The 288358-nt window shown below is 33.3% G+C and overlaps 1 non-coding gene across 1 annotated transcript; it reads left to right on the top strand.

Moving 5' to 3' along the window:
- Positions 1–92893: 92893 nt before the first annotated feature.
- Positions 92894–93000, top strand: LOC139869852 (small nucleolar RNA R71). Its single transcript, XR_011766426.1, has one exon. It is a non-coding gene; the product is annotated as a small nucleolar RNA R71 (small nucleolar RNA).
- The last annotated feature ends 195358 nt before the right edge of the window (positions 93001–288358 follow it).

The following is a 288358-nucleotide window of genomic DNA, read 5'->3' as shown; positions in this document are numbered from 1 at the left end:
TCTATTCTTTTTGACAACATTCAGAAAATGGTAAAGTGATTTATAAGTAAGAACGTGAAGTGTAAATAACTTAGATGTTGGATATCGACAAGTTAAGTAACTCGACATTTTTTATTAAGATGATTTCATACGTTTATTTAACCTTTGAACTTTATCCCATGCTTCACCAACAAACTGTAATTTAAAAACTTGAAACCTATTATGAATATATATGATTCTACTTTTCTAAAACATTTTATGATATAACGATTTCCATTATTTTAACCTTTAAACAAAATGATTCTTAAAAATATATTTGGTTTTGGAAAACAAAATTATTATATTTATTTGATTTAGTTTTAAACGTACAAAAACGTTTTCAGTTTAAAAAGAACTTTATTATTAAAACGTATATAACTTTTATAAATTTCTAGAACCATTTTTGACAACTCATTACTTAACCAGTATGATAAAGATAACGATATTTATATTTTATTTTATTAAATATATATAACGATTTAAATTAATATTATATATATTTATACGCGTATTATACGTACATAGTTTTATACTTTTACTATACTTAAACTTTACCTTTACTTTATTTTTACTTTACTTTAACTTTAATAATTCACTTTAATAATTCATACTTTAATAATTCACTTTAATAATTCATACTTTAATAATTCACTTTAATAATTCATACTTTAATAATTCACTTTAATAATTCATACTTTAATAATTCACTTTAATAATTAATGCTTTAATAATTCACTTTAATAATTCAAAAATCTATTATAAATAGAATTCAATAGGTTTCATTATTTCATAGAAACTTGAAAATATTTTTCTCTAAACTCTCTCAATCGATTTACATACATATATTTACTCCGTATTATTTCAAGATATTATTAGTATACATAAAATATTACGTCAGAGTGCTGTCCGAGTGATTTTGAAATTATTTTTCGAGTGGGATTGGATTAAGGAAATTATGGGTTATAGCTATGGAGGTGATTGGGTATGGTTCATGGGTATGCTCGTGAGGTTAATATAGTGTTTATCATCTCCGTTGCGTCTACGTACCTTTCCTGCAATATTGAATCTCAATATTGATACGTGAGTACTCATAATTTAACTTTTACATACTAATAGTGTATCCTTGACTAGTGCTCGAGTATATAGGATTATGCATATTTGTACTTTTGATATTGCCTTTAGTTAGGTTATGTTGAATCCTGAATTAGTTATATATGCGACTGAGATAAGGTATAAGATATGCATGTCGTTGGAAAGCTAGCGAAAAATTAAGAACTTATCATTTAGATATCGAATGATTTCGATGAACGGATTTGAAGTTATAGTCCATCAAATTTTTGTATTATTATTAAAAATGATTATTATTATCGTCGTTATTATCGTCGTTCTAGTTTTATCTTATTATTATTATTATTATCTTTATCAATAAAAGGATTTATCATTAAAAAAATTGTTATTTTTTTTATTATTACTATCGTTATTATCGTTAAAGTTATAATTAGTATTATTATTATTATCTAATTATTATTATTATTATTGGTATTATTATTATTATTATCTTTATTAATATATATATCATTATTTAAAAATGGTTATTGTTAATATTATTATTACTATATTATCATTAAGATAATTATTAGTATTATCGTTAATAATGTTATAGTAACTATCATTATTAATATTAGTGTAATTAAAACAAATATTTGTAACACCTAATTATTTTGATTACTATTATTATCATTATTACGAACACGATATAAAAGACGATTAAAAGCAATTAAACGAAACGATTAGGAAATAATGGGTAAGAGTATCATGATGAAATTAAAATATTATAAGATATTAATTTAGATAAAATTACCGTTCTTATTATTTTTATCATTACTATTATTATTAAAATTATCGTTAGTATTAAAACTATCATTTTAACAAAAATTATCATTTTAATAGAAATGTCATTGTTACTCTAAAATATCATTATTATTATTATTATTTTAAATAGAATTATTATTTTAAAGATAATATTAAAAATTATCATAAATATTAAAGTTATCATAATTAGAATTATCGTTTATCATAATGTCATCTTAGTAATTACAAATATTGATATTTTTATAATAATAATTATTATTACAAAATAATACAACTTTTACTTACTATCATTATAGATATTATTTTATCAAATAAATATTTGATACAAACATATTTTACTACGTGTAATAACTTACTTTAATAATACCTATCATATTATCTTTATAATATTAAATGAACCCTATAAATTTTATTACTTAATATATATAAAAGTATATTTTATTATATAAATATAATATAAAATTTTATTTATTAATAAATAAATTATATTATTTACTCTAATAAATCTTTTAAAAAATATTTAAAAATATAAAACGACGATATTTAAACTATATATTAATCATGTATAGATTTTTGGAAATTATTTTGAGTCAAATTTACTTTTGTTGACTTTTGCATATTAGTCTCGAGCATTAGGATTGTGGTACACTATGACTTGACCTAATTTGTTAGACAAATATTGACCAACACATAAATATATATAATTAATTTAGGTTCGTGAATCCGAGGCCAACCTTGCACTTGTTCAATGACGTTATATGTATTTTTACTACGAAATACAGTATGGTGAGTTTCATTTGCCTTTTTACCCTTTATATTTTTGGGACTGAGAATACATGCGCTTTTATAAATGTTTGACGAAATAGACACAAGTAATTGAAACTACATTCTATGGTCGAATTATCGAAATCGAATATGCCCATTTTTATTAAAGTCTGGTAATCTAAGAATTAGGAAACAGACACCCTAATTGACGCGAATCCTAAAGATAGATCTATTGGGCCTAACAAACCCCATCCAAAGTACCAGATGCTTTAGTACTTCGAAATTATATCATGTCCGAAGGAGGATCCTGGAATGATAGGGGATATTCTTATATGTATCTAGTTAATGTCAGTTACCAGGTATTCACCATATGAATGATTATTTTTTGTCTCTATGCATGGGACGTATATTTATGAGAACTGAAAATGAAATTCTTGTGGTCTATTAAAATGATGGAAATAAATGATTATGATAAACTAATGAACTCACCAACCTTTTGGTTGACACTTTAAAGCATGTTTATTCTCAGGTGTTAAAGAAATCTTCCGCTGTGCATTTGCTCATTTTAAAGATATTACTTGGAGTCTTTCATAGCATATTTCGAAGAACGTTGCATTCGAGTCATTGAGTTCATCAAAGATTATTATTAAATCAATTTATAGTTGGATAGTGGATATTATGAAATGGTATGCATGCCTGTCAATTTTTGATGTAAAGAAAGATAGTCTTTTAAAAACGAATGCAATATTTGTAAAATGTATCATATAGAGGTCAAATACCTCGCAATGTAATCAACTATTGTGAATCGTTTATAATGTATATAAACGGGTTCTTTCAATAATGAAGAAAACATTTGACAAAATAAAATTTGTTAGAAACAAATAAATTAACTATGAGAAATTTTGTTAAGAATCCACACTAACTGTTCCTAGCTAATTGTTCCTAGCTAACTGATTACATTTTATTTATCGCAATTTACATTCTCGCAATTTTATTTATAGTCATTTAATTTCTGTTATTTACTTTACGCACTTTATTTATCGTCTTTTAAATTTCTGTTATTTATTTTTACGCACTTTAAATATCGGGACACGTATACAAGGTTTTGACATATCATATCGACACATCTATATATATTATTTAGAATCACCATAGACACTCTATATGCAGTAATGATCGAGTTCTCTATACAGGGTTGAGGTTGATTCTATAATAATATATGTACTTTGAGTTATGATCGAGTCTGAGACGTATACGGGTCACGACACGTATTAATTAATTCGGATATTATATATTAAGCTATATATGAATTATCGGACTGTTAATTGTGGACTATCAACTGTGGACTACCGACATTGGACAATTAAAATGAATTAAAATATAGATTATAACATATGAAACTAAACATTTCTTCAAGTTTGCCACTTGATTTCATCTTAAACCTCATTTGTACCTTGACGATTACTATCTGCGTTCAAACCTTTCATGATTCTTGAAAACACCTCAATCGGGAGGATGAACCAACCGCACTTCATTTACGGGAGAAAAGATTGATGCATATAGTTATGCACCTGAAAACACTCGGAACTTGAGTAAACGTTTAACACGTAGCTGTGCTAATTCCTTTAGCGTTATTATTACTGAAAATAACTTTGCATCTGCTGTTCGAGATAGCCAGTTTTGTCACAGCTCCAACAAGTCAACTTTGACTTTTCGTTCGAAACAACCTCATTATAACCTTGATTTATATGTGTGATTTTTTTTATTGTTACTGGGGAACCTTTCATATTTCACCATGTTACCATCAGCGTTTAATCATCTAAAAACACAATTCTCTTGAAACCACTTCGGAATGATAACAGATGGTTCAGATTGAAATGTCCCGTTCTTATTGATTAAAAACGTTCCATATTAATTGATTTCGTTGCGAGGTTTTGACCTCTATATGAGACGTTTTTCAAAGACTGCATTCATTTTTAAACAAACCATAACCTTTATTTCATCAATAAAGGTTTAAAAAGCTTTACGTAGATTATCAAATAATGATAATCTAAAATATCCTGTTTACACACGACCATTACATAATGGTTTACAATACAAATATGTTACAACAAAATAAGTTTCTTGAATGCAGTTTTTACACAATATCATACAAGCATGGACTCCAAATCTTGTCCGTATTTAAGTATGCGACAGCGGAAGCTCTTAATAATCACCTGAGAATAAACATGCTTAAAACGTCAACAAAAATGTTGGTGAGTTATAGGTTTAACCTATATATATCAAATCGTAACAATAGACCACAAGATTTCATATTTCAATACACATCCCATACATAGAGATAAAAATCATTCATATGGTGAACACCTGGTAACCGACAATAACAAGATGCATATATAAGAATATCCCCATCATTCCGGGACACCCTTCGGATATGATATAAATTTCGAAGTACTAAAGCATCCGGTACTTTGGATGGGGTTTGTTAGGCCCAATAGATCTATCTTTAGGATTCGCGTCAATTAGGGTGTCTGTTCCCTAATTCTTAGATTACCAGACTTAATAAAAAGGGGCATATTCGATTTCGATAATTCAACCATAGAATGTAGTTTCACGTACTTGTGTCTATTTTGTAAATCATTTATAAAACCTGCATGTATTCTCATCCCAAAAATATTAGATTTTAAAAGTGGGACTATAACTCACTTTCACAGATTTTTACTTCGTCGGGAAGTAAGACTTGGCCACTGGTTGATTCACGAACCTATAACAATATATACATATATATCAAAGTATGTTCAAAATATATTTACAACACTTTTAATATATTTTGATGTTTTAAGTTTATTAAGTCAGCTGTCCTCGTTAGTAACCTACAACTAGTTGTCCACAGTTAGATGTACAGAAATAAATCGATAAATATTATCTTGAATCAATCCACGACCCAGTGTATACGTATCTCAGTATTGATCACAACTCAAACTATATATATTTTGGAATCAACCTCAACCCTGTATAGCTAACTCCAACATTCACATATAGAGTGTCTATGGTTGTTCCGAAATATATATAGATGTGTCGACATGATAGGTCGAAACATTGTATACGTGTCTATGGTATCTCAAGATTACATAATATATAATACAAGTTGATTAAGTTATGGTTGGAATAGATTTGTTACCAATTTTCACGTAGCTAAAATGAGAAAAATTATCCAATCTTGTTTTACCCATAACTTCTTCATTTTAAATCCGTTTTGAGTGAATCAAATTGCTATGGTTTCATATTGAACTCTATTTTATGAATCTAAACAAAAAAAGTATAGGTTTCTAGTCGGAAAAATAAGTTACAAGTCGTTTTTGTAAAGGTAGTCATTTCAGTCGAAAGAACGACGTCTAGATGACCATTTTAGAAAACATACTTCCACTTTGAGTTTAACCATAATTTTTGGATATAGTTTCATGTTCATAATAAAAATCATTTTCTCAGAATAACAACTTTTAAATCAAAGTTTATCATAGTTTTTAATTAACTAACCCAAAACAGCCCGCGGTGTTACTACGACGGCGTAAATCCGGTTTTACGGTGTTTTTCGTGTTTCCAGGTTTTAAATCATTAAGTTAGCATATCATATAGATATAGAACATGTGTTTAGTTGATTTTAAAAGTCAAGTTAGAAGGATTAACTTTTGTTTGCGAACAAGTTTAGAATTAACTAACTATGTTCTAGTGATTACAAGTTTAAACCTTCGAATAAGATAGCTTTATATGTATGAATCGAATGATGTTATGAACATCATTACTACCTTAAGTTCCTTGGATGAACCTACTGGAAAAGAGAAAAATGGATCTAGCTTCAATGGATCCTTGGATGGCTCAAAGTTCTTGAAGCAAAATCATGACACGAAAACAAGTTCAAGTAAGATCATCACTTGAAATAAGATTGTTATAGTTATAGAAATTGAACCAAAGTTTGAATATGATTATTACCTTGTATTAGAATGATAACCTACTGTAAGAAACAAAGATTTCTTGAGGTTGGATGATCACCTTACAAGATTGGAAGTGAGCTAGCAAACTTGAAAGTATTCTTGATTTTATGAAACTAGAACTTTTGGAATTTATGAAGAACACTTAGAACTTGAAGATAGAACTTGAGAGAGTTCAATTAGATGAAGAAAATTGAAGAATGAAAGTGTTTGTAGGTGTTTTTGGTCGTTGGTGTATGGATTAGATATAAAGGATATGTAATTTTGTTTTCATGTAAATAAGTCATGAATGATTACTCATATTTTTGTAATCTTATGAGATATTTCATGCTAGTTGCCAAATGATGGTTCCCACATGTGTTAGGTGACTCACATGGGCTGCTAAGAGCTGATCATTGGAGTGTATATACCAATAGTACATACATCTAAAAGCTGTGTATTGTACGAGTACGAATACGGGTGCATACGAGTAGAATTGTTGATGAAACTGAACGAGAATGTAATTGTAAGCATTTTTGTTAAGTAGAAGTATTTTGATAAGTGTATTGAAGTCTTTCAAAAGTGTATAAATACATATTAAAACACTACATGTATATACATTTTAACTGAGTCGTTAAGTCATCGTTAGTCGTTACATGTAAGTGTTGTTTTGAAACCTTTAGGTTAACGATCTTGTTAAATGTTGTTAACCCAATGTTTATAATAACAAAAGAGATTTTAAATTATTATATTATCATGATATTATGATGTACGAATATCTCTTAATATGATATATATACATTAAATGTCGTTACAACGATAAACGTTACATATATGTCTCGTTTCAAAATCATTAAGTTAGTAGTCTTGTTTTTACATATGTAGTTCATTGTTAATATAATTAATGATATGTTTACTTATCATAATATCATGTTAACTATATATATAACCATATATATGTCATCATATAGTTTTTTACAAGTTTTAACGTTCGTGAATCACCGGTCAACATGGGTGGTCAATTGTCTATATGAAACCTATTTCAATTAATCAAGTCTTAACAAGTTTGATTGCTTAACATGTTGGAAACATTTAATCATGTAAACATCAATCTCAATTAATATATATAAACATGGAAAAGTTCGGGTCACTACAGTACCTACCCGTTAAATAAATTTCGTCCCGAAATTTTAAGCTGTTGAAGGTGTTGACGAATCTTCTGGAAATAGATGCGGGTATTTCTTCTTCATCTGATCTTCACGCTCCCAGGTGAACTCGGGTCCTCTACGAGCATTCCATCGAACCTTAACAATTGGTATCTTGTTTTGCTTAAGTCTTTTAACCTCACGATCCATTATTTCGACGGGTTCTTCGATGAATTGGAGTTTTTCGTTGATTTGGATTTCATCTAACGGAATAGTGAGATCTTCTTTAGCAAAACATTTCTTCAAATTCGAGACGTGGAAAGTGTTATGTACAGCCGCGAGTTGTTGAGGTAACTCAATTCGGTAAGCTACTGGTCCGACACGATCAATAATCTTGAATGGTCCAATATACCTTGGATTTAATTTCCCTCGTTTACCAAATCGAACAACGCCTTTCCAAGGTGAAACTTTAAGCATGACCATCTCTCCAATTTCAAATTCTATATCTTTTCTTTTAATGTCAGCGTAGCTCTTTTGTCGACTTTGGGCGGTTTTCAACCGTTGTTGAATTTGGATGATCTTCTCGGTAGTTTCTTGTATAATCTCCGGACCCGTAATCTGTCTATCCCCCACCTCACTCCAACAAATCGGAGACCTGCACTTTCTACCATAAAGTGCTTCAAACGGCGCCATCTCAATGCTTGAATGGTAGCTGTTGTTGTAGGAAAATTCTGCTAACGGTAGATGTCGATCCCAACTGTTTCCGAAATCAATAACACATGCTCGTAGCATGTCTTCAAGTGTTTGTATCGTCCTTTCGCTCTGCCCATCAGTTTGTGGATGATAGGCAGTACTCATGTCTAGACGAGTTCCTAATGCTTGCTGTAATGTCTGCCAGAATCTTGAAATAAATCTGCCATCCCTATCAGAGATAATAGAGATTGGTATTCCATGTCTGGAGACGACTTCCTTCAAATACAGTCGTGCTAACTTCTCCATCTTGTCATCTTCTCTTATTGGCAGGAAGTGTGCTGATTTGGTGAGACGATCAACTATTACCCAAATAGTATCAAAACCACTTGCAGTCCTTGGCAATTTAGTGATGAAATCCATGGTAATGTTTTCCCATTTCCATTCCGGGATTTCGGGTTGTTGAAGTAGACCTGATGGTTTCTGATGCTCAGCTTTGACCTTAGAACACGTCAAACATTCTCCTACGTATTTAGCAACATCGGCTTTCATACCCGGCCACCAAAAATGTTTCTTGAGATCCTTGTACATCTTCCCCGTTCCAGGATGTATTGAGTATCTGGTTTTATGAGCTTCTCTAAGTACCATTTCTCTCATATCTCCAAATTTTGGTACCCAAATCCTTTCAGCCCTATACCGGGTTCCGTCTTCCCGAATATTAAGATGCTTCTCCGATCCTTTGGGTATTTCATCCTTTAAATTTCCCTCTTTTAAAACTCCTTGTTGCGCCTCCTTTATTTGAGTAGTAATGTTATTATGAATCATTATATTCATAGATTTTACTCGAATGGGTTCTCTATCCTTCCTGCTCAAGGCATCGGCTACCACATTTGCCTTCCCCGGGTGGTAACGAATCTCAAAATCGTAATCATTCAATAATTCAATCCACCTACGCTGCCTCATATTCAGTTGTTTCTGATTAAATATGTGTTGAAGACTTTTGTGGTCGGTATATATAATACTTTTGACCCCATATAAGTAGTGCCTCCAAGTCTTTAATGCAAAAACAACCGCGCCTAATTCCAAATCATGCGTCGTATAATTTTGTTCGTGAATCTTCAATTGTCTAGACGCATAAGCAATCACCTTCGTTCGTTGCATTAATACACAACCGAGACCTTGCTTTGATGCATCACAATAAATCACAAAATCATCATTCCCTTCAGGCAATGACAATATAGGTGCCGTAGTTAGCTTTTTCTTCAATAACTGAAACGCTTTCTCTTGTTCATCATTCCATTCAAATTTCTTCCCTTTATGCGTTAATGCAGTCAAAGGTTTTGCTATTCTGGAAAAGTCTTGGATGAACCTTCTGTAGTAACCAGCTAGTCCTAAAAACTGGCGTATGTGTTTCGGAGTTTTCGGGGTTTCCCACTTTTCAACAGTTTCTATCTTTGCCGGATCCACCTTAATACCTTCTTTGTTCACTATGTGACCGAGGAATTGAACTTCTTCCAACCAAAATGCACACTTTGAAAACTTAGCGTACAATTCTTCCTTCCTCAATACTTCTAACACCTTTCTCAAATGTTCACCGTGTTCTTGGTCATTCTTTGAGTAAATAAGTATGTCATCAATGAAAACAATGACAAACTTGTCAAGGTATGGTCCACACACTCGGTTCATAAGGTCCATGAACACAGCTGGTGCATTAGTTAAACCAAACGGCATGACCATAAACTCGTAATGACCGTAACGTGTTCTGAAAGCAGTCTTTGGAATATCATCTTCTTTCACCCGCATTTGATGATACCCGGAACGTAAGTCAATCTTTGAATAAACAGACGAGCCTTGTAGTTGATCAAATAAGTCATCGATTCTCGGTAGTGGGTAGCGGTTCTTGATGGTAAGTTTGTTCAACTCTCGGTAGTCGATACACAACCTGAATGTACCATCTTTCTTCTTGACAAACAAAACAGGAGCTCCCCACGGTGATGTGCTTGGTCGAATGAAACCACGCTCTAAAAGTTCTTGTAATTGGCTTTGTAGTTCTTTCATCTCGCTGGGTGCGAGTCTGTAAGGAGCACGAGCTATTGGTGCAGCTCCTGGTACAAGATCTATTTGAAATTCAACGGATCGATGTGGGGGTAATCCCGGTAATTCTTTCGGAAATACATCAGGAAATTCTTTTGCGACGGGAACATCATTGATGCTCTTTTCTTCAGTTTGTACTTTCTCGACGTGTGCTAGAACAGCATAGCAACCTTTTCTTATTAGTTTTTGTGCCTTCAAATTACTAATAAGATGTAGCTTCGTGTTGCCCTTTTCTCCGTACACCATTAAGGGTTTTCCTTTTTCTCGTATAATGCGAATTGCATTTTTGTAACAAACGATCTCCGCTTTCACTTCTTTCAACCAGTCCATACCGATTATCACATCAAAACTCCCTAACTCTACTGGTATCAAATCAATCTTAAATGTTTCGCTAACCAGTTTAATTTCTCGATTCCGACATATATTATCTGCTGAAATTAATTTACCATTTGCTAATTCGAGTAAAAATTTACTATCCAAAGGCGTCAATGGACAACTTAATTTAGCACAAAAATCTCTACTCATATAGCTTCTATCCGCACCCGAATCAAATAAAACGTAAGCAGATTTATTGTCAATAAGAAACGTACCCGTAACAAGCTCCGGGTCTTCCTGTGCCTCTACCGCATTAATATTGAAAACTCTTCCACGGCCTTGTCCATTCGTGTTCTCCTGGTTCGGGCAATTTCTAATAATGTGGCCTGGTTTTCCACATTTATAACAAACTACATTGGCATAACTTGCTCCGACACTACTTGCTCCGCCATTACTCGTTCCGACACCATTTGTTCCTTTCGTTCTATTAACCCCTGGTCCGTAGACCTCACACTTCGCCGCGCTATGACCATTTCTTTTACACTTGTTGCAAAATTTGGTGCAGAACCCCGAGTGATTCTTTTCACACCTTTGGCATAGTTGCTTCTGATTGTTGTTGTTGTTGCGGTTATTATTGTTGTTGGGATGATTGTTGTAGTTGCTGTTGTTGTTGTTGTTGTTGTTGTTGTTGGGCCGTTTGTTGTAGTTGCGATTGATGTTGCGATTGTTGGGATAATTGTTGCGATTATTGTTGTAATTGCTGTTGTTGTTGTATTGGTGATTCTTATCACCGTTTTCCTCCCACTTTCTTTTGACTTGCTTCACATTGGCCTCTTCAGCAGTCTGTTCTTTAATTCTTTCTTCAATCTGGTTCACTAGTTTGTGAGCCATTCTACATGCCTGTTGTATGGAGGCGGGCTCGTGTGAACTTATATCTTCTTGGATTCTTTCCGGTAATCCTTTCACAAACGCGTCGATCTTCTCTTCCTCATCTTCGAATGCTCCCGGACACAATAGGCACAATTCTGTGAATCGTCTTTCGTACGTGGTAATATCAAATCCTTGGGTTCGTAACCCTCTAAGTTCTGTCTTGAGCTTATTGACCTCGGTTCTGGGACGGTACTTCTCGTTCATCAAGTGCTTGAATGCTGACCACGGTAGTGCGTACGCATCATCTTGTCCCACTTGCTCTAGATAGGTATTCCACCATGTTAACGCAGAACCTGTGAAGGTATGCGTAGCGTACTTCACTTTGTCCTCTTCAGTACACTTACTTATGGCAAACACTGATTCAACCTTCTCGGTCCACCGTTTCAATCCTATCGGTCCTTCGGTTCCATCAAATTCCAAAGGTTTGCAGGCAGTGAATTCTTTGTAGGTGCATCCTACACGATTTCCTGTACTGCTAGATCCAAGGTTATTGTTGGTATGTAGCGCAGCCTGTACTGCGGCTATGTTTGAAGCTAGAAAAGTACGGAATTCCTCTTCATTCATATTCACGGTGTGTCGAGTAGTCGGTGCCATTTCCTTCAAAATAGTTAAATGGAACAAGTTAATCATACAGAATATTAAGAGTAGTTAATAGTATTTCGTAGCATAATATGAACTCATTTATAAAAGCTTTTTCTTCATATTAGCGTTTTATAAGTTTAAATTCGGGTAGTACCTACCCGTTAAGTTCATACTTAGTAGCTAATATACAATTCAACTACTACAATTCTATATGAAAAACTGATTATAATAATATTTCGCGTTCAAACTTTTATACAATATTTTACAAACTTACAATACCGCTTATTTTACATAAAGCATGAAATATAGCACACAATAACTTTGATACAAGATAGTTGTGAAGACAATTCTAGCTAGTACACAAGTCGTTCAGCAAAGGCAATAAAGACACGTAATTCATACGTCCAGAAACAAGTCATGCATTCTGGTTTTACTAGGACTACTTCCCATCCTTGGTCTTGTGCAACATAACCGTTATGGCCGTTGATAAGACAGCGTGTTGTAACGTCATCAAAGGGACGAGGGTTACGTAATGTACAACAGTCCCGTAATAATCTAAAAACCTCATTTCTTACCCCAATTACCGACTCCGTCACTTGTGGAAACGTTTTGTTTAATAGTTGTAGCCCGATGTTCTTGTTCTCACTTTGGTGAGAAGCGAACATTACTAATCCGTAAGCATAACATGCTTCTTTATGTTGCATGTTAGCCGCTTTTTCTAAATCACGAAGTCCAATATTCGGATATATTGAGTCAAAATAATTTCTTAACCCGTTGCGTAAAATAGCATTTGGGTTCCCCGCAATATATGCGTCAAAGTAAACACATCGTAACTTATGGGTTTCCCAATGTGATATCCCCCATCTTTCAAACGAAAGTCTCTTATAAACCAAGACATTCTTGGAACGTTCTTCGAATGTCTTACAAACTGATCTCGCCTTAAATAGTTGTGCCGAAGAATTCTGGCCGACTCTAGACAAGATTTCATCAATCATGTCTCCGGGTAGGTCTCTTAAAATATTGGGTTGTCTATCCATTTTGTGTTTTTAAACTGTAAAATAGACAAGAGTTAGATTCATAAAAAAAATACTTATTAATACAAGCAATTTTTACATATATCATAAAGCATAAGAACACTATATTCCATATATTACACCACACGAATACAACTATCTTATTCCGACTCGCTCGTTTCTTCTTCTTCGGTTTTGGTTCGTTTTGCCAAGTTTCTAGGGATATATGATGTTCCCCTAATACGAGCCGTCGTTGTCCACATTGGTCTAGAAAAACCTGGTGGTTTAGAGGTTCCCGGGTCATTGTTACAACTTAAGGACTTCGGGGGTTGACGATACATATAAAGTTCATCGGGGTTGGAATTAGATTTCTCTATTTTTATGCCCTTTCCCTTATTATTTTCTTTTGCCTTTTTAAATTCAGTTGGGGTAATTTCTATAACATCATCGGAATTCTCGTCGGAATCCGATTCATCGGAGAATTGGTAATCCTCCCAATATTTTGCTTCCTTGGCGGAAACACCATTGACCATAATTAACTTTGGTCGGTTGGTTGAGGATTTTCTTTTACTTAACCGTTTTATTATTTCCCCCACCGGTTCTATTTCTTCATCCGGTTCCGATTCTTCTTCCGGTTCCGATTCTTCTTTCGGTTCCGACTCTTCTTCCGGTTCCTCTTCGGGAACTTGTGAATCAGTCCACAAATCATTCCAATTTACATTTGACTCTTCATTATTATTAGGTGAGTCAATGGGACTTGTTCTAGAGGTAGACATCTATCACATAATATCAAACACGTTAAGAGATTAATATATCACATAATATTCATATGTTAAAAATATATAGTTTCCAACAAAAATGTTAAGCAATCATTTTTAAAGAAAACACGGTCGAAGTCCAGACTCACTAATGCATCCTAACAAACTCGATAAGACACACTAATGCAAATTTTCTGGTTCTCTAAGACCAACGCTCGGATACCAACTGAAATGTCCCGTTCTTATTGATTAAAAACGTTCCATATTAATTGATTTCGTTGCGAGGTTTTGACCTCTATATGAGACGTTTTTCAAAGCCTGCATTCATTTTTAAACAAACCATAACCTTTATTTCATCAATAAAGGTTTAAAAAGCTTTACGTAGATTATCAAATAATGATAATCTAAAATATCCTGTTTACACACGACCATTACATAATGGTTTACAATACAAATATGTTACAACAAAATAAGTTTCTTGAATGCAGTTTTTACACAATATCATACAAGCATGGACTCCAAATCTTGTCCTTATTTAAGTATGCAACAGCGGAAGCTCTTAATAATCACCTGAGAATAAACATGCTTAAAACGTCAACAAAAATGTTGGTGAGTTATAGGTTTAACCTATATATATCAAATCGTAACAATAGACCACAAGATTTCATATTTCAATACACATCCCATACATAGAGATAAAAATCATTCATATGGTGAACACCTGGTAACCGACAATAACAAGATGCATATATAAGAATATCCCCATCATTCCGGGACACCCTTCGGATATGATATAAATTTCGAAGTACTAAAGCATCCGGTACTTTGGATGGGGTTTGTTAGGCCCAATAGATCTATCTTTAGGATTCGCGTCAATTAGGGTGTCTGTTCCCTAATTCTTAGATTACCAGACTTAATAAAAAGGGGCATATTCGATTTCGATAATTCAACCATAGAATGTAGTTTCACGTACTTGTGTCTATTTTGTAAATCATTTATAAAACCTGCATGTATTCTCATCCCAAAAATATTAGATTTTAAAAGTGGGACTATAACTCACTTTCACAGATTTTTACTTCGTCGGGAAGTAAGACTTGGCCACTGGTTGATTCACGAACCTATAACAATATATACATATATATCAAAGTATGTTCAAAATATATTTACAACACTTTTAATATATTTTGATGTTTTAAGTTTATTAAGTCAGCTGTCCTCGTTAGTAACCTACAACTAGTTGTCCACAGTTAGATGTACAGAAATAAATCGATAAATATTATCTTGAATCAATCCACGACCCAGTGTATACGTATCTCAGTATTGATCACAACTCAAACTATATATATTTTGGAATCAACCTCAACCCTGTATAGCTAACTCCAACATTCACATATAGAGTGTCTATGGTTGTTCCGAAATATATATAGATGTGTCGACATGATAGGTCGAAACATTGTATACGTGTCTATGGTATCTCAAGATTACATAATATATAATACAAGTTGATTAAGTTATGGTTGGAATAGATTTGTTACCAATTTTCACGTAGCTAAAATGAGAAAAATTATCCAATCTTGTTTTACCCATAACTTCTTCATTTTAAATCCGTTTTGAGTGAATCAAATTGCTATGGTTTCATATTGAACTCTATTTTATGAATCTAAACAAAAAAAGTATAGGTTTCTAGTCGGAAAAATAAGTTACAAGTCGTTTTTGTAAAGGTAGTCATTTCAGTCGAAAGAACGACGTCTAGATGACCATTTTAGAAAACATACTTCCACTTTGAGTTTAACCATAATTTTTGGATATAGTTTCATGTTCATAATAAAAATCATTTTCTCAGAATAACAACTTTTAAATCAAAGTTTATCATAGTTTTTAATTAACTAACCCAAAACAGCCCGCGGTGTTACTACGACGGCGTAAATCCGGTTTTACGGTGTTTTTCGTGTTTCCAGGTTTTAAATCATTAAGTTAGCATATCATATAGATATAGAACATGTGTTTAGTTGATTTTAAAAGTCAAGTTAGAAGGATTAACTTTTGTTTGCGAACAAGTTTAGAATTAACTAACTATGTTCTAGTGATTACAAGTTTAAACCTTCGAATAAGATAGCTTTATATGTATGAATCGAATGATGTTATGAACATCATTACTACCTTAAGTTCCTTGGATGAACCTACTGGAAAAGAGAAAAATGGATCTAGCTTCAATGGATCCTTGGATGGCTCAAAGTTCTCTAAGCAAAATCATGACACGAAAACAAGTTCAAGTAAGATCATCACTTGAAATAAGATTGTTATAGTTATAGAAATTGAACCAAAGTTTGAATATGATTATTACCTTGTATTAGAATGATAACCTACTGTAAGAAACAAAGATTTCTTGAGGTTGGATGATCACCTTACAAGATTGGAAGTGAGCTAGCAAACTTGAAAGTATTCTTGATTTTATGAAACTAGAACTTTTGGAATTTATGAAGAACACTTAGAACTTGAAGATAGAACTTGAGAGAGTTCAATTAGATGAAGAAAATTGAAGAATGAAAGTGTTTGTAGGTGTTTTTGGTCGTTGGTGTATGGATTAGATATAAAGGATATGTAATTTTGTTTTCATGTAAATAAGTCATGAATGATTACTCATATTTTTGTAATCTTATGAGATATTTCATGCTAGTTGCCAAATGATGGTTCCCACATGTGTTAGGTGACTCACATGGGCTGCTAAGAGCTGATCATTGGAGTGTATATACCAATAGTACATACATCTAAAAGCTGTGTATTGTACGAGTACGAATACGGGTGCATACGAGTAGAATTGTTGATGAAACTGAACGAGAATGTAATTGTAAGCATTTTTGTTAAGTAGAAGTATTTTGATAAGTGTATTGAAGTCTTTCAAAAGTGTATAAATACATATTAAAACACTACATGTATATACATTTTAACTGAGTCGTTAAGTCATCGTTAGTCGTTACATGTAAGTGTTGTTTTGAAACCTTTAGGTTAACGATCTTGTTAAATGTTGTTAACCCAATGTTTATAATAACAAAAGAGATTTTAAATTATTATATTATCATGATATTATGATGTACGAATATCTCTTAATATGATATATATACATTAAATGTCGTTACAACGATAAACGTTACATATATGTCTCGTTTCAAAATCATTAAGTTAGTAGTCTTATTTTTACATATGTAGTTCATTGTTAATATAATTAATGATATGTTTACTTATCATAATATCATGTTAACTATATATATAACCATATATATGTCATCATATAGTTTTTTACAAGTTTTAACGTTCGTGAATCACCGGTCAACATGGGTGGTCAATTGTCTATATGAAACCTATTTCAATTAATCAAGTCTTAACAAGTTTGATTGCTTAACATGTTGGAAACATTTAATCATGTAAACATCAATCTCAATTAATATATATAAACATGGAAAAGTTCGGGTCACTACACAGATATCGTAGCATTTAATGCAGAGAAAACAGAAAAATTGTAGATGGTCTAAACGGTTAAAAGTTTGATGATAAAGAAGAGAGTGTTGGGAACGCTCGATAGAAAATTTAGTACCGAAAAGCGGATTATGCGAAACTATGAAGGAAACTGTGGACAAATCACAAAGAATAAGTTTGACTTCAAAGAATCCAAATAATTCAATGCCTGCTGAAATCTTTAGCGAATAACTTACTTCTGACTCCAAACTCTTGCGGATTAATTTTCTTCACCATCCCTCGATTCGATATTAGAAATTCCAAGATATCATCGTATCTTTCATATTATAAATATCCTCCATATTTTTGAAGATATTTTTATAACTATTCTTATATGAAATCGTTAATCTCTTCGTGCTATCAGTGTTACATCATATAGAAACTGTTAGTTTCTATATTCTGTAAACTTTCGAACTTAATTTATGAATGATATTGAAATAGTGTTAGGAACTGATGCATGAATTAGTATATAATATAATGACACTTGATCAACGTGATTATATTACAGTAAGTTATGCTGAGTTTCTAATGGAACGTGATGATTCACAGACCCTAATGTTATCATGTGCCATGTTACATGACTCTTTCATTCTACTTAACTCCTGAATAAATCAAGAAAATGTATTCTTGATGGTTCTATCTTCTGTGATGTTGATAAATTTGAAAAGCAAATCGTACTATCACGTTCCTTCCTGCTTAGAACATTATAATCATTTGAAACTCTATATTTACGAATTCTGGACCATTATTCGCTTGACTTGAAGTCAAGAAGAGAAAACAAAAGCATAGAACTTCGAAGTATAAGAGAAAATATAAAGTCCAATGACAACACCGAAATTACAAACTGTGGATATCAGTGCGTATAGCAATATAAAGACACGGGAGGATTATAAATACAATAATCCCTAGAGCATAGTAGAAATAAATAGATTATTCTGGTGAGAGTTGGAAAAAAAGAACGATCATTGCGATAGTCAGAATAAGAACAAGGATTAGAACCGGATTAAGCATTATTATAATCTTTTGGATATATGAACTGAGAAAGAAGGTATAGAAATGGTGGAAACTAATGGAACGGAAAAGGTAAATTTATAATGGAAATATCAGAAAGACTAATCGAGGCAGATCACCGTATTTAAATATAGAGATCTTAATTCCCTTATTCGCCGAAGAATCAAATCTTTTAGATTTCGAAAATTTTCTTAAAATTCTTTGAATTCCGGAATTCAACCAAGACGACGTTAAAAGTTAAGACGAACCTTATTTTCTAAATTCAACCATGACTAGTGAAGAGTTATGATGAAACTTGTCTATCTCATTTCACAATTAAGTGATAGCTTCACTCGTACGCTTCAAATAATCAGATTATTCTATCCATGTTACTCCATATTGATAAAATTCTAATTATTAACTCATATTCGTCATGAAAACATTTTTATTGTTAGTCCTGGCCACCTCACTCAAATTTCGGAACGAAATTTCTTTAACGGGTATGTAATGTGACGACCCGGGAATTTCTGACCAAATTTAAACTTAAACTTCATCTGATTTCGACACGATAAGCAAGGTCTATTATGTAGAGTCTCAAAAAGTTTGAACTATTGTCATACATTCAAATTACCCTTTGACTGTGCCCAATGATTCACGAACAATTGGTTATAAATAAATATGTATATATATGTGTATATATAATTATATATATAAATATAAATATATGTGTATATAATAATGAGATATAATAAAATGCCAGTTTACCAGTCGAATCGGATATGTAAAATAATATAATATATTAAGGTTGTTAGTAAAATAAATCTATAACATATGATTTTTATACATAAATAATATTAAATGTATATTATAATATATAAAACCTCTAAATAATAAATATTCAATCAAAATTTCTATATATGTAATTTCAAGATAAAGTATAAATGTTATAATAATAATATGATCATTATTTTCAGTATTATCAATAATAGTAACATTATTATTATTAATAATATTATATCTAATACAAACTACATATATGTATATAAAATTGTATATATGAATGATGATATTATTATTAATACTACTATTATCATTAATAATAATATTATTAATATAACTAATAAGATTATTACTATCATTCATATTATTATCATTACTAGTAAACCAAATAGTTAAAATTATCATTTATGGTTAACATTAACATTATCATATTATTATTTGTCAATTATTACTATTATTAGCCTTTATTAAGAATATTATTATTAGTAATAATATTAGTATTAATATTATTAATATTAATAGCATTAATATAATTATATTAGTTAATTATCAAAAATAAGAATTAAATTATTATAAATACAAATATATAACCATTATATATATATATATATATATATATATATATATATATATATATATATATATATATATATATATATATATATATATATATATATATACAGTTATATATAAATACACATGCATAATACTATCTTACATATATATAGATACATTATACAGATATATAATTCGTATATGCATATTATACAGATACATACTGTATACAGATATATATATACGTACAAATATAAACACAGAAATCTGTATTCAGTTTCATATTATTGTCAAGATATTGTGATTTGTTTTCATGTCATCAAATTCGTACCAAACATGATTCCAAACACTTGAAAGAATCCAAACCTGTTAACTTCAATGTCAGAACTTTATTATAGTTTATATTTTTTTTGTACGATAAGATTTCTGCAATCAAATTCCAATTTGGTTATATAATCCAAATCCAGCTGTTAATTGACATCGTACAATCTTCCATTATCATTTATCAATTGATTGAAAATCCTTTACAGCCTTTTAATTACTCGAATTAAAAAAAAAAATGCAGAAACACTGCAGGTGCCCTGTACGTGAGTTTTAATTTCAAAAACTACATTTTCGAATCAAATTTCAAAAACTGTAAATGCAGTCATGATTTAAATCTTCTAATCAATCTAGCTGCAAAGTTTCACGACCTAGTTTACCTTATTGAATCTTAATTTCGAGAGTCAAACTTTCGATCAAAAGGTCAACGTATTTTGTTCAACATTAAATTCAGGGTTGTTTCAATGTTTTAATTTCAATTGATGTCTCAGATAGTTTCTAATAAACATTTACAATCTTTTTCATGTTGTGAGTTTTGATTAAAATGGTCTCTAACTCAAAAATCGAATTTGTTTTCCTTGTTGTTCTTCACGAACTGCAGTAGCAGTTAATCCCATTTAGTTTTATTTAATTTTTTTTTACAAAGTCATATAACATTTATTGTTAACTAATTGTGTTTCTAAAAAGAAGAAAATTTACATTTATTAAATTAAGCTTCTCATCTGTGTCTCTGGTCGACTGACTTCGAAGAAGAAGGAAAAAGAACATCTGAATACGGTTTAAAATAATTAATACACGAATGAAATCAGAAAAGCAGTCACGTTTTGATGGTTCAGGGTGTTTGCGGTGTACGAGAGGTCGCGGGTTCGAACCCTGCTTGGGTCATTTCTTTTTATGAGAAGCTTATGAGGTAGTTTATTATATTTATTATTATTATTATTATTATTGTTTTCATTGTTATTAATTATAATGTTTATTATGTTTATTATTATGACTTATTATCATTATTAATATCATAAATATTATTATAAGTATCAAAATGGTTATTATTATTATTATTATTATTATTATTATTATTATTATTATTATTATTATTATTATTATTATTATTATAATTATTATCATTAATCTAGTCTAAATTATTATCATTATTATTATTAGCATAAAAATTATTAACTTCATTATTATTAGTATTATTATTTTTATTACTATTGTTATTATCAATTTTTATGGTTACGAACATATTAAAAACAACTATATTATGAGATTAGCAATAAAAGATGTTAAGGAAAAACTTGGAGAACTGGTTATACATTATATGAATAACTGTACAATTATGAATATGATTATGAAATTTAGTTATAGAAACTGTAGTTATAAGGTTTGAAGTTCAACTAGAAATTTATGATAAAACTTATAAGTATTGGCAATGTTATTATTATTATCATTTTATGGTTAAAATGAAGTATCATTATAATTAACAAATTTTCAAAGTTATTATATTTTTAGTAAAACTATCATTTTATCAAAATTAGTAAAGTTATTATCTTTATTATTATTAAAATTAACACTACTATTGTTATTATTATTACTATCATTAGTATTATTATTATTATCATTAATTAATAATACATATCATTATATCTTTATTATTAAAATGGTTATAAGTAAGTCATATGTAAAATATATAAACTAATATATAAACATATATTTTATCATACATAAATCTTGATATAAATGTTTGTTATGATGAATGATAAATAATAAATATATAAGATATATAAATTAAATATAATAAATTTATCTAGATAATATATAATATAACAATTGAACTACTAATATATAAATAAACATGTTTGATTTCAATTAAGTATATTAATAAGTACACAAATGATATAGTGAAAGGACCCGTTCATATACATTATAAACGATTCACAATAGTTGATTACATCGCGAGGTATTTGACCTCTATATGATACGTTTTACAAACATTGCATTCATTTTTAAAAGACAAACTTTCTTTACATCAAAAATTGACGGCATGCATACCATTTCATATTACATCCAACTATAATTGACTTAATATTAATCTTGATGAACTCAACGACTCGAATGCAACGTCTTTCAAAGTATGTCATGAATGACTCCAGGTAATATCCTTAAAATGAGCTAATGCACAGCGGAAGATTTCTTTAATACCTGAGAATAAACATGCTTTAAAGTGTCAACCAAAAGGTTGGTGAGTTCATTAGTTTATCATAATCAATCATTTCCGTAATAGTAATAGACCACAAGATTTCAGTTTCCATAAATATCAGTACACTCGCAAGTGTTTAAAAGTATTCTATAAGTTGTAGGCACCCGGTAACAAGCCTTAACGTTCATGTTTTACCCTCTGAAGTACAATAGATCAGGTGTGTTTAAAATAACCTTGAAGTACTAAAGCATCACATAGTCAGGATGGGGTTTGTCAGGCCCAATAGATCTATCTTTAGGATTTGCGCCTACCGTACATAGACAAGTAGTTTAATGTTACCAAGCTAAGGGTATATTTCTGGTTTAAACCCACATAGAATTAGTTTTAGTACTTGTGCCTATTTTGTAAAACATTTATAAAACAGCGCATGTATTCTCAGCCCAAAAATATATATAAAAAGGGAGTAATGAAACTCACAATACTGTATTTCGTAGCAATCATGTATATGACGGCACTGAACAAGTGCATAGTTTGTCTCGGATTCACGAACGTATCAATATTGTGATTCAATATTGCAGGAAAGTACGTAGACGCGACGAAAATGATAAACGTTAGGTTGACCTCACGAGCAATACCCTCGATCAATACCCATAACCTCCATAGCTATAACCCATAATTTCCTTAGCTCTATCCCGTTTGAAAACTTATTTTGAAATCGTCTGAGTATAACTCCGTCGTAGTATTTTATGTATACTAATAATATCTTGAAATAATACAAAGAAAATATATATATGTAATTCGATTAAGAGAGTTTAGAGAAATATATTTTCAAGTTTCTATGAAATAATGAAACCTATTGAATTCTATTTATAAAAGATTTTTGAATTATTAAAGTAAATTATTAAAGTATGAATTATTAAAGTGAATTATTAAAGTATGAATTATTAAAGTGAATTATTAAAGTGAATTATTAAAGTATGAATTATTAAAGTGAATTATTAAAGTGAATTATTAAAGTATAAATTATTAAAGTGAATTATTAAAGTGAATTATTAAAGTATGAATTATTAAAGTGAATTATTAAAGTATGAATTATTAAAGTGAATTATTAAAGGTAAAGTAAAGTAAAAGTAAAGTAAAGGTAAAGTTAAAGTATAGTAAAAGTATAAAATTGTATACGTATAATACGCGTATAAATATATATAATATTAATTTAAATCATTATATATATTTAATAAAATAAAATATAAATATCGTTATCTTTATCATACTGGTTAAGTAATGAGTTGTCAAAAGTAGTTCTAGATATTTATAAAAGATATATACGTTTTAATAATAAAGTTCTTTTTAAACTGAAAACGTTTTTTTTGTACTTTTGAAACTAAATCAAATAAATATGATAATTTTATTTTTCAAAACTAAATATATTTAAGAATCATTTTGTTAAAAGGTTAAAATAATGGAAATCGTTATATCATAAAACATTTTAGAAAAGTAGAATTATATATATTCATAATAAGTTTCAAGTTTTTAAATTACAGTTTGTTGGTGAAGCATGGGATAAAGTCCAAAGGTTAAATAAACGTATGAAATCATCTTAATGAAAAATGTCGAGTTACTTAACTTGTCGATATACAACATCTAAGTTATTTACACTCCACGTTCTTATTTTCATATTAAATAAAATGAAAGTTAACATAGTTATCTTATCAAGGTCACGAGGAAAATATTATAAAACATGCCTTGAAAATTAAACAGGAATTTCCACTAACCCTTGTCTAGTTCCCGTTAATTGACATATTTGTTCTTATTTATAAATCACTTTACCATTTTCTGAATGTTGTCAAAAAGAATAGATTTCTTAAATCACAGTGGACCTCATAACATAGGCCCGTAATCATATCATAATGTATCTGATAATTCAATCATTTGATATTATCTATTAATTCTGTTGATAAATATATCGAAACAAATACGTTCATGTAAAGTATCATATATCTAATAATTTGTTAATGTTTTCAGTTAATATTATATATTATATATACATATCTATATACTCATAATTGTTCGTGAATCATCGAACACGGTCAAAGGGTAATTGATTACATGAATGTAGTTCCAAACTTTTTGAGATTCAACATTACAAATTCTTCTTATCGCGTCGGAAACATATAAAGGTTATGTTTAAATTTGGTCGGAAATTTTCGGGTCGTCACAGTACCTAACCGTTAAAGAAATTTCGTCCCGAAATTTGATCGAGGTCGTCATGGCTAATAATAAGAATGTTATTATGACGAATATAAGTTGATTCATAGGGTTTTATCATGATTGAGAAATATGGATAAAATAATTCGATTACTCGAAACGTATGAGTGAAGCTATCGTAAATTAGTGACATGAGAAAATAGGGATTCGTCTTATCTTTTGACGTCATCACAGTTGATCTCCGGATTAAAGAAAATCTTTGTAATCTATATAGGATCTTATTCTTCAGTGATTAAGGAAATTATGATCCTCTTCGATTTAATGCGATGATTCATCTCAATTTTTCTGTCGGATATTTCATTATAAATCCACCTCCTTCGTTTCCTTTTAATTCACACCTTCTATTCTTTCTCCCTCAATTCCTACTTTAAAATTATTCGTCAATATGCTTCATCCAGTGCTGATTCTCGATATACTCCTCACTTTCATATCTGTCGTTATTCTTTTTCATCTACCTCCAGAAGAATCTATTTACTTCTACTGTACTCTTAGTTTTATAGTGTTTTTAGTTCTCCCGTGTCTTTATATTGCTATATGCATCGATATATACGGTTTATAGTTTCTGAGTTGTTGTTAGGTTTTATATCTTCCCTTATATTTCGATGTCCCTTCTTCTGTCTTCTATAATCATTGTCATCCCCAATTAATGCTCTCTTTTATTTGCTGCGATTTATACCCCAATTTCTATTTCGGAGTTTTGTCCTTTCGTTTCTTCTTCTTGCGATTAAGCACCGCTTGTAATGGTCCAGAATTCAAATATATGAATTTTGGAATGAACATTGTTAATGTTCTAAGAAGGAAATTGTAATGGCACGATCTTGACTTGTCAAATTACTAGAATACCTCAAAAAAGGCCGAATCATCAAGAAATATTTTCTTGATATTTTAGAGGTTAAAGAAAATACAAGAGTCGTGTAACATAGCACATAATGACGTTATGATCTGTGAATTAGCACGTTCCATTTAGAAACTCAGCATGACTTACTGTAATATAATCACGTTGATCAAGTGTCATTATATTATACTAGTTCATGCTTCAGTTCCCAACACTACTTCAAAAATATTCCTATTTTAAATTCGAAAGTTTCAGAATTTAGAAACTAAAATAGTTTCTTTTATGATGTAATACAGACAGCACGAAGAGGTAAATGATTTCAGATAAGAATAATTATGAAGATATCTTCAGAAATATGGAGGATATTTATAATGAAAGATACGATGATATCTTATAATTTCTAATATCAGAGGATGATGAAGAATATTGTCCGTAAGGGTTTAGAGTCAGGAGCAAGGTATTCGATAATGACTTCAGCAGACACGGAATCATTTGGATTCTTTGAAGGTAGATTTTGTCCTTGTGATTTATCCACAACCTTCTTCATGGTTTGCTCAATCCGTATTTTTCAGTACCAAATCTTCTCTTTTTATGAGCTTTGCCAACACACTACTCTTTATCATCAAACTTTTTACTTTTAAGGTCGTTTATAGTTTTTGCTGCTTCATCAGTATTTCGAGAACTAGTTCGCAGTTTAGGGTGTTTTTTAGAAACTTCACATTCAAAGTATATAAGTCCAGAAGATAGACACATATAATTGTTGGGGTAGACATGCTGCGAGATTTCAAAATACTGATTGCTAATTTCCGATGATTCGTATGGCAATTCTCGTTACAAGATGCAGATGAGTAAATGATGGGGTTTTGATAAATATAAAGATTTTTCAGAAAGTCAAAGATCAATGAAGTTGTTAATAAGTTTACTGCTAATGTGGCGAGATATGAAAGGTTCCCCGGTAATAATGATGAAGGGGTAATCATTATAATAAGGCTTATTCGAATGAACAATTGAAGTTGGTTTGCTGGAGCTGTGACAAAACCGTCTATTTTTAGAAGGGATTGAAAAGTTATTTTAGCTAATAAATGCCAAAAAGTCTGACATGGATACATGTTAAATTATGACTTTGGTTTCAAGAGTTTTTCAGGTACGTAACTGTGGATAACATGTGGTTGGATCATCATCTCGATTGTTCATTATTTGAAGTGTCTTCAGGTATTTCGAAGGGCTTGAACTCCTTGTTGCACCTCCTTTATTTGAGTAGTAAGGTTATTATGAATCATTATATTCATAGATTTTACTCGAATGGGTTCTCTGTCCTTCCTGCTCAAGGCATCGGCTACCACATTTGCCTTCCCCGGGTGGTAACGAATCTCAAAGTCGTAATCATTCAATAATTCAATCCACCTACGCTGCCTCATATTCAGTTGTTTCTGATTAAATATGTGTTGAAGACTTTTGTGGTCGGTATATATAATACTTTTGACCCCATATAAGTAGTGCCTCCAAGTCTTTAATGCAAAAACAACCGCGCCTAATTCCAAATCATGCGTCGTATAGTTTTGTTCGTGAATCTTCAATTGTCTAGACGCATAAGCAATCACCTTCGTTCGTTGCATTAATACACAACCGAGACCTTGCTTTGATGCGTCACAATAAATCACAAAATCATCATTCCCTTCAGGCAATGACAATATAGGTGCCGTAGTTAGCTTTTTCTTCAATAACTGAAACGCTTTCTCTTGTTCATCATTCCATTCAAATTTCTTCCCTTTATGCGTTAATGCAGTCAAGGGTTTTGCTATTCTGGAAAAGTCTTGGATGAACCTTCTGTAGTAACCATCTAGTCCTAAAAACTGGCGTATGTGTTTCGGAGTTTTCGGGGTTTCTCACTTTTCAACAGTTTCTATCTTTGCCGGATCCACCTTAATACCTTGTTTGTTTACTATGTGACCGAGGAATTTTATTCCTTTCCAACCAAAATGCACACTTTGAAAACTTAGCGTACAATTCTTCCTTCCTCAATACTTCTAACACCTTTCTCAAATGTTCACCGTGTTCTTGGTCATTCTTTGAGTAAATAAGTATGTCATCAATGAAAACAATGACAAACTTGTCAAGGTATGGTCCACACACTCGGTTCATAAGGTCCATGAACACAGCTGGTGCATTAGTTAAACCAAACGGCATGACCATAAACTCGTAATGACCGTAACGTGTTCTGAAAGCAGTCTTTGGAATATCATCTTCTTTCACCCGCATTTGATGATACCCGGAACGTAAGTCAATCTTTGAATAAATAGACGAGCCTTGTAGTTGATCAAATAAGTCGTCGATTCTCGGTAGTGGGTAGCGGTTCTTGATGGTAAGTTTGTTCAACTCTCGGTAGTCGATACACAACCTGAATGTACCATCTTTCTTCTTGACAAACAAAATAGGAGCTCCCCACGGTGATGTGCTTGGTCGAATGAAACCACGCTCTAAAAGTTCTTGTAATTGGCTTTGCAGTTCTTTCATCTCGCTGGGTGCGAGTCTGTAAGGGGCACGAGCTATTGGTGCAGCTCCTGGTACAAGATCTATTTGAAATTCAACGGATCGATGTGGGGGTAATCCCTGTAATTCTTTCGGAAATACATCGGGAAATTCTTTTGCAATGGGAACATCATTGATGCTCTTTTCTTCAGTTTGTACTTTCTCGACGTGTGCTAGAACAGCATAGCAACCTTTTCTTATTAGTTTTTGTGCCTTCAAATTATTAATAAGATGTAGCTTCGTGTTGCCCTTTTCTCCGTACACCATTAAGGGTTTTCCTTTTTCTCGTATAATGCGAATTGCATTTTTGTAACAGACGATCTCTGCTTTCACTTCTTTCAACCAGTCCATACCGATTATCACATCAAAACTCCCTAACTCTACTGATATCAAATCAATCTTAAATGTTTCGCTAACCAGTTTAATTTCTCGATTCCGACATATATTATCTGCTGAAATTAATTTACCATTTGCTAATTCGAGTAAAAATTTACTATCCAAAGGCGTCAATGGACAACTTAATTTAGTACAAAAATCTCTACTCATATAGCTTCTATCCGCACCCGAATCAAATAAAACGTAATCAGATTTATTGTCAATAAGAAACGTACCCGTAACAAGCTCCGGGTCTTCCTGTGCCTCTGCCGCATTAATATTGAAAACTCTTCCGCGGCCTTGTCCATTCGTGTTCTCCTGGTTCGGGCAATTTCTAATAATGTGGCCCGGTTTTCCACATTTATAACAAACTACATTGGCATAACTTGCTCCGACACTACTTGCTCCGCCATTACTCGTTCCGACACCATTTATTCCTTTCGTTCTATTAACCCCTGGTCCGTAGACCTCACACTTCGCCGCGCTATGACCATTTCTCTTACACTTGTTGCAAAATTTGGTGCAGAACCCCGAGTGATACTTTTCACACCTTTGGCATAGCTACTTCTGATTGTTGTTGTTGTTGCGGTTATTATTGTTGTTGGGATGATTGTTGTAGTTGCTGTTGTTGTTGTTGTTGTTGGGCCGTTTGTTGTAGTTGCGATTGATGTTGCGATTGTTGGGATAATTGTTGCGATTATTGTTGTAATTGCTATTGTTGTTGTATTGGTGATTCTTATCACCGTTTTCCTCCCACTTTCTTTTGAATTGCTTCACATTGGCCTCTTCAGCAGTCTGTTCTTTAATTCTTTCTTCAATCTGGTTCACTAGTTTGTGAGCCATTCTACATGCCTGTTTTATGGAGGCGGGCTCGTGTGAACTTATATCTTCTTGGATTCTTTCCGGTAATCCTTTCACAAACGCGTCGATCTTCTCTTCCTCATCTTCGAATGCTCCCGGACACAACAGGCACAATTATGTGAATCGTCTTTCGTACGTGGTAATATCAAATCCTTGGGTTCGTAACCCTCTAAGTTCTGTCTTGAGCTTATTGACCTCGGTTCTGGGACGGTACTTCTCGTTCATCAAGTGCTTGAATGCTGACCACGGTAGTGCGTACGCATCATTTTGTCCCACTTGCTCTAGATAGGTATTCCACCATGTTAACGCAGAACCTGTGAAGGTATGCGTAGCGTACTTCACTTTGTCCTCTTCAGTACACTTACTTATGGCAAACACCGATTCGACCTTCTCGGTCCACCGTTTCAATCCGATCGGTCCTTCGGTTCCATCAAATTCCAAAGGTTTGCAGGCAGTGAATTCTTTGTAGGTGCATCCTACACGATTTCCTGTACTGCCAGATCCAAGGTTATTGTTGGTATGTAGCGCAGCCTGTACTGCGGCTATGTTTGAAGCTAGAAAAGTACGGAATTCCTCTTCATTCATATTCACGGTGTGTCGAGTAGTCGGTGCCATTTCCTTCAAAATAGTCAAATGGAACAAGTTAATCATACAGAATATTAAGAGTAGTTAATAGTATTTCGTAGCATAATATGAACTCATTTATAAAAGCGTTTTCTTCATATTAGCGTTTTATAAGTTTAAATTCGGGTAGTACCTCCCCGTTAAGTTCATACTTAGTAGCTAATATACAATTCAACTACTACAATTCTATATGAAAAACTGATTATAATAATATTTCGCGTTCAAACTTTTATACAATATTTTACAAACTTACAATACCTCTTATTTTACATAAAGCATGAAATATAGCACACAATAACTTTGATACAAGATAGTTGTGAAGATAATTCTAGCTAGTACACAAGTCGTTCAGCAAAGGCAATAAAGACACGTAATTCATACGTCCAGAAACAAGTCATGCATTCTGGTTTTACTAGGACTACTTCCCATCCTTGGTCTTGTGGAACATAACCGTTATGGCCGTTGATAAGATAGCGTGTTGTAACGTCGTCAAAGGGACGAGGGTTACGTAATGTCCAACAGTCACGTAACAATCTAAAAACCTCATTTCTTACCCCAATTACCGACTCCGTCACTTGTGGAAACGTTTTGTTTAATAGTTGTAGCCCGATGTTCTTGTTCTCACGTTGGTGAGAAGCGAACATTACTAATCCGTAAGCATAACATGCTTCTTTATGTTGCATGTTAGCCGCTTTTTCTAAATCACGAAGTCCAATATTCGGATATATTGAGTCAAAATAATTTCTTAACCCATTGCGTAAAATAGCATTTGGGTTCCCCGCAATATATGCGTCAAAGTAAACACATCGTAACTTATGGATTTCCCAATGTGATATCCCCCATCTTTTGAACGAAAGCCTTTTATAAACCAAGGCATTCTTGGAACGTTCTTCGAATGTCTTACAAACTGATCTCGCCTTAAATAGTTGTGCCGAGGAATTCTGACCGACTCTAGACAAGATTTCATCAATCATGTCTCCGGGTAGGTCTCTTAAAATATTGGGTTGTCTATCCATTTTGTGTTTTTATACTGTAAAATAGACAAGAGTTAGATTCATAAAAAAAATACTTATTAATACAAGCAATTTTTACATATATTATAAAGCATAAGCACACTATATTACATATATTACACCACACGAATACAACTATCTTATTCCGACTCGCTCGTTTCTTCTTGTTCGGTTTTGGTTCGTTTTGCCAAGTTTCTAGGGATATATGATGTTCCCCTAATACGAGCCGTCGTTTTTCACATTGGTTTAGAAAAACCTGGTGGTTTAGAGGTTCCCGGGTCATTGTTACAACTTAAGGACTTCGGGGGTTGACGATACATATAAAGTTCATCGGGGTTGGAATTAGATTTCTCTATTTTTATGCCCTTTCCCTTATTATTTTCTTTTGCCTTTTTAAATTCAGTTGGGGTAATTTCTATAACATCATCGGAATTCTCATCGAAATCCAATTCATCGGAGAATTGGTAATCCTCCCAATATTTTGCTTCCTTGGCGGAAACACCATTGACCATAATTAACCTTGGTCGGTTGGTTGAGGATTTTCTTTTACTTAACCGTTTTATTATTTCCCCCACCGGTTCTACTTCTTCATCCGGTTCCGATTCTTCTTCCGGTTCAGACTCTTCTTCCGGTTCCTCTTCGGGAACTTGTGAATCAGTCCACGAATCATTCCAATTTACATTTGACTCTTCATTATTATTAGGTGAGTCAATGGGACTTGTTCTAGAGGTAGACATCTATCACATAATATCAAACGCGTTAAGAGATTAATATATCACATAATATTCACATGTTAAAAATATATAGTTTCCAACAAAATTTGTTAAGCAATTATTTTTCAAGTAAACACGGTCGAAGTCCAGACTCACTAATGCATCCTAACAAACTCGATAAGACACACTAATGCAAAATTCTGGTTCTCTAAGACCAACGCTCGGATACCAACTGAAATGTCCCGTTCTTATTGATTAAAAACGTTCCATATTAATTGATTTCGTTGCGAGGTTTTGACCTCTATATGAGACGTTTTTCAAAGACTGCATTCATTTTTAAAACAAACCATAACCTTTATTTCATAAATAAAGGTTTAAAAAGCTTTACGTAGATTATCAAATAATGATAATCTAAAATATCCTGTTTACACACGACCATTACATAATGGTTTACAATACAAATATGTTACAACAAAATAAGTTTCTTGAATGCAGTTTTTACACAATATCATACAAGCATGGACTCCAAATCTCGTCCTTATTTAAGTATGCGACAGCGAAAGCTCTTAATAATCACCTGAGAATAAACATGCTTAAAACGTCAACAAAAATGTTGGTGAGTTATAGGTTTAACCTATATATATCAAATCATAATAATAGACCACAAGATTTCATATTTCAATACACATCCCATACATAGAGATAAAAATCATTCATATGGTGAACACCTGATAACCGACATTAACAAGATGCATATATAAGAATATCCCCATCACTCCGGGACACCCTTCGGATATGAAATAAATTTCGAAGTACTAAAGCATCCGGTACTTTGGATGGGGTTTGTTAGGCCTAATAGATCTATCTTTAGGATTCGCGTCAATTAGGGTGTCTGTTCCCTAATTCTTAGATTACCAGACTTAATAAAAAGGGGCATATTCGATTTCGATAATTCAACCATAGAATGTAGTTTCACGTACTTGTGTCTATTTTGTAAATCATTTATAAAACCTGCATGTATTCTCATCCCAAAAATATTAGATTTTAAAAGTGGGACTATAACTCACTTTCACAGATTTTTACTTCGTCGGGAAGTAAGACTTGGCCACTGGTTGATTCACGAACCTATAACAATATATACATATATATCAAAGTATGTTCAAAATATATTTACAACACTTTTAATATATTTTGATGTTTTAAGTTTATTAAGTCAGCTGTCCTCGTTAGTAACCTACAACTAGTTGTCCACAGTTAGATGTACAGAAATAAATCGATAAATATTATCTTGAATCAATCCACGACCCAGTGTATACGTATCTCAGTATTGATCACAACTCAAACTATATATATTTTGGAATCAACCTCAACCCTGTATAGCTAACTCCAACATTCACATATAGAGTGTCTATGGTTGTTCCGAAATATATATAGATGTGTCGACATGATAGGTCGAAACATTGTATACGTGTCTATGGTATCTCAAGATTACATAATATACAATACAAGTTGATTAAGTTATGGTTGGAATAGATTTGTTACCAATTTTCACGTAGCTAAAATGAGAAAAATTATCCAATCTTGTTTTACCCATAACTTCTTCATTTTAAGTCCGTTTTGAGTGAATCAAATTGCTATGGTTTCATATTGAACTCTATTTTAAGAATCTAAACAGAAAAAGTATAGGTTTATAGTCAGAAAAATAAGTTACAAGTCATTTTTGTAAAGGTAGTCATTTCAGTCGAAAGAACGACGTCTAGATGACCATTTTAGAAAACATACTTCCACTTTGAGTTTAACCATAATTTTTGGATATAGTTTCATGTTCATAATAAAAATCATTTTCTCAGAATAACAACTTTTAAATCAAAGTTTATCGTAGTTTTTAATTAACTAACCCAAAACAGCCCGCGGTGTTACTACGACGGCGTAAATCCGGTTTTACGGTGTTTTTCGTGTTTCCAGGTTTTAAATCATTAAGTTAGCATATCATATAGATATTGAACATGTGTTTAGTTGATTTTAAAAGTCAAGTTAGAAGGATTAACTTTTGTTTGCGAACAAGTTTAGAATTAACTAAACTATGTTCTAGTGATTACAAGTTTAAACCTTCGAATAAGATAGCTTTATACGTATGAATCGAATGATGTTATGAACATCATTACTACCTTAATTTCCTTGGATGAACCTACTGGAAAAGAGAAAAATGGATCTAGCTTCAATGGATCCTTGGATGGCTCGAAGTTCTTGAAGCAAAATCATGACACGAAAACAAGTTCAAGTAAGATCATCACTTGAAATAAGATTGTTATAGTTATAGAAATTGAACCAAAGTTTGAATATGATTTTTACCTTGTATTAGAATGATAACCTACTGTAAGAAACAAAGATTTCTTGAGGTTGGATGATCACCTTAAAAGATTGGAAGTGAGCTAGCAAACTTGAAAGTATTCTTGATTTTATGAAACTAGAACTTTTAGAATTTATGAAGAACACTTAGAACTTGAAGATAGAACTTGAGAGAGATCAATTAGATGAAGAAAATTGAAGAATGAAAGTGTTTGTAGGTGTTTTTGGTCATTGGTGTATGGATTAGATATAAAGGATATGTAATTTTGTTTTCATGTAAATAAGTCATGAATGATTACTCATATTTTTGTAATTTTATGAGATATTTCATGCTAGTTGCCAAATGATGGTTCCCACATGTGTTAGGTGACTCACATGGGCTGCTAAGAGCTGATCATTGGAGTGTATATACCAATAGTACATACATCTAAAAGCTGTGTATTGTACGAGTACGAATACGGGTGCATACGAGTAGAATTGTTGATGAAACTGAACGAGGATGTAATTGTAAGCATTTTTGTTAAGTAGAAGTATTTTGATAAGTGTCTTGAAGTCTTTCAAAAGTGTATGAATACATATTAAAACACTACATGTATATACATTTTAACTGAGTCGTTAAGTCATCGTTAGTCGTTACATGTAAATGTTGTTTTGAAACCTTTAGGTTAACGATCTTGTTAAATGTTGTTAACCCAATGTTTATAATATCAAAAGAGATTTTAAATTATTATATTATCATGATATTATGATGTACGAATATCTCTTAATATGATATATATACATTAAATGTCGTTACAACGATAATCGTTACATATATGTCTCGTTTCAAAATCATTAAGTTAGTAGTCTTGTTTTTACATATGTAGTTCATTGTTAATATACTTAATGATATGTTTACATATCATAATATCATGTTAACTATATATATAACCATATATATGTAATCATATAGTTTTTACAAGTTTTAACGTTCGTGAATCACCGGTCAACTTGGGTGGTCAATTGTCTATATGAAACATATTTCAATTAATCAAGTCTTAACAAGTTTGATTGCTTAACATGTTGGAAACATTTAATCATGTAAATATCAATCTCAATTAATATATATAAACATGGAAAAGTTCGGGTCACTACAGTACCTACCCGTTAAATAAATTTCGTCCCGAAATTTTAAGCTGTTGAAGGTGTTGACGAATCTTCTGGAAATAGATGCGGGTATTTCTTCTTCATCTGATCTTCACGCTCCCAGGTGAACTCGGGTCCTCTACGAGCATTCCATCGAACCTTAACAATTGGTATCTTGTTTTGCTTAAGTCTTTTAACCTCACGATCCATTATTTCGACGGGTTCTTCGATGAATTGAAGTTTTTCGTTGATTTGGATTTCATCTAACGGAATAGTGAGATCTTCTTTAGCAAAACATTTCTTTAAATTCGAGACGTGAAAAGAGTTATGTACAGCCGCGAGTTGTTGAGGTAACTCAAGTCGGTAAGCTACTGGTCCGACACGATCAATAATCTTGAATGGTCCAATATACCTTGGATTTAATTTCCCTCGTTTACCAAATCGAACAACGCCTTTCCAAGGTGCAACTTTAAGCATGACCATCTCTCCAATTTCAAATTCTATATCTTTTCTTTTAATGTCAGCGTAGCTCTTTTGTCGACTTTGGGCGGTTTTCAACCGTTGTTGAATTTGGATGATCTTCTCGGTAGTTTCTTGTATAATCTCCGGACCCGTAATCTGTCTATCCCCCACTTCACTCCAACAAATCGGAGACCTGCACTTTCTACCATAAAGTGCTTCAAACGGTGCCATCTCAATGCTTGAATGGTAGCTGTTGTTGTAGGAAAATTCTGCTAATGGTAGATGTCGATCCCAACTATTTCCGAAATCAATAACACATGCTCGTAGCATGTCTTCAAGCGTTTGTATCGTCCTTTCGCTCTGCCCATTAGTTTGTGGATGATAGGCAGTACTCATGTCTAGACGAGTTCCTAATGCTTGCTGTAATGTCTGCCAGAATCTTGAAATAAATCTGCCATCCCTATCAGAGATAATAGAGATTGGTATTCCATGTCTGGAGATGACTTCCTTCAAATACAGTCGTGCTAACTTCTCCATCTTGTCATCTTCTCTTATCGGCAAGAAGTGTGCTGATTTGGTGAGACGATCAACTATTACCTAAATAGTATCAAAACCACTTGCAGTCCTTGGCAATTTAGTGATGAAATCCATGGTAATGTTTTCCCATTTCCATTCCGGGATTTCGGGTTGTTGAAGTAGACCTGATGGTTTCTGATGCTCAGCTTTGACCTTAGAACACGTCAAACATTCTCGTACGTATTTAGCAACATCGGCTTTCATACCCGGCCACCAAAAATGTTTCTTGAGATCCTTGTACATCTTCCCCGTTCCAGGATGTATTGAGTATCTGGTTTTATGAGCTTCTCTAAGTACCATTTCTCTCATATCTCCAAATTTTGGTACCCAAATCCTTTCAGCCCTATACCGGGTTCTGTCTTCCAGAATATTAAGATGTTTCTCCGATCCTTTGGGTATTTCATCCTTTAAATTTCCCTCTTTTAAAACTCCTTGTTGCGCCTCCTTTATTTGAGTAGTAAGGTTATTATGAATCATTATATTCATAGATTTTACTCGAATGGGTTCTCTGTCCTTCCTGCTCAAGGCATCGGCTACCACATTTGCCTTCCCCGGGTGGTAACGAATCTCAAAGTCGTAATCATTCAATAATTCAATCCACCTACGCTGCCTCATATTCAGTTGTTTCTGATTAAATATGTGTTGAAGACTTTTGTGGTCGGTATATATAATACTTTTGACCCCATATAAGTAGTGCCTCCAAGTCTTTAATGCAAAAACAACCGCGCCTAATTCCAAATCATGCGTCGTATAGTTTTGTTCGTGAATCTTCAATTGTCTAGACGCATAAGCAATCACCTTCGTTCGTTGCATTAATACACAACCGAGACCTTGCTTTGATGCGTCACAATAAATCACAAAATCATCATTCCCTTCAGGCAATGACAATATAGGTGCCGTAGTTAGCTTTTTCTTCAATAACTGAAACGCTTTCTCTTGTTCATCATTCCATTCAAATTTCTTCCCTTTATGCGTTAATGCAGTCAAGGGTTTTGCTATTCTGGAAAAGTCTTGGATGAACCTTCTGTAGTAACCAGCTAGTCCTAAAAACTGGCGTATGTGTTTCGGAGTTTTCGGGGTTTCTCACTTTTCAACAGTTTCTATCTTTGCCGGATCCACCTTAATACCTTGTTTGTTTACTATGTGACCGAGGAATTTTATTCCTTTCCAACCAAAATGCACACTTTGAAAACTTAGCGTACAATTCTTCCTTCCTCAATACTTCTAACACCTTTCTCAAATGTTCACCGTGTTCTTGGTCATTCTTTGAGTAAATAAGTATGTCATCAATGAAAACAATGACAAACTTGTCAAGGTATGGTCCACACACTCGGTTCATAAGGTCCATGAACACAGCTGGTGCATTAGTTAAACCAAACGGCATGACCATAAACTCGTAATGACCGTAACGTGTTCTGAAAGCAGTCTTTGGAATATCATCTTCTTTCACCCGCATTTGATGATACCCGGAACGTAAGTCAATCTTTGAATAAATAGACGAGCCTTGTAGTTGATCAAATAAGTCGTCGATTCTCGGTAGTGGGTAGCGGTTCTTGATGGTAAGTTTGTTCAACTCTCGGTAGTCGATACACAACCTGAATGTACCATCTTTCTTCTTGACAAACAAAATAGGAGCTCCCCACGGTGATGTGCTTGGTCGAATGAAACCATGCTCTAAAAGTTCTTGTAATTGGCTTTGCAGTTCTTTCATCTCGCTGGGTGCGAGTCTGTAAGGAGCACGAGCTATTGGTGCAGCTCCTGGTACAAGATCTATTTGAAATTCAACGGATCGATGTGGGGGTAATCCCTGTAATTCTTTCAGAAATACATCGGGAAATTCTTTTGCAATGGGAACATCATTGATGCTCTTTTCTTCAGTTTGTACTTTCTCGACGTGTGCTAGAACAGCATAGCAACCTTTTCTTATTAGTTTTTGTGCCTTCAAATTACTAATAAGATGTAGCTTCGTGTTGCCCTTTTCTCCGTACACCATTAAGGGTTTTCCTTTTACTCGTATAATGCGAATTGCATTTTTGTAACAGACGATCTCTGCTTTCACTTCTTTCAACCAGTCCATACCGATTATCACATCAAAATTCCCTAACTCTACTGATATCAAATCAATCTTAAATGTTTCGCTAACCAGTTTAATTTCTCGATTCCGACATATATTATCTGCTGAAATTAATTTACCATTTGCTAATTCGAGTAAAAATTTACTATCCAAAGGCGTCAATGGACAACTTAATTTAGCACAAAAATCTCTACTCATATAGCTTCTATCCGCACCCGAATCAAATAAAACGTAAGCACATTTATTGTCAATAAGAAACGTACCCGTAACAAGCTCCGGGTCTTCCTGTTCCTCTGCCGCATTAATATTGAAAACTCTTCCGCGGCCTTGTCCATTCGTGTTCTCCTGGTTCGGGCAATTTCTAATAATGTGGCCCGGTTTTCCACATTTATAACAAACTACATTGGCATAACTTGCTCCGACACTACTTGCTCCACCATTACTCGTTCCGACACCATTTATTCCTTTCGTTCTATTAACCCCTGGTCCGTAGACCTCACACTTCGCCGCGCTATGACCATTTCTTTTACACTTGTTGCAAAATTTGGTGCAGAACCCCGAGTGATACTTTTCACACCTTTGGCATAGCTGCTTCTGATTGTTGTTGTTGTTGCGGTTATTATTGTTGTTGGGATGATTGTTGTAGTTGCTGTTGTAGTTGCTGCTGTTGTTGTTGTTGTTGGGCCGTTTGTTGTAGTTGCGATTGATGTTGCGATTGTTGGGATAATTGTTGCGATTATTGTTGTAATTGCTATTGTTGTTGTATTGGTGATTCTTATCACCGTTTTCCTCTCACTTTCTTTTGACTTGCTTCACATTGGCCTCTTCAGCAGTCTGTTCTTTAATTCTTTCTTCAATCTGGTTCACTAGTTTGTGAGCCATTCTACATGCCTGTTTTATGGAGGCGGGCTCGTGTGAACTTATATCTTCTTGGATTCTTTCCGGTAATCCTTTCACAAACGCGTCGATCTTCTCTTCCTCATCTTCGAATGCTCCCGGACACAATAGGCACAATTATGTGAATCGTCTTTCGTACGTGGTAATATCAAATCCTTGGGTTCGTAACCCTCTAAGTTCTGTCTTGAGCTTATTGACCTCGGTTCTGGGACGGTACTTCTCGTTCATCAAGTGCTTGAATGCTGACCACGGTAGTGCGTACGCATCGTTTTGTCCCACTTGCTCTAGATATGTATTCCACCATGTTAACGCAGAACCTGTGAAGGTATGCGTAGCGTACTTCACTTTGTCCTCTTCAGTATACTTACTTATGGCAAACACCGATTCGACCTTCTCGGTCCACCGTTTCAATCCGATCGGTCCTTCGGTTCCATCAAATTCCAAAGGTTTGCAGGCAGTGAATTCTTTGTAGGTGCATCCTACACGATTTCCTGTACTGCCAGATCCAAGGTTATTGTTGGTATGTAGCGCAGCCTGTACTGCGGCTATGTTTGAAGCTAGAAAAGTACGAAATTCCTCTTCATTCATATTCACGGTGTGTCGAGTAGTCGGTGCCATTTCCTTCAAAATAGTCAAACGGAACAAGTTAATCATACAGAATATTAAGAGTAGTTAATAGTATTTCGTAGCATAATATGAACTCATTTATAAAAGCGTTTTCTTCATATTAGCGTTTTATAAGTTTAAATTCGGGTAGTACCTCCCCGTTAAGTTCATACTTAGTAGCTAATATACAATTCAACTACTACAATTCTATATGAAAAACTGATTATAATAATAATTCGCGTTCAAACTTTTATACAATATTTTACAAACTTACAATACCGCTTATTTTACATAAAGCATGAAATATAGCACACAATAACTTTGATACAAGATATTTGTGAAGATAATTCTAGCTAGTACACAAGTCGTTCAGCAAAGGCAATAAAGACACGTAATTCATACGTCCAGAAACAAGTCATGCATTCTGGTTTTACTAGGACTACTTCCCATCCTTGGTCTTGTGGAACATAACCGTTATGGCTGTTGATAAGACAGCGTGTTGTAACGTCGTCAAAGGGACGAGGGTTACGTAATGTCCAACAGTCACGTAACAATCTAAAAACCTCATTTCTTACCCCAATTACCGACTCCGTCACTTGTGGAAACGTTTTGTTTAATAGTTGTAGCCCGATGTTCTTGTTCTCACTTTGGTGAGAAGCGAACATTACTAATCCGTAAGCATAACATGCTTCTTTATGTTGCATGTTAGCCGCTTTTTCTAAATCACGAAGTCCAATATTCGGATATATTGAGTCAAAATAATTTCTTAACCCATTGCGTAAAATAGCATTTGGGTTCCCCGCAATATATGCGTCAAAGTAAACACATCGTAACTTATGGATTTCCCAATGTGATATCCCCCATCTTTTGAACGAAAGCCTTTTATAAACCAAGGCATTCTTGGAACGTTCTTCGAATGTCTTACAAACTGATCTCTCCTTAAATAGTTGTGCCGAGGAATTCTGACCGACTCTAGACAAGATTTCATCAATCATGTCTCCGGGTAGGTCTCTTAAAATATTGGGTTGTCTATCCATTTTGTGTTTTTATACTGTAAAATAGACAAGAGTTAGATTCATAAAAAAAATACTTATTAATACAAGCAATTTTTACATATATTATAAAGCATAAGCACACTATATTACATATATTACACCACACGAATACAACTATCTTATTCCGACTCGCTCGTTTCTTCTTGTTCGGTTTTGGTTCGTTTTTCCAAGTTTCTAGGGATATATGATGTTCCCCTAATACGAGCCGTCGTTTTCCACATTGGTTTAGAAAAACCTGGTGGTTTAGAGGTTCCCGGGTCATTGTTACAACTTAAGGACTTCGGGGGTTGACGATACATATAAAGTTCATCGGGGTTGGAATTAGATTTCTCTATTTTTATGCCCTTTCCCTTATTATTTTCTTTTGCCTTTTTAAATTCAGTTGGGGTAATTTCTATAACATCATCGGACTTCTCGTCGGAATCCAATTCATCGGAGAATTGGTAATCCTCCCAATATTTTGCTTCCTTGGCGGAAACACCATTGACCATAATTAACCTTGGTTGGTTGGTTGAGGATTTTCTTTTACTTAACCGTTTTATTATTTCCCCCACCGGTTCTACTTCTTCATCCGGTTCCGATTCTTCTTCCGGTTCCGACTCTTCTTCCGGTTCCTCTTCGGGAACTTGTGAATCAGTCCACGAATCATTCCAATTTACATTTGACTCTTCATTATTATTAGGTGAGTCAATGGGACTTGTTCTAGAGGTAGACATCTATCACATAATATCAAACGCGTTAAGAGATTAATATATCACATAATATTCACATGTTAAAAATATATAGTTTCCAACAAAATTTGTTAAGCAATCATTTTTCAAGTAAACACGGTCGAAGTCCAGACTCACTAATGCATCCTAACAAACTCGATAAGACACACTAATGCAAAATTCTGGTTCTCTAAGACCAACGCTCGGATACCAACTGAAATGTCCCGTTCTTATTGATTAAAAACGTTCCATATTAATTGATTTCGTTGCGAGGTTTTGACCTCTATATGAGACGTTTTTCAAAGACTGCATTCATTTTTAAAACAAACCATAACCTTTATTTCATAAATAAAGGTTTAAAAAGCTTTACGTAGATTATCAAATAATGATAATCTAAAATATCCTGTTTACACACAACCATTACATAATGGTTTACAATACAAATATGTTACAACAAAATAAGTTTCTTGAATGCAGTTTTTACACAATATCATACAAGCATGGACTCCAAATCTCGTCCTTATTTAAGTATGCGACAGCGGAAGCTCTTAATAATCACCTGAGAATAAACATGCTTAAAACGTCAACAAAAATGTTGGTGAGTTATATGTTTAACCTATATATATCAAATCATAATAATAGACCACAAGATTTCATATTTCAATACACATCCCATACATAGAGATAAAAATCATTCATATGGTGAACACCTGGTAACCGACATTAACAAGATGCATATATAAGAATATCCCCATCACTCCGGGACACCCTTCGGATATGATATAAATTTCGAAGTACTAAAGCATCCGGTACTTTGGATGGGGTTTGTTAGGCCCAATAGATCTATCTTTAGGATTCGCGTCAATTAGGGTGTCTGTTCCCTAATTCTTAGATTACTAGACTTAATAAAAAGGGGCATATTCGATTTCGATAATTCAACCATAGAATGTAGTTTCACGTACTTGTGTCTATTTTGTAAATCATTTATAAAACCTGCATGTATTCTCATCCCAAAAATATTAGATTTTAAAAGTGGGACTATAACTCACTTTCACAGATTTTTACTTCGTCGGGAAGTAAGACTTGGCCACTGGTTGATTCACGAACCTATAACAATATATACATATATATCAAAGTATGTTCAAAATATATTTACAACACTTTTAATATATTTTGATGTTTTAAGTTTATTAAGTCAGCTGTCCTCGTTAGTAACCTACAACTAGTTGTCCACAGTTAGATGTACAGAAATAAATCGATAAATATTATCTTGAATCAATCCACGACCCAGTGTATACGTATCTCAGTATTGATCACAACTCAAACTATATATATTTTGGAATCAACCTCAACCCTGTATAGCTAACTCCAACATTCACATATAGAGTTTCTATGGTTGTTCCAAAATATATATAGATGTGTCGACATGATAGGTCGAAACATTGTATACGTGTCTATGGTATCTCAAGATTACATAATATACAATACAAGATGATTAAGTTATGGTTGGAATAGATTTGTTACCAATTTTCACGTAGCTAAAATGAGAAAAATTATCCAATCTTGTTTTACCCATAACTTCTTCATTTTAAATCCGTTTTGAGTGAATCAAATTGCTATGGTTTCATATTGAACTATATTTTATGAATCTAAACAGAAATAGTATAGGTTTATAGTCAGAAAAATAAGTTACAAGTCATTTTTGTAAAGGTAGTCATTTCAGTCGAAAGAACGACGTCTAGATGACCATTTTAGAAAACATACTTCCACTTTGAGTTTAACCATAATTTTTGGATATAGTTTCATGTTCATAATAAAAATCATTTTCTCAGAATAACAACTTTTAAATCAAAGTTTATCATAGTTTTTAATTAACTAACCCAAAACAGCCCGCGGTGTTACTACGACGGCGTAAATCCGGTTTTACGGTGTTTTTCGTGTTTCCAGGTTTTAAATCATTAAGTTAGAATATCATATAGATATAGAACATGTGTTTAGTTGATTTTAAAAGTCAAGTTAGAAGGATTAACTTTTGTTTGTGAACAAGTTTAGAATTAACTAAACTATGTTCTAGTGATTACAAGTTTAAACCTTCGAATAAGATAGCTTTATACGTATGAATCGAATGATGTTATGAACATCATTACTACCTTAAGTTCCTTGGATGAACCTACTGGAAAAGAGAAAAATGGATCTAGCTTCAATGGATCCTTGGATGGCTCGAAGTTCTTGAAGCAAAATCATGACACGAAAACAAGTTCAAGTAACATCATCACTTGAAATAAGATTGTTATAGTTATAGAAATTGAACCAAAGTTTGAATATGATTTTTACCTTGTATTAGAATGATAACCTACTGTAAGAAACAAAGATTTCTTGAGGTTGGATGATCACCTTACAAGATTGGAAGTGAGCTAGCAAACTTGAAAGTATTCTTGATTTTATGAAACTAGAACTTTTGGAATTTATGAAGAACACTTAGAACTTGAAGATAGAACTTGAGAGAGATCAATTAGATGAAGAAAATTGAAGAATTAAAGTGTTTGTAGGTGTTTTTGTTCGTTGGTGTATGGATTAGATATAAAGGATATGTAATTTTGTTTTCATGTAAATAAGTCATGAATGATTATTCATATTTTTGTAATTTTATGAGATATTTCATGCTAGTTGCCAAATGATGGTTCCCACATGTGTTAGGTGACTCACATGGGCTGCTAAGAGCTGATCATTGGAGTGTATATACCAATAGTACATACATCTAAAAGCTGTGTATTGTACGAGTACGAATACGGGTGCATACGAGTAGAATTGTTGATGAAACTGAACGAGGATGTAATTGTAAGCATTTTTGTTAAGTAGAAGTATTTTGATAAGTGTCTTGAAGTCTTTCAAAAGTGTATGAATACATATTAAAACACTACATGTATATACATTTTAACTGAGTCGTTAAGTCATCGTTAGTCGTTACATGTAAATGTTGTTTTGAAACCTTTAGGTTAACGATCTTGTTAAATGTTGTTAACCCAATGTTTATAATATCAAAATAGATTTTAAATTATTATATTATCATGATATTATGATGTACGAATATCTCTTAATATGATATATATACATTAAATGTCGTTACAACGATAATCGCTACATATATGTCTCGTTTCAAAATCATTAAGTTAGTAGTCTTGTTTTTACATATGTAGTTCATTGTTAATATACTTAATGATATGTTTACATATCATAATATCATGTTAACTATATATATAACCATATATATGTAATCATATAGTTTTTACAAGTTTTAACGTTCGTGAATCACCGGTCAACTTGGGTGGTCAATTGTCTATATGAAACATATTTCAATTAATCAAGTCTTAACAAGTTTGATTGCTTAACATGTTGGAAACATTTAATCATGTAAATATCAATCTCAATTAATATATATAAACATGGAAAAGTTCGGGTCACTACATGTGATGCGGTTGTTGTTGGTGGTGGTAATGGTACTGTTGATGTTGTTGATGGTGGTACTGGTTATGTTGCTGGTGCTGCTGCTGGTGTTTGTAACCTTTGCACCATATTCTCCAAAGCCACTACCCGAGCGCGAAGCTCGTTGACTTCTTCTGTTACACCGGGGTGATTGTCGGTTCGGACGAGCGGATAAATAAGATCTTGAATTTGGTGTAGTATATAATCATGACGAGAAACTCTGGAAATGAGAGAGAAAATGGTGTTTCGGACAGGTTCGCCGGTAAATGCTTCAGGTTCATTGCCAAGAGGGCAATGTGGTGGATGGAAAAGATCGCCTTCTTCTTGTCTCCAATGATTAAGGAGGCTACGAATCCATCCCCAATTCATCCAGAATAGTTGATGGCTGATTGGTTGATCCATTCCAGTCACACTACTTTCGGAGCTTGAATGGGATTCCATTTCGGAATCCGAGGAACTTGAACTGATGACGAATTCCATTTCGTACAATTTGATAAAGGATTTTTTGATACGAAATGATTTTCTGGCTATCGGGTGGTATTCTAACTACATAGAATATCTATATATCTAGATCAAAAGATTTCATAGATTACGGAGGAATTTACGAAATATGTTAGGCAAAGTTTACGGTAATAGATACGATAAGATATGATTTAGCAGATACACTAAGATATGAATTTTGTCTATACACTATTCATGCAATCAATGCAGCAAGATGTGTCTAGACTAAGAATGATAAGCAGGTAATTTCCTAAGGATGGTAAGTAGATGATTTTCGACTAAAAATGATAAACAAAACTTACATGCAGACACGGTCGAAGTCCAAACTCACTAATGCATCTTAACAACTATCAGTTAGACACACTAATGGAAGACCTGGTTCGCTAAGACCACCGCTCTGATACCAACTGAAAGGACCCGTTCATATACATTATAAATGATTCACAATAGTTGATTTCATCGCGAGGTATTTGACCTCTATATGATACGTTTTACAAACATTGCATTCGTTTTTAAAAGACAAACTTTCTTTACATAAAAAATTGACGGCATGCATACCATTTCATATTACATCCAACTATAATTGACTTAATATTAATCTTGATGAACTCAACGACTCGAATGCAACGTCTTTCAAAGTATGTCATGAATGACTCCAGCTAATATCCTTAAAATGAGCTAATGCACAGCGGAAGATTTCTTTAATACCTGAGAATAAACATGCTTTAAAGTGTCAACCAAAAGGTTGGTGAGTTCATTAGTTTATCATAATCAATCATTTTCGTAATAGTAATAGACCACAAGATTTCAGTTTCCATAAATATCCGTACACTCGCAAGTGTTTAAAAGTATTCTATAAGTTGTAGGCACCCGGTAACAAGCCTTAACGTTCATGTTTTACCCTCTGAAGTACACCAAATCAGGTGTGTTTAAAATAACCTCGAAGTACTAAAGCATCACATAGTCAGGATGGGGTTTGTCAGGCCCAATAGATCTATCTTTAGGATTCGCGCCTACCGTACATAGACAAGTAGTTTAATGTTACCAAGCTAAGGGTATATTTCTGGTTTAAACCCACATAGATTAGTTTTAGTACTTGTGCCTATTTCGTAAAACATTTATAAAATAGCGCATGTATTCCCAGCCCAAAAATATATATAAAAAGGGAGTAATGAAACTCACAATACTGTATTTCGTAGAAATCATGTATATGACGGCACTGAACAAGTGCAGAGTTTGTCTCGGATTCACGAATGTATCAATATTGTGATTCAATGTTGCAGAAAAGTACGTAGACGCAACGAAAATGATAAACGTTAGGTTGACCTCACGAGCAATACCCTCGATCAATATGTAGTGACCCGAACTTTTCCATGTTTATATATATTAATTGAGATTGATATTTACATGATTAAATGTTTCCAACATGTTAAGCAATCAAACTTGTTAAGACTTGATTAATTGAAATATGTTTCATATAGACAATTGACCACCCAAGTTGACCGGCGATTCACGAACGTTAAAACTTGTAAAAACGACATGACGATATATATATGGATATACATATGGTTAACATGAGATTATGATAAGTAAGTATCTCCATAAGTATATTAACAATGAGTTATATACATATAAACAAGACTACTAACTTAAGGATTTCGAAACGAGACATATATGTAACGATTATCGTTGTAACGACATTTAAATGTATATATATCATATTAAGATATATTAATATATCATAATATCATGATAATATAATAATTTAACATCTCATTAGATATAATAAACAATGGGTTAACAACATTAATTGAGATCGTTAACTTAAAGGTTTCAAAACAACACTTACATGTAACGACTAACGATGACTTAACGACTCAGTTAAAATGTATATACATGTAGTGTATTTAGATTTATTAAAATACTTTTGGAAGACTTCAAGACATATATCAAAAAACTCATACTTAATGAAAATGGTTACAGTTACTTTTCCATTCTTTTCTTTCATCAAGAATTCTAGTCGTATTCTTACCCGTATTATACACAGCTTCAAAACGTACTTACTATGAGTATATACCAATAGGAACTAGCATGGCATTCCACTCTTGATTATGTCATGTATGACTAATCAATTTTAACTTCTACCATGAGCTAGTCAACTAACTAGAACTCCTTTTAACCCCACTCACCACTCACCAATTACCACTCATCATTCACTCCATTTCACTTCCAATTCTCTTTCTAATTCTCTCTCAACACACACACACACACACTATTATGAATGTATTTTTCCAGTAGTTAATCATCATCTTCATCAAAAATCACTTCAAGAATCAAACTATAATCATCATAGGAAGAACACTTCAAGAACACTTCAAAAATCCCTTCAAGTTTACTAATTTACTTCCAAGCTTTCTAATCCATTCCAAGTAATCATCTAAGATCAAGAAACCTTTGTTATATACAGTAGGTTATCTTTCTTATTCAAGGTAATATTCATATTCAAACTTTGATTCAATTTCTATAACTATAAACTATCTTAATTCGAGTAAAAATCTTACTTGAACTTGTTTTTGTGTCATGATCCTACTTCAAGAACTTTCAAGCCATCCAAGATCCTTTGAAGCTAGATCATTTCTTGTCACTTCCAGTAGGTTTACCTACTAAACTTGAGGTAGTAATGATGTTCATAACATCATTCGATTCATATATATAAAACTATCTTATTCGAAGGTTTAAACTCGTAATCACTAGAACATAGTTTAGTTAATTCTAAACTTGTTCGCAAACAAAAGTTAATCCTTCTAAATTGACTTTTAAAATTAAATAAACACATGTTCTATATCTATATGATATGCTAACTTAATGATTTAAAACCTGAAAACACGAAAAACACCGTAAAACCGGATTTACGCCGTCGTAGTAACACCGCGGGCTGTTTTGGGTTAGTTAATTAAAAACTATGATAAACTTTGATTTAAAAGTTGTTATTCTGGGAAAATGATTTTTATTATGAACATGAAACTATATCCAAAAATTATGGTTAAACTCAAAGTGGAAGTATGTTTTCTAAAATGGTCATCTAGACGTCGTTCTTTCGACTGAAATGACTACCTTTACAAAAACGACTTGTAACTTATGTTTCCGACTATAAACCTATACTTTTCTATTTAGATTCATAAAATAGACTTCAATATGAAACCATAGCAATTTGATTCACTCAAAACGGATTTAAAATGAAGAAGTTATGGGTAAAACAAGATTGGATAATTTTTCTCATTTTAGCTACGTGAAAATTGGTAACAAATCTATTCCAACCATAACTTAATCAACTTGTATTGTATATTATGTAATCTTGAGATACCATAGACACGTATACAATGTTTCGACCTATCATGTCGACACATCTATATATATTTCGGAACAACCATAGACACTCTATATGTGAATGTTGGAGTTAGCTATACAGGGTTGAAGTTGATTCCAAAATATATATAGTTTGAGTTGTGATCAATACTGAGATACGTATACACTGGGTCGTCGATTGATTCAAGATAATATTTATCGATTTATTTCTGTACATCTAACTGTGGACAACTAGTTGTAGGTTACTAACGAGGACAGCTGACTTAATAAACTTAAAACATCAAAATATATTAAAAGTGTTGTAAATATATTTTAAACATACTTTGATATATATGTATATATTGTTATATGTTCGTGAATCAACCAGTGGCCAAGTCTTACTTCCCGACGAAGTAAAAATCTGTGAAAGTGAGTTATAGTCCCACTTTTAAAATCTAATATTTTTGGGATGAGAATACATGCAGGTTTTATAAATGATTTACAAAATAGACACAAGTACGTGAAACTACATTCTATGGTTGAATTATCGAAATCGAATATGCCCTTTTTTATTAAGTCTGGTAATCTAAGAATTAGGGAACAGACACCCTAATTGACGCGAATCCTAAAGATAGATCTATTGGGCCTAACAAACCCCATCAAAAGTACCGGATGCTTTAGTACTTCGAAATTTATATCATATCCGAAGGGTGTTCCGGAATGATGGGGATATTCTTATAAATATGCATCTTGTTAATGTCGGTTACCAGGTGTTCACCATATGAATGATTTTTATCTCTATGTATGGGATGTGTATTGAAATATGAAATCTTGTGGTCTATTGTTACGATTTGATACATATCGGTTAAACCTATAACTCACCAACATTTTTGTTGACGTTTAAAGCATGTTTATTCTCAGGTGAATACTAAGAGCTTCCGCTGTTGCATACTAAAATAAGGACAAGATTTAGAGTCCATGTTTGTATGATATTGTGTAAAAACTGCATTCAAGAAACTGATTTCGATGTAACATATTTGCATTGTAAACCATTATGTAATGGTCGTGTGTAAACAGGATATTTTAGATTATCATTATTTGATAATCTACGTAAAGCTTTTAAACCTTTATTTATGAAATAAAGGTTATGGTTTGTTTTAAAAATGAATGCAATCTTTGAAAAACGTCTCATATAGAGGTCAAAACCTCGCAACGAAATCAATTAATATGTAACGTTTTTAATCAATAAGAACGGGACATTTCAGTTGGTATCAGAGCGTTGGTCTTAGAGATCCAGAAAATTTGCATTAGTGTGTCTTATCGAGTTTGTTAGGATGCATTAGTGAGTCTGGACTTCGACCGTGTTTTCTTTAAAAATGATTGCTTAACATTTTTGTTGGAAACTATATATTTTTAATATGTGAATATTATGTGATATATTAATCTCTTAACGCGTTTGATTTTATGTGATAGATGTCTACCTCTAGAACAAATCCCATTGACTCACCTAATAATAATGAAGAGTCAAATGTAAATTGGAATGATTCGTGGACTGATTCACAAGTTCCCGAAGAGGAACCGGAAGAAGAGTCGGAACCAGAAGAAGAATCGGAACCGGAAGAATAATCGGAACCGGATGAAGAAATAGAACCGGTGGGGGAAATAATAAAACGGTTGAGTAAAAGAAAATCCTCAACCAACCGACCAAGGTTAATTATGGTCAATGGTGTTTCCGCTAAGGAAACAAAATATTGGGAGGATTACTAATTCTCCGATGAATCGGATTCTGACGAGAATTCCGATGATGTTATAGAAATTACCCCAACTGAATTTAAAAAGGCAAAAGAAAATAATAAGGGAAAGGGCATAAAAATAGAGAAATCTAATTCCAACCCCGATGAACTTTATATGTATCGTCAACCCCCGAAGTCCTTAAGTTGTAACAATGACCCGGGAACCTCTAAACCACCAGGTTTTTCTAAACCAATGTGGACAACGACGGCTCGTATTAGGGGAACATCATATATCCCTAGAAACTTGGCAAAACGAACCAAAACCGAACAAGAAGAAACGAGCGAGTCGGAATAAGATAGTTGTATTCGTGTGGTGTAATATATGTAATATAGTGTGCTTATGCTTTATGATATATGTAAAAATTGCTTGTATTAATAAGTATTTTTTTTATGAATCTAACTCTTGTCTATTTTACAGTATAAAAACACAAAATGGATAGACAACCCAATATTTTAAGAGACCTACCTGGAGACATGATTGATGAAATCTTGTCTAGAGTCGGTCAGAATTCCTCAGCACAACTATTTAAGGCGAGATCAGTTTGTAAGACATCCGAAGAACGTTCCAAGAATGCCTTGGTTTATAAAAGGCTTTCGTTCGAAAGATGGGGGATATCACATTGGGAAATCCATAAGTTACGATGTGTTTACTTTCACGCATATATTGCGGGGAACCCAAATGCTATTTTACACAACGGGTTAAGAAATTATTTTGACTCAGTATATTCGAATATAGGACTTCGTGATTTAGAAAAAGCAGCTAACATGCAACATAAAGAAGCATGTTATGCTTACGGGTTAGTAATGTTCGCTTCTCACCAAAGTGAGAACAAGAACATCGGGCTACAACTATTAAACAAAACGTTCCCACAAGTGACGGAGTCGGTAATTGGGGTAAGAAATGAGGTTTTTAGGTTATTACGAGACTGTTGGTCATTACGTAACCGTCGTCCCTTTGACGACGTTACAACACGCTGTCTTATCAACGGCCATAATGGTTATGTTCCACAAGACCAACGATGGGAAGTAGTCCTAGTAAAACCAGAATGCATGACTTGTTTCTGGACGTATGAATTACGTGTCTTTATTGCCTTTGCTGAACGACTTGTGTACTAGCTAGAATTATCTTCACAACTATCTTGTATCAAAGTTATTGTGTGCTATATTTCATGCTTTATGTAAAATAAGCGGTATTGTAAGTTTGTAAAATATTGTATAAAAGTTTGAACGCGAAATATTATTACAATCAGTTTTTCATATAGAATTGTAGTAGTTGAATTGTATATTAGCTACTAAGTATGAACTTAACGGGTAGGTACTACCCGAATTTAAACTTATAAAACGCTAATATGAAGAAAAAGCTTTTATAAATGAGTTCATATTATGCTACGAAATACTATTAACTACTCTTAATATTCTGTATGATTAACTTGTTCCATTTGACTATTTTGAAGGAAATGGCACCGACTATTCGACACACCGTGAATATGAATGAAGAGGAATTCCGTACTTTTCTAGCTTCAAACATAGCCGCAGTACAGGCTGCGCTACATACCAACAATAACCTTGGATCTGGCAGTACAGGAAATCGTGTAGGATGCACCTACAAAGAATTCACTGCCTACAAACCTTTGGAATTTGATGGAACCGAAGGACCGATCGGATTGAAACGGTGGACCGAGAAGGTCGAATCGGTGTTTGCCATAAGTAAGTGTACTGAAGAGGACAAAGTGAAGTACGCTACACATACCTTCACATGTTCTGCGTTAACATGGTGGAATACCGATCTAGAGCAAGTGGGACAAAATGATGCGTACGCACTACTGTGGTCAGCATTCAAGCACTTGATGAACGAGAAGTACCGTCCCAGAACCGAGGTCAATAAGCTCAAGACAGAACTTAGAGGGTTACGAACCCAAGGATTTGATATTACCACGTACGAAAGACGATTCACAGAATTGTGCCTATTGTGTCCGGAAGCATTCGAAGATGAGGAAGAGAAGATCGACGCGTTTGTGAAAGGATTACCGGAAAGAATCCAAGAAGATATAAGTTCACACGAGCCCGCCTCCATACAACAGGCATGTAGAATGGCTCACAAACTAGTGAACCAGATTGAAGAAAGAATTAAAGAACAGACTGCTGAAGAGGCCAATGTGAAGCAAGTCAAAAGAAAGTGGGAGGAAAACGGTGATAAGAATCACCAATACAACAACAACAGCAATTAAAACAATAATCGCAACAATTATCCCAACAATCGCAACATCAATCGCAACTACAACAAACGGCCCAACAACAACAACAACAACAACAACAACAACAACAACAACAACAACAACAACAACAACAACAACAACAACAACAACAACTACAACAATCATCCCAACAACAATAATAACCGCAACAACAACAACAATCAGAAGCAGCTATGCCAAAGGTGTGAAAAGTATCACTCGGGGTTCTTCACCAAATTTTGCAACAAGTGTAAAAGAAATGGTCATAGCGCGGCGAAGTGTGAGGTCTACGGACCAGGGGTTAATAGAACGAAAGGAACAAATGGTGTCGGAACGAGTAATGGCGGAGCAAGTAGTGTCGGAGCAAGTTATGCCAATGTAGTTTGTTATAAATGTGGAAAACCGGGCCACATTATTAGAAATTGCCCGAACCAGGAGAACACGAATGGACAAGGCCGCGGAAGAGTTTTCAATATTAATACGGCAGAGGCACAGGAAGACCCGGAGCTTGTTACGGGTACGTTTCTTATTGACAATAAATCTACTTACGTTTTATTTGATTCGGGTGCGGAAAGAAGCTATATGAGTAGAGATTTTTGTGCTAAATTAAGTTGTCCATTGACGCCTTTGGATAGTAAATTTTTACTCGAATTAGCAAATGGTAAATTAATTTCAGCAGATAATATATGTCGGAATCGAGAAATTAAACTGGTTAGCGAAACATTTAAGATTGATTTGATACCAGTAGAGTTAGGGAGTTTTGATGTGATAATCGGTATGGACTGGTTGAAAGAAGTGAAAGCAGAGATCGTTTGTTACAAAAATGCAATTCGCATTATACGAGAAAAAGGAAAACCCTTAATGGTGTACGGAGAAAAGGGCAACACGAAGCTACATATTATTAGTAATTTGAAGGCACAAAAACTAATAAGAAAAGGTTGCTATGCTGTTCTAGCACACGTCGAGAAAGTACAAACTGAAGAAAAGAGCATCAATGATGTTCCCATTGCAAAAGAATTTCCCGATGTATTTCCGAAAGAATTACCAGGATTACCCCCACAGCGATCCGTTGAATTTCAAATAGATCTTGTACCAGGAGCTGCACCAATAGCTCGTGCTCCTTACAGACTCGGACCCAGCGAGATGAAAGAACTGCAAAGCCAATTACAAGAACTTTTAGAGCGTGGTTTCATTCGACCAAGCACATCACCGTGGGGAGCTCCTGTTTTGTTTGTCAAGATGAAAGATGGTACATTCAGGTTGTGTATCGACTACCGAGAGTTGAACAAACTTACCATCAAGAACCGCTACCCACTACCGAGAATCGATGACTTATTTGATCAACTACAAGGCTCGTCTGTTTATTCAAAGATTGACTTACGTTCCGGGTATCATCAAATGCGAGTGAAAGAAGATGATATTCCAAAGACTGCTTTCAGAACATGTTACGGTCATTACGAGTTTATGGTCATGCCTTTTGGTTTAACTAATGCACCAGCTGTGTTCATGGACCTTATGAACCGAGTGTGTGGACCATACCTTGACAAGTTTGTCATTGATGACATACTTATTTACTCAAAGAATGACCAAGAACACGGTGAACATTTGAGAAAGGTGTTAGAAGTATTGAGGAAGGAAGAATTGTACGCTAAGTTTTCAAAGTGTGCATTTTGGTTGGAAGAAGTTCAATTCCTCGGTCACATAGTGAACAAAGAAGGTATTAAGGTGGATCCGGCAAAGATAGAAACTGTTGAAAAGTGGGAAACCCCGAAAACTCCGAAACACATACGCCAGTTTTTAGGACTAGCTGGTTACTACAGAAGGTTCATCCAAGACTTTTCCAGAATAGCAAAACCCTTGACTGGATTAACGCATAAAGGGAAGAAATTTGAATGGAATGATGAACAAGAGAAAGCGTTTCAGTTATTAAAGAAAAAGCTAACTACGGCACCTATATTGTCATTGCCTGAAGGGAATGATGATTTTGTGATTTATTGTGACGCATCAAAGCAAGGTCTTGATTGTGTATTAATGCAACGAACGAAGGTGATTGCTTATGCGTCTAGACAATTGAAGATTGACGAACAAAATTATACGACGCATGATTTGGAATTAGGCACGGTTGTTTTTGCATTAAAGACTTGGAGGCACTACTTATATGGGGTCAAAAGTATTATATATACCGACCACAAAAGTCTTCAACACATATTTAATCAGAAACAACTGAATATGAGGCAGCGTAGGTGGATTGAATTATTGAATGATTACGACTTTGAGATTCGTTACCACCCAGGGAAGGCAAATGTGGTAGCCGATTCCTTGAGCAGGAAGGACAGAGAACCCATTCGAGTAAAATCTATGAATATAATGATTCATAATAACCTTACTACTCAAATAAAGGAGGCGCAACAAGGAGTTTTAAAAGAGGGAAATTTAAAGGATGAAATACCCAATGGATCGGAGAAACATCTTAATATTCGGGAAGACGGAACCCGGTATAGGGCTGAAAGGATTTGGGTAACAAAATTTGGAGATATGAGAGAAATGGTACTTAGAGAAGCTCATAAAACCAGATACTCAATACATCCTGGAACGGGGAAGATGTACAAGGATCTCAGGAAATATTTTTGGTGGCCGGGTATGAAAGCCGATGTTGCTAAATACGTAGGAGAATGTTTGACGTGTTCTAAGGTCAAAGCTGAGCATCAGAAACCATCAGGTCTACTTCAACAACCCGAAATCCCAGAATAGAAATGGGAAAACATTACCATGGATTTCATCACTAAATTGCCAAGGACTGCAAGTGGTTTGGATACTATTTGGGTAAAAGTTGATCGTCTCACCAAATCAGCACATTTCCTGCCAATAAGAGAAGATGACAAGATGGAGAAGTTAGCACGACTGTATTTGAAGGAAGTCGTCTCCAGACATGGAATACCAATCTCTATTATCTCTGATAGGGATGACAGATTTAATTCAAGATTCTGGCAGACATTACAGCAAGCATTAGGAACTCGTCTAGACATGAGTACTGCCTATCATCCACAAACTGATGGGCAGAGCGAAAGGATGATACAAACGCTTGAAGACATGCTACGAGCATGTATTATTGATTTCGGAAACAGTTGGGATCGACATCTACCGTTAGCAGAATTTTCCTACAACAACAGCTACCATTCAAGCATTGAGATGACACCGTTTGAAGCACTTTATGGTAGAATGTGCAGGTCTCCAATTTGTTGGAGTGAAGTGGGGGATAGACAGATTACGGGTCCGGAGATTATACAAGAAACTACCGAGAAGATCATCCAAATTCAACAACGGTTGAAAACCGCCCAAAGTCGACAAAAGAGTTACGCTGACATTAAAAGAAAAGATATAGAATTTGAAATTGGAGAGATGGTCATGCTTAAAGTTGCACCTTGGAAAGGCGTTGTTCGATTTGGTAAACGAGGGAAATTAAATCCAAGGTATATTGGACCATTCAAGATTATTGATCGTGTCGGACCAGTAGCTTACCGACTTGAGTTACCTCAACAACTCGCGGCTGTACATAACACTTTCCACGTCTCAAATTTGAAGAAATGTTTTGCTAAAGAAGATCTCACTATTCCGTTAGATGAAATCTAAATCAACGAAAAACTCCAATTCATCGAAGAACCCGTCGAAATAATGGATCGTGAGGTTAAAAGACTTAAGCAAAACAAGATACCAATTGTTAAGGTTGGATGGAATGCTCGTAGAGGACTCGAGTTCACCTGGGAGCATGAAGATTAGATGAAGAAGAAATACCCGCATCTATTTCCAGAAGATTCGTCAACACCTTCAACAGCTTAAAATTTCGGGACGAAATTTATTTAACGGGTAGGTACTGTAGTGACCCGAACTTTTCCATGTTTATATATATTAATTGAGATTGATATTTACATGATTAAATGTTTCCAACATGTTAAGCAATCAAACTTGTTAAGACTTGATTAATTGAAATATGTTTCATATAGACAATTGACCACCCAAGTTGACTGGCGATTCACGAACGTTAAAACTTGTAAAAATGACATGACGATATATATATGGATATACATATGGTTAACATGAGATTATGATAAGTAAGTATCTCCATAAGTATATTAACAATGAGTTATATACATATAAACAAGACTACTAACTTAAGGATTTCGAAACGAGACATATATGTAACGATTATCGTTGTAACGACATTTAAATGTATATATATATCATATTAAGATATATTAATATATCATAATATCATGATAATATAATAATTTAACATCTCATTAGATATAATAAACAATGGGTTAACAACATTAATTGAGATCGTTAACTTAAAGGTTTCAAAACAACACTTACATGTAACGACTAACGATGACTTAACGACTCAGTTAAAATGTATATACATGTAGTGTATTTAGATGTATTAAAATACTTTTGGAAGACTTCAAGACATATATCAAAACACTCATACTTAACAAAAATGGTTACAGTTACTTTTCCATTCTTTTCTTTCATCAAGAATTCTAGTCGTATTCTTACCCGTATTATACACAGCTTCAAAACGTACTTACTATGAGTATATACCAATAGGAACTAGCATGGGATTCCACTCTTGATTATGTCATGTATGACTAATCAATTTTAACTTCTACCATGAGCTAGTCAACTAACTAGAACTCCTTTTAACCCCACTCACCACTCACCAATTACCACTCATCATTCACTCCATTTCACTTCCAATTCTCTTTCTAATTCTCTCTCAACACACACACACACTATTATGAACGTATTTTTCCAGTAGTTAATCATCATCTTCATAAAAAATTACTTCAAGAATCAAGCTATAATCATCATAGGAAGAACACTTCAAGAACACTTCAAAAATCCCTTCAAGTTTACTAATTTACTTCCAAGCTTTCTAATCCATTCCAAGTAATCATCTAAGATCAAGAAACCTCTGTTATATACAGTAGGTTATCTTTCTTATTCAAGGTAATATTCATATTTAAACTTTGATTCAATTTCTATAACTATAAACTATCTTAATTCGAGTAAAAATCTTACTTGAACTTGTTTTTGTGTCATGATCCTACTTCAAGAACTTTCAAGCCATCCAAGATCCTTTGAAGCTAGATCATTTCTTGTCACTTCCAGTAGGTTTACCTACTAAACTTGAGGTAGTAATGATGTTCATAACATCATTCGATTCATATATATAAAACTATCTTATTCGAAGGTTTAAACTCGTAATCACTAGAACATAGTTTAGTTAATTCTAAACTTGTTCGCATACAAAAGTTAATCCTTCTAACTTGACTTTTAAAATTAACTACACACATGTTCTATATCTATATGATATGCTAACTTAATGATTTAAAACCTGGAAACACGAAAAACACCGTAAAACCGGATTTACGCCGTCGTAGTAACACCGCGGGCTGTTTTGGGTTAGTTAATTAAAAACTATGATAAACTTTGATTTCAAAGTTGTTATTCTGGGAAAATGATTTTTATTATGAACATGAAACTATATCCAAAAATTATGGTTAAACTCAAAGTGGAAGTATATTTTCTAAAATGGTCATCCAGACGTCGTTCTTTCGACTGAAATGACTACCTTTACAAAAATGACTTGTAACTTATTTTTCCGACTATAAACCTATACTTTTCTGTTTAGATTCATAAAATAGACTTCAATATGAAACCATAGCAATTTGATTCACTCAAAACGGATTTAAAATGAAGAAGTTATGGGTAAAACAAGATTGGATAATTTTTCTCATTTTAGCTACGTGAAAATTGGTAACAAATCTATTCCAACCATAACTTAATCAACTTGTATTGTATATTATGTAATCTTGAAATACCATAGACACGTATACAATGTTTCAACCTATCATGTCGACACATCTATATATATTTCGGAACAACCATAGACACTCTATATGTGAATGTTGGAGTTAGCTATACAGGGTTGAGGTTGATTTCAAAATATATATAGTTTGAGTTGTGATCAATACTGAGATACGTATACACTGGGTCGTGGATTGATTCAAGATAATATTTATCGATTTATTTCTGTATATCTAACTTTGGACAACTAGTTGTAGGTTACTAACGAGGACAGCTGACTTAATAAACTTAAAACATCAAAGTATATTAAAAGTGTTGTAAATATATTTTAAAAATACTTTGATATATATGTATATATTGTTATAGGTTCGTGAATCAACCAGTGGCCAAGTCTTACTTCCCAACGAAGTAAAAATCTGTGAAAGTGAGTTATAGTCCCACTTTTAAAATCTAATATTTTTGGGATGAGAATACATGAAGGTTTTATAAATGATTTACAAAATAGACACAAGTACGTGAAACTACATTCTATGGTTGAATTATCGAAATCGAATATGCCCTTTTTTATTAAGTCTGGTAATCTAAGAATTAGGGAACAGACACCCTAATTGATGCGAATCCTAAAGATAGATCTATTGGGCCTAACAAACCCCATCCAAAGTACCGGATGCTTTAGTACTTCGAAATTTATATCATATCCGAAGGGTGTCCCGGAATGATGGGGATATTCTTATAAATATGCATCTTATTAATGTCGGTTACCAGGTGTTCACCATATGAATGATTTTTATCTCTATGTATGGGATGTGTATTGAAATATGAAATCTTGTGGTCTATTGTTACGATTTGATACATATCGGTTAAACCTATAACTCCCCAACATTTTTGTTGACGTTTAAAGCATGTTTATTCTCAGGTGAATACTAAGAGCTTCCGCTGTTGCATACTAAAATAAGGACAAGATTTGGAGTCCTTGTTTGTATGATATTGTGTAAAAACTGCATTCAAGAAACTGATTTCGATGTAACATATTTGTATTGTAAACCATTATGTAATGGTCGTGTGTAAACAGGATATTTTAGATTATCACTATTTGATAATCTACGTAAAGCTTTTAAACCTTTATTTATGAAATAAAGGTTATGGTTTGTTTTAAAAATGAATGCAGTCTTTGAAAAACGTCTCATATAGAGGTCAAAACCTCACAACGAAATCAATTAATATGGAACGTTTTTAATCAATAAGAACGGGACATTTCACAATACCCATAACCTCCATAGCTATAACCCATAATTTCCTTAGCTCTATCCCGTTTGAAAACTTATTTTGAAATCGTCTGAGTATAACTCCGTCGTAGTATTTTATGTATACTAATAATATCTTGAAATAATACAAAGAAAATATATATATGTAATTCGATTGAGAGAGTTTAGAGAAATATATTTTCAAGTTTCTATGAAATAATTAAACCTATTGAATTCTATTTATAAAAGATTTTTGAATTATTAAAGTAAATTATTAAAGTATGAATTATTAAAGTGAATTATTAAAGTATGAATTATTAAAGTAAATTATTAAAGTGAATTATTAAAGTATGAATTATTAAAGTGAATTATTAAAGTGAATTATTAAAGTATGAATTATTAAAGTGAATTATTAAAGTGAATTATTAAAGTATGAATTATTAAAGTATGAATTATTAAAGTGAATTATTAAAGTGAATTATTAAAGTATAAATTATTAAAGTGAATTATTAAAGTTAAAGTAGAGTAAAAGTAAAGTAAAGGTAAAGTTAAAGTATAGTAAAAGTATAAAACTGTATACGTATAATACGCGTATAAATATATATAATATTAATTTAAATCGTTATATATGTTTAATAAAATAAAATATAAATATCGTTATCTTTATCATACTGGTTAATTAATGAGTTGTCAAAAGTGGTTCTAGATATTTATAAAAGATATATACGTTTTAATAATAAAGTTCTTTTTAAACTGAAAACGTTTTTTTTGTACTTTTGAAACTAAATCAAATAAATATGATAATTTTGTTTTTCAAAACTAAATATATTTAAGAATCATTTTGTTAAAAGGTTAAAATAATGGAAATCGTTATATCATAAAACATTTTAGAAAAGTAGAATTATATATATTCATAATAAGTTTCAAGTTTTTAAATTACAGTCTGTTGGTGAAGCATGGGATAAAGTCCAAAGGTTAAATAAACGTATGAAATCATCTTAATGAAAAATGTCGAGTTACTTAACTTGTCGATATCCAACATCTAAGTTATTTACACTCCACGTTCTTATTTTCATATTAAATAAAATGAAAGTTAACATACTTATCTTATCAAGGTCACGAGGAAAATATTATAAAACATGCCTTGAAAATTAAACAGGAATTTCCACTAACCCTTGTCTAGTTCCCATTAATTGACATATTTGTTCTTATTTATAAATCACTTTACCATTTTCCGAATGTTTTCAAAAAGAATAGATTTCTTAAATCACAGTGGACCTCATAACATAGGCCCGTAATCATATCATAATGTATCTGATAATTCAATCATTTGATATTATCTCTTAATTCTGTTGATAAATATATCGAAACAAATACGTTCATGTAAAGTATCATATATCTAATACTTTGTTAATGTTTTCAGTTAATATTATATATTATATATACATATCTATATACTCATAATTGTTCGTGAATCATCGAACACGGTCAAAGGGTAATTGATTACATGAATGTAGTTCCAAACTTTTTGAGATTCAACATTACAAATTCTTCTTATCGTGTCGGAAACATATAAAGGTTATGTTTAATTTTGGTCGGAAATTTCCGGGTCGTCACAGTACCTACCCGTTAAAGAAATTTCGTACCGAAATTTGATCGAGGTCGTCATGGCTAACAATAAGAATGTTATTATGACGAATATAAGTTGATTCATAGGGTTTTATCATGATTGAGAAATATGGATAAAATAATTCGATTACTCGAAACGTATGAGTGAAGCTATCGTAAATTAGTGAAATGAGAAAATAGGGATTCGTCTTATCTTTTGACGTCATCACGGTTGATCTCCGGATTAAAGAAAATCTTTGTAATCTATATCAGATCTTATTCTTCAGTGATTAAGGAAATTATGATCCTCTTCGATTTAATGCGATGATTCATCTCGATTTTTCTGTCGGATATTTCACTATAAATACACCTCCTTCGTTTCCTTTTAATTCACACCTTCTATTCTTTCTCCCTCAATTCTTACTTTAAAATTATTCGTCAATATGCTTCATCCAGTGCTGATTCTCTATATACTCCTCACTTTCATATCTGTCGTTCTTCTTTTTCATCTACCTCCAGAAGAATCTATTTACTTCTACTATACTCTTGGTTTTATAGTGTTTTTAGTTCTCCCGTGTCTTTATATTGCTATATGCATCGATATATACGGTTTATAGTTTCTGAGTTGTTGTTAGGTTTTATATCTTCCCTTATATTTCGATGTCCCTGCTTCTGTCTTCTATAATCATTGTCATCCCCAATTAATGCTCTCTTTTATTTGCTGCGATTTATACCCCAATTTCTATTTCGAAGTTTTGTCCTTTCGTTTCTTCTTCTTGCGATTAAGCACCGCTTGTAATGGTCCAGAATTCAAATATATGAATTTCGGAATGAACATTGTTAATGTTCTAAGAAGGAAATTGTAATGGCACGATCTTGACTTGTCAAATTACTAGAATACCTCAAAAAAGGCCGAATCATCAAGAAATATTTTCTTGATATTTTAGAGGTTAAAGAGAATACAAGAGTCATGTAACATAGCACATGATGACGTTATGATCTGTGAATCATCACGTTCCATTTAGAAACTCAGCATGACTTACTGTAATATAATCACGTTGATCAAGTGTCATTATATTATACTAGTTCATGCTTCAGTTCCCAACACTACTTCTAAAATATTCCTATTTTAAATTCGAAAGTTTCAGAATTTAGAAACTAAAATAGTTTCTTTTATAATGTAATACAGACAGCACGAAGAGGTAAATGATTTCAGATAAGAATAATTATGAAGATATCTTCAGAAATATGGAGGATATTTATAATGAAAGATACGATGATATCTTAAAATTTCTAATATCAGAGGATGATGAAGAATATTGTCCGTAAGGGTTTAGAGTCAGGAGCAAGGTATTCGATAATGACTTCAGCAGACACGGAATCATTTGGATTATTTGAAGGTAGATTTCGTCCTTGTGATTTATCCACAGCCTTCTTCATGGTTTGCTCAATCCGTATTTTTCAGTACCAAATCTTCTCTTTTTATGAGCTTTGCCAACACACTACTCTTTATCATCAAACTTTTTACTGTTAAGGTCATTTATAGTTTTTGCTGCTTCATCAGTATTTCGAGAACTAGTTCGCAGTTTAGGGTGTTTTTCAGAAACTTCACATTCAAAGTATATAAGTGCAGAAGATAGACACATATAATTGTTAGCGTAGACATGCTGCGAGATTTCAAAATACTGATTGCTAATTTCCGATGATTCGTATGGCAATTCTCGTTACAAGATGCATATGAGTAAATGATGGGGTTTTGATAAATATAAAGATTTTTCGGAAAGTCAAAGATCAATGAAGTTGTTAATAAGTTTACTGCTAATGTGGCGAGATATGAAAGGTTCCCCGGTAATAATGATGAAGGGGTAATCATTATAATAAGGCTTATTTGAATGAACAATTGAAGTTGGTTTGCTGGAGCTGTGACAAAACCGTCTATTTTTAGAAGGGATTGAAAAGTTATTTTAGCTAATAAATGCCAAAAGGTCTGACATGGATACATGTTAAATTATGACTTTGGTTTCAAGAGTTTTTCAGGTACGTAACTGTGGATAACATGTGGTTGGATCATCATCTCGATTGTTCATTATTTGAAGTGTCTTCAGGTATTTCGAAGGGCTTGAACACAGATTATAATCGTTAATATACATACGATGTTCTAACACAGTTTTGAAGTTAAAGTATAGCTTTGAAAGATGTAAGAATCTAAGAGTTATGATACCGATTATAACTTGAATTGAGTTCGGCGATTTCAAAATCAGAATATGTAATTAGATTTTTGAATGTGTATGGTTGTTTTGATTTCTATAAAAGAATGTATATTGTTGTAAAAGTAGGTAGTATAATGGATGATTTGCTGAATCAGATTCGAAGAATGTAACATATTAATTGTGAATTTATATATCTCTCGAGTATTACCTACCCGTTAAAAAAATGTCACAATTAATATTTTGTACAAAAGAATTTTATTACAGTCTTTATGGAAATATATGTGTATATTTCTTCAGATGTAATATAGATTTAATGAGTTAATATTAAATTAAACTCACTTGATTTATGGTTAAGGCTAGGATAGATAATTTCTAAACTTTAGAAATTACATAATCGTCGTAGAATGTTTTCCCAATGAAGTTATGAATCAATACTTCATTGTTGTAGTATTCCTTAGTATCTACAGGGCGTATGACGTCGATGCTCATGGGATAGATTGTGAAGTTGAGGTTTGTGATGCGGTTGTTGTTGGTGGTGGTAATGGTACTGTTGATGTTGTTGATGGTGGTACTGGTTATGTTGCTGGTGCTGCTGCTGGTGTTTGTAACCTTTGCACCATATTCTCCAAAGCCACTACCCGAGCGCGAAGCTCGTTGACTTCTTCTATTACACCGGGGTGATTGTCGGTTCGGACGAGCGGATAAATAAGATCTAGAATTTGGTGTAGTATATAATCATGACGAGATACTCTGGAAATGAGAGAGAAAATGGTGTTTCGGACAGGTTCGCCGGTAAGTGCTTCAGGTTCATTGCCAAGAGGGCAATGTGGTGGATGGAAAGGATCGCCTTCTTCTTGTCTCCAATGATTAAGGAGGCTACGAACCCATCCCCAATTCATCCAGAATAGATGATGGCTGATTGGTTGATCCATTCCAGTCACACTACTTTCGGAGCTTGAGTGGGATTCCATTTCGGAATTCGAGGAACTTTAACTGATGACGAATTCCATTTCGTACAATTTGATAAAGGATTTTTCGATACGAAATGATTTTCTGGCTATCGGGTGGTATTCTAACTACATAGAATATCTATATATCTAGATCAAAAGATTTCATAGATTACGGAGAAATTTACGGAATATGTTAGGCAAAGTTTACGGTAATAGATACGATAAGATATGATTTAGCAGATACGCTAAGATATGAATTTTGTCTATACACTATTCATGCAATCAATGCAGCAAGATGTGTCTAGACTAAGAATGATAAGCAGGTAATTTCCTAAGGATGGTAAGTAGATGATTTTCGACTAAAAATGATAAACAAAACTTTTGACATGCAGACACGGTCGAAGTCCAGACTCACTAATCCATCTTAACAACTATCAGTTAAACACACTAATGCAAGACCTGGTTCGCTAAGACCACCGCTCTGATACCAACTGAAAGGACCCGTTCATATACATTATAAACGATTCACAATAGTTGATTACATCGCGAGGTATTTAACCTCTATATGATACGTTTTACAAACATTGCATTCGTTTTTAAAAGACAAACTTTCTTTACATCAAAAATTTACGGCATGCATACCATTTCATATTACATCCAACTATAATTGACTTAATATTAATCTTGATGAACTCAACGACTCGAATGCAACGTCTTTCAAAGTATGTCATGAATGACTCCAGGTAATATCCTTAAAATGAGCTAATGCACAGCTGAAGATTTCTTTAATACCTGAGAATAAACATGCTTTAAAGTGTTAACCAAAAGGTTGGCGAGTTCATTAGTTTATCATAATCAATCATTTCCGTAATAGTAATATACCACAAGATTTCAGTTTCCATAAATATCTGTACACTTGCAAGTGTTTAAAAGTATTCTATAAGTTGTAGGCACCCGGTAACAAGCCTTAACGTTCATGTTTTACCCTCTGAAGTACACCAGATCAGGTGTGTTTAAAATAACCTCGAAGTACTAAAGCATCACATAGTCAGGATGGGGTTTGTCAGGCCCAATAACTCTATCTTTAGGATTCGCGCCTACCGTACATAGACAAGTAGTTTAATGTTACCAAGCTAAGGGTATATTTCTGGTTTAAACCCACATAGAATTAGTTTTAGTACTTGTGCCTATTTCGTAAAACATTTATAAAACAGCGCATGTATTCTCAGCCCAAAAATATATATAAAAAGGGAGTAATGAAACTCACAATACTGTATTTCGTAGCAATCATGTATATGACGGCACTGAACAAGTACAGAGTTTGTCTCGGATTCACGAACGTATCAATATTGTGATTCAATATTGTAGGAAAGTAGGTAGACGCAACGAAAATGATAAACGTTAGGTTGACCTCACGAGCAATACCCTCGATCAATACCCATAACCTCCATAGCTATAACCCATAATTTCCTTAGCTCTATCCCGTTTGAAAACTTATTTTGAAATCGTCTGAGTATAACTCCGTCATAGTATTTTATGTATACTAATAATATCTTGAAATAATACAAAGAAAATATATATATGTAATTCGATTGAGAGAGTTTAGAGAAATATATTTTCAAGTTTCTATGAAATAATGAAACCTATTGAATTCTATTTATAAAAGATTTTTGAATTATTAAAGTAAATTATTAAAGTATGAATTATTAAAGTGAATTATTAAAGTATGAATTATTAAAGTGAATTATTAAATTGAATTATTAAAGTATGAATTATTAAAGTGAATTATTAAAGTGAATTATTAAAGTATGAATTATTAAAGTGAATTATTAAAGTGAATTATTAAAGTATGAATTATTAAAGTATAAATTATTAAAGTAAATTATTAAAGTTAAAGTAAAGTACAAGTAAAGTAAAGGTAAAGTTAAAGTATAGTAAAAGTATAAAACTGTATACGTATAATACGCGTATAAATATATATAATATTAATTTAAATCATTATATATATTTAATAATATAAAATATAAATATCGTTATCTTTATCATACTGGTTAAGTAATGAGTTGTCAAAAGTGGTTCTAGATATTTATAAAAGATATATACGTTTTAATAATAAAGTTCTTTTTAAACTGAAAACGTTTTTTTAGTACTTTTGAAACTAAATCAAATAAATATGATAATTTTGTTTTTCAAAACTAAATATATTTAAGAATCATTTTGTTAAAAGGTTAAAAAAATGGAAATCGTTATATCATAAAACATTTTAGAAAAGTAGAATTATATATATTCATAATAAGTTTCAAGTTTTTAAATTACAGTTTGTTGGTGAAGCATGGGATAAAGTCCAAAGGTTAAATAAACGTATGAAATCATCTTAATGAAAAATGTCGAGTTACTTAACTTGTCGATATCCAACATCTAAGTTATTTACACTCCACGTTCTTATTTTCATATTAAATAAAATGAAAGTTAACATAGTTATCTTATCAAGGTCACGAGGAAAATATTATAAAACATGCCTTGAAAATTAAACAGGAATTTCCACTAACCCTTGTCTAGTTCCCGTTAATTGACATATTTGTTCTTATTTATAAATCACTTTACCATTTTTCGAATGTTGTCAAAAAGAATAGATTTCTTAAATCACAGTGGACCTCATAACATAGGCCCGTAATCATATCATAATGTATCTGATAATTCAATCATTTGATATTATCTCTTAATTATGTTGATAAATATATCGAAACAAATACGTTCATGTAAAGTATCATATATCTAATACTTTGTTAATGTTTTCAGTTAATATTATATATTATATATACATATCTATATACTCATAATTGTTCGTGAATCATCGAACACGGTCAAAGGGTAATTGATTACATGAATGTAGTTCCAAACTTTTTGAGATTCAACATTACAAATTCTTCTTATCGTGTCGGAAACATATAAAGGTTATGTTTAAATTTGGTCGGAAATTTCTGGGTCGTCACATATAGGTTCCTGAATCCAAGGCCAACCCTACATTATTAGATGTCATCTTATGTATTTTTACTACAAAATACATTAGGTGAGTTTCATTTGATCCCTTTTACTCTTTACATTTTTGGGCTAAGAATATATGCAAATGCTTTATTAACTGTTTTACAATATTTATATGCGTGAGTTTCATTTGCCTTTTCCCCTTTTACACTTTACATTTTTGGGGCTGAGAATACATGCAAATGTTTTATTAACTGTTTTACAATAATTATATGTGTGAGTTTCATTTGCTCCCTTTTTACTCATTACATTTTTGGGCTGAAAATACATGCAATGTTTAAATAACTATTTTTGCAATATTTATATGCGTGAGTTCATTTGATTCCCTTTTACTCTTTACATTTTTGGGCTGAGAATACATGCGCTGCTTTAATAACTGTTTTACAATATTTATATGCGTGAGTTTCATTTGTCTTTTTACCCTTTATATTTTTGGGCTGAGAATACATGCGCTGTTTTTATAACTGTTTTACGAAATAGACACAAGTAATCGAAATTACGTTCTATGGTTGAATGATCGAAACTGAATATGTCCCTTTTTATTAAGTCTGGTAATCTAAGAATTAGGGAACATACACCCTAATTGACACGAATTCTAAAGATATATCTATCGGGCCCAACAAGCCCCATCCAAAGTATCGGATGCTTTAGTACTTCGAAATTTATATCATGTCCGAAGGAGAATCCCGGAATGATGGGGATATTCTTATATACATATTGTGAATGTCGGTTACCAGGCGTTCAATCCATATGAATGATATTTTTGTCTCTATGTATGGGACGTATGTTTATGAGTAATGGAAATATGAAATCTTGTGGTCTATTAAAAGTTATAAAATGATTATTTATGATAAACTAATGAACTCACCAACCTTTTGGTTGACACTTTAAAGCATGTTTATTCTTAGGTATGAAAGAAATCTTCCGCTGTGCATTAGCTCATATTAGAGACATTACTTGGAGTCATTCATGGCATATTTCAAAAGACGTTGCATTCGAGTCATTGAGTTCATCAAGATTATTATTAAGTCAATTATAGTTAGATGTATTATGAAATGGTATGCATGTCGTCAACTTTCGATGTAATGAAAGATTTTCTTTTCAAAAACGAATGCAATGTTTGTAAATGTATCATATAGAGGTCAAGTACCTTGCGATGTAATCAACTGTTGTGAATCGTTTATAATCAATATGGACTTCGCCTGGATGGATTAGGATGGGTCATCACATGTAGATCTAAAGAAAGTTCTGATTCTGAGCACAGACATCGGCACTCTCAACGGAAAATAGTGAAGTATTAAAGATGAATGCTGGTCTTATTTGGGGTGCCTCAGCATAATCAATTTAGGTCGATAATGCCTTAGTCATGCAATGCTCTATTAGAGATTTCAGTCTAACAAGATTTCCACCTTTCTTAAGCCTTATTTTTATTGACAAACGTTTTAGGTTTTCAAAAATACGTTTTCGAAAAGGGTTTATTTTAGAAAAATTTTGAAATTTGGCTTAAGGACTAGGAATCTTCGTAATGGTTTATCATGATATAGCATAAAAAGATACCAATATCCCACACTTAGACAAACATTGTCCTCAATGTTCCTAGTGTATCCCACACTTAGGAGTTTTAGTTGAAGATTTGGGAGTGTTTGTCTAGTGTTTTAATTGGGTGTTATCCCACACTTAGTGATAAGCTAGGATGCAGTATGGTTTGAATCTTGAGCTAGTAGCGAAAAGAAAGAAATACCCCTAGCAGATGCGGCTGGCTTCCTTGCTTCTTTATCGGCTCATTTGTCATCCTTTATTCTTCTACTCTACTTTATTGCACGGGTTTCCTCCCGAGAAGTGCTTTTGTTTAAGGTCGTTGGCTCGACCGTAGTGATTCTTCAAAAAGCAAACATTCCTCGTTGATGGTTGTGATCTTGGTCTTCTTGAGGGAATGTGAGTCTTGGTGGATAAGTCCTGAGAAAGTGTCAGACCAGCAGTGGTAAAAAGTCCGGTACTTCTCTTGAAGATCTTCTGAACGATAAGTAGTGCGCAATTTCTGCTCTTGATAAGTCTTGAAGTCCGATGAGAATATGATCCACAGTTCTGCTGGTTGACCCATGAATGTCAATCATGGTAGCAGTGTTGGTGTTGATGATTTCTCTAACGGGATGCTCATTTCGGAGGTCTTCAAACAATGTAAGAAACTGTATCTTTAGAATTTCGAAGTCTTCGGAACGGTGATCTCCACAGTAAGAGTCTATAGCTTTGCACATATTAGTTAAGAGACGAAACTGGAAAGAAGTGAACAGCAATCCTGATACGAGTATTAATTTCACCGTCTTTGAGTATATCTCCCGACATCCAGCTTTAAATATGCAACTAGGATCTGTGGATTCGTGGGAGATACGTGATAGCTGCTTCGTAACATAGGTGGCAATGTTGACTCAATCTGGTTCAAGATGAGAGAACGGATTGTTCCGTCTTGCTTCCTCCATAACAGCGTCTTGTAACTCTTTGATAATCAGATCACCATGGTGATCAATTGTTACGTAGATCACTAGTCTGTCTGGTGTGCTTTCGAAGTTATCTCTATCCAGAAGAGCGAAAAGACTATGAATATCCTCGATCATTTACAAATCAGAGTGATAAGTCGGGCGGCTGGTGGAAAGATCCATATGCTTCTAGATGAGAGTCAGTAGTGCTCGTTCGTTTCGTGAGAACGGAAGTGCCGATCCAGCTAAGGCATTATAAACCTTAGAGTAAATGATCTTCTGATCTCGATAGAATTTTGTCTCGAGAATAGTGCGAACCACTGAATTATGCTCTCGTTGCCTTTCTTCGTGATAGATATGATCATGAAGAGAGTTGATAAAGTCTTGAATGCGTTCTTCTAGGATTTCAACATCATTGTCTTTTCTTCGGAGATAGAGGTGGTGCTCTTCTCTGATAGCCATGATTCGTTCTGTTAAGTGTAGCGAAAAATCAATGGTTGACTTTCGGATGGCTTCGAGAATGTCTTCAAATTCATCGGTATCATTAATGAAGGTAATCATCTCTGCATGTGTGGATATAACTGGAATTTGATCTGAAGAAGATTCCGGCTCCCCTTGATCTACTTCGATTGGAGAGTGTGAGTTAGTCAGAATGTCTTCGTGATGCTCTTCCTCGTCATCATCGGTATCCGGTTCCTCTGAAGGATGCGTCTGATGAACGGGTTTCTTTAGTATTCTGATTCTCCACTTTGATACTTACAGGATCAATTTCTATATCCTTAACCTCAGCCTTGTCGTTCTTCTTTTTGAAGCGAATGATTAAACTGTGATATGCCGTTTCAAGCCTCATTATTTCTTCATGATGCTCAGTGCTTGGAACGGGTGTTGTCGCAGTTTCTTTTACGTCTTCCATTTCCTCTTCCTCTTCAGATTCCTCCTTTTCCTCTATTTCTTCGCTGGGATCCTCTTCTTCCATTTCTGGGTCGTCTTTAGACTGTGATTCGACACCCATCTCGTTATCGTCAGCTGGTGGTAAGGACTATTCATCAAAAGTGATCCGTCTGGTGGAAATAGCAAACATCTCTGCCTGTCCAGAAAGATCGGTTGGTCGGTCAATTTTGAAGGTAACGCTCTCCCCATGTGATCGTAAGATCATGGTTTGATTTTATACATCAATGACAGTCCTAGCCGTATTCATGAAAGGTCTTCCTAACACTATTGGGGTGTGTAGGTCTTCCTTAATATCCATTACTACGAAATCCGTAGGATAAAAGAATTTGTCGACTTTCACCAAGACGTTCTCAACTATGCCCTTAGGATAAGAATTGTATGATCGGCAAGTTGGATTGTCATTTTGGTTGGTGACAAGTCTCCTAACTCTAATCTCTTGTAGAGAGAGTAGGGGATTAGGTTGATACTTGCTCCTAAATCTGCTAGCGCATGAATGGTTCCAGATTGGTAGATTGAACATGGGAAAACGAATCGACCCGTATCTCCTAGCTTAGGTGGTAGAGAGTTTCTGAGTAATGCAGAGCATTCTTCACTCAGTGGAACTGTGACGACCCGGAAATTTCCGACCAAATTTAAACTTAACCTTTATATGTTTCCGACACGATAAGCAGAATTTGTAATGTTGAATCTCAAAAAGTTTGGAACTACATTCATGTAATCAATTACCCTTTGACCGTGTTTGACGATTCACGAACAATTATGTGTATATAGATATGTATATATAATATATAATAACTGAAAACATTAACAAAGTATTTGATATATATATGATACTTTACATGAACGTATTTGTTTCGATATATTTATCAACAGAATTAAGAGATAATATCAAATGATTGAATTATCAGATACATTATGATATGATTACGGGCCAATGTTATGAGGTCCACTGTGATTTAAGAAATCTATTCTTTTTGACAATATTTGGAAAATGGTAAAGTGATCTATAAGTAAGAACGTGGAGTGTAAATAACTTAGATGTTGGATATCGACAAGTTAAGTAACTCGACATTTTTCATTAAGATGATTTCATACGTTTATTAAACCTTTGGATTTTATCCCATGTTTCACCAACAGACTGTAATTTAAAAACTTGAAGCCTATTATGAATATATATAATTCTACTTTTCTAAAATGTTTTATGATATAACGATTTAAATTAATATTAAATATATTTATACGCGTATTATATGTACATAGTTTTATACTTTTACTATACTTTAACTTTACCTTTACCTTACTTTTACTTTACTTTTACTTCACTTTAACTTTAATAATTTACTTTAATAATTCACTTTAATAATTCACTTTAATAATTCATACTTTAATAATTCACTTTAATAATTCATACTTTAATAATTCACTTTAATAATTCATACTTTAATAATTCACTTTAATAATTTAAAAATCTATTATAAATAGAATTCAATAGGTTTTATTATTTCATAGAAACTTGAAAATATATTTCTCTAAACTCTCTCAATCGAATTACATATATATATTTACTTAGTATTATTTCAAGATATTATTAGTATACATAAAATACTACGACGGAGTTATATTCAGAGGATTTCAAAATAAGTTTTCAAATGGGATAGAGCTAAGGAAATTATGGGTTATAGCTATGGAGGTTATGGATATTGTTCGAGGGTATTGCTCGTGAGGTCAACCTAACTTTTATCATTTTCGTTGCGTCTACGTACTTTCCTGCAATATTGAATCACAATATTGATACGTGAGCATTCATATCTTATCTTTTATATATTAATAGTGTATCCCTGACTAGTGCTCGAGTATATATGATTATGCATGTTTGTATGCTTAGTTTCCTCGTTAAATAGTTTATGATAAATCACGAATTTGATACTTATGCTACTGAGATAAGGTATATGATATGCATGTCGTTGAAAAGCTAAAGAAAAATTAATAACTTTTCTTTTAGAAATCGTGTGGGTTCGATGAACGGATTAAAAGGTATGGTCAACTAATTTTAATATTATTATTAAAACGATTATTATAATTGTTATCAGTTGATGTTATTACTAAAATTATTTTTATTACTAAAAATTAATATTTTTATTGAAACTATCATTTTATTATTTTTAACATTATTATTATTATCAATATTATTTAATCAAATAAATATGCGTACAAAGATATTTTTACCACACGTAATATAATTACATTAATAATACATACCATTATATTTTTATGATATTAAGTGAATTTTATAAATTTTATTACTTGAGATATATAAAAGTATATTTTTATCATATATAAATTTAAATATAAATTTTTATTTATTAATAAATGACTTGTATTATTTAGTATAATAAGATCTGATAAATATATTTAAATATATAAAACGACTATATATAAGTTATATAATAAACATGTATAGATTTTGGAAGTCATTTTGGGTCAAGTTGACTTTTGTTGACTTTTGCATGTTAGTCTCGAGCATTAGGATTGTGATACACTACGACCTGACCTAAATTGTTAGACAGATATTGACCAACATATAAATATATATACTTAATATAGGTTCATGAATCCGAGACAAACCCTGCACTTGTTCAGTGCCGTCATATACATAATTGCTACGAAATATAGTATTGTGAGTTTCATTTGCTTCATTTTTAATTGCTTTTGCAATATATATTTTTGGGCTGAGAATACATGCGCTGTTTTATAAATGTTTTACGAAATAGACACAAGTACTAAAACTAATTCTACGTGGGTTTAAACCAGAAATATACCCTTAGCTTGGTAACATTAAACTACTTGTCTATGTACGGTAGGCGCGAATCCTAAAGATAGATCTATTGGGCCTGACAAACCCCATCCTGACTATGGGATGCTTTAGTACTTCGAGGTTATATTAAACACACCTGATCTGGTGTACTTCAGAGGGTAAAACATGAACGTTAAGGCTTGTTACCGGGTGCCTACAACATATAGAATACTTTTATACACTTGCGAGTGTACATATATTTATAAACGGAAATCTTGTGGTCTATTAATATATTGAAATGATTGATATGATAAACCTATGAACTCACCAACCTTTTGGTTGACACTTTTAAGCATGTTTATTCTTAGGTATTAAAGAAATCTTCCGCTATGCATTAGCTCATTTTAAGGATATTACCTGGAGTCATTCATGACATACTTTGAAAGACGTTGCATTCGAGTCGTTGAGTTCATCAAGATTAATATTAATTCAATTATAGTTGGATGTAATATGAAATGGTATGCATGCCATCAATTTTTGATGTAAAGAAAGTTTGTCTTTTAAAAACGAATGCAATGTTTGTAAAACGTATCATATAGAGGTCAAATACCTCGCGATGTAATCAACTATTGTGGATCGTTTATAATGTATATGAACGGATCCTTTCAGTTGGTATCAGAGCGATGGTCTTAGCGAACCAGGTCTTGCATTAGTGTGTCTAACTGATAGTTGTTAAGATGCATTAGTGAGTCTGGACTTCGACCGTGTCTTCATGTCAAAAGTTTTGTTTATCATTTTTAGTCGGAAATCATCTACTTACCATCCTTTGGAAATTACCTGCTTATCATTCTTAGTCTAGACACATCTTGCTGCATTGATTGCATGAATAGTGTATAGACAAAATTCATATCTTAGCGTATCTGCTAAATCATATCTTATCGTATCTATTACCGTAAACTTTGCCTGACATATTCCGTAAATTCCTCCGTAATCTATGAAATCTTTTGATCTATATATATATATATATATATATATATATATATATATATATATATATATATATATATATATATATATATATATATATATATATATATATATATTCTATGTAGTTAGAATACCACCCAATAGCCGGAAAATCATTTCGTATCAAAAAAATCCTTTATCAAATCGTACGAAATGGAATTCGTCATCAGTTCAAGTTCCTCAGATTCCGAAATGGAATCCCACTCAAGCTCCGAAAGCAGTGTGACTGGAATGGATCAACCAATCAGCCATTATCTATTTTGGATGAATTGGGGATGGGTTCGTAGCCTCCTTAATCATTAGAGACAAAAAGAAGGCGATCCTTTCCATCCACCACATTGCCCTCTTGGCAATGAACCTGAAGCACTTACCGGCGAACCTGTCCGAAACACCATTTTCTCTCTCTTTTCCAGAGTATCTCGTCATGATTATATACTACACCAAATTCTAGATCTTATTTATCCGCTCGTCCGAACCGACAATCACCCCGGTGTAATAGAAGAAGTCAACGAGCTTCGCGCTCGGGTAGTGGCTTTGGAGAATATGGTGCAAAGGTTACAAACACCAGCAGCAGCACCAGCAGCATAACCAGTACCACCATCAACAACATCAACAGTACCATTACCACCACCAACAACAACCGCATCGTAAACCTCAACTTCACAATCTGTCCCACGAGCATCGACGTCATACGCCATGTAGATACCAAGGAATACCACAACGATGAAGTACTGATTCATAACTTCATTGGGAAAACATTCTACGACGATTATGTAATTTCTAAAGTTTAGAAATTATCTATGCTAGCCCTAACCATAAATCAAATGAGTTTAATTTAATATTAACTCATTAAATCTATATTATATCTGAAGAAATATACACATATATATTTCCATAAAGACTGTAATAAAATTCTTTTGTACAAAATATTAATTGTGAAATTTTTTTTAACGGGTAGATAATACCCGAGAGATATATAAATTCACAATTAATATGTTACATTCTTCGAATCTGATTCAGCAAATCATCCATTATACTCCCTACTTTCACAACAATATACATTCTTTTATAGAAATCAAAACAACCATACTCATTCAAAATCTAATTACATATTCTGATTTTGAAATCTCAGAATTCGATTCAAGATATAACCGAAATCATCACTCTTATATTTCTACATCTTTCAAAACTATACTTTGACTTCAAAACTGTCCTAGAACCTCATTTCTATTCATGGAACTCACAAAAATATTTGTATCATTCAAAATCTTAGAACATCATATGTATATTAACAATTACAATATGTGTTCAAACACTTTGAAATTATTAAAGACATGCGAGATGATGATCCAACCACACATTACCCACTGCCATGCACCTGAAAATCTCTCGAAACCAAAGTTATAGTTTAACACGTATCCATGTCAGATCCTTTGATATTTATTACCAAATATAATTTTTCAATCTCTTTCCAAAATAGACAGTTTTGTCATAGCTTCAACAAATCACCTTCATTTGTTTATACGAATAAACCTTATTATAACAATTACCCCTTCATCATTGTTACCGGAGAACCTTTCATATCTCGCCACATTAGCAGTAAACTTATCAAAAACTTCATTAACCTTCGACTTAAGCCTCTCCGAAAAGCCACTATACTTATTCATTAAAACCCCATCATGTACTCACCTACATCCTGTAACAATAATTATCACACCAACTACTGGGAATTAGCAATCAGTATTTTGAATTTCGCGACAATTTTACGTCAAAAGTTATATGTATACATATAACGTCTATCTCCTAGACTTACATACTTCGAATGTGAATTTTCTGAAAAACATCCCAAACTATGAACTAGTTCTCCGAAATTGGAAAAATGCTGATGAAGCAGCAAAAACTGTAAACGACTTTAACAGTCAGAAGTTTGATGATAAAGAATAGTATGGTGGTAAAGCTGAGAAAAAGAGAAGGTTTGAAACTGGAAAACGGATTGAGCAGACCATGAAGGAGGCTGTGGACAAATCACAAAGACTAAACCTGCCTTCAAAGGATCCAAATGATTCAGAGTCTACTGAAATAGTTAGCAAACACCTTACTTCTTATTCTAAACCTTCACAGACAAATCTTCTTCATCATCCATCTATGTTAAGAATTCTAAGATATTATCGTACCTTTTATTATAAATATCTTCGATATTCCTGAAGATATTTTCACAACTATTCTTATCCAAAATCTTCTATCTATTCGCAATATCTACGTTACAACATAAAAAGAAACTGTGTTAGTTTCTAAATTCTGAAGAAAAAAAAATTCGAATTTAAAATAGGAATGTTTTTGAAGTAGTATTGGGAATTGAAGCATGAGTTAGTATAATATAATGACACTTGATCAATGTGATTATATTACAGCAAGTCATACTGAGTTTCTAATGGAACGTGATGATTCACAGAACATACCGTCATCATGTACTATTTACACGACTCTTACATTCTACCCAATTTACAAACATATTAAGAACATATCTGTGACGACCCGTCCTTATCCATCTGGACGGAGTCATCAACATTTGGTCCCATTGCGATGATCGACTCCAAGTAATATCCTTAAAATGAGCAAATGCACAGCGGAAGACTTAATTTGTACCTGAGAATAAACATGCTTAAAAGTGTCAACCAAAAGGTTGGTGAGTTCATAGGTTTATCATATCAATTATTTCAATATATTAATAGACTACAAGATTTCATAATCATAAACATAATACACTCGCAAGTGTATGTAAAGCATTCTAAGTGGTTGAGCACTTGGTAACCATACTTAACATTTAATCACGTCGCATATTCCCTTTATTATGAAATCTCACTACACCGTACCAAGTGTAGTCATCGAAACGAAGTACTGTGCAACCGTTGAATACTGGTCGTCCAGTCCGGTTGGGGTTGTCAGGCCCGATAGATCTATCAACAGGATTCGCGTTTACAATACCACATGTAAATAGTAGTTACCAAGCTACAAGGAAGTATGCCAGTGGTACAACTCAACGTAGAATATATTTTAAGTACTTGTGTCTATTTCGTAAAGCATTTATAAAAGCAGCGCATGTATTCTCAGCCCAAAATATATTGCGAAAGCAATTAAAAAGGGAGCAAATGAAACTCACAATATTGTATTTTGTAGTAAAAATACATATGACATCATTGAACAAGTATAGGGTTGAACTCGAATTTACGAACCTATATTCAATTATGTATATTAACACATGTAATGGTAATCGAACAAATTTTATATTTTAGTTAGTGATTTAATTGTTATCTTTATAAATTATATGTTTTATCAATAAATAATTTAAATATTTCTATTTTATGTATTTTAACTAAATAATTAGTATTTATTATAAAACGTTAATATAGGTATGTTATATGTATTAACTATAGTGTTTATATAACTAAAAATCATTTGATAAAATAGTATTAATAATATTAAATAAAAAGTTGTATTATTTTATAACAATATTATTTGTAAATATACTTAATAATGATAATAATAATAATAATAATTATGATTCTAAATATAATAATGCTTATAATGATAGTAATATTAATAGTAATATTATCTTGATAATAACAATAATGATAGTTTTTAATGATAATCATACTTATAATAATAATGAAAATGATAATCTTAATAAAAATACTTTTGTTAATTATAATGATTTTAGCAAATGAATATTTTGATAATAATACTAATAATGGTATTAATAATAATAATAGTAATGATAATCATAATACTCATTTTAATGATAATAATAATAATAAGTGTAATATTTATGTTAGTATAGTAATAATAATAATAATAATAATAATAACAACAATAATCATAATAATAATAATTTTAATAATATAACTTAACTACCTCAAAAGCTTTTCTTAAAAAATAAAATGCCCCAGACATGACTCGAACCCGTGACCTCCTGCTCACACAAAAACACACATAACCATCAAACCATGCTTGCTTTCTTGAATTATTTCGTAACCCCATATACTTAATCCGTTTTGAGGAGCCCAACAACCATTTCATAAGTCCAACAGAACATTTGATTTCGGCCCAGTTTAAAATTTAGTGGATCTCATAAGCCTTAAAACTAATTTGATTAAATGGGTGTGAGGTGAATTAGATCAGACACATCATTATCATGTCACGTTCAAGATTATTATGATCATCATCTTCTTCATTGTTTACCGTTACCATAACCTCATTATCATCATCATTCTTCTGATCCTCATTATTGTAATCACCATCATCATCACCATTACTAATCATTATCACAATCATGTTCTCATTTATCAATACCGTAACCATCATCATCATACATCCTTCTCATCGATCATAATCATAATCATCGTTAATTATTATTATAACATAACCTAATTATCACAATTATCTCATCATCATTACCATCATTTGCATGATCATAATCTTCTTCCATGATCGTAACCGTGATTTATCATCCCATCCTTATAGCTCGCCATCAACATCACCACATACCTTATCATCATCATCCTTTGAGAAAAGTGTTTGGTTCTTTTAGGGTTCGACAGAAAATTGCTACAACAGCTGTAGCAGGAACACAAAGAAGAAGGAGAAAAAGATACAGCGGCCTGGTTTTGCAGTTAAATGGGTTTTGTGGTTTTAGAGTTTAGGTTGTACGTTGGCCCAGTTAATTCACAAGCTCAACAGAAGATTGAATTTGGATTTGACCTAAGGATAGAATCAAGTCTACAGCCCAATTAACAAAAAGAATCCAATAACATATTAATTGATAGGGTTATCGAGGCAGGGAAATTGTCACAGAATATAGTAGGTGAAATAAATACAACAAGTGGGGTTATCTCTTTTGTTAATGGTCGGCCATAAAAGTTACCTAATCCCACTTTTCAATTGATTAATCGCCATAATATCATTCATATTCTCACACCTTTAGTCATTCATCATTGATGTCATCATCATACATACAATCATGAATTATCTATCATCTATATCGTTTATCATCGAAAAGTAAATGAAGAAGTAGCAACTAAGAATAGTACTAACGATACAGTGGAAACTCGAGTGGTTTTTGGTTGGTTGTTCATGAGTAAAGGAGTAACAAAGATGGTGTTGATGGTTTATGAAGAAGGTGGTGGTCTTGGGGATTAATCTTTTAATGAAATAAAAAAAAACGGTAATACATATGCATCAGCATATTAGTTATATAAATGATGGTGTTTGATGACAATTTAATTGGAGAATAAGTTTAAGAGAGAGATTGATAAAAATGGTGGCTCGTGATGTTGGCTGTACATAGAAACGTGTAAGCTGCCGTATGTAATGGTTGGTGATTCATGGTGGTTAATGAGTGGGTTTTATCAATGACAGAAACTGAAAAATATGGTGGATGTGGTTGTTGAGGTGGCTTTGATTAGTTTATCAAATGATGATTTTGATTGAGTTTGTAGGTGATGGTCTACATGAGTGGCTTGTCAACAACAAGTAGCAGTGAAAGATATTAAAGGTGGTGGCTTGAAGTTTCATTGGGTGTCGGGTTTGAGAAGGAGAAAGAAAAGAAGAGGGAGGTGTATGGCGATTCAAAACAGAAAATGAAGGAGGAGATCGGAGTGGTGGTTGTTTAATCGACTTGAAGGTGATTAGTGTAAGATAATAAGGGTGTAGGGTGATTTTAGGTGGTCAAGGGTGGTGTATGTTTGTGGTTAAACCATATGATCTAGTGCTTATTGAAATAGAGAAATAGATGGTTAAAGTGTTGATGTTAAGCAAGAGAAATAAGTAAAAACTCGATCGATTTCAGTAGTACACAAGTGGGGTGTGGTTGATATGAGATGAAGTAGTAGTAGATGAATGAGAATTGGAAAGATGATGGCAAGATACATGATATGCAGGATGTATATCTAATCATTGGAGTAGTTTTTAAAAGAAGAATACAATTATTACACTCGGATATGATTGTGGTGGAATATATCTGTAAAGGTTTCAATTATTCATGTACATACAAATTTTCAATAGCAAAACATATTTATTAAATTAAGGGTTTTCATGGAACGTGTGTGAATTTTTAACAATATGTTACCGACACTTTTTATGGATATTATATCGTGTTCCTTGCTAAACAGTTAACATATAAAAGTGTTCCTAAAAATCCCAAATATTTAAATTAAATTCCTTTATTTATTTCAGTCATTATGGTATAAAATTCGATCATTAAATATTAAATATAAATTACATCAACTGTCCCTCTCATTTATGGGTGAAATATAAAAAGTGTTAAAACTTAACAAATAGTTCCTAAATACATTTTTAATAAGCCTGAAATTTATATAACTTATTTTCAGATCACCGTTTACTTTAAAATCATATAAGTTCGTATTAAACTGGTTTAATATCGATCGAAACATCAAACGAGTATTACAATTATTTAATATTTATTTTTAACACACATTATATATATTTAGAGATATATTTTAAATAATAATTATTATAATATCTTATTTTTATTTTATTACATTTTAATAACATTAACATTTAATATTTCAAATTATACTTCCAATTATTATTTATATAACCATACACACATATCTATTTACAATTAATGGTTCGTGAATCGTCAAGAGTAGCCGAAGGTCAATTGAATATATGAAATAGTTCAAAATTTTGAGACTCCACCTAACAGACTTTGCTTATCGTGTTAGAAATATAAAATTGTATCGAGAGTTTGGTTTAAAATTAGTCGAAATTTGCCGGGTCGTGACAGTACCTACCCGTTAAAGAAATTTCGTCCCGAAATTTGAGTGTGGTGGTCATAGCTAACAATAAAAATGTTTTAATGACGAATATGAGTTGACAAATAGAGTTTTATAAATTTGAGTAATATGGATAAAACAATTCGATTGTGTAAAGAGTACGAGTGAAGCTATCACAAAATAGTGATCTGAGGAAAATAAGATTCTTCTTGACTCTTGACGTAGTCACGGTTGATTTTAAAAATTCAAGGAATTTAAAAAAATCCTCTAATCAGAAAGAAAATGAAATAGCACAATTTATTAGCAATTTGTGGAATTACAGAAGAACAGAAATATCAAGAAAATATTTCCGTGATATGCTTAGAGATTAAGTAGAATGAAAGAGTCGTGTAATATGGTACATGATGAGGGTAAGATCTGTGAACCATCATCACATCCCATTAGAAATTTAGCATGACTTACTGTAACATAACCACGTTGGCCTGACGTCATTATATTATACTAACTCATGCTTCAATTCCCAACATTTCTCTAGAAAATTATTCATAATTTAAACTCGATGGTTACAGAATATAGAAACTAAAATAGTTTCTTTTATGATGTAATATAGATAGCACGAAGAGATATATAATTTCGGATAAGAATAGCTGTGAAGATATACTCAGAAATATCGAAGATATTTATAACGGAAGATACGATGATATTTTAGAATTTCTAAAGTACCTGAAATTAAAGGGTGATGCAGAAACTTTTTCTGCAAAGAATTGATATAAGTAAGGGGGCAAGATATTCGCTGGAGATTTCGTCAGGTACAGAATCGTCTGGATTTGTTAAGTACATGTTCACTCCTCGTGATTTTTCCATAGTCTCCTTCATGGTTTGCTCAATTCGTTTTCCGGTACCAATTTTCCATTGAGTATTTCCAACACTCCATGCTTTATCATCAAACTTTTGGACATTAAGACCATCTACTACTTTTGCTGCTTCATCAGCATTTTCAAAGTTAACGGATCTGGATCATCGATTACCAAACCGAGGGTTTTCAGAAGAATTGCGTTTTGAGATGATTAAACGCTGATGGTAGTATGGTGGAATGTAAAAGGTTTACTGGTAACAATAACTGAGCACGCATATATATCAGGTTATAATAAGGTTGTAATGAAAAGTTGAAGTTGATTTGCTGGAGCTGTGACAAAATTTGCCATTTTGAAAGGGATTACCAAGATTTTGGGTAATAATAACACTAAGGAATTAGTACAGCTACATTTTAAACATTTACTCAGTTTCCGTGGGTTTTTCAGGTGCTTAACTATATGAATCAATCTTTTCTTCCGTAGATAATGTGCAACTGGTTCATCCTCTCGATCGAGGTGTTTTCAAGAATCATGAAAGATTTGAACATGGATTGGAATCGTCAAGATACAAATGAAGTTTAAGATGAAATCAAGTGACAAACTTGAAGAATTGTTTAGTTTCATATGTTATAATCAATATTTTAATCATTTTAATTGTCCAAAGTTAGCAGTCCAATAGTCCAATAAATTCATATATAATTTAATATATAATATTCGAATTAATTTAATACGTATTGTGACCCGTGTACCGGTCTCAGTATTGATCACAACTCAAACTATATATATATTTTGGAATCAACCTCAACCCTGTATAGCCAACTCCAACATTCACATATAGAGTGTCTATGGTTGTTCCGAAATATATATATAGATGGGTCGATATGATATGTCGAAACCTTGTATACGTGTCCCGTTATTTAAAATGCGTAAAATAAATACAGAAATTAAATGACGATAAATAAAATTGTGAGAATGTAAATTGCGAGAATGTAAATTGCGATAATTAAATTGCGATAAATAAAATGTAACCAGTTAGCTAGGAACAGTTAGCGTGGATTCTTAACAATATTTCGATTAGTTAGTTCGTTTGTTTCTAACAAATTTTACTTTGTCCGATGTTTTCTTCATTATGCCACTTGTTGGATTTTGATAGGTCAAAATCCAAATATGAAATTGAACAAAAATGGATTCTGTGGTGAATGGATACGTATATCTTATGGATACAAGTAGGATAGTGACTGACTGTTGAATCAGAGTCGAAGAATGTACCGTGTAACTGATTAATGTGAAATACAAATATTCCTCGAGTATTACCTACCCGTTAAAATATTTTCACCATTATCAGTTTGTATAAAAGAATTTTAATTACAATCTTTATGAAAATATACTTGCATATATATTTTCTTCAGATGTAATCATGGATTTAATGATTCAATAAGATATTAAACTCATTTGATTTACTGTTAGAACTAGAATACATAATCTCTAAAACATTTAGAGACTACTTTAATCGTCATGAAGAACGAAGATAATCGATGTAGAACGATACGTAGAACGATGATTATACTCGAGGTACAGAATGAGATATTGAGGCATGGATTGTTGACGGTACTGATGTTGTTACTGATGGTACTGTTGGTGCCGATGATGTTGCTGAAGCTGGTAAATTTTTATACCATATTCTCCAGATTGACTACTCAAGCGCGAAGTTCGTTGACTCTTCTATTATTCCGGGATGATTGTTGATCGGAATGAGCGGATGAATAAGGTTTAGAATCTGAGTTATGATATAATTATGGCGAGATATTCAGGAAATGAGGGTGAAAATGGTGTTACGAACAGGTTCGCCGATAAGTGCTTCAGGTTCTTCATCAAGAGATGAATTCGGTTAATGGAAGGGATCGCCTTCTGCGCGTCTCCATTGATTAAATCAACTACGAACCCATCAGATGAATTGGGGATGGATGATTGGTTGATTCATTCTGGTGACACTGCTTTCGGAGCTTAAGTGAAACTCCATATCGAAATAGCTGTCGGAATCCGAGGAATTTGAACTGGTTGAGGGATTCATCTCGTACGATCAGCTAATGTATTTTCGATAAGAAATAGATTATAGGATGTAGATTAGTACCCTGCCATACATAATTTATATATGCATATATAATACTAAAATCCCTTAAGTTACGGAGAAATCTACGGAAGCTGTCAGACAAAGGTAACAATAACAGATATGCTAAGATATGAATTTATCTATACATTGTCTATGTAATAGAGGCAGTAAGACATGTCTAGACTAAGAATGATAAGCAGATAACTTTCCACTAAGAATGACAAACAATACTTATAATATGCAGCTAAGGTCGAAGCCCAGACTCGCTAATGCATCCTAACAACTATCAGTTAGACACATTAATGCAAGACCTGGTTCACTAGGACCAACGCTCTGATACCACCTATGACGACCCGTCCTTATCCATCTGGACGAAGTCATCAACATTTGGTCCCATTGCGATGATCGACTCCAAGTAATGTCCTTAAAATGAGCAAATGCACAGCGGAAGACTTAATTTGTACCTGAGAATAAACATGCTTAAAAGTGTCAACCAAAAGGTTGGTGAGTTCATAGGTTTATCATATCAATTATTTCAATATATTAATAGACTACAAGATTTCATAATCATAAACATAATACACTCGCAAGTGTATGTAAAGCATTCTAAGTGGTTGAGCACTTGGTAACCATACTTAACATTTAATCACGTCGCATATTCCCTTTATTATGAAATCTCACTACACCGTACCAAGTGTAGTTAGCGAAACGAAGTACTGTGCAACCGTTGAATACTGGTCGTCCAGTCCGGTTGGGGTTGTCAGGCCCGATAGATCTATCAACAGGATTCGCGTTTACAATACCACATGTAAATAGTAGTTACCAAGCTACAGGGAAATATGCCAGTGGTACAACTCAACGTAGAATATATTTTAAGTACTTGTGTCTATTTCGTAAAGCATTTATAAAAGCAGCGCATGTATTCTCAGCCCAAAATATATTGCGAAAGCAATTAAAAAGGGAGCAAATGAAACTCACAATATTGTATTTTGTAGTAAAAATACATCTGACGTCATTGAACAAGTATAGGGTTGACCTCGGATTCACGAACCTATATTCAATTATGTATATTAACACATGTAATGGTAATCGAACAAATTTTATATTTTAGTTAGTGATTTAATTGTTATCTTTATAAATTATATGTTTTATCAATAAATAATTTAAATATTTCTATTTTATGTATTTTAACTAAATAATTAGTATTTATTATAAAACGTTAATATAGGTATGTTATATGTATTAACTATAGTGTTTATATAACTAAAAATCATTTAATAAAATAGTATTAATAATATTAAATAAAAAGTTGTATTATTTTATAACAATATTATTTGTAAATATACTTAATAATGATAATAATAATAATTATGATTCTAAAAATAATAATACTTTTAATGATAGTAATATTAATAGTAATATTATCTTGATAATAACAATAATGATAGTTTTTAATGATAATCATACTTATAATAATAATGAAAATGATAATCTTAATAAAAATACTTTTGTTAATTATAATGATTTTAGCAAATGAATATTTTGATAATAATACTAATAATGGTATTAATAATAATAATAGTAATGATAATCATAATACTCATTTTAATGATAATAATAATAATAAGTGTAATATTTATGTTAGTATAGTAATAATAATCATAATAATAACAACAACAATAATCATAATAATAATAATTTTAATAATATAACTTAACTACCTCAAAAGCTTTTCTTAAAAAATAAAATGCCCCAGACATGACTCGAACCCGTGACCTCCTGCTCACACAAAAACACACATAACCATCAAACCATGCTTGCTTTCTTGAATTATTTCGTAACCCCATATACTTAATCCGTTTTGAGGAGCCCAACAACCATTTCATAAGTCCAACAGAACATTTGATTTCGGCCCAGTTTAAAATTTAGTGGATCTCATAAGCCTTAAAACTAATTTGATTAAATGGGTGTGAGGTGAATTAGATCAGACACATCATTATCATGTCACGTTCAAGATTATTATGATCATCATCTTCTTCATTGTTTACCGTTACCATAACCTCATTATCATAAAAAAAATGAAGGAGGAGATCGGAGTGGTGGTTGTTTAATCGACTTGAAGGTGATTAGTGTAAGATAATAAGGGTGTAGGGTGATTTTAGGTGGTCAAGGGTGGTGTATGTTTGTGGTTAAACCATATGATCTAGTGCTTATTGAAATACAGAAATAGATGGTTAAAGTGTTGATGTTAAGCAAGAGAAATAAGTAAAAACTCGATCGATTTCAGTAGTACACAAGTGGGGTGTGGTTGATATGAGATGAAGTAGTAGTAGATGAATGAGAATTGGAAAGATGATGGCAAGATACATGATATGCAGGATGTATATCTAATCATTGGAGTAGTTTTTAAAAGAAGAATAAAATTATTACACTCGGATATGATTGTGGTGGAATATATCTGTAAAGGTTTCAATTATTCATGTATATACAAATTTTCAATAGCAAAACATATATATTAAATTAAGGGTTTTCATGGAACGTGTGTGAATTTTTAACAATATGTTACCGACACTTTTTATGGATATTATATCGTGTTCCTTGCTAAACAGTTAACATATAAAAGTGTTCCTAAAAATCCCAAATATTTAAATTAAATTCCTTTATTTATTTCAGTCATTATGGTATAAAATTCGATCATTAAATATTAAATATAAATTACATCAACTGTCCCTCTCATTTATGGGTGAAATATAAAAAGTGTTAAAACTTAACAAATAGTTCCTAAATACATTTTTAATAAGCCTGAAATTTATATAACTTATTTTCAGATCACCGTTTACTTTAAAATCATATAAGTTCGTATTAAACTGGTTTAATATCGATCGAAACATCAAACGAGTATTACAATTATTTAATATTTATTTTTAACACACATTATATATATTTAGAGATATATTTTAAATAATAATTATTATAATATCTTATTTTTATTTTATTACATTTTAATAACATTAACATTTAATATTTCAAATTATACTTCCAATTATTATTTATATAACCATACACACATATCTATTTACAATTAATGGTTCGTGAATCGTCAAGAGTAGCCGAAGGTGAATTGAATATATGAAATAGTTCAAAATTTTGAGACTCCACCTAACAGACTTTGCTTATCGTGTTAGAAATATAAAATTTTATCGAGAGTTTGGTTTAAAATTAGTCGAAATTTGCCGGGTCGTGACAATATCATCTTGATAGCTCTATACTTTAGGATATTCTGGTAATTTGCCAAATCAAGATCGTGCCATTACGATTTTCTTCTTGGAACATTAACTATGTTCATCCAAAAATTCTTATCTACAAATTCTAGACCATTATCCGCCTGACTTAAGGTCGGGAAGAGAAAACGAAAGCTTGAAGCTCCGAAATATAATGGAGAATATAAAGCCCGATAACAACCCCGAAATTACAAACCTTGTATATCAATGCGTATAGTAATATAAAGACACATGAGGATGAAAAACACAATAACCCCAAGGTAATGGTAGAAGAAAATAACTTCCTCCGGTGGTAGATGAAAAAAAAGAATGACAGATATGAAAGTTAAGAGTATATCAAGAATCAATACTGGATGAAGCATATTAATGAATGCTTTAAAGTATGAAATGGGGAGAAAGACTAGAAGGTGTGAACTGTGGAAATAAAGAAATGAAGGGGCGAATTTATAGTAAAATATCAGATAGAGAAATCGAGACAGATTATCGCATTTAATCAAATAAGATCCTGATTTCCTTAATCGCCAAAGAACCAAATCTTATTACAAAGATTTTCTTTAAATTCCATGAATTCCAGAAATCAATCATAACTACGTCATCGGTTAAAACGAATATACGTTTACTCATTTCACTCTCTTGCGATAGCTTCCCTTATACTCTTCGCGTAATCAAATTGTTTTATCTATATTACTCAATGATGATAAAACTCTATTTATCAACTCATATTCGTCATGAAAACATTTTTAAAGTTAGCCATGACGACCTCGATCAAATTTCGGGACGAAATTTCTTTAACGGGTAGGTACTGTGACGACCCGAAAATTTCCGACCAAATTTAAACCTAACCTTTATATGTTTCCGACACGATAAGCAGAATTTGTAATGTTGAATCTCAAAAAGTTTGGAACTACATTCATGTAATCAATTACCCTTTGACCGTGTTTGACGATTCACGAACAATTATATGTATATAGATATGTATATATAATATATAATAACTGAAAACATTAACAAAGTATTTGATATATATGATACTTTACATGAACGTATTTGTTTCGATATATTTATCGACAGAATTAAGAGATAATATCAAATGATTGAATTATCAGATACATTATGATATGATTACGGGCCAATGTTATGAGGTCCACTGTGATTTAAGAAATCTATTCTTTTTGACAATATTCGGAAAATGGTAAAGTGATCTATAAGTAAGAACGTGGAGTGTAAATAACTTAGATGTTGAATATCGACAAGTTAAGTAACTCGACATTTTTCATTAAGATGATTTCATACGTTTATTAAACCTTTGGATTTTATCCCATGCTTCACCAACAGACTGTAATTTAAAAACTTGAAACCTATTATGAATATATATAATTCTACTTTTCTAAAATGTTTTATGATATAACGATTTAAATTAATATTAAATATATTTATACGCGTATTATACGTAAATAGTTTTATACTTTTACTATACTTTAACTTTACCTTTTCTTTACTTTTACTTTACTTTTACTTTATTTTAACTTTAATAATTCACTTTAATAATTCACTTTAATAATTCATACTTTAATAATTCACTTTAATAATTCATACTTTAATAATTTACTTTAACAATTCATACTTTAATAATTCACTTTAATAATTTAAAAATCTATTATAAATAGAATTCAATAGGTTTTAATATTTCATAGAAACTTGAAAATATATTTCTCTAAACTCTCTCAATCGAATTACATATATATATTTACTTAGTATTATTTCAAGATATTATTAGTATACATAAAATACTACGACGGAGTTATATTCAGACGATTTCAAAATAAGTTTTCAAACGGGATAGAGCTAAGGAAATTATGGGTTATAGCTATGGAGGTTATGGATATTGTTTGAGGGTATTGCTCGTGAGGTCAACCTAACTTTTATCATTTTCGTTGCGTCTACGTACTTTCCTGAAATATTGAATCACAATATTGATACGTGAGCATTCATATCTTATCTTTTATATATTAATAGTGTATCCCTGACTAGTGCTCGAGTATATATGATTATGCATGTTTGTATGCTTAGTTTCGTCGTTAAATAGTTTATGATAAATCACGAATTTGATACATATGCTACTGAGATAAGGTATATGATATGCATGTCATTGAAAAGCTAAAGAAAAATTAATAACTTTTCATTTAGAAATCGTGTGGGTTCGATGAACGGATTAAAAGATATGGTCAACTGAATTATTATTAATTTTAATATTATTATTAAAACGATTATTATAATTGTTATCAGTTGATGTTATTACTAAAATTATTTTTATTACTAAAAATTAATATTTTTATTGAAACTATCATTTTATTATTTTTATCATTATTATTATTATCAATATTATTTAATCAAATAAATATGCGTGCAAAGATATTTTTACCACACGTAATATAATTACATTAATAATACATACCACTATATTTTTATGATATTAAGTGAATTTTATAAATTTTATTACTTGAGATATATAAAAGTATATTTTTATCATATATGAATTTAAATATAAATTTTTATTTATTAATAAATGACTTGTATTATTTAGTATAATAAGATCTGATAAATATATTTAAATATATAAAACGACTATATATAAGTTATAAAATAAACATGTATAGATTTTGGAAGTCATTTTGGGTCAAGTTGACTTTTGTTGACTTTTGCATGTCGGTCTCGAGCATTAGGATTGTGATACACTACGACCTGACCTAAATTGTTAGACAGATATTGACCAACATATAAATATATATATATATATATACTTAATATAGGTTCATGAATCCGAGACAAACCCTGCACTTGTTCAGTGCCGTCATATACATAATTGCTACGAAATACAGTATTGTGAGTTTCGTTTGCTCCCTTTTTAATTGCTTTTGCAATATATATTTTTGGGCTGAGAATACATGCGCTGTTTTATAAATGTTTTACGAAATAGACACAAGTAGTAAAACTAATTCTACGTGGGTTTAAACCAGAAATATACCCTTAGCTTGGTAACATTAAACTACTTGTCTATGTACGGTAGGCGCGAATCCTAAAGATAGATCTATTAGGCCTGACAAACCCCATCCTGACTATGGGATGCTTTAGTACTTCGAGGTTATATTAAACACACCTGATCTGGTGTACTTAAGAGGGTAAAACATGAACGTTAAGGCTTGTTACCGGGTGCCTACAACTTATAGAATACTTTTATACACTTGCGAGTGTACATATATTTATAAACGGAAATCTTGTGGTCTATTAATATATTGAAATGATTGATATGATAAACCTATGAACTCACCAACCTTTTGGTTGACACTTTTAAGCATGTTTATTCTCAGGTATTAAAGAAATCTTCCACTGTGTATTAGCTCATTTTAAGGATATTACCTGGAGTCATTCATGACATACTTTGAAAGACGTTGCATTCGAGTCGTTGAGTTCATCAAGATTAATATTAAGTCAATTACAGTTGGATGTAATATGAAATGGTATGCATGCCGTCAATTTTTGATGTAAAGAAAGTTTGTCTTTTAAAAACGAATGTAATGTTTGTAAAACGTATCATATAGAGGTCAAATACCTCGCGATGTAATCAACTATTGTGAATCGTTTATAATGTATATGAACGGATCCTTTCAGAATTTTGTTAGAGTCTGGTATCCTCTCCTTTGTAGATAGAAGCCTTCGGATGTATCTCTTCTGGTTAGGAACTTTGGACATAGTGTCCAAGAATCTTCCATCTAGTTTGAAGGAATCAAGCTTGGATGGTTCTTCTTGTAGCCTTCCAGGATAAGGTACGCGAACTGGAGTTTCAAGGGTCAGCTTCTGAGTATATGTTGATTTGTTCTTGAGCCTAGTTGACCTTCTCCGTGGTTCTTCCTCTGGGATTATGGAATCCATTTGCTTTGCTTCTTCTATGTGTGGATTCTGGATAGTATTACTTGGCAATCTTCCGTGCGGTCGGGTTTCAAGGCGTTGTGATAACTGTCCGAGCTGCGTTTCCAAACTTTTGAGCAGAGCCAATTGATTTCTCATTAGTATCTCCGTCTGATCTTGTCTGGTTGCAGTTCTCTAATTTAACTGTTGTTGTCCTTGGATGAACTGGGTTAACTGATCATCAGCTCCGAGAGTGGGGCTAGCTGCTTTTGTAATCTGGGTGGTAGGGGAATTTTCCTCAACTGGGGGACCAGTGAGTGGAAGTGGTTGATCGTAGGTCAATTAAGATTGTTGGGCTGGATAAGGTGGATAGCGATAGCGGAAAGGTTGATTGCTTTGCTGAAATTGATTAACCCTTGGTGGTCGATTGAATCCAGGATTTGGTGGACGAGCTGGGTATTGAACGTAACAGACTGAACCGTTAGGGTTTTTGTACTTAACTTGATAGTCTTCAGTGGGTTGCGGATTGGTACAATTAACACAAGCCTGAGCTTGGTTAACCTGCTGCGGTTGCATCTTCAATTCTCTGAGTTGCTTGGCAAGAGATTCCATCTTGTCTGTGAGGGATTTGATGGCCTCCGTTTGATTGTTAAGTGCAGAGAGTGGGGCAGATGATAAAGTTGTTTCACCACTGTTCCAGTCATGATGATGCATCGTCATGTTCTCGAGCAATTCCCATGCTTCATCTGCGGTTTGGTTCATCAGATTCCCTTGAGCTGCTGCATCGATCGTCATCCTATGATTTACCGTAAGACCATTGTAGAAGGTACAAATTTGGGTTGACCCTTCTAACTGGTGATTAGGGCATTTCTTCAGCAGGGTTTTGAAACGCTCCCATGCAGTGTGAAGAGATTCATCATAACTTTGTTTGAAGTTAATGATGTCATTCTTCAGTTTGGTTTGTTTAGAAGGAGGGAAATATTTGGTTAGGAATTTAGTCGACATCTCCGTCCATGATGTGATGGAATCTTTTTCCAGTCCTTCAAACCAAGTTTGAGTATGATGAGTGAGAGAATAGGGGAACAAGTATAGCCGGACTATATCTTGTCCTATCCCTGGCTGTTTGTAGGAGTTCGAAAGAGATATGAATTTATCAAGGTGAGAATTAGGATCGTCATTCGGTAATCCATGAAATTGACAGCTATTCTGAATGAGCTGGATGATGTGATGTTTTAACTCGAATGAGTGTCCTTGAATCTCTGGAAATCTGATTGGTCCTCCTCGACCTTCAATCGTGGGTTTCGTGTTTTCTGCTAAAGTATCGCGTAACGCCATTTGGTTTTTGATTCGTGCTTCCTTGCGTGCTTTAGAGATTATTGCGTCTGGATCAGGTACGAATAACAATGGCCCTGGTCTAGATCGGGTTTGGGTCATACACTGGGTATGCCTTTTTGTTTTTAATTTTTACAAATAAGCTAAATTATAATAAGCTAAACTAAACTAATCTAATTCTAAGGTAATCTAATTTAATCTAAGGCAATCTAAGGTAATCTAAGGTGGTCTAACCTAAGGTAAACTAGAGTAATCTAAAGTAATCTAATCTAATTAACTAACTATCCTATGGTGGAATATGTTTTTGGTTCTGGCTACTGATTCCCTGGTATTTCGGTAACAAAGTTCCGCACAAACTATTCAACAAACCAAGTGGCCAGGCCAACTACGGAGAGGCAGGATCCTTTTGGTCCCAATATAATTGGCGACTGTTCGAAAAATCCAATTACCAAGTCCGTGTATAATTGTCTTTCTTAGACACCACTAAATGCTTGTGAATAAGTTTGATTGAAAACAGTATTGCCTGATACCAGTTCACCGGCAGCGGCGCCAAAAATTTACGTACCTCTCTTGATATGGCCGAAATGGACGGTTTTTATTTGTGCGGTGTCGTTAGTCCGTGGCTCGCTAGGATCAGCCACTCGTGGGAGAGGTTACTGTTTTAAATTTATATTTAGCGGGGCCTAAATCTTACAACTCCTTATAAGTAAGGGAAGTATGACCTAGAGTCGTATTTTTGAGATATCAGTAACATCGAACCTATATTGTAACCTAAGATAGTTAGGGAGTAGTGAATATTTATTTTGGGATTTTCTAATTTATAAGATAGATAAGGTAAATGCGATAAAATTTGTAATTCAGATAAGGTTAAAGTAAGTGCATACTATGACTTCATTAGTTATTCTGCCGACATTATGGAATGCTGGCTCATGAATAGGCAGAGGCCTTGTATTCATTACACTGGTCCTAAACGCCCCTGTCATAAGACATGTCACTGGGTACTGCGTTAGGCTTGAAGATTCTGAATAGACAGCAACGTCCCTTACCCCCGACGCCCGTGCAGTCTGACTACAGGCATACACGTTCAGACGGCTCATCCAATTAAGCGACTCGGTTGGGTGACGTATTAACATTCCAAAATGGTCTAAACTTTCTTAAGCATAATAGAATACATGGTGTACGATATCCAAGAGACGTGATGTGCCTCAATGCTTTCGTTAATGATTGGTAAAAGAGAGTTAGGCCCTTAAAAAGAGTTCAACCATAAAGAACACCATGGCCAAGTCAAGTCTAACTTCCATGAACACGTTCGGTTATCCTAACGGTCTAATCCTTTATGTGTCTAAACAAAAAGTTCCTTAATTAACTAAGAATCCCTTAATCGTGGTGCAATGCTTGAGACCGCGTTATGGTGCAGTGTAATGGTCAACACTAACCGTGTTCCATGGCCTTACTTAGCAGAGGTAAAGTTTACAACAACCGCTGTGCTTCAGCATGCACGTACGAAGTTTATATGCTTGGTGACTACACTAGCATGGTCTGGGACCGACAATGTACTAGGGGTCTAGTTATATGTTTCACTACGAAAGAGTCCTCAGTCGGAATCCAAAGCTCGATAGACTTACTACAACCGGTGTGCCTCGGTCGATCTTACGTTGTATCCGATAGACTTCTCTTACCAAGGGGTGACATAGATAGTGTACTCTGAATCGGGGTTCGTGACTTCCCAATAACAGAGCCTATAACTACGTTCTATTAGTTGAAAAAGCGATTGAGTTTAAAGCATAATCGGAAAGCATTTCGACAACATACACAGACCATAATATTATTTAGGCATTATAACTGCTTACATCATAGCATACACTAAAGATAACTACTCGCTAATCATGGCAATAATATCATAAAACATTATATAAGATAAAGGATAGAAGTACCAGTAGATTAAATGAGTTCTGAATACAAAAGTGACAACTTCAAGACTCCAGACCGCTCCTAATACAATCTTCAGCGTTCGCCTCCGGGTACTTAATTTCCTGCTCGGAGGTGAGAAGGCCTTGAAAGTATGACTAATATTGTACAAGAGAGAGAAAGAAGTGAATTGAAGTGTGTGTTGGAATGAATGACAAAGTCCCTTTAAATAGACTTGAAATTTGCCAGCATACGCCTGGCAGGGCGTATGGCAGGGCGTATGGCAGCCCGTTTTTGGCAGGCCGTATGCAAGGCAGGCCGTATGGTGGCTCGTGTGGTGGCTCATATATGGCAGGCCGTTTCCATACTGGCAGGCCGTATGGCTTGCTGGTCAGCCTTGATTCCCTGGATCGTAACTTAATTTCTTGTCTTTCACCGTTTTCGCTCTAGAATCTTCGTTATAGCTCCGATTCTCTTGATTCTTTTTGCCCCGCCTTTGTAATTACTTGTTCTTCAATTCTAACCGATGAAGTGGGTATTTTGCAGACAAAGTTCGAATCTTTCTTGTTTTTGGGCCTTAATACCGGGGTGAAAACGTGACTTTTTAGCCGATATCAGCGGCGCATGTATTCTCAGTCCCAAAAATAGATATTGCAAAAGCATTTAAAAAGGGAGAAAATGAAACTCACTATACTGTATTTTGTAGTAAAAATACATATGACGGCATTGAACAACTAAACAATGCAGGGTTGGCCTCGGTTTCACGAACCTATATCATTATATATATATATATATATATATATATATATATATATATATATATATATATATATATATATATATATATATATATATATATATATATATATATATTAAAACATATAAATATATAATCGTAATCGAATAAATTTATATGTTATTATTAGTGATGTATTTATTATATTTAATAATTTATAAGTTTCATTATTTATTTATATATTAATTAATATCCTTTATATATAGCTTAATTAATATGATTTTAATAATAAAAATGTAGTTACATGTAATATTCATATCATTGTAATGTATTTTTATATAAAAATACCTATTTGTACTAGAATTGATAATGATAAGAATTATAGTAATAATGTTAGTAATAATAGTAGTAATACTGATAATGTTAATTTTAATAATAATAAAGATAATAACTTTACTAATAATGTTACATTTTGATAAAAGTGATAGTTTTGATAAAATGTTAACTTTGAAAATTTTTAGTCATAATGACACTTCTAATAGAAATGATAATAATAATAATAACTTTAATAATGATAATAATAATGATATTAATAATAATCATAATCATAATAATAATAATAATAATAATAATAATAATAATAATAATAATAATAATAATAATAATAATAATAATAATAGTAGTTTTTAAATAAAAAAAGTTTAATAATAATGTTAATGAAATTAATATTTTTGATAATAATACTTAATACATAATAATAATAATAATAATAATAATAATAATAATAATAATAATAATAATAATAATAATAATAATAATAATAATAATAATAATAACAACAACAATAATAATAACAATCTTTTTACTAATGATAATATTAATAATAATACTTAATGATATTACTAGTAAGGATAATAATATTAATAACAACAATAATAATAATAATCCTAATTGTATTTATAATACATATACATATACTAATAATAACGATAATGATAATATTCTTAATTTGATTAATGATAATGATACTTCTAAATATTAGGGGTGATAACAAAATTATCATAATAATCATAATACTAACTAATAATGATAATAATAATAATAATAATAATAATAATAATAATAATAATAATAATAATAATAATAATAATAATAATAATAATAATAATAATAATAATAATAGTAGTAGTAGTAGTAGTAGTAGTAGTAGTAGTTGTAGTGACCCGAACTTTTCCATGTTTATATATATTAATTGAGATTAATATTTACATGACTAAATGTTTCCAACGTGTTAAGCAATCAAACTTGTTAAGACTTGATTAATTGAAATAGGTTTCATATAGACAATTGACCACCCAAGTTGACCGGTGATTCACGAACGTTAAAACTTGTAAAAACTATACGATGACATATATATGGTTATATATATAGTTAACATGATTTTATTATAAGTAAGTATCTCATTAGGTATTTTAACAATGAGTTATATGTAGTGACCCGAACTTTTCCATGTTTATATATATTAATTGAGATTGATATTTACATGATTAAATGTTTCCAACATGTTAAGCAATCAAACTTGTTAAGACTTGATTAATTGAAATATGTTTCATATAGACAATTGACCACCCAAGTTGACCGGCGATTCACGAACGTTAAAACTTGTAAAAACGACATGATGATATATATATGGATATACATATGGTTAACATGAGATTATGATAAGTAAGTATCTCCATAAGTATATTAACAATGATTTATATACATATAAACAAGACTACTAACTTAAGGATTTCGAAACGAGACATATATGTAACGATTATCGTTGTAACGACATTTAAATGTATATATATCATATTAAGATATATTAATATATCATAATATCATGATAATATAATAATTTAACATCTCATTAGATGTAATAAACAATGGGTTAACAACATTAATTGAGATCGTTAACTTAAAGGTTTCAAAACAACACTTACATGTAACGACTAACGATGACTTAACGACTCAGTTAAAATGTATATACATGTAGTGTATTTAGATGTATTAAAATACTTTTGGAATACTTCAAGACATATATCAAAACACTCATACTTAATGAAAATGGTTACAGTTACTTTTCCATTCTTTTCTTTCATCAAGAATTCTAGTCGTATTCTTACCCGTATTATACACAGCTTCAAAACGTACTTACTATGAGTATATACCAATAGGAACTAGCATGGGATTCCACTCTTGATTATGTCATGTATGACTAATCAATTTTAACTTCTACCATGAGCTAGTCAACTAACTAGAACTCCTTTTAACCCCACTCACCATTCACCAATTACCACTCATCATTCACTCCATTTCACTTCCAATTCTCTTTCTAATTCTCTCTCAACACACACACACTATTATGAACGTATTTTTCCAGTAGTTAATCATCATCTTCATCAAAAATCACTTCAATAATTAAGCTATAATCAATATAGGAAGAACACTTCAAGAACACTTCAAAAATCCCTTCAAGTTTGCTAATTTACTTCCAAGCTTTCTAATCCATTCCAAGTAATCATCTAAGATCAAGAAACTTTTGTTATATACAGTAGGTTATCTTTCTTATTCAAGGTAATATTCATATTCAAACTTTGATTCAATTTCTATAACTATAAACTATCTAAATTCGAGTAAAAATCTTACTTGAACTTGTTTTTGTGTCATGATCCTACTTCAAGAACTTTCAAGTCATCCAAGATCCTTTGAAGCTAGATCATTTCTTGTCACTTCCAGTAAGTTTACCTACTAAACTTGAGGTAGTAATGATGTTCATAACATCATTCGATTCATATATATAAAACTATCTTATTCGAAGGTTTAAACTCGTAATCACTAGAACATAGTTTAGTTAATTCTAAACTTGTTCGCAAACAAAAGTTAATCCTTCTAACTTGACTTTTAAAATTAACTACACACATGTTCTATATCTATTTGATATGCTAACTTAATGATTTAAAACCTGGAAACACGAAAAACATCGTAAAACCGAATTTTCTCCGTCGTAGTAACACCGCGGGCTGTTTTGGGTTAGTTAATTAAAAACTATGATAAACTTTGATTTAAAAGTTGTTATTCTGAGAAAATGATTTTTATTATGAACATGAAACTATATCCAAAAATTATGGTTAAACTCAAAGTGGAAGTATGTTTTCTAAAATGGTCATCTAGACGTCGTTCTTTCGACTAAAATGACTACCTTTACAAAAACGACTTGTAAAATAGAGTTCAGTATGAAACCATAGCAATTTGATTCACTCAAAACGGATTTAAAATGAGGAAGTTATGGGTAAAACAAGATTGGATAATTTTTCTCATTTTAGCTACGTGAAAATTGGTAACAAATCTATTCCAACCATAACTTAATCAACTTGTATTGTATATTATGTAATCTTGAGATACCATAGACACGTATACAATGTTTCAACCTATCATGTCGACACATCTATATATATTTCGGAACAACCATAGACACTCTATATGTGAATGTTGGAGTTAGCTATACAGGGTTGAGGTTGATTCCAAAATATATATAGTTTGAGTTGTGATCAATACTGAGATACGTATACACTGGGTCGTGGATTGATTCAAGATAATATTTATCAATTTATTTCTGTACATCTAACTGTGGATAACTAGCTGTAGGTTACTAACGAGGACAGCTGACTTAATAAACTTAAAACATCAAAATATATTAAAAGTGTTGTAAATATATTTTAAACATACTTTGATATATATGTATATATTGTTATAGGTTCGTGAATCAACCAGTGGCCAAGTCTTACTTCCCGACGAAGTAAAAATCTGTGAAAGTGAGTTATAGTCCCACTTTTAAAATCTAAAATTTTTGGGATGAGAATACATGCAGGTTTTATAAATGATTTACAAAATAGACACAAGTACGTGAAACTACATTCTATGGTTGAATTATCGAAATTGAATATGCCCCTGTTTATTAAGTCTGGTAATCTAAGAATTAGGGAACAGACACCCTAATTGACGCGAATCCTAAAGATAGATCTATTGGGCCTAACAAACCCCATCCAAAGTACCGGATGCTTTAGTACTTCAAAATTTATATCATATCCAAAGGGTGTCCCGGAATGATGGGGATATTCTTATATATATGCATCTTGTTAATGTCGGTTACCAGGTGTTCACCATATGAATGATTTTTATCTCTATGTATGGGATGTGTATTGAAATATGAAATCTTGTGGTCTGTTGTTACGATTTTATACATATAGGTTAAACCTATAACTCACCAACATTTTTGTTGACGTTTAAAGCATGTTTATTCTCAGGTGAATACTAAGAGCTTCCGCTGTTGCATACTAAAATAAGGACAAGATTTGGAGTCCATGTTTGTATGATATTGTGTAAAAACTGCATTCAAGAAACTGATTTCGATGTAACATATTTGTATTGTAAACCATTATGTAATGGTCGTGTGTAAACAAGATATTTTAGATTATCATTATTTGATAATCTACGTAAAGCTTTTAAACCTTTATTTATGAAATAAAGGTTATGGTTTGTTTTAAAAATGAATGCAGTCTTTGAAAAACGTCTCATATAGAGGTCAAAACCTCGCAACGAAATCAATTAATATGGAACGTTTTTAATCAATAAGAACGGGACATTTCAGTTGGTATCCGAGCGTTGGTCTTAGAGAACCAGAAAATTTGCATTAGTGTGTCTTATCGAGTTTGTTAGGATGCATTAGTAAGTCTGGACTTTGACCGTGTTTTCTTTAAAAATGATTGCTTAACATTTTTGTTGGAAACTATATATTTTTAACATATGAATAGTATGTGATATATTAATCTCTTAACGTGTTTGATATTATGTGATAGATGTCTACCTCTAGACCAAGTCCCATTGACTCACCTAATAATAATGAAGAGTCAAATGTAAATTGGAATGATTCGTGGACTGATTCACAAGTTCCCGAAGAGGAACCGGAAGAAGAGTCAGAACCGGAAGAAGAATCGGAACCGGAAGAAGAAATAGAACCGGTGGGGGAAATAATAAAACGGTTAAGTAAAATAGAATCCTCAACCAACCGACGAATGTTAATTATGGTCAATGGTGTTTCCGCCAAGGAAGCAAACTATTGGGAGGATTACCAATTCTCCGATGAATCGGATTCCGACGAGAATTCCGATGATGTTATAGAAATTACCTCAACTGAATTTAAAAAGGCAAAAGAAAATAATAAGGGAAAGGGCATAAAAATAGAGAAATCTAATTCCAACCCCGATGAACTTTATATGTATCGTCAACCCCCGAAGTCCTTAAGTTGTAACAATGACCCGGGAACCTCTAAACCACCAGGTTTTTCTAAACCAATGTGGACAACGACGGCTCGTATTAGGGGAACATCATATATCCCTAGAAACTTGGCAAAACGAACCAAAACCGAATAAGAGGAAACTAGCGAGTCGGAATAAGATAGTTATATTCGTGTGGTGTAATATGTGTAATATAGTGTGCTTATGCTTTATGATATATGTAAAAATTGCTTGTATTAATAAGTATTTTTTTTATGAATCTAACTCTTGTCTATTTTACAGTATAAAAACACAAAATGGATAGACAACCCAATATTTTAAGAGACCTACCCGGAGACATGATTGATGAAATCTTGTCTAGAGTCGGTCAGAATTCCTCGGCACAACTATTTAAGGCGAGATCAGTTTGTAAGACATTCGAAGAACGTTCCAAGAATGCCTTGGTTTATAAAAGGCTTTCGTTCGAAAGATGGGGGATATCACATTGGGAAATCCCTAAGTTACGATGTGTTTACTTTGACGCATATATTGTGGGGAACCCAAATGCTATTTTACGCAACGGGTTAAGAAATTATTTTGACTCAGTATATCCGAATATAGGACTTCATGATTTAGAAAAAGCGGCTAACATGCAACATAAAGAAGCATGTTATGCTTACGGGTTAGTAATGTTCGCTTCTCACCAAAGTGAGAACAAGAACATCGGGCTACAACTATTAAACAAAACGTTCCCACAAGTGACGGAGTCGGTGATTGGGGTAAGAAATGAGGTTTTTAGGTTATTACGAGACTGTTGGTCTTTACGTAACCCTCGTCCCTTTGACGATGTTACAACACGCTGTCTTATCAACGGCCATAACGGTTATGTTCCACAAGACCAGGGATGGGAAGTAGTCCTAGTAAAACCAGAATGCATGACTTGTTTCTGGACGTATGAATTACGTGTCTTTATTGCCTTTGCTGAACGACTTGTGTACTAGCTAGAATTATCTTCACAACTATCTTGTATCAAAGTTATTGTGTGCTATATTTCATGCTTTATGTAAAATAAGCGGTATTGTAAGTTTGTAAAATATTGTATAAAAGTTTGAACGCGAAATATTATTACAATAAGTTTTTCATATAGAATTGTAGTAGTTGAATTGTATATTAGCTACTAAGTATGAACTTAACGGGTAGGTACTACCCGAATTTAAACTTATAAAACGCTAATATGAAGAAAAAGCTTTTATAAATGAGTTCATATTATGCTACGAAATACTATTAACTATTCTTAATATTCTGTATGATTAACTTGTTCCATTTGACTATTTTAAAGGAAATGGCACCGACTACTCGACACACCGTGAATATGAATGAAGAGGAATTCCGTACTTTTCTAGCTTCAAACATAGCCGCAGTACAGGCTGCGCTATATACCAACAATAACCTTGGATCTGGCAGTACAGGAAATCGTGTAGGATGCACCTACAAAGAATTCACTGCCTGCAAACCTTTGGAATTTGATGGAACCGAAGGACCGATCGGATTGAAATGGTGGACCGAGAAGGTCAAATCGGTGTTTGCCATAAGTAAGTGTACTGAAGAGGACAAAGTGAAGTACGCTACGCATACCTTCACAGGTTCTGCGTTAACATGTTGGAATACCTATCTAGAGCAAGTGGGACAAGATGATGCGTACGCACTACCGTGGTCAGCATTCAAGCACTTGATGAACGAGAAGTACCATCCCAGAACCGAGGTCAATAAGCTCAAGACAGAACTTAGAGGGTTACGAACCCAAGGATTTGATATTACCACGTACGAAAGACGATTCACAGAATTGTGCCTATTGTGTCCGGGAGCATTCGAAGATGAGGAAGAGAAGATCGACGCGTTTGTGAAAGGATTACCGGAAAGAATCCAAGAAGATATAAGTTCACACGAGCCCGCCTCCATACAACAGGCATGTAGAATGGCTCACAAACTAGTGAACCAGATTGAAGAAAGAATTAAAGAACAGACTGCTGAAGAGGCCAATGTGAAGCAAGTCAAAAGAAAGTGGAAGGAAAACGGTGATAAGAATCACCAATACAACAACAACAGCAATTACAACAATAATCGCAACAATTATCCCAACAATCGCAACATCAATCGCAACTACAACAAACGGCCCAACAACAACAACAACAACAACAGCAACAGCAACTACAACAATCATCCCAACAACAATAATAACCGCAACAACAACAACAATCAGAAGAAGCTATGCCAAAGGTGTGAAAAGTATCACTCGGGGTTCTGCACCAAATTTTGCAACAAGTGTAAAAGAAATGGTCATAGTGCGGCGAAGTGTGAGGTCTACAGACCAGGGGTTAATAGAACGAAAGGAACAAATGGTGTCGGAAGGAGTAATGGCGGAGCAAGTAGTGTCAGAGCAAGTTATGCCAATGTAGTTTGTTATAAATGTGGAAAACCGGGCCACATTATTAGAAATTGCCCGAACCAGGAGAACACGAATGGACAAGGCCGCGAAAGAGTTTTCAATATTAATGCGGCAGAGGCACAGGAAGACCTGGAGCTTGTTACGGGTACGTTTCTTATTGACAATAAATCTGCTTACGTTTTATTTGATTCGCGTGCGGATAGAAGCTATATGAGTATAGATTTTTGTGCTAAATTAAGTTGTCCATTGACGCCTTTGGATAGTAAATTTTTACTCGAATTAGCAAATAGTAAATTAATTTCAGCAGATAATATATGTCGGAATCGAGAAATTAAACTGGTTAGCGAAACATTTAAGATTGATTTGATACCAGTAGAGTTATGGAGTTTTGATGTGATAATCGGTATGGACTGGTTGAAAGAAGTGAAAGCAGAGATCGTTTATTACAAAAATTCAATTCGCATTATACGAGAAAAAGGAAAACCCTTAATGGTGTACGGAGAAAAGGGAAACACGAAGCTACATATTATTAGTAATTTGAAGGCACAAAAACTAATAAGAAAAGGTTGCTATGCTGTTCTAGCACACGTCGAGAAAGTACAAACTGAAGAAAAGAGCATCAATGATGTTCCCATTGCAAAAGAATTTACCGATGTATTTCCGAAAGAATTACCGGGATTACCCCCACAGCGATCCGTTGAATTTCAATTAGATCTTGTACCAGGAGCTGCACCAATAGCTCGTACTCCTTACAGACTCGCACCCAGCTAGATGAAAGAACTGCAAAGCCAATTACAAGAACTTTTAGAGCGTGGTTTCATTCGACCAAGCACATCACCGTGGGGAGCTCCTGTTTTGTTTGTCAAGAAGAAAGATGGTACATTCAGGTTGTGTATCGACTACCGAGAGTTGAAGAAACTTACCATCAAGAACCGCTACCCACTACCGAGAATCGACGACTTATTTGATCAACTACAAGGCTCGTCTGTTTATTCAAAGATTGACTTACGTTCCGGGTATCATCAAATGCGGGTGAAAGAAGATGATATTCCAAAGACTGCTTTCAGAACACGTTACGGTCATTACGAGTTTATGGTCTTGCCGTTTGGTTTAACTAATGCACCAGCTGTGTTCATGGACCTTATGAACCGAGTGTGTGGACCATACCTTGACAAGTTTTTCATTGTTTTCATTGATGACATACTTATTTACTCAAAGAATGACCAAGAACACGGTGAACATTTGAGAAAGGTGTTAGAAGTATTGAGGAAGGAATAATTGTACGCTAAGTTTTCAAAGTGTGCATTTTGGTTGGAAGAAGTTCAATTCCTCGGTCACATAGTGAACAAAGAAGGTATTAAGGTAGATACGGCAAAGATAGAAACTGTTGAAAAGTGGGAAACCCCGAAAACTCCGAAACACATACGCCAGTTTTTAGGACTAGCTGGTTACTACAGAAGGTTCATCCAAGACTTTTCCAAAATAGCAAAACCCTTGACTGCATTAACGCATAAAGGGAAGAAATTTGAATGGAATGATGAACAAGAGAAAGCGTTTCAGTTATTGAAGAAAAAGCTAACTACGGCACCTATATTGTCATTGCCTGAAGGGAATGATGATTTTGTAATTTATTGTGACGCATCAAAGCAAGGTCTCGGTTGTGTATTAATGCAACGAACGAAGGTGATTGCTTATGCGTCTAGACAATTGAAGATTCACGAACAAAATTATACGACGCATGATTTGGAATTAGGCGCGGTTGTTTTTGCATTAAAGACTTGGAGGCACTACTTATATGGGGTCAAAAGTATTATATATACCGACCACAAAAGTCTTCAACACATATTTAATCAGAAACAACTGAATATGAGGCAGCGTAGGTGGATTGAATTATTGAATGATTACGACTTTGAGATTCGTTACCACCCGGGGAAGGCAAATGTGGTAGCCGATGCCTTGAGCAGGAAGGACAGAGAACCCATTCGAGTAAAATCTATGAATATAATGATTCATAATAACCTTACTACTCAAATAAAGGAGGCGCAACAAGGAGTTTTAAAAGAGGGAAATTTAAAGGATGAAATACCCAAAGGATCGGAGAAACATCTTAATATTCGGGAAGACGGAACCCGGTATAGGGCTGAAAGGATTTGGGTACCAAAATTTGGAGATATGAGAGAAATGGTACTTAGAGAAGCTCATAAAACCAGATACTCAATACATCCTGGAACGGGGAAGATGTACAAGGATCTCAGGAAATATTTTTGGTGGCCGGGTATGAAAGCTGATGTTGCTAAATACGTAGGAGAATGTTTGACGTGTTCTAAGGTCAAAGCTGAGCATCAGAAACCATCAGGTCTACTTCAACAACCCGAAATCCTGGAATGGAAATGGGAAAACATTACCATGGATTTCATCACTAAATTGCCAAGGACTGCAAGTGGTTTTGATACCATTTGGGTAATAGTTGATCGTCTCACTAAATCAGCACATTTCCTACCAATAAGAGAAGATGACAAGATGGAGAATTAGCACGACTGTATTTGAAGGAAGTCGTCTCCAGACATGGAATACCAATCTCTATTATCTCTGATAGGGATGGCAGATTTATTTCAAGATTCTAGCAGACATTACAGCAAGCATTAGGAACTCGTCTAGACATGAGTACTGCCTATCATCCACAAACTGATGGCGAAAGGACGATACAAACACTTGAAGACATGCTACGAGCATGTGTTATTGATTTCGGAAACAGTTGGGATCGACATCTACCATTAGCAGAATTTTTCTACAACAACAGCTACCATTCAAGCATTGAGATGGTGCCGTTTGAAGCACTTTATGGTAGAAAGTGCAGGTCTCCGATTTGTTGGAGTGAAGTGGGGGATAGACAGATTACGGGTCCGGAGATTATACAAGAAACTACCGAGAAGATCATCCAAATTCAACAACGGTTGAAAACCGCCCAAAGTCGACAAAAGAGCTACGCTGACATTAAAAGAAAAGATATAGAATTTGAAATTGGAGAGATGGTCATGCTTAAAGTTGCACCTTGGAAAGGCGTTGTTCGATTTGGTAAACGAGGGAAATTAAATCCAAGGTATATTGGACCATTCAAGATTATTGATCGTGTCGGACCAGTAGCTTACCGACTTGAGTTACCTCAACAACGCGCGGCTGTACATAACACTTTCCACGTCTCGAATTTGAAGAAATGTTTTTCTAAAGAAGATCTCACTATTCCGTTAGATGAAATCCAAATCAACGAAAAACTCCAATTCATCGAAGAACCCGTCGAAATAATGGATCGTGAGGTTAAAAGACTTAAGCAAAACAAGATACCAATTGTTAAGGTTCGATGGAATGCTCGTAGAGGACCCGAGTTCACCTGGGAGCGTGAAGATCAGATGAAGAAGAAATACCCGCATCTATTTCCAGAAGATTCGTCAACACCTTCAACAGCATAAAATTTCGGGACGAAATTTATTTAACGGGTAGGTACTGTAGTGACCCGAACTTTTCCATATTTATATATATTAATTGAGATTGATATTTACATGATTAAATGTTTCCAACATGTTAAGCAATCAAACTTGTTAAGACTTGATTAATTGAAATATGTTTCATATAGACAATTGACCATCCAAGTTGACCGGCGATTCACGAACGTTAAAACTTATAAAAACGACATGACGCTATATATATGGATATACATATGGTTAAAATGAGAATATGATAAGTAAGTATCTCCATAAGTATATTAACAATGAGTTATATACATATAAACAAGACTACTAACTTAAGGATTTCGAAACGAGACATATATGTAACGATTATCGTTGTAACGACATTTAAATGTATATATATCATATTAAGATATATTAATATATCATAATATCATGATAATATAATAATTTAACATCTCATTAGATATAATAAAAAATAGGTTAACAACATTAATTGAGATCGTTAACTTAAAGGTTTCAAAACAACACTTACATGTAACGACTAACGATGACTTAACGACTCAATTAAAATGTATATACATGTAGTGTATTTAGATGTATTAAAATACTTTTAGAAGACTTCAAGACATATATCAAAACACTCATACTTAACGAAAATGGTTAAAGTTACTTTTCCATTCTTTTCTTTCATCAAGAATTCTAGTCGTATTCTTACCCGTATTATACACAGCTTCAAAACGTACTTACTATGAGTATATACCAATAGGAACTAGCATGGGATTCCACTCTTGATTATGTCATGTATGAATAATCAATTTTAACTTCTACCATGAGCTAGTCAACTAACTAGAACTCCTTTTAACCACACTCACCATTCACCAATTACCACTCATCATTTACTCCATTTCACTTCCAATTCTCTTTCTAATTCTCTCTCAACACACACACACTATTATGAACGTATTTTTCCAGTAGTTAATCATCATCTTCATCAAAAATCACTTCAAGAATCAAGCTATAATCATCATAGGAAGAACACTTCAAGAAAACTTCAAAAATCCCTTCAAGTTTACTAATTTACTTCCAAGCTTTCTAATCCATTCCAAGTAATCATCTAAGATCAAGAAACCTTTGTTATATACAGTAGGTTATATTTCTTATTCAAGGTAATATTCATATTCAAACTTTGATTCAATTTCTATAACTATAAACTATCTAAATTCGAGTAAAAATCTTACTTGAACTTGTTTTTGTGTCATGATCCTACTTCAAGAACTTTCAAGTCATCCAAGATCCTTTGAAGCTAGATCATTTCTTGTCACTTCCAGTAGGTTTACCTACTAAACTTGAGGTAGTAATGATGTTCATAACATCATTCGATTCATATATATAAAACTATCTTATTCGAAGGTTTAAACTCGTAATCACTAGAACATAGTTTAGTTAATTCTAAACTTGTTCGCAAACAAAAGTTAATCCTTCTAACATGACTTTTAAAATTAACTACACACATGTTCTATATCTATATGATATGCTAACTTAATGATTTAAAACCTGGAAACACGAAAAACACCGTAAAACCGGATTTACGCCGTCGTAGTAACACCGCAGGCTGTTTTGGGTTAGTTAATTAAAAACTATGATAAACTTTGATTTAAAAGTTTTTATTCTGAGAAAATGATTTTTATTATGAACATGAAACTATATCCAAAAATTATGGTTAAACTCAAAGTGGAAGTATGTTTTCTAAAATGGTCATCTAGACGTCGTTCTTTCGACTAAAATGACTACCTTTACAAAAACAACTTGTAACTTATTTTTCTGACAATAAACCTATACTTTTTCTGTTTAGATTCATAAAATAGAGTTCAATATGAAACCATAGCAATTTGATTCACTCAAAACGGATTTAAAATGAAGAAGTTATGGGTAAAACAAGATTGGATAATTTTTCTCATTTTAGCTACGTGAAAATTGGTAACAAATCTATTCCAACCATAACTTAATCAACTTGTATTGTATATTATGTAATCTTGAGATACCATAGACACGTATACAATGTTTCGACCTATCATGTCGACACATCTATATATATTTCGGAACAACCATAGACACTCTATATGTGAATGTTGGAGTTAGCTATACAGGGTTGAGGTTGATTCCAAAATATATATAGTTTGAGTTGTGATCAATACTGAGATACGTATACACTGGGTCGTGGATTGATTCAAGATAATATTTATCGATTTATTTCTGTACATCTAACTGTGGACAACTAGTTGTAGGTTAGTAACGAGGACAGCTGACTTAATAAACTTAAAACATCAAAATATATTAAAAGTGTTATAAATATATTTTAAACATACTTTGATATATATGTATATATTGTTATAGGTTCGTGAATCAACCAGTGGCCAAGTCTTACTTCCCGACGAAGTAAAAATCTGTGAAAGTGAGTTATAGTCCCACTTTTAAAATCTAATATTTTGGAATGAGAATACATGCATGTTTTATAAATGATTTACAAAATAGACACAAGTACGTGAAACTACATTCTATGGTTGAATTATCGAAATCGAATATGCCCCTGTTTATTAAGTCTGGTAATCTAAAAATTAGGGAACAGACACCCTAATTGACGCGAATCCTAAAGATAGATCTATTGGGCCTAACAAACCCTATCCAAAGTACCGGATGCTTTAGTACTTCGAAATTTATATCATATCCAAAGGGTGTCCCGGAATGATGGGGATATTCTTATATATATGCATCTTGTTAATGTCGGTTACCAGGTGTTCACCATATGAATGATTTTTATCTCTATGTATGGGATGTGTATTGAAATATGAAATCTTGTGGTCTATTGTTACGATTTGATACATATAGGTTAAACCTATAACTCACCAACATTTTTGTTGACGTTTAAAGCATGTTTATTCTCAGGTGAATACTAAGAGCTTCCGATGTTGCATACTAAAATAAGGACAAGATTTGGAGCCCATGTTTGTATGATATTGTGTAAAAACTGCATTCAAGAAACTGATTTCGATGTAACATATTTGTATTGTAAACCATTATGTAATGGTCGTGTATAAACAGGATATTTTAGATTATCATTATTTGATAATCTACGTAAAGCTTTTAAACCTTTATTTATGAAATAAAGGTTATGGTTTGTTTTAAAAATGAATGCAGTCTTTGAAAAACGTCTCATATAGAGGTCAAAACCTCGCAACGAAATCAATTAATATGGAACGTTTTTAATCAATAAGAACGGGACATTTCATTATATACATAAAAAAATGAGACTATTAAATTAAGAAACTCGAAAACGATATATATAATGATTATCGTTATAACAACGTCTTACTAGGTACATATGAATCATATTAAGATATTGATACACTTGGTTAATTATGTTAAATGATAAGTAAATATATCATTAAGTGTATTAACAATGAACTACATATGTAAAAATAAGACTACTAACTTAATGATTTCGAAACGAGACATATATGTAACGATTATCGTTGTAACGACATTTAACTGTATATATATCATACTACGATATATTATATATCATAATATCATGATAATGTAACAATTTAACATCTCATTTGATATAATAAATAATGGGTTAACAACATTTAACAAGATCGTTAACCTAAAGGTTTCAAAATAACATTTACATGTAACGACTAACGATGACTTAACGACTCAGTTAAAATGTATATACATGTAGTGTTTTAATATGTATTCATACACTTTTGAAAGACTTTAATACACTTATCAAAATACTTCTACTTAACAAAAATGCTTACAATTACATCCTCGTTCATTTTCATCAACAATTCTACTCGTATGCACCTGTATTCGTAATCGTACAATACACAGCTTTTAGATGTATGTACTATTGGTATATACACTCCAATGATTAGCTCTTAGCAGCCCATGTGAGTCACCTAACACATGTGGGAACCATCATTTGGTAACTAGCATGAAATATCTCATAAAATTACAAAAATATGAGTAATCACTCATGACTTATTTACATGAAAACAAAATTACATATCCTTTATATCTAATCCATATACCAATGACCAAAAACACCTACAAACACTTTCGTTCGTCAATTTTCTTCATCTAATTAATCTCTCTCAAGTTCTAAGTGTTCTTCATAAATTCCATAAGTATAGTTTCATAAAAATCAAGAATACTTCAAAGTTTGCAAGTCTACTTCCAAGCTTTCTAATCCATTCCAAGTAATCATCTAAGATCAAGGAACCTTTGTTATTTATAGTAGGTTATCTTTATAATTCAAGGTAATATTCAAATTCAAACTTTGATTCAATTTCTACAACTATAACAATCTTATTTCGAGTGAAAATCTTACTTGAACTGTTTTCGTGTCATGATTCTGTTTCAAGCACTTTCAAGCCATCCAAGGATCCTTTGAAGCTAGATCCATTTTTCTCATTTCCAGTGGTTTTATCCAGAAAACTTGAGGTAGTAATGATGTTCATAACATCATTCGATTCATACATATAAAGCTATCTTATTCGAAGGTTTAAACTTGTAATCACTAGAACATAGTTTAGTTAATTCTAAACTTGTTCGCAAACAAAAGTTAATCCTTCTAACTTGACTTTTAAAATCAACTAAACACATGTTCTATATCTATATGATATGCTAACTTAATGATTTAAAACCTGGAAACACGATGAACACCATAAAATCGGATATACGCCGTCGTAGTGAAACCGTGGGCTGTTTTGGTTTGGATAATTAAAAACTATGATAAACTTTGATTTAAAAGTTGTTCTTCTGAGAAAATGATTTTTCTTATGAAACTATATCCAAAAATCATGGTTAAACTCAAAGTGGAAGTATGTTTTCCAAAATGGTCATCTAGACGTCGTTCTTTCGACTGAAATGACTACCTTTAAAAAATGACTTGGAACCTGTAATTCCGACTATAAACTTATACTTTTTTTGTATAGATTCATAAAGTTAAGTTCAATATGAAACCATAGCAATTTGATTCACTCAAAACGGATTTAAAATGAAGAAGTTATGCGTAAAACAAGATTGGTTATTTTTGCTTGTTGTAGCTACGTGAAAATTGGTAACAAATCTATATTAATCATATCCTAGCTAACTTATATTGTATTATACATGTATTCTAATATATTATGTAATCATGGGATACCATAGACACGTATGCAAATGTTTTGACATGTCATAACCCATCTACATATATTATTTGGAACAACCATAGACACTCTATATGCAGTAATGTTGGAGTTAGCTATACAGGGTTGAGGTTGATTCTAAAAATATATATAGTTTGAGTTGTGATCTAGCCTGAGACGTGTATACACTGGGTCGTGGATTGATTCAAGATAATATATATCGATTTATTTCTGTACATCTAATTATGGACAACTAGTTGTAGGTTACTAACAAGGACAGCTGACTTAATAAACTTAAAACAGTAAAACGTATTAAAAATGTTGTAAATATATTTTTAACATACTTTGATATATATGTACATATCTGTTATAGGTTCGTGAATCGACCAGTGGCCAAGTCTTACTTCCCGACGAAGTAAAAATCTGTGAAAGTGAGTTATAGTTCCACTTTTAAAATCTAATATTTTTGGGATGAGAATACATTCAGATTTTATAAATGATTTACAAAATAGACACAAGTACGTGAAACTACATTCTATGGTTGAATTATCGAAATCGAATATGCCCCTTTTTATTAAGTCTGGTAATCTAAGAATTAGGGAAAAGACACCCTAATTGACCCGAATCCTAAAGATAGATCTATTGGGCCTAACATACTCATCCAAAGTACCGGATGCTTTAGTACTTCAAAATTTATATCATATCCGAAAGGTATTCCGGAATGATGGGGATATTCTTATATATGCATCTTGTTAATGTCGGTTACCAGGTGTTCACCATATGAATGATTTTTATCTCTATGTATGGGATGTATTGAAATATGAAATCTTGTGGTCTATTGTTATGATTTGATATATTTAGGTTAAACCTATTACTCACCAACATTTTTGTTGACGTTTAAAACATGTTTATTCTCAGGTGAATACTAAGAGCTTCCGCTGTTGCATACTAAAATAAGGACAAGATTTGGAGTCCATGTTTGTATGATATTGTGTAAAAACTGCATTCAAGAAACATATGTCGATGTAATATATTTCTATTGTAAACCATTATGTAATGGTCGTGTGTAAACAGTATATTTTAGATTATCATTAATTGATAATCTACGTAATGTTTTTAAAACCTTTATTGATAAAATAAAGGTTATGGTTATTTTAAAAATGAATGCAGTCTTTGAAAAACATCTCATATAGAGGTCAAAACCTCGCAACGAAATCAATATATATGGAACGTTTATAATCAATATGAACGGGACATTTCAGTTGGTATCCGAGTGTTGGTCTTAGAGAACCAGAAAATTTGCATTAGTGTGTCTTATCGAGTTTGTTAGGATGCATTAGTGAGTCTGGACTTCGACCGTGTTTTCTTTAAAAATGATTGCTTAACATTTTTGTTGGAAACTATATATTATTAACATGTAAATATTATGTGATATATTAATCTCTTAACATGTTTGATATTGTGTGATAGATGTCTACCTCTAGCACAAATCCCATTGACTCACCTAATAATAACGAAGAGTCGAATATATATTGGAAAGATTCACAAGTTCCCGAAGAACCGGAAGAAGAGGAAACGAAACCGGAAGAAGAGGAACAGGATGAAGAGGAACCAGAAGAAGAGGTTCCGGAGGGGGGAATAGTAGGAACAACAAAAAACCGGTTAAATAAAAGAAAATCCTCAACCAATGGACCAAAGTTAATAATGGTCAATGGTGTTTCCGCTAAGGAAGCAAAATATTGGGAAAATTACCAATTTTCCGATGAATCGGATCCTGATGAGGATTCCGATGATGTTATAGAAATTACCCCGACCCAATTTAATGAGGCAAAAAAAAATAATAAGGGAAAAAGCATCAAAATAGAAAAATCTGATACCGACCCCGATGAACTTTATATGTACCGTCAACACCCGTATTTTCAATATCGTGACAATAACCAGGGAACCTCTAAACCACCAGGTTTTTCTAAACCAATGTGGAAAATGACGACTCGTATTAGAGGAACATCATATATCCCTAGAAAATTAGGAAAAAGAACCAAGTCCGAAGAAGAAGAAACCAGTGATTCAGATTAGAGGGGTGTGAGCATGTTGTGTAATAAATGTATTGTAGTGTGCTTGTACTTTTATGTTCTATGTAAAAATTGCTTGTATTGTTTGTTTTTACGAATCTAATCCTTATCTATTTTACAGTATAAAAACAAAATGGACGTTAAGGGTAGACAACCGAATATTTTAGAAGACCTACCAGAGGATATCATTGAGGAAATCTTGTCTAGAGTCGGTCCGAATTCATCAGCACATTTAGTTATGGCGAAATTAACTTGTCAAACATTTAAAAGACTTTCCAGAAATGTCTTAGTTTATAAAAGGCTTTCCTTTGATAGGTGGGGTATATCACATTGGGGAGACTTTAAGTACGCTGTGTTTTCTTTAAAGCGTTAAATGCGGGGAACCCAAATGCAATTTTACGCTACGGGTTAAGAACCTATTTTGACTCAACATATCCCAACATAGGATTTCGTGAATTAGAAAGAGCTTCTAACATGCAACATAAAGAAGCATGTTATGCTTACGGGTTAGTGATGTTCGCTTCTTACCAAAGTGAGAAAAAGAACATCGGATTGCAACTTTTAAATAAAACCTTCCCACAAGTGACGGATTCAATAGTTGGGGTGAGAAACAAGGTTTTTAGATTATTACGGGGCTGTTGGACATTACGAAACCCTCGTCCTTTTGACGACATTACAACATGCTGCCTAGCTAATGGTCATAACGGTTATTTTCCACAAGACCAAGGATGGGAAGTCGTCTTAGTAAAACCAGAATGCATGACTTGTTTCTGGACTTATGAATTACGTGTCTTTATTTCCTTTGCTGAACAACTTGCATATTAACTAGATTTATCTTCAAAACTGTCCTGTATCATAGTGTACTATGTTTCATGTTATATGTAATATAGCGAAGTTGTAAGTTTGAAGAATATTTGTATGTGATATATTATTATAATCAGTTTTTCATATGGAATTGTAGTAGTTGAATTGTATATTAGCTACTAAATATGAACTTAACGGGTAGGTAGTACCCGAATTTAAAATTATAAAATGCTAATATGAAGAAAAAGATTTTATAAATGAGTTCATATTATGCTACTAGATACTATTGACTACTCTTAATATTCTGTATGATTAAATTTTTTCATTTGACTATTTTGAAGGAAATGGCACCGACTACTCGACACACCTTGAATATGAGCGAAGAGGAATTTCGTGCCTTTCTTGCTTCAAACATAGCCGCAGTACAGGCCGCGCTACATACCAACAATAACTTTGAATCTAGCAATACAGCTAACGGCGCAAGAAATCGTGTAGGATGCTCCTACAAGGAATTCACTGCCTGCAAACCTTCAGAATTTGATGGAACCGAAGGACCAATTGGATTGAAACGGTGGACCGAGAAAGTCGAATCGGTGTTTGCCGTAAGTAAGTGTACTGACGGAGACAAAGTGAAGTACGCTACGCATACCTTCACATGTATTACGTTAACATGGCGGAATACATATCTAGAGCAAGTGGGACAAGATGCTGCTTACGCGCTACCGTGGTCAGCATTCAAGCACTTGATGAATGAGAAGTACCGTCCCAGAACCGAGGTCAATAAGCTCAAGTCAGAACTTAGAGGGTTACGAACACAGGGATTCGATATTACTTCGTACGAAAGACGATTCACAGAATTTTGCCTATTGTGTCCGAGAGCTTTCGAAGATGAGGAAGAGAAGATCGACGCGTTTGTGAAAGGGTTACCAGAGAGAATCCAAGAAGATATAAGTTCACATGAGCCTGCCTCCATACAAAAGGCATGTAGAATGGCTCACAAACTAGTGAACCATATTGAGGGAAAAATTAAAGAACGGGCGGCCGAAGAGGCCAACGTGAAGTTAGTCAAAAGAAAGTGGGAGGAAAACGGTGATAAGAGTCACCAAAACAACAACAACTATCCCAACAATCGCAACATCAATCGCAACTACAACAAACGGCACAACAACAACAACAACAACAACAACAACAACAACAATAACAATAACAACAACAACAACAACAACAACTACAACAATCATCCCAACAACAATAACAACCGCAACAACAACAACAATCAGAAGCAGCTATGCCAAAGTTGTGAAAAGTATCACTCGGGGTTTTGCACCAAATTTTAAAATAAGTGTAAAAGAAATGGTCATAGCGCGGCGAATTGTGAGGTCTACGGACCAGGGGTTAATAGAACGACATGAACAAATGGTTTCGGAACGAGTAATGGCGGAGCAAGTAGTGTCGAAGCAAGTTATGCAAATGTAGTTTGTTATAAATGTGGAAAACCGGGCCACATTATTAGAAATTGCCCGAACCAGGAGAACACGAATGGACAAGGTCGCGGAAGAGTTTTCAATATTAATGCGGCAGAGGCACAGGAAGACCCGGAACTTGTTATGGGTACGTTTCTTATTGACAATAAATCTGCTTACGTTTTATTTGATTCGGGTGCGGATAGAAGCTATATGAGTAGAGATTTTTGTGCTAAATTAAGTTGTCCATTGACGCCGTTAAATAGTAAATTTTTACTCGAATTAGCAAACGGTAAATTAATTTCAGCAGATTATATATGCCGAAATCGAGAAATTAAACTGGGTAGTGAAATATTTAAGATTGATTTGATACCAATAGAGTTAGGGAGTTTTGATGTAATAGTTGGCATGGACTGGCTGAAGGAGATGAAAGCAGAGATCGTATGTTACAAAAATGCAATTCGCATTGTACGAGAAGAAGGAGAACCCTTAATGGTGTACGAAGAAAAGGGCAACACGAAGCTACATCTTATTAGTAATTTTAAGGCACAAAAACTAATAAGAAAAGGTTGCTATGCTGTTCTAGCACACGTCGATAAAGTACAAACTAAAGAAAAGAGCATCATTGATGTTCCCGTCTCAAAAGAATTTCCCGATGTATTTTCGAAAGAATTACCGGGACTACCTCCACATCGATCTGTTGAATTTCAAATAGATCTTGTATCAGGAGCTGCACCAATATCTCGTGATCCTTACAGACTCGCACCCAGCGAGATGAAAGAACTGCAAAGCCAACTGCAAGAACTATTAGAACGTGGTTTTATTCGACCAAGCACATCACCATGGGGAGCTCCTGTTTTTTTGTCAAGAAGAAGGATGGTACATTTAGGTTGTGTATTGACTACAGAGAGTTGAATAAACTTACCAATAAAAAACCGTTATCCACTGCCAAGAATTGACGACTTATTTGATCAACTACAAGGCTCGTCGGTTTATTCGAAAATCGATTTACGTTCTGGATATCATCAAATGCGAGTAATGGAGGATAATATTCCAAAAATAGCTTTTAGGACGCGTTATGGTCATTACGAGTTTATGGTTATGCCATTTGGATTGACTAACGCACCAGCTATGTTCATGGACCTTATGAACCGAGTGTGTGGGCCATATCTTGACAAGTTTGTCATTGTTTTCATCGATGACATACTTATTTACTCAAAGAATGATCAAGAGCACGAAGAACATTTGAGAAAAGTGCTAGAAGTATTGAGGAAAGAAAAACTGTACGCTAAGTTTTCAAAGTGTGCATTTTGGTTGGAAGAAGTTCAATTCCTCGGTCACATAGTGAACAAAGAAGGTATCCAGGTGGACCCGACAAAGATCGAAACCGTTGAAAAGTGGAAAACCCCAAAAACTCCGAATCATATACGTCAATTTTTAGGATTGGCTGGTTACTACAGAAGATTCATCCAAGATTTCTCCAAAATAGCAAAACCCTTGACTGCATTAACGCATAAAGGGAAGAAATTTGAATGGAAGGATGAACAAGAGAAGGCGTTTCAGTTATTGAAGAAAAAGCTAACTACGGCACCTATATTGTCATTGCCTGAAGGGAATGATGATTTTGTGATTTATTGTGACGCATCAAAGCAAGGTCTCGGTTGTGTATTAATGTAACGAATGAAGGCGATTGCTTATGCGTCTAGACAATTGAAGATTCACGAGCAAAATTATACGACTCATGATTTGGAATTGGGTGCTGTTGTTTTTGCATTAAAGACTTGGAGGCATTATTTATATGGGGTCAAAAGTATTATATATACCGACCACAAAAGTCTCCAACATATATTTAATCAGAAGCAATTGAATATGAGACAACGCAGGTGGATTAAACTCTTGAATGATTATGATTTTGAGATTCGATACCACCCGGGGAAGGCGAATGTGGTAGCTGACGCTTTGAGTAGAAATGACAGAGAACCTATACGGGTAAAAGCTATGAATATAATTATTCGTACTAACCTTACTACTCAAATAAAGGAGGCACAACAGGGGGTTGTAAAAGAAGGAAAGTTGAAGGATGAAATACCCAAAGGATCGGAGAAGCATCTTAATATTCGAGAAGATGGAACCCGGTATAGGGCTGAAAGAATTTGGGTACCAAAATTTGGAGATATGAGAGAAATGGTACTTAGAGAAGCTCATAAAACCAAATACTCAATACATCCTGGAACGGGGAAGATGTACAAGGATCTCAAGAAATATTTTTGGTGGCCGGGTATAAAAGCCGATATTGCTAAATATGTAGGAGAATGTTTGACGTGTTCTAAGGTCAAAGCTGAACATCAGAAAGCATCAGGTATACTACAACAACCTGAAATCCCGGAATGGAAATGGGAAAACATTACCATGGATTTCATTACTAAATTGCCAAGGACTGCAAGTGGTTATGATACTATTTGGGTAATAGTTGATCGTCTCACCAAGTCAGCACACTTCCTGCCAATAAGAGAAGATGACAAGATGGAGAAGTTAGCACGATTGTATTTGAAGGAAGTCGTCTCCAGACATGGAATACCAATCTCTATTATCTCTGATAGGGATGGCAGATTTATTTCAAGATTCTGGCAGACATTACAGTAAGTATTAGGAACTCGTCTAGACATGAGTACTACCTATCATCCACAAACTGATGGGCAGAGCGAAAGGACGATACAAACGCTTGAAGACATGCTACGAGCATGTGTTATTGATTTCAGAAACAGTTGGGATCGACACCTACCATTAGCAGAATTTTTCTACAACAACAGTTATTATTCTAGTATTGAGATGGCGCCGTTGAGGCACTTTATGGTAGAAAGTGCAGGTCTCCGATTTGTTGGAATGAAGTGGGGGATAGACAGATTACGGGTCTGGAGATAATACAAGAAACTACCGAGAAAATCATCCAAATTTAACAACGATTGAATACCGCCCAGAGTCGACAAAAGAGCTACGTGGACAGTAAAAGAAAAGATATAGAGTTTGAAATTGGAGAAATGGTCATGCTTAAGGTTTCACCTTGGAAAGGCGTTGTTCGATTTGGTAAACTGGGGAAACTAAATCCAAGGTACATTGGACCATTCAAGATTATAGATCGTGTCGGACCAGTAGCTTACCAACTGGAGCTACCTCAACAACTCGCGGCTGTACATAACACTTTCCACGTCTCGAATTTGAAGAAATTTTTTGCTAAAGAAGATCTCACTATTCCATTGGACGAAATCTAAATCAATGAAAAACTTCAGTTCATTGAAGAACCCGTCGAAATAATGGATCGTGAGGTTAAGAGACTTAAGCAAAACAATATACCGATTGTTAAGGTTCAATGGAATACTCGTAGAGGACCCGAGTTCAGAAGCATGAAGATTAGATGAAGAAGAAATACCCGCATCTATTTCCAGAAGATTCGTCAACACCTTCAACAGCATAAAATTTCGGGACGAAATTTATTTAACGGGTAGGTACTGTAGTGACCCAAACTTTTTCATGTTTATATATATTAATTGAGATTGATATTTACATGACTAAATGTTTCCAACATGTTAAGCAATCAAACTTGTTAAGACTTGATTAATTGAAATAGGTTTCATATAGACAATTGACCACCCAAGTTGACCGGTGATTCACGAACGTTAAAACTTGTAAAAACTATACGATGACATATATATGGTTATATATATAGTTAACATGATTTTATTTTAAGTAATTATCTCATTAGGTATTTTAACAATGAGTTATATACATAAAAATGAGACTATTAAATTAAGAAACTCGAAAACGATATATATAACGATTATCGTTATAACAACGTCTTACTAGGTACATATGAATCATATTATGATATTGATACACTTGGTTAATTATGCTAAATGATAAGTAAATATATCATTAAGTGTATTAATAATGAACTACATATGTAAAAATAAGACTACTAACTTAATGATTTCGAAACGAGACATATATGTAATGATTATCGTTGTAACGACATTTAACTGTATATATATCATACTAAGATATATTATATATCATAATATCATGATAATGTAACAATTTAACATCTCATTTGATATAATAAACAATGGGTTAACAACATTTAACAAGATCGTTAACCTAAAGGTTTCAAAACAACATTTACATGTAATGACTAACGATGACTTAACGACTCCGTTAAAATGTATATACATGCAGTGTTTTAATATGTATTCATACACTTATGAAAGACTTCAAGACACTTATCAAAATACTTCAACTTAACAAAAATGCTTACAATTACATCCTCATTCAGTTTCATCAACAATTCTACTCGTATGCACCCGTATTCGTACTCGTACAATACACAGCTTTTAGATGTATGTACTATTGGTATATACACTCCAATGATCAGCTCTTAGCAGCCCATGTGAGTCACCTAACACATGTGGGAACCATCATTTGGAAACTAGCATGAAATATCTCATAAAATTACAAAAATATGAGTAATCATTCATGACTTATTTACATGAAAACAAAATTACATATCCTGTATATCTAATCCATATACCAACGACCAAAAACACCTACAAACACTTTAATTTTTCAATTTTCTTCATCTAAATAATCTCTATCAAGTTCCATCTTCAAGTTCTAAGTGTTCTTCATAAATTCCATAAGTATAGTTTCATAATAATCAAGAATACTTCCAAGTTTGCAAGTCTACTTCCAAGCTTTCTAATCCATTCCAAGTAATCATCTAAGATCAAGGAACCTTTGTTATTTATAGTAGGTTATCTTTCTAATTCAAGGTAATATTCATATTCAAACTTTGATTCAATTTCTACAACTATAACAATCTTATTTCGAGTGAAAATCTTACTTGAACTGTTTTCGTGTCATGATTCTGTTTCAAGAACTTTCAAGCCATCCAAGGATCCTTTAAAGCTAGATCCATTTTTCTCATTTCCAGTGGTTTTATCCAGAAAACTTGAGGTAGTAATGATGTTCATAACATCATTCGATTCATACATATAAAGCTATCTTATTCGAAGGTTTAAACTTGTAATCACTAGAACATAGTTTAGTTAATTCTAAACTTGTTCGCAAACAAAAGTTAATCCTTATAACTTGACTTTTAAAATCAACTAAACACATATTTTATATCTATATGATATGCTAACTTAATGATTTAAAACCTGGAAACACGATGAACACTATAAAATAAGATATACGACGTCGTAGTGAAACCGGGGGCTGTTTTGGTTTGGATAATTAAAAACTATGATAAACTTTGATTTAAAAGTTGTTCTTCTGGGAAAATGATTTTTCTTATGAAACTATATCCAAAAATCATGGTTAAACTCAAAGTGGAAGTATGTTTTCTAAAATGGTCATCTAGACGTCGTTCTTTCGACTGAAATGACTACCTTTAAAAAATGACTTGTAACCTATAATTCCAACTAAAAACTTATACTTTTTTTGTATAGATTCATAAAGTTAAGTTCAATATGAAACCACAGTAATTTGATTCACTTAAAACGGATTTAAAATGAAGAAGTTATGGGTAAAACATGATTGGTTATTTTTGCTTGTTGTAGGTACGTGAAAATTGGTAACAAATCTATATTAATCATATCCTAGCTAACTTATATTGTATTATACATGTATTCTAATCTATTATGTAATCTTGGGATACCATAGACACGTATGCAAATGTTTTGACATATCATATCGACCCATCTATATATATTATTTGGAACAACCATAGACACTCTATATGCAGTAATGTTGGAGTTAGCTATACAGGGTTGAGGTAGATTCTAAAAATATATATAGTTTGAGTTGTGATCTAGCCTGATACGTGTATACACTGGGTCGTGGATTGATTCAAGATAATATATATCGATTTATTTTTGTACATCTAATTATGGACAACTAGTTGTAGGTTACTAACAAGGACAGCTGACTTAATAAACTTAAAACAGTAAAACGTATTAAAAATGTTGTAAATATATTTTGAACATATTTTGATATATATGTACATATTTGTTATAGGTTCGAGAATCGACCAGTGGCCAAGTCTTACTTCCCGACGAAGTAAAAATCTGTGAAAGTGAGTTATAGTCCCACTTTTAAAATCTAATATTTTTGGGATGAGAATACATGCAGTTTTATAAATGATTTACAAAATAGACACAAGTACGTGAAACTACATTCTATGGTTGAATTATCAAAATCGAATATGCCCCTTTTTATTAAGTCTGGTAATCTAAGAATTAGGGAACAGACACCCTAATTGACGCAAATCCTAAAGATAGATCTATTGGGCCTAACAAACCCCATCCAAAGTACCGGATGCTTTAGTACTTCAAAATTTATATCTTATCCGAAGGGTGTCCCGGAATGATGGGGATATTCTTATATATGCATCTTGTTAATGTCGGTTACCAGGTGTTCACCATATGAATGATTTTTATCTCTATGTATGGGATGTGTATTGAAATATGAAATCTTGTGGTCTATTATTACGATTTGATATATATAGGTTAAACATATAACTCACCAACATTTTTGTTGACGTTTAAAGCATGTTTATTCTCAGGTGAATACTAAGAGCTTTCGCTGTTGCATACTAAAATAAGGACAAGATTTGGAGTCCATGTTTGTATGATATTGTGTAAAAACTGCATTCAAGAAACATATGTTGATGTAATAAATTTCTATTGTAAACCATTATGTAATGGTCGTGTGTAAACAGTATATTTTAAATTATCATTATTTGATAATCTGCGTAATATTTTTAAAACCTTTATTGATAAAATAAAGGTTATGGTTGTTTTAAAAATGAATGCAGTCTTTGAAAAACGTCTCATATAGAGGTCAAAACCTCGCAACGAAATCAATTAATATGGAACGTTTATAATCAATATGAACGGGACATTTTGGTAGTAGAAAAGAGAACAAAAGTATATACCCTTCTAAATTGTTTTTCTAAAAAGAAATGCTCTAGACGAGACTCGAACCCGAGACCTCTCGCTCACCCGCTAACCCCCATAACCATGCTTCCAACTGAGCTTTTCTGATTTAATATTCGTTTTAATTATATATATCCCGTTCTTTCTGTTTCCTATGTTCATCATCTCCTTCTTCCTTAAAATTTCAAATCGACAGAAGGTTCAACAATCTACTAACAACGATTTCTAAGTTGTGTTCTTTGACTTGCAACCGAAAAATACTTAATCTATATTGATTCCTAAGTTAATTAAAATCAAAAAAAATAAAAATTAGCTGTTGTTACCGTCGCGGCTATGAAAGAAAAAAAAAATTGATTTTGATTTTCGATAACGTTTTAGATCAAACTTATAACATAAAATAGGTTGTAATCCACTCCTTGAAACTATTGATATCGTTAATTTCAGTCAATTCGCAACAACAAACTCAAATTTCTTCAAGAACAATTTGGTTGACTTTTTGAAAATTATCTTTGACTCGACAATTCGAATTTATTTTCGCGAATTGGGACTTGAAAATTTGCAGAGAGTTTGGTTAGATTATTCCTAATAACTCTGCAATTTTAGATTTTGTAAAATAATTTGAATTCGGACTTTTGATATAAAGTGATACGAACAGAGAAAATGAGTTCTACTTTTTCTATCTAATTTTTCTGTTTTTCTCAATTTAGCAGTAGCTAATAGCAATATATCTGATAATAATAATATTGATCGAATAATTGAAGCAGTAATATGATTGTTGTGTAGTGATTGGTGGTTGACAAATAAGATCACGGGCAAAGAAAAATTTGGAATTGATAATGAAATAGAACAGATTCTACTCCTTTATCTCTTTTATAATATATTTAAATGTTTTTATATTTTTAATTAATAACTATATTAATAATAATATTGTTAGTAATAAAAATATACTAATAATAATAATGGAATAATAAAAATAATAATGATATCAACGAAAATATTACTTAATATTAATGATAATAATAATAGAAATAATAATAATAATGCTAATAATATTAATAATACCTAATATTACTATAAATAATGAAAGTAGTAATAATAATAATAATAATAATTATAATAATATTAATATTGATAACAGTAATGTTAGTAATAATATTAATATAACAATTTATATATATCAACTTTCATATCTATATGTTATATATCTAAAATAATATTATTAATAATACTAATATTAATCATAATAACTAAAATTATAATTTTACTACTAGTTATCATAATATTAATAATAATAATAACATAACAAATAAAATGTATCAAATTTCATTTTATAATTAATAATATTAATAATTAATAATACTAATATTAATATTAATATTAATATTTATGAAAGTAATAATATTAATATTACAACTATATTTTAACTTTTATTATATATTAATTATGTAATATTTAATAATCATATAATATATTATATAATAATTTTTATTGAATATTTATTATTTATAAATTTTATATACATCACAATATACATATAATAATAGTTATAGAAATAATATATTTATATATAAGTTCATTTTAATGACTTTTAATTCACATATTTAATTTTAATGTTTATTTTATAATTTCAAATTATTATATATATACTTTCATTTATATATATGCATATTTATTTATACACCATTGTTCGTGAATCGTCGGGCACAATTAAAGGGTAATTGATTACGTGAAAACAGTTCAAAGTTTTTGAGACTCAACATTACAGACTTTGCTTATCGTGTTGAAATCATATAAAGATTAAATTTAAATTTGGTCAAAAATTTTCGGGTCATCACAAGGCACTCATTGGATAGATATATTTTGGCGTAAACACTAGATTCCCTACTAATTGATTTCTCGATTAGCATGTCACGAGGAACTAGGCTATCGTGATTTTGATCGGATAGACTATGCTCAACTCCCGATGCTTTATCCAGTTTAAGGATATGAGCGGCCCATCTTGGATGCAATTCATACCTTGGGCGCACGAATAAAGTAGCATAGATATATATATATATATATATATATATATATATATATATATATATATATATATATATATAGAATATCCAACCTTTCTTAACACCTTAGTGTATCACCCAAGTGAGTGGTTATGATTGTGTTTCGAATTCCTTTATGTTAATGGTTTGGTAAAATCTAAGGGTTTGTAGACAAATTAGAACCTCTGATAGTTCTCAGTCATCCTTAAAGATTTATAAGCTTAGTTTGTATTGTAGTGCGTTAAATTCCCATTTATGACTTAAACCAGCCCTTACTTAAATCTACCCAATAAATCCCTTAGTTATCCACCATATACTAGAATTATAGTGGTTCCATAGCTTATAACCTTGACCATGCTCAAGTGATCCTATAGTACATCAACACTGTACTCAACTGCTACAAGAGTATTTCCTCGAGTCTTATACTCTAGACCAATGTCTTGATCTGGTCCTTTGGTAATTCCCCATGTATTTTATAGTATTTTCGATTGGTTCATACCTTGACCAATGTATAAACACAGATAATTAATTACCTTATAATTGTTGACTTTATAAAAGGTTTTAATCACGTTTATTGATGGAAGGACGATAATAACGAGGTTTAATATCATAGACAGAAAGCGAGTACGAAACGATAATCATCCCTAACTAACATTATTAAATCATGGCAAACAATCAAGCAATTACCGACACATCATGGCAACAAGCATTTCTAATATTAATAAATCATAAACATCGAACAAGAATATTATAATAAATTAATAAAAGAATGGATAGATATTATCGAATAATGTCGGCAGAATAACACTTATATTTCTTCATAATATCCGTAGCGTTACAATGCTTGATAGCTTCTACTACTAACTACATACTATTCTCGTATTGATCACTAGAGAGCGAAAATAGAGAGAGAATTATTTTTCTAATCTCTGTACTTTTCTCTCTCTAAAATCTAGAGAGAGAAAGTAAAGAGAGAACTAATCTCTTATAGATCACTAGAGAGCGACTATAGAGAGATGTTTTAGAGAGAGAAGTAAAAAAGGTGTGTCTTGAAATAGTGGGATGAAGTCCCCATTTATAAGAAATGCATGGTGGCAAAATTGTAATTAAATTGTTGAAAAACCCCTGGTAGGGGGTTTGGCAGGGGGTTTGGCAGGTAGGATTTTTTGTTGGAAAATGGCTGGCAAACGGCTGACAGGCCGTTTGACAGGCCGTTTGACAGGCCGTTTGGCAGGCCCGTTTGCAAGGACAATCCATTTTGTGTGCCCGCTTGCCAAGGCTAGATGGCAAGCCGTTTTACATACTGGCAGGCCGTTTGGTAAGCCGTTTGGCCTGCCTGTTTCCTGGATCGTAACTTGATTTCTTGTCTTTCACCATTTTCGCTCTAGAATCTTCGTTTTAGCTCCGATTCTCTGGATTCTTTTTGCAGTGTCTTAGTAATTACTTTATCTACAAATTTAACCAAAAAAGTGATTATTTTGCCGAAAAAGTTTTGAACTTTATTGTGACGACCCGGAAATTTTCGACCAAATTTAAACTTAATCTTATTATGATTCCGACACGATAAGCAAAGTCTGTAAGGTTGAGTCTCAAAAAGTTTGAACTGTTTCAAATAGACCTTTGACTAATCTCGACGATTCATGAATAATTAATTGTAAATAGATATGTGTGTATGTATATATATGAATAATAATTCGAAATATAAAAATAAAATAATGGTTAGAATAAATATTTATTTATAAGAATTATTTTTTTTGAAAATCTTTATCCGTCACTAATGATCAACGGAGCACGAATTTCAGTCCGTGAATGAAATAATGATGGCTAATATCATCACACGTTTAATTCATTAATTTTTATTATATTGAAATTATTACTTCAAATACTATGCTTGAAAATGATATACAACTGAATATGACCTTATTTCTTTTCATCTGAAGTTGTGAGATTAGTGAATGCTTACTGTACTTGATTGATTCTACATCAAAAAATTAAACATAATAAATAAACCCACTTGTTTTCATTGGATTAGTGAATGTTTACTGCACATGTGATATATGAATTAGATTGCTATTTGTTGCTTTTGTTCTCACTTACAATCGAACCTTATATATATATATATATATATATATATATATATATATATATATATATATATATATATATATATAACAAGTAAACTACATCTTATATGAATCACTTGCGCCATCTCATCACTATCTCCTATTCCATTGTGCTTTCCAAACACAAGCATACAAACATGTTAAAATCCTATCTATTGTTCCTGTTTCTATTTTTGTTTGGGTTAACACCTTGACACATGTGACGACCCGGAAATTTCCGACTAAATTTAAACTTTATCTTTATATTATTCTGACACGATAAGCAATGTTTGTTAAGTTAAATCTCAAAAATTTTAAACTATGTTTATACATTCATTTAAACCTCGACCAAATTCCAATGATTCACGAACCATTAAATGAACATATATGAATATGTATGTATATGTGTATATGTTATAAATTGAAAATGTCAACAAAGTATTTAAACGTATAATGCTTTATATGAACGTATTTGTTTCAATATGATTATCGATGAAATTAAAAAATATATATTAAATGATTGAATTATCAGAAACATTGAATTATGATTACAAGTCTCTGTTGAGAGGTCCACTATGATTTGAAAAAATCTATTCCTCTTAACGATATTCGGAATAATTTGTAAAGCTATTTATAAATAAAAATAAAAAGTGTCATTTACGAAAGTTAGACAAAAGCTAGTGGAGAATTGGTTTCCATAATATTATATTAATCTATTTTTAAACGTACAAAAACATTTTCAGTTTAAAGAGAACTTTATTATTAAAACGTATATAACTTTTATAAATATCTAGAATCACTTTTGACAACTCATTACTTAACCAGTATAATAAATATAAAGATATTTATATTTTATTTCATTAAATATATATAACAATTTAAATTAATATTATATATATTTATATGCGTATTATACATACATAGTTTTTATACTTTTACTATACTTTAACTTTACCTTTACTTTACTTTTACTTTACTTTAACTTTAATAATTCACTTTAATAATTCACTTTAATAATTCATACTTTAATAATTCACTTTAATAATTCATACTTTAATAATTCACTTTAATAATTCATACTTTAATAATTCACTTTAATAATTCATACTTTAATAATTCACTTTAATAATTAAAAAAATCTATTATAAATAAAATTCAATAGGTTTCATTATTTCATAGAAACTTGAAAATATATTTCTCTAAACTCTCTCAATCGATTTACATATATATATATTACGATGGAGTGATGTCCGAGTGATTTCAAAATAGTTTTTTTGAGTGAATCGAAGCTAAGGAAATTATGAGTTATAGCTATGGAGGAGATGGGTATGGTTCATGGGTATGCTCGTGAGGTCAATCTAGTGTTTATCATCTTCGTTGCGTCTACGTACTTTCCTGCAATATTGAATCTCAATATTGATACGTGAGCACTCATAACTTAACTTTTATATATCCATAGTGTATTCCTGACTAGTGCTCGAGTATATAGGATTATGCATGCTTGTACATTCGATATTGTCCTTAGATAGGTTTGTTAAATCCTGAATTAGATGCATATGCTACTGAGATAGGGTATATGATATGCATGTCATTGAAAAGCCAGCGAAAAATTAAGAACTTTTCATTTAGATATCGAATGGTTTTGATGAACGGATTAGAAGTTATAATCAACTGAATTTTAGTATTATTGTTAAAATGATTATTATTACTATCGTCGTTATTATTTTAATAGAAATATCATTGTTATTATAAAATATCATTATTACTATTATGTTAGTATTATCATTTTATCATAATAACATTTTTAGTAAATATAAATATTGTTATTTTTTTATAGAATAATAATAATTATTATTACAAAATAATACAACTTTTACTTATTATTATTATGATCAATATTATTTTATCAAATAAATAGGGGATACAAAGATATTTTTCACCACGCGTAATATAATTACATTAATAATACTTACCACTATAGTTTTACGATATTAAGTGAACTTTATAAATTTTACTACTTAAGATATATAAAAGTATATTTTATCATATATAAACGTTAATATAAATTTTTATTAATAAATGACTTTTATTATTATAAAATCTAAAAAATATATTTAAATATATAAAACGACTATAGTTAAGTTATATAATAAACACGTATAAATTTTAGAAGTCATTTTGGGTCAAGTTGACTTTTGTTGACTTTTGCATAGTAGTCTCGAGCATTAGGATTGTGGTTGTGACGACCCGGAAATTTCCGACCAAATTAAAACTTAATCTTTATATGTTCCAACACAATAAGCAAAGCCTGTAATGTTGAGTCTCGAAATGTTTGAACTATTTATATAGATTCATTTAACCTGTGACTATTTCCGACGATTCACGAACAATTGTGTGTAAATAAATATGTAAATATATATACATGTATAAATATAAGAGTGCATATTAAGTTGTATTAATAAAATACAAAATAATCATTTGAATTGAAAATATAAAATAATGTACAAGATAATTAAGATTAAAATTTATTTATGATTTAAACGAATTCTTATTTTTATTTGTTATCATTTTTATGATATTATTTAGTTATTTTATTAGAATTATTATTAATATTATTAGGGTATTTACTATTAATATTTATTAAAAATAAAAATAGGGAATCCCATTATGTTAGAAGTAACTATCAATTTTTTTTCTTTTTCTTCACATGAAAATAATTTACGTACTTCATGTCTCCAGTTTGTTACAAGTCTACTTCACAAATCAATTGGAAATCAATTTAACTGTTAAATCATGTACCTAATCACTCTATATAAGTTACAAACTGCAATTTGAGTTGAAAACAAAGAAAACCCAGAAAACAAGCTCGACACTCGGTACATTCATCTTTTTCACCATATTTTGATTTAGAACAAATTTTCAAAATGTAATAATGCAGTCATGTTAGGAATCGTCTATCTAAACTATCTGTAAGTTTTCAATCCTCAATTCTTTCTATTCATTTCTAATTTGAGAGTCAAAGTTTTGGTTTTCAAAGTCAACTAAGTGTTCTTGAATCAAATTCGAGTTTGTTTTGATATCTCCAGTTAATTTGATGATCCATAAAGATTATAGGAATGATTTGCAACACAATTCATGTTGTAATCATAACCTATAACACTCTTAATCTAAAAATCAATTTTTGAGTTCTTGAGTTCTTCACAGTGATATACACTAACGTGAATTCGAAACAAATTTTAAAAACTAAAAATGTAGAGTTGTTAGGAATCATTTACTTAAACTTCCTGCAAAATCTCAAGTTCTAATTCTTGATAACGAATTCGAATTTGCGAGTCAAAGTTAAATTGTCAAAAGTCAACTGTTTTGTTCTTGGAGAAATTAGAGCTTGTTTTGATGTTTTAAGTTCAATTGACGATTTCAATAGTTTTTAGGAATGATTTGAAACATGTTTCATGTTGTAAAGATTGTCCAAAACGAACTCAAAATTGAAAACAAAATTTTTTTTTTCTTGGCTACAAGCAAGCAGTAGGATTTTTTTGTTTTTTTTTTTCTCATTTTTTTTATATCATGAACACATTTTTATTTTTTATTTCATGTTTGTTTAGAAGTCCTAAAACCATTTTGATGATTGACTATTAAGAATGAAGTTGTTTGATTGTTTAGATTTTGGTGAAGAAGATGAAGTGGGTTGAAACATGTAATAGATAAGTATTTGGGTTTGTATTATAAATCAGAAAAACTGAAATGGAGGAATGGTTAAGGGTGTTGATGAGTGAACGAGAGGTCTCGGGTTCGAGCCCGGCTTGGTGCAATTTTTTAAAAACTGACTCCTAAGGTAGTTTTATACTTTTAAAAATTATTATTATTATTAATATTATTATTATTATCCTTAGGTATTTCTACAATTATTAATTTTACAAAACAAAAGATATATATGTAAATATATTATTACATAAAATATACTAATATTACATAAAATTATGTTTCAACTAATATTATTGATATAACATTAATTAAATATCAAATAAGTATCATAATATATTATAAGAATAACTAATACATAACAAATATATAAACTTAATTGATTTATACTATAATGTGTTAATACTTGATATAGGTTCGTAAATCCGAGGCCAACCCTGCATTGTTCAATGTCGTCATATGTATTTTTACTACAAAATACAGTATTGTGAGTTTCATTTACCTTTTTACCCTTTATATTTTTGGGCTGAGAATACATGCGCAACTTTTATAACTGTTTTACGAAATAGACACAAGTAATCGAAATTACGTTCTATGGTTGAATGATCGAAACTGAATATGCCCCTTTTCATTAAGTCTGGTAATCTAAGAATTAGGGAACAGACACCCTAATTGACGCGAACTCTAAAGATAGATCTATCGGGCCCAACAAGCCCCATCCAAAGTACCGGATGCTTTAGTACTTCGAAATTTATATCATGTCCGAAGGAGGATCCCGGAATGATGGGGATATTCTTATATGCATATTGTGAATGTCGGTTACCAGGTGTTCAATCCATATTGAATGATATTTTTGTCTCTATGCATGGGACGTATGATTATGAGAAATTGAAGTATGAAATCTTGTGGTCTATTAAAATTATGAAATGATTCTTTATGATAAACTAATGAACTCACCAACCTTTTGGTTGACACTTTAAAGCATGTTTATTCTCAGGTACGAAAGAAATCTTCTGCTGTGCATTTGCTCATATTAGAGATATTATTTGGAGTCATTCATGACATATTTCAAAAGATGTTGCATTCGAGTCGTTGAGTTCATCAAGATTATTATTAAGTTAATTATATTTGGATATATTATGAAATGCTTTACATGCCTGTCAACTGTCGATGTAACAAAAGTTTGTCTTTTAAAAACGAATGCAATGTTTGTAAAATTTATCATATAGAGGTTAATTACCTCGCGATGTAATCAACTGTTGTGAATCATTTGTAATCGATATGGACTTCGTTCGGATGGATTAGGATGGGTCTCTACAGTTGGTATCAGAGCGGTGGTCATAGCGAACCAGGTCTTGCATTAGCGTGCCTAACTGATAGTCGTTAGGATGCATTAGTGAGTCTGGACTTCGACCGTGTCTGCATGTCAAAAGTTTTGCTTATCATTTTTATCGGAAAACATCTGCTTATCATCCTTAGGAAATTACCTACTAATTATTCTTAGTCTAGACACATTTTACTGCATTGACTGCATGAATAGTGTATAGACAAAATTCATATCTTAGCGTATCTGACAATTCATATCTTAGTGTATCTGTTACTATAGACCTTGCCTGATATCTCTCGTAATTTTCTCCTTAATTTAAGGGATCCTGGTACTATATATATCTATGCAAATTATGCATTGAGAATACCATCTAACTATCAATTGATGCCACTAAACTCTTCATACCAAAAATCTTTCCTGAGATCGTTTAAGATGGCCTCTACGAATCGACCAAGTTCCTCTGACTCCGAAGACAGCGTGACAGGAGCACACCAACCAATCAACTACCGTGATTACTGGAGAAAATGGGGATGGGTTCGCGACATACTCACCCTATGGAGAAAGGAAGAAGGTAATCCATATCATGAATCAAATCTACCACCTAACCTTGGAGTACTTGACCCGCTCACCGGCGAACCCGTTCGCAATACCGTTTATACCCTATTTGCAAGAATTTTTCGTTTTGAAACTACCATTAATGGAACTAGAGAAGATATCCGACCTCTACCTCACATTGATAAACAACTCGGGTTAGTAGAAGAAGTTAGAGAACTCCGAGCTCGAGTATTAACTTTAGAGAGCATGGTATACAATTTGCAATCATCAACAGTATCACCAACACCAGTAACATCACCAGCCTTAGCACCAATGGCACCAGTACCACCAAAAACCCAAGTTTCAACAATCCATGCCTCAACATCTCATTCTGTACCTCGAGTATAATTATCGTTCCACAAATCATTCTACATCATTTATCTTCGTTCGACATGACGATTATGTAAACTCTAATGTTTTAGAGATTATGTATCATAGTTCTAATTGTAAATCTGATGAGTTTAATATCACATTGACTCATTAAATCCATAATTACATCTGAAGAAAATATATATGTAAATATATTTTCATAAAGATTGTGATTAAAAATTCTTTCGTACAAACTGTTAATGGTAAAAATATTTTAACGGGTAGGTAATACCCGAAAAATATTTAAGATTTCACATTAATAAGTTACATTGTACAGTCTTCGAATCTGATTCAACGGTCGATTACCATCCTACCTACATCTATCGATATACGAATCCGTTCACCATAGAATAACCATTTTCATTCAAATTCAATTTCATATTTGGATTTTTACTTACCAGAATCCAACAAGTGGCATAATGAAGAAATAATGGACACAATAAAAATTGATTAGAAACAGACTAATTAACAATATGGAATTTTGTTAAGAAACCATGCTAACTGTTCCAGTTAACTGTTCCTAGCTAACTGATTACATTCTATTTATCGCATTTTATTTATTGCAATTTAATTATCGCAATTTACATTCCCGCAATTTTATTTATTGTCATCTAATTTCTGTTATTTACTTTACGCACTTTAGTTATCGTTATTTAATTCCTGTTATTTATTTTACGCACTTTAAATATCGGGACACGTATACAAGGTTTTGACATATCATATCGATGCATCTATATATATTATTTGGAATCACCATAGACACTCTATATGCAGTAATGATCGAGTTCTCTATACAGGGTTGAGGTTGATTCTATAATAATATATATACTTTGAGTTGTGATCGAGTCTGAGACACGTACACGGGTCCCGATACGTATTAATTAATTCGGATATTATATATTAAGCTATATATGTATTATCGGACTGTTAATTGTGGACTATCAAATATGGACTGTCGACATTGGATAATTAAAATGAATTAAAATATTTGATTATAACATATGAAACTAAACATATCTTCAAGTTTGCCACTTGATCTCATCTTAAACCTCATCTGTATCTTGACGATTACAATCTGCGTTCAAACCTTTCATAATTCTTGAAAACACCTCAATCGATAGGATGAATCAACCGCACTTCATCTACGGAAGGAAAGTTTTATGCATATAGTTATGCACCTGAGAAACTCTCGGCAACTGAGTAAAAGTTTAACACGTAGCCGCATCAGATCCTTTGGCATTTATTAGCAAAAATAACTTTGCGATCCCTTTTCAAAGTAGCCAATTTTGTCACAGCTCCAGCAAGTCAACTTTGACTTTTCATTCGAAGTAGCCTTACTATAATCCTGATATATACAATTACCCTTTTTATAACGGAGAATTCTTTTATATTCCACCATATTATCAGAAGACGTACCAGCAGCCTCGTTGTTTTTTTGTTGCTTAAATCTCTCTGACAAATCATTATATTTATTCATTGAAACCCTATCATATACTCATCCGCATCTTGTAACGAGAACTGCCATACCAATTACCGAGAATCAGCAAATTTGTATTTTGAGTCTCGCAACGTTTCCACATCAACAGTTATATGTATCCATATAACATTTATCTCTTAGAACTATGATCTTCCATTCTGAAATTCAGAAAAGCACCCAGTCTGTGAATTAATGCTCTAAATTTTGAAAAGTTGAATGAAGCAACAAAAACTATGGATGATTTTAACAGTCAAAAGTTTGATAAAAAAAAAGATACGTTGGAAAAGCTCAAAAGGAAGTTTGGTACTGAAAAACGAATTGAGCAAACCATGAAGGAGACTCTGAGCAAATCACAAGGACTAAACTTGTACATAAAGAACCCTGATGATTCTGTTTCTGATGAAGTCTTTAGTGAATATCTTGCTCCTTATTTATTCTAAATCCTTGCGAAAGGATTTTCTTCATCAACATTCGATCTCAGAAATTCTGAAAATATCATCATAAATATCTTTGATATTTCCGAGAATATTTTCATAACAATTCTTATCTGAAATCATTAATCTCTTCGTGCTATCAGTGTTACATCATATAGAAACTGTTAGTTTCTATATTCTGTTAACTTTCGAGCTTGAAATATGAATGTTATTGAAGTAATGTTGGGAACTGATGCATGAGTTAGTATAATATAATGATACTTGATCAACGTGATTATATTACAGTAAGTCATGCTGAGTGTCTAATGGAACGTGATGATTCACAGATCATAACGTCATCATGTGCCATGTTACACGACTCTTACATTCTACCCAATCTCCAAGTATATCAAGAACATATATTCTTATAGTTCTATCTTTTCAGATATTCTAGTAATTTGAAAAATCAAGATCGTGCCATTACGATTTCCTTCTAGAAAATTAACTATGTTCATTTCAAAATCTATATCAACGAATTCCGGACCATTATTCGCTTGACTTGAAGTCGGGAAGAGGAGACGAAAGTATGGAACTCTTGAATATAAAGAAAATATAAAGCTTGACAACAACACATAAATTACAAACCGTGCATATCAATACGTATTGCCACGTAAAGGCACGGGAAAATTAAAAACACTATAACCCCAAGATAATAGTAGAAGTAAATATAATCCTCCGGTGGTAGATGAAAGAGAAGAATGACAGATATGAAAGTTAAGAGTATATCAAGGATCAGAACTGGATGGAGCATATTAATGAATGCTTTAAAAATATGAATCAGGGGAGAAAGAATGGAAGGTGTGAGCTGTGAAAATAAGGAAACGAAGGGAGTGGATTTATAGTAAAATATCCGACAGAGCAATCGAAACAGATTATTGCATTTAATCAAAGAAGATCTGATTTCCTATATCGCCGAAGAACCAAATCTTATTACGAAGATTTTCTTTAAATTCCATGAATTCCGGAAATCAATCATAAATACGTCATCAGTTCCCTCTCTTACGATAGCTTCGATTATACTCTTCGCGTAATCAAATTTTTTTTTACCTATATTACTCATTGATGATAAAACTCTAATTTCTAGCTTGGATACGTCATGAAAACATACTTATTGTCAGCCATGACCATTCCACTCAAATTTCGGGACGAAATTTCTTTAACGGGTAGGTACTGTGACAACCCGGAAATTTCTGACCAAATTAAAACTTAATCTTTATATGTTCCAACACAATAAGCAAAGCCTGTAATGTTGAGTCTCGAAATGTTTGAACTATTTATACAGATTCATTTAACCTGTGACTATTTCCGACGATTCACGAACAATTGTGTGTAAATAAATATGTAAATATATATACATGTATAAATATAAGAGTGCATATTAAGTTGTATTAATAAAATACAAAATAATCATTTGAATTGAAAATGTAAAATAATGTACAAGATAATTAAGATTAAAATTTATTTATGATTTAAACGAATTCTTATTTTTATTTATTATCATTTTTATGATATTATTTAGTTATTTTATTAGAATTATTATTAATATTATTAGGGTATTTACTATTAATATTTATTAAAAATAAAAATAGGGAATCCCATTATGTTAGAAGTAACTATCAATTTTTTTTCTTTTTCTTCACATGAAAATAATTTACGTACTTCATGTCTCCAGTTTGTTACAAGTCTACTTCACAAATCAATTGGAAATCAATTTAACTGTTAAATCATGTACCTAATCACTCTATATAAGTTACAAACTGCAATTTGAGTTGAAAACAAAGAAAACCCAGAAAATAAGCTCGACACTCGGTACATTCATCCTTTTCACCATATTTTGATTTAGAACAAATTTTCAAAATGTAATAATGCAGTCATGTTAGGAATCGTCTATCTAAACTATCTGTAAGTTTTCAATCCTCAATTCTTTCTATTAATTTCTAATTTGAGAGTCAAAGTTTTGGTTTTCAAAGTCAACTAAGTGTTCTTGAATCAAATTCGAGTTTGTTTTGATATCTCCAGTTAATTTGATGATCCATAAAGATTATAGGAATGATTTGCAACACAATTCATGTTGTAATCATAACCTATAACACTCTTAATCTAAAAATCAATTTTTGAGTTTTTGAGTTCTTCACAGTGATATACACTAACGTGAATTCAAAACAAATTTCAAAAACTAAAAATGTAGAGTTGTTAGGAATCATTTACTTAAACTTCCTGCAAAATCTCAAGTTCCAATTCTTGATAACGAATTCGAATTTACGAGTCAAAGTTAAATTGTCAAAAGTCAACTGTTTTGTTCTTGGAGAAATTAGAGCTTGTTTTGATGTTTTAAGTTCAATTGACGATTTCAATAGTTTTTAGGAATGATTTGAAACATGTTTCATGTTGTAAAGATTGTCCAAAACGAACTCAAAATTGAAAACAAAATTTTTTTTTTTCTTGGCTACAAGCAAGCAGTAGGATTTTTTTTTTTTTTTTTTTCTCATTTTTTTTATATCATGAATACATTTTTATTTTTTGTTTCATGTTTGTTTAGAAGTCCTAAAACCATTTTGATGATTGACTATTAAGAATGAAGTTGTTTGATTGTTTAGATTTTGGTGAAGAAGATGAAGTGGGTTGAAACATGTAATAGATAAGTATTTGAGTTTGTATTATAAATTAGAAAAACTAAAATTGAGGAATGGTTAAGGGTGTTGATGAGTGAACGAGAGATCTCGGGTTCGAGCCCAGCTTGGTGCAATTTTTTAAAAACTGACTCCTAAGGTAGTTTTATACTTTTAAAAATTATTATTATTATTATTATTATTATTATTATTATTATCCTTAGGTATTTCTACAATTATTAATTTTACAAAACAAAAGATATATATGTAAATATATTATTACATAAAAATACTAATATTACATAAAATTATGTTTCAACTAATATTATTGATATAACATTAATTAAATATCAAATAAGTATCATAATATATTATAAGAATAATTAATACATAACAAATATATAAACTTAATTGATTTATACTATAATGTGTTAATACTTGATATAGGTTCGTGAATCCGAGGCCAACCCTGCATTGTTCAATGTCGTCATATGTATTTTTACTACAAAATACAGTATTGTGAGTTTCATTTACCTTTTTACCCTTTATATTTTTGGGCTGAGAATACATGCGCAACTTTTATAACTGTTTTACGAAATAGACACAAGTAATCGAAATTACGTTCTATGGTTGAATGATCGAAACTGAATATGCCCCTTTTCATTAAGTCTGGTAATCTAAGAATTAGGGAACAGACACCCTAATTGACGCGAACTCTAAAGATAGATCTATCGGGCCCAACAAGCCCCATCCAAAGTACCGGATGCTTTAGTACTTCGAAATTTATATCATGTCCGAAGGAGGATCCCGGAATGATGGGGATATTCTTATATGCATATTGTGAATGTCGGTTACCAGGTGTTCAATCCATATGAATGATATTTTTGTCTCTATGCATGGGACGTATGATTATGAGAAATTGAAGTATGAAATCTTGTGGTCTATTAAAGTTATGAAATGATTCTTTATGATAAACTAATGAACTCACCAACCTTTTGGTTGACACTTTAAAGCATGTTTATTCTCAGGTACGAAAGAAATCTTCCGCTGTGCATTTGCTCATATTAGAGATATTACTTGGAGTCATTCATGACATATTTCAAAAGATGTTGCATTCGAGTCGTTGAGTTCATCAAGATTATTATTAAGTCAATTATATTTGGATATATTATGAAATGCTTTACATGCCTGTCAACTGTCGATGTAACGAAAGTTTGTCTTTTAAAAACGAATGCAATGTTTGTAAAATTTATCATATAGAGGTTAATTACCTCGCGATGTAATCAACTGTTGTGAATCGTTTGTAATTGATATGGACTTCGTCCGGATGGATTAGGACGGGTCTCTACAGTGGTACACTATGACTTGACCAAAAATTGTTAGATAAATATTGACCAACATATAAATATATATAATTAATATAGGTTCGTGAATCCGAGGCAAACCTTGCACTTGTTAAATGACGTTATATGTATTTTTACTACGAAATACAGTATGGTGAGTTTCATTTGCTCCCTTTTATATATATTTTTGGGAATGACAATACATGCGCTGTTTTTATAAATGTTTTACGAAATAGGCACAAGTACTAATACTAATTCTACGTGGGTTTAAACCAGAAATATACCCTTAGCTTGGTAACATTAAACTACTTATCTATGTACGGTAGGCGCGAATCCTAAAGATAGATCTATTGGGCCTGACAAACTCCATCCTGACTATGGCTTGCTTTAGTACTTCGAGGTTATTTTAAACACACCTGATCTGGTGTACTTCAGAGGGTAAAACATGAATGTTAAGGCTTGTTACCGGGTGCCTACAACTTATAGAATAGTTTTATACACTTGCGAGTGTACATATATTTATAAACGGAAATCTTGTGGTCTATTAATATATTGAAATGATTGTTATGATAAACCTATGAACTCACCAACCTTTTGGTTGACACTTTAAAGCATGTTTATTCTCAGGTATTAAAGAAATCTTCCGCTGTGCATTAGCTCATTTTAAGGATATTACTTGGAGTCATTCATGGCATATTTTGAAAGACGTTGCATTCGAGTCATTGAGTTCATCAAGATTATTATTATGTCAATTATAGTTGGATGTATTATGAAATGGTGTGCATGCCGTCAACTTTCCTTGTAAAGAAAGTTTGTCTTTTAAAAACGAATGCAATGTTTGTAAAATGTATCATATAGAGGTCAAATACCTCGCGATGTAATCAACTATTGTGAATCGTTTATAATGTATATGAACGGGTCCTTTCAGTTGGTATCAGAGCGGTGGTCTTAGCGAACCAGGTCTGCATTAGTGTGTCTAACTGATAGTCGTTAGGATGCATTAGTGAGCCTGGACTTCGACCGTGTCTGCATGTCAAAAGTTTTGCTTATCATTTTTCTCAGAAATTGCCTGCTTATCATTCTTAGTCTAGACACATCTTACTGCATTGATTGCATGAATAGTGTATAGACAAAATTTATATCTTAGCGTATCTGCTAATCCATATCTTAGTGTATCTGTTACTGTAAACTTTGCCTGACATATCCCGTAAATTCCTTCGTAATCTACGAAATCTTTTGCGCTATATATATAGATATTCTATGTAATTAGAATACCACCCGATAGTCGAAAAATCATTTCATACCGAAAAATCCTTTATTCAATCGAACGAAATGGAATTCGTCATTATTTCAAGTCCCTCGAATTCCGATATGGAATCCCACTCAAGCTTCGAAAGCAGTGTGACCGGAATGGATCAACCAATTAGCCATCATCTATTCTGGATGAATTGGGGATAGGTTCGTAGCCTCCTCAATAATTGGAGACAAGAAGAAGGTGATCCCTTCCATCCACCACATTGCCCTCTTGGCGATGAACCTGAAGCACTTACCGGCGAACCGGTCCGAAACACCATTTTCTCTCTCATTTCCAGAGTATCTCGTCACGATTATATACTACATCAAATTCAAGATTTTATTTATCCGCTCGTCCGAATCGACAATCACCCCGGTGTAATAGAAGAAGTCAAAGAGCTTCACGCTCGAGTAGTGGCTTTAGAGAATATGGTGCAAGGGTTACAAACACCAACAGCAGCACCAGCAGCATAACCAGTACCACCATCAGCAACACCAACAGTACCATCACCACCACCAACAGTAACATTCGCATCCCACACTTCAACATCACAACCTATATCCCACGAGTAACAATGACATACACTCTATAGATACCAAGGAATACCAACAACAACAAACGATGAAGTATTGATTCATAACTTCATTGGAGAAATATTTTGCGACGATTATGTAGTCTCTAAAGTCTTAGATATTATCTATTCTAGCCCTAACCATAAATTAGATGAGTGAACCCAAATGATAGAAGGAAAAGTAGAAACCCTAACAAGAATGATGTGTGGTTTACAAGCTAGACTTGATTTACCAACAGCATCAACAGTACCATGAACATCACCAGTACAGTCAGTGCCATCAGCGTTGTCAGAATCAGCAGCACCTATAACATCACAAACTCCGTCAGTTCAAGAATCACCATGGACATCACTATAAATCAACAATAAGTATGTCATATCAATGAGTTATGAAGTATTAACTCATTTCCACTGAAGGATTTATATGTATATCTTATATATATAAATTTTTAGACCATAATAAATATTTCCGTACTAAGCTATTATGTGTGAATCTTAACTACTCGGTTAATTCATGTTACTAATATGAAATAATGTAGGTCCTTCGTCCACAACTTAACCATTATTAACTATAATCTCTGCCTCAATTCAATAAATCCCAATTCATAATAAATCAAGTGAATTATTCAAATATAAGTTTGATTTTTCACTTTCATCGTCGATGTACTCGAAACTTTTCAAATAACATTATTCGTACCTTGCAAAATTCAAAAGAATTCCACAAACACCAACAAATAACGAAGTATTAATTCATAATTTCAATTTTATTGAATAAATACTCCGTAAAAGTTATGTAATTTCTAAAGTCTTTAGGGATTATTCAGTTCTAGTTTCAACCGTAAATCAAATGAGTTTAATTTAATATTAACTCATTAAATCTATGTTACATCTGAAGAAAATATGCACATATATATTTTCATAAAGACTAATAAAATTCTGTTGTACAAAATATTAATTGTGAAATTTTTTTTAACGGGTAGGTAATACCCGAGAGATATATAAATTCACAATTAATATGTTACATTTTTCGAATCTGATTAAGAAAATCATCAACGATACTCCCAAAATCTCACAACAATATACATTCTTGTATAGAAATCAAAACAACCATTCTCACCCAAATTTGATTACGCATTCTGATTTTGACAAATCAAAATCCAAGTCATGATTTAACAGAAGACATCACTTTTAGATTCCTACATCTTTCAACGCTATACTTTGACTTCAAAACTGTGTTAGAAGATCATATGTATATTAACGATTACAAACTATGTTCAAACTCTCTAAAGTTTTCGAAGACACTTCAAACAATGAACAATCGAGATGATGATCCAACCACATATTACCCACATTTATGTACCTAAAAAGCTCTCGAAGCCAAAGTCATAGTTCGACGCGTATCCGTGTCAGACCCTTTGGCATTTATTAGCTAAAATGACTTTTCAATTCCTTTTCAAAGTAGACAATTTTGTCATAGCTCCAGCAAGTCAACTTCGACTTTTCAGTTGGACTAGTCTTATTATAACCTCGATAGATACGTTGCCCTTTCGTCATCGTTACTGGGGACCTTTCATATCTCGCCACCTTAGCAATAAACTTACCAACAACTTCAATTATCTTTGAATTTTCAGAAAATCATTATATTTATTGAAATCACATCATTTACTCATTCGCATCTTGTAACGAGAATTGTCATACAAATCATCGGAAAACAATAACCAGTATTTTGAAATCTCGCAGCATGTCTATGCCAACCGTTATTTGTGTACGTAAAACGTCTATCTCCTGGACTTACATACTTTGAATGTGAAGTTCTGAAAAATATTTTGAACTGCAAACTAGTTCTTGAAATGCTGACGAAGCATCGAAAACTGTAAACGATCGTAACAGTAAAAAGTTTGATGACAAAGAATAGTAAGGTGGTAAAGCTGAGAAAAAGAGAAGGTTTGGAACTGGAAAACGGATTGAACAGACTATGAAGGAGGCTGTGGACAAATAACAAAGACTAAATCTGCCTTCAAAGAATCCAAATGATTCAGTGCCTGCTAAAGTCATTAACGAATACCTTACTCTTTATTCTAAACCTTTACAGACAAATCTTCATCATCATCCATCAATATTAGATATTCTAAGATATTATCATATCTTTCATTATAAATATCCGCGATATTTCTGAAGATATTTTCACAACTAATCTTATCTGAAGTCACTTATCTCTTTGCTCTATCAGTGTTACATCATATAAGAAACTATTAGTTTCTATATTCTATAAACTTTCGAGTTTAAATTATGAATGTTTTGAAGTAGTGTTGGGAACTGAAGCATGAGTTAGTATAATATAATGACACTTGATCAACGTGATTATATTACAGTAAGTCATGCTGAGTTTTTAATGGGACATGACGATTCACAGACCATGCCGTCATCATGTTCCATGTTACACGACTCTTGTATTCTATTTAATCCCTAAAAATATTAAGAATATATTTTCTTGTTGATTCGGTCTTTTCAGGGTATTCTGGTAAATTAACAAATCAAGATCGTGCCATTACCATTTCCTTCTTAGAACATTAACTATGTTCATTCTGAAATTCATATCTGCGAATACTGGACCATTACAAACGTTGCTTAATCGCAAGAAGAAGAAATGAAAGGACAAAACTCCAAAATATAAATTGGAGTATAAATCTCAACAAATAGAAGGGAGCATTAACTGTGGATGTCAATGATTATAGAAGACAAAAGCAGGGGCTTTGAAATATAAGGGAAGATATAAAACCCAACAACCACCCAAAAATTATAAACCGTATATATCGATGCATATAGCAATATAAAGACACGGAAGAACTAAAAATACTATAAAACCGAGAGTATAGTAGAAGTAAATAGATTTTTCCGGAAGAAGATGAAAAAGAAGAACGACAGATATGAAAGTGAGGAGTATATCAAGAACCAGTACTGGATGAAGCATATTGACAAGTACTTTAAAATATGAGTTGAGGGAGAAAGAATAGAAGGTGTGAGTTGTAAGAAAATGAAGGAGGTGGATTTATAGTGAAATACCCGACAGAAAAATCAAGATGGATTATCGTATTAATTCAAAGAGAATTATAATCTCCTTAATCACCGAAGCATCAAATCCAACATAGATTACAAAGATTTTCTTTAAATTCGGAGATCAATTGTGATGACGTCAAAAGATATGACGAATCACTATAATCTTATTTCCTTCATTTACGATAACTTCCCTCATACGCTTTGAGTAATCAAATTATTTTATCCATACTTCTTAGACATGGTAAAACTTCATAATCGTCATAATAACATTCTCATTGTTAGCCATAACGACCTCTATCAAATTTCAGGTACGAAATTTCTTTAACGGGTAGGTACTGTGACGACCCGGAAATTTCTGACTAAATTTAAACTTTATCTTTATATTATTCTGACACGATAAGCAATGTTTGTTAAGTTAAATCTCAAGGATTTTAAACTATGTTTATACATTCATTTAAACCTCGACCAAATTTCAATGATTCACGAACCATTAAATGAACATATATGAATATGTATGTATATGTGTATATGTTATAAATTGAAAATGTCAACAAAGTATTTAAACGTATAATGCTTTATATGAACGTATTTGTTTCAATATGATTATCGATGAAATTAAAAAATATATATTAAATGATTGAATTATCAGAATCATTAAATTATGATTACAAGTCTCTGTTGAGAGATCCACTATGATTTGAGAAAATCTATTCCTCTTAACGATATTCGGAATAATTTGTAAAGCTATTTATAAATAAAAATAAAAAGTGTCATTTACGAAAGTTAGACAAAAGCTAGTGGAGAATTGGTTTCCATAATATTCTATTAATCTATTTTCAAACGTGCAAAAACATTTTCAGTTTAAAGAGAACTTTATTATTAAAATGTATATAACTTTTATAAATATCTAGAATCACTTTTGACAACTCATTACTTAACCAGTATAATAAATATAAAGATATTTATATTTTATTTCATTAAATATATATAACGATTTAAATTAATATTATATATATTTATACGCGTATTATACATACATAGTTTTTATACTTTTACTATACTTTAACTTTATCTTTACTTTACTTTTACTTAACTTTAACTTTAATAATTCACTTTAATAATTCATACTTTAATAATTCACTTTAATAATTCATACTTTAATAATTCACTTTAATAATTCATACTTTAATAATTCACTTTAATAATTCATACTTTAATAATTTACTTTAATAATTAAAAAAAGCTATTATAAATAGAATTCAATAGGTTTTATTATTTCATAGAAACTTGAAAATATATTTCTCTAAACTCTCTCAATCGATTTATATATATATATATATATATATATATATATATATATATATATATATATATATATATATATATATATATATATATATATATATATATATATATATATATTTGCTCTGTATTATTTCAAGATATTATTAGTATACATAAAATATTACGACGGAGTGATGTCCGAGTGATTTCAAAATAGTTTTTTGAGTGAGTCGAAGCTAAGGAAATTATGGGTTATAGCTATGGAGGTGATGGGTATGGTTCATGGGTATGCTCGTGAGGCCAATCTAGTGTTTATCATCTCCGTTGCGTCTACGTACTTTCCTGCAATATTGAATCTTAATATTGATACGTGAGCACTCATAACTTAACTTTTATATATCAATAGTGTATCCCTGACTAGTGCTCGAGTATATAGGATTATGCATGCTTGTACATTCGATATTGTCCTTAGATAGGTTTGTTAAATCCTAAATTAGATACATATGCTACTGAGATAGGGTATATGATATGCATGTCATTGGAAAGCTAGCGAAAAATTAAGAACTTATCATTTAGATATCGAATGGTTTCGATGAATGGATTAGAAGTTACAATCAACTGAATTTTAGTATTTTTGTTAAAATGATTATTATTACTATCGTCGTTATTATTTTAATAGAAATATCATTGTTATTATAAAATATCATTATTACTATTATGTTAGTATTATCATTTTTTCATAATAACATTTTTAGTAAATATAAATATTGTTATTTTTTTATAGAATAATAATAATTATTATTACAAAATAATACAACGTTTACTTATTATTATTATGATCAATATTATTTTATCAAATAAATAGGGGATACAAAGATATTTTTCACCACGCGTAATATAATTACATTAATAATACTTACCACTATAGTTTTACGATATTAAGTGAACTTTATAAATTTTACTACTTAAGATATATAAAAGTATATTTTATCATATATAAACGTTAATATAAATTTTTATTAATAAATGACTTTTATTATTATAAAATCTAATAAATATATTTAAATATATAAAACGGCTATAGTTAAGTTATATAATAAACAGGTATAAATTTTAGAAGTCATTTTGGGTCAAGTTGACTTTTGTTGACTTTTGCATATTAGTCTCGAGCATTAGGATTGTGGTACACTATGACTTGACCAAAAATTGTTAGACAAATATTGACCAACATATAAATATATATAATTAATATAGGTTCGTGAATCCGAGGCCAACCTTGCACTTGTTAAATGACATTATATGTATTTTTACTACGAAATACAGTATGGTGAGTTTTATTTGCTCCCTTTTATATATATTTTTGGGACTGAGAATACATGCGCTGTTTTTATAAATGTTTTACGAAATAGGCACAAGTACTAAAACTAATTCTACGTGGGTTTAAACCAGAAATATACCCTTAGCTTGGTAACATTAAACTACTTGTCTATGTACGGTAGGCGCGAATCCTAAAGATAGATCTATTGGGCCTGACAAACCCCATCCTGACTATGGGATGCTTTAGTACTTCGAGGTTATTTTAAACACACCTGATCTGGTGCACTTCAGAGGGTAAAACATGAACGTTAAGGCTTGTTACCGGGTGCCTACAACTTATAGAATACTTTTATACACTTGCGAGTGTACATATATTTATAAACGGAAATCTTGTGGTCTATTAATATATTGAAATGATTGTTATGATAAACCTATGAACTCACCAACCTTTTAGTTGACACTTTAAAGCATGTTTATTCTCAGGTATTAAAGAAATCTTCCGCTGTGCATTAGCTCATTTTAAGGATATTACTTGGAGTCATTCATGGAATATTTTGAAAGACGTTGCATTCAAGTCATTGAGTTCATCAAGATTATTATTATGTCAATTATAGTTGGATGTATTATGAAATGGTGTGCATGCCGTCAACTTTCGTTGTAAAGAAAGTTTGTCTTTTAAAAACGAATGCAATGTTTGTAATATGTATCATATAGAGGTCAAATACCTCGCGATGTAATCAACTATTGTTAATCGTTTATAATGTATATAAACGGGTCCTTTCAACACATATATGTAAACACATCAGCATAAATTATTATAGATTACCTTACTGTGAATTATTATATACCCTATCTATATTTTGATATACTTGCATAGATATAGATATCAACATGAATCTAAATCATTTTCCTTATATTTTGGCACACATGTATGTATTCTTTACTCCTTAACTTTTCCTTCTTGCTCTCTACTACAACCCATCGATGAACCAAACCATCACCACTACCATAACTACCATTGTGATTCGACACCATCACTCACTTTACCTTCGACCACTCTTCTTCTATGCTGAACAACCAATATCCACCTTCCACCACCATTTACCAAGATCACCACCACAACCACCATTATACATCACCACTGCTACATTATTACCTTCTGTTTTACAGACGTGAATCCTCCTCTCCTGCAAATTAATAAACTCAGCCAAACACCCATTTGATCACTTGTGCATCTGAAACAATCAACCCACTTGACTGCTTGTTACCTGCTACTACCACCATCATATACGCTTCTGTTTACCCTGCAACATAATCGAAAACATTTCAACTATGGTACGCTTTCTGTTTCCGATTAGAACAAAACATCAACCTCTCTTAATCACTATTATCTATATCCATCATCATTAACATGAAATAATAAGAACCATAACAAAAATCAATTACCCGATCACTGTTCTATTCTCAATCTTCAACCCATCGATCGCCACCCTATACAACTCGTCACCACCACTGCAACCACTGGATATCACAAACCATCGCATCTGCAACACCTTCAATCATAACTGCTGATGCTCAGTTTGGTTCTGTATCGAGTCTATGCAAAAACAATCACCACCATCAAAACCCACCAACAACACCTTTATTTACTATATATGTTGAATCTAATTAAAAAAAGTACATAACATATATATATATATATATATATATATATATATATATATATATATATATATATATATATATATATATATATATATATATATATATATATATGAATAAATTAAGAGTATATCCATTAACGGATTACTTACTTGATCAATTGATGAACTGATTTCCTTAATCGATTGATAACGATTAACGATGATGATAAAGATTGATGATGACGATTGAACGATGATGATGATGAATCAATACTGTCCATCAATGATTGTTGCTAGATTCATTGATCTGTGAAGAATCGAAAATCCCCTAAATCACTTATCTTCTCTGCTGTTGCCATGCTACTTCGATCTGATTTGGGAGATAAACATACCGCGTATTTGTATTTATTTATTAGGTACTCCGTAAAAATACTATTATTATTATTATTATTATTATTATTATTATTATTATTATTATTATTATTATTATTATTGTTGTTGTTGTTATTAGAATTATTATTAATATTATTATATTCATTATTATCATTATAATTAAAATTATGAGAATTATAATTTTTATTAAAAGTAATATTTTTATTATCATTTTTATTAAAATTATTATTAGTAATAAAATTATCATTATCATTAAAATTATCATTTACTATTAAATTTAATATTATTACTAAAACTATTATTTTTATTAAATTTATCATTATTATTAGAATTACCATTATTTTTATTTTGTTGCAATTATCATTATTTTAGTATTATTATAATTATTATATTAGCAAACAAATAATGTTTTTATAAAACTATATTTATTATATATATCATATTACATACTAACATTTTTAACTAAAATATTATTATTATTTAAGTTACATATAATATATAAAAAAAATATCTTAATATAATCATATATATAAACTTTAATACATTATATATATTTTAGTTAAAACACTTTAATATGAATCTAATATACATATTAAGTTGAAGGTATTTCGTATGCCCGAGAGACATATTAAATTAATGTGGCTAATGTGTTATGATCCAAGTCGGGTCATACCCAATAACAAACTTACCGACACTTTATTCGTATTTAATTTTAGCGGTTGGATCGTTGATTAAATACACGACACTTGAACTTTAAGGAAAAGGTTTCTTAAATAATGTTACTTGATATGTTTATATATAAGTTATGAAATAACTTATATATAACAAGGATTTAATTATTTATAGGTTAAATAATTAAGTTATGTCACATTTTATAAAATTGGTTTTATAAAATATACATAACAAATAATATACATGTTTATATAATGTGTTTTATAAAATTAAGTTTTATAAAAACTGATTTTATAAAATCAGTTTTTTATATATATAATGTATATATATTATAAAAGATCCTTGTAGTGGCATTGGGAGTTCAAGAAGCATGCTAGAGATTCCTTTTGATGCCCATGCTTTCCCAATTCCTATAACATGCATCTTGACTCACTTTGGGACCAAGAGAAGCAATTTACATATCAAAAAAACTGCACAAAACTTCTGCTATTCTGCTGTCCAAAACGTGGGGTATATGCAGCTCAAAGGAGTTCATAATTTGGTTTTTATAAGCTCCATTCAAGTGTGATTAAATCCTAACCAAAGTACTAAGTGTTGGTTACAAGTTTGGGGTATTATCTCTTGAGGTTCCATAGTTTTGGAACTAGTATTCATCATCATCTTTCTTGGTACTTGCTGTCTAGGTTTTAAGGTTTAAATAAAGTAGTTTTCTAGCTTGGTTAGTAAGGTTATAAGGTACCAAAGTCTACCCAAGGTTATGGGTGATATTGGAGAAGAATAAGCTTGGTGTTTTCATCTTCAAATTCATCATTCTTGGAAGTAAATAACCTCCTAACTTGGAGAAGGTATAACTTCTAAATTACTATCTTGTAGTTTGTAAGCATATTATTTCACAACTTGATCCATGGGATTTAACTTTAAAATGGTTTAAAGATTAACAAGTTAAAATGTAACTAACATGCTTCCGCTTTGATATGTTTCTTAAAAGGTTTTAAGTATCATGAAACTTGTTAAATCCCAACAATGGTATCTAGAGCCGAAGTTGTTGAAATATGCTTCGAGATGGTTATTAAACCCACTATAATTTTGCATTCTATGAACATGCATGAAGTAGAATGTAAAATTTTCGGTTTTGGGTGGTTGTCATTTTGGCCAAAATCACTTGTGATTCTGCATTCTGTACTGCCAATCACTTGTAATTCTGTACTGCCAATCACTTGTGATTCTGTGTTGCAGATCACTTGTGATTCTGTACTGCCAATCACTTGTGATTCTGTGTTGCAGATCACTTGTGATTCTGTGTTTCCAATCACTTGTGATTCTGTATTGCCTATCACTTATGTTGATGATGTTCACAATCTAAGCCTTGACCTTGTGTTTGGTTGCATGCATGGTTGATTGATATTTATTCAATTGGTTTGTAATAATATTTATTCATTTGGCATGTAATAATTCATTTGGTTATGTAATTTATTTTATATTTGGTATGTAAAATAGATTAGGTTGTAATTTCATTTTTTAGACAAAATGTATTAGGATATATTTTGTAAAATGATGAAGAATGATGAAGACTTGAAGAACACATGAAGAAGCATTTGGATGCAAGGTTAAGTGGGAGATTTGAAATCTCCTACTTTGTGTTATAACCCCTTATCCGGTGGCATTTGTTTTCGGCTAAACAAATGTCTACCAAAATGGCTAGATTGTGAACATCTTTGTTTTGCATGCGTGGTTGTTTTAATTTCTTGTATGATTGTGGATTGTGTGTTTGTATGCTACAAGTTAATCACACAAGTTAACAACAAACAAAACTAAAATTTAATTGGTTAAATTAGACGTTATTAATCACATGCAAAACGACAATTTAAAATGGTTAAATTGAAATGGCTAAAAGGACATTAATAAACGGTTATTAAGATCATGATAAGGATCATATATATAAAATGGTTTACATCATGTAATTGGTTTAATTACAAGACATGAAAATGGATTTCATAAGTACCATACACTAAATGCATGTTGGTGTATAGCAAAATGTTTTCTTAAACTAGAATTTATGAAAACTTAAAATCCCTTTACAAATACAAGGTAAACAAGTTAAACGCCATCCTTTTGTGGGAACACTTGAACATAGTAGTGAACTCATAATGGGATAAAGGTCACCTAACCATTATGAACTAGCTAATATGCTTAAGGTAAAATTCGCACACTTGTGGGATAAAGGTCACCTAACCACTTGTATGTTAATTTTACATGTTTTCACAAGTAGGACGACTTGATTTGGGAATCATGAACTTAGGGTCACCGAAGCATGATGAACAAATAGGCGTTGATGGGATAAATATGCCATGCAAAAGGATTGCATGATCCCAAAACTTAGAAGTTGCAAAAGGATTGCAATTGTCATATAATGACTACCTAGCTAAATCAAATGACGGGATAAAGGTCACCTAACCGAAATTTGGTTTACCGTTGGATTCTAATATTTAATAAGTCAATTATAATAAGAGGGTATTGTTTTTTAAATTTAAAATCGATACTTAAAAGAACTTTGTTGAATTTTGTAGATGGCCGCCAATAACAACAACAACATGCAAAACGCACCACTTAACCTAAACCACCTATCATTAAGGTCTCTCTTAGAAAAGACAAACTCAACCATACCAACTTTATGGATTGGTTCCGCAATCTTCGGATTGTCCTCAAACAAGAGGATAAAGCGTATGTACTTGAGGACCCCATTCCCGATCAACCGGATGAGAATGATGTGGAGGCAATGGCCTCTTACGATAAGTATTGCCACGACTCCCTTCAAGTCTCATGCTTAATGCTTGGGACTATGATACCCGAACTCCAAAAGGATTTCGAACATCATAGTGCATACGACATGATAACGCAATTGAAGGAGATGTTCCTTCAACAAGCGCGTGTCGAACGCTTCGAAACGGTTCGAGCGCTACATGCTTGTCGTATGGACGATACCCAATCGGTTTCATCTTATGTACTTAAGATGAAAAGCCTTATCGATCGTGCTAACCGTCTTAACCTAAACATATCAAATGAGTTAGCCACCGATCTTATCCTTAACTCCCTATCAAAAAGGTTTGATCAATTTGTAATTAATTACAATATGAATGGGATGGATAAGAGCATAGGTGAGCTTCACGGTATGCTTAGAACGGCGGAAACTAGCATGGGTAAAAGGGCTTTACCCGTGTTAGCAATCGATCAAGGTGGGTCCAAAGGTAAGACCTCTAAGCCAAAGGTGGCTAAGAGAAAAGGACCCGCTTACCAAGGTAAAGGGAAGGGGAAGATGGTTACCCCAACCATCAACAAGGCTAAAAAGCAAAAGGTAGCCGAGAAGGCAAACCCCAAGGAAGACCCATGTTTCGGTTGCGGTGAAATGGGTCATTGGAAACGAAACTGTCCGATCTATCTTAAGGAGTTGAAGGATAAGAGGGATGCAGGGCAAACCTCAGGTAATATATATATGGTATATATAGAGCTTAGTATTACTTCTTCTAATACATGGGTATTAGACACTGGATGTGGAACTCACATTTGCAATTCATTGCAGGGGTTCAAAAGAAGTAGCAAGCAAACGGGAACATCAAGTCTCTACATGGGTAATGGAGCCAAAGTGCAAGTGAAGGCTCAAGGAGACTTTGTGTTAAAGCTTCCAAGTGGTTTGGAACTTATTTTGAAAGATGTTTTGTATGCACCCGATTTATGTCGAAACATTATTTCCATTTCCCGTTTGAAACAATGTGGTTTTAATCTTAATTTTGTTAATGATGATATCCATATTTATTTAGATAATGTATTCTATTTCAAGGCTTCGCCTTCAAATGGAATTTATGAATTGGTTCATGATGACGCATCATCGAGCTCTATATACCATACAAGCACCAAGAAACTCAAAAGGGATTTGAGTGATTCCTACTTATGGCATTGTCGCCTTGGTCACATAAACAAGAACCGAATGCATACACTTCAAAGGAATGGACTTTTGAAATCAAATGAAATGGATTCATTTGATGTATGCGAATCTTGTTTACAAGGCAAAATGACTAAAGCACCTTTCAAAGGGACTTATGAAAGGGCTAAAGATTTATTGGGATTAATACATTCGGATGTATGTGGACCCTTTAAACCCATAACTAGGAATGGTGAAAGATACTTTGTTACTTTCATTGATGACTTTAGTCGTTTCGGATATGTCTACTTATTAAGACACAAGGACGAAACGTTTGAAGCATTCAAAGAATATCAAAACGAAGTACAAAATCAACTCAATAGGACAATTAAGGTACTACGTACCGATAGAGGAGGTGAATACCTAAGCGATGCCTTCCAAGATCATCTTAGGAGTTGTGGGATTATCTCACAACTTACTCCACCCGGAACACCCCAACTTAATGGAGTTTCCGAAAGGAGGAACCGAACCCTAATGGATATGGTTCGATCTATGATGGCAAGAAGCTCGTTGCCTCTATCATTTTGGGGTTATTGTCTAAGCTCCGCGGCTCGTATTTTAAATATGGCCCCAACCAAGAAAGTGGAACGAACTCCTCACGAGATGTGGTTTGGTAAACCTCCATCTCTATCATACTTAAAAGTATGGGGATGTGAAGCTTATCCTAAGCGTTACGTCCCTAATAAGTTGAATGCTCGATCCACGAAGTGTATCTTCATAGGATATCCCAAGGATGATATGGGATACTATTTCTATGATCCATCCGAGCAGAATGTATTTATTGCTCGGAAGGCGGAATTCCTTGAAACTAAGTTCCTAATGGAAGGAAATAGTGAAAGGAAGATAGATCTTGAAGAGGTTCAAGATCAAGTAGATGATACACAATTGGTTGACACTAGCACTCAACATGAAAATGTTGATAGTGATCAAATGGATGATCAAAATACACAAGACATTCGTAGATCTGGTAGGATTAGCAATCCTCCTGAGAGATATGGGTTTCTCATAGATGGTTGCTATACGGTTGATTTGGATGAACCAACAAACTACCAAGATGCTTTATCAAGGATTGATAAAGATAAATGGCAGGAAGCCATGAACGCCGAGATGCAATCCATGTATGAAAACCAAGTGTGGGAACTTGTTGAGCAACCTCCTAGCTCTAAGCTAGTTGATTGCAAATGGCTTTTCAAAATGAAAACCGACATACATGGAAACTTGGATACATATAAAGCTAGACTTGTTGCAAAAGGTTTCACTCAAACTCAAGGGGTTGATTATGATGAAACTTTCTCGCCTGTGGCAATGCTAAAGTCTATTAGGATATTATTTGCCATTGCTGCTCACTACGACTATGAAATATGGCAAATGGATGTCAAAACCGCTTTCCTAAATGGATATCTTATGGAAGATGTCTATATGGTCCAGCCTGAAGGTTTTGTTGATCCAAAATATCCTAAAAGTGTATGCAAGTTGAAGAAGTCAATCTACGGATTGAAACAAGCATCTAGAATGTGGAATCATCGTTTTAATGAGGAAGCCGAGAAATTTGGCTTCATTAAAAATGGTGATGAAGCTTGTGTATATAAGAAAGATAGTGGGAGCACCATCATGTTCCTTGTACTATATGTGGATGATATATTATTATTTGGGAATGATATTACCACAATGCAAGGAGTCAAAACTTGGCTAAAGAGTTGCTTCTCCATTAAGGATCTTGGAGATGCACAATATATATTGGGGATAGGGATCTATAGAAATAGATCCAAGAGATTGATAGGTTTAAGTCAAAGTACATACATTGATAAAATCTTGAAAAGGTTCAAGATGGAAAACTCTAAGAGAGGTTTGGTACCTATTCAAAAGGGAACCGTTCTCAGTTCATCTCAGTGTCCTGCCACGAAAGATGAACAAGAGAGAATGAAGAAAGTCCCATACGCATCTGCTATTGGGTCTATCATGTATGCAACGATATGTACTAGACCGGATGTGTCATGCGCTCTAAGCTTGACAAGTAGATACCAGAACAACCCAGGAAACAGTCATTGGATTGCTGTTAAAAGTATATTGAAATACCTTAAGAGAACTAAGGATATGTTTCTAATATATGGGTCTGGTGAGGAGGAACTCGCCGTAAAAGGTTACGTGGACGCGAGTTTCCAAACTGATCGAGATGACTCTCGATCACAATCCGGTTATGTCTTCATGTTAAATGGTGGTGCGGTCTCTTGGAAGAGTTCGAAACAGGAAGTTGTTGCGTTATCCACTACAGAGTCGGAGTACATTGCCGCCTCACTGGCAGCTCAGGAAGCTGCATGGATGAAGAAATTCATCGACGACTTAGGAGTGGTCCCTTCCATTCAGGACCCTCTTGAGATCTTTTGTGACAACGAGGGTGCGATTGCTCAAATCAAGGAACCTCGTGCTCATCAAAAGACTCGTCACATTGAGCGGAGATTCAACTACATCAGGGATGAGGTTGAAAAGGGAAAGATATGTATTCACAAAGTTCACACAGATCAAAATGTTGCGGATCCACTCACGAAGCTTTTACATGGGCCAAAACATGAGGGACATGTTTGTGCATTAGGGCTTCGATATTCTAGTGATTGGATATGATCTATTTTAAGTATTGTACCGGAACGAAATTATTCAAACTCATTAATATAACTATGGTGTTAATTTATTTGAGTTATGTTCCTATTTTGCATATTTCATCCATGAATAAGCAATTACTCTAAATTTCCGTAGTCGATCACATTTGTGGGAACAAGTGTAGTGACCCGAACTTTTCCATGTTTATATATATTAATTGAGATTGATATTTACATGATTAAATGTTTCCAACATGTTAAGCAATCAAACTTGTTAAGACTTGATTAATTGAAATAGGTTTCATATAGACAATTGACCACCCAAGTTGACCGGTGATTCACGAACGTTAAAACTTGTAAAAAAACTATATGATGACATATATATGGTTATATATATAGTTAACATGATATTATGATAAGTAAACATATCATTAATTATATTAACAATGAACTACATATGTAAAAACAAGACTACTAACTTAATGATTTTGAAACGAGACATATATGTAACGTTTATCGTTGTAACGACATTTAATGTATATATATCATATTAAGAGATATTCGTACATCATAATATCATGATAATATAATAATTTAAAATCTCTTTTGTTATTATAAACATTGGGTTAACAACATTTAACAAGATCGTTAACCTAAAGGTTTCAAAACAACACTTACATGTAACGACTAACGATGACTTAACGACTCAGTTAAAATGTATATACATGTAGTGTTTTAATATGTATTTATACACTTTTGAAAGACTTCAATACACTTATCAAAATACTTCTACTTAACAAAAATGCTTACAATTACATTCTCGTTCAGTTTCATCAACAATTCTACTCGTATGCACCCGTATTCGTACTCGTACAATACACAGCTTTTAGATGTATGTACTATTGGTATATACACTCCAATGATCAGCTCTTAGCAGCCCATGTGAGTCACCTAACACATGTGGGAACCATCATTTGGCAACTAGCATGAAATATCTCATAAGATTACAAAAATATGAGTAATCATTCATGACTTATTTACATGAAAACAAAATTACATATCCTTTATATCTAATCCATACACCAACGACCAAAAACACCTACAAACACTTTCATTCTTCAATTTTCTTCATCTAATTGAACTCTCTCAAGTTCTATCTTCAAGTTCTAAGTGTTCTTCATAAATTCCAAAAGTTCTAGTTTCATAAAATCAAGAATACTTTCAAGTTTGCTAGCTCACTTCCAATCTTGTAAAGTGATCATCCAACCTCAAGAAATCTTTGTTTCTTACAGTAGGTTATCATTCTAATACAAGGTAATAATCATATTCAAACTTTGGTTCAATTTCTATAACTATAACAATCTTATTTCAAGTGATGATCTTACTTGAACTTGTTTTCGTGTCATGATTTTGCTTCAAGAACTTTGAGCCATCCAAGGATCCATTGAAGCTAGATCCATTTTTCTCTTTTCCAGTAGGTTCATCCAAGGAACTTAAGGTAGTAATGATGTTCATAACATCATTCGATTCATACATATAAAGCTATCTTATTCGAAGGTTTAAACTTGTAATCACTAGAACATAGTTTAGTTAATTCTAAACTTGTTCGCAAACAAAAGTTAATCCTTCTAACTTGACTTTTAAAATCAACTAAACACATGTTCTATATCTATATGATATGCTAACTTAATGATTTAAAACCTGGAAACACGAAAAACACCGTAAAACCGGATTTACGCCGTCGTAGTAACACCGCGGGCTGTTTTGGGTTAGTTAATTAAAAACTATGATAAACTTTGATTTAAAAGTTGTTATTCTGAGAAAATGTTTTTTATTATGAACATGAAACTATATCCAAAAATTATGGTTAAACTCAAAGTGGAAGTATGTTTTCTAAAATGGTCATCTAGACGTCGTTCTTTCGACTGAAATGACTACCTTTACAAAAACGACTTGTAACTTATTTTTCCGACTAGAAACCTATACTTTTTTTGTTTAGATTCATAAAATAGAGTTCAATATGAAACCATAGCAATTTGATTCACTCAAAACGGATTTAAAATGAAGAAGTTATGGGTAAAACAAGATTGGATAATTTTTCTCATTTTAGCTACGTGAAAATTGGTAACAAATCTATTCCAACCATAACTTAATCAACTTGTATTATATATTATGTAATCTTGAGATACCATAGACACGTATACAATGTTTCGACCTATCATGTCGACACATCTATATATATTTCGGAACAACCATAGACACTCTATATGTGAATGTTGGAGTTAGCTATACAGGGTTGAGGTTGATTCCAAAATATATATAGTTTGAGTTGTGATCAATACTGAGATACGTATACACTGGGTCGTGGATTGATTCAAGATAATATTTATCGATTTATTTCTGTACATCTAACTGTGGACAACTAGTTGTAGGTTACTAACGAGGACAGCTGACTTAATAAACTTAAAACATCAAAATATATTAAAAGTGTTGTAAATATATTTTGAACATACTTTGATATATATGTATATATTGTTATAGGTTCGTGAATCAACCAGTGGCCAAGTCTTACTTCCCGACGAAGTAAAAATCTGTGAAAGTGAGTTATAGTCCCACTTTTAAAATCTAATATTTTTGGGATGAGAATACATGCAGGTTTTATAAATAATTTACAAAATAGACACAAGTACGTGAAACTACATTCTATGGTTGAATTATCGAAATCGAATATGCCCCTTTTTATTAAGTCTGGTAATCTAAGAATTAGGGAACAGACACCCTAATTGACGCGAATCCTAAAGATAGATCTATTGGGCCTAACAAACCCCATCCAAAGTACCGGATGCTTTAGTACTTCGAAATTTATATCATATCCGAAGGGTGTCCCGGAATGATGGGGATATTCTTATATATGCATCTTGTTATTGTCGGTTACCAGGTGTTCACCATATGAATGATTTTTATCTCTATGTATGGGATGTGTATTGAAATATGAAATCTTGTGGCCTATTGTTACGATTTGATATATATAGGTTAAACCTATAACTCACCAACATTTTTGTTGACGTTTTAAGCATGTTTATTCTCAGGTGATTATTAAGAGCTTCCGCTGTCGCATACTTAAATAAGGACAAGATTTGGAGTCCATGCTTGTATGATATTGTGTAAAAACTGCATTCAAGAAACTTATTTTGTTGTAACATATTTGTATTGTAAACCATTATGTAATGGTCGTGTGTAAACAGGATATTTTAGATTATCATTATTTGATAATCTACGTAAAGCTTTTTAAACCTTTATTGATGAAATAAAGGTTATGGTTTGTTTAAAAATGAATGCAGTCTTTGAAAAACGTCTCATATAGAGGTCAAAACCTCGCAACGAAATCAATTAATATGGAACGTTTTTAATCAATAAGAACGGGACATTTCAGTTGGTATCCGAGCGTTGGTCTTAGAGAACCAGAATTTTGCATTAGTGTGTCTTATCGAGTTTGTTAGGATGCATTAGTGAGTCTGGACTTCGACCGTGTTTACTTGAAAAATGATTGCTTAACAAATTTTGTTGGAAACTATATATTTTTAACATGTGAATATTATGTGATATATTAATCTCTTAACGCGTTTGATATTATGTGATAGATGTCTACCTCTAGAACAAGTCCCATTGACTCACCTAATAATAATGAAGAGTCAAATGTAAATTGGAATGATTCGTGGACTGATTCACAAGTTCCCGAAGAGGAACCGGAAGAAGAGTCGGAACCGGAAGAAGAATCGGAACCGGAAGAAGAATCGGAACCGGATGAAGAAATAGAACCGGTGGGGGAAATAATAAAACGGTTAAGTAAAAGAAAATCCTCAACCAACCGACCAAAGTTAATTATGGTCAATGGTGTTTCCGCCAAGGAAGCAAAATATTGGGAGGATTACCAATTCTCCGATGAATCGGATTCCGACGAGAATTCCGATGATGTTATAGAAATTACCCCAACTGAATTTAAAAAGGCAAAAGAAAATAATAAGGGAAAGGGCATAAAAATAGAGAAATCTAATTCCAACCCCGATGAACTTTATATGTATCGTCAACCCCCGAAGTCCTTAAGTTGTAACAATGACCCGGGAACCTCTAAACCACCAGGTTTTTCTAAACCAATGTGGAAAATTACGGCTCGTATTAGGGGAACATCATATATCCCTAGAAACTTGGCAAAACGAACCAAAACCGAAGAAGAAGAAACGAGCGAGTCGGAATAAGATAGTTGTATTCGTGTGGTGTAATATATGGAATATAGTGTTCTTATGCTTTATGATATATGTAAAAATTGCTTGTATTAATAAGTATTTTTTTTATGAATCTAACTCTTGTCTATTTTACAGTTTAAAAACACAAAATGGATAGACAACCCAATATTTTAAGAGACCTACCCGGAGACATGATTGATGAAATCTTGTCTAGAGTCGGCCAGAATTCTTCGGCACAACTATTTAAGGCGAGATCAGTTTGTAAGACATTCGAAGAACGTTCCAAGAATGTCTTGGTTTATAAGAGACTTTCGTTTGAAAGATGGGGGATATCACATTGGGAAACCCATAAGTTACGATGTGTTTACTTTGACGCATATATTGCGGGGAACCCAAATGCTATTTTACGCAACGGGTTAAGAAATTATTTTGACTCAATATATCCGAATATTGGACTTCGTGATTTAGAAAAAGCGGCTAACATGCAACATAAAGAAGCATGTTATGCTTACGGATTAGTAATGTTCGCTTCTCACCAAAGTGAGAACAAGAACATCGGGCTACAACTATTAAACAAAACGTTTCCACAAGTGACGGAGTCGGTAATTGGGGTAAGAAATGAGGTTTTTAGATTATTACGGGACTGTTGGACATTACGTAACCCTCGTCCCTTTGATGACGTTACAACACGCTGTCTTATCAACGGCCATAACGGTTATGTTGCACAAGACCAAGGATGGGAAGTAGTCCTAGTAAAACCAGAATGCATGACTTGTTTCTGGACGTATGAATTACGTGTCTTTATTGCCTTTGCTGAACGACTTGTGTACTAGCTAGAATTGTCTTCACAACTATCTTGTATCAAAGTTATTGTGTGCTATATTTCATGCTTTATGTAAAATAAGCGGTATTGTAAGTTTGTAAAATATTGTATAAAAGTTTGAACGCGAAATATTATTATAATCAGTTTTTCATATAGAATTGTAGTAGTTGAATTGTATATTAGCTACTAAGTATGAACTTAACGGGTAGGTACTACCCGAATTTAAACTTATAAAACGCTAATATGAAGAAAAAGCTTTTATAAATGAGTTCATATTATGCTACGAAATACTATTAACTACTCTTAATATTCTGTATGATTAACTTGTTCCATTTAACTATTTTGAAGGAAATGGCACCGACTACTCGACACACCGTGAATATGAATGAAGAGGAATTCCGTACTTTTCTAGCTTCAAACATAGCCGCAGTACAGGCTGCGCTACATACCAACAATAACCTTGGATCTAGCAGTACAGGAAATCGTGTAGGATGCACCTACAAAGAATTCACTGCCTGCAAACCTTTGGAATTTGATGGAACCGAAGGACCGATCGGATTGAAACGGTGGACCGAGAAGGTTGAATCGGTGTTTGCCATAAGTAAGTGTACTGAAGAGGACAAAGTGAAGTACGCTACGCATACCTTCACAGGTTCTGCGTTAACATGGTGGAATACCTATCTAGAGCAAGTGGGACAAGATGATGCGTACGCACTACCGTGGTCAGCATTCAAGCACTTGATGAACGAGAAGTACCGTCCCAGAACCGAGGTCAATAAGCTCAAGACAGAACTTAGAGGGTTACGAACCCAAGGATTTGATATTACCACGTACGAAAGACGATTCACAGAATTGTGCCTATTGTGTCCGGGAGCATTCGAAGATGAGGAAGAGAAGATCGACGCGTTTGTGAAAGGATTACCGGAAAGAATCCAAGAAGATATAAGTTCACACGAGCCCGCCTCCATACAACAGGCATGTAGAATGGCTCACAAACTAGTGAACCAGATTGAAGAAAGAATTAAAGAACAGACTGCTGAAGAGGCCAATGTGAAGCAAGTCAAAAGAAAGTGGGAGGAAAACGGTGATAAAAATCACCAATACAACAACAACAGCAATTACAACAATAATCGCAACAATTATCCCAACAATCGCAACATCAATCGCAACTACAACAAACGGCCCAACAACAACAACAACAACAACAACAGCAACTACAACAATCATCCCAACAACAATAATAACCGCAACAACAACAACAATCAGAAGCAACTATGCCAAAGGTGTGAAAAGAATCACTCGGGGTTCTGCACCAAATTTTGCAACAAGTGTAAAAGAAATGGTCATAGCGCGGCGAAGTGTGAGGTCTACGGACCAGGGGTTAATAGAACGAAAGGAACAAATGGTGTCGGAACGAGTAATGGCGGAGCAAGTAGTGTCGGAGCAAGTTATGCCAATGTAGTTTGTTATAAATGTGGAAAACCAGGCCACATTATTAGAAATTGCCCGAACCAGGAGAACACGAATGGACAAGGCCGTGGAAGAGTTTTCAATATTAATGCGGTAGAGGCACAGGAAGACCCGGAGCTTGTTACGGGTACGTTTCTTATTGACAATAAATCTGCTTACGTTTTATTTGATTCGGGTGCGGATAGAAGCTATATGAGTAGAGATTTTTGTGCTAAATTAAGTTGTCCATTGACGCCTTTGGATAGTAAATTTTTACTCGAATTAGCAAATGGTAAATTAATTTCAGCAGATAATATATGTCGGAATCGAGAAATTAAACTGGTTAGCGAAACATTTAAGATTGATTTGATACCAGTAGAGTTAGGGAGTTTTGATGTGATAATCGGTATGGACTGGTTGAAAGAAGTGAAAGCGGAGATCGTTTGTTACAAAAATGCAATTCGCATTATACGAGAAAAAGGAAAACCCTTAATGGTGTACGGAGAAAAGGGCAACACGAAGCTACATCTTATTAGTAATTTGAAGGCACAAAAACTAATAAGAAAAGGTTGCTATGCTGTTCTAGCACACGTCGAGAAAGTACAAACTGAAGAAAAGAGCATCAATGATGTTCCCATTGCAAAAGAATTTCCCGATGTATTTCCGAAAGAATTACCGGGATTACCCCCACATCGATCCGTTGAATTTCAAATAGATCTTGTACCAGGAGCTGCACCAATAGCTCGTGCTCCTTACAGACTCGCACCCAGCGAGATGAAAGAACTGCAAAGCCAATTACAAGAACTTTTAGAGCGTGGTTTCATTCGACCAAGCACATCACCGTGGGGAGCTCCTGTTTTGTTTGTCAAGAAGAAAGATGGTACATTCAGGTTGTGTATCGACTACCGAGAGTTGAACAAACTTACCATCAAGAACCGCTACCCACTACCGAGAATCGACGACTTATTTGATCAACTACAAGGCTCGTCTGTTTATTCAAAGATTGACTTACGTTCCGGGTATCATCAAATGCGGGTGAAAGAAGATGATATTCCAAAGACTGCTTTCAGAACACGTTACGGTCATTACGAGTTTATGGTCATGCCGTTTGGTTTAACTAATGCACCAGCTGTGTTCATGGACCTTATGAACCGAGTGTGTGGACCATACCTTGACAAGTTTGTCATTGTTTTCATTGATGACATACTTATTTACTCAAAGAATGACCAAGAACACGGTGAACATTTGAGAAAGGTGTTAGAAGTATTGAGGAAGGAAGAATTGTACGCTAAGTTTTCAAAGTGTGCATTTTGGTTGGAAGAAGTTCAATTCCTCGGTCACATAGTGAACAAAGAAGGTATTAAGGTGGATCCGGCAAAGATAGAAACTGTTGAAAAGTGGGAAACCCCGAAAACTCCGAAACACATACGCCAGTTTTTAGGACTAGCTGGTTACTACAGAAGGTTCATCCAAGACTTTTCCAGAATAGCAAAACCCTTGACTGCATTAACGCATAAAGGGAAGAAATTTGAATGGAATGATGAACAAGAGAAAGCGTTTCAGTTATTGAAGAAAAAGCTAACTACGGCACCTATATTGTCATTGCCTGAAGGGAATGATGATTTTGTGATTTATTGTGATGCATCAAAGCAAGGTCTCGGTTGTGTATTAATGCAACGAACGAAGGTGATTGCTTATGCGTCTAGACAATTGAAGATTCACGAACAAAATTATACGACGCATGATTTGGAATTAGGCGCGGTTGTTTTTGCATTAAAGACTTGGAGGCACTACTTATATGGGGTCAAAAGTATTATATATACCGACCACAAAAGTCTTCAACACATATTTAATCAGAAACAACTGAATATGAGGCAGCGTAGGTGGATTGAATTATTGAATGATTACGATTTTGAGATTCGTTACCACCCGGGGAAGGCAAATGTGGTAGCCGATGCCTTGAGCAGGAAGGATAGAGAACCCATTCGAGTAAAATCTATGAATATAATGATTCATAATAACATTACTACTCAAATAAAGGAGGCGCAACAAGGAGTTTTAAAAGAGGGAAATTTAAAGGATGAAATACCCAAAGGATCGGAGAAGCATCTTAATATTCGGGAAGACGGAACCCGGTATAGGGCTGAAAGGATTTGGGTACCAAAATTTGGAGATATGAGAGAAATGGTACTTAGAGAAGCTCATAAAACCAGATACTCAATACATCCTGGAACGGGGAAGATGTACAAGGATCTCAAGAAACATTTTTGGTGGCCGGGTATGAAAGCCGATGTTGCTAAATACGTAGGAGAATGTTTGACGTGTTCTAAGGTCAAAGCTGAGCATCAGAAACCATCAGGTCTACTTCAACAACCCGAAATCCCGGAATGGAAATGGGAAAACATTACCATGGATTTCATCACTAAATTGCCAAGGACTGCAAGTGGTTTTGATACTATTTGGGTAATAGTTGATCGTCTCACCAAATCAGCACACTTCCTACCAATAAGAGAAGATGACAAGATGGAGAAGTTAGCACGACTGTATTTGAAGGAAGTCGTCTCCAGACATGGAATACCAATCTCTATTATCTCTGATAGGGATGGCAGATTTATTTCAAGATTCTGGCAGACATTACAGCAAGCATTAGGAACTCGTCTAGACATGAGTACTGCCTATCATCCACAAACTGATGGGCAGAGCGAAAGGACGATACAAACGCTTGAAGACATGCTACGAGCATGTGTTATTGATTTCGGAAACAGTTGGGATCGACATCTACCGTTAGCAGAATTTTCCTACAACAACAGCTACCATTCAAGCATTGAGATGGCGCCGTTTGAATCACTTTATGGTAGAAAGTGCAGGTCTCCGATTTGTTGGAGTGAGGTGGGGGATAGACAGATTACGGGTCCGGAGATTATACAAGAAACTACCGAGAAGATCATCCAAATTCAACAACGGTTGAAAACCGCCCAAAGTCGACAAAAGAGCTACGCTGACATTAAAAGAAAAGATATAGAATTTGAAATTGGAGAGATGGTCATGCTTAAAGTTTCACCTTGGAAAGGCGTTGTTCGATTTGGTAAACGAGGGAAATTTAATCCAAGGTATATTGGACCATTCAAGATTATTGATCGTGTCGGACCAGTAGCTTACCGACTTGAGTTACCTCAACAACTCGCGGCTGTACATAACACTTTCCACGTCTCGAATTTGAAGAAATGTTTTGCTAAAGAAGATCTCACTATTCCGTTAGATGAAATCCAAATCAACGAAAAACTCCAATTCATCGAAGAACCCGTCGAAATAATGGATCGTGAGGTTAAAAGACTTAAGCAAAACAAGATACCAATTGTTAAGGTTCGATGGAATGCTCGTAGAGGACCCGAGTTCACCTGGGAGCGTGAAGATCAGATGAAGAAGAAATACCCGCATCTATTTCCAGAAGATTCGTCAACACCTTCAACAGCTTAAAATTTCGGGACGAAATTTATTTAACGGGTAGGTACTGTAGTGACCCGAACTTTTCCATGTTTATATATATTAATTGAGATTGATATTTACATGATTAAATGTTTCCAACATGTTAAGCAATCAAACTTGTTAAGACTTGATTAATTGAAATAGGTTTCATATAGACAATTGACCACCCAAGTTGACCGGTGATTCACGAACGTTAAAACTTGTAAAAAAACTATATGATGACATATATATGGTTATATATATAGTTAACATGATATTATGATAAGTAAACATATCATTAATTATATTAACAATGAACTACATATGTAAAAACAAGACTACTAACTTAATGATTTTGAAACGAGACATATATGTAACGTTTATCGTTGTAACGACATTTAATGTATATATATCATATTAAGAGATATTCGTACATCATAATATCATGATAATATAATAATTTAAAATCTCTTTTGTTATTATAAACATTGGGTTAACAACATTTAACAAGATCGTTAACCTAAAGGTTTCAAAACAACACTTACATGTAACGACTAACGATGACTTAACGACTCAGTTAAAATGTATATACATGTAGTGTTTTAATATGTATTTATACACTTTTGAAAGACTTCAATACACTTATCAAAATACTTCTACTTAACAAAAATGCTTACAATTACATTCTCGTTCAGTTTCATCAACAATTCTACTCGTATGCACCCGTATTCGTACTCGTACAATACACAGCTTTTAGATGTATGTACTATTGGTATATACACTCCAATGATCAGCTCTTAGCAGCCCATGTGAGTCACCTAACACATGTGGGAACCATCATTTGGCAACTAGCATGAAATATCTCATAAGATTACAAAAATATGAGTAATCATTCATGACTTATTTACATGAAAACAAAATTACATATCCTTTATATCTAATCCATACACCAACGACCAAAAACACCTACAAACACTTTCATTCTTCAATTTTCTTCATCTAATTGAACTCTCTCAAGTTCTATCTTCAAGTTCTAAGTGTTCTTCATAAATTCCAAAAGTTCTAGTTTCATAAAATCAAGAATACTTTCAAGTTTGCTAGCTCACTTCCAATCTTGTAAAGTGATCATCCAACCTCAAGAAATCTTTGTTTCTTACAGTAGGTTATCATTCTAATACAAGGTAATAATCATATTCAAACTTTGGTTCAATTTCTATAACTATAACAATCTTATTTCAAGTGATGATCTTACTTGAACTTGTTTTCGTGTCATGATTTTGCTTCAAGAACTTTGAGCCATCCAAGGATCCATTGAAGCTAGATCCATTTTTCTCTTTTCCAGTAGGTTCATCCAAGGAACTTAAGGTAGTAATGATGTTCATAACATCATTCGATTCATACATATAAAGCTATCTTATTCGAAGGTTTAAACTTGTAATCACTAGAACATAGTTTAGTTAATTCTAAACTTGTTCGCAAACAAAAGTTAATCCTTCTAACTTGACTTTTAAAATCAACTAAACACATGTTCTATATCTATATGATATGCTAACTTAATGATTTAAAACCTGGAAACACGAAAAACACCGTAAAACCGGATTTACGCCGTCGTAGTAACACCGCGGGCTGTTTTGGGTTAGTTAATTAAAAACTATGATAAACTTTGATTTAAAAGTTGTTATTCTGAGAAAATGTTTTTTATTATGAACATGAAACTATATCCAAAAATTATGGTTAAACTCAAAGTGGAAGTATGTTTTCTAAAATGGTCATCTAGACGTCGTTCTTTCGACTGAAATGACTACCTTTACAAAAACGACTTGTAACTTATTTTTCCGACTAGAAACCTATACTTTTTTTGTTTAGATTCATAAAATAGAGTTCAATATGAAACCATAGCAATTTGATTCACTCAAAACGGATTTAAAATGAAGAAGTTATGGGTAAAACAAGATTGGATAATTTTTCTCATTTTAGCTACGTGAAAATTGGTAACAAATCTATTCCAACCATAACTTAATCAACTTGTATTATATATTATGTAATCTTGAGATACCATAGACACGTATACAATGTTTCGACCTATCATGTCGACACATCTATATATATTTCGGAACAACCATAGACACTCTATATGTGAATGTTGGAGTTAGCTATACAGGGTTGAGGTTGATTCCAAAATATATATAGTTTGAGTTGTGATCAATACTGAGATACGTATACACTGGGTCGTGGATTGATTCAAGATAATATTTATCGATTTATTTCTGTACATCTAACTGTGGACAACTAGTTGTAGGTTACTAACGAGGACAGCTGACTTAATAAACTTAAAACATCAAAATATATTAAAAGTGTTGTAAATATATTTTGAACATACTTTGATATATATGTATATATTGTTATAGGTTCGTGAATCAACCAGTGGCCAAGTCTTACTTCCCGACGAAGTAAAAATCTGTGAAAGTGAGTTATAGTCCCACTTTTAAAATCTAATATTTTTGGGATGAGAATACATGCAGGTTTTATAAATAATTTACAAAATAGACACAAGTACGTGAAACTACATTCTATGGTTGAATTATCGAAATCGAATATGCCCCTTTTTATTAAGTCTGGTAATCTAAGAATTAGGGAACAGACACCCTAATTGACGCGAATCCTAAAGATAGATCTATTGGGCCTAACAAACCCCATCCAAAGTACCGGATGCTTTAGTACTTCGAAATTTATATCATATCCGAAGGGTGTCCCGGAATGATGGGGATATTCTTATATATGCATCTTGTTATTGTCGGTTACCAGGTGTTCACCATATGAATGATTTTTATCTCTATGTATGGGATGTGTATTGAAATATGAAATCTTGTGGTCTATTGTTACGATTTGATATATATAGGTTAAACCTATAACTCACCAACATTTTTGTTGACGTTTTAAGCATGTTTATTCTCAGGTGATTATTAAGAGCTTCCGCTGTCGCATACTTAAATAAGGACAAGATTTGGAGTCCATGCTTGTATGATATTGTGTAAAAACTGCATTCAAGAAACTTATTTTGTTGTAACATATTTGTATTGTAAACCATTATGTAATGGTCGTGTGTAAACAGGATATTTTAGATTATCATTATTTGATAATCTACGTAAAGCTTTTTAAACCTTTATTGATGAAATAAAGGTTATGGTTTGTTTAAAAATGAATGCAGTCTTTGAAAAACGTCTCATATAGAGGTCAAAACCTCGCAACGAAATCAATTAATATGGAACGTTTTTAATCAATAAGAACGGGACATTTCAACAAGTGTGAGGTTTAGACTATTATGAACTCGGATTGGTATACATTCATAGGTTGAATGTGGGGCAAGGTTGCAACCAAGGTTCATAGATATTTGTGGGAAACAAATATTGGAAGACCCGCTCTCAAGAATTACTGTATAGAGCCTTTGTGGTTGATCACATGTAATCTTGAGTAAAGGCGAATATCATTGTATCCTCTGACCTGAGATACATATTGGGTTCGGATATTCACTAAGTACTGTGCCTTGATTCTTTCCTTCGCTATTCTGAAACATGGTAGTACATAAGGAAGAACTCAGGTATATTACAAAGTGTATATCTAGGACGTATGTAGTCAAGATGGAATTTGTCCCTCTTATTCGTTGAGAGTCAGATGTCTAAGGCCTGAAAAGTTAAATCTATAAGAGAGTGATCACTCTGTATCTCTTGGATTTAACATGACATCTATGATGAAAGGATATAATGAAAGATTCACCTACATATATCAGTTCGAGTAGGGAACTCGAAAAGGGATGATGTTATTGAATGGCACAAAGTCATAACATATTAGGGGTGATGGACGGTGTGTTAGGCTGTATCCATCACTTGCATTAATTTCTTATGTTTCTCGTGCAAGTGGGAGATTGAAGGTATTTCGTATGCCCGAGAGACATATTAAATTAATGTGGCTAATGTGTTATGATCCAAGTCGGGTCATACCCAATAACAAACTTACCGACACTTTATTCGTATTTAATTTTAGCGGTTGGATCGTTGATTAAATACACGACACTTGAACTTTAAGGAAAAGGTTTCTTAAATAATGTTACTTGATATGTTTATATATAAGTTATGAAATAACTTATATATAACAAGGATTTAATTATTTATAGGTTAAATAATTAAGTTATGTCACATTTTATAAAATTGGTTTTATAAAATATACATAACAAATAATATACATGTTTATATAATGTGTTTTATAAAATTAAGTTTTATAAAAACTGATTTTATAAAATCAGTTTTTTTTATATATAATGTATATTATAAAAGATCCTTGTAGTGGCATTGGGAGTTCAAGAAGCATGCTAGAGATTCCTTTTGATGCCCATGCTTTCCCAATTCCTATAACATGCATCTTGACTCACTTTGGGACCAAGAGAAGCAATTTACATATCAAAAAAACTGCACAAAACTTCTGCTATTCTGCTGTCCAAAACGTGGGGTATATGCAGCTCAAAGGAGTTCATAATTTGGTTTTTATAAGCTCCATTCAAGTGTGATTAAATCCTAACCAAAGTACTAAGTGTTGGTTACAAGTTTGGGGTATTATCTCTTGAGGTTCCATAGTTTTGGAACTAGTATTCATCATCATCTTTCTTGGTACTTGCTGTCTAGGTTTTAAGGTTCAAATAAAGTAGTTTTCTAGCTTGGTTAGTAAGGTTATAAGGTACCAAAGTCTAGCCAAGGTTAAGGGTGATATTGGAGAAGAATAAGCTTGGTGTTTTCATCTTCAAATTCATCATTCTTGGAAGTAAATAACCTCCTAACTTGGAGAAGGTATAACTTCTAAATTACTATCTTGTAGTTTGTAAGCATATTATTTCACAACTTGATCCATGGGATTTAACTTTAAAATGGTTTAAAGATTAACAAGTTAAAATGTAACTAACATGCTTCCGCTTTGATATGTTTCTTAAAAGGTTTTAAGTATCATGAAACTTGTTAAATCCCAACATAAGTATCTATTTAAAATACCTAATTAGATGTAACTAAGTTATTTATTAACAAATATTAATATACGAACTTGTTTAAATGTTATTATATGAGTTAATATATATACATATATATGTTATAGGTTCGTGAATCTGATGCCAACCTTACACTTGTTCAATGACGTCATATGTATTTTACTATAAAATACAGTATGGTGAGTTTTCATAGCTCCCTTTTTAATTGCTGTTGCAATATATATTTTTTGAGATGAGAATACATGCGCTGTTTATATAACTGTTTTACGAAATGGACACAAGTACTAAAAATATATTCTACGTTGAGTTGTACCACTTTACATATCTTCCCTAATAGCTTGGTAACTAATATTTACATGTTGTAAGAACATGTATACGCGAATCCTATTGATAGATCTATCGGGTTTGACAACCCCAACCGGGCTAGTCGCTCTAGTATCGTAAACGGTTGCATAGTACTTCATTTTTACTACACTTGGTACAGTGTAGGGAGATTTCATAATAAAGGGGATATGCCACATTAATTGTTAAGTATGGTTACCGAAGCACTCAACAACTTATAGAATACTTGTATACACTTGCGAGTGTACATATATTTATAAACGGAAATCTTGTGGTCTATTAATATATTGAAATGATTGTTATGATAAACTTATGAACTCACCAACCTTTTGGTTAACACTTTTAAGCATGTTTATTCTCAGGTATGAAAGAAATCTCCCGCTGTGCATTTGCTCATATTACATGGAGTCGTTCATGGCATATTTAAGTCAGTACCTCGCAATGGAACCAAATGTTGAAGACTTCGTCCAAGATGATTAGGACGGGTCATCACATTTATGCTTTTGGGACTCAATATCGGGGGTAAAAACGTGACTTTTATCCGATATCATTGGCGTGACCAACTTGGACAGAGTTTGTCAAACTTTATAGATCTATTTATACATATTTGCACTCACTAGTTCAAAAACTAGTAGTTAACAGTTATCAAGGTATGAGATTTGTGTATCAAACTCGGTGTAGAATTAGAAAGTATATGTGTCTGTTGTTTAAAATAAAAGTCGCATGTATTCTCATCCCAAAAGATTAAAAGTTATAAGCGGGACTACAACTCCCTTGAGTGCACAACAAAAAGTATCACAAGAATGCGATAGCTAACGAAATACAGTTGACCACATACTGAACCTAAAGATGCAAGTGAGTCAATAAACACCTAACAAACTAGGTCGGGTCACATCATAACCATAATCCTGTGCTTAAGTCCCGACAGATATGCTTTTGAAAAATTTCCAAAATTAGTAGTGCTTCAGTAAACAATTAAGTAGTAAACGTTGCGCGTAATGTTTGAAAATCCATTAACTCATAAGTGTTGACCAATAACAAAAGTCAACTGGTCTGAATGATCACTACTCAAATTCACAAGTTGTCTCATCAAACACTTTTTAGTAAACAACAATGTGTTTAGTAATGGTCAGTAGTGTTACTACTCGGTTTAAACCAAATTACGCTAATTATACTACTTCACACTACACAAACCCTTAGACTTTAACAAACACTTGAAATGGTAAGACTTTAACTCCATAACTTGTTTAACTCAAAGATGTCCCAATTTGGTGTTGCAAATTCTAAACTCCAAAGACTACACAAAAAAAAGACTCGGTTTAATTAACACAATTTTATGAAAAATGCCATTAAATAAATAAAATTCCAAATATTACTAAGCCACATGGAATATCTTGGTTTTTATGCACTAAACATGTACAAAAATATTGATATTTCCAACCTAAACCATTATTTTAGAATACAATTCGTTTACAAACATTACCGGTGTAACGACCAGGATTTTTCCGATCATTTTATACTTATGAGATTATTATTTACATAAAATAAACCTTACCAACATGATAAGAAATCCAAACTGTTGAGACTTATGTTTTTGAAAAGAGTTTCACACAACGTTTGACCGTCCAATTTGACCGATGATATCACGAACTATATAACACACGATAATTATAAGATTATGTATATGTACATATCTATACATATTTAACATGATTTAAGGATGTACATATCTATACATATTTAATCTTGATAAATATCGAACAAGTTTGGGGAAGTGTGGAGTGCACACTTGTTTGAACTTATCTTGATTATGATGGGGGTTCGGGGGCAGCGCCCCCGATAAGCAGGGTCCAAGGGGTGGCAACCCCTGGCGGGGTCCAAGGGGCAGAGCCCCTGGCTGGGCTAACATTGCTTTATTAAAAATGTCTTAAAATTTTATTTTGGCCCGATTTGACCTAAAAATAAAAGCCCAGTTTTGAGCCTCTAGACAATAAACTTCAATGATCAGCCACTAGACATGATGTTACATGTGGGAACCAGCCATTTAACCTCATGTGTGACTTTTGTGCAAGAAAACAAACTAAATCTCCTATATATCCATCCCATAATCATGCTATTTTGCACACACACACATACAATTTCATTTCCAATTTTCTTTCAAGTTAATTCACTCCCTAATATCTCTTCATTTACCTACTCAAGAACGTATCAATATAGCCATCCGATTTCAAGGAGATTACTTCCAATCTTTCAATCCCACTCCACCACTCTTTTGATTCCAAGATTTTTCTTACCTTTTCCAGTAGCTTTGTCCAAGTAACTTGAGATAATAACCTTATTCATAACCTTATTCGATTCATATTTATATAGCTATCTTATTTTGTGTTGTAAAATTTTAACAACAAGAACATAGTTTGAATGATTTCAAACTTGTTCTCAAACTAAATAGATCCTTCCAATTTGATTTTTAAAAATACTTCAAGACATGTAATATATCATATTATGACAAAATCGGATTAATCATATCTTGGCTAATTAACATAATATTTAATATATATTTACTTATGATTTGATTTTATATATTTCAGGACCACCCGTAAACAACACGAGAAGATTAATCATAAGACCTCATGATTGTACGCAACACGTCTTGACAACACGGTACTTTATGTACGCAACACGTCACTTGACAACATGGTACCATGGGTCGAGATTAATTATGATCAATACGAATACGATGGGGTCTTTATTTATTTTATTTAAGCAACTAATTGTGGACCACTAACATCGGACTGCTAACTACAGACTAAGAAAATATTAAAAGTATATATATATATATATATATATATATATATATATATATATATATATATATATATATATATATATATATATATATATATATATATATATATATATATATATATAGATTACTTAAAAAGAAAATATGTTGATATATTATATATATGGTTAGGTTCGTGATATCTATCGGAGACCAAGTCGAGTTAAATACCTTCAAGATAAAAGTGAGTATATAGTCCCACTTTTAAAATCTAAATATTTCGGGATGAGAGTACATGCATTTTATGATTTACGTTATGGACACAAGTGATAAAAAATATATATTCTATGTTGAGTTGTACCACTGGCATACTTCCCTGTAACTTGGTAACTACTATTTACATGAGGTATTGTAAATGCGAATCCTGTTGAAAGATCTATCGGGCCTGACAACCCCAACCGGACTGGACGACCAGTATTCAACGGTTGCACAGTACTTCGTTTCGGTGACTACACTTGGTACGGTGTAGTAAGATTTCATAATAAAGGGAATATGCGACGTTGATTAAATGTTAAGTATGGTTATCAAGTGCTCAACAACTTAGAATATTTTTATTAGAACGTTTATATATGAAATCTTGGGGTCTATATTTATAACGCTGCCGGCATTAAACCTATATCTCACCAACTTTATGTTGACGTTTTCAGCATGTTTATTCTCGGGTGATAACTAAAAGCTTCCGTTGCAACATGTTGAATTTAAGCAAGATCTTGAGTATGCATATTTGTGTCAAAAATAAAACTGCATATCGGAGGATTTGTAATGTAAAATATGTTGGAAGTCGTATTGTTATTATCACATGTAAAGTTTGTAAGTCTAAGATTATCGCTAAACGATAATCATTATTAAGTTGTTTAAACCTTGTATTTGTAATAAAAGCTATGGTTTGTATTGTAAAAACGAATGCAGTTTTTGAAAAATGTCACATATAGAGGTCAATACCTCGCGATGAAATTATATGTTATTGTATTCGTCCTTATGGTTAAGGTCGGGTTATGACAACCGGTTTAAATTCAGCACAATGGCTGTAACTCTGAAAATCTACAGAAACATCATCGCAACTCCAATTAAATTACTGCCAATTGGAGAAGATTCATTTTTATGTTGAAAACCTATTGTAAAAGTGTGAAGTCCTAATTCAATTAAGAAAAACCGCATTAACAAAATATTTTAACGACTGCACATCAGTTTTAGAAATTCATGTGCAAATCTTATTTTGATCATAAGTTTAGAACTGCGCAACAAAATAATGTGTTTTTGATATTGCTCATTTCCACTATGTTTCTCACGCAATATCTACCTCGTTTTACTCAGTTTTCATGTCCATTGTGTTCTAAAAGTTAAGAAATTGGGTAAAGTTGCATTCTAGGCATGATTGCAGTCTTGGTGATGAAATTGGTGTAAAATTGACCAAAGTGCTTGAAAAAGATCAAGAAAACTGCAAAGTGCTGGAAATGGCCCAAGAACTACGTTTCATTCCAAAGGAACGTCTTTCCACAAACATGAATGGCGTTCTAAATCTAGGAACGACGTTCCACCTAGGGAAAAGGGCATTCCAAACCTAAGAACGATGTCCCATTGCAAAGGAATTGAAGAAAATGGAAACAGAACATTTGAGCATTTAGAGGCCGAATTGGGAATGGTGTTCCTTGTTAAGGAATGACGTTCCATCTGAACGGGCACAAGAACTATGTTCCACATTGTGGAATGACGTTCCTACTGGGTTTCTGGGTATAATTTTAATGGGGTATAAATAGAAAATGATGGGGTTTTATCACATACAGAGCTAGAGATTAGAGTGCAGTTTTGGTGGCTGATTTAATTAGGGTTTGGTAGCTAAATAATTAAGGTTTTCATCAATTTTCCTTCAATTTTCAACATCTACATCAAGGATTGGAGATTAGCTCAAGATCTATTGCTTGTTCTTCATCTTCTTCATCTAGCTCAATTTGTAATTTTCATAGTTTGGTACAATCTTATCTTTATTATTGCATAATGATGTTTGAATCTACTTTTATTACTAGTATTGTGTTTGTTCTAGCCATGCTTGGCTAGATTTTGTTATGTACACTTGATTATAAAGCTTGTAAGCTAAGGATTATTCATATTTATGTCTATGATTGTGTTTGGATGAATCTATAAGTTGATGATCGTGATTTGTTGTTAGAATTAGCCAAGAGATTCTTTGATATCTTTGTTTGGGACTTTACTTTGATTATATGAGTTGTGTAGCTTTTCTTAGGGATTTGATTAGTGAAGACTTGTACTTCAACACTTAGGTGATCTAAACAATCAAATTGGGGATTTCAAGGGATTGAGTTCTTGGTTTGGATTGATTTTCAATTGGTCCTTAGTCAAAATAATGGAGTTTGATTTTCTTAAGGGATTTTGATTACCAAAGGGTTTTAGGGGATTTCAATGCAAGTTAAGTACTAATGACGCTCCCATGATTCAACTAGATCATATTGATATAAGCTTATGGGAATTTGCAAGTGTTGATTTGATCATCATATCATCTAGTAGGGATACTCGGACATATAGTTTGAACATAATTGGAACTTAAGTGAAAAAAAGAACAATCCAAATTCTTCAAGTGGAATAGTCAAGTGTTCATGCTTTTATTATTGATAATTACTTAATCATTTCTGGTTGTTAGTAAATTTTCAATTGTTTTCTTAAAATGTTTCAAAATACAACCCCCCAACTAAACAAACCTTAGGATGATTATGAGTTTTCATCGATTCAACTAGCAATTACCGCTCTCTTGGGACGAACCTTAAACGAAAAACTTACTAATTACAACTGTCGATTCATTGTTTCTAAAGAGCTTGTCACATAGTCGAGTCCACGTTTAAGTCAATTATAAATCTAAAAGAAAGCAAGTAAGCATGTTTGCGCAAAGCTCATCAAACATTTTGGAGCCGTTGCCGGGGAGCGGTTAGCTAGTTGTATCTTTGAGTCAAGCTTTTAATTGTTCGATCCTTTTGTAAGGATTTATCCTTGAAAAGTTTACTTTTCTTGTTTTTTTAATTATATTATTGTGTTTAGAGAAACCCGTTATTTGTTTGTGTTGTGATTGAAGGTTAGGTACCACGATGAATGAAAAGGAGATCCTAAAAGGATCAAGAGTTTGAACATCCATTTTTCGATCCAGAGAGGCATGTTCACAGGGTTTATAAGAAATGGGAAGAAAGGGTTTTAAAGAAGAACTTTGAAGTATTACCATTTTGTATTGAAGAAATGGACGGTGTTAATCCACAACCCGAAGATAATCCATTTGGTCACGGTGATCCCAATAATCCACCACTTGTTAATCAAGAATAACAAGTAGATCCAAACGATACGCCAATGTGGAATGATAGGTTGGTTGCACCTACGATGGTGCCACCGGCTATTACTAAACCGCCCATCGGGGTCGAACATTGGAAAATTGAGGGTAATTTCTTCACTATGTTAAAGGATGTGCAATTTCACGGTCTAATGGAAGATAATCCTTTTGAGCAGCTTTAAATGTTCAATGACATTTGTGATCTCTACAAGCATAAGGACATTCCGAAGATGCATACAAATTAAGGGCATTCTCCTTTTCTCTTCAAGGCGATGCTAAGATTTGGTTAAAGGATTTACACCAGTTAAGGAATCTGAAAATGTGGATATCAAAATGATTGAATTGGATGAGGATGATTGATAATGCTAAAAAGGAACATATATTTAGGCACAATATCCTTCCAATATGTAAAGCTTTTAGTTGCAATTATTCTATTTTAGGTAATATTCGTTTAAATAAATAAGTGCGAAGACAAAAGAAGAAAACGACAATTTAAAGACGCAAATGACCAAAAAGCTAAAAGTACAAAGTACAATCCAAGTGGTTCAATTTATTGATAAGAAACGTCTCAAAATTACAAGAGTACGAGCCGCGAAACGCAAAGTACAAGATATTAAATCGTACAAAAGGACGTTCGAAAATCCGGAACCGGGACATGAACCAACTATCAACGCGCGACGCAACTTAGCTAAAATTACAAGTCAACTATGCACATAAATATAATATAATATATAAATAATTCTTAAAATTATATATATCTTATATTATATTAAAAACCATCGTCAAACTAGAAAACAAAGTTATGTGAGCTGGATCAGAGGGCCATGCGATCGCATGGCCTGGAAGCACGATTTCCATGCGATCGCATGGCAGCAGTTTGCTGGTCAGGTGCTATAAAAAGGCAACGAATTGGACGAAACATATATACCATTTTTCATTCTTCCTCCGTAATCAATTATATATATTTATATTTATAATTTTAAGTTTAATTTAAGATTAATAATAATCGGGTTATTGTAAGAAATGTTTTAAGGTTTTGTAAGTCGAAATTATGTCCGTGCAACGCTACGGAATTAATCACCACTGTAAGCTATGTTCTTCCTTTTTAAATTAATGTCTCGTAACTAAGTTATTATTATGCTTATTTAAGCCGAAGTAATCATGGTGTTAGACTAGAATATTAAGACGGAGTTATTAGATTTTGTACCATAATTAAGGTTTGGACAAAAGACCGACACTTGTGGACATTGGACTATGATTATTAATAGATAGGGGGTATTGTCTAATTGAGCGACAACTCATTGGAACCTGTCGAACCTATCTTCAAATTAGTTAATCTAATAATTATTAAAATGATTATGTATGTCCTATTTAGTGACGTTTATACGACATCTTTTACGATCATTTAATTAATTATTTGGGTTGGGTAATTGATTATTCATTCTGATCAAGTGGGTAAATTAATATTCATATCTCATTAAAATAGGGGTGGATTACATACAAGGATAATTGGTGTAATTGTTATCAAAGTATTAAAACCTTGGATTACACGCAGTCGATAACTTGGTGTAATCATTAAACAAAGTATTAAAACCTTGTTACAGTTCGAATCCCTAATTAGATGGAATATTTGACTTCGGGAATAAGGTTAAATTGACGAGCATTTTATAATTATGACCGATGGACTATTATGGACAAAAACCAGATAGGTATCAAATAAACCAGGGCAAAGGACAATTAACCCGGGTAACAATTAATTAAAATCAAAACGTCAAATATCATGATTATGGAAGTTTAAATAAGCATAATACTTTTATTTCATATTTCATCGTACCTTTATTTACTGTCATTTTAATTACTGCAATTTACTTTATCGCAATTTAAATTTTGTCATTTATATTATCGTCATTTATCTTTACGCTTTATTTAAAATCGACAAACCGGTAATTAAACGGTAAAACTCCCTTTTTATAATAATAATAGAGTTGTAATCACTTGCATCCATAAATTTGCTTGAAAACAAAGGGACCAATGAGAACGCGACATGTGGCGCGAAAATCACATGTGATTGAAAAAAAAAATTCGAAAATTTTTTTTTCAAATTTGTTTTTGAAAAAAAAATTTTTCCGAATTTTTTTTCCGAAATTTTTTTTTTTCGAATTTTTAAAAAAAAAATCATATGTGATTATGCATGTCAATCACATGTGATTGTAAACCCAATCACATGTGATTGTGCAGTTAAATCACATGTGATTGTAAAAAAAAAAATTTAAAATTTTTTTTTTTAAATTTCGAAAAAAAATTAAAAAAAAAATTTTTCAAAAAAAAATTTTTGAATTTTTTTTCCAATCACGTGTGATTTTCGCGACACATGTTGCGCTCTCATTGGTCCCTTGAATCTCAACTTAATTTATGGACTCAAATGAATATTACTCAATAATAATAATAGTACTATATTACTCATATATATATATATATATATATATATATATATATATATATATATATATATATATATACACACACACACACAAATATAGTAGTTTAAAAATATAGCGTTAAACTTGGTTAGCTCCCTGCGGAACGAACCGGACTTACTAAAAACTACATTACTGTACGATTAGGTACACTGCCTATAGTGTTGTAGCAATGTTTAGGTATATCCACTCTAATAATAAATAAATAACTTGTGTAAAATTGTATCATATTTAATAGTATTTCGTAGTAAAAATATAACTATTTCGTATACACCTCGCATAACATCAATGATCTGCATCAAACATTTAATCATCAAGAAATTATAGTTGTGAAAGTTAAAGAAGTGGAATCCATTCACAACATTCATCGTGTATGTTTAAATGAAGGGTATAATGATGTGAAGGTTATTCATGTTGGTGGGCATTGGTTGTGGTTAACTTTTCCAAATTTTGCCTCTTGCATATCCTTTAAGAAAAACCAAATAATTAAATCCATATTCTCTGTGATAAAAGATATATCAGGTGATATCACGATTGATGAACGAATGGTTTGGACAGAAATGAATGGTTTACCATTATCCGCTTGGAAAGACTCATAGAAAAAAAGTTGCAAATTTGTTTGGGAAATTTATGTTCTTTGAAAGTGAACGATATATACCATTCCGTGTGGGTAAGTGGTGTATCTCTACTACTACTAAACAACCCGTTATGGCAGAAGTTCAAGTCACAATTCGTGGTGTCGCTTCTCACGCGTTTGTTCATGAAAAAAAAACTTGGACGCTTAATTGTCCTCTTTTTGTTGAGGATGATGAGGATGATTAAATGGACAAACATTCAGAGGATGGTATGAATTATAATGAAGTGGATGATGTAATGGTTGGGATTAATAAGGAAACTAATTTACCAAAGGAAACATATGGAGTGTTTACAAGGTTGGATTCAGAACATTCTATGAATTTTCAATCTTCATTAAGTAAACCTCCAGGTTTTGAAGGTTTTACGAACAAGGATGTTAATAAAGATAAAACATCTTCATCTTTAGGCTCTTCTAAATAGTATGAGATAAATAAGATTATGGATTTGGGGATTAAACTGGGCTATAATGGAGACGATTGCAGACGTTCTTTTGTAGCCTTGTTTGAGGGTTATGGAGGTTTTATTGATTTAAAATGAATGTACTTGTTGGAAAAACTTGATAAAAACGTGTGTTTTTACCAAACTTTGGACACAAATAATTATATGTTCGAGTGACATATAATAGTAACTATTTAGTGAGTTTTTTAGTCCTTGATGAGGGCTTTAAAATGAGTTTAAGAGTGTCCAAAATAGATTAAAGGTGAATGAGATATCGAATCTCAAAGTTACTATTTTGGTGCAAAATCTAGATGTTTTAGTAATTGTACCACATCGCTTGTGGGAACAAACCTAAGGCTATAGTGTCCACTATAAATAAAGGCCTTAGGCTTTGAATAAAGACACACCAAAAATCATATAAGCATTCTTATATGATTAGAGTTTCCTCTCAGCCGCAACAAGGTCTCCCCGTTCCGGTTACCTTTCAGGAAAGTGGTCAAGTCTGGTAGTACGCTGCTTCGGACCTGATATGAATACTATGATACGGCCGAAATGAACGGTTTTATTCGTGCGGTGTCATTAGGCCGCAGGACGTCAGATTCAGTTGTTCAAGGTAGCATACTATGGTTTTGTTTATTTATATTGTGCGAGGCCTAAATTTACTTTTCACTTTCTAAGGTGTAGAAGATGTAAGTTAACCTAGGGTCATGTTTTTTTGAATGGATTAACGAATTGAAGATCTAGTGGATAATTTTTTTTTATTTAAATTTCCTAGATAAAGGATAGTAGTTGGTTTAAGCTAATGGTCCTAATTGCGGAAAAGTAAATAAAGTGGAAGGACATCCGGAGTATGCAGATCAGGGAAATATTGACCAAGATATTAGATTTGGGTTAGGGAAAGGTAATTATGCTTGAAATGCCCCGTTTATATACATTATAAACGATTCACAATAGTTGATTTTATCGCGAGGTATTTGACCTCTATATGATACATTTTACAAACATTGCATTCGTTTTTAAAAGACAAACTTTATTTACATCGACAGTTGACGGCATGCATACCATTTTATAGTCTATCCAACTATAATTGACTTAATAATAATCTTGATGAACTCAATGACTCGAATACAACGTCTTTTGAAATATGCCACGAATGATTCCAAGTAATATCTTTAAAATGAGCAAATGCACAGCGGAAGATTTCTTTCAATCCTGAGAATAAACATGCTTTAAAGTGTCAACTAAAAGGTTGGTGAGTTCATTAGTTTATCATAATCAATCATTTTCGTCATTTCAATAGACCATAAGATTTTCATTTCTATTTCTCATAAATATACGTCCCATGTATAGAGACAAAAATAATCATTCATATGGATTGAACACCTGGTAACCGACATTAACAAGATGCAAATAAGAATATCCCCTATCATTCTGATAAATCTTTCGGGCATGATATAAATAACACCGAAGTACTAAAGCATCCGGTACTTTGGATGAGGTTCGTTAGGCCCAATAGATCTATCTTTAGGATTCGCGTCAATTAGTAGACTGGTTTACTAATTCTTAGGTTACCAAGTAAAAGGGGCGTATTCGGCTTCGATCATTCAACCATATAATGTAGTTTCGATTACTTGTGTCTATTCTGTAAAATATTTATAAAAATTGCCCATGTATTCTCAGCCCAAAAATATAAAGGGTAAAAAGGCAAATGAAACTCACAATCCAATATTTTGTAGTAAAAATATTCATACGATGGAACTGAACAATGCAGGGTTGACCTCGGATTCACGAACCTATATCATTTATATGTATATTAACACATATAATGGTAATCGAACAAATTTAGGTATTATTATTAATTGTTATTTTAGTAACTTGTACGTTTCATTAATAACTAAATTAACTGTATTTATTTTTATATACAATAAATAGATAATTAATATTTTTTTACAAACATATTAATATAGTTAGGTTTTATGTAAATAATATATTTTTATATAGAAAATCTTTATTTGATATATTAATAATACTAATAATAATAATGATAAAAATAATAATATTAGTGTTAGAAATAATAAAAATGATAATAAAAATAATAATGATAAAATAATGATAATTCTAATAATAATAATAATAATGATAGTTCTAATGATAAATATGATAATTTTTATAAAAAATTAGTTTCAATAATAATACTACTTACCTTAAAAATGATAATAATAATAATAATAATAATAATAATAATAATAATAATAATAATAATAATAATAATAATAATAATAATAATAATAATAATAATAATAATAATAATAATAATAATAATAAAGATGAGTAATAAGTAAACTACCTCAAAGAAGTAGTCCTAAAAAAATGCCCAAGTCCGGGTTTGAACCCGCGACTTCCCGCTAACTCGAAAATATCCTTAACCAACTGAACTATCCAGTTTTTCTAGTCATAATCACCCAACGCTTTTATTTAACCCTTATATTCGTCACGGCCCAATACACTACAGAATCACGGCCCAACAGGCCCACACCCTTATGACAGCTTTTATTGGAAAACAAATATGCACAATCCTGGTTTCGAACCCAGGACCTCTAGATAACTCAATACACACCTAAACCATCCAAGCTGTTTTGTTTTTCTGTAAATATATCGATCTTATTTTCTTTTAACTATCTATTCTATTTGTCTCTTCTTCTTCTCAAAATTTCACAGACCCGTCCCTTGCATACATCATCATTTTTTCATCTACTATCTAAACATCATCATCTTAATCTTTTTCGCTAATATCATAATCATTATAAAAGAAAAGAAACTCATTATCATCAACTTATTTTATCACTCACATCATCATCATCATGTCCAAACTTCTAGGCCCAACAGCACTACAAGCCTCGGCCCAACAGAAAAATATACACCTTGGCCCAATTAAATGATTAAATGATTTATATATAGTAGGAACTTTTAGAACGGTTTATTAAAAAAGCACATGTACTCATCATTATCGTTTCTTATTATTTCATCCGTATTATATCTTCATCACCATTTAACAAACCATTTTCGTTATCGTTTATCACCAACATCATCTTCGTCATTTACTAAGATCATCATCATCATCTTTACTTGTTGATAGTTCGAAGGAGCAACAGAAGCAATTATTGAAGCAACACAAATTAAGAAGGAGGCTTGTTGGGTAGTTTCGGTTATTGTTTTGTTTAGTGTTCGATAAAGACAGACACGAAAACAGTACCCATGCATTATGAGCTTCAAGTGATGGTCTTGATGGTGTTTGTGTAACTTTGGTTGAGATTAAACTAAATATGATATCAAACCGAAAACATACAGCCGTGAATAAAAAGGAGGATAGCTACTGTCGCGTAATTAAAGTGAGCTGGACTCCTTTCTTGGGCCTGCTTTGAAAATCAAGTGCAACCCAACCGAAATACTTGTTTATCTACCCAACAATAGTCTAATATAAATTGCAGTCCAAGACAATGATTCAGTCAAGTCCGAATTGATTTAATCACTAGTAATTGCCTCATAAATAAAGTAGGAATAAAAGGTAGGGTTCTTGATCCATCATATTTGTTAGATAGCAAGTGGGGAGTATTAAAGAATTCGATGGTGATGATTAAATTAATCTAACGTGATCCACAGCTCATCTATCTTTATCAAGTAGGGTTATATAAGTTATAATTGTCGACCAAAAAAAAAGTAGCAGCACTCAAGTATGGTGACAACAAATAGGAATGAAACATTTATAGATTTGTACCATAGCAACAATTTACTTGATGTGTTTTGGTTTTGGATTGAGCTAAAATAGAAAGATAGCCATAGCTATCAAACTTCGAACAAGAACAAGAACATGTAGATCAAAGGTGGTGATGGTTGTTTGAACATCGAGTAGAAAAAAATGAGGGTGATTAAATGGGTCTGATTCGGGGTTGCTTGATCAGACGAAAAACAAAAGTAACACGCAGTAATAGTTAATTGTTCGTGTGGTGTTTGATGATAAAAGGTGGTTCATGGTAGCCGGTGTTAGAGTGGTGATGGTGTAAGATGGTTGATATGGTGACCGTGAGATAGTGAGGAAGTGGAGGAGATGGTTGTTTAATGATAAATGGGGTGGTGTTTGTTTTGATGATGAAGTCGAACAGAAACAACAAGTAATAATAGGGTGTTTGGTTTGTCCATGGTTTAGGGAGAATGAAGGTGATGACTTCAATTAAAATTGAAGGTGATGGTTGAGCTGTGGATTGTGGGTTTCTATCTCTTCTCTAATGTATGCTTGCATACGTATATATAAATATAAAATATACAAGTTTAATATTAATAATAATTACTAATAATAATATATTATTGATTCATGATAGAGTAGAGAATGAAATAGGTGGGAAAGTGACGTAAAACAGAAAGGAAAAAGAGGTAGGAGACAAGTGGCGTTCAATTCATGTAGGAATATATATATATATATATATATATATATATATATATATATATATATATATATATATATATATATATATATTTTCAGTAGGTGTCAAAATGTGGGGAAAGAAATCAATCAAAAATAATGCAGTTGAAAATGAAACGTAATAGAATAGATAGTGATAGATTAGTGGGTTCATGATTGTTTAGGATATAAATCTTAATACAAGTGGCAGACATATCAAATGTACGAATATATATCTATATATCTTGATGTCTTGAGAGTGTGATGAAGAAAGAAGAAAACAAACACAGTCTCAATCAAGTTTTCAATTAGGCACAGAAACAGTCCGTGAATCTCAATTCTCCATTCTTAATATTAATAATAATAATATAATAATATAATATAAAATTAAAACATGTAGCCGTCGTCTACTATTTCATTTACGAAATGAAATTCGTACTCCGTTGATAATTAGGGCGGATAAAAAGTCATCAGAAAAATCCCAAATCTTTTTATATTAATTATCTTTATTTATTTTGGTCATTATGGTATAAAATTTGATCATTAACTATTAAATAAATATTACATTAATTATTCACTCCCAACCCCAAGTAAAATATAAAAAGTTTTAAAATTTATCAAATAACTTCTATATGTATTATTAATAAGTCTATAATTTTTAAATTTCATTTTTGGATCACCGTTTGTTTAAAATGACATAAGTTCCTTTCTAACTCGTTTACTATCAATCGAATAAAAATTGAGCATTACCTTTGCTTACAAAATATGTCACGACCCGGAAAATTTCGACTAATTTTGAACCAAACTCTCGATACGATATTAGATTTTCAACACGATAAGCTAAGTCTGATAGGTTGAGTCTCAAAATTTTTGAACTATTTCATATATTCAATTGACCTTCGACCAATTTCGACGTTTCACTAACACATAATTATTGTAAATAGATTTGTATGTATTTAAATATATATATAAATAATAATTGGAAATATAATTCGAAACATTATATGTTGTTGTTATTAAAATGAATTATAATAATTATTATTTTAAAACATATCTATATATATAAATAAAGTATACTAGATATATGTAAGACCCAAATATTTATTGTACATAATGTATTTATGGTGTACGATGCTTGTATGAAGTGTACGTGTTGCTTGCTCGAACGCCGAAGGAAACTGTACGTTGTCTGAAGTGAAAAGGTGTGTACATATTATTTCAACCCCAAATAAAGTTTGTGTTGATGTTTCAAAGCCTTACCATTGGAAAGGAAATCTTATTACGTTTCCAAGGATATTTGATTCATTGAAAACGGAGCTACGGTCAAAAAGTTATGGCCAAAACAAGTTTCTGAAAACTGACCTGTAGGTTGGAGCGGCACTCCACCTTTTGGAGCGGCGCGCCGAACCTGTCTGTGCAATTTTCAGCCTTTTTAAAAGGCTTAAATGAGGGGTACTTTGGTCTTTTCATTTAGGGTCGGTTTAGGGTCACCAAAACTGATCTAGAACTCCATTGGAGCTCATTTTTCACTCATCAAACACTCTCATCTTCAAACCCTAGAGTGAGAGGAGAGTTTTAGAGAGAGAGAGAGAGCTCCAATTGGAAAAGAAGAAGGGTGTTTTGGGTCAAACCTCGGGTATTAAATTTGTTCTACTCGTCAACGGCATCATTTTGGCGGTATTGGTAAGTTCAAACTCCGAACTTCATCTTTGTAATTTGATATTCAAGTTTAGGGTTTTGAACTAGTTAGTTATAAAACCCATTTAGGAGGTGAAATGGGTAATTGTAACTAGTTATTGTTGATGTTGGTGGGTTTAGGGTTGGTTAATGATTTAACCATGTTTAAGGCTTGTATGTATTGTGTAATCTCTAGTATTAGTGATTTTAGTAGTGTTGAAACTCTTTTGGGTATGTTTGGTTGAGTAACTTTGACTAGAGTCAAAGATTAGGGTTTGGTGATGATTATAACCCAATTGTCGATTTAATAAGGTTTATAAACTTAAAATGGATTAAGTTGAAGCATAGAACCGAGTTAAATATGTTTTGGTGTCAAAACTTGCTAATGGCGTGATATTGACTTCTTATGGGTCAAATTATGGTTTAAGTGTCATTTTGGACAAGATAGGTGTTTAACACCTATGATTAGGTTTGATTGGCATATTAGGACCATTCTTACTTGTGTTAGTGATTATTGGTTAGTTTGGGCGCGGTTTGTGCTTGGAAGTGCATTTGGGTCGAAATTGCACTAGTTGTCAATTTGGGTTGATTTGTATATCCACCCTAATTGTGTTACTTGTTATGTGATAAATGGATTAGGTACATTCCATCAGCGATTGTGGATTATTCGGTAGCATTCTTCAAGGCGACAAGGTGAGTGTTAATATCCTATATGCATATGTATGTGTAGGATGGGTGCGGGTCGGGTGAAGGGGTTCTCGCTTGTAGAGCTCGCTTCTCGTATAGGTGGAATTGTTGGACTTGTGTATAGGTCCAATTGGCACGGTTGTGCATTTTGGTTGACCACTTTGGCGAGGTGCACACTTTGTGTGTACGTTATCACATGGGCGTGTGATGTGGACTTATATAACCCCAATGACGAAGGGTTAACATAGTGAGTGGAATAATTATATGTGTAGGTATATAATATATCTATTTTTGGTAGCATGAAATGTGTAGTGTCGAGGTGTTAAGAGACCACATTTCACGTGACGAGTGAAGTGTCGAGGTGTTAAGACGCCACTCGGAGTGAAGCATCGAGGTGTTAAGATGCCACTCTAAGTAATTGACGGGTGAAGCATCGAGGTGTTAAGATGCCACTCGGGGTGAAGCATCGAGGTGTTAAGATGCCACCTAGGGGTGTAGTGTCGAGGTGTTAAGATACCACTCCGTAAAATAATGAGTGAAGCATCGAGGTGTTAAGATGCCACTCGGGGTGAAGTACCGAGGTGTTAAGGTGCCACCCTAGGGTTTAGTGATACGAGGTGTTAAGTATACTAAAGAATGTTATGAACATCGATGACTTATTTTGCGAAGTCATTCCCTTGCGAAGATTTGGTTAACCATGGTTATTGTGATGTAAGAGTAAGCAATTATGCTATTCGAGATATATATATATATATATATATATATATATATATATATATATATATATATATATATATATATATATATATATATATATATATATATATATATATATATATATATATATTGTATACGTATAATGTTGTTTATATTAATGAATTGTTGTGATGTAGCTAACCCTCCGGGTGTGGCTTATTGGCGTTGTTCACATCGTCGTTGGTGAACTCACTTTATTTATTGTTAGGTTGTTGCTTAGTGATGTTACGGTATGCTTAGACTAGCTTGCCTTTATGCTTGGATGCTTCGGTATGCGGTATTTGATATTTGTGTGGCGTGTCCATTTTATACATATATATGCATGTAGTATGTTATCATTCACTAAGCGTTAGCTTACCCTCTCGTTGTTGACTTTTTTATATAGATTGCATGGATGCGGAGGCTCGGGTAGCCGGGGACTAGTGGACTTGCGTAGTTGCTTTAGAAGGCTTGCTTTTGGATTGATTAGGATTGGGTAGCGTATCCCCAATCGCCATGCTCGGCCTTTATTTTGTATTACAAAACATGTGGTTGAAAACTTGTATTTTCGTACGAAAGTCGTAAAACGGCCGATGTAGGCCCGGTCTTCGTAAAACTAATTTTATTAATGGAACGTGTTAGTTCTACATATATTAATGTATGGTTAAAAGCGTTTTGTCTAAATACGTCGGGAAGTGGTCAAACATTTTCACATTTCATGACTTTTTGGACAGGCCACTTTGGCGCGCCGCGTGGCCATATGGCGCGCCGCGCCATATGCTGTTCCAGCAAAAAAAAATTTATCCGCGTTATTGGTTGGTTAACGGGTTAGGTTGTTACAAGTGGTATCAGAGCATGGTCTAAGGGATTTAGGTGACTTGGGATAGGTGCCTAGACTTAGACTTGTGTGTGCGCTTAATTTGTTGCGGGACTTGTAGGAATTACGGGTCGGAATAGGTTATAGTTAGTGCCTTGTTTGTAGGTGGACTAACATTTCTATTAGTAATGCGGATATTATTAATATATTAATTGTGTTGTGATAATAATTCTCGCGTATGTGCATATCGCGTAGAATTTTGTTTGTGTTTGTTTATACAATCGAGCGAGGCGGTCGTTGTACTAACGAGTTGATACGGTGTTTGTGCGTAATAAGTACTTGCAAACCTTATTACGGGTGCAAATCATGTCTAACAAGTGATGTACGACGAGTGTTAGCAAGATGGGACGGTGTTGTGCGTGTGGTTTATACGTTCGTGATCTAATCGTTTGCATTCCTTAGAATGAAAACGGAAGATGGATGCGGAACGAGTGAGCCTATTCACGAAGGGAAGGATGAGTTAACGTTAAAGATGGAGGCCATGTTTGAACAATATGTCTCGGTTTTCACCGACAAAGTTAGGGAAGTAACCAAGGAGTTGGTCGAAGGACAAATGATGAAAATGGTCCGAGACCAAGTGACTAAAGCTGTAAAGGAAGAGTTTGAAAAGAGGTTTCCCAAACCTCGAGGTAGTGATGATGAAGATGTACTTTCAAGGTTAGGATTACATGGTGCTCATGGTAAGAGGGCACAAAGTACGCCTGAAGGCGTCGGGAATGTGAAGAAGAAGAGTAAGAAGGGTTACAAGCTCACGTGCTTTAAGTGTGGGGAACAGGGTCATTTGGCACAAGATTGTACGGTGGTGCCTTTAGGTTCAATCAGGTGTTTCATTTGCCGAATGGAGGGACACCGGAAGTCGGAGTGTTCCGAATCGCATGACGATAGGGTCAGGAGGTTAGAGCGCGAATACATGATGGGTAGTGGAGCGCGGAAGCCCAACAGCGCTACATCAGGTACTTTTAGTACGAAATTATATGTTGTTCGCTTGTAATAACATGCGGTAAGTGCGTAAGTCTTAGCTAAACTTTATTCTCCATTGGAGATAATTCGTAGCGAGCGGGGGGTTTACGTTTATGGCTCCGGTTTGCTCTCACTAGAGCGTATAAGTGGTGTGTTGTGCCTTGACTCTATGGTGCGAATCCTTGGGTGCTTAGGCATTTTGGTTGGTATCGGGTCGTTAAGCTCGTTCGAGTGAGACCCTTAAGGTCTCAATTGTGTTGTGCATATTATTGATATGGGTGACGTTCCTAATGGAAGTACCCTATGGTAACGTTTGATTGTCGGGCGAAGGGAGTAAGACTTGGTGCAACCAAGCATTCCTTAGTATTTGGGAAATGTTTCTACCAAGCCATGGAAATGAGTTTTGGTGTTCGGATGCTAGAGCGTGTTCGCTCTCGTGTTGAAGTTGATGAACCATGAGGTTTGACGGGTGGGATGAAACCCGAGAAATCGAGTGTTTCGGATCTCGATGTATGTTGGTAAGAGAGTCTACGTGACGCGACATTAGGTGCCTCTTTTATACCTACTAGCGTGGTGTTCGACTCCGAATGTGTTGCGGTTACATTGTACTAGGGTACCGAAGTGAAACCCTTGGTTACATGAGTGACTGGGTAAAATTTGACAAGCTATAGCAATTGGATGATTGCGAGAGTGGAGTTGTGTAATTTGCGGTACACTTTTCGTTCGAAGTGTTAAGGATTGGTTTAAATCCTTTGTGTGCTCAAGATTGGAGAAAGACATGGTGAAGGGCCGTGTGAACCCGATTGTTGGTAAAGTCTACCTTTGGTAGCAATGTGCGGTTGTACAAACCGCGGTTATGGAATGTAGTTCCAAGAAGGGGAGTTACACTCCCGCACGAGGAGGTTTTGGTGGGAGATTTAGAATGACGCTTTTAGTAAACCGAAACTTGTGTCGGGACCTAGATTTGGTCGGTAATGATAGAGTACAATTTCGGTTAAATTGTACTTATGATTTTGGATTTGAATTATCACCAAGGTGGTAATGTGGTAAATCTCGTTGAGAGATAATGGATGTGTTTGGCAAGCAAGGTGAAATCCCTCGGTTAAGGGATGTGTGTGTCGGATTCTCTTTTAGAGAATTAATGTTTTGTGTCTATGTTTGATATAGGTGGTTCTTACTCGATTGTGTGAATGGTTAGTGGTATCCGTTAGGATTCACTATGGCGTAGCAGAGCGCGATGTTACGCTACTCGTCGTTCGAGGCCAAAAGGGCGTTGATTGATGAAGCATGACCTTCAGGGTCCGCTGACTTCATCATGGTATTGATGATTGATGAAGCATGACCTTCAGGGTCCGCTGACTTCATCATGGGATTGTTGATTGGTGGAGCATGACCTTCGGGGTCCGCTGACTTCATCATGAGATCATTGATTGGTGAAGCATGACCTTCGGGGTCCGCTGACTTCATCATGGGTGTAGTGTTATATCGGTGAAGCATGACCGTTGACGGGGTCCGCTGACTTCATCCGGTGTTGAGGGATCTATCGGTTGTTTTATACACCGATGGTGGGGTCGTAAGGACCATGTGGTGTGATCTATCGGCTGTTTTATACACCGATGGTGGGATAGTGAGGACCATGTTGTGGGATTAGTGAGGCGATAGCCGTGTTTCGCTCACATGTTGTTACGGGTGTGACAATAGTCGATTTTATACACCTTAGGTTTAGCGTTGCCATAGTCGTTTTGGGCGCTTTTGGTTTTAGCCGTTGCTTATGATGTTAGGATAGTGGCATATTGGTTGTATTGCACACTACAAAGGATGTTTAGTGGTAAGTGTAATCCGTAAGGATTCATGTGGTTCGATCTTCAACGTTCGGATCGTTGACTTTAGGTTGAGACTTGGTCACTTTTAGCGTTGTCCTTCGTAAAGGTACGCTAAGGAATTGATATCTCGGTACGAGATTGGTTGAGTTTTTTCCGATATGGGAAAAAGAGCAGGTTTTAGTGATCGGATAGTGGTTTTGATAAATCGCGGGTGACGATTTTAGTTGTTAAAGGTGATTCATTGGGAAGAATTGTCTAGGAAAGTTCGGATTGGAACTTAGGATTGAGGGCCGTTGAGTAGTTCCGGAATGGTTAAGTGGTGAAGATCATGAGGACGTGATCGAGTTTAAGTGGGGGAGAGTTGTAAGACCCAAATAGTTATTGTACATAATGTATTTATGGTGTACGATGCGTGTATGAAGTGTACGTGTTGCTTGCTCGAACGCCGAAGGAAACTGGACGTTGTCTGAAGTGACAAGGTGTGTACATATCATTTCAACCCTAAATAAAGTTTGTGTTGATGTTTCAAAGCCTTACCATTGGAAAGGAAATCTTATTACGTTTCCAACGATATTTGATTCATCGAAAACGGAGCTACGGTCAAAAAGTTATGGCCAAAACAAGTTTCTGAAAACTGACCTGTAGGTTGGAGCGGCGCTCCACCTTTTGGCGCGGCGCGCCGAACCCGTCTGTGCAATTTTCAGCCTTTTTAAAAGGCTTAAATGAGGGGTACTTTGGTCTTTTCATTTAGGGTCGGTTTAGGGTCACCAAAACTGATCTAGAACTCCATTGGAGCTCATTTTTCACTCATCAAACACTCTCATCTTCAAACCCTAGAGTGAGAGGAGAGTTTTAGAGAGAGAGAGAGAGAGCTCCAATTGGAGAAGAAGAAGGGTGTTTCGGGTCAAACCTCGGGTATTAAAGTTGTTCTACTCGTCAACGGCATCATTTTGGCGGTATTGGTAAGTTCAAACTCCAAACTTCATCTTTGTAATTTGATATTCAAGTTTAGGGTTTTGAACTAGTTAGTTATAAAACCCATTTAGGAGGTGAAATGGGTAATTGTAACTAGTTATTGTTGATGTTGGTGGGTTTAGGGTTGGTTAATGATTTAACCATGTTTAAGGCTTGTATGTAGTGTGTAATCTCTAGTATTAGTGATTCTAGTAGTGTTGAAACTCTTTTGGGTATGTTTGGTTGAGTAACTTTGACTAGAGTCAAAGATTAGGGTTTGGTGATGATTATAACCCAATTGTCGATTTAATAAGGTTTATAAACTTAAAATGGATTAAGTTGAAGCATAGAATCGAGTTAAATATGTTTTGGTGTCAAAACTTGCTAATGGCGTGATATTGACTTCTTATGGGTCAAATTATGGTTTAAGTGTCATTTTGGGCAAGATAAGTGTTTAACACCTATGATTAGGTTTGATTGGTATATTAGGACCATTCTCACTTGTGTTAGTGATTATCGGTTAGTTTGGGCGCAGTTTGAGCTTGGAAGTGTATTTGGGTCGAAATTGCACTAGTTGTCAATTTGGGTTGATTTGTATATCCACCCTAATTGTGTTACTTGTTATGTGATAAATGGATTAGGTACATTCCATCGACGATTGTGAATTATTCAGTAGCATTCTTCAAGGCGACAAGGTGAGTGTTAATATCCTATATGCATATGTATGTGTAGGATGGGTGCGGGTCGGGTGAAGGGGTTCTCGCTTGTAGAGCTCGCTTCTCATATAGGTGGAATTGTTGGACTTGTGTATAGGTCCAATTGGCACGGTTGTGCATTTTGGTTGACCACTTTGTCGAGGTGCACACTTTGTGTGTACGTTATCACATGGGCGTGTGATGTGGACTTATATAACCCCAATGACGAAGGGTTAATATAGTGAGTGGAATAATTATATGTGTAGGTATATAATATATCTATTTGTGGTAGCGTGAAATGTGTAGTGTCGAGGTGTTAAGACACCAGGTTTCACGTGACGTGTGAAGTGTCGAGGTGTTAAGACGCCACTCGGAGTGAAGCATCGAGGTGTTAAGATGCCACTCTAAGTAATTGACGGGTGAAGCATCGAGGTGTTAAGATGCCACTCGGGGTGAAGCATCGAGGTGTTAAGATGCCACCTAGGGGTGTAGTGTCGAGGTGTTAAGATACCACTCCGTAAAATAATGAGTGAAGCATCGAGGTGTTAAGATGCCACTCGGGGTGAAGTACCGAGGTGTTAAGGTGCCACCCTAGGGTTTAGTGATACGAGGTGTTAAGTATACTAAAGAATGTTATGAACATAGATGACTTATTTCGCGAAGTCATTCCCTTGCGAAGATTTGATTAACCATGGTTATTGTGATGTAAGCGTAAGCAATTATGCTATTCGAGATATATATATATATATATATATATATATATATATATATATATATATATATATATATATATATATATATATATATATATATATTGTATAAGTATAATGTTGTTTATATTAATGAATTGTTATGATGTTGCTAACCCTCCGGGTGTGGCTTCTTGGCGTTGTTCACATCGTCGTTGGTGAACTCACTTTATTTATTGTTAGCTTGTTGCTTAGTGATGTTACGGTATGCTTAGACTAGCTTGCCTTTATGCTTGGATGCTTCGGTATGCGGTATTTGATATTTGTGTGGCGTGTCCATTTTATACATATATATGCATGTAGTATGTTATCATTCACTAAGCGTTAGCTTACCCTCTCGTTGTTGACTTTTGTATATAGATTGCATGGATGCGGAGGATCGGGTAAGTGGGGACTAGTGGACTTGCGTAGTTGCTTTAGAAGGCTTGCTTTTGGATTGATTAGGATTGGGTAGCGTATCCCCAATCGCCATGCTCGGCCTTTATTTTGTATTACAAATCATGTGGTTGAAAACTTGTATTTTCGTACGAAAGTCGTAAAACGGCCGATGTGGGCCCGGTCTTCGTAAAACTAATTTTATTAATGGAACGTGTTAGTTCTACATATATTAATGTATGGTTAAAAGCGTTTTGTCTAAATACGTCAGGAAGTGGTCAAACATTTTCACATTTCATGACTTTTTGGACATGCCACTTTGGCGCGCCGCGCGGCCATATGGCGCGCCGCGCCATATCCTGTTCCAGCAAAAAAAAAAATGTATCCGCGTTATTAGTTGGTTAACGGGTTGGGTTGTTACAATATATATAGGAGGTTTCGGATTTATTTAGTGAAAGATAATAACACCCATTTGGCATTCGATTGGTATTAAACAAGTTAATTATGAATTTATGTGAATCTATAAATAAATGTATTTAATTTAAAAATGGGGATTTTTCTGTGTACTATTATCCGCCACTGATTTCAAATAGTGGACGAAATTCAGTCCGTGAAAGGCAACGGTTAATACATCTTACGTTTTAATTTCGTTTGAATAATTTATTATATATTACTATCTTCTATTAAATCCGTGAATTCATCTAGGACAAAACAAAATATATGGAATCTAGATTACAAGAACATACATATAATACTTTTACTTGAATTCACTGTGCTTAATTGATTTAATTGAGTTACTGTTTTTAGATTCTTAATATGTTGTCTATATTATATATATTCCCACATACATACACACGATATATACAAATTATAATTTACCACTTTCAAACTCATTATCCTTCTTGAGCTTCACCTTGATCAACCACTTTTCTATCCTCTCCATAGTTACCAACGAACACCACACCACACCATTCCCATATCATGTTCGTGTTTTATGATCACCTTCACATTACTATCACAACCTTGCAACCCACCATCGACTTCATCAAAAACCTATTTGTTACTTTTATTTTTTATATGCTTTGAACACCAAAAACCAAACCCACTTGATTGTGGCCAAGACTTAAACTACTAATCGAAACCATTTTCCATTTATAGAAGACAATCGAACCATCATCATCCTCTTGCTACTGCTATTGGGTTCTGTTAACAAAAACCCAAAACAACCTACCATAAAAACTCAACAATAATCAACACCATGAATTACTACTACAACTACTATTCTCTCCTGTTCCTGTTTCGTTCAACAAAAACACACACCCACGCCTTCAACGGATATCTGCTACTGTCTTGCTGATATATTACGGTTTCTGCAGTCGCTGATCGAAAACCACACAACCACCCTTATCACTCCACCTCCCTCCACCTACGAGAACTAACACATCAACCTCAACTCCACCATCGAACCACCTCCTACCGTCGCCATCACCAATACCCGCCATCTTTAGTTTCTGTTGCCTTTCTTGTCGATAACCACCAAAAACCCACTTAAAACAGTCACCACCATTTACTGTTACTGTTAGTGTTCCTGAACTATTAAACAACCTAAACAGGCTGTTTTGTGCAGCCATAAACCACCATCTTAAACTGCTTAAATGGCCGATGTATTCACGTTTCTGTACGTCTGTTTTCCAGCCTCCATAGTCGATACTCAAAAACACCTGCAACTATTTTTTTTTTTATTTTCTTCCTTTTTCTGTTTCTGAAAACCGTAAACAATCAACCATTACTAATCGGTCATCACCCTCACTTCCACTATGAACCGCCACTATTACTCTCTCTCTTCCTACCTTCTGTTTCTTTTCTTTCTTCTATTTTCGCCCCAAATATGATAAAGATGATGACGATATGATACATGAAATGATGATGAAAGACCGTGAGGGATGATGGTAATAAAGATGATGATTATAGGCGTATGATAATGATACATGATAAAAGATGATGATGAAGTATTAAAGAAGGAGGAATCATGATAAGCAAAATAATAGAGATAATGATATTGTTGTTGTTTACTGCTGCAATACCTCACCCATATTTTCTTGTCGTTTGTTTTGTTTTTTAATTTCCCCAAAAGCTAGATAACGGCGTCTATATATTTCCATATTGGACTTATAAAAATTTCAGACCATGAACTGGTTATCTAATTGGGCCGTGATAACCCAATTTGTTTGTTGGGCCATGAGCAGTTTACTTGATTAGACTACCATTCCTTTATTAGTTTGGGCCATTGGTTGCTACTTCCCTGACGTACTGCTCGAGTAAATGCCGCTGATGATTAACTGTTGATGTTTTGTTTATGATGACGATGGTATAATTATGGTTAGACGATATTGATGTCGATAATAATGAGGTAGATGATGATAGGAAATGATCTTGATCGTATTATGAATATGATTATGATGAAACATGTACGATTCGTTGAGTTAAGATTATGATAACTATTATAATGGATAGTAATCGAATGATGATAATGATACGAGTTTGATGATCGATGTTGCATGCATAAACGCGAATGATGATGATGATATTACAGTAATCACGTCATAACAATTTAAAATCCTAATTATATCACAAAATAATAAATAGGGCATTGGTTAGTAGCTTGTTAGTTGGACAAGAGGTCTTGGGTTCGAGCCCGGGCAAGGGCACTTATTTTTGGGACTTATTCTCTGAGGTAGTTTTCTTTTATTATTATTATTTTTTATCATTATTATTATTATCACTATCATTATTACATTTAACATTAAATTATTATTTTAATTTATTATTATTATTATTACAATAAAAATTAGTTATATAAGAATCTACCTAACAAAACTATATTAATATTTTATAATAATTATTAGTTATTTAAAATATATAAAATAGTTGCAATTAAATAATATAAATATAAATTATTATTATAACAAGTATAGAAATTAATATTAATATATATATATACATACATATATATATATATATATATATATATATATATATATATATATATATATATATATATATATATATATATATATATATATATATACTTGTTTACTTGTTGGTATATGTTTTAATATAAATAACTGATTTAGGTTCGTGAATCCGAGGCCAACCCTATACTTGTTCAATGTCGTTATATGTATTTTTACTACAAAATACAGTATGGTGAGTTTCATTTGCTCCCTTTTTAATTGCTTTTGCAATATATATTTTTGGGCTGAGAATACATGTGCTGTTTTTTATAAATGCTTTACGAAATAGACACAAGTACTTAAAATATATTCTACGTTGAGTTGTACCACTGGCATACTTCCCTGTAGCTTGGTAACTACTATTTACATGGGTATTGTAAACGCGAATCCTGTTGATAGATCTATCGGGCCTGACAACCCCAACCGGACTGGACGACCAGTATTCAACGGTTGCACAGTACTTTGTTTTGGTGACTACACTTGGTACGGTGTAGTGAGAATTCATAATAAAGGGAATATGCGACGTTGATTAAATGTTAAGTATGATTACCAAGTGCTCAACCACTTAGAATGCTTTACATACACTTGCGAGTGTATTATGTTTATGAATATGAAATCTTGTGGTCTATTGAAACTTTTGATAACTGTTATTACAATAAACCTATGAACTCACCAACCTTTTGGTTGACACTTTTAAGCATGTTTATTCTCAGGTACGAATTAAGTCTTCCGCTATGCATTTGCTCATTTTAAGGACATTACTTGGAGTCGATCATCGCAATGGGACCAAATGTTCATGACTTCGTCCAGATGGATTTGGACGGGTCACTACAAAATAACTTTGAAATTACAAAATATATATATTATATGTACTTTATTTATATATAGGTAATTTTTATATATTATTATTATTTTTTACAAAATTAATTATAACAATTACAATATATACCATTTCATTTTATTATATACAAATATATATATATATATATATATATATATATATATAAACAAATGCATATCCATTTACAAGTATTCGTATCTTGAGTCATCTGGAATAGTTAAAGGTTAAATGAATTCATGTAAACAGTTCAAAAATTTTAAAGACTCAACATTACAGACTTTGCTTATCGTGTCGAGATCATATGAAATTAAGTTTAAATTTGGTCGGAAATTTCCGGGTCATCACAGTACCTACCCGTTAAAGAAATTTCGTCCCGAAATTTGATTGAGATGTTCATGACTAACAATAAGTATGTTTTCATGACGCATACGAGCTGGAAATTAGAGTTTTATCATCATTAAATAATATGGATAAAATAATTTAATTATTCGAAGAGTACGAATGAAGCTATTATAAAAGAGTGAAATGAATAAATGAAGTTTCGTTTTAACTTTTGTCGTTGTCTTGGTTGAATTCCGGAATTCAAGGGATTTAAAGAAAATCTTCGAAATCTAAAAGATTTGATTCTTCGGCGAGTAAGGAAATTAAGATCTCTATAATTAAATACGGTGATCTGTCTCGATTACTCTGTCTAATATTTCCATGATAAATTAAACTCTTCCGTTCCATTATTCTCACCATTCTTACACTTCATTTTTCAGTTCATATATCTAAAAGATTATGAAAATACTTAATCCAGTTCTAATCCTTGATACTTTTCCTAATTATCATTTCTGTCATCCTTCTTTTCAATCTTCCACCAGAAAAATCTATTTACTTCTATTATTACCTTGGGGCGATACTATTATTAATTATGCAGTGTCTCTATATTGCTATTCGTATTAATATCCACGGTTTGTAACCTCTGCATTATTGTTGGGTTTTATATCTTCCCTTATATTTAAATGTCCTTGCTTCTGTCTCATATAATCATTGTCATCCACAGTTAATGCTCTCTCCTATTTGCTGCGATTTACACCCCCCATTTACACTTCGAAGTTTTATGCTCGGTTTTCTCTTCTATCCATTAAGCACATCAAGTAACGGTCCAGAATTCGTGGGTATGGAGTTTCGAATTAACATGACTAATGTTCTAAGAGAGAGATTATAGTAGCACGATCTTGATTGGTTAAGTTACCAGAATTCATGAGAACGGATAGAACTATCAAGAAAATATTTTCTCGATATGTTTGGAGATTAAGTAGAATGTAAGAGTCGTGTAACATGGCAGATGATGACGTTATGGTCTGTGAATCATCACGTTTCATTAGAAACTCAGCATGACTTACTGTAATATAATCACGTTGATCAAGTGTCATTATATTATACTAACTCATGCTTCAGTTTCCAACACTAATTCAAAAACATTTATAGTTTAAACTCGAAAGTTTACAGAATATAGAAACTACAGTTTCTTATATGATGTAACACTGATAGCGCAAAGAGATAATTGATTTTTAGATAAGATTAGTTATGACAATATCTTCAGAATGTCGAGGATATTTATAATGAAAGATATGATGATATCTTAGAATTTCTAATATCGATGGATGATGATGAAGATTTGTCCGTAAAGGTTTAGAGTCAGGAGCAAGGTATTCGTTAATGACTTTAGCAAATACTGATTCATTTGGATTCTTTGTAGGCAGGTTTATTCTTTGTAATTTGTCCACGGCTTCCTTCGTAGTTTCGCATAATCCGCTTTTCGGTACTAGCTTTTCTATTGAGTGTTTCCAACCTTCCATTTCTTTTTATCAAACTTGTGACCGTTTAGACCATCTACATTTTTTGCTGTTTCATTCAACTTTTTCAACATTTAGAGTATTGATTTGTAGTCTGGGTGCTTTTCAAAATTTCAGAATGAAAAGTCATAATTCTAAGAGATAAAGGTTATACATATAAGTGTTGATGTAGATATGCTGTGAATTTTCAAAGTACTGATTGCTGATTCCCGATAATTGGTATGGTAGTTCTTGTTACAAGATGCGGATGAGTATACGTTAGGGTTTTAATGAACAATTATAATGGTTTTTTGAAGAGATCTAAATCAAAGAGCAATGAAGTTGATGGTAAATTTTCTGCTAGTGTGATGGAATATAAACGGTTCCCCGGTAACGATGACGAAAGGTAAAATTATATATCGAAGTTATAATAAGGTTGTTTCGAACGAAAAGTCAAAGTTGACTTCCTAGAGCTGTGACAAAATTTGCTACCTTGAAAAGGAATTTCAAAATTATTTTCGGTAATAACAACGCCAAAGAAGCCTGCTCGGATATGTATTAAATGTTTACTCAGGTTCTGAGTAATTTCAGGTGCATAACTATATGCGTCAATCTTTTCTTCCGTAGATGAAGTGTGGTTGGTTCATCCTCTCGATTGAGGTGTTTTCAAGAATCATGAAGGGTTTGAACGCAGATCGTAATCGTCAAGATATAAATGAAGTTTAGGATGAAATCAAGTGGCAAACTTGAAGAATTGTTTTGTTTCATATGTTATGATCAATATTTTAATTCATTTTAATTGTCCAATGTTGGTAGTCCTCAGTTGATAGTCCACAGTTAGCAATATATAATATTTGAATTAATTAATACGTGTCGTGACCCGTGTACATGTCTCAGACTAGATCATAACTCAAAGTATATATATTATTGTAGAATCAACCTCAACCCTGTATAGCGAACTCGATCATTACAGCATATAGAGTGTCTATGGTTATTCCAAATAATATATATATATGCGTCGATATGATATGTCAAAACCTTATATACGTGTCCCTATATTTAAAATGCGTAAATAACAGTGTTTAAATGACGATAAATAAAGTGTGTAAAATAAATAACAGAAATTAAATGACGATAAATAAAATTGCGAGAATTAAAATTGCGATAATTAAATTGCGATAAATAAATTGCGATAAATAAATTGCTATAAATAAATGTAATACAGAATTAACAGTTAGCTAGGATTTTGTTAGCGTGAATTCTTAACAAAATTCCTCATAGTTAATTTGTCTATTTCTAACAAATTTTATTTTGTCAAATGTTTTCTTCATTATGCCACTTGTTGGATTCTGATAGGTCAAAATCTAAATATGAAATTGAATGAAAATGGTTATTCTGCTGTGAACGGATACGTATATCTGTGGATGTAAGTAGGATAGTAAATGACTGTTGAATCAGATTCGAAGAACGTACAATGTAACTTATTAATGTGAAATCTAAATATTCCTCGGGTATTACCTACCCGTTAAAATATTTTCACCATTAACAGTTTGTACAAAAGAATTTTTAATTACAATCTTTATGAAAACATATATACATATATATTTTCTTCAGATGTAATCATGGATTTAATGAGTTAACATAATATTAAACTCATTTAGTTTTCGGTTGGAACTAGAATAAATAATCTCTAAAATTTAGAGATTACATATTCGCCATGTCGAACGAAGATAAATGAGGTAGAACGATACGTAGAACGAAGATCATACTCGAAGTACAGATGGTGATATTGAGGCATGGATTGTTGATGGCATTGGTACTGTTATTGATGGTACTGTTGGTACCGGTGATGTTGCTGAAGCTGGTAGATTTTGAACCATATTCTCCAAATTGATTACTCGAGCGCGAAGTTCGCTAACTTCTTCTATTATTTCGGGATTATTGTCGGTCGAAACGAGCGGATGAATAAGGTTTAAAATTGTGGATAGAATATAATCATGTCGAACTACTCTGGAAATGAGGCTAAAAATGGTGTTTCGGATAGATTCGCCGGTAGGTTCTTCAGCTTCTTCGCCAAGAGGGTAATTTGGTGGATGGAAAGGGTCGCCTTCTTCGCATCTCCATTGTTTAAGTCGACTACAAACTCATCAGATGAATTGAGGATGACTGATTGGTTGATTCATTCTGGTTATACTGCTTTCAGAGTTCGAGTGGAAATCCATATCAGAATAGCTGTCGGAATAACTATCGGAATAGCTATCGGAATCTGAGGGACTCGAACTGGTTGAGGGATTCATCTCGTACGATCAGATGAAGGATTTTCGAAAAGAAATAGATTATAGGATGTAGATTAGTACCCTGCAATACATAATTTACATATGCATATATAATACTAAAATCTCATAAGTTACGGAGGAATCTAAGGAAGTTTCCAGGCAAAGTCTACAGTAACAGATATGCTAAGATATGAGTTAGCAGATACGCTAAGATACAAATTTTGTCTATACACTATTCATGCAATCATTGCAGTAAGATGTGTCTAGACTAAGAATGATAAGCAGGTAATTTCCTAAGGATGATAAGCAGATGATTTTCGACTAAAAATGATAAACAAAACTTTTGACATGCAGACACGGTCGAAGTCCAGACTCACTAATGCATCTAAACAACTATCAGTTGGACACACTAATGCATGACCTGGTTTGCTAAAACCACCGCTCTGATACCAACTGAAATGCCCCGTTCATATACATTATAAACGATTCACAATAGTTGATTTCATCGCAAGGTATTTGACCTCTATATGATACATTTTACAAACATTGCATTCGTTTTTAAAAGACAAACTTTCTTTACATCGACAGTTGACGGCATGCATATAATTTTATAGTCTATCCAACTATAATTGACTTAATAATAATCTTGATGAACTCAATGACTCGAATGCAACGTCTTTTGAAATATGCCACGAATGATTCCAAGTAATATCTTTAAAATGAGCAAATGCAAAGTGGAAGATTTCTTTCAATCCTGAGAATAAACATGCTTTAAAGTGTCAACCAAAAGGTTGGTGAGTTCATTAGTTTATCATAATCAATTATTTTCATCATTTTAATAGACCACAAGATTTTCATTTCCATTTCTCATAAATATTCGTCCCATGCATAGAGACAAAAATAATCATTCATATGGATTGAACACCTGGTAACTGACATTAACAAGATGCATATAAGAATATCCCCTATCATTTCGGGAAATCCTTCGGACATGATATAAACAACATCGAAGTACTAAAGCATCCGGTACTTTGAATGGGGTTCGTTAGGCCCAATAGATCTATCTTTAGGATTCGCGTCAATTAGTAGACTGGTTTACTAATTCTTAGTTTACCAAGTAAAAGGGGCATATTCGGCTTCGATCATTCAACCATATAATGTAGTTTCGATTACTTGTGTCTATTCCATAAAACATTTATAAAAATTGCGCATGTATTCTCAGCACAAAAATATAAAGGGTAAAAAGGCAAATGAAACTCATAATCCAATATTTTGTAGTAAAAATATTCATACGATGGAAATGAACAATGCAGGGTTGACCTCGGATTCACGAACCTATATCATTTATATGTATATTAACACATATAATGGTAATCGAACAAATTTATGTATTATTATTAATTGTTATTTTAGTAACTTGTACATTTCATTAATAACTAAATTAATTGTATTTATTTTTATATACAATAAATAGATAATTAATATTTTTTTTTACAAACATATTAATATAGTTATGTTTTATGTAAATAATATATTTTTATATAGAAAATCTTTATTTGATATATTAATAAAACTAATAATAATAATGATAAAAATAATAATATTAGTGTTAGAAATAATAAAAATGATAATAAAAATAATAATGATAAAATAATGATAATTCTAATAATAATAATAATGATAGTTCTAATGATAAATATGATAATTTTTATAAAAAATTAGTTTCAATAATAATACTACTTACATTAAAAATGATGATGATAATAATAATAATAATAATAATAATAATAATAATAATAATAATAATAATAATAATAATAATAATAATAATAATAATAATAATAATAATAATAATAATAATAATAATAATAAAGATGAGTAATAAGTAAACTACCTCAAAGAAGTAGTCCTAAAAAAAATGCCCAAGTCCGGGTTTGAACCCGCTAACTCGAAAATATCCTTAACCACCTGAACTATCCAGTTTTTCTAATCATAATCACCCAACGCTTTTATTTAACCCTTATATTCGTCACGACCCAATACACTACAGAATCACAGCCCAACAGGCCCACACCCTTATGATAGCTTTTATTGGAAAACAAATATGCACAATCCTGGTTTCGAACCCAAGACCTCTAGATAACTCAATACACACCCAAACCATCCAAGCTGTTTTGTTTTTCTGTTAATATATCGATCTTATTTTCTTTTAACTATCTATTCTATTTGTCTCTTCTTCTTCTCAAAATTTCACAGACCCGTCCCTTGCATACATCATCATTTCTTCATCTACTATCTAAACATCATCATCTTAATCTTTTTCGCTAATATCATAATCATTCTAAAAGAAAAGAAACTCATTGTCATCAACTTATTTTATCACTCACATCATTTATCATCATCACCAAATGCATCTTACGATCATAATCAACATCATGTCCAAACTTCTAGGCCAAACAGCACTACAAGCCTCGGCCCAACAGAAAAATATACACCTTGGCCCAATTAAATGATTAAATGATTTGAGTATAGCGGGAACTTTTAGAACGGTTTATTAAAAAAATTACATGTACTCATCATTATCGTTTCTTATTATTTCATCCGTATTATATCTTCATCACCATTTAACAAACCATTTTCGTTATCGTTTATCACCAACATCATCTTCGTCATTTACTAAGATTATCATCATCATCTTTACTTGAAGATAGTTCGAAGGAGCAACAGAAGCAATTATAGAAGCAACACAAATTTAGAAGGAGGCTTGTTGGGTAGTTTCGGTTATTGTTTTGTTTGGTGTTCGACAAAGACAGACACGAAAATAGTACCCATGCATTATGAGCTTCAAGTGATGGTCTTGATGGTGTTTGTCTAACTTTGGTTGAGATTAAGCTAAATATGATATCAAATTGAAAACATACAGCCGTGAACAAAAAGGAGGATAGCTACTGTCACGTAATTAAAGTGAGCTGGACTCCTTTCTTGGGCCTGCTTTGCAAATCAAGTGCAGCCCAACTGAAATACTTGTTTCACGGCCCAACAATAGACTAATATAAATTTCAGTCCAAGACAACGATTCAGTCAAGTCCGAATTGATTTAATCACTAGTAATTGCCTCATAAATAAAGTAGGAATAAAATGTAGGGTTCTTTATCCATCATATTTGTTAGATAGCAAGTGGGGAGTATTAAAGAATTCGATGGTGATGATTAAATTAATTTAACGTGATCCACAGCTCATTTATGTTTATCAAGTGGGGTTATATAAGTTATAATTGTCGACCAAAAAAAAAGTAGCAGCACTCAAGTATGGTGACAACAAATAGGAATGAAACATTTATAGGTTTGTACCGTAGCAGCAATTTACTCGATGTGTTTTGGTTTTGGATTGAGCTAAAATAGAAAGATAGCCATAGCTATCAAACTTCGAACAAGAACAAGAACATGTAGGTCAAAGGTGGTGATGGTTGTTTGAACATCGAGTAGAAAAAAATGAGGGTGATTAAATGGGTCTGATTCGGGGTTGCTTGATCAGACGAAAAACAGAAGTAACACGCAGTAACAGTTAATTGTTCGTGTGGTGTTTGATGATAAAAGGTGGTTCATGGTAGCCGATGTTAGAGTGGTGATGGTGTAAGATGGTTGATATGGTGACCGTGAGATAGTGAGGAAGTAGAGGAGATGGTTGTTTAATGATAAATGGGGTGGTGTTTGTTTTGATAATGAAGTCGAACATAAACAACAAGTAACAATAGGGTGTTTGGTTTGTCCATGGTTTAGGGAGAATGAAGGTGATGACTTCGATTAAAACCGAAGGTGATGGTTGAGCTGTGGATTGTGGGTTTCTATCTCTTCTCTAATGTATGCTTGCATACATATATATAAATATAAAATATACAAGTTTAATATTAATAATAATTACTAATAATAATATATTATTGATTCATGATAGAGTAGAGAATGAAATAGGTGGGAAAGTGACGTAAAACAGAAAGGAAAAAGAGGTAGGAGACAAGTGGTGTTCAATTCATGTAGGAATATATATATATTTTCAGTAGGTGTCAAAATGTGGGGAAAGAAATCAATCAAAAATAATGCAGTTGAAAATGAAACGTAATAGAATAGGTAACGATAGATGAGTGGGTTCATGATTGTTTAGGATATAAATCTTAATACAAGTGGCAGATATATTAAATGTACGAAAATATATCTATATATCTTGATGTCTTGAGAGTGTGATGAAGAAATAAGAAAACAAACACGGTCTCAATCAAGTTTTCAATTAGGCACAGAAACAGTCCGTGAATCTCAATTCTCCATTCTTAATATTAATAATAATAATAATATAATAATATAATATAAAATTAAAACATGTAGCCGTCGTCTACTATTTCATTTACGAAATGAAATTCGTACTCTGTTGATAATTAGGGCGGATAAAAAGTCATCAGAAAAATTCCAAATCTTTTTATATTAATTATCTTTATTTATTTAGGACATTATGGTATAAAATTTGATCATTAACTATTAAATAAATATTACATTAATTATTCACTCCCAACAAGTAAAATATAAAAAGTTTTAAAATTTATCAAATAACTTCTAAATGTAATATTAATAAGTCTATAGTTTATAAATTTCATTTTTGGATCACCGTTTATTTAAAATCACATAAGTTCCTTTCTAACTCGTTTACTATCAATCGAATGAAAATTGAGCGTTACCTTTGCTTACTAAATAACTTCGAAATTACAAAATATATATATTATATGTACTTTATTTATGGGGGATGATTCTCACACACACTTTTTTGATCCTCACACACCAATTTAAAGAAATGGAGTATTATTAGAAGAGTAAAAGGTTAAAATAGGTGTGTGAGGATCAAAAAGGGTGTGTTAGAATCATCCCCCTTTATTTATATATAGGTACTTTTTATATATTATTATTATTTTTTACAAAATTAATTATAACAATTACAATATATACCATTTCATATTATTATATACATATATATATATATATATATATATATATATATATATATATATATATATATATATATATATATATATATATATATATATATATATATATATATATTAAACAAATGCATATCCATTTACAAGTATTCGTATCTTGAGTCGTCTGGAATAGTCAAAGGTTAAATGAATTCATGTAAACAGTTCAAAAAATTTAAAGACTCAACATTACAGACTTTGCTTATCGTGTCGAGATCATATGAAATTAAGTTTAAATTTGGTCAAAAATTTCCGGGACATCACAATGCTTATGTTTGGAATAATGTAGATCTGGTTGGATGAGCCAATTACATAGACCTGCTTATCTCTAGACTCTCAGTGTTCTCTTTAAGCAGTGAAAAGTATGTCACTTGGTTGTAAGGTAACTATACCTTGGAGGTTATCCTCAGTAAAGTACTAGGTTTATTAGTGAGTTGAGCTCTAATCCTAACCCTTGTTATCAGTTTAGTTAACTGAATAACAACGTGCCGTGTTGATTGAACACTGATCACAAACGGAAGGAGTCCGTCGGTTTAAGTTGGCAAAACCTTAAATGAAAACTAACAACCATTTCATCATACTAATGAGATCATATCAATCCAAACATTATACAGCATTACAGTTAATATACTGAAAGTAAAGCAGATAGAAACCTAATACATACCTAGACAGCTGATATGACTTAGTCCTAGGGCAATAATCAAACAAGAACATGCAATAGGCTTAGGTTATACAGTAAAAGAACTAAATAGATCTTAATAGCTCCTAAGAGGTCTCTTTGGAATAGTCAATAGGCATACTAGGTCATTCATGTCTCAATTCCTAAGTTCCGTGTGCTAAAAGCGCATTGAATCCCTCTCGGGAACTCCGGTCATACCGAGTTCATAGAATCTTCAGATACAGTATAACCAGGGGTCTTAATCCTATGAAGTAGCTAAGTTCATGTAACGACCCGCACTTTTTCGATCATACTATACTTATAAGATTAATATTTACATAAAATAAACATTACCAACTTGATAAGCAATCCAAATTGTTGAGACTTATGTTTCCGAAAAGAGTTTTACACAACGTTTGACCGTCTAGTTTGACCGATGATATCACGAACTATACAATATATGATAATTATACGTTTGTGTATATATATGTATATATACATATTTAACATGATTAAAGAATGTTTTAATATCTCATTTTGTATTAATAACAATAAGTTACAAGTATATTTTGAAACTACTAACTTAAGTTTTCAAAACGATAACTATACGTAACGTTATTTGACATAAATACTTAAGACTTATAATGTTATACATATATTGTATAAGTAATGTATTTAATCACTTTTAAAGACTTAAATACATAAAACCATATAAGTGTATTCACAAAAGATAGCTATATTTGAATCCTCATTCCATTTTTCACAAAATTTCTATACGTATATCTAGAGTATAAGTACTCGTATCATACCTAGCTTCTATACGTATTTACTAATAGTAAATACACATCAAATCACCACCTAACCCACCCTTGTTACTGCCCTTAGAGCAAGGTAATTGGAATTTGGATGCATGCATGAATTATTATACAAAAATACAAGAGAAAACCTTGTCTTGTCTCCTCATGGCCACGTTTTTATGGCCTTTATATGTATCATCATCTTCATTCATTTTACTTCAACTTTCTAGCCAAAACACACACATACTTTGAAGCCTTAAAACCCTTAATCAATTCAGCAAAGTTTCCAAGAAGAACTAGCTTCAAAAACCATACTAAAACACCATAAGAAAACCATACAAAAACACTTCAAGAAAACCTTCCAAGAACACCAACTTACTTCCAATCTTTCATCCACTTCTATCACCCTTTTGATTCTAGCTTCTTACTCCTCTTTTACAGCAAACTTATCCAAGGAACTTGAGGTAGAATCTATGTTCATAACCTTATTCAATTCATATATATATAGCTATCATATTTTGTGGTATACAAGTTTAACAACAAGAACATAGTTTGAATGTTTTCAAACTTGTTTGCAAACTAAATAGATCCTTCTAACTTAACTTTTAAAATACTTCAAGACCTGTAATATAACTTATGTATATGCTAATTTAACAAGGTAAAACTTGGTTTTTCAAAGTATAAGTATTTTTAGAAAAATGGTCATTAAATGATTTTGTTGTAACAAAAATGTTTAACTTCATATGTTTCACTAATGTTTCACTTATGCCGTATGATTTTGAATACAAACCAAGGTATTTACAGTTCATAGTCTTAAAGAAGAACTCGATCCAAGAAGATGGCAATTTGAATCAACGAAAACGGATTTGTAACGAAGAAACTATGACCGAAACAAAATTGGTTATCCTAGATCATTTCAACTACGGGATCAATTGGAAAAAAAAGATATAAATCACATATTTCTAAGATAACATGATATTTTATATATATGTATTTATAATTCAATTTTATATGGTTCAGGATCACCCGTAAACAATACGAGAAGATTAATCATAAGATCCCATGATTGTACGCAACACGTCATTTGACAACACCGGTACAATGGGTCAAGATTAATCTCGACCAATACATATACGAGGGGGTTTTATTTATTTCGTTGGGGGTTTTATTTATTTCATTGCGGGTATATTAAACATCTAAAAATGAACCATTAAAATTGAATTACTAACATCGGACTGCTAACTACGGACTAAGGAATTATTCAAAGTATTAAAAGTATAACAAGTATATATTTATAACGTTTGTTTAAAAATGAAAACATATTGATATATTATATATGGATAGGTTCGTGATATCAACCGGAAGACCGAGTCAAATTATTTATATCATCAAGACAAGAGTGAGTATATAGTCCCACTTTTAAACTCTAAATATTTCGGGATGAGAATACATGTATTTTTATGTTTTACATTATGGACACAAGTAACTGAAAAATATATTCTACGTTGAGTTGTACCACTGGCATACTTCCCTGTAGCTTGGTAACTAATATTTACAGCGGTATTGTAAACGCGAATCCTGTTGATAGATCTATCGGGCCTGACAACCCCAACCGGACTGGACGACCAGTATTCAACGGTTGCACAGTACTTCGTTTTGTGACTACCCTTGGTACGGTGTAGTAAGATTTCATATTAAAGGGAATATGCGACGTGAAAATGTTAAGTATGGTTACCAAGTGCTCAACCACTTAGAATACTTTTATTAAACTGTTTATATACGAAATCTTGTGGTCTATATTTATATCGCTGCCGGCATTAAACCTATATCTCACCAACTTTATGTTGACCTTTTTAAAACATGTCTATTCTCAGGTGATTTCTAAAGCTTCCGCTGCATCATGTTGGATCTAACCAGGATCTTGCGTACGCATGTTTGTGTCAAAAATAAAACTGCATATCCGAGATGTTGTACTGTAAAATATGCTAGAAACCGTGTTGTTATTATCATTTGTAAAGTTTGTAAGTCGAAGATTATCGCTAAACGATAATCATCTTTTTATTGTCTAAAGCTTGTAACAAAAATAACGGTTGTGGTTTGTAATGTATAATATATGCAGTTTCTTTTAAAAAAATGTCGCATATAGAGGTCAATACCTCGCAATGAAATCATACGTTATCTAACACGTTCTTATGGTTAAGGACGGGTTATGACATGTGGTATCAGAGCGTTGGTCTTAGCGAACCAGGTTTGCATTAGTGTGTCTAACCGAGAAGTCGTTAGGATACATTAGTAAAGTCTGGACTTTGACCGGGTCTGATTTTAAAAAAAAACCATTGCTTATCACTGTTGGTTAAAATTTATGTGTAAATATTATGTAAGTACTAATGGGTTAGTTGTTATGTGATAGATGTCGGGCTCGAAACTTATTATCACATTCAGCGACTCCGAATCAGAACCTTCAGATTGTGTTTCAGTCATTAACATATCCGATGACGAAAGTGGTATTTTTGGGGAAGACTCACAATTTCCGGATGAACCAACTATAGAAATACCGGAAAGTGAACCCGAGGAGGAAAGTGAACCCGAGGAGGAAAGTGAACCCGAGGAGGAAAGTGAACCCGAGGAGGAAAGTGAACCCGAGGAAGAAATACAGGAAATTACAAAAGACGAGTTCGAACTAGGAAAGAAACGAAAGGCTAATGAATTAGAAAATCCAAATCCCGAGTTTAATGAGAATGATGTGGCACCAATTCCACTCAACACTACCACCCCTATCCCCGCTATTCCTATTAGTGCTATCCCCGCATCTAGTTCTTCGGCTCCTCAGCCAAAACGTAGGGAGACAGCTAGGATTCGCGTTGGGGGATTCCCTGGACATAAATGTTTTGGGAAATAGACCAAACGATGCGCTGCCAAATTAAACCATGGAATCAAATAATGTTTTGTATAATATTATTAGTGTGGTTTGTTTAATGTTCGATGTAAGATAAGCATATGTAAAATAGCGAAGTATGAAATGCAATAATTTTCCATGGTTAAGTATTATTTAGATTGTAGTAATTGGTTCTGTACTAAGCTATTAAGTATGAACATTAACGGGTAGGTACTACCCTAGATATAATTATAAAACGCTAATAAGAAGAAAAGGCTTTTATAATAATACCTGGTTCATATTATTAACAAGCTATAATGTACTATAAATACACACTACATCTATAATAATCCATGTGAATAATTATTTTCTTTCATTAGGAAATGGCGCGATTGAACCGAATGACGGAACAAGAAGTCGAGAACTTCATCAACCAGCGAGTCAACGATAGAATGCTATGGGTCGAAGCTGCAAGAGCTACTGCAGTTAATCCAAATCCTCGTGTAGGATGCTCCTACAAGACGTTTCAAGCTTGCAAACCTTCATCATTCAGTGGAACGGAAGGACCTATCGGTTTAACTCGATGGATAGAAAAGATGGAGACAGTGTTCAAAATCAGCGGTTGTGATGAAAAAGACATGACCAAGTTTGCATCGTGCACTTTACAAGATAGTGCACTCACATGGTGGAAGAATTATGTGAAGGCGGTAGGAGGAGATGTAGCTTATGATACTCCATGGGAAGAATTCAAAGCAATGATAATCACCGAGTATTGTCCAAGGAATGAGGTTATTAAGTTAGAAGATGAGTTACGAAGTTTGAAGGTGGTTGGTACTGAAATCACCAACTACAACCAGCGATTCATGGAATTAGTTTTGCTATGTCCTGAATTGGTTCCAACCGAAGAACGGAAGATTGAAATGTACAAAGCTGGTTTGCCCAAAAAGGTCAAGGCAAATGTTACAGCATCGAAACCTAAGACAATTCATGAAGCTATAACCATGGCAAACGAGCTAATGGATCAGGTCATCATGGATAAGAAAGTATCCAATGCTGATGTGAAGGTATCAGGTAACAAAAGAAAGTGGAATGGAAATTATGATCGAGGTAACCAACAACAATCTTTTAAGAAACAAGAAAACACGCAAGGTGCGGGTAGTGGTTTAAGCTTTGGTTATAAAGGACAAAATCCTTTATGTAACCGATGCCACAAACATCACTCTGGCTACTGTAATGTGGTATGCAACAAATGTAATCGAAAGGGTCATCTTGCTGAAGATTGTAAGGCTCTCGTTACAAATGCAAATGGTAACAAGACTCCTGCCACCAACGCAAATAGAACTGCTTTGGCTAACATTACTTGTTTTGGGTGTGGAAAACAAGGTCACTATAAGAGCCAGTGCCCGAATCAGAATGGCGGACCTGCACGTGGAAGAGCGTTTGTTATTAATGCTAGAGAGGCACGAGAAGACCCGGAGCTTGTTACGGGTACGTTTACCATTAATAACTTATCAGCATCTATTTTATTTGATACTGGCGCCGATAGAAGTTACGTGTGTATAAATTTTTACACTAAATTGAATTGTTCATCATTACCTCTAGATGCTAAGTACTTGATTGAGTTAGCTAATGGTAAACTAATTGAAGCCGATAAAGTTTGTCGTGATTGTGAAATAAATCTAGCCGGAGAAACGTTTAAAATCGACTTAATACCCGTAGAATTAGGAGGTTTTGATGTAATAGTCGGCATGGACTGGATGTCCAAAATAGGAGCGGAAGTTGTTTGTGCCAAGAAGGCAATTCGTATTCCTGGTAAGGATAAAATACCGGTGATGATTTATGGAGAGAAGGGTAATTCAAAGCTAAAACTCATTAGCTGTTTGAAAGCCAAGAAGTGTTTAGAAAAGGGATGTTACGCTATTTTAGCACATGTTAATAAAGTCGAAAAGAAAGAAAAGTGCATCAACGACGTGCCTGTGGCAAGAGATTTTCCTGAAGTTTTTCCGGAAGAATTGCCGGGATTACCTCCATTTAGATCGGTAGAATTTCAAATAGATTTAGTACCAGGAGCTGCACCAGTGGCTCGTGCTCCATATAGACTTGCACCGTCCGAGTTAAAAGAACTTCAAAGTCAGTTAAAAGAATTACTGGACCGTGGATTCATACGACCGAGTACTTCACCGTGGGGAGCTCCAATTTTGTTTGTTAAGAAGAAAGATGGATCTTTTAGGATGTGTATAGACTATCGTGAATTAAATAAGTTAACTATCAAGAATCGGTATCCACTACCGAGAATTGATGACTTATTTGATCAATTGCAAGGATCATGTGTTTATTCAAAAATCGACTTAAGATCGGGCTATCATCAACTACGCGTCAAAGAAGAGGACATTCCGAAAACTGCTTTTCGGACACGTTATGGTCATTACGAATTTTTGGTTATGCCGTTTGGATTGACGAATGCGCCAGCTGTATTCATGGACCTCATGAATCGAGTTTGTAGTCCGTATTTAGATAAGTTTGTTATCGTTTTCATTGATGATATTCTTATCTATTCCAAGAGTGAGCAAGAGCATGAAGAGCATTTAAGGTTGATACTGGAGTTGTTGAGAAAAGAACAACTTTATGCTAAATTTTCTAAGTGTGCTTTCTGGTTGAAAGAAGTGCAATTTCTTGGTCACGTTGTTAATAGCGAAGGAATTCAGGTTGATCCAGCAAAAACTGAAGCTATTGAAAAATGGGAGACTCCTAAGACACCAACGCAGATACGCCAATTTTTGGGTTTAGCCGGTTATTATAGAAGGTTTATTCAAGATTTTTCCCGAATAGCTAAGCCGTTGACAGCGTTAACGCAAAAAGGGAAGAAATATGAATGGACCTCGGAGCAGGAGAACGCATTTCAATTACTGAAGAAGAAGTTAACTACGGCGCCTATTTTATCGTTACCAGAAGGGAACGATGATTTTGAAATATATTGTGACGCTTCGCGACAAGGTTTTGGTTGTGTTCTTATGCAACGAAAGAAAGTAATTGCATTCGCATCCCGACAATTGAAGATTCACGAGCGAAATTATACGACGCATGATCTAGAATTGGGAGCAGTCGTGTTTGCATTGAAGATGTGGAGACACTACTTGTATGGGGTTAAATTCACTGTGTTTACTGATCATAAAAGCCTTCAACATATTTTTGATCAGAAACAATTGAACATGAGGCAACGTAGGTGGGTCGAGTTAATAAACGACTATGATTGTGAAATTCGTTATCATCCCGGAAAGGCGAACGTGGTGGCCGATGCTTTAAGCAGAAAGGAACGAGAACCAATTCGAGTTCGAGCAATGAATATAAAAATTCGCATGAATCTCAACTCACAAATCAAAGAAGTTCAACAAGAAGCACTTACTAAAGAAAATATAGGAAATGAAATAATGAAGAAGTATGAGAAGCAACTCGTTATGCGGGAAGATGGAATTCGATATTTTGCAAATCGTATTTGGGTACCGAAGTTGGATGGATTAAGGAAGTTGATATTGAACGAGGCACATAAGACAAGATATTCGATACATCCTGGAGTTGGAAAGATGTACCAAGATCTTAAGACGCATTATTGGTGGCCTAATTTGAAGACAGACGTTGCAACATATGTTGGGGAATGTTTAACTTGTTCCAAAGTCAAAGCAGAACACCAGAAGCCGTCAGGGTTACTTCAACAACCAGAAATTCCAGAATGGAAATGGGACGGTATTACCATGGATTTCATCACGAAGTTACCAAAGACTGCCTGGGGATACGACACCATTTGGGTAATTGTTGATCGTCTTACCAAATCTGCACATTTCTTGCCTATAAAGGAAACAGATAGAATGGAGAAACTATTACGATTGTATATAAAGGAAGTTGTTTCAAGGCATGGAATACCTATTTCCATTATATCCGATCGTGATAGTAGGTTTACCTCAAAGTTTTGGCAATCACTACAGGAGGCACTAGGAACTCGTTTGGATATGAGTACCGCATATCATCCGCAAACGGACGGGCAGAGTGAAAGAACAATTCAGACTCTTGAAGACATGCTCAGGGCATGTGTGATCGATTTTGGAAACGGATGGGATAAATATCTACCGTTAGCAGAATTCTCATATAATAATAGTTATCATGCGGGCATTGGAGCTGCGCCATTCGAAGCATTGTACGGAAGGAAGTGTAGATCTCCTATCTGTTGGAATGAAGTAGGAGATCGACATTTAACTGGTCCCGAGATCATACACGAAACGACCGAGAAGATAGTACAAATCAAGGAGAGATTGAAAACAGCCCGTAGTCGCCAAAAGAGCTACGCCGATGTTCGAAGGAAACCATTAGAGTTTCAGGTCGGGGACATGGTTATGCTAAAGGTGTCACCTTGGAAAGGTGTAATACGTTTCGGCAAAAGGGGTAAACTGAACCCAAGATATGTAGGCCCGTTCAAGATCATCGAACGCATTGGACCGGTAGCTTATCGACTCGAGTTACCGCAACAACTCGCCGGAGTACATAATACCTTTCACGTCTCAAACCTTAAGAAGTGTCTTGCAAAGGAAGACCTCACCATTCCTCTTGAAGAAATCCATGTCGACGAGAAACTACAATTCGTCGAAGAACCAATTGAAATCATGGACCGTGAAGTTAAACAGCTCAAACAGAGCAATATACCGATTGTTAAGGTTCGTTGGAATGCTAGAAGAGGTCCCGAGTTTACTTGGGAACGAGAGGATCAGATGAAACGAAAGTATCCGCATTTGTTTCTCGATGACGCAAAATAGGTACAATTTTAAAATTTCGGGACGAAATTTATTTAACGGGGAGGTAATGTAACGACCCGCACTTTTTCGATCATACTATACTTATAAGATTAATATTTACATAAAATAAACATTACCAACTTGATAAGCAATCCAAATTGTTGAGACTTATGTTTCCGAAAAGAGTTTTACACAACGTTTGACCGTCTAGTTTGACCGATGATATCACGAACTATACAATATATGATAATTATACGTTTGTGTATATATATGTATATATACATATTTAACATGATTAAAGAATGTTTTAATATCTCATTTTGTATTAATAACAATAAGTTACAAGTATATTTTGAAACTACTAACTTAAGTTTTCAAAACGATAACTATACGTAACGTTATTTGACATAAATACTTAAGACTTATAATGTTATACATATATTGTATAAGTAATGTATTTAATCACTTTTAAAGACTTAAATACATAAAACCATATAAGTGTATTCACAAAAGATAGCTATATTTGAATCCTCATTCCATTTTTCACAAAATTTCTATACGTATATCTAGAGTATAAGTACTCGTATCATACCTAGCTTCTATACGTATTTACTAATAGTAAATACACATCAAATCACCACCTAACCCACCCTTGTTACTGCCCTTAGAGCAAGGTAATTGGAATTTGGATGCATGCATGAATTATTATACAAAAATACAAGAGAAAACCTTGTCTTGTCTCCTCATGGCCACGTTTTTATGGCCTTTATATGTATCATCATCTTCATTCATTTTACTTCAACTTTCTAGCCAAAACACACACATACTTTGAAGCCTTAAAACCCTTAATCAATTCAGCAAAGTTTCCAAGAAGAACTAGCTTCAAAAACCATACTAAAACACCATAAGAAAACCATACAAAAACACTTCAAGAAAACCTTCCAAGAACACCAACTTACTTCCAATATTTCATCCACTTCTATCACCCTTTTGATTCTAGCTTCTTACTCCTCTTTTACAGCAAACTTATCCAAGGAACTTGAGGTAGAATCTATGTTCATAACCTTATTCAATTCATATATATATAGCTATCATATTTTGTGGTATACAAGTTTAACAACAAGAACATAGTTTGAATGTTTTCAAACTTGTTTGCAAACTAAATAGATCCTTCTAACTTAACTTTTAAAATACTTCAAGACCTGTAATATAACTTATGTATATGCTAATTTAACAAGGTAAAACTTGGTTTTTCAAAGTATAAGTATTTTTAGAAAAATGGTCATTAAATGATTTTGTTGTAACAAAAATGTTTAACTTCATATGTTTCACTAATGTTTCACTTATGCCGTATGATTTTGAATACAAACCAAGGTATTTACAGTTCATAGTCTTAAAGAAGAACTCGATCCAAGAAGATGGCAATTTGAATCAACGAAAACGGATTTGTAACGAAGAAACTATGACCGAAACAAAATTGGTTATCCTAGATCATTTCAACTACGGGATCAATTGGAAAAAAAAGATATAAATCACATATTTCTAAGATAACATGATATTTTATATATATGTATTTATAATTCAATTTTATATGGTTCAGGATCACCCGTAAACAATACGAGAAGATTAATCATAAGATCCCATGATTGTACGCAACACGTCATTTGACAACACCGGTACCATGGGTCAAGATTAATCTCGACCAATACATATACGAGGGGGTTTTATTTATTTCGTTGGGGGTTTTATTTATTTCATTGCGGGTATATTAAACATCTAAAAATGAACCATTAAAATTGAATTACTAACATCGGACTGCTAACTACGGACTAAGGAATTATTCAAAGTATTAAAAGTATAACAAGTATATATTTATAACGTTTGTTTAAAAATGAAAACATATTGATATATTATATATGGATAGGTTCGTGATATCAACCGGAAGACCGAGTCAAATTATTTATATCATCAAGACAAGAGTGAGTATATAGTCCCACTTTTAAACTCTAAATATTTCGGGATGAGAATACATGTATTTTTATGTTTTACATTATGGACACAAGTAACTGAAAAATATATTCTACGTTGAGTTGTACCACTGGCATACTTCGCTGTAGCTTGGTAACTAATATTTACAGCGGTATTGTAAACGCGAATCCTGTTGATAGATCTATCGGGCCTGACAACCCCAACCGGACTGGACGACCAGTATTCAACGGTTGCACAGTACTTCGTTTTGTGACTACCCTTGGTACGGTGTAGTAAGATTTCATATTAAAGGGAATATGCGACGTGAAAATGTTAAGTATGGTTACCAAGTGCTCAACCACTTAGAATACTTTTATTAAACTGTTTATATACGAAATCTTGTGGTCTATATTTATATCGCTGCCGGCATTAAACCTATATCTCACCAACTTTATGTTGACCTTTTTAAAACATGTCTATTCTCAGGTGATTTCTAAAGCTTCCGCTGCATCATGTTGGATCTAACCAGGATCTTGCGTACGCATGTTTGTGTCAAAAATAAAACTGCATATCCGAGATGTTGTACTGTAAAATATGCTAGAAACCGTGTTGTTATTATCATTTGTAAAGTTTGTAAGTCGAAGATTATCGCTAAACGATAATCATCTTTTTATTGTCTAAAGCTTGTAACAAAAATAACGGTTGTGGTTTGTAATGTATAATATATGCAGTTTCTTTTAAAAAAATGTCGCATATAGAGGTCAATACCTCGAAATGAAATCATACGTTATCTAACACGTTCTTATGGTTAAGGACGGGTTATGACAGTTCATATGGGTGGACAAGTTTTGATCACAACCTAGGTTGGTCAATCCTTAATATGCTAGCATACAAATCTATCAGACTCGCAATTTCAGTATTACGACAGTAACCGTACTAAATTAACCTAATTATGCTAACCTAAACTTCTATCATGGCAACATACAGATTAATTAAGCTATCATGGTAATATCGAAATGCATTATTAAACATAAAAGGTAAGAACACATGTTTAATACAAAAGACAAGCATTTCGGATAAAAACTTGAAAAGGCTTAAGAAATCTGCCCAAGATCGCAGGGACTATCCGGGATATCCTCCGAAAAATAAAAGCTAAGCTAGCTACTATTAAAAACTAACTAAAAAGATTGAAAATATAAAGTGAATTACAACTTGAGTGTGTGTTGAAATGGATGGAAAGAGCCCTTTAAATAGACTTGGAATTTGCCAGCAAACGGCTGGCAGGCCGTTTGCTGCGGTCATTTGGTTAGATCAGCTGTTTACGATGCCCGTTTGCTTGAACCGTGTGGCAGGCCGTTTACCATACTGGCAGGCCATTTGGCAGCCTGTTTGGCTTGCTAATTTGCTGGATCGTAACTTGATTTCTTATCTTTCACCGTTTTCGCTCTAGAATCTTCGTTTTAGCTCTATTTGACTTGATTCTTTTTGCATTGCCTTCGTAATCACTTAATCTACAAAATCAACCGATAAAGCGATAATTTTTCCGATAAAGATTGAAACTTCATTGATTTAGGGCCTAATATCGGGAGGTAGAAACGTGACTTTTTGGCCGATATCAAATACCCCACACTTAGCTTTGCTTGTCCTCAAGTAAAAAGCGAGAATATAAGGTTCTTTCTAATAGATTCTTCCTTGCCCGTCCGTGGATCCTTTTATTATGCCTTCATCAGAATTCGTCACATCTTTCGAAAGTATTAGAAAAAGTTTCAAATTTCGATGATTTTAGTCGCTAGATTTCAATCGCGTCCATAATGAAAAAGGTGTACTTCCTAACTCTCAGATGTAGAGTATACATGACCAGACTCCTCACTAGCGGATTACTCATAACACTCAAGTGTTTAGGGTGCCCTAATCTTATTGTATTGTCGCTCAGAAGCCAGTTGTGTAACGGTTCTCATCATAGGATTGGTAAAGCATCGATATCTCCACCGGTTAAGTAAGGATGGCACTGATCTTCTTCTTAGGCTTTCTTTCAAGAGGAAGACGGGTTGTAGGGTTGGTTGAGAAATTTATGGACTGGTGAAAGGTATCCAGATCTTTTGATTTAAAGAGAGAATTGATAGATTTCGATTCTTCAGAGTATCCATTTTTGGATAGAGAATGGCTTGGATTCCGTAAAAATTTTCTGAGAAAGATGCGGATTTTGCTAAGACTTTGTCTAGAATTTTTCTTTGGCTCTTCCGGCAATTCTCCTTTGGGGCAACTTCTTGGGTTTTTCTTACCTTTATTCTAGAGACTTTGCTCTTTCATAACCATTATTTATTTATTTATTTATTTATTTGGCATACCTTTTCTTCATAACTTTTATCTTTCGTTCCTGGTGCCCAGAGAGGAAGTGATAATTCACTGGAAATAGGTCTTTGACCTATTAAAAATAATCAGGGGTTCGGAATTAACAAGTGCTTTTGAAGCAAATTTGATCGATCTATCTCTTCATTAATCTATGGATCTTTTGAAAAGGGAATGAAGGTGAATTGGTAGTGTATTTTGGAAGTGAATTTGGGGTGAATATTTTTAATTCATCAACTCTTTATGTGAGTTGGTTGGTTTAAATTGCGTGGAGTGGAAACGAAAACAGATGGCTTTTTGTCTTCTCTATTCAGAATGATTTTGGAAGGAGTATCGCACCTACACCACGTATGGCGCTCACTAACCATTGGCCTTGAAACGTATGTTAAAACCAAGTTCTAACTTGAACCGTACACCGGCACGCTCATCAATTGAATTGACAAAGTACTGTAGATTTGATGGGTCATACAGATACTTTGGGTCCAAGAGTCCTCAATTTTGGGAGTAGGGGTCGTGCTTGGTCATGCGTAGCCTTTTTTATACTTATTCGAATGAAATCTTTTGACACAAAACATAAGTTTTAGTTGAATCATTCCGTTTTAGTGAATGTTCCAAAAACTGATTTCTAGCAATTTTATAGAATCTTTTGGGCAAAAAAAGGTGAGAATTTTTGAAATTACCCAATATTCATTGCTAATTACTTTTAGACAAAATAATTTTTCAAAACTTGGCGTTTTACGGTTACTTGTCCTTAAACCTTTACCCAATACTCCACACTTAGAAGATATTTGTCCCTTTTTTTGAACGGCAAGATTGCATCAGTCCGGACCGAAGCCTAGTCATCATTTGCATACACACACGTTCAGGCAGGAAACCCAAACCACGATCACAGGGATCCGAACCCTTAAACCATTTCGAGGGGCAGGCGGGTCGGACCTTAGTCCCGGATCGGGTCGGTAAAACCTTCCCTTTGGGCTGACCTCAATGGAGCCTATGTCAGTCCATGTTTAATTTGGTCATTCAGAAGCCAGGTTCGAACCCTGGACCTCTTACCCGGCGAGGGTGTTTGTAACGACCCAGAAATTTCCAACCAAATTTAAATCTTTAACTCTATATGTTTCCGACACGATAAGTAAAATCTGTAATATTGAGTCTAGAAAGTTCAAAATCTATATTCGGATAATCAGTTACCCTCTGACCATGCCTGACGATTCACGAACAATTAATTTGTACATAGTTTGTATGTATATATATATATATATATATATATATATATATATATATATATATATATATATATATATATATATATATAATATTTGAAAATGTAATTTGAAATACTAAAAGTTGATATTATTTAGACTAATATTATTTCTATTACCATTATTATTAGTATTTTAATTTTTCTGTTATTAATAAAATTATTTATATATTTATAAATGATATATTTATTAGTTAATAATATTAATTAAATATAAATAATAAAATAAAAATTATAAGAATAGTATCAATTATTTAGCTGTATCAATCAAGTTTCATTAGATTTTGTTTGGATATCCTTTATGGGATTCTTCTTGTCGATTTTTACTTATAAGTCCAAATGAAAACAACAGAACATCCTCTCTTATTTTTATTTATTTATCTATTTATTTATTTAGTTATTTTTTTCTGGTTTAATTGAATCTGTCTACATCCTTGAGCTATAAAAACGATCCATTCTTGTGAAAAGTTATTTTAGTTCATCTTCATCTCTCTCTTTTTCTTCGTCGTTAAATCACCACCTATAACCACCTATCACCACTATGAACCGCCACCTTGATCACCTTTGTTTTCTTCTCATTTTCTATTTTCTTTAATCCATCGACAACCATTACCATCCCATCTCCACCACCATCAAGACCCATTAGAGACCACCCTCCAAAACGAGCTCAAAAGCTGCAATTTCCTTGCTGTTTAGATGAACCGAGACCTTTCATCACCAATTGCCACCTTATCATCAATTTCACACCACCACTTAACGTCACCATACACCCCATAACCCACCAACTAGTTATTGTTACAGTCTATACTACTCTCTTTTGTGTTGTTATTTGAAGACCCATAAATCACTAAATTCATCATTTTCATTAAACAAAACACCCATCAACAACCCATTAATCATCGAACAAAAACGAAACCCATTTCTTTGGCTTACCACCCAAGAACTACCACTTCGATCACTATGAAACCCGTTTAGAATCACGACTATCACCTTGAGTTCTACCTCCTGTTTTTGTTATGATCATAAACATAAACCTCTCAACATCAACACCTTCATCACCTTCATGTACAACCGGAAGTCACCACCATCCTTCACTCGCTATTGCTTCCTGTTTCAGGTTCAACAAAACCACACACGACCTATCATTAAATCCATATCACCTTTCACCATCTTAAAGCTAATCACGTACACCACTTCCATCACAACCCAACACCACCGTGAGCTCACACCACAAACCATCTTCACCATCACAAACAATCATCACAACCTTCATTGTTTCTTGATCAATCATCACCGCCACCTGCAAATCATTACGGTTGCTGCTATATTTTTTTCTCCTCACAGGTTATATGTATATAACCTCCTTTCACGGTTGCGTTTTCTTTCTACCTTCAAACAATAAAACAAACGGGTGATTTAAATAGAAAGGATTCAATTGTAGGGAATAGGTACTAGTGGGTCACTTCACAGCAACCGGCTCCCACCTTGTTTCTATTTCACGTTTTCTTTGTGTTTTTTTTTTTTTTTTTTTTGGCCGACATTCAATCAAGTAGCTCCCACTTGAGTAATAATAATAGAGTATGGATGTTATTAAAATCATCCAGCTGTTCACCATAAATTAGAAACCATCGATGCATTCTTTATTAGTAGGGCCTTTGGATTGAGATGGATGATGTACTACAAACAAAGTAAAACGAATCCCTTGCATCCAATTCGGTAGTAGGTCAACAAGAAATAGAATGTGGGCCGTGATAATTGTTTTACTGATTGGACCGACCTGAGTATTTTAATTAGGTTGGACCGCTATGTTATGTGTACTAGTGGGACGAAGATTAAATAATTAATGAAGATAAAGGGTTGCGTATATTATGACGATGAGGAAGAAAACGCGAAGATGATGATACAGGAATACGATGAGGTGTTTACAGAACCCTACCCCACTAACCTCACGTTAAATTCATTTCTTAAAAATAGGTTAATGGTTATCGGGCTACTGGATAATTATAAACGGACTACTATGACCCAGTTAGTTGGGCCACCATTTATTAGTTGGGTCGAATAAATATGGGCCTGTGATATGGATTGTTGATAGTGAATAAATGAATTTAAGTGGACATTTAATCACAAAAGCGTGTTAGATCAAGTGGCTGGGTGTTGGTATGAGTAACCTAGAGGTCTTGGGTTCAAGCTTTGTTCGTGACATTTTTTTTTAAAGCTTGTTTCATGAGGTTCGTGAATCCGAGGCCAACCCTATACCTGTTCAATGAAGTTATATGTATTTTTACTACAAAATACAGTGTGGTGAGTATATAGTCCCTTTTAATCTCTAAATATTTTTGGGCTGAGAATACATGCGCTGTTTTTATAAATGATTTACGTTATGGACACAAGTGATCAAAAATATAAATTCTACGTTGAGTTGTACCATGGCATATTTCTTTATACTTGGTAGCTAATATTTACGTGAGGAGCGTAAACGCGAATCCTGTTGATAGATCTATCGGGCCTGACAACCCCAACCGGGCTGGACGACCAGCATTTAACGGTTGCACAGTACTTTGTTTCGTTACTACACTTGGTACGGTGTAGGGTTTATTTAAGAGTATGCTGCTGTGATTTAAATGTTAAGTATGGTTACCAAGTGCTCAACGTCTTTTTTATACACAAGGAGTGTATTATGTATAAACTTTAAATCTTATGGTCCATTGTTATAACGCTGCTAGCATCAAACCTATATATCTCACCAACTTTATGTTGACATTTTAAAGCATGTTATTCTCAGGTACGAATTAAGTCTTCCGCTGTGCATTTACTCATGTTAAAGATATTATTTGGAGTCGATCATCGCAATGGGACCAACTGTTGAAGACTACGTCCGGGAGGATTAGGACCGGTCCTTTCAGTTGGTATCAGAGCGTTGGTCCTAGCGAACTAGGTCTTGCATTAGTGTGTCTAACTGATAGTTGTTAGGATGCATTAGCGAGTCTGGACTTCGACCTTAGCTGCATATTATAAGTATTGTATATCATTCCTAGTGTAAAATTTCCTGCTAATCATTCCTAAGTCTAGACATGCCTTACTGCCTTTATTGCATAGATAGTGTATAGAAAAATTTATATCTTAGCATATCTATTATGGTAAACTTTGCCTGATATCTTTCGTAAATTTCTCCGTAATTTAAGGGATCCTGGTACTATATATATCTAGGCATATTATGCATTGAGAATACCATCCAACTATCAATTGCTGTCACTAAGCTTTTCATACCAAAAATCTTTTCTGTGATCGCGTACGATGGCCTCTACGAATCGACCAAGTTCTTCTGACTCCGAAGATAGCGTGACGGGAGCGCACCAACCGACCAACTACCGTGATTTCTTTAGAAAGTGGGGATGGGTTCGCGAAATACTTACCCTATGGAGAAATGAAGAAGGTACTCCATATCACGAGCCGAACTTACCACCTAACGTCGGAGTGCTCGACCCGCTCACCGGCGAACCTGTTCGCAACACCGTTTATACCCTTTTTGCAAGAATTTTTCATCTTGAGGCTACCATTAATGGAACTAGAGAAGATATCCGACCTCTACCTCACACTGATAACCAACCAGGGTTAGTAGAAGAAGTTAAAGAACTCCGAGCTCGGGTGTTAACTTTAGAGAGCACGGTACACAATTTGCAAGCACTAGCAGTATCATCAACACCAGTAACATCACCAGCCTCAGCACCAACAGCACTAGTACCACCAAGAACAACATCCGCGTCACCAGCTTCAACATTTCATTCTGTACCTCGAGTATAATCATCGTTCTACATGACGTTCTACATCATTTATCTTAGTTCGACATAGTGATTATGTAATCTCTAATGTTTTAGAGATTATGTATTCTAGTTCTAACGGTAAATCAAATGAGATTAATGTCATATTAACTCATAAAATCCATGATTGCATCTGAAGAAAATATATATGTATATATGTTTTCATAAAGATTGTAATTAAAAATTCTTTAGTACAAAGTGTTAATTGTGAAAATATTTTAACGGGTAGGTAATACCCGAGGAATATTCAGATTTCACATTAATAAGTTTCAATGTACATTCTTCGAAGCTGATTTAACAGTCGTTTACTATCCTACTTACATCCACCGATATACGTATCCGTTCACCGCAGAACAACCATTATCATTCAATTTCATATTTGGATTTTGACCTATCAGAATCCAACAAGTGGCATAATGAAGAAAACATTGGACAAAATAAAATTTGTTAGAAACAAACGAATTAACTAATTGAAATTTTGTTAAGAATCCACGCTAACTGTTCCAGCTAACTGTTCCTAGCTAACTGATTACATTTTATTTATCGCAATTTAATTATCGCAATTTTATTTATCGTCATTTAATTTCTGTTATTTATTTTACGCACTTTAAATATCGGGACACGTATACAAGGTTTTGACATATCATATCGACACATCTATATATATTATTTGGAATAACCATAGACACTCTATATGCAGTAATGCGGGAGTTAGCTATACAGGGTTGAAGTTGATTCTCAAATAATATATATACTTTGAGTTGTGATCGAGTCTGAGACATGTATACGGGTCACGAAACGTATTAATTAATTTGAATATTATATATTAAACTATATATGAATTATTGGACTGTTAACTGTGGACTATCGACTGTGGACTAATAATATTGGACAATTAAAAATGAATTAAAATATTGATTATAACATATGAAACTAAACAATTCTTCAAGTTTGCCACTTGATTCTATCTTAAACCTCATTCGTATCTTGACGATTACAATTCGCATTCACAAATTTTCATGATTCTTGAAAACACATCGGAAAGATGAACCAACCGCACTTCATCTACAGAAGAAAAGATTTATGCACCTGAAAAACTCTCGAATCCAAATTCATAATTTAACACATATCGTGTTAAATCCTTTGCCATTTATTAGCAAAAACAACCCTACAATTTCTTTTCAGGAAGCTAATTTTGTCACAGCTCCACTTCGATTTTTTTTTTTCCAGTGAGACTACTCCTATTATAATCTCGATATTTATACCTTGTCCCTTCACCGTTGTTACCAGAGATCCTTTTATATTCCACGATATCATCATCAGATGTACCAGCAACTCGTTATCTCTTTGGCGAAATCCGCAATCAGTATTTTGAAAATCTCGTAGAAATTCTCCCAGTTATACCGAAAACGTCTATCCCTAAGAGTTACATATCTCGAATGTGAAGTTTATGAAAAACACCCTGGACTATGAAGTAGTTCTTGAAATGCTGATGAAGCAGCAAAAACTGTAAACGACTTTAACGGTCAAAAGTTTGATGATACAGTACAGTGTAGTGGTAAAGCTCCGAAAAAGAGAAGGTTGAAAACTGGAAAAAGGTTTGAGCAAAGTATGAAGGAGGCCATGAACAAATCGTGAAAACTAAACCTGACTTCAAAGAATCCAAACGATTCAGTGCCTGCTGAAACCGTTAGTAAGAACCCTAATCCTTATTCTAAACCTTTCCAGATGATACTCTTCATCATCATCTTATCTTATAAGATATCTTCATATCTTCCGTTATACATATTCTCCATATTTCTGGAGATATTTTCACAACTATTCCTATCTGGGATTGTTTATCTCTTCGTAACATCTGCGTTACAACATAAAAGAAACTGTGTTAGTTTCTAAATTTTGAAACCTTCAAATTTAAAATATGAATTTTTTGAAGTAGTGTTGGGAACTGATGCATGAATTAGTATAATATAATGAAACTTGATCAACTTCATTATATTAAAGTAAGTCATGTTAAGTTTCTAATGAAAGGTGATGATTCACAGTACCATCATCATATGCCATGTTACACGACTCTTACATTCTATTCAATCTTTAAATCTAACAAGAAAATATTCTCTTGATGATTCGGTCTTTTCCAAGAAATTCTGGTAATTTGACAAATCAAAATCGTGTCATTACCCTTTCTTTCTAAGAGCATTAATTAAGTTCAAGTCAAATCTCATACCTATAAACTCCGGACCATTGATTGCTTGACTTAAAGACGGGAAGAAGAAACGAAGGGACAAATCCCCAAAATAGAAATTGGAATATAGATCGCAGCAAAAAGGAGAGAGTATTAACTATGGATGACAATGATTATAGAAAACAGAAACAAGAACATCGAAGTATAAGGTGTAGATTTATAGTGAGATATTTGACAAAGAAATCGAAACAGATTACCGCATTAAATCAAAGGAGATCCTGTTTTCTAAATCGCCGAAGAACCAAATCTTATTACGTAAGATTTTCTTTAAATCCCTTAAATCCCGGAAATTCAAACATACCCACGTCATTGGTTAAAACAATTCCATATTCACTCATTTCATTCTTTTGTGATAGCTTCACTCGTGCGCTTCACATGATCGAATCGTTTTATCCATATCTTCCAATAATGATAAAACTCTATTATTACCTCATATTCGTCATAAAAACATTCCTATTGTTATTTATGACAACCTCTACCAAATTTCGGGGACGAAATTTCTTTAACGGGGGGGTACTGTAACGACCCAGAATTTTCCAACCAAATTTAAACCTTTAACTCTATATGTTTCCGACACGATAAGCAAAATCTGTAATATTGAGTCTAGAAAGTTCAAAATCTATATTCGGATAATCAGTTACCCTCTGACCAAGCCTGACGATTCACGAACAATTAATTTGTACATAGTTTGTATGTATATATATATATATATATATATATATATATATATATATATATATATATATATATATATATATATATATATAATATTTGAAAATGTAATTTGAAATACTAAAAGTTGATATTATTTAGACTAATATTATTTCTATTACCATTATTATTAGTATTTTAATTTTTCTGTTATTAATAAAATTATTTATATATTTATAAATGATATATTTATTAGTTAATAATATTAATTAAATATAAATAATAAAATAAAAATTATAAGAATAGTATCAATTATTTAGCTGTATCAATCAAGTTTCATTAGATTTTGTTTGGATATCCTTTATGGGATTCTTCTTGTCGATTTTTACTTATAAGTCCAAATGAAAACAACAGAACATCCTCTCTTATTTTTATTTATTTATCTATTTATTTATTTAGTTATTTTTTTTTCTGGTTTAATTGAATCTGTCTACATCCTTGAGCTATAAAAACGATCCATTCTTGTGAAAAGTTATTTTAGTTCATCTTCATCTCTCTCTTTTTCTTAGTCGTTAAATCAACACCTATAACCACCTATCACCACTATGAACCGCCACCTTGATCACCTTTATTTTCTTCTCGTTTTCTATTTTCTTTAATCCATCGACAACCATTACCATCCCATCTCCACCACCATCAAGACCCATTAGAGACCACCCTCCAAAACGAGCTCAAAAGCTGCAATTTCCTTGCTGTTTAGATGAACCGAGACCTTTCATCACCAATTGTCACCTTATCATCAATTTCACACCACCACTTAACGTCACCATACACCCCATAACCCACCAACTAGTTATTGTTACAGTGTATACTACTCTCTTTTGTGTTGTTATTTGAAGACCCATAAATCACTAAATTCATCATTTTCATTAAACAAAACACCCATCAACAACCCATTAATCATCGAACAAAAACGAAACCCATTTCTTTGGCTTACCACCCAAGAACTACCACTTCGATCACTATGAAACCCGTTTAGAATCACGACTATCACCTTGAGTTCTACCTCCTGTTTTTGTTATGATCATAAACATAAACCTCTCAACATCAACACCTTCATCACCTTCATGTACAACCGGAAGTCACCACCATCCTTCACTCGCTATTGCTTCCTGTTTCAGGTTCAACAAAACCACACACGACCTATCATTAAATCCATATCACCTTTCACCACCTTAAAGCTAATCACGTACACCACCTCCATCACAACCCAACACCACCGTGAGCTCACACCACAAACCATCTTCACCATCACAAACAATCATCACAACCTTCATTGTTTCTTGATCAATCATCACCGCCACCTGCAAATCATTACGGTTGCTGCTATATTTTTTTCTCCTCACAGGTTATATGTATATAACCTCCTTTCACGGTTGCGTTTTCTTTCTACCTTCAAACAATAAAACAAACGGGTGATTTAAATAGAAAGGATTCAATTGTAGGGAATAGGTACTAGTGGGTCACTTCACAGCAACCGGCTCCCACCTTGTTTCTATTTCACGTTTTCTTTGTGTGTTTTTTTTTTTTTATGGCCGACATTCAATCAAGTAGCTCCCACTTGAGTAATAATAATAGAGTATGGATGTTATTAAAATCATCCAGCTGTTCACCATAAATTAGAAACCATCGATGCATTCTTTATTAGTAGGGCCTTTGGATTGAGATGGATGATGTACTACAAACAAAGTAAAACGAATCCCTTGCATCCAATTCGGTAGTAGGCCAACAAGAAATAGAATGTGGGCCGTGATAATTGTTTTACTAATTGGACCGACCTGAGTATTTTAATTAGGTTGGACCGCTATGTTATGTGTACTAGTGGGACGAAGATTAAATAATTAATGAAGATAAAGGGTTGCGTATATTATGACGATGAGGAAGAAAACGCGAAGATGATGATACAGGAATACGATGAGGTGTTTACAGAACCCTACCCCACTAACCTCACGTTAAATTCATTTCTTAAAAATAGGTTAATGGTTATCGGGCTACTGGATAATTATAAACGGACTACTATGACCCAGTTAGTTGGGCCACCATTTATTAGTTGGGTCGAATAAATATGGGCCTGTGATATGGATTGTTGATAGTGAATAAATGAATTTAAGTGGACATTTAATCACAAAAGCGTGTTAGATCAAGTGGCTGGGTGTTGGTATGAGTAACCTAGAGGTCTTGGGTTCAAGCTTTGTTCGTGACATTTTTTTTTTAAAGCTTGTTTCATGAGGTTCGTGAATCCGAGGCCAACCCTATACCTGTTCAATGAAGTTATATGTATTTTTACTACAAAATACAGTGTGGTGAGTATATAGTCCCTTTTAATCTCTAAATATTTTTGGGCTGAGAATACATGCGCTGTTTTTATAAATGATTTACGTTATGGACACAAGTGATCAAAAATATAAATTCTACGTTGAGTTGTACCATGGCATATTTCTTTATACTTGGTAGCTAATATTTACGTGAGGAGCGTAAACGCGAATCCTGTTGATAGATCTATCGGGCCTGACAACCCCAACCGGGCTGGACGACCAGCATTTAACGGTTGCACAGTACTTCGTTTTGGTACTACACTTGGTACGGTGTAGGGTTTATTTAAGAGTATGCTGCTGTGATTTAAATGTTAAGTATGGTTACCAAGTGTTCAACGTCTTTTCTATACACGAGGAGTGTATTATGTATAAACTTTAAATCTTATGGTCCATTGTTATAACGCTGCTAGCATCAAACCTATATATCTCACCAACTTTATGTTGACATTTTAAAGCATGTTATTCTCAGGTACGAATTAAGTCTTCCGCTGTGCATTTACTTATGTTAAAGATATTATTTGGAGTCGATCATCGCAATGGGACCAACTGTTGAAGACTACGTCCGGGAGGATTAGGACCGGTCCTTTCAGTGTTAAACACCACCGCGATACCACTCAGGCAAATGCCTCGGTGGTAGAAGATATTGTCCCTAATGTTCTCTGAAAAGGAATATTTTTAATACTTTATAAATTAAGGACAATGTCTTCTAAAATTTCTAAGTTGGTTGCGAGGGTGACCCCACACTTAGAGATTTTAGTGCGTAATAATTTAAATAGGTTTGAGGAAGGATTACTTCCCTACGGTCGGGTTACTTTTCTAGTGATGGGCCTTCCTACGGTTGGTCTCTTAATTTTTGGATAGAACTAGTCTCTTTTGATAAAATTCTGCATGAAGAACAAAAAGAGAGAAGCAGCATTTCCACTATATATAACTTTTAGGGAAGGGAAAAGTATATGAAAATGCATTGAACTTTCACCAAATTCTTATTGTATGCGTCCAACTTTGAAATCTCCTATTGTATGCATTTAACTTCTAAATATGTACTATTGTATGCAATCCACGACTTATTAATCAGGTAACAGGTTACTAAAGTTACTTTTTTGACGTAGTTAGTCCCTCAACATAACGAAATCAAAATAAACATCAATTTATCTAACGAAATCATAACGAACTTGATCTTATTCATCTTCATATCTATTCTTCAACTTCATTTCTATTCTTCCATTAAGTCTTCATCCTACCATTCTTTCATCTCATCCTACCATTCTTCCTCCATCTTCAAACACCTTTTATCACCAATAATTTTAAAAATACATTTTTCAAATCTCTCAAAATTTCAGTAAAGAATTTAACCCCTAAATCAACACATATAAATTAACAATACCAAATCATAAAAGCTAAAACCTTTTTAGGTTCCTTTTTTTTTCACTAAAATCCTTTGATTCTTTGCTTTTTTCTTTAATTTGAGCAATGGATTCATCAAATAAACCATCTGATATCATGATTAAGCCTCCATATCCACCTGATTTGAATACATCATCATCAATCCCCTTGCTGATTCAAAATTAAAATTGATATTTTTGTTCAACTAAAAAGTCAACAGGACGAGTTCTGGATCGATATAGCAACTTACAAATTAAATTGAGTGCATATTTAGGTTCCTGAATACTAGTTTAAATTTTGAGACCATTCAATTCTATTAACAAGAGCACTAAAATTTTTAGATCTGAGATTAAAGATTTAAACCTAATTTCATGTTAATTTCGATTTGAACTAATCTGTAAATTTCATGTTCTAATCTTCATTATCGAGTGTTCATTGATCTATTTGGAGCATATTTCATTCAGCATTTAACATCAAAAAGGCCAAGATTGAAGAATATGTATTTGCGGATCAAGTTTTGGAGCTGCCCAAGTTCATCAGTATTTTTAAAATTTGTTGTTGTTTAGATATCAGTTTGCTCCTGTTTGATTTTATCAATTTGAGTTTGGCAAATCAGTCGAAACCTCATACCCAATTTGGAACCTAAATTATTTCAAAGTATCAAATTAATTATGTGTTTGAGATAATGTAAGTTGTTTGGGGTTATAAGATGTTTAGGGTTACCATTTTGTATATATCTAATGGAAGGAAGAAGAAGATTTCACAAACATGATGAAGGAACCAATGAAATTAGGATTTACAAACATGAGGACTAATAATGTAAATATCTAATTGAAGGTTACCTATTATAACAGGTTAAATACATACAATAGTACATATTTAAAAGTTAAATGCATACAATAGGAAATTTCAAAGTTGGATGCATACAATAGAAATTTGGTGAAAGTTCAATGCATTTTTATATACTTTTCCCTAACTTTTAATACAATGCTTTAAAAAGATAGACTAAAAATAAATAAAGTAAAGTAGTCTACGGAATACTATTATGGTCAATGTGCTGAGCAGTGTTTGCGAAGTATCCATTAAGTCTGAAGAGATCGTCGTCATCCTCAAGTCTCGGCAAATACTTAAGCAGTTGTCCTACATCCAACTCAGGCCCTAACAGTGTATCTAGACAAAGATTTGATGGCAACTCCAGGTGTGATAGGCTCGAGAAAGGCTCCTCATCAGGGATGTTCCCGGTAATCTCAAAAACCTGGGCCGTGGGTGGCTCAACTGATATGGGGACTGTGACTAAGTGACAACCCTCAGGTAGCTCATGAACAGGGACTATCTCAGTGACTGGAGCAGGTGAAATAGCTAAGACAGGCGGCGTGGTGGGAGTGGGAGTAGCATGTGCTGGGATGGCGGCTGAAGCTACTGAGTGAACTGAGGCCGATGTGGAACACGTGGGAGTAGCTTGTCATGTCGACTAAACACGGCACGCTAGTCTGAATGATGATGGGCCCAGAGTACTACGTGGCATCCCTTCGCACTGAAGGTATGCTCTGAGAGCTCGATAAAGTCTCTGCTGGTCTCTGAGTAATGCCCATGTAACATCCGGGTCATTCAAGGTGGCACCATAATGTATCATAGTCTGCAGCTCATGTGTCTCTAGTGGCTCTGCATGCTTGGCAGGTCTCGAAGCTAAACGCCTGGAGCGTCACACAGGAGGAGCTGGCGGTGCCATACTAATGTCCTCTTCAACACTCTCCAAGATCAATCGCCTTGGGCCTAACTGCCATATTGATGGCGTGTTCTGATCAGCGCTACTTTTTGATAGGTAAACTCTAGGAGTCCTCCTCCTGCGAACTGGAATGTAAACGGAAGCTCCTGAACTTGGCATTTTGCCTGAATATATCACACCCCCAGTTAGGGCCTGGGTGAATGTGACATTAATATCAAAAATACCAACGTATTATGTAATGAGAAAAATACTTTATGATAAAAACAAAATTTATTGAGTACGCAGCGGAAAATAGAATGTCATTACAAGAATGGAAATTACAATAAAGTAAATGTTTTAAATGCAAGAATAATAAATGCGATAGTTCTTGATCCTAAGTCCAAGTAGCATCACATAAGCAGTAGGTAAGTAACTTGATCAATCAACACCTGAGACAAAACATGCTAAAGTGTCAACCAAAAATGGTTGAGTAAAATCATAGGTTTAACAAATATGTTTGACCGTTGTTTTAGACCACAAGTTTTTTGTTTATAAAGTTGATCTCGCATATCAAAAAGTTATGCCAGTTCGTAATATTTAGACTAAATGTTTAAAGTTTGCCCCAATGACAAGTTGTTCTGTCCTTGTCGGTTTAATTTCATTATTAAGTAATAAAAAGACTTAGTCAAATGTATCGGGGACATTACTCCCGATAGGCCTACCCCCAATAATTAGGAATGCATTTAACGAGCAATTAAAAATATCACTGTAGGGACTTTGTAGGACATAGCCAGGTATAGCATAGTTTAACAGTTGGTACTTGTGTCTAAATTATAAATAGTAAAAGTAGCATGTGTCTTACCCCAGTAAGTAAAATAAATTGCTAGCAATAAAGTGTGGGCCTATGAGTTCACCTTAATAAATAGGAGAAGAGTTGTTATTCCTCGGAATAGAAGAGTTGGATGAACGTGAGCAGAAAGTCAACCTAATGACATTTAAGAGCAGTTAAATGTTTGCCCAAGTTTAAGTTAAGTATGCAAGTGTTTAAGTGTAGTTCGTTTTACTAAGTTCCCATTTTTAGTAAGTTTCCAGTTTTAGTAAGTTTCCATTTTAAGTTAGTGTTGAACACTAGTGAGTTATCCTTAATAAGTCCACCACTTATTAGGTGTGCAAGTGAGTGTATGATCAATATAGTCGGGTTTGATATTGTGCACCATACCCAAACATATATTCCACCGCCGAGTCACTTGAATGATCAATTGTTACAGGTTGGCCCAGGATCTCTTGACCAAAATCTAAGTTTGGCATTCAAGATCCACAAGCGTCCCATAATGGTACCAAGGATTACCCTAGGCCTTAAGCAGTGTCGACGTTCGAGTAATTTCACGCTATCGTTAATGACTATTGTAATCGTATGTCATAATTTTATAATATAATTATTATAATATAAGTAGTATATTATAAGTGTTAGTAGTAGTATAAGTGTACAAGTGCTAGGTAGTAGTATGTAGTATAAGTAGTAATATTAGGGTTTTAATTAATTATAGTAGTTAGGTTTTAATAATAAATAAATGGATAGGGTTTAGTAGTATTTAATAGTATTCAAGTAGTATTAGGTTTAGGGTTTATATAAATAAATGTTTAGGGTTTAAGTAGTATTAGGGTTTTAAGTATTTAATACGTATATATGTATATGTATCGTATATATATATATATATATATATATATATATATATATATATATATATATATATATATATATATATATATATATATATATATGTTTTGTTTTTTCGTATATATGTATATATAGCTATATATATGTATATATATATATATATTTTTATTTATGTATATATATTTGTGGTATATATATTTTGTTTCCATTCTAAACCATTAACAAATCTTTAATAAATCTTTAGGGTTTTGAAGATCTAAACATCTTCCCTTTTAAAAAAAAAATTCGTATGTATGTATGTGTATATTTATATATATTTTTTTACATGAACAATATGAATGTTAAGATCATGCATGAATATTATTATGAATATAAACATGAATTGAAAAATAGAATTTAAAAGATTTAGATCTAGGGTTTTACCTTGATAATGTATGATGAAGATTAACAATAAGAAAAGAAGAACACTTGAAGATGAAGATCAAAGCACTCCAAAAATCAAGAACACTTTGAAGATCTTGATGAACACGAAGAACACGATGAATATCACTTGAAGATCACTTGAAGGTGGTGGTGGTGTTCTTGGCTGAAAATCCCAAGAGAGGAGAGGGAGAGATTGTGATTTTGAGAGGTGATTATGAATGAGAGAATGGGATGAGAAAACCCTTAACCTAGCTCCCTATTTATACACACACATGGAGCATTCTAGAACTAGGTTTAGGTTAGAAATACTTGGAGGAAGAGTTAGGGTTTAAGGTGGTGGTTATGGTGGCCGGAAATGGGAGGGCAAAAGGGTCATTTCATCCATTTTTTTTTGTAAAATTCGGCTAGGGCAAATCAAGGATGGGTTTGGAACTTTTTCACTTTAGTCCTTGATCTTGTGATTAGTTTAAATGGTTCTTTAAGTATCCAAGTTTAATCATTTAAGTGTACAAGTTTTAAGGTTATTCATTTTGTTCACGAAAGTTTATTAGCTCGTCATTTTTATCTTTTATTAACTTGCCAATTATTACACAAAGTTAATTAGTATGTTTTATAATTCTTAATACTTAACAATTGTTGATTAAAGTTTAATCATTAAGTTTTAATTATATTGTTTGGGCATTTAATATTGGAAGAAATATAGAATGGAAAAATGAGGGTCGTTATATTACCTCCCCGTTATTAGAAACTTCGTCCCGAAGTTTTAGGTAGACTTCTCGGATGCATCAGTGTTTGAGAAGAGATGGGGATATTTTTGTATCATTTGGTCTTTGCATTCCCATTTATATTCGGGGCCTCTACATGAATTCCAACGGACTTTAACGATAGGTATGTTGCTCTTACTTGTTTGTTTGACCTCTCCTTCCATGATTTCTATAAGTTCTTCAACGAAATGCATTTAGTCATTAATGTGGATATCATCCAAAGGAATAACAAGTGTGTCATCAGCAAGATACTTATTAAGATTTGAGACATGAAACACATCATGTACTTGACTAAGTTCAGTTGGTAGTTCTAATCGGTACGCCACGGGGCCAACCCTTTGAGTGATTGTGAAAAGTCCAACATATCGTGGACTGAGTTTACTTCGTTTACCGAAGCAAACAACACCTTTCCAAGGGGATACTTTCAACATGACTTTATCACCAACTTAGAATTCTATATCATTTCGCTTTCTATCGGCATAGTTCTTTTGTTGGCTGCGGGTAGTTTCTAATCGTTGCTTAATCTGGACGATCTTTTCGGTAGTTTCATGAATAATTTCAGGACCAGTTAAATGTCTATCGTCGAGTTCATCCCAACACAAAGGGGATCTACATTTCTGACCGTATAAAGCTTCAAAAGGTGCAACTTTAATGCTAGACTGATAACTGTTGTTGTTGGAGAATTCAGCTAAAGGTAGATGTCTATCCCATCCTTTGCCGAAATCGATTGCACAAGCATGTAGCATATCTTCTATTGTTTGAATGGTTCGTTCACTTTGACCCTCAGTTTGCAGATGATAGGCTGTACTCATGTCGAGTTAAGTCCCAAGAGTAGATTGCAAAGTTTTCTAGAATCTAGAAACGAATCGACTGTCGCGATCAGAAATAATTGAGATAGGAACTCAATCACGTAAGATAATTTCTTTAATATAGAGTTGTGACAATTTCTCCATCTTGTCGGTTTCCTTGATCGGTAAGAAATGTGCAGATTTAGTAAGACGATCAACTATGATCCAAATAGTATCGTTTCCGTTTGAAGTCTTAGGCAACTTAGTAACGAAATCCATAGTGGTACATTCCCACTTCCACTGCGGGATATCGGGTTGTGTCAACAGCCCAGAAGGATTTTGATGTTCAACATTGACTTTCAAACAAGTGAGACACTTACTAACATAAGTAGCAATGTCGGCTTTCATGTTAGGCCACCAGTAGAATTCCTTCACATCGTGATACATCTTACTGGAACCGGGATGAATAGAGTACCGAGTCTTATGAGCTTCGTCCAAGACTAGATCACGGAGATTACTGAAGCGAGGAACCCAAATTTTGCTACCAAAGTACCGTGTACCATTAGCTTTCACTTGGAGTTAGTTCTCGAAACCGATAGGTCCTTCTCCTTCGATAATTGTTGGTTTAATAGCTTCAAGTTGAACTTCACAGATTCGTGATATAAGATTCGATTTGATTTTCAGGTATAAAGCACAAACACGTCTAACATTGTCTTTTCGACTAAGGGCATTGGCAACCACATTTGCCTTCCCAGGATGATATCGAAGTTCACAATCGTAGTCATTTAATAACTCGATCCAACGCCTTTGCCTCATGTTTAATTGATTCTGGTCAAAGATATGCTGAAGACTTTTATGATCAGTATACACCGTGATTCTAACCCCTTAGAGGTAATGTCTCTACATCTTTAGTGCAAATACCATGGCTCCAAATTCAAGGTCATGTGTGGTGTAGTTCTTCTCATGTTTCTTCAACTGTCTAGATGCATAGTCAATAACCTTTTCACATTGCATTAAAACACAACCAAAGCCTTACTTTGAGGCATCACAGTAAACAACAAAATTGTCGGATCCTTCAGGTAAAGATAGAATCGGGGATGTGGTCAATTTCTCCTTCAGAGTCATGAAAGCTGATTCCTGTTCTTCGAACCACTCAAACTTCTTCCCTTTGTGAGTTAACTTTGTAAGAGGTTTAGCAAGGAGAGAAAAATCTTTTATGAATCTCTGATAATAACCGGCAAGTCCCAAAAATTGACGAATATGCTTCGCAGTCTTTTGTGTCTCCCAGTTCTGAATAGCGGTAATCTTAGCTGAATCGACATTTATTCCATTACTATCAACAACATGTTCGAGGAATTGTAAAGTTTTGAGCCAAAACTCGCATTTTGAAAACTTAGCGTAGAGTTGTTCCTTTCGCAAGAGTTCAAGAATCATGCGCAAATGCTGCTCATGTTCTTTCTCATTCTTTGAGTAGATTAAGATGTCGTCAATGAAAACAATGACAAATTTTTCGAGATATGGTTTGCAGACACGATTCATAAGATCCATGAACACGGCAGAAGCATTAGTTAATCCAAAAGGCATGACACAAAATTCATAGTGTCCATAACGAGTGCGAAAAGCTGTCTTAGGAATATCGGATTCCTTGACCCTAAGTTGGTGATAACCGGACCTCAAATCAATCTTTGAATAAACACTTGACCCTTGAAGTTGGTTGAATAAATCATCAAAACGTGGCAACGGATAACGCTCCTTGATAGTAATCAATGCACATCCTCAACGTACCATCCTTCTTTTTAATGAATAGAATAGGAGCTCCCCATGGGGACGAGCTTGGACAAATGAAACCTTAATCCAATAGTTCTTAGAGTTGGTTGGAAAGTTTCTTCATTTCGGAAGGTGCTAAACGGTATGGTGCTTTTGCAACAGGAGCAGCACTAGGAGATAAATCAATTTGGAATTCAACTTATCGAGGAGGTGGAAGACCATGAAGATCTTTGGGAAACACATCGGGAAAGTCTTTAACCACTGGTACATCTTTAATACACTTCTCTTTCGATTCAATCATCTTAACGTGGGCTAGAATAGCTGGATAACCTTTCATAAGGTATTTGCGGGTTTTAATACAGGAGATAATGTTGAGATTGGAACCACTCTTTTCACCCTGGATAATAAGAGTCTCTCCATTACCCAATGGAACATTAATGGTTTTATCGTAACACATGATTGCAGCTCTTGATGGATGTAACCAATCCATTCCAACTACAACATCAAAACTTCCTAGCTCGACCGGCAAAAGGTCTATCTTAAATTCTTTGTTGGCTAAGATTACGTTGCAGTTTTTATAGATTTTATCGACTTTCATGATCTTTCCATTGGCTACTTCTACTAATCGTTTAGTTTCTAAGGGTTGAGGCTTTTCAGTGAATAAGGTACAAAATTCACTAGACACGTAACTCTTATCGGCACCCGTATCGAGTAAAATAGTTGTGTAACATATATTGACAAGATACGTACCCGTGATGACCTCATCTTCTTTTCGAGCTTCAGTAGTAGTAATAACAAATGCATGGCCCTTTGCAGCAGTAGTATTGGCTCCAGTAGCGGGAGTATCTTTCTTCTTATGGCAATTTGGACTAATGTGTCCCTTTTCCCCACAAGTGTAACAAGTAGGAGGAGCTTTAGCAGGAACAATAGCTTTATCTTTTGTAGGAGTCTTACAAGTCTTAGCTACATGTCCCACCTTCTTACATAAAGAACGAGTAGCAGTGCACCACCCTGGGTGGTGCCTTTCACAACGAACACAAAAAGGATAGGTACCCTTATAATTCGTCCTCGTACTATCCGCAGGCTTCTTACTAACATTCTGAGTTGTACCTTGAGATGGTTCAAATTTCCTTTTACCATCACTACACTTAGTATCAACTTGCTTACTAGCCAAAGCTCTTCTTCTTTTGGCCATCATCAGATTTTGAGCCATGAGAATCACGGCATCAAGGGTAACTTTCTCAACAATGATAACATTTCCCTGAACATCCTTAGGGAGACCTTCTATGTACATTTCGATCCCTTCGGCTCAGTAGGAAACATTTCGGGACACAAAGTAGAAAGCTCAAGAAAACGATTAGTGTAGCTTTCAATGTCGGTACCCTTAACTTTGAGTTCCCAGAACTCGGCTTCAAGCTTTTGAACTTGACTTCTAGGATGAAACTTATTAACCATCATGCCTTTAAGTTCATCCTATGGGGTTGCATTAGCATTATCGATTCCCACAGACTTGCATTAGCATTATCGATTCTCAATATCATTAATTCTTTTCGTAGCTTAGCATTCTCTTCCACTAGTTTCTTAACTTCTCGGTCTTTCGCGTCCATTCGAACCTCAACTCTCTCCATGTGGCGAAGTAAACCTTCCAAGATCCTTTCGGTAGTGTTTCGCAAGTTCATTATCTCATACTTAGCATCATTATCACAAAAAGGAGATCAGGCTCTTTTCTTAGACGGGCCTTCTTTTAAAAAAATAACAGGGCGTTTCCCTTTACTTTCTAATCTTGGAGTCGGGTGGTAACTGGGAGACTTAGATGAATCTTGAAGAGAGTTTGGGTTGTAGTTCAAGGGTGGTGAGGTAGGACCATAAAGAGGGCTTCGGACTGGTCTTGCAGTTGAAGAGTATCCAGTACCTACTTCGGTAGTAGGTTTGAAGTGAACCATTTCTTCAGATGGTTTGAAGAGAGTCATTTTGTTTGGTTGGTTAACATTTGACATCCTAACATTTGGAAAGAGACTTTGATTAGAATTTTAAGCCAAGATTATTAAAGTTTTAATCTTAACAACGTTGCTTTAAGTCTAAGGCAGGAAAGCTTATAGTTTCCTAAATTGCTAAGGCGCCCTAGCTAGCAAGTAAGGCACACATAAAGATGCAATCATGGTTCTCTATAACAGTCTGGTTATGCTCTGATACCAATCTATCACACTCCTAGTTAGGGCCTGGGTGAATGCGACATTAATATCAAAAATACCAACATATTATGTAATGAGAACAATACTATATGATAAAAAAACTTTATTGAGTACGCAACGGAAAATAGAATGTCATTACAAGAATGGAAATTACAATAAAGTAAATGTTTCAAATGCAAGAATAATAAATGTGATAGTTCTTGATCCTAAGTCCAAGTAGCATCACATAAGCAGTAGGTAAGTAACTTGATCAATCAACACTTGAGACAAAACACACTAAAGTGTCAACCAAAAATGGTTGAGTGAAATCATAGGTTTAACAAATATGTTTGACCGTTGTTTTAGACCACAAGATTTTTGTTTATAAAGTTGATCTCGCAGATCAAAAAGTCATGCCAGTTCATGATATTTAGACTAAACGTTTAAAGTTTGCCCCAATGACAAGTTGTTCTGTCCTTGTCAGTTTAATTTCATTATTAAGTTATACAAAGACTTAGTCAAATGTATCGGGGATGTTACTCCCGATAGGCCTACCCCCAATAATTAAGAATGCATTTAACGAGCAATTAAAAATATCACTGTAGGGACTTTGCAGGACATAGCCAGGTATACCATAGTTTAACAGCTAATACTTGTGTCTAAATTGTAAATAGTAAAAGTTGCATGTGTCTCACCCCAGTAAGTAAAATAAATTGCTAGCAATAAAGTGGGGGGCTATGAGTTCACCTTAGTAAGTAGGAGAAGAGTTGTTATTCCTCGGAATAGAAGAGTTGGATAAACGTGAGCAGAAAGTCAACCTAATGACCTTTAAGAGTAGTTAAATGTTTGCCAAAGTTTAAGTTAAGTATACAAGTGTTTAAGTGTAGTTCGTTTTACTAAGTTCTCATTTTTAGTAAGTTTCCACTTTTAGTAAGTTTCCATTTTAAGTTAGTGTTAAACACTAGTGAGTTGTCCTTAATAAGTCCACCACTTATTAAGTGTGCAAGTGAGTGTATGATCACTATAGTCGGGTTTGATATTGTACACCATACCCAAACCTCTATGCCACTGCCGAGTCACTTGAATGATCAATTGTTACCGGTTGGCCCAGGATCTCTTGACCAAAATCTAAGTTTGGCATTCATGATCCACAAGCGTCCCATAATGGTACCAAGGATCACCCTATGCCTTAAGCAGCATTGACATTCGATTAATTTCATGCTATCGTGAATGACTATTGTAATCGTATGTCATCATTTTATATATAAGTATTATAATATAAGTAGTATATTATAAGTGTTAGTAGTAGTATAAGTGTACAAGTGTTAGGTAGTAGTATGTAGTATAAGGAGTAATATTAGGGCTTTAATTAATTAGAGTAGTTAGGTTTTAATAATAAATAAATGGTTAGGGTTTAGTAGTATTTAATAGTATTTAAGTAGTATTAGGTTTAGGGTTTATATAGATAAATGTTTAGGGTTTAAGTAGTATTAGGGTTTTAAGTATTTAATATGTATATATAGCCGTATATATGTATATTTAATATGTATATATATATGTTTTGTTTTTTTTGTATATATGTATATATAGTCGTATATATGTATATATATATATATATTTTTATTTATTTATGTATATGTATTTGTGGTATATATATTTTGTTTCCATTTTAAACCATTAACAAATCTTTAATAAATCTTTAGGGTTTTGAAGATCTAAACATTTTCCCTTTTTTTTAAACCGTATGTATGTATGTATGTATGTGTTTATTTATATTTTTTTTTACATGAACAATATGAATGTTAAGATCATGCATGAATATTATTATGAATATAAACATGAATTGAAAAATAGAATTTAAAAGATTTGGATCTAGGGTTTACCTTGATAATGTATGATGAAGATTAACAATAAGAAAAGAAGAACACTTGAAGATGAAGATCAAAGCACTCCAAAAATCAAGAACACCTTGAAGATCTTGATGAGTACGAAGAACACGATGAATATCACTTGAAGATCACTTGAAGATCACTTGAAGATCACTTGAAGGTGGTGGTGGTGTTCTTGGCCGAAAATCCCAAGAGAGGAGAGGGAGAGATTGTGATTTTGAGAGGTGATTATGAATGAGAGAATGGGATGAGAAAACCCTTAACCTAGCTCCCTATTTATAGACACACATGGAGCATTCTAGAACTAGGTTTAGGTTAGAAATACTTGGAGGAAAAGTTAGGGTTTAAGGTGGTGGTTATGGTGGCTGAAAATGGGAGGGCAAAAAGGTCATTTCATCCTTTTTTTTTTGTAAAATTCGGCTAGGGCAAATCAAGGATGGGTTTGGAACTTTTTCACTTTAGTCCTTGATCTTGTGATTAGTTTAAATGGTTCTTTAAGTATCCAAGTTTAATCATTTAAGTGTACAAGTTTTAAGGTTATTCATTTTGTTCACGAAAGTTTATTAGCTCATCATTTTTATCTTTTATTAAGTTTTCAATTATTACCCAAAGTCAATTAGTATGTTTTATAATTCTTAATACTTAACAATTGTTGATTAAAGTTTAATCATTAAGTTTTAATTATATTGTTTGGGCATTTAATATTGGAAGAAATATAGAATAGAAAAATGAGGGTCGTTATAGAATACATTCAACAAACTTGAAAGTACTAAGCGCAAGTATGGCGGTAGTGCACAGAGATAATATTTTTGTAGACTGAAAATAATTTGTAATAAAAATAAATAAAAATAAAAAGGATAAGCAAGGGGTGCCTCCCAAGAGCGCTATGTTTATCAAGTCGTTACAGCTCGACTTTTCTGTCAGATCTTTAGAATGGATCAAAGGAAAAGAGGTGCTCCTCTTTGTCATTGTCTTCTAGATAAGCTTTTAGTCGGTAGCCTTTGACTTTGAATTTTCCAGTAGGTCCTTCTAATTCCTCGGATCCATGTGGAAAAGGATGTATAACTTTGTATGACCCACTGCATCTTGATCTAAATTTTCCAGCAAATTTCTTGAATCGAGAATTAAAGAGTAGAACTTTATCTCCAGGAGCGAACTTTGTAGGCATCAGTTTTGCATCGTGTGTCAGCTTTGTCCATTCCTTGTAGATATATGACGTCTCGTACGCTTGGTCTCTTAACTCATCGAGTTCATTCATCTGCATCTTCCGATGCCAAGCGGTTACTGAAGGATCGAGGTTACAGGTTTTCAGTGCCCAGAGAGCTTTATACTCTAATTCCAGCGGAAGGTGACAGGATTTTCCATAGATCATGCGGTAGGGTGTAGTTCCTGTAGGATTCTTGTAAGCAGTCCGGAATGCCCACAGAGAATCGTCTAGTTTCTTGACCCATTTATTTCCATGATGGTCGACAGTGCGTTCTAGAATTCTCTTGAGTGCTCTGTTGGTGACCTCTGCTTGTCCGTTAGTCTGCGGATGATAGGCAGTGGACATTTTGTGGGTAATTCCGTATTGTTGCATCACCTTCATAAATTGGGTATTACAGAAGTGTGTGCCTCTATCACTTATTATAGCGCGGGGAGCTCCAAATCGACAGAAGAGTCTCTTCAGGAAGTTGGTTACGACCTTGGCATCATTGGTTGGAAATGTTTGGGCTTCGACCCATCTGGAGACGTAATCTACTGCTACGAAGACATATTATTTTCCATTAGACTTCGGGAATGGCCTCATAAAGTCTAATCCCCATATATCGAAGATCTCGCAAGCTTGGATATTAGTCCGAGGCATCTCATTTTTCATAGAGATAATACCTTGCCTTTGGCATGTGTCGTAACGCTTTACAAGCTCTTGCGCATCTCGGAATATAGACGGCCAATAAAATCCTGATTCGTAGACTTTTCTTGCGGTTAAGTTTGAAATGTCCCGTTCATATCGATTATAAACGTTTTATATTAATTGGTTTCGTTGCGAGGGTTTGACCTCTATATGAGACGTTTTTCAAAGACTGCATTCGATTTTAAAAACAAACCATAACCTTTATTTTATCGATAAAGGTTTTAAAACATAACGTAGTTTATCAAGTAATGATAATCTAAAATATAACGTTTTACACACGACCATTACATAATGGTTTACAATCATATTACACATCGATTTAAATCTCCGAATATAGTTTTTAAACAATATTATACAAGCATGCAGACTCCAATTCCTGTCTTTATTTAGCATGCAATAGCGGAAGCTCTTAATAGTCGCCTGAGAATAAACATGCTTTAAACTTCAACAATAATGTTGGTGAGTTATAGGTTTAATCTTTATCATAAATCACAATGATAATAGGCCACAAGATTTCAATTATAACCGTACACGTAACCCGTGTACAAAAATATACGCGTAACCCGCGAATTAAAATCATTCATATGCTGAACACCTGGTAACCGACATTAACAAAAATGCATCTAGAATATCCCCATCATTCCGGGAATCTCATCGGATATGATAAATCGAAGTACTAAAGCATCCGTAACCCGGATGGGGTTTGTTAGGCCCAATAGATCTATCTTTAGGATTCACGTCAATTAGGGTTTCTGTTCCCTAATTATTAGATTACCAGACTAAAAAGGGTGATATTCGGTAATAATAATCCAACCATAGAATGTAGTTTCAAGTACTTGTGCCTATTTTGTAAAACATTTATAAAACCGCAAGTATTCTCATCCCAAAAATATTCAATAGTAAAAATGGGACTATAACTCACTTTCATGTATTTTCACTTCATCAGAAAATAAGACTTGGCCACTGGTCGATTCACGAACCTATAACAAAATTATATATATATATATATATACATACATATATATATATATATATACATACATATATATATATACATACATATATATATATATATATATATATATATATATATATATATTCACAACGTATTTTATTATGTTTTAATGATTTAAGTTGTTTAGTTTGTAGTCCAATGTTAGTAGTCCACAATTAGTAGTCCACAGTTAGTAGTACATAAATCAATATATTTTCTCGAATCAATCCACGACCCAGTATATACAAGTCTCAGACTCGATCATAACTCAAAGTATACATATTATTTTGAAATCAACCTCGACCCTGTATAGCTAACTCCATCAATACCGCATATAGAGTGTCTATGGTTATTCCAAATAATATATATAGATGACGTCGATATGATATGTCAAAAAATTGTATACGTGTCTATGGTCTATCAAGATTACATAATATATGTTAGAATACATGTATAATACAATATAAGTTAGTTAAGTTATGGTTAGTATAGATTTGTTACATAGTTTCACGTAGGTAAAACAAGCAAAATTATCCGATTTTGTTTTACCCATAATTTCTTTGTTTTAAGTCCGTTTTGAGTGAATCCAATTGCTATGGTTTCATATCGAACCAAAGATTAATAATATAAATAGAAAAAGTATAGGCTTATAGTCATAAATATAAGTTACAAGTCGTTTTTGAAAGAGATAGTCATTTCTGTCGAAAAAATGACATCTTGATGACCATTTTGAAAAACATACTTCCACTTTGAGTTTAACCATGATTTTTGGATGTAGTTTCATGTTCATAAGAAACATCATTTTACCATAAGAACAACTCTTAAATCAAAGTTTATCATTGTGTTTTATTATCCAACCCAAAACAGTCACCGATTTTACTACGACGGCGTATGTCCGGTTTTACTTCTTCGTGTTTCCAGGTTTTAAATTATTAAGTTAGCATATCATATAAATATAGAACATGTATTTAGTTGATTTTAAAAGTTAAGTTAGAAGGATTAACTTTGTTTGTGAACAAGTTTAGAATTAACTAAACTATGTTCTAGTGATTACAAGTTTAAATCTTCGAATAAGATAGTTATATATATATATATATATGAATCAAATGATGTTATGAACATAATTACTAACTCAAGTATAGTAGGTAAACCTACTAGAAGTGACAAGAAATGATGTATCTTCAAAGGATTCTTTGATGGCTTGAAAGTTCTTGAAGTAGAATCATGTCACAAAAACAAATTCAAGTAAGATTTCTACTCGAATTAAGATTATTATAGCTATAAAAATTGAATTAAAGTTTGAATATGAGTATTTCCTTGAATTAGAGAGATAACCTACTGTAAATAATAAAGGTTTATTGATCCTATATGATTGCTTGGAATGGATTAGAAAGCTTGGAATTGGACTTGCAAACTTGAAAGTGTTCTTGAAGTTTTCTTGAGTAGTTATTTTGTATGTTGATCTAGGTTAGCTAGATTGAGCTAGATTGAGCTAGAATATGAAGAAAATGATGAAGAAAACTGAAAACACCAAGAGAAAACTTGAGAGAGATGAGTTTGATTCAAGAAAATTGAAAAATGGAAGTGTTATGGTGAGTAGAAGTTCACATGAAGTATGGTTAGTCACATAGGCTCCGTTAGTTTGTAATTTTGTGTAATCATTCATGCTAGTTGCAAAATGATGGTTCCCACATGTCTTGGTGACTCACAAGGGCTGCTAAGAGGTGATCATTGGAGTGTATATACCAATAGTAAATACATTTAGAAGCTGAGTATTGTACGAGTACGAATACGGATGAATACGATTAGAATTGTTGATGAAAACGAATGAGAATGTAATTGTGACCAACTTTGATAAGTATGAGTGTTTTGATATGTGTCGTGAAGTCTTCCAAAAGTGTATTAATACATCTTAATACACTACATGTATATTCATTTTAACTGAGTCATTAAGTCATCGTTAGTCGTTACATGTATGTGTTGTTTTGAAACCTTTAAGTTAACGATCTTGTTAAATGTAGTTAGCCCATTGTTTATTATATCTAATGAGATGTTAAATTATCATATTATCATGATAACATGGTGTATGAATATATCTTGTAAGTGTTGTTGTTGTTGTACAACGATAATCGTTACATATATAACTTGTTTCGAAATCCTTAAGTTAGTAGTCTTGTTTTACATATGTAGTTCATTGTTAACACACTTAATGATATATTTAATTATCATTTTATCATGTTAAACATAGTATATCAATATCTTAATACGATTCTTATGAGTTTAGTAAGACGTTGTTATAGCGATAATCGTTATATATATATATATATATATATATATATATATATATATATATATATATATATATATATATCGTTTCGAGTATCTTAATTCACTAGTCTCATTTTTATGTATATAACTCATTGTTAATATACTTAGTGAGATAATTAATTTTCATAATCTCATGTTAACTATATATATTTCCATATATATATCATCATATAGTTTTTACAAGTTTTTAACGTTCGTGAATCGCCGGTCAACTTGGGTGGTCAATTTTCTACATGAAACCTATTTCAATTAATCAAGTCTTAACAAGTTTGATTGCTTAACATGTTGGAAACATTTAATCATGTAAATATAGTTTTCATTTAATATAAACATGGAAAAGTTCGGGTCACTACAATACCTAGCCGTTAAATAAATTTCGTCCTGAAATTGTAAGCGGTTGAAGGTGTTGACGCCTCTTCTGGAAATAAGTGTAGGTATTTTAGCTTCATCTGATCTCCATGCTCCCAGGTGAACTCGGGTCGTCTACGAGCATTCCATTATTTCGACGGGTTCTTCAATGAATTGAAGTTTTTCATTGATTTGAATTTCGTCTAAAGGAATAGTGAGATCTTCTTTGGCTAAGCATTTCTTCAGATTCGAGACGAGAAAGGTAGTATGTACGCCAGCTAATTGTTTCATTAATTCGATTCGATAAGCTACCGGTCCGACAGGATCAATAATCTTGAATAGCCCAATATATCTCGGGTTTAGTTTTCCCCATTTTCCAAAACGAACAACACCTTTCCAAGGTGATACTTAAGCATGACCATGTCACCGATTTCAAATTCCAAATCTTTTCTTCTAATGTTCGCGTAGCTCTTTTGCTGATTCTGAGCGGTTTTCAACCGTTGTTGAATTTGGATGATTTTCTCGGTAGTTTCTTGGATTATCTCCGGACCTGTAATTTGTCTATCCCCCACCTCGCTCCAATAAATCGGAGACCTGCACTTTTTACCATAAAGTGCTTCGAACGGTGCCATTTCGATACTCGAGTAGTAACTGTTGTTATAGGAAAATTTTGCTAATGGTAGATGTCGATTGTGACGACCCGGAAATTTCTGACTAAATTTAAACTTAATCTTTAAATGATTTCGACACGATAAGAAAAGTCTGTAATGTTGAGTCACAAACTTTTTGAAACAGTTTACATGAATTCATTTGCCCTATGACTATTTCCGACGATTCACGAACAATTTTTGCAAATAAATATAAATATAAATATATATAGATAATTATAAGTATTAGAAATAATAAAATATAAATGAATCATTAAAATTAAAATGTAAAATCACAATTAGAATAATTAAGTTACTGTTAATATATAAATATATATGTAGTTATAAAAGATATAAATATTAACTAATCAGTAAATGTCATCATATAATATAATGTTACATAAATAATAAATGATATTATATTAAATAACAAGTTTGAATATAATTGATATGTTATTATCATCACTAATAATATTAATATTATTATAACTAATATTATTAGTATCATTAATAATATTATTATTTCCATTTTTATTATTATTATCATTATTATTAATTAAGATTAAACTTAGTAAGATTATTATTAAGTATATGTGATATCATCATATTATTAATATTACTTTTATTATTATTATTATTATTAATATTATTATTATTATTATTTTGAGTATTATTAATATAAATATAATTATTAATTAATTGCATTATTTATATAAAATCATATCTCCACGAATTAGTTTTAGAATCTGTTTCACGTACAATTATACTGTAATCAATTTGTCTTTGTCCCTAAATCTATTACATAAACGAATCAAATCACAATTCAAATCTAAATTACAAACAAAAGATGTACGATTTAGTTGCATATACACATCAACACTGTAATCAATTTTGTTTCTGTCTACAATCTGTTACCTTTATCACTCTATCAACTTCTATCTATCTTATCATATATCTTTATCTATTCTATAATTCTATCTATGTAATCTTACAGATACAATTGCAGTAGGGTTATATGACTAAACCATTTTAACTCTCTCTCTCTATCTTCATTTCTTCTTCATGAAATCCAAAAACACCCCCACAAGCTGTCAACTATCCATCTCCATCACCATGTTTTATTTATGTAATGAATTCTGTCGACAAATGCAAGAAGTTAAAATCTGTTTCAGGTCATTATCTATTTTATTTCTCTGTCTACTCGAAATATTCTGTCGATTCAATACATCAATTGTAACTGATGAATTGTTATCATTCTATATATACATATAGACATGAACACATTTGGGGACACACAATAACTCAAACCAACATATATGTACCTGTTTCTCTTTGAACCCAAACCTTCATCACCAACAACATATTCTACAAACTACAATTTGTTTCAAGATATTATTACTACAGCCGCTGCTATAATCTTTCTATCTAAATCTACTTTATCTCTTGTTTCTTGCTTCTGTGTTAAAACAATCACCACTATAACTACAACCCGACACCCCATCACCATCTCCTGTCATCACCCTAACCAACCTGCATTTCTCTTTTCTGTTTCTTTTTCTTGGAGCACCACACCCTCACCATCGTGATCCTTTACCAAACAAAAACCACCTATTAATTTAAGTAACCGCTGCTATTGAATCGTTGCTATTATTTCTTTTCTTCTCTCCTACTCGATACTACTACACAAACTAGACTCAAGAATATGAATGGAATACTTATATATTGAACAAGTTTGAAAGTGTGAATGTTATGATAATAACGTGTTTATCTTTTCTATTTTGGCCAACAACTCCCCCACCCACTTGATTTTTCTGCTAAGAACACATGTTACGGTGTATTGTATGGATTATCATGTGGGAGCTGATTTATAACAATTATGAGTAGGAATTATGGAAACATGACGTGGAGTAAAACAAGTTGAAGATATAATTTTAGTGGGAGTACGGACGGTACATGAGAAGGCAATTGAAATCGCTTTCTGTTGATGCTACATCCACGATTTAAAAGGTTAATGATGGTCCTCAGTGGGGTAATAAAGTCATACCTACAATCTATTTAATATTCATACAAAGTAATATTAAGATTACCGGTAACTTGTATGTTTTGTTATGCAAGTAGAATATGACATGTGATGATGTAGATGATAACCATGAAATTGATATATAATCTGTTATGGTGAAGTTGAGATGAATTTCCCTTTTTAATTTCGGGCCGTGATCCTTCTAGGGAACTTTGGGCCATTTAAATTTTGTCTTTGGGCTTCTTGTTCTGATTTGAGTAGAGAGCAAGTTAAGATTGCAGTTGGGGAAAAAATTTTAATAAAGGATTATGATACAACAAATAGATTAGATGAAAGAATGATATAAGGATTCATAAGCGTATTATTTTTTTTAGAGTAGCGATGAGGTGATAATGAGAATTGATGATAAGATAATAATGGTGCACGATGATGAGCTAAATGATGATGATGGTTACATTACCTGATGGATTCGATGATGATGGAATGATAGGAATGACACGATAATGATAGTGTTAAATTAATTATGATTTGGTTTTAAGTTTGATAAAGATGATGAAAACAGAAACATTAGATAAATAAATGTAATATCTAAAATAAAACAGAAAAATAAGGTAGAGCAGATGGTATGGGCGTGTAGTTGGGGAACGAGAAGTCTTGGGTTGGATCCTAGGCTCGGGCATTTTTTTTTAAAGAAAAGGAAGGATACAGAAATAAAGGTTAAAAACAATTTAAGTTGGGTGTTATTTCAGAATTGAAACACATAGCTTAATAGTTAAGGATATTATCGGGTTAGCGGGACGTCGCGGGTTCAAGCCCGGACTTGGGCATCTTTTTAAAGGGCTACTTCTTTGAGGTAGTTTACTTATTACTTATTATTATTATTATTATTATTATTATTATTATTATTATTATTATTATTATTATTATTATTATTATTATTATTATTATTATTATTATTATTATTATTATTAGTATTATTATTATTATTATTAATTATTAATATCATTAACATTATTATTATCACAAATATTATTATTATTATTAACATATAACATTTTTATTTATTTTTAGTAGTATTATCATTATTATTAATATTAAAAGTATTTTCATTTTATCAACATTATTATTATTATTAGATTTATCATGATTTTTAGTATTACTTTTATCATTATTATTATTAGTATTATTAATTCATCAAAAAAAGATTTTTCTATATAAAAATATATTTTTGACATAAAACATGTCTACATTAATATTTTGTAATAAATATTAATTATCTAGTTAAAGTATATAAAAATAAATATATCTAATGAGGTTATTAATGAAACATTAAAATAACACCAATATCATTAATAATATATAAATTTGTTCGACTACCATTATACGTGTTAATATATATAAATGATATAGGTTCGTGAATCCGAGAACAACCCTACACTTGTTCAATGTCGTCATATGTATTTTTACTATAAAATACAGTACGGTGAGTTCATTTGATTCCCTTTTACTCTTTACATTTTTGGGACAGAGAATACATGCGCTGTTTTTACAACTGCTTTATTAAATGCTTTTAAAATATATCTTAAACTGCGAATACATGAAATGCTTTTATAAATGTTTGACGAGATAGACACAAGCAAAACATTCCTCGAATGAATTATGTGGACACGATAATTACCACCGTTGAATTATGTGGACATGATAATTTCCACCGTTGAATTATGTGGACATGATAATTGACACCGTTGAATTATGTGGACAAGATAATTGCCACCGTTGAATTATGTGGACATTGTTAGGACCCCGAAGTTGTATAGTGTTAATGTGAAATAAGCTTAAGTGAAGGTTCCTTAGAAGAGGGCTATATAAGGAACCTAAGTAGTCCTTATTAGAGAGCCATTGCATTGTAACCGAGTTCTAGAAGCTGTGGAATATAATTTTACCGATTCTCTCTAATACCAAGTCTCCTTCTTACATACCGAATCTCTCTTTATCTTATCATTTCTCTCAATCTGAACATGATCTGACCTATCATTTGGTATCAGAGCATCCAGGAAGTGATTCTACATCACTATATCGATCTAGAGATTGTAGATTACAGAATCTGAATACTCTCGGTATTTTGAATCACATTCGGTATTATCGAATTTGATAATCTGACGTTCAGATTCTTGTGATAAGTTCAGCGAAGGTGCATTAGGTCTTTTAGAAAGAGTTTCGATCATCATTACAGCTTTTTACTTCAACTATGGAGAATCAAGTTGATTTGTAGAGTTTGTGGCTAAAACTCTCGGTATTGCTTAATTCAAGCTTGATTCTGGATTTTTGTGAAGATTTAAGGATTCAGTTGTCTTCGTGAGGTGTTAAATCACATTTCTGACGGTTCAATTTCTTCAATTCATCAAGTTTTAAAGATTTGTTCAACATTCGGTATCGTAACTGTCATACCGAGTCTGCTTCATTACTTAAATTCATCTTAAGTGTTGCAGATTGTGGTGTGATTGTGATTCTATCACATTCGGTTTGATTATACGCAGCTAATTGGTGTGGTTTGAGAAAAGATTCTGTCATATTTCTAAGTTTTAAACTTAGACTCGGTATTGTCAACTGCTACAGTTGACATTCGGTATCCTATACTTTCGGTATCTTTGATATTTTGTGTGATACTAACTTGTTTCCTTGTGCAGCAAGGATACAGAATCTAATTCAAAAGGATTGAATTGAGTTTGAACTTCAAATTCATATAGAATCTGACTACCGAGATAGATACAGAATCAGAGTTTCTGTATCACTTAATCCATTGTTTTAAGTGGTTACAGGCTACAATTCTTGTGATTACCGAATCTATACTGAATCTGGGTGTGTCACTTGTATTTCTGATCAGTTTCTTTTACAGAATCTGATATACAGAATCTTTATCGAATCTGCTACAGTACCGAATCTGATACTGAATGTGACATTCTGATCAGATTGTTGTGATTTTTCATCTTAGATTTGTGTAATACAGAATCTTTATCGAATCTACCTAATTTTCAAGATGTCTACTCAACATACTTTGATCATTGGATTAGATTCCCGTCCTCCAGTGTTGTTTGATGGCAAATACACTCAGTGGCTTCACTGTATCACTCAGTACATAGACTATAAGGGTGAGAAAGCAAAGTACATTTGGGCTTCTATGAGAGATGGTCCAGTTGTTGATTATCATCCGGATACTGGTATGCCAATTCCAGTCTATGAACTTTCTGGTGATAAGCGTGAGAGAGCTCAGGGTGACATAGAGGCAAAGAATATTGTTATGCAAGCTATCCCGTATGAATTGTTTGAAAATGTTGATAGCAACACAACAGCAAAAGATATATGGGATGAGATCAAATGACAGCAAGAAGGTTATGACATGTCAGACGTTACTAAATTGAATAAGGCTCTGGGATTCTATGAAGATTTCAAGCAGGAAACTGATGAACCACTCAAGGATACCTATCGTCGTTTCAATGGTATTCTCAATGAGTTGAAAAGGTGCAAGATCATAAAAGTAAATGCTGAAGTCAACATGAAGTTTCTCAAAAAGCTCAATGCTGATTGGCTTCCTTATGGAACCATTGTTCGATCTACTAAAGAGATTGACAAGTTGACTATTCATGAGCTTGTTGGAGTTCTTATGCATTACCAACCTGAAGTGTCTAAACTTCAAGAAGGAAGGAAAGAGTCTTCTCCGGGCGATCCACTTGCCCTAATTGCCAAAAAGAAGAGCAAATCGTTTACGTCTTCCAAAAGCTTGTCCAAGAAAGTGCTTGTTGAAGAATCAACTGATTCAGAAGATTTGATTCTTTCTGATGTTGATGATTCTCACCTTGAATTAGTCAAGATGGCAGCCATGTTCACAAAAGCCTTGAACAAACACAAGTTTAAAGGCAAATCAAGCAATCAACGCAAAAACTCGTCATCTTCCTCGTACTACAAGAAAGCTGATCGATCTAAACAACAACGTGCTGATGATTCCAAGAAGGAAGATTCAATTTGTTTCAATTGTGGCAAAGCTGGTCATTACTCTCGTGAGTGCAAGATGCCTAAGAAGAAGGACGCGTCTTACTACAAGAAGAAAATGTTGATGGCTAAGATTGTGGAAACTGGGGGAGAGCTAAAACCGGTTGATGATACTTGGTTTAACTGCACTGACGATTCAGATTCAGAGGTGGAATATGCAAATGTTTGCAAGGTGACAAAGCTCATCAAAGCTAAGGAAGCAATGGAGAATTCTGACTCAACATCCGATGATGATGAGGTACAATCAACTGAAATCTCATATGATTTTATAAAAATGCAAAATGACTTGATGAAGAATCTGGTCTCAATGTCAAAAGAAGTCAAAGGCTTAAAATCTGAAAACAAGGTTTTAAAAGATAAAATCAAAATGAATGAGACCAGATCTTCCTCATCCAAATTGCAAACGGATGTGCAACGATTGACTCTCCAACTCAACTCTACGGAAACTGAGTTGGAAGATCTGAAAAAGACAATTCATCCGATTAAAGTTGAAAGAACTGATTATCGTTTAAAATCGGAACGACTTGCAGAAAAAGTTCAATTTATAGAAAAAGATCTTTCTGATTTGAAAAACCAACATGAACCCACACTTTCAAAACTAAACAAGAAAATCGTTCAATTGGAAAACACCATAATTGAAACGAACACTGAAATTTCTTTATTGTCAAAAGAATCTTTTCAAATGAAAGCACAACTTGCTCGATATGAGGAAAAACTCTATCGAACAGAGCAATCCAAAGCTATCATGGATATGGAACTTTCAAAATAAACGATTTTCATGAATAGACCAAAAACAATTCATGGTGAAAAGTGGGGGTTGGGTTATGAAGATCCGAAAATTTTGGAAGATGCTTCCAAAAAGATTCCAGGATTATATCATTCTGATTATTTTCAAGCCGGTTTACCATCACATTTTGTACATGCTTCTGATGCTGATTTTGATGATATTATTGTGAATCGTAAATCTAGGAAATACCATCAAATTAGCTTAATGTATGAAAAAATCAATGCTAAGATAGGTAAGTCGAATCCTGATTTCTTGAAAAATCTTGTTGAAACTGAAAAGAACATGCAACGTGAAGATTATGTGCCTAAGCAGAGACTGGTTTATATCCCAACACTCATGCTAGAGAAATACATTTTAATGCTTGAGAATGAAGTGTTTAACAAACCTAGTTCTAGCATTACTGCAATAGATGAGGTGTTTGATGAACCAATTTTTGATGTGAAACCAATTCTACCAACTTTACCTGCATGTCCAGATGATGTTTTCTGTGAAGACCTAGCACATGAACTAACTGTCTTCTTTGAGACAGATTCTCTAGGTCAAAATTCTTTAGATGAAAAAGTAGAACCTCAGGATGAACCGAACATTGAACCTTTGATAGATTTTGAAAGTCAACTTGATCTTTTGCATGATTATTACTTGCATTTGCCTGCTGTACGTGATTTGAATCGTATAGTAGCTCAACTTGAATAGGAGAATATTGACTTGCAACTTAAGTGCCAATCATTAGAACAAATGCTTGCTTTGTGTGATAAATTGCCTTCACTGCCTAAGAAAAAATGTACTTATGCTTTTAAGGAGGGTGAAGTGATAGTTTCTGCTGAAGAATTATGTCTTGAGATTAAAAGCTTAAAACAAAAGATAATTCAACTGAAACAGGCTAACACACTTAAGCAAACGTCTAATGTTGCAACCAATGTGCTTGAATGTACTGATAGGATTACTAAGAAGGGGAAGGGAATAACAACATCTAAGGATGTAAAACCCATTACTATTCTTAAAAATCCTCTACGTTCTCAATTTGGCAATCATGGTTCGAAAGTTGTTTCTACAACTCAGTATATTGTTAAAAAGGTTCATTCTCCAAATGGTTCTGTGTTAACTGAAAAGATTCCTATGATTCCTATGACAAAAACTTCAAAAGCGAGTCTTTTAAAGAAATTAGTTAAGCCCACAACACACACAAGTTCTAAACCTGATTTAAGTGAGTATGATGCAAAAGAACGTACAATCAAATTGGAAATTCTGCAAAATCAGTCATCTCATGTGTCAACTGAAAAGTTTGGACGTCTAACTAACAAAGGTGTTTTTCGTGTCACAGGTCATAATCCAAACTTGAATTACAAATCTGTATGGGTTCCTAAGTCCACGACTAAGAAAGTAGCAACCAAACCAAAGCAATCTGCTAGTCGGCCTAGGAAATCATCTCATGTTTTTCAATTTTCGTCTGTGAACAAAACATCTACTTGGAATAAATTGTGTGTTAAGACTTCTGATAACGATGTAAAGATTGATATTGCGTATGATGCTTCATGTAATGTGGTTTTAAATGATGCTTTATTGTCTAAACAGCATGATGCTTTACGTGATTATTTCATCATTGATCAAAAGTTTGTTGTTAATCCAAAGTTTATTGCTGGTACTAACCGAAAAGGACCCGAGAAACTTTGGGTACCTAAACTCTAGGTAATTCACATTTACAGGGTTTCGACGTCTGTGTTTGGTATATCGATCCAGTTGTTCTCGACACATGACGGGCGATAAATCCTTGCTTGTCAACTTCATTAACAAATTCCTAGGAACGGTTACATTCGGAAACGATGAGATTGCAGCAATAACGGGTTACAGAGATTTTGTGCAAAATGGCATAACAATCAAACGGGTTTCATATGTTGAGGGTTTGGGGTGCAGTTTATTTAGTGTGAGCCAATTCTGCGATGGAGATCTCAAAGTTTTGTTTGAACGTCGACAATGCTCGGTGCAATCCACCGAAGGGAATGATCTTCTTATTGGTAAACGTTGTGCTTCACTATATACTATTGACCTCAATGATGCACCATCACATGCAATCATGTGTTTGGCCACTCGTTCTACCAAAGAAAATTCATGGTTATGGCATCATCGGATGTCACACCTGAATTACAAGGGTATCAATCGACTTGTCTCTAAAGATTTAGTTGATGGTATTCCAACCTTTCAATATAATAAGCATCATGTGTGTCCATCATGTGCGATGGGTAAGCTGAAACGGACTAATCATCCGCTTAAGCAAAACCTCAGGACTTCATCGTCTTTGCAATTATTGCATATGGACTTATGTGGACCCATGTGTATTTCTAGCCTCGGTGGCAAGAAACATGTGCTTGTTATTGTTGATGACTATAACCGTTTTACATGGATTTTTCTTTTGCGAACTAAGTCAGAAACCCCCGCAATTATCATTGAGTTCATTAAAAAGATTCAACGCTCTTTTAACAAACGTGTTAAGAGCATCAGAACTGATAATGGGACGGAATTTAAGAATGACCCGCTTGATAGTTATTTGAAAGACCAAGGCATTGAACATTAGTTCTCTACTGCTCGGACCCCCCAACAAAATGGAGTAGTCGAACAACGTAATCGTACGTTGTGCGAAGCAGCACGAACGATGCTTGCCTACTCCAAATTACCTCCAAAAATGTGGGGGGAGGCCATTTCAACTGTATGCTATACCCAAAATCGTTGTATTGTAAATAAACGTTTTGATAAAACTCCATATGAGTTATTATATGGTAGACGCCCGAATGTCAAATATTTCCGTGTTTTTGGTTGTATATGCTATGTGCTTAACGATTTTGACAGCCTCGGAAAGTTTGATCCTCATGGCGATCAGGCCATATTTCTTGGTTATTCCTCGAACAAAGTTGCTTATCGTGTTTATCATAAGCGGACAAAGATGATTAAAGAGAGCATTACCGTCAAGTTCGATGAATTTTCGGGAATGGCTTTTGAACAACTCAGTTCAAAACCCGATCCTAACCTGGCTACTACTTCTTCCGCGCAAAACTCAATTTTCTCGAGGAAGGGTGTTCCTACGGTTACATCAGAGGAACTGGATATCTTGTTTGATAGTCTTTATACTCCTCAACGGGATTCAAATGTTCAAGCCGTACCGGTTACACCATCACAGTCAACTACTGTGGAGACTCTTCAAAGTCTTTTTGATGAAGTTTCAACACCAACAGATTCACCTGTTGCTTCTTCATCCTCCCTCCAACCTCCTGTTACTGATAATCTTGAACAAGATCAAGATTCATCATTTGATACAACTCCAGCTGTTTCTCCAGATACTCTATTGAATCTATTAGATAATGTTACATCAGATCAAGTAGATCAAGGCTCAACGTCAACAACGGTTGATGTTCCGATGGATACAATTGATGTACAACCTCTTCCACACACCCGATGGACTAAAAGTCATCCAATAGATCTTATTATTGGTGACGCATCTGCTCCAGTTTCAACTCGAAGGGCTACTCAGAATATGTGTCTATTCACAGCCTTTCTTAGTAAGATTGAACCAACAACGGTTGCTCAAGCTTTACTAGATCCATACTGGGTAGTTTCAATGCAAGACGAGATCAATCAATTTGAACGATTGAAAGTATGGCGATTAGTTCCAAGACCAACGGGTCAACGACCAATAGGGGTTAAGTGGATTTTCAAGAACAAGAAGGATTCTGATGGAATTGTGGTTCGAAATAAGGCACGTCTTGTGGCCAAAGGATATCGACAACAAGAGGGCATTAATTATGACGAAACGTTTGCTCCGGTTGCTAGGATTGAGGCAATTCGTCTTTTCCTTGTATTTGCTTCTCATATGAAGTTCACGGTGTTTCAAATGGATGTCAAAACTGCTTTTCTGAATGGTTATCTTCAAGAGGAAGTCTATGTTGATCACCCAGAAGGCTTTGTCGATCCCATTCATCCAAACCACATTTACTACTTGGAGAAAGCTTTATACGGTCTGAAGCAAGCACTGCGTGCATGGTACGAGACCTTAACAAAGTATTTGCTGGACAATGGCTTCTCTCATAGAACGATTGATACAACGCTATTCATCCGTAAAAACCACGGTCACATTCTCTTGGTTCAAATTTACGTTGATGATATTATTTTTGGTTCCACGTCCCCGGCCTTATGCAAAGAATTTGGTGACCTTATGGCCAGCAAATTCAAAATGAGCATGCTTGACCAGTTAACTTTCTTCTTAGGGTTACAAGTAAAACAATTACCAAATGGGATTTTTATCAGTCAAACAAAGTATATCAATGATATGCTAAAACGTTTTAAAATGACTGCTTTAAAACCAATGACAACCCCAATGAGGACTTTACTGGATGCTGATACTAATGGGGAACCCTTTGATATTACAATTTATCGAAGCATGGTTGGTTCTTTAATGTATCTGACTGCAAGTCGACCAGACATTACACTTGCCGTAAATGTCTGTGCCCGCTTTCAGTCCAACTCTAAGAAATCTCACTCCAAAGCGGTTGTTAGGATTTTTCAATACCTTAAAGGTACACCTAACCTTGGGATCTGGTATTCTCATGGATCCGATTTCAATCTCACTGCTTATACTGATGCGGATCATGGTGGTTGCCATGTTGATAGAAAGAGCACATCTGGATCAATTCAGATGTTGGGGAATAGGTTAGTTGGTTGGTCATCCAAAAAGCAGAACTGTGTGTCTTTATCAACAGCTGAGTCAAGTACATTGCTGCAGCTCACTGTTGTTCACAAGTTTTGTGGATGCAAACTCAACTCTTGGACTATGGCTTTAAGATTTCTAAGACCCCGATCTATCGTGATTCACAAAGTGCTATTGCAATAACAAGCAACCCGGTTCAGCATTCTAAAACTAAACACATAGATATTCGTTATCATTTCATTAAGGACCATGTAGAGAAAGGGGTTGTAGAGTTATACTTTGTGCCTACTAAAGTGCAATAAGCTGACATGTTCACTAAACCTTTAGATAAACTTAGGGTAAAATTTTTGATCAAAGAGATTGGCATGGTAGAGTATAGTGCTTGATATTTCTTAGATCTGTTGGGACTTATTTTTGGGATCTTGTGTTTAGGGGGAGTAGATACTTTCTAGGGGGAGCAACTAAGTTTCAGTGCTTTAGATAATTTTTCTTTAAGGGACTGCCTTTAGATTAATGATAACTTCCTAGATATATTTGTTCAATGGTTACGCAAGGGAGAGGTAACTCATTGATATCCTATTTCAAGGGAGAGTTAATTCATTTTCTGGGGAACATAATCAAAATGCTGATTTACTTTCTTGTATATCACATTTTAAGGGGGAGAAAATGAGAAAATTATTCAAAAATATTGTTTTTCAAAAGTGAATTCAAAATTTCTTTGTTTTTATCTGAAATAATTCACTATGGCTTGTATACATCTCAGTATGCAACCCATGTCAACAATTGGTATCACTGAAGATTTATACTTTGTATAAAATTCAAAATTCTTTTAAGTACAAATCTTATTTTGAAAAATTCATAAAAAATTGGAAAAGATAAAATCCAAAAATATTTAAATTTTACTGAATAAATGCTATTTTTAGCATTTTACCGAGTCTGACAACCAACAGTACAGATTCGGTAAGTTCAAAGTTTTCAAAAATTGTCTCAGATTTGTTTTTCATGAAAAGATTGAAATGGATTTCAAGAGGAAAAATCAATTTGTCAAGATTTGGAGTTAAATTGTTAAAGTTTTGAAAAATTATACTGTATTCGGTATATTAGGCCCATTCTGTAAAGCCCATTCTGTATTTTACCTTCGGTATCTATAAAAGGAGAGTCAAAGTCAAACATTACTCTCTTACTGTTATTAATTACCTACCGAGTCTGTTGATTATACCGAATCTGCCTAATTCTACCGAGTCCGTCATTCTGTTTCTTCAAATTCTTGGTAAATGTTCATTTTAATCAATGTTTAAGATATATAATTGTAGATCTGAGATAATTAAGTTTTTATCAACCAGAAAAGATCAAAAATAACTGGATTATGACCTTTAATTTTTGAAATCTTGTTGATTATACCGAGTCTGAGTCGATTTCAATTAAACTTTGATTAAACTCAATTGATTTGGAAAATCAACATGAAAACTTGTCTAATCTGAGTTAAATTGACTAATCTATCATTTGACCGAGTCTGATTACATGTTTAATTGCTTATTTGATGAATTATGTATCTACCGAATGTGTTCTTATCCTGATACCGAGTTTTTTCATACAATTAACATGTTAATATGCTTGTAATAGAATGGTTAATTGATCATGGTTGTGAAATTACATGATATGTGATAGAATATGCATGTTTGAGTGACTTTCTGTCAATTTTTGAAGATACCGAATCTGGTTTTCTTTCTTGATACCGAGTCTGAAATTTGGTACCTTGAAATTTTCTGATTTTTATCTTCAAACACTTAACATTTTTATTCTATATCTTTATGATATGAAAACTCAAGCTTATTTGGTTACAAAATCTAAAGTTTTCATAAATACCAAATCTGCTTGAATTGTGCTGAAATTGACTAAGTGTTGTTCTGATTCCTTGTGTTATATAATTGACTTTGCATGATGATTTTGTACTAAGATGAATATCATATGAATGTCATGGTTGTCAATTATTTGTTCATATTTGGAATAAATGATTTTTATATCTTAGAAAAGTCATAAAAATTATAAAATTTGAAAAATATAAAAAGGATTTCAAAGGAAATAAGAATAGAGAAATGTGCTTTATGATAACATTTTGTGGTCTTCTATTTCTTATGTATACAGCTAAATGGCGAATAATCACTTTATCAATTCTGAAACCAATATTCCTTGCAATTATTGGACTGCAATTCTAGAGAGGCATACTTTATGGCCTGCTCTGAGCTCCACAGTTAGTGTGCCTGAAACAGACTTGGATATTCTTAACAGATCAATCAGATTTGTGGAGGCCACACAACCAAATGCTACTAATCCACAGGGCGAACCAGCCAGATTTGAATTTAGGCTGAGGGGAGTACAACGATTCAGGAGTATCACAAAAGCAGACTTCAGGAGGATATTCAGACTTCCTCTTGTATAGAATGCTCCAGCTTTTCCTACCACACAGCAGATGATGTCTTCAATCTTTGCTCTTGGATATGTTGGAGCAACTAATGTTCCACCTGCTAAGTTTCAAAAGAAGTATCTGCACTCCAGGTGGTATGTGATATTCTTAATTATCAACAGATGCTTGTTGATGACAAGAAGTGGATCTGATAGCTTAACTGTGCCGATGCTCAAACTTTTCTACTCATTCACAAGAGTAGAGAATCCTGATTATGCAGAACTTATATGGGATTTGGTTCAGGTACAGATTGAAAAGCCAAGGGGTGCTTATATCCCTTGCGAAAGGTTTTTCTATATCTTTATCCATGATGCTATAAATGCTTGCAGAAATGCAAATATCTTTGTACCAGGTACACATGGATTACAGATGAAAAGGTTTGGAGAGCTGAAGATGAACACCCCTATGGTTTCTGATAATCAATTCACTGCGCTGATTCCAAATTGACTAGTGGGGCTAGCTACACCCCAGGACGTAAGAATGCGTTCTTATTTTCAGGTTGTAGGAATACCTCTTCCGAACGTGGTACAACAAGAACAAGTTGAACCTGCCGTGGTTCCAGCCCCAGAGGTTGTAGATGAACCTGTAGTTCAACCACCTGGGCCAGCTAATCCTCCACTTAGGGTGAACCTCAAACGATCTAGGGTAGCACACCAAGCTCAACCCGTGAGGATCAGGGAACCTAGTTTAACTAGGATTGAACCAACCCTTTCCACAACACCCGAAGTAAGCAGTGACACTTCAGCAACAACATCTGAATCATCTCCTGAACATTCTCCCAAGAGAACTCGATACATGCCTGATGAGATGATTCAGACTCCGCCAACCCAACGAGTAACTAGATCTAGGACTTCGACACCCATCGTACGCCAAATAGTTACTCTAACCATTGGTGATACGGATCAAGACCTAGAGCCAATTAGGTCACCCTCACCCATCTCCGTATCACATCCAAGAATAACAGTAAGCCCTACGCTAAATGAAGCGCAAGCTTCGGTCGGCAAGAGATCTAAACGCACGGATGGTAAAAAGACCACTAAGCCCATCCAATCTAAACAGGACTTAAGAATTAATCCCACAAAGCAAGATGCTTCGTCATCTAAGGAAGTAAAGTCTTCCTCTGCAGTAAAGTCTGCGTTGACTCAATCGATTGAGGACACTCAATCATTGAAGTCCATAACGGCCGAAGGGGAGCCGAAAAATCTTGAAAAGGCACCCTGCGTATCGGCTGGAAATCCTCCTGTGCCTCAACGTACAACAGGGTCTCGAGGTCCGGCTTATCTTGATGAGGAAGATCTGCCGCATCCCATGGAAACGAGTCAACATGACAATCCTACGGGATATTCATCAGACTTCCAGCAGACTGTTCCCTTGGTTCATGAAAGTGATCCATTGGTTCAAACCACTTCTCTTCAGGATTCTGAATCTCAAGGTCAGGAGGAAGAGTCTTTAACTGAAAGAGATGTGCCACCTCATGGTATATCAATGATTTCAGGAGTCAGGGATAGCAATATCTCTGTGAGAACTAAACAGACGGGTAGTTCTACTACTCTGTCAGAGTCCCATGAGCCCAAAGTCATGGAGGCGGTTGCTTCGAAAGAAACTTCGCCGGTGACAACTCCGGTTGTTACCCAACCTCCATCAGAAGGGGATATCACGAGTCTGACTAGTAGTATGTATAGCCCTACATATAAGAATAATATCGTACAATCATCCTTACCTGCCCTCATGACAACTCAAACACTTCCACCGACATCGTCTTCAACAGTTGCTGCTGATGCTGCTTTTGTTCATGGTTACACTGTTGTTTCACCAACTGGGTCACCTTCTCGAAGTTCAAATAGATATGGATTACAGTATCTCTCTGACAATGAGGTGGAGGAGCTCTATCTTGCTGAGTTTGCTAAACGAACTGATCTTGATGAAGTTCGCGAAACTATGATGATTTATCTTGACCAAGCAAGGATAGTGTATCCTTTATCTCCATGCAAGTCACCTGGACCAATTCACATGCCTGATCATGATGATTTCGATCCCGACAATCTTCATGAGGGGGAGAATAGACAAGGTGGTTATCAGTCCAGTGTTTTTCAAAGATCAACTTATGAAGCTGGTACATCTAGTCAACAGAAGGATAAAGATGTTGTTGATATATCTGATTCCAGTGATGAAATTGAAGAAATTGAGTGTGAAAGTTTTCTAGATGAATCGGAAAGTCAGAGAGAGGGTGACTCAGGGATGTTAATGATTATGGATTCAGCTGATCAATCAGAGAAAAAGTTAACTCAAGAGGACAATCAAAACTTTGACAACATTGAAGATATTTTGAAGGGATCATCGAGTGTCGCCAATGAATTCAATGATCATCAATTTGTTAATTTGACATCTCCAACTGACGAATTTGGAATACACTTCGAAAAGGATATTTTCTCTAATGGCAAAGAAGATACCACGACTTCTCCCGATTTGAATGTTCCTTTTCAAATTACAGAGATTGTTCTTGAACGTGAACAACTGAGTGAGGATGAAGAGAAAGATATTCTTCGTTCACCATTCATTGAACAACAAGCATATAGAATTTATGGTGATTCTGATCTCGTCCTTTCTGCATCAATGAGTGTTATGGGTGCAAGGAAATATCATAAGAAACCAGAATATCTCAAAGCTTATCTGAGTGTTCCTGACAAATTCAAATTGAAGAATGAAGCAAAACTTTAAATTCAGCGAAGTTCAGAGATTAAAAGCATAAATAAGGTTTTGATGATTAATAAGGATGGAGTGAAGATGCCATTGTTTCAAGTTACAAGAATGGATGATGAGGATTACCAATTCTCAGAAGCAGATTTTGATAAACTGAAGATGGATGACATTATTTTCATTTACAACTATCTGATTAACTTGAATGAATCTACAACAATTTATCATGCTACTGCAATGAAGGCAGTCTACATGTTTATTCTTGATTCAATGAGATGGATGTCAGTTCATGATTTTCAGTTGGGATTGGAATCTGGACACAAAAAGCTCGAAATCAAACCACCAAATCAAGTGATTGAAGAGCTAAGATACATGTCCTTACTTGAAGTGAGCGACTGTCCATATGGGTTTGCATTTGTCAATTCTCACTATACAAAGATCTTCATCAGAGTCTCAGATTTCAGAAGATACTCAGACGGAACGTTGATGTATGCTTTCAAGTACATGAGATGGAGATTGATCAATAACTGCTATTCAACTGAAGATATTGAGATTGTTAAATACATTCTCACAAGATTAAAAAATCGTCTCAAAACAAGAGTGAACATACGAAGATATGAGAATCTCAAGGGATTCAAATCCAAAGTTCACTTCAGAGGAACAAAGTTCCTTTAGATGTTTTAAATAGGATTATGTTGTAAAGTTCACATTTAACACTAAGGGGGAGATTGTTAGGACCCCGAATTTGTATAGTGTTAATGTAAAATAAGCTTAAATGAAGGTTCCTTAGAAGAGGGCTATATAAGGAACCTAAGTAGTCCTAATTAAATAGCCATTGCATTGTAACCGAGTTCTAGAAGCTGTGGAATGTAATTTTACCAATTCTCTCTAATACCAAGTCTCCTACTTACATACTGAATCTCTCTTTATCTTATCATTTCTCTCAATCTCAACATGATCTGACCTATCAGACATGATAATGTTGGGATTTAACAAGTTCATTATATATTTAAACATTTTAAGAATCAAATTAAAGCGGAAGCATGTAATTACCATTTTAGAACTTTGTTAATCTTTAACCATTTAAAGTTAAATCCCAATTAGGATCAAGTTGTGAAACATACTTACAAACTACAAGAAAGTAATGGGATTATACCTACTCCAAGCTAGGTAATTTGATGATGAAGATGATGATGAATGGAGCTCCAATAGATGAAGCCTCAAGTTGTAATACCCCAAGCTTTTAACCCCAACACCCTTGCTTTTGGTTAGGATTTATTAGACACTTGAATGAGCTTACAAAAATTAATTTGGAACTCCCTTTTCACCCCAAAAAGGCCACGGCCTTACAGATCTCTTTGAGCAGAATTTTTGCTTGTTTTCTTGAAGTGTAGTTGCATGTATGTGTAAATGAGTCAAGGAACATACATGTATATGCAAATGGAAAAGCATAGAAATCTCTAGCATGCCTACTACACTTTCAATGCCACTTCCATGTTTATAAAATAGTTTTATAAGACTTGACATTATTTATAAACTTGCATATTTTGTAAACTTGTTTTTATAAAATTAGATTTTATAAAACAAATTTTATAAACTTGCATTTTATAAATTATGTATACTTATTTATAAAACTCATTTTATTAATTCCATATTATAAGTTATGTTTACTTTATTTTATAAAACCAATTTTATAAAATGTAACATAACTTTATTAATTATTTAACCTATAAATAATTTAATTCTTATTATATAAATTATTCCATAATTTATATACACATCAAGCAATATTATTTTAGAAAACCATTTTTCATAAAATTCAAGTGTCACGTATTTAATCAATGATCCAATCATTAAGATCAAATACGAATAAGGTGTCGGTAAGCTTGTTATTGGGTATGACCCGACTTGGATCAAAACATATTAGCCACGTTAATTTAATATGTCTCTCGAAATACCTTCAATCTCCCACTTGCACGAGAAACATAAGAAATTAATGCAAGTGATGGATACCACCTAACGACCGTCCATCACCCTCAATATGTTATGACTTTGTGCCATTCAATAACATCATCCTTTCGAGTTCCCATCTCGAATGTGAATAGGTGAATCTTTCATAATATCCTTTCGTCTTAGATGTCATGTTAAATCCAAGAGATACAGAGTGATCACTCTCTTCTAGATTTAACTTTATCAGGCCTTAGACATCTGACTCTCAACGAATAAGAGGGACAAATTTCATCTTGACTACATACGTCCTAGATATACACTATGCATTATACCTGAGCTCTTCCTTATGAACTACCATATTTCAGAATAGCGAAGGAAAGAATCAAGGCACAATACTTAGTGAATATCCGAACCTAATATGTATCTCAGGTCAGAGGATACAATGATATTCGCCTTTACTCAAGATTACATGTGATCAACCACAAACGGTCCATACAGTAACTCTTGAGAGCGGGTCTTCCAATATTTGTAGCCCACAAATATCTATGAACCTTGGTTGCAACCTTGCCCCACATTCATTCCGTGAATGTATACCAATCAAAGTTCATAATAGTCTAAACATCACACTAGCTCCCACAAATGTGATCGACTACGAAATTTAGAATAATTACTTATTCATGGATAAAATATGCAAAATAGGAACCTGACTCAAGATTAATAAATTAACACCATAATTATATTAATGAGTTTGAACCACTTCATTCCGTTACAATACATAAAATAGATCACAGCCAATCACTAGAATATCGAAGCCCTAATGCACTAACATGCCCTTGATGTTTTGCACCATGTAAGAGCTTCGTGAGTGGATCCGTTATATTAAGATCTGTGTGAACTTTACGAATACATATCTTTCCCTTTTTAACTTCATCCCTTATGTAGTTGAATCTCAGCTCAATGTGACGGGTCTTTTGGTGAGCACGAGGCTCCTTGATTTGAGCAATCGCACCCTCGTTGTCACAAAAGATCTTAAGAGGGTCCTGAATGGAAGGGACTACTCCTAAGTCGTCGATGAATTTCTTCATCCATGCAGCTTCCTGAGCTGCCAATGAGGCGGCAATGTACTCTGACTCTGTAGTGGATAGTGCAACAACATCCTATTTTGAACTCTTCCAAGAGACTGCACCTCCATTTAACATGAAGACATAACCGGATTGTGATCAAGAATCATCTCGATCAGTTTGGAAACTCGCGTCCATGTAACCTTTTACAGCGAGTTCCTCCTCACCAGACCCATATATTAGAAACATATCCTTAGTCCTCTTAAGGTATTTCAATATACTTTTAACAGCAATCCAATGACTATTTCCTGGATTATTTTGGTATCTACTTGTCAGGCTAAGAGCGCATGAAACATCCGGTCTAATACATATCATTGCATACATGATTGACCCAATGGCAGACGCATATGGGACTTTCTTCATTCTCTCTTGTTCATCTTTCGTGGTGGGGCACTGAGATAAACTAAGGAGCGTTCCTCTTTGAATAGGTACCAAACCTTTCTTAGAGTTCTCCATCTTGAACCTTTTCAATGTATGCACTTTGAATCAAACCTATCAGTTTCTTGGATCTATCCATGTAGATCCCAATCCCTAAAACGTATTGTACTTCTCCAAGATCCTTAATGGAGAAGCATTTGCTTAGCCAAGTTTTAACACCTAGCATTGCCGGAATATCATCTCTAAATAACAATATATCATCCACATATAGTACAAAGAATATGATAGTGCTCCCACTAGCCTTCTTGTATACACAAGCTTCATCACCATTTTTAATGAAGCCAAATTTCTTGGCCTCCTCATTAAAACGATGATTCCACATTCTGGATGCTTGTTTCAATCCGTAGATTGACTTCTTTAACTTGCATACCTTTTTAGGATATTTTGGATCAACAAAACCTTCACGCTGAACCATATAGACATCTTCCTCAAGATGTCCATTTAGGAAAGCGGTCTTAACATCTATTTGCCATATTTCATAATCATAATGAGCAGCAATGGCAAGTAATATCCTAATAGACTTTAGCATTGCCACAGGCGAAAAAGTTTCATCATAGTCAACCCCTTGAGTTTGAGTGAAACCTTTTGCTACAAGTCTAGCTTTGTATGTATCTGAGTTACGATGTATGTCGGTTTTCATCTTGAAAATCCATTTACAATCAACTAGCCTTGAGCCAGTAGGTTGTGCAACAAGTTTCCAAACTTGGTAGTCATACATGGATTGTATCTCAACGTTCATGGCTTCCTGCCATTTATCTTTATCAATCCTTGATAAAGCATCTTGGTAGTTTGTTGGTTCATCCAAATCAACCACATAGCAACCATCTATGAGAAACCCAAATCTCTCGGGAGGATTACTAATCCTACCAGATCTACGAACGTCTTATACACTTTGATCATCCATTTGATCATTCTCAACATTCTCATGTTGAGTGCTAGTGTCAACCGATTGTGTATCATCTATTTGATCTTGAACCTCTTCAAGATCTATCTTCCTTTCACTATTACCTTCCATTAGGAATTTAGTTTCAAGGAATTCAGCCTTCCGAACAACAAATACATTCTGCTCGGATGGATCATAGAAATAATATCCCATATCATCCTTGGGATATCCTATGAAGATACACTTCGTGGATCAAGCATTCAACTTATTAGGGACGTAACGCTTAGGATAAGCTTCTCATCCCCATACCTTTAAGTATGATAGAGATGGAGATTTTCCAAACCACATCTCATGAGGAGTTCGTTCCACCTTTTTGGTTGGGGCCATATTTAAAATATGAGCCGCGGAGCATAGACAATAACCCAAAATGATAGAGGTAACGAGCTTCTGGCTATCATTGATCGAACCATATCCATTAGGGTTCGGTTTCTCCTTTCGGAAACTCCATTAAGTTGGGGTATTCCAGGAGGAGTGAGTTGCGAGATAATCCCACAACCTTTAAGATGATCTTGGAAAGCATCGCTTAGGTATTCACCTCCTCTATCTGTAGTGACCCGAACTTTTCCATGTTTATATATATTAATTGAGATTGATATTTACATGATTAAATGTTTCCAACATGTTAAGCAATCAAACTTGTTAAGACTTGATTAATTGAAATATGTTTCATATAGACAATTGACCACCCAAGTTGACCGGTGATTCACGAACGTTAAAACTTGTAAAAACTATATGATGACATATATATGGATATATATATAGTTAACATGATACTATGATAAGTAAACATATCATTAAGTATATTAACAATGAACTACATATGTAAAAACAAGACTACTAACTTAATGATTTTTAAACGAGACATATATGTAACGATTATCGTTGTAAAGACATTTAATGTATATATATCATATTAAGAGATATTCATACATGATAATATCATGATAATATAATAATTTAAAATCTCATTTGATATTATAAACATTGGGTTAACAACATTTAACAAGATCGTTAACCTAAAGGTTTCAAAACAACACTTACATGTAACGACTAACGATGACTTAACGACTCAGTTAAAATGTATATACATGTAGTGTTTTAATATGTATTTATACACTTTTGAAAGACTTCAATACACTTATCAAAATACTTCTACTTAACAAAAATGCTTACAATTACATCCTCGTTCAGTTTCATCAACAATTCTACTCGTATGCACCCGTATTCGTACTCGTACAATACACAGCTTTTAGATGTATGTACTATTGGTATATACACTCCAATGATCAGCTCTTAGCAGCCCATGTGAGTCACTTAACACATGTGATAACCATCATTTGGCAACTAGCATGAAATATCTCATAAAATTACAAAAATATGAGTAATCATTCATGACTTATTTACATGAAAACAAAATTACATATCCTTTATATCTAATCCATACACCAACGACCAAAAACACCTACAAACACTTTCATTCTTCAATTTTCTTCATCTAATTGATCTCTCTCAAGTTCTATCTTCAAGTTCTAAGTGTTCTTCATATATTCTACAAGTTCTAGTTACATAAAATCAAGAATACTTTCAAGTTTGCTAGCTCACTTCCAATCTTGTAAGGTGATCATCCAACCTCAAGAAATCTTTGTTTCTTACAGTAGGTTATCATTCTAATACAAGGTAATAATCATATTCAAACTTTGGTTCAATTTCTATAACTATAACAATCTTATTTCAAGTGATGATCTTACTTGAACTTGTTTTCGTGTCATGATTCTGCTTCAAGAACTTCGAGCCATCCAAGGATCCGTTGAAGCTAGATCCATTTTTCTCTTTTCCAGTAGGTTTATCAAAGGAACTTAAGGTAGTAATGATGTTCATAACATTATTCGATTCATACATATAAAGCTATCTTATTCGAAGGTTTAAACTTGTAATCACTAGAACATAGTTTAGTTAATTCTAAACTTGTTCGCAAACAAAAGTTAATCCTTCTAACTTGACTTTTAAAATCAACTAAACACATGTTCTATATCTATATGATATGCTAACTTAATGATTTAAAACCTGGAAACACGAAAAACACCGTAAAACCGGATTTACGCCGTCGTAGTAACACCGCGGGCTGTTTTGGGTTAGTTAATTAAAAACTATGATAAACTTTGATTTAAAAGTTGTTATTATGAGAAAATGATTTTTATTATTAACATGAAACTATATCCAAAAATTATGGTTAAACTCAAAGTGGAAGTATGTTTTCTAAAATGGTCATCTAGACGTCGTTCTTTCGACTGAAATGACTACCTTTACAAAAACAACTTGTAACTTATTTTTCCGACTATAAACCTATACTTTTTCTGTTTAGATTCATAAAATATAGTTCAATATGAAACCATAGCAATTTGATTCACTCAAAACGGATTTAAAATGAAGAAGTTATGGGTAAAACAAGATTGGATAATTTTTCTCATTTTAGCTACGTGAAAATTGGTAACAAATCTATTCCAACCATAACTTAATCAACTTGTATTGTATATTATGTAATCTTGAGATACCATAGACACGTATACAATGTTTCGACCTATCATGTCGACACATCTATATATATTTCAGAACAACCATAGACACTCTATATGTGAATGTTGGAGTTAGCTATACAGGGTTGAGGTTGATTCCAAAATATATATAGTTTGAGTTGTGACCAATACTGAGATACGTATACACTGGGTCATGGATTGATTCAAGATAATATTTATCGATTTATTTCTGTACATATAACTGTGGACAACTAGTTGTAGGTTACTAACGAGGACAGCTGACTTAATAAACTTAAAACATCAAAATATATTAAAAGTGTTGTAAATATATTTTGAACATACTTTGATATATATGTATATATTGTTATAGGTTCGTGAATCAACCAGTGGCCAAGTCTTACTTCCCGACGAAGTAAAAATCTGTGAAAGTGAGTTATAGTCCCAGTTTTAAAATCTAAAATTTTTGGGATGAGAATACATGCAGGTTTTATAAATGATTTACAAAATAGACACAAGTACGTGAAACTACATTCTATGGTTGAATTATCAAAATCGAATATGCCCCTTTTTATGAAGTCTGGTAATCTAAGAATTAGGGAACAGACACCCTAATTGACGCGAATCCTAAAGATAGATCTATCGGGCCCAACAAGCCCCATCCAAAGTACCGGATGCTTTAGTACTTCGAAATTTATATCATATCCGAAGGGTGTCCCGGAATGATGGGGATATTCTTATATATGCATCTTGTTAATGTCGGTTACCAGGTGTTCACCATATGAATGATTTTTATCTCTATGTATGGGATGTGTATTGAAATATGAAATCTTGTGGTCTATTATTATGATTTGATATATATAGGTTAAACCTATAACTCACCAACATTTTTGTTGACGTTTTAAGCATGTTTATTCTCAGGTGATTATTAAGAGCTTCCGCTGTCGCATACTTAAATAAGGACGAGATTTGGAGTCCATGCTTGTATGATATTGTGTAAAAACTGCATTCAAGAAACTTATTTTGTTGTAACATATTTGTATTGTAAACCATTATGTAATGGTCGTGTGTAAACAGGATATTTTAGATTATCATTATTTGATAATCTACGTAAAGCTTTTTAAAACCTTTATCTATGAAATAAAGGTTATGGTTTGTTTTAAAAATGAATGCAGTCTTTGAAAAACGTCTCATATAGAGGTCAAAACCTCGCAACGAAATCAATTAATATGGAACGTTTTTAATCAATAAGAACGGGACATTTCAGTTGGTATCCGAGCGTTGGTCTTAGAGAACCAGAATTTTGCATTAGTGTGTCTTATCGAGTTTTTAGGATGCATTAGTGAGTCTGGACTTCGACCGTGTTTACTTGAAAAATGATTGCCTAACAAATTTTGTTGGAAACTATATATTTTTAACATGTGAATATTATGTGATATATTAATCTCTTAACGCGTTTGATATTATGTGATAGATGTCTACCTCTAGAACAAGTCCCATTGACTCACCTAATAATAATGAAGAGTCAAATGTAAATTGGAATGATTCGTGGACTGATTCACAAGTTCCCGAAGAGGAACCGGAAGAAGAGTCGGAACCAGAAGAAGAATCGGAATCGGAAGAAGAATCGGAACCGGATGAAGAAATAGAACCGGTGGGGGAAATAATAAAACGGTTAAGTAAAAAAAAATCCTCAACCAACCGACCAAGGTTAATTATGGTCAATGGTGTTTCCGCCAAGGAAGCAAAATATTGGACGGATTACCAATTCTCCGATGAATCGGATTCCGACGAGAATTCCGATGATGTTATAGAAATTACCCCAACTGAATTTAAAAAGGCAAAAGAAAATAATAAGGGAAAGGGCATAAAAATAGAGAAATCTAATTCCAACCCCGATGAACTTTATATGTATCGTCAACCCCCGAAGTCCTTAAGTTGTAACAATGACCCGGGAACCTCTAAACCACCAGGTTTTTCTAAACCAATGTGGAAAACGACGGCTCGTATTAGGGGAACATCATATATCCCTAGAAACTTGGAAAAACGAACCAAAACCGAAGAAGAAGAAACAAGCGAGTCGGAATAAGATAGTTGTATTCGTGTGGTGTAATATATGTAATATAGTGTGCTTATGCTTTATGATATGTGTAAAAATTGATTGTATTAATAAGTATTTTTTTTTTTATAAATCTAACTCTTGTTTATTTTAAAGTATAAAAACACAAAATGGATAGACAACCCAATATTTTAAGAGACCTACCCGGAGACATGATTGATGAAATCTTGTCTAGAGTCAGTCAAAATTCTTCGGCACAAGTATTTAAGGCGAGATCAGTTTGTAAGACATTCTAAGAACGTTCCAAGAATGCCTTGGTTTAAAAAAGGCTTTCGTTCGAAAGATGGGGGATATCACATTGGGAAATCCATAAGTTACGATGTGTTTACTTTGACGCATATATTGCGGGGAACCCAAATGCTATTTTACGCAATGGGTTAAGAAATTATTTTGACTCAATATATCCGAATATTGGACTTCGTGATTTAGAAAAAGCGGCTAACATGCAACATAAAGAAGCATGTTATGCTTTTCGGATTAGTAATGTTCGCTTCTCACCAAAGTGAGAACAAGAACATCGGGCTACAACTATTAAACAAAACGTTTCCACAAGTGACGGAGTCGGTAATTGGGGTAAGAAATGAGGTTTTTAGATTGTTACGGGACTGTTGGACATTACGTAACCCTCGTCCCTTTGACGACGTTACAACACACTGTCTTATCAATGGCCATAACGGTTATGTTCCACAAGACCAAGGATGGGAAGTAATCCTAGTAAAACCAGAATGCATGACTTGTTTCTGGACGTATGAATTACGTGTCTTTATTGCCTTTGCTGAACGACTAGTGTACTAGCTAGAATTATCTTCACAACCATCTTGTATCAAATTTATTGTGTGCTATATTTCATGCTATATGTAAAATAAGCGGTATTGTAAATTTGTAAAATATTGTGTAAAAGTTTGAACTTGAAATATTATTATAATCAGTTTTTCATATAGAATTGTAGTAGTTGAATTGTATATTAGCTACTAAGTATGAACTTAACGGGTAGGTACTACCCGAATTTAAACTTATAAAACGCTAATATGAAGAAAAAGCTTTTATAAATGAGTTCAGATTATGCTACGAAATACTATTAACTACTCTTAATATTCTGTATGATTAACTTGTTCCATTTGACTATTTTGAAGGAAATGGCACCGACTACTCGACACACCGTGAATATGAATGAAGAGGAATTATGTACTTTTCTAGCTTCAAATATAGCCGCAGTACAGGCTGCACTACATACCAACAATAACCTTGGATCTAGCAGTACAGGAAATCGTGTAGGATGCACCTACAAAGAATTCACTGCCTGCAAACCTTTGGAATTTGATGGAACCGAAGGACCGATCGGATTGAAACGGTGGACCGAGAAGGTCGAATCGGTGTTTGCCATAAGTAAGTGTACTGAAGAGGACAAAGTGAAGTACGCTACGCATACCTTCACAGGTTCTGCGTTAACATGGTGGAATACCTATCTAGAGAAAGTGGGACAAGACGATGCGTACGCACTACCGTGGTCAGCATTCAAGCACTTGATGAACGAGAAGTACCGTCCCAGAACCGAGGTCAATAAGCTCAGGATAGAACTTAGAGGGTTACGAACCCAAGGATTTGATATTACCACATACGAAAGACGATTCACAGAATTGTGCCTATTGTGTCCGGGAGCATTCGAAGATGAGGAAGAGAAGATCGACGCGTTTGTGAAAGGATTACCGAAAAGAATCCAAGAAGATATAAGTTCACACGAGCCTGCCTCCATACAACAGGCATGTAGAATGGCTCACAAACTAGTGAACCAGATTGAAGAAAGAATTAAAGAACAGACTGCTGAAGAGGCCAATGTGAAGCAAGTTAAAAGAAAGTGGGAGGAAAATGGTGATAAGAATCACCAATACAACAACAACAGCAATTACAACAATAATCGCAACAATTATCCCAACAATCGCAACATCAATCGCAACTACAACAAACGGCCCAACAACAACAACAACAACAACAACTACAACAATCATCCCAACAACAATAATAACCGCAACAACAACAACAATCAGAAGCAGCTATGCCAAAGGTGTGAAAAGTATCACTCGGGGTTCTGCACCAAATTTTTCAACAAGTGTAAAAGAAATGGTCATAGCGTGGCGAAGTGTGAGGTCTACGGACCAGGGGTTAATAGAACGAAAGGAACAAATGGGGTCGGAACGAGTAATGGCGGAGCAAGTAGTGTCGGAGCAAGTTATGCCAATGTAGTTTGTTATAAATGTGGAAAACCGGGCCACATTATTAGAAATTGCCCGAACCAGGAGAACACGAATGGACAAGGCCGCGGAAGAGTTTTCAATATTAATGCGGCAGAGGCACAGGGAGACCCGGAGCTTGTTACGGGTACGTTTCTTATTGACAATAAATCTGCTTACGTTTTATTTGATTCGGGTGCGGATAGAAGCTATATGAGTAGAGATTTTTGTGCTAAATTAAGTTGTCCATTGACGCCTTTGGATAGTAAATTTTTACTCGAATTAGCAAATGGTAAATTAATTTCAGCAGATAATATATGTCGGAATCGAGAAATTAAACTGGTTAGCGAAACATTTAAGATTGATTTGATACCAGTAGAGTTAGGGAGTTTTGATGTGATAATCGGTATGGACTGGTTGAAAGAAGTGAAAGCAGAGATCGTTTGTTACAAAAATGCAATTCGCATTATACGAGAAAAAGGAAAACCCTTAATGGTGTACGGAGAAAAAGGCAACACGAAGTTACATCTTATTAGTAATTTGAAGGCACAAAAACTAATAAGAAAAGGTTGCTATGCTGCTCTAGCACGCGTCGAGAAAGTACAAACTGAAGAAAAGAGCATCAATGATGTTCCCATTGCAAAAGAATTTCCCGATGTATTTCCGAAAGAATTACCGGGATTACCCCCACATCGATCCGTTGAATTTCAAATAGATCTTGTACCAGGAGCTGCACCAATAAATCGTGCTCCTTACAGACTTGCACCCAGCGAGATGAAAGAACTGCAAAGCCAATTACAAGAACTTTTAGAGCGTGGTTTCATTCGACCAAGCACATCACCGTGGGGAGCTCCTGTTTTGTTTGTCAAGAAGAAAGATGGTACATTCAGGTTGTGTATCGACTACCGAGAGTTGAACAAACTTACCATCAAGAACCGCTACCCACTACCGAGAATCGACGACTTATTTGATCAACTACAAGGCTCGTCTGTTTATTCAAAGATTGACTTACGTTCCGGGTATCATCAAATGCGGGTGAAAGAAGATGATATTCCAGAGACTACTTTCAGAACACGTTACGGTCATTACGAGTTTATGGTCATGCCATTTGGTTTAACTAATGCACCAGCTGTGTTCATGGACCTTATGAACTGAGTATGTGGACCATACCTTGACAAGTTTGTCATTGTTTTCATTGATGACATACTTATTTACTCAAAGAATGACCAAGAACATGGTGAACATTTGAGAAAGGTGTTAGAAGTATTGAGGAAGGAAGAATTGTACGCTAAGTTTTCAAAGTGTGCATTTTAGTTGGAAGAAGTTCAATTCCTCGGTCACATAGTGAACAAAGAAGGTATTAAGGTAGATCCGGTAAAGATAGAAACTGCTGAAAAGTGGGAAACCCCGAAAACTCCGAAACACATACGCCAGTTTTTAGGACTAGCTGGTTACTACAGAAGGTTCATCCAAGACTTTTCCAGAATAGCAAAACCCTTGACTGCATTAACTCATAAAGGGAAGAAATTTGAATGGAATGATGAACAAGAGAAAGCGTTTCAGTTATTGAAGAAAAAGCTAACTACGGCACCTATATTGTCATTGCCTGGAGGGAATGATGATTTTGTGATTTATTGTGACGCATCAAAGCAAGGTCTCGGTTGTGTATTAATGCAACGAACGAAGGTGATTGCTTATGCGTCTAGACAATTGAAGATTCACGAACAAAATTATACGACGCATGATTTGGAATTAGGCGCGGTTGTTTTTGCATTAAAGACTTGGAGGCACTACTTATATGGGGTCAGAAGTATTATATATACCGACCACAAAAGTCTTCAACACATATTTAATCAGAAACAACTGAATATGAGGCAGCGTAGGTGGATTGAATTATTGAATGATTACGACTTTTAGATTCGTTACCACCCGGGGAAGGCAAATGTGGTAGCCGATGCCTTGAGCATAAAGGACAGAGAACCCATTCGAGTAAAATCTATGAATATAATGATTCATAATAACCTTACTACTCAAATAAAGGAGGCGCAACAAGGAGTTTTAAAAAAAGGAAATTTAAAGGATGAAATACCCAAAGGATCGGAGAAGCATCTTAATATTCAGGAAGACGGAACCCGGTATAGGGCTGAAAGGATTTGGGTACCAAAATTTGGAGATATGAGAGAAATGGTACTTAGAGAAGCTCATAAAACCAGATACTCAATACATCCTGGAACGGGGAAGATGTACAAGGATCTCAAGAAACATTTTTGGTGGCCGGGTATGAAAGCCGATGTTGCTAAATACGTAGGAGAATGTTTGACGTGTTCTACGGTCAAAGCTGAGCATCAGAAACCATCAGGTCTACTTCAACAACCCGAAATCCCGGAATGGAAATGGGAAAACATTACCATGGATTTCATCACTAAATTGCCAAGGACTGGAAGTGGTTTTGATACTATTTGGGTAATAGTTGATCGTCTCACCAAATCAGCACACTTCCTGCCAATAAGAGAAGATGATAAGATGGAGAAGTTAGCATGACTGTATTTGAAGGAAGTCGTCTCCAGACATGGAATACCAATCTCTATTATCTCTGATAGGGATGGCAGATTTATTTCAAGATTCTGGCAGACATTATAGCAAGCATTAGGAACTCGTCTAGACATGAGTACTGCCTATCATCCACAAACTCATGGGCAGAGTGAAAGGACGATACAAACGCTTGAAGACATGCTACGAGCATGTGTTATTAATTTCGGAAACAGTTGGGATCGACATCTACCGTTAGCAGAATTTTCCTACAACAACAGCTACCATTCAAGCATTGAGATGGCACCGTTTGAAGCACTTTATGGTAGAAAGTGCAGGTCTCCGATTTGTTGGAGTGAAGTGGGGGATAGACAGATTACGGGTCTGGAGATTATACAAGAAACTACCGAGAAGATCATCCAAATTCAACAACGGTTGAAAACCGCCCAAAGTCGACAAAAGAGCTACGCTGACATTAAAAGAAAAGATATAGAATTTGAAATTGGAAAGATGGTCATGCTTAAAGTTGCACCTTGGAAAGGCGTTGTTCGATTTGGTAAACGAGGGAAATTAAATCCAAGGTATATTGGACCATTCAAGATTATTGATCGTGTCGGACCAGTAGCTTACCGACTTGAGTTACCTCAACAACTCGCGGCTGTACATAACACTTTCCATGTCTCGAATTTGAAGAAATGTTTTGCTAAAGAAGATCTCACTATTCCATTAGATGAAATCCAAATCAACGAAAAACTTCAATTCATCGAAGAACCCGTCGAAATAATGGATTGTGAGGTTAAAAGACTTAAGCAAAACAAGATACCAATTGTTAAGGTTCGATGGAATGCTCGTAGAGGACCCGAGTTCACCTGGGAGCATGAAGATCAGATGAAGAAGAAATACCCGCATCTATTTCCAGAAGATTCGTCAACACCTTCAACAGCTTAAAATTTCAGGACGAAATTTATTTAACGGGTAGGTACTGTAGTGACCCGAACTTTTCCATGTTTATATATATTAATTGAGATTGATATTTACATGATTAAATGTTTCCAACATGTTAAGCAATCAAACTTGTTAAGACTTGATTAATTGAAATATGTTTCATATAGACAATTGACCACCCAAGTTGACCGGTGATTCACGAGCGTTAAAACTTGTAAAAACTATATGATGACATATATATGGATATATATATAGTTAACATGATACTATGATAAGTAACACATATCATTAAGTATATTAACAATGAACTACATATGTAAAAACAAGACTACTAACTTAATGATTTTTAAACGAGACATATATGTAACGATTATCGTTGTAAAGACATTTAATGTATATATATCATATTAAGAGATATTCATACATGATAATATCATGATAATATAATAATTTAAAATCTCATTTGATATTATAAACATTGGGTTAACAACATCTAACAAGATCGCTAACCTAAAGGTTTCAAAACAACACTTACATGTAACGACTAACGATGACTTAACGACTCAGTTAAAATGTATATACATGTAGTGTTTTAATATGTATTTATACACTTTTGAAAGACTTCAATACACTTATCAAAATACTTATACTTAACAAAAATGCTTACAATTACATCCTCGTTCAGTTTCATCAACAATTCTACTCGTATGCACCCGTATTCGTACTCGTACAATACACAGCTTTTAGATGTATATACTATTGGTATATACACTCCAATTATCAGATTTTAGCAGCCCATGTGAGTCACCTAACACATGTGGGAACCATCATTTGGCAACTAGCATGAAATATCTCATAAAATTACAAAAAAATATGAGTAATCATTCATGACTTATTTACATGAAATCAAAATTACATATCCTTTATATCTAATCCATACTTTGATTCTTCAATTTTATTCATCTAATTGATCTCTCACAAGTTCTATCTTCAAATTCTAAGTGTTCTTCATATATTCTACAAGTTCTAGTTACATAAAATCAAGAATACTTTCAAGTTTGCTAGCTCACTTCCAATCTTGTAAGGTGATCATCCAACCTCAAGAAATATTTGTTTCTTACAGTAGGTTATCATTCTAATACAAGGTAATAATCATATTCAAACTTTGGTTCAATTTCTATAACTATAACAATCTTATTTCAAGTGATGATCTTACTTGAACTTGTTTTCGTGTCATGATTCTGCTTCAAGAACTTCGAGCCATCCTAGGATCCGTTGAAGCTAGATCCATTTTTCTATTTTCCAGTAGGTTTATCCAAGGAACTTAAGGTAGTAATGATGTTCATAACATCATTCGATTCATACATATAAAGCTATCTTATTCGAAGGTTTAAACTTGTAATCACTAGAACATAGTTTAGTTAATTCTAAACTTGTTCACAAACAAAAGTTAATCCTTCTAACTTGACTTTTTAAATCAACTAAACACATGTTCTATATCTATATGATATGCTAACTTAATGATTTAAAACCTGGAAACACAAAAAACACAGTAAAACCGGATTTACGCCGTCGTAGTAACACCGCGGGCTGTTTTGGGTTAGTTAATTAAAAACTATGATAAACTTTGATTTAAAAGTTGTTATTCTGAGAAAATGATTTTTATTATGAACATGAAACTATATCCAAAAATTATGGTTAAACTCAAAGTGGAAGTATGTTTTCTAAAATGGTCATCTAGACGTCGTTCTTTCGACTGAAATGACTACCTTTACAAAAACGACTTGTAACTTATTTTTCCGACTATAAACCTATACTTTTTCTGTTTAGATTCATAAAATAGAGTTCAATATGAAACCATAGCAATTTGATTCACTCAAAACGGATTTAAAATGAAGAAGTTATGGGTAAAACAAGATTGGATAATTTTTCTCATTTTAGCTACGTGAAAATTGGTAACAAATCTATTCCAACCATAACTTAATCAACTTGTATTGTATATTATGTAATCTTGAGATACCATAGACACGTATACAATGTTTCAACCTATCATGTCGACACATCTATATATATTTCGGAACAACCATAAGAGTTAGCTATACAGGGTTGAGGTTGATTCCAAAATATATATAGTTTGAGTTGTGAACAATACTGAGATACGTATACACTGGGTCATGGATTGATTCAAGATAATATTTATCGATTTATTTTTGTACATCTAACTGTGGACAACTAGTTGTAGGTTACTAACGAGGATAGCTGACTTAATAAACTTAAAACATCAAAATATATTAAAAGTGTTGTAAATATATTTTGAACATACTTTGATATATATGTATATATGGTTATAGGTTCGTGAATCAACCAGTGGCCAAGTCTTACTTCCCGACGAAGTAAAAATCTGTGAAAGTGAGTTATAGTCCCACTTTTAAAATCTAATATTTTTGGGATGAGAATACATGCAGGTTTTATAAATGATTTACAAAATAGACACAAGTACGTGAAACTACATTCTATGGTTGAATTATCGAAATCGAATATGCCCCTTTTTATTAAGTCTGGTAATCTAAGAATTAGGGAACAGACACCCTAATTGACGCGAATCCTAAAGATAGATCTATCGGGCCCAACAAGCCCCATCCAAAGTACCGGACGCTTTAGTACTTCGAAATTTATATCATATCCGAAGGGTGTCCCGGAATGATGGGGATATTCTTATATATGCATCTTGTTAATGTCGGTTACCAGGTGTTCACCATATGAATGATTTTTATCTCTATGTATGGGATGTGTATTGAAATATAAAATCTTGTGGTCTATTATTATGATTTGATATATATAGGTTAAACCTATACCCACCAACATTTTTGTTGACGTTTTAAGCATGTTTATTCTCAGGTGATTATTAAGAGCTTCCGCTGTCGCATACTTAAATAAGGACGAGATTTGGAGTCCATGCTTGTATGATATTGTGTAAAAACTGCATTCAAGAAACTTATTTTGTTGTAACATATTTGTATTGTAAACCATTATGTAATGGTCGTGTGTAAACAGGATATTTTAGATTATCATTATTTGATAATCTACGTAAAGCTTTTTAAAACCTTTATCTATGAAATAAAGGTTATGGTTTGTTTTAAAAATGAATGCAGTCTTTGAAAAACGTCTCATATAGAGGTCAAAACCTCGCAACGAAATCAATTAATATAGAACGTTTTTAATCAATAAGAACGGGACATTTCACTATCGGTATGAAGTACCTTGATTGTCTTGTTGAGTTGATTTTGTACTTCGTTTTGATATTTTTTGAATGCTTCAAAAGTTTCGTCCTTGTGCCTTAATAAATAGACATATCCGAAACGATTGAAGTCATCAATGAAAGTGACGAAGTATCTTTCACCTTTCCTAGTCATGGGCTTAAAAGGTGAAAGACCCGTACTAATCCATCCGGACGAAGTCCACATCGATTATAAACGATTCACAACAGTTGATTACATCACGAGGTACTTGACCTCTACATGATACATTTTACAAACATTGCATTCGTTTTTAAAAGACAAACTTTCATTTCATCGTAAGTTGACAGGCATGCATACCATTTCATAATATATCTAAACTATAAATGACTTAGTAATAATCTTAATGAACTTTAATGACTCGAATGCAACATCTTTTGAAATATGTCATGAACGACTCCAAGTAATATCCTTAAAAATGAGCAAATGCACAGCGGAAGATTTCTTTCATACCTGAGAATAAACATGCTTTCAAGTGTCAACCAAAAGGTTGGTGAGTTCATAGGTTTATCATAAAACAATAAAATTCATCATTTTGATAGACCACAAGATTTTAAATATTATAAAATGTGCAGAAGTCCCATTTCAACTACACAAAAATATCTTTCATATGAAGAACACCTGGGGAGGATTCAAAATATAATAGTAACCATCTGTGCCGGTCTTTCACCCCACGGCTGAATACATGTGCCTTCAAAATATAGAACCTCTGTGCCGGTCTTTACACTCCACGGCTGAACACATGTTTATAAAATATAGGACAACCGGTGCCAAAATGTCATAAATAATAAACCATCCACCTGGCTCGGGAGCTCACACGCTCTAACGGAAACCGAGGACTAATGCGTGTCATAATAATCAACCCCAATCCCAGATAATTCTATCATAGAATGCAGTTAAGGTACTTGTGTCTATTGCGTCAAACATTTATAAAAGCGCGTGTATTCTCAGTCCCAAAAATGTAAAGAGTAAAAAGGGAGCAAATGAAACTCGCCATACTGTATTTTGTAGTAAAAATACATATGACTATATTGAACAACTGAACAATGTAGGGTTGGCCTCGGATTCACGAACCTATATCATTCGTATATATACATTAAAATATATACTTGTAATCGAACAATTTTAGATATATTTTGTTATGTTTTTAAGTTTAATATTCCTATATATAATTTTATTAATATTTATAATGTTATAATACTTATTATATATATAATTTAATTAATGTTGTAATATTACATTAGCTAAAATATAGTGTTATATAATATTAGTATACTTGTTTAATAGATATATTTTATATAAATTTCTCTTGCTTGAAAGATGTTAATTAACATAAGGGAAATGATAATAATTATTAATACTACTAATAACAATCTTAATAATAATTATAACAATAATAATGATCATAATAATAATAATAATAATAATAATAATAATAATAATAATAATAATAATAATAATAATTATAACAATAATAATGATCATAATAATAATAATAATAATAATAATAATAATAATTATAATTATAATAATAATAATAATAATAATAATAATAATAAAGAGTTACAACCTTTGAAGAGAAGCTCAAAAAAAATATGCCACTGCGGGACTCGAACCCATGACCTCTTGCTACACACAAACCCAACAAACCCCATGAACCAATCTGTCTGTCTGAAATTTTACGTAATCTAACTGTATTTAACCCTTTATTTTCTTTTCGGCCCAACAACACAAGTATTAATACGGCCCAACTGAAATCATATCTTATCTCGGCCCAAGTAATAATTCACGGCCCAAGTAATAATTAAAAGCTTAAAAAAAATGCCAGCGATGGGATTAGAAACTACGACCTCTCGAAATCAGATACCTCTCTTAACCATCCCTCCATACCTTTTTCTGTATTTTTATGTGTATAAAAAAAATATATAACCCGTATTTGCATTAGTTCATCTTCTTCCTTAACAATCAAAACCCATTTATACTTCATCATCATAATCTAATCATCATATCCTAATCCTAATCATCATCATAATAACATCATTTATCATCTCCATCATCATTTACCCTAATAGATATCATTAACCATTTAACCTAATAGTTAACCTCTGACCTCGACCATAACCCCATCGTCATCGTTAACATCTCAGCTCGATATCATTATCACCTTCTATCATCATCGTATCCTAATTACCACATGAACCGAATAACAAAAAAAAATATAACGTAGCAGGTACATGGTCTTCATGGTTTTTATATGACAACGCGGAGCCTATTTAGCATTTACAGGCCCAAAGGAAAATAATACATAGCCCACTGCACATCATAAGCCCGTTAAGGGTTTTGATTCTTTAAAGGGAA

The sequence above is a fragment of the Rutidosis leptorrhynchoides genome, chromosome 9 (assembly GCF_046630445.1).
Source record: "Rutidosis leptorrhynchoides isolate AG116_Rl617_1_P2 chromosome 9, CSIRO_AGI_Rlap_v1, whole genome shotgun sequence".
Classification (NCBI taxonomy): domain Eukaryota; kingdom Viridiplantae; phylum Streptophyta; class Magnoliopsida; order Asterales; family Asteraceae; genus Rutidosis; species Rutidosis leptorrhynchoides.
This window is presented reverse-complemented; position numbering and strand designations above follow the sequence as displayed.